We start from the raw sequence: 272729 nt of genomic DNA, 5'->3' as shown, positions 1-272729 counted from the left end.
TCATTCGGACATTATTTACTCACCTTCATACTGTTACAAACCCATATGACTTACTTTCTTCTGTGAAACTCAAACAGAGAGTGAGTAAAAAAGTGTCATTTTGGGGTGAACTATTTTTTTAATCGAATGTGTGATAGTTTTCAGCGTCGGAATGGATGGTCAGCATGAGTTCTTCAGTCTGTCCTCCAGAGTTTAAATAACCTGGCCCTTGAAGACAAAGAAAACATCATCAGAGGGCACCACTTCCGTTCAGTCATCCATATTAAGCAAGGAAATATTTTGAGAACTTGCAGCACCGATAAACATCCTGAAGCAATAAGTACCTGGAGAGTAATGAGGAAATGAAGGTATGAGTGGCTTCCAGCTGAAACTTGTGACTCAGACCCGAGTCTGAAGCCGAGCGTGTGAATGAGAAACACTCTCACCACTTCCTCCGATAGTTAGCCCCTAATTAGTTCCCTAATTACAAATGACTGAGTTACCAATGATTCCTCATATAGTCAAATGAGCTCATTTCCATTGGTCAGGGTTAAACGCAGAGTATAGCTCTGATTGGCTGTCCTTCTGATTGGGAGTGTGTTCAGAATGAAACACTCCCTGGTCACTGCACAGTGTACGTTGTATACGGCATATTAATTCATGCAAAAATAGTATGTGAAACCAAATGCCATATATAGTGCAACACTTGGATTTCATAAGTAAAAATCCCATTAGTTTCTTCACAGGGGAATTGATTTTTACTAGTAACTTATAAACCTTTAAAGACAAAGCTCCTGTGATCTACAGGATTGTTAATCAATAGCATATGCTTTTGTCGAAGCCATTAGCCCACTTTATTTCAGAGGATTTTTTTTTTAATAATTGAGTTTAATAGCAGAATTCCTGGTGAAAAACTACATTACCCATGATTCTGTGATTCAGCAGAGAAATGTCCACAATCATGCCAAAACAACTCTCAGCAACCGCCCACTTCCATGAAGTACTGCGATACTTAATTGAAAAGCTGTTCTTTTCCTCATTGAATATTATGTTCTTTCCCTCATTAAAGATGCAGAGTTCTATACATCTCTGCAGAGATTACTTGTCTTTGCACGTGAGTTCATTAACATGCGGTGACAATGGCGGATACACAAAGTTCAATATTACGCTTTTTCAAGAAATCACGGAAAGCTAAACGAGAAAGGAGAAAAAGAGCCATCTACATCTGAACCTACTTCACTCTTCCTCGAGGAAACAGCGAGTGAAGAGACACCTGAGGCTTCCCGTTTCCAGGACACGCATATTTCATCACTGGACTGGAGTGAGGCTTTCACGACACACATCGACACAATGCCAAATGATTTTGTCTCATTATAACAGCAGAAACTACTTAAAATACGCCGTCATTTATGGTCATACAGAGAAGAGCAAGACATCATTTGAAACTGTAAAGGTTTTTTTTTCAGAGTAAAAACAAAACGTTGCGCTTTTGTAAAATAAAGAAAACTAACAGGATTCCACTTTCCGCCGTCCCGGTTTCCTTTCCGTGAAGATTGTGGAGCGCGTCACAAATATTAACCTAAACTCGGCGTATCGGCTACTAGCAAGCTCATGTGTGACATCTGAACTCTTGCTTTGGGTTGGTGCGTAGATCGTCTCTTCTTCTGCTGCTCTTTTTCGGGTTGTGGCGGTTAGCAAACAGTGTTGCATTACTGTGAGCGCCCCCTTCTGGACTGGAGTGTGGATCGCCTGTGACTGACTGTATTCATCGTCAAACTGTACGCACCGAACCGTAAAGTCCGTACCGTGACGGTTTGGGATGAATAAATGTACCATTACACCCCTATACTATAGTATGCTATTCTGAACACAGCCACATTGTAAAAAAAAAAAAATATATATTTTTTGGTTTTAGTAAACTAAACTTAAATTACTGTATGCATTCAATTTATTTGTCCAATTTGTACATTTCAGTTGACACAATTAAAAAAGTTATTTGCAAACTTTTTTTTTTTGAAGTAAGTAAAACTCAAGAAAGCCCTTGCAAAAAAGAAAACAAAGTCAAAGTTAAGCATTGTGTCCTGATTAGGAAATGGTCTACTACTGGCATTTTTACATATTCTAAAAATACACAAAATAAAAATAATAAATACACGCCAGTACTGAGCTGCAGGACAGCTACTGAAGAGACGGGGTGAACGCTGACACGAAGGGAGGCAGTACTTTAGTCACATGACACATTTCGCCATTGATAAGTGACATCTGTGCTTCCGCACGAAAAGCAGCAGCTGGTCTCAATACATGGAAACCTACAGGATAAAACAGTCCTGTAAGTGTGTATCACAGACTCTCTGGTGCTCGCTGTGACAAAACAGCCCAGAATGCAACAAAAGGTGTGTCTTTATCTAAAATAGGTCACAACGAAAAGCGTTTCCGAGCTTTTCCGTAAAGTCCATGACGTAATGGTGACCTACAAAAAAAAAAAAATACAGACTTGTTTATCTTGGGGTTCTCAATGAGCTACATGTTCCCTTCAGACGCCCACTGCTTGCAAACTCACACTGTCAAAGATTTCTGCTTCTTCTCTCCAGTTTATTTATTTTTGCCAATGATTCCTCATATAGTCAAATGAGCTCATTTCCATTGGTCAGGGTTAAACGCAGAGTATAGCTCTGATTGGCTGTCCTTCTGATTGGGAGTGTGTTCAGAATGAAACACTCCCTGGTCACTGCACAGTGTACGTTGTATACGGCATACTAATTCATGCAAAAATAGCATGTGAAACCAAATGCCATATATAGTGCAACACTTGGATTTCATAAGTAAAAATCCCATTAGTTTCTTCACAGGGGAATTGATTTTTACTAGTAACTTATAAACCTTTAAAGACAAAGCTCCTGTGATCTAAAATTTTAAACTTTAAAATTTTAGATAAACTTTATCTAAAATAGGTCACAACGAAAAGCGTTTCCGAGCTTTTCCGTAAAGTCCATGACGTAATGGTGACCTACAAAAAAAAACTTACAGACTTGTTTAACTTGGGGTTCTCAATGAGCTGCATGTTCCCTTCAGACGCCCACTGCTTGCAAACTCACACTGTCAAAGATTTCTGCTTCTTCTCTCCAGTTTATTTATTTTTGCTCCGTGGCCCTGCCAAAACTGGGTGGGGAAATGGGTTCTCCATATATTCCCAATCTGCAATACAGTTCGATGATGATACAAGAACATGTGACCAATCACAGCCCCTCTTTTCCTTTCTTTATATGAAAATGAGTTAGCTGGACAAAGGTGCGGTTGAAGACACCCTGGCTCAGTGTGAAATTATTCTGGTTATTTGCTGATAGTTGTTTTAGCACTGGAAGGGTCAAAATAATATAATTCAGACCGGTGGAGCCCTTTTAGTCAACTCAAGTCATCTGTATCCATGTTGTTTTGAAGCAGTTTAAAAAAGAAAAAAGTGTCCCAGAAGTCTCCACATCATCATGGTTACCCAAACTCTGCAGCACAATGGAGGGAATTCATGAAAAATGAACTGCCTAGACTGAAATCATTGTTTATTTGGTGAAAATGTGCCAATAAAGTCAATGGTTCGACTGAAATATGAACAACACAGACCAGAGACATGTAAACAAACCAAAAACGGGACATGATGTCACAAGATGCGACCCTAAAAAGGACCGAATGCTCAAGCCAACCTGTTTTTCTCACATAGTCGTGATGTTGCCCATCACAGTTCAGTACAGGATCAGAACCGGGTCTCCTCACTGCAGATCTTCATTTGTGTGACGATTCCTGGCGCTGTTTTGACTCCTAGCTCTTCAAGAGTTCTCAGCTGGTCAAAACACCATCATATGTAGCTACACTCATACAACGAGCGCATTTACCCCAGACCACAGCATTGTTTTGGATGTTCTCTAAGTTCCACTGCGAAATATATGCAATAAAAGCCAACCAAATTGGAGTTTTCCACACAAAACAAATTAGGCAAAGCTAAATGTGAAATTTATTATAATGGGTTTATGTGATGATGGGTTTATTAAAGAGGCCTAATATTGATCATGTTCATGCTTTAATAAATGATTCTCTGAACACAATGTAGCACGATTAAATATTATAAACTATGGCTTTCAAATATAATGCTTAATGGCTAAAAGTTACATTGTAATACATTTTACTGAAATCAGTTTAATAAAGAGGTACTGATATTATTATTATCAATATATCAGGCTTTGGAAATACTAACATGCTATTAAAAAAGTTTTTATTTTTAACTCAAAAAGACAAAAATCATGCTGGCATTTATACTGTAATTTTTTTTTTAAATGAAGTTGTAAATAAAACAAATATCACTAGTATTCACAAGAAAATACGATACGATTTTTTTACTTCAAATTTTCACTTTTAATTCGATGCGTTGTCATTTCTCTGTATTTGGATCGAAAATAAAATGAAAACCATAATATTGTGAAATATTTGTTTTCTGTTGTAACAAATTGTAAAATGTAATTTATTCCTGTCATCAAAGTTGAATTTTCAGCATTATAAATGTCCTTATCACTTGATCTACTCAATATATCCATAAAAGTATACATTTCTTAAAAAATTATTTATTTATTTTTTTTTTTACTCTTGTAACCCCAACATATTGAACGGTACTGTAATTGCTTTAATTTGATTATAGATTTGAGCAGTTTATTTTATTGTATGATTATATTACTTCTTAGGGTCCATTTACACAACACCATTTTCAACTAAAAACAGAAAACTTTTTATTCATTGTACATGTATTCGTTCATTTACGGCCACAACGGTGTTTTGGGAATTTGTGAAAACGGTGAAGTCATGCGCATGTGTATTACGTGTTCAGTCTATAGGCGCTTAGTGTTTCTTCACAAAGTGACATCGCCAACTACTGGCCTGGCATGGATAATACAATGATTTTAGTAGTTTTGGTGGATCCGTGTGAACGGGGATCATTTGACAACGTTTGAATGCGAAAAACGCACAGGAAAAACTTTTCAATTTTTACTTAACCATTGTCGCGTAAACATACCCTGACTGAACACAAATTATTTAGCTAATCAGAAAATGGTGTCCATTACCAAATCCTTTGGTTGAGGATGTTTTCTTTGATGGTCAGTAGTCCTAGTGGAAATAGTTGAACTGGAGCCCAGCTGAGCATCTGCACCAAGAGTCCCTGTCCTCCCCTGAGAGATGGCTGGCCGGCCAGCTTGAGCATCTGCTTGTCTCTCCCATTGTGCCTGTGTGTGTGTGTGTGTGTTTAGTTGAAAGATTACGTTACAGTTGTGCTAGATCTGCCATTCAGCAGAACTGAGTCAGTTGCTTGTCAGAAGTGCCCCAAAAACCAGACCACACAGAGAGAGAGTGAGGCAGCTCGGGTCTCCAATTTTTTGCTCTTTCTTGCTCTTTAGTTTGTGCTTCTTAGCATCTCCTGCCTTGTTAACCATTTTCACTACAAATATAGAGACATTGTTACTGTTATAAAAATGCGTGCATGCCTGTGAAAAACCTTGTTTGAACGGTAACCTTCCTGTATTTTGCCAGACACTGTGATTACCATGGTAAATGTTTATAAGGGATGTAGTCTTGTGCTCTGATGTTGTGTATGAATTGCATTGTTTTTCTTCTATTCCTGACTGTCTGTTCATCTCTGTCCTCTCATTGTTGAACATGCTTGGATGAATTGTCGGAAAGGGAAGCATCTGATTATATACAAACAAAACAAAATGGGTATAAAACGGTTGGTCGTAGGATGCACATCAACCCAGAAAAAGCCCCGGCATTGTTTGCACGCTGCTGCACTATTTTAACCTCTTGGCCACTTGTCCATCAAATTTTGATGGTCCACTTGAGACATTCTTCTAACTATAAGTAACTTTGCAACTTCATGTCAACTAACTGTAATGTTTTAGGGGCTGTTTACACGACAACAGCGTTTTGGCCGTTCATTTACACGACAAAGGCGTTTGGGGTGATTGAAAACGCAAACTTTTTAAAGCGGTCTCTGTGTAAACAATTAACAAAAACGTGAATCTCTGTAGACGATGACGTCATGCCCATGCGTATTACGTGTTCAGTCTATAGTGTTTCATCGCCATCTAATGGCCTGGCAGCAGAATACAGCATTTTTAGTCGTTTTCACAGATCCGTGTGAATGGGAATTGTTTTGACAATGGTGTCGTCTGTCCGTGGAAGACTAAAAGGAAAAACGTCTCAGTTTTAAGCATATCGTTGTTGTGTAACAACGATACTTTGCTTACTTTGTTACTTTGCAGTATACTTTGTTACTGCAAGCAACACAGCAGTAATGACTTTATGAACTTCTTCACTTATAAGATTGATAATATCAGGGACAAAATTATAACTATGTACTCACTACAGTATCGCATCAGGGAGTGCATTTTAGTCTCCCTGAGGAAAGATTTGATTCATTTATTGCTATAGAAGAGGAAGAATTTTGCAAACTCGTTAAATCATCTAAACATGTATGTTAGACCCTATTCCAACTAAGCTACTGAAAGAGATGCTTCCAGAGGTCATAGATCCTCTTCTTACTGTCATTAATTCGTCTTTGTCTCTAGGATACGTACCAAAAACCTTTAAGCTGGCTATGATTAAACCGCTTGTTAAAAAAACGCAACTTGATCCTACAGAATTAGTCAATTACAGGCCGATCTCGAATCTACCTTTTCTGTCAAAAGATATTAGAAAAAACAGTATCCTCACAACTGTGTTCCTTTCTTGAAAGAAATTATATCTGCAAAGATTTTCAGTCAGGATTTAGACCGTACCATAGTACCGAGACTGCTCTCGTTAGAGTCACAAATGATTTGCTCTTATCATCCGATCGTGGTTGTATCTCTCTATTAGTGTTACTCGATCTTAGTGCTGCATTTGACACTATTGACCACAACATTCTTTTAAATAGACTATAAAACTATGTTGGCATTAGTGGAATTGCATTAGCATGGTTTAAATCATACTTATCTGACCGTTATCAGTTTGTAGCAGTAAATGAAGAGATGTCTTATCGATCACAAGTTCAGTATGGTGTACCACAAGGCTCAGTACTAGGACCGTTGCTGTTCACTCTGTACATGCTACCCTTGGGAGATATCATTAGGAAACATGGAATTAGCTTCCACTGTTATGCTGACGATACTCAGCTGTATATTTCTTCAAAACCTAACGAAACTTACCAATTCACAAAATTAACGGAATGCATAGTTGATATAAAAAATTGGATGACTAGTAATTTCCTACTTCTTAATTCTGAAAAAACAGAGATTCTAGTTATTGGACAAAAAACGTCCTCGCGTAATAACCTAGAATACTGTCTAACACTTGATGGCTGCTCTGTCAAGTCTTCGTATATTATAAATATTGCTGATTACTTACAAAGCACTAAATGGTTTAGCTCCCCAGTACTTGAGCGAGCTCTTAACGCATATAGTCCTTCACGTCTATTGCGATCTCAAAATTCCGGCCAGTTGATAATACCTAGAATATCAAAATCGACTGCTGGTGGTAGATCCTTTTCCTATTTAGCACCAAAACTTTGGAACAGTCTTCCTAACATTGTCCGGGAAGCAGACACACTCTGTCAGTTCAAAGCTAGATTAAAGACACATCTCTTTGACCTAGCAGTCACATAATACATTATAGACTTCTATAATTCAATGTTAGGCTGCATAGATTAGATCAGCTGGAACCGGGAACACTTCCCATAAATCCTGATGTACTCATCATAAGAAGAATGGCATCTACGCTAATTTTAGTGTCTTTGTTTATCCCGAGGTTTTCCCGCAGCCTGCCGGATCCAGGCCGTATCCAGATCTGACGAAGGACCTTCGCCTGGACCCGATGACAACGCAGTGCTGAAGTGCCAACTAGTCTCTCCCTATGGAGGATCCCTTTACCACTCCAGATAAAGCGTTGTCGGGAAAATTCGTTTTGCGTACCTACCCCGAAGTTTACAAAATAAAATTAAATTTTGTATCAAAATTTATAAGGAAAGACCAGTACTTTGTTTAGGCTTGGTTTGTAGGGAATTACAAACCTGCACACATATATTCAAACGCACATAACTATAGAACCAATTCTTAATGTGCATGTGAACGCCATCAGTGTTTCTCACAGGTTCACGTTTAAAGTCTGTGTAGAGAGAATGGTGTCATCTTAGCGGCCCCTGATTTAATAACAAATGATCGTTGCAACGGAAGCGAATCAATCAAAACTAACTTTAGCTGGAAAATAACTTTATTAAAGAACCGTTATAAAGCCAAAACAATCTCTGTTACCTTAAATTATACGTTTATCTCTGTAAAGCTGCTTTGAAACAATCTACATTGTTAAAAGCGCTGTATAAATGAAGATGACTTGACTTGTAAACGTACCCTTAGGTTTGTTTTCTCTCTGTTTGCTCTGTTCCCGTTCTCATTAGTTCCCTAGTTAGTCTCCTTGCCTGTTAATTAGTTCTATCACACATGTTCTGTTTCACGCTAATTACTCCCCAGGTATTTAAGCCCTGACTTTTCCTTAGTTCTTTGTTCGTTATCGTATGCTTGATTCGTGTTTATTTTGGATTTATTAAAGACTGCGTTTTGTTCCTACTCCAACTCTCATTAGAGTACTAGTAGACTGTAGTAGAGGTTAGGGTTCGGGTTAGTAGAATAAGTTGACATGTAGTTGCAAAGTTACCTATAGTCAGTAGAATGTCTAAAGTGGACCATCGAAATAAAGTGAAACCAGTTGTTGTTGTTTTTTATTTTTTATTTGAAACATTGGATTTGATCACTGTTATTTGAATTGAGGCCGAGTGGTTAGTACATGAGCTTCAGACACATTGAGCTACTTATGGTGATAATGCAGGAGATTCAGGTTCAGGAAAGTTTTTCCTGCAATGTGTTTTGCTTCAGATCATCAGATGCCTTTAGAGGAAAAATATAATTTAATATGGCATAAAAATGTGTTATGTAAAAGCATTGTAATGAGGAAAGTTAGACTTGTAAAACTGATTTCAGACTGTGATACGGATGTTTTCACTGATCTAACTGCATTACATTGTAATCAAAGCATTGTGTGTATGATATCAGTGAATATCATAACAGCAAGACTCTCTAATACTCTTAGGGGAAGCATCTAAAAAATGTCCCCCTCAAAACGTGTGTGTAAGTATCTGTCTGTCCTCTTTTTGTGGCTTCATGTGAGTGTATGTGTGTATCCTGTCCTCTGGAGGACACTCATCTATTTGTTTAGTCATTTTAATGATAACCACATTCTCTCTGCTTGCCATGCTGTTCATAATGACGCATGTTGTTGTTTTCAATGACCAAAATGAAACTCATATGCTTTCTGACGCCCCCCTTGCATTTATACAATATTTAACAGCTGTGCCTTCAGATAAACCTCTTTTAAAACTCCCCATGGACTCATGTGTATGACATGACTGTTAATCGTGTTATTACAATGTAATAAATGCATTTATAACAACACATGGAACAATTCTGTCTATATAACGTTAAGTATAGAATAACTGCATCAGTGTTACAAGATAAACGTGTCGCAATATATCTAGATTCATGCATGTGTAGCCTATTACAGTAAGACCCCTATTTCATCAAAGTTCACAGTTATATCTGTGACTGTCTATGACTAATGTTTGAGTCAGATGTTGCAAACATTTTTATTAAAAGCAGGAGCATTTGAATGATTAAAAGCTACAGAAATATCTAAATATAAACAAAAATTCTTGGTATTTAATATTTTTTTTCTGCAACCTACTTACAAGTATATTTGAAGCAGAAGTTAGTGGCCGTCTGTTGAAAATCTAGGTTAACTGGGTTAAATAAGTAAAACAAGATTATGGATATATTTCATGTTATAAGCCTAATCACCAAAATGAAACTTAAGGGATCACCTAGCAATCATTAGTAAAAATATGGCAGAACTTTAAAAAAAAACTTCTCCAGATTAACTTTACATTTTAGTATAATACATTTTCCAATCATGTACTTTTCCATCTCTGTGAAAGCATCAGTTGAGTCCCAATGTATTCACACAGAAATTGAATTAAGAGTGGTGAAATCCGTCTCGATGTGTGTGCAATCAGACTGCTTTATAATGCTGTCTTTTGTAGTGTAATGCTCTGACCCAAAGACCTCATTACAGAGAAGTTAGGTTTTATTGTTATTGTGTGTGTACAACACGCACAGATACAAAATGAACAGACAGAGATGCACATTCTTCGTTGGTAAAATATTTGTCGTACTGGAATAGCTCACAGTGAAATAAATCTAACCAACATGAACTGAACAAAATGTGTGCTGTACAAGCATTTTGTTGGACTAAATGGCCATAGTTCATGTAACGGTGAGCGTAAATCCAACAACCCAAAATTATCCCCATTCATACGGATCTGCGAAAACAACTAAAAACGCTGTATTATTCAGGCAAGTAGTTGGCGATGTCACTTTGTAAAGAAACACTGCGTGCCTCTAGACTGAACACGTAATACACGTGCATGACGCCACTGTTTTCACAAATTCATGAGACGATAACGGTATGGTTTTCAAAAACTTTTCGTTTTCCAATGAAATTTGCATTTTAGGCCCACAAAACATTTAAATTTTGTACACTGTTTTTATGTGCCAAAATTCTAAATAGGCAGTTAGTGTAATATTATTAATACTCATATGTAAAGTATAGTTCTAGCTCAAACATTTCATTACATTAAAGTTCCCCTGTAGTCAATAATGGTATCACCAAAATGACATATTTGAGTGTTTTTTCTTTGAAAAAAAAAATATTCATGCCTTATAATAGCTTGAATGTAACTCTACACCCTTGCCTCATTTAGTATACGCGAATCTATGAATATGCAAATGAGCCCCGCCTCCACTCACTCAGCTCAGAGATCCACTCGTTGACATCACACGTTGATCTGATTGGTTACAAGGTACTTTGTGACGTCAGAAACACCAGCAATTTCAAACCGCGTTTTCAAGACTGTCTTTGATTCACTGCAGATTTAAGGAGAAAATCCTCAGCAATGTCGACTTATGAATTTGCACATGGTTTGTCTTAAAGCATATTAAAAACATATAAACTACATTAAAAGCTTGATTTTCACCACAGGGGGATTTTAAGGTAAATTCTGATTGCATCATTACAAAAATGTATTAATAACGTTTCTCTCAATCGACCTTCCTGAGGCTTGACCAAAATTTTGCTAATAAAATTTCATAATGATAATGATGCAAGTTTGGGTCATATGCAGGATTTAGACTTTTTTTGTTGTTGTTCATATTGGACTTTTATCCAATGCACCTATGAATGATTTGTGTGTGAGAGGCACTATATTTTCTAAGTCCTCTGAAGTGAAAGGGTGCTGAAATTTAAGTCATTACTCAGGAAACTTTCCCTTCCACTGCAGCTCTCCAACAAAAACTGTTCGCATCTGTTTACGACACTAGCAAGAGCACATGCAGCTTTGCCATCGAAGTCAAATATGTCACAATTATGAATGAGAAATCAAAGCTTCAGCTGTACATTATATTCTTTGGAAGATTAATTTTTAGGGTTCCGTTTTTATTTTATTTCATTTTATTTTTTGTCCTTTTGGTGGGTTTTAATGTGAAATTTTCCTTTAACACTTAAAGGGGTTTCAATGTCTAAATCTTCCAAAACAAGTGCAAAAACAACATTTGTTCTGTTGTTATTTCATTGCTTATTGTTGTTATTAGTACTTTTGAATAATTGCACTGTTGCTTTTTAGCGTCTGATGTTCATTTTCCTGCTATTGTCTGGCATAGATGGCCCCGGCCTCCTTAGAGTGCGTCCCTCCCACCTCCCCAAACCCCCCAGCCCTCCCTTCAGCACCAAACACACACACACTCTCTCTCTCTTTCCTCTCTCTTTCCTCTCCTTTTCTTCCACCGCTTGCAGCTTCAGACATTTGGGGAATCCTGAAACGAGTTGTTCCCGCAAAGAGGCATTGCCAACTTAGTGTAAATTTAATCTGAATGAACAGAGAAAACAGAAAGAGGCAGTTTCACTGAGAGTGCTGATATTCCTGCCCTCCCGCGCTCGCTCCTTCATGTCTTTTGTTGTGGACACTGGCTGCGCTTGTTGGACACCGTGAGACCCTCTCAGAGGCTTTTTGATTATGGACATAGAGACACTGTAGAGCCCTTCACACTGCATGTACTCTCGACTTGCTGGTAAGTGTCTGTTTTAAGATCTCTCTCTCTCTTGCTCTTTCTCTTCAGCTATCGTTTCATTTGACAGGAAGCCTCATCAAGAGCTCTCCTCAGGTCTCTAGAACTTTTCCCCCAAGTTTCGTCAAGTTTTGTGACATCTCAGTCCCGTGCAAGCCTTTCCTGTCAGGGTTTCTCAGGCGTCTTCTTCCCCCGCTCCCTGGGATCTTTCGGAGTGCCTCGACTCGGATTACTGGCTTCCTCCTGTTGTTTGCGGGTGCAGGTTTTCTCCTCCGAGCTCCGGCTTCGCGCTCCCACGCTCTAGCGCAGAGGGGAAGGAAAGCGCTGATAAGAGTCTCAGGGAAAGTGGCTTTTGTTAGCTGCCTCGATGTGTGTGTGTGCGTGCATCTTATAAGGAGGGGAACTTTTAGCGGTGTGCGAGCCGTTTTCTTCACTTGTTTTGTTATTTTTGGAGGTAACTTCTCGTTTTATGGGTGGAGGGGTGCGAAAATTGGAAACAGACCCACCCAGAGCCGAAGTGAGTCAGACGGCATATGTGCATCTGTGTCAGTCTAGGGCAAATAACAATCCCACGACTTAGAAAAGGGAAAACAAGAGATGTTTCTAAATGTTAGACAAGGCAATACTCTAGAGATTTTAAAGGGCTTGGAATTGATGGCGTGATGGACCACATGGTTTTGCATTCGGGAAGAGGAAAGGGGGGGAAAGTGATGGGAAGGGATGGTGCGTGTGTGTTCTGGGTGGGTGGAATAAGATTAGATGTCTGCTGCCTTGTACACTCTTAAAAATAAACTTTCTTCTTATCAAGGATTATTTCTCAAGGGTCCTTGAGTTGACTGTAAGGGTCATTATAGGTTCTTCAGATGGGTGTATTGGTTTTTGGTTTCTTTAACACCAGTAGAAGTTTTTCTGAAGTCGTAGTAGAACTTTAAAAAAGTAGTCATTGTGATTAGGCTGTTTAACCAGGGTTTACATATCAAAAGGGAACTAAACTGGAATGAGTGATTGAATAGTCAAAATTTGCCATAGTAGTTTTGCCTCGTCACAGACTTGGTTACAAGAAGTTTCTTCTCTGAAACTGAAAGATGGATTAATTGAGAGTCATCTCAAGGATTTGATAGTTTTGTGGACAAGGCAAGGCTAATGTTGGAGACTTGAGAGGAAATGCCCTCTTCTCACATCCATGAGGAAGTGGCCTTGTGGCCAGCCTTGTGATGCATTAATCCCGCAGACTGATGTAGACGTCGGTTTCGCCAGAATCTCATGGCTGCTCGCTTTTGTCTATGTGATATGCCCATTTTAACATCGAAATTGGGAAGTAAACATGTAATATGTTGAAGTCTTTAGTTTTGAACTTTAAAGAGAGAAGCTCTGGTTATTCATGCTGCCGTTTTTTTTTTTTTTTTTTTTTGGCTGAAGTAGTCAATGAATAACATGTCATAAGCCCTGAAGACCAGACGCTTGACTCGATTGTGAGATAGCCAGTAGCTTTTGAACTAATATGAAACTCAAGTCAGATTTTCTCTTTGTCCGGTCTGTTTTTTTTTAGAGCATTCAAGCTTCTCTCGAGAGGCCTGAGATTCCCAGTTTTGATGGGTATTCATTTACACAGGGATTTAAAACCTTCTTCCTCTCATTATCCGCTCTCTGCTGCACCCCTGTCTCTCAGGAGCGCCTGTGCTATTAGTGATAAGACTGTGTAGCGGTAGCTTTTCCTGTCCTGAGCAGGAAGAGTCACTCTCTGTTCAGCCACTGACTTGTCCTGTATCCATCCTCTCATCCACTGGGAATATCACTGTACTCTTGAGGGCTGCCCTCGGATCATCCAGCTGTTGGCAACTGCCAGGCCATCTGGACCTCCACATGCTGCAAACTGATATCGCCCCTGTTATTGACCTATCAAAGATACATTCAGCTTAGATGTTCATGGCGGGTTACTTTTAAAAAAGTGGCTCCAAACTATTTATTTTGTAATACCTTCCATAAAATGTCCCCACTTCCTGACAGATACTTTATGGAATAGGTGTTTTGGGAAATTATTCTGTAAACAGCAAAAAAGAATCTGACATACACAGTAGTCAATCAGAAAGCGCAGAGGCGGATAAGTTTGAGGGTGGGACTACCGGTTTGTGCAAACAATAATAAACAATGATTTTTAAGGTATTCTGGGTGAGTGCTGGTGGGTTGCTAAGTAGTTGCTAGAGTATTCTAAGTGGTTTTCAAGTCGTTGCTAAGGGGTTGCTAGGGTGTTCAGGATGGTCTATAGTGTGTTGCTAAGTGGTTGTCAGGGTGATAAGAGGTTGCTAGGCGTTCTGGGTTGTTGTTCGGTTGTTGCTTAGGGGTTGTCAGGACATTACTAAGTGGTTGTCACGGTGTTAAGAGGTTGCTAGGCTTTCTCGGTTGTTGCTAATCAGGACATCACCAAGTGGTTGTCAGGATGTTAAGATGTTGCTAGGGGTTCTGGGTTGTTAGGAATTGCTAAGTGGTTGTTAGGGCATTTCTGAGTGATGCAAGGGTCTTGATAAATGGCTACTATGCTTTTCTAGATGTTTGCTAGGTGCTCTGTTTGGATACTAAGGTGTTGTTAAATGGTTTCTATGGTTTTCTGGGTGGTTACTTTGTTGTTGCCAAATGGTTGGTAGGGTGTTCAGGGTTGCTAAGGCATTGTTAAGAGTTGCTAGGGTTGATAGAGTGTCAATAAGTTATGTGTGGTTGCTAGGGTGTTGCTAAGAAGTTGGTAACTAGTTGTTTGGCTGTTTTAGACGTTTGCTAAAGTGTTCTTGGTGGTTGCTAGAATGTTCTGGGTGGTTGAACAGTGTTTATGGGTGGTTGTTAAGGCATTGATAACTGGTTGCTATGTAGTTAAAGGGTGGGTGCCATGTTTTCTAGGTGGATGCTAAAGTTTTGTTAAGTGGCTACTAGGGTATTGCTAAGTGGTTGCTAGTGCATTTTTAAGTGGTTGCTAGGGTATTTCTAACTGGCTGCTAGGCAGTTCTAGATGCTTGCTAGGTGTTCTGGGTGTTTTCTATAGTGTTGCTAAGTGGTTGTTAGAATGTTTCTGTGGCTTCGGGGTGTTGCTAAGTGGTTGCTAGGGGGTCTAGGTGGGTATTGCTAAATTGTTTCTAGCGTATTCTTAAGTGGTCACTAGGGTGTTCTAGGTGGTTTCTAGAACGTTGCTAAGTGGTTGTTAGTGTGTTCTTAGTGGTTGCTAGGGGTTTTTACAGATGCTTGCTTTGGCAAGAGCACTAATTAATATGGTCAACCCTGGAAATGTGTGACAGGAAATCTGATCTCCGAGCAGCACTCAGAAACATGCTCTCCCAGAGGCCTGCGGTCAAGAGGGGTGAAGGGGTCGCCTCACTGCACATCCCTTCAGACAAAGATTGATCTTTAAACCTCTCCATTCCCAGACACGCCACATGTCCACACCATCAGAGTTAACAGCCCAGAAGATCCTGCCTGCATGATCCTATAAACAAATATTTGAAGAGTCTTGAAGTGGACTGATACTATTTTCTTGCAATGTCAGATAGGATTTTATTTCATGAAGCCATTTATATGGAATGTAAAGGCATCAGTAGGTGGCACAGAAAAGTGTCTAACTTTTTAGAGCGCTTGGAATTCATCAGCTGTAATCACTTACACAAGCTGCTTGAGACGTGGAAAAATATCCTCCATGCATGGCATGATAGTGCAGCTCCATACTGAGCAGGATATGAGAAAACTATTTTTGTCCTCAACAATTTTGGGATTATCCACATGCGTACTTTGTTTATAGAGTCACAGCGAAGGTTCCTCTCAGATGTGGTCATGTGTTTGATGCCCTCCTCTGGTGACTTCAGTGTATTGAATAAATAGGAAATGTCTATAATAAGTGAATGGAAAAGCCTCTTGCATGCGTTATGCTTTCAAACCACAAAATCAGACACACAGTTTACATGAAATACTTGTCAAATATGTGGTGGTTTGCCTTCGATCAGTTTCCTGTTGAGAATTAGGTATATATTTCCATCTTTATCTGTGACCTGGTAACCTTTTATAGTGTGCACATGGCATACATTGTATATCAATGTATTTGTTATGTTATGTATGTATTTCTCCTCTTCATTTCCCAAGATATCAAAACAAATGTCAATATTAATAATTTCTCATCAGATTCTTCTAACACCAAATAATCGGAGTCAATAAAGCCAAAACAGTTTCAAAACACTGTAGTTGAGTTGTATACTTGATATTTTAAATTGTTCTAAGGAAGCATCTGAAACAATTTATTACCTAGATTTCAGAAGCAATTACATTTCTCATAAGCGCAAATTAACTTGTCCAGTAAACATCTCGGTTGTCAACTTCATCTCGCTCTCTATCTCTTAATTAGAGGAGGTTATTATGTTTTGCGCTTCCTTATCAGTCGCTAAACAAATGTCTATTAAAATAGGGGAAAACCTGCTGATGGCAGTCCAAACATTTCCTGGAAAATCAAACATAGAATGGCCAGTTATTAATATATTATTTCCAGTGAAGTCCTTTCTGTAGCTGATTCATGTTTGCAGCTGAACATGCGGTGAAATCATGCATTTGTTGCACAAACAGTTTTGTAACTTTCAGGCTATAAGCTTGAATCAGTTTTTCATGTGAAAACGCAGGTTTGTTTGGGGTTAATAAAAAATATAAATACTTTTTTATAAATACTAGAACTGTGAGGATTTGTGCATCAAGGTCACTGGCTGGAAAATAAAGGAAGTGAACAAAGTGAATGCTTTAGGTTTGGTATTAAAACTGAAACGGACCTCTATCACCTGCCTCCATTTCTTTTTCTTCTGGTCCGCCGGTAGTATTCATTTCTGACCTGTCCATGTGCTTACCTGTTATTGTTTATCATTGATCTCTGTGTTGGAGGGCTGTATTCATGCGTTCCTGGATGTGACTCAGAGTATGACAGGAACTCTCTTGCGTAACTCATGCACTTCGAGGGTCTTCGTCCCCGCCGCCGCGTTTCATCACTGTCTCGCACAAGAAACTACTGAAAACTGACGTGTAAAGCCATCGAGGTTTCCATTGTGTCACATCTTGACCACTGTTTTCCACGTTGGTCGATCTGCATTTAACTGCACATCTCTATTTCTTCTGCATCCTCATGCGCAAAGACATCATAAGATTATTTTCATGTTGGACAAACATTCAGTAGTATTGGACTGAAAGTCCCCTGACATACTTTTGCAAACTTTTTTTTTTTTTTTTTTTTACGTATGAAAAGCTTTCACATGCCTGGTGGTAAATAATTCACATATCTTCACTGTTGGGCGGGAACCTTCATATTTCGTCTTTTATTGTCATAAATCATTATTGGTAAGGAAAAGTTTTAAAAAGAGCTTGTGACTTATCCTCATAACTCCATTGGCTCCTTAAACTGTCAGTCAGACCTCATGCAGTTTGGACCGTCTCTGCTTGTTTTCAATGCAAGGGTAAATAAAGAACTGGTTATTTACGTACAGCATTTTCTTTACTCAAGAAACACAATATATTTAAAGGCTATGTGATATGTATTTTAAGAGATAAAAAAAAAAAGTGTCAGTGTTGCGCTGCGTTTTACCCAAAGACTATACAATTACACAAGACTCGTCACTCGTACTGTTTTGAATGGGGAAAAGTGCAACGCTCCATATGGCGGAATAAGTCCCGCCTTCTAAATAAGAGCCAATCGCTGATTGGTGAAGTCATCGCATCACTGCAGCCATTAGAAGCTGCGGTTCCCATAGAAACAGTCAGACACACTTCCACTGCACATTAGCTTGATCCAGCCTGAATAATGTCGTTTTCTGTCACGATTCGAGCGTTTAGAAACAAAATGAAAAGTTGTTGTCTGATTTCATTGGTGATATCAAATATGAAATTTAATCGTAAGCTTGGCGAACAGTTTTGGAGAATTGTATGTTTCCCCATTCAAAGAGACAGGAGCTGCACTTGCTGCCCGAGAGGCATTTCAAAGATGGCCGCCGAGTGAAATGACTTGTCTTAAAGGGATTTTGGTTTTACCCAAAGTTGAACATTCTTCAACTTTGGGCAGTTATAGCAATGTCCTGGGTTCAATACAAGTTAAGTGCAAGTATTATTGTGTTTAAAGTCTATTGGTTATAATTTCCAAAGTGAGTGTATTTTAACATGAGTTTTGGTGCATTGATGCAATTCCCTATAGACTTTCATTTGAATTCCATTACTGTGATATATATATATTTTTTTTCAAACTGAGGGACGATTCACCCTGTAAAAAGTTCTCCCAGTTTTGGAGAATTGTATGTTTCCCCATTCAAAGAGACAGGAGCTGCACTTGCTGCCTGAGAGGCGTTTCAAAGATGGCCGCCGAGTGAAATGACTTGTCTTAAAGGGACTTTGGTTCTACCCAAAGTTGAACATTCTCCAACTCTCGGCGACCGGTAAAAACTTAGAGCGCTCAGCGTGAAATAGACGCTCAGGGCCTCGTTGCACTCATGATATTTTACAAACACTGCTCTCCAATTGAAAACAATTTGAAAAATACGCTAGCCATGGGGAAAAACGCTTTGGTGGACACACGGGATAAACTTTAGAACTTGTAAGTTGATGAAAACGTAACTTTACTGCCTCAGATGTGGCCGTTCTGATGACGGACAAAACGCATAGCCTATGTCCGACTCTATGTCCAAAATTCGCTGGTAAAAAACTTTGTAACTTGATTTTCGGGAAAATGTTAATAATATTTTGTCACATGCAAGTGTCAGCCCATATATAATGCCATTATATAAACTTTGACAACGTGTTTAATTATTTAAAAAATACAGTTTTCTTATTCCATTTCCTGAAAAGTAATACGTGCTGCAATTTGCTCTCAGTTCTGTTTCACTCAACGGAAGTAAAATGGCTTCCTTTTAAAATGAAAAATAAAGATTACAGTTAAAACACACAAGGTTTTTACTGTCTGAGGCCGTCGGAGAAAGCTGTTAAGTTCTACAAACAGTTATTCTCTAATTAAAAATCATCTATATCCAGCAACAAATTCTGTTATACATTCATTTATCCAAAGTGACTTACAAATGACTTACGAAAGTTAATTTTATTTAATTTTCAGAGGGGGTAATATCAGTAACTAAAACTAAAACAATAAGAAAATGTGTTCATTACTTAAAATAAACATTAACTAAAATAAAATATAAACAATCTTAGCTAGCTGCTAAGGCAAAATTTTCAGGCCATTTAGTACGAAAATAACCTAAACGGCCTGGTTTCACAAACAGGATTTAAGGGTGACCTTTGACTGATCTTTTATTGTTTGTTGGGCTTGACTAATGAATTCAAGCTCGGTCTCTCAATGCAGCAGCTATAGGTGTTTTCCTGGGTGTGACAGATTTCAGTAGTGAAATACGACAGGGACGACTTAACAGCATAACCACTGAAAGGAACGGGTGAACGTTAGCGAGAGAGGACGAACAAGAGCGAAGACGAGTTGAGACACAGCCCGGGTTTATTTTTAGCACTCCTTTCCACCTCCGCCACCCACCTTTTCAGGATTGTTGTTGTTGAAAAAGGTGGGCCTGCTGTCGCATGATGTCAAATGTTGTCAGTGGCGGTTCATCACGTCCACCTCAAAGCTTGCTGGGAATTACCCAGTGTCGGTTTGAGCTCTTTCGCCGTCCATATCGCTCTGCAAACTGAAATCTCATTACAGTTTCCACTCAGGAAATTCTGTGCCTCATACAACCATATGAATGTGTTTATGGTGGCAATTTTTTTCCATCATACTTGCTTTTATTTGACCAGTTTTATTAGGGCGAAAAGTGAATTATACCTGTGTCGTCTTTCAGTGTGTTTTCATATTCCAATGATTTATGTACTCACTTTGCTGTAAATCCAGTTACCACACTTTATTTAAGAAAATCTCTGTCGTTTCCCTGAATTTGGTCTTTTTGTGGAGTTCCTCATTTTAACGAGGTTCCTATATTTATATCTGTCTCAAAGCTTTCTGTAAATCTGTCTAGAGATGATTTTAAGGAATTAAAGAAGATGCATCTCTCAAAGAAAGACATAATAATTCTTTACTTCCTCAAACCATATCTGGCAGTTATAGAAATGTCCTGGGTTCAATACAAGTTAAGTGCAAGTATTATTGGGTTTAAAGTCTATTGGTTATAATTTCCAAAGTGAGTGTATTTTAACACGAGTAATTCCATTACTGTGATTTTTTTTTTTTTTTTTTTTTTACAAACTGAGGGATTTTACACCGTGTAAAAAGCTGTAACATGCAATCCTTATCTTAAAGAGCTATTTCTACCCGATTTAACCCATAAAAAAGAGAATTGTTGTAAACTAATGCACATACAGGTGGGTTCAGTGATGTTAAATATTTTTATATGATATATAACAATGCATGATATTAAGAATATAATAAATCAAATATAAAAAACATAATATTTCTTATATTAAAACCAGTTAATTTAGATGTTACCATTTTTAGGTTACCATTTTACAGAGCCCATAAAAGGACATGGTGAAAGGAAGAAATTATGAGATTGGAGGACAAATTATGTCAATGCTTTTGCGTCCTCTCACAAATGTTTTACATTCCCTCAAGAAACTTTGTGTTCGCTTGCAAAATTATTGCGTTCCACAAGTTTCTCAGGGGAACGCAAACATTTTGTGAGGGAATGCAAAAGCTTTTTTTCCATTTCCATGTCCATTTAGGGGCTCAGTACATCCCTCAGACTGTAAAAACAAACAAAAATTGAAGAAAAAATTGTTTCCTATTATAAACTTCAACATTAAAGTCAGTAGACAAGACAGGTATTGACACAAATTTCACAATTCGATTCAGTTTCGATTCACAAGCTTGCGATTTGATCCAGATTCAATTCGATTTCGATTCTTTTGTATATATCAGGTAGCCTACAGTACATGGCACATTTTCTCAAGGAAAAATAAATCTCTCAACTAATGCTTATGGTCACTGGATGTGTGTTTTTTTTTTTGTTTTTTTTTGAGGTAAATGTGATGTTACGTGACATTGTTTACCAGCTGTTTTAATGACGTCTTATGCTTTTGAAACACAGATTGAGTGATTACATGAAACACGGATTTCGGTAAGTTGTACTGTGTCTTTTAACATACCTTCAGATGTTCATTCATGATTATTTGTTGCTGTAACTGGTTTTAAAGCGAAGATGATCAGTTCACGCGCTGTCGCTTCTCTTGAACTGAGGCACTACAGCGATCTATCACGCCACATTAAACGGCATTCATTATTTAAATTTCGTAGTTCGTAGACTTTGTTTCATATCATATATTTCAACTTCCACGCACGTCTTTCAAAATAAAAGTCCCGTAACCGTTACAGTAAATAAAACATGTTGTTTCTTTGACTGCACACTCGACCCACCAGCTGGTTGAGAAACACTGATTTAGACAACTTTACTGCTTAAGTGACACATTTTTGTGAAAAGTGTAATATAAGCACTTTACTTTAACAAGTTTTAAGTACGTTTTTAAACCCTCTGTAAGGACTTTCCCCATTGACTTCCATTGTTGTGCATTACTGTGAATAGTAGCTTAACAGCCTTTTGGTTGGACTGTGTGAGTGTATTTTTCTTGAAAGCCCCTCGTCCGTCCCCACTATGTTTTTTCCCGTGCTGTAATTGAGTAAAGACTGATGTATTGATGTGCTGGGGGTCTCTGATGTAGATGTAGATGATCGTCTCATATGAAACGGTTTCCAGCAGCAGTAACTGAACAGCACTGCACCGGTACGCTTTGAGCTGCCCACACTTACCCACATACCCAAAAACACTGGAAAGAGAGCGTGGAAACACTTCATATGTCGCTCTTCTCACCTCATCTTCCTGCTGTTTTTTTATGCATTGTGCATTATTGTTTATTTAAAAAGAGAGCGAGAGAGACTGTTGGCCATAATTTCCACCAGAAACCCAGTGCAGTGACCTGTGAGTCACTGATAAGTGCATGTGTGTGTTTAAGTGTACACTACGTTGTGCAACTGTACTCATTAGCTTCAGTATTTGAGTTAAAGGATTATAATGTGATAACAGCTTGTTTGAGGATCATTAGAAAAAAAAGCAGTCTTAGAGTGACCTCTGACCTTGTTTTAGCACTTTAATAATAATTAACGCTTAACGATTTAATAATAATTAACGATTAACGATTAATAATGATTAACCCAGCAACAGTGTTTGTTCATTTTTGTATTGAAACACTAAAAGAAAATTAACACATCTCACCATTGTGAATTGCATGTACAGTAACATGGATGGATGGATGGATGGATGGATGGATGGATGGATGGATGGACGGACAGATAGATAGACAGACAGACAGACAGATAGATAAAGTAAAAATCAGACATAATACAAAACAGGGTGTGAAAGGGTGTGAAATTAAACCACTCCTGGATATTTAATATTGCTGCCAAGAAGACAGAGCCAAATACATTTATTTTGAAGCTTTTAAAGGGATAGTTCACCAGAAATGTTTCTTTCTTTCTTTCTTTCTTTCTTTCTTACACAAAATGAGATATTTAGAGTAATGTTCATGTTGCTCTTTCACATATATGAATGCAAAAGGTGTTGTCAAGCTCCAGAAAGAACAAAATGCACTAAAAATAGTCACTCAATCGATATGTGTAGAACAGAGTCAGACTGCATTTTATATCGTTGTTCACCGAAAACCTCATTCACAGTTCCACTGTGATCACTATGAAGCTTCATTGTGAGGAAAAGAGCAGCATGAAGATTTTTCTAAACATTTATGTGTACGAACGTAGGAAGTAAATAATACAGATTCGAAATGACATAAGAGTGAGTAAACGATGGCAGAAGTTTCATTTTAGTGTAAACTATCCCTTTAATAACTTTAATAACTGAATCCAAGAGTTTCATTTTGATGCGCTACGAGGTATAATTCTATCTCCAGAACCAGGGAGATTTGCACTTGTTTAAAATGCACACAACAGTGGTAAAACCGCGTCACGTGGCTCCTCATGGTGAGTGGTGTTCATGTGAGTCACCGCTGGAGTCATGAATGAAAAGATTCCCCAACTCAGTGTTTAACCTTTACCACTTCTGCCATGCATGTGTTTTTTTTTTTGTTTTTTTTGCAGGGCTTGCAACAACAAAAAATAACGTCTTCAGGTTTCAATGCAACTGAAGGAAAACCAATAAAGCAGAAATCGTTGAATGTGCCGGAATCATTCCCAAATCCTACAATTCAAAGAGCTTGAAACGCTTCCAAAATTCTTGGAATACTGCACCTCCCACGAGGCTTTTGTACAATTTTTAAACTCCTGACATGGGATTTTTAATTAGCGGCTGGAGGCCAGTCTCAGCCTGAAGCCAAAGTAAACTGTCAGATACAATGTGCTGTAGTTTGTGTTAGCTTTGCCTTGCTTTAGTCATGTATGAGTCACATTATCTGAAGTGTAACGCCACTCCACACCCCACCCTGAAATACTCCTCCCTAATAATCCCCATTCCCATCACACACACTCTCCTTTTCTCTCCACACCCTCTCTTTTCTCTTTTCCTTGCACTATATCTCCTTTCCTTCAGTTCCATCTGTTTTTTCTCTGTGTTTTCAATACCTCTCCCACTTGGAGCTCCCTGGCCCCATTGCCCTCTGTCTCTCAGGACTCTCTCTCCTTATCCAGCATTCCTCAAATTCCGTCAGGGTTCTTAAGGGACAGACCCTTCTGGCAAACCGTAACACCCCACACCTCTCTCTCTCTCTCTCTCTCTCTCTCTCTCTCTCTCTCTCTCTGACCCAATTCAATAAAATTTAGTAGTCCTTATTGGCATAAGGAACATGTAGCACAAGTAGTAAAATAAAATAAATAGTATTTCATATAAAACTAATTAAAATAAATTGATAAATAATAATAATAAAATAATCATTATTTAATTTCTTTTTAAAAGATACTGAAGCCACATTATTTAATAGTATTAAATTTATTTAATTATAAATGTAAGGCCTCTTCTTCCATATAAAAAAAAACATCACAATCTCTAAACTCTTACATCACACACACACCCCAAAAAATGTATTGCCTTTTTTCCCCCATCACATATTTTATTAATCATCATAAATTAGGTATCGAAAGCTTACACCACCAGTCTCTATCCTGTGAAAACTGTTTTGAAATGAGACATTGCATTAACATGTAAACGTTATGTAAACCTTTAAGCTGGCTCCTCCCACCTAGTGGGCGCTGTCATGTTTCTTATTACAAAATTCACTGCACTATTTTAGAATCAAATCTTTTTCAAACCTGAAAAAAACGCACATTGTTGGAAAAGGTCTGAGAGTCGAGGTTCCATATTTGGTGACTGAAGTAATATTGTGAGAGAAATCTATTATTGTGTGACAGGAGAATGCCTTAAAAAAAGAAAAGAAAAGAAAAGAAAAGAAAAGAAAAGAAAAGAAAAGAAAAGAAAAGAAAAGAAAAGAAATGAAATTTGTGTCACCCGGTTTCTATTTTTGGTTTAGTGCCTAAACAAAATCTCATAGGAATCTCAGTTTTTTGTGATATCAACTTCAAATTTGGAACACAACTTGGCTAGACAAATGGTTTTGAGTCCAAAAGATTTAGTAAAATATGTATTTTGTATCAAATAAAAAATGTTTAGTACAGTACATATGCTTTACAGTGCATTGAAACTTAATTTTTTTTACACTTTAATTTTTAGGTGTGTATTCCAAAGCATTCATGAATTGCAGCCATTTAAGGTCCCCCTGTAGTCAATTATTTTAGACCTTAAAACTCATCTTTGATCACCAAAATTAAATTTTTTTTGTCATGCATTAAAATAGCTTGAATGTAACTCTACACCCTTGCCTCACTTAGTATACACGGTTCTATGAATATGCAAATGAGCCCCGCCTCCACTCACTCACACCAGCTCAGAGATCCACTCGTTGACGATCACGTTGATCTGATTGGTTACAAGGTAGTTTGTGACGTCAGAAAGTTTTAAAGTTCACTGCAGTTTTAAAGAGAAAATACTCAGAAATGGTGTTGACTAATGAATTTGCACATGGTTTGTCTTAAAGCATATTAAAAACACCACATATAAACAACTACTCATTTTCTTCTGTGTGGGCCTCTGAGTGTGATGCTGGCCAATAGTGAGTCTACGTTCTGATGTACAACCCAGAAGCGCTGCGCTGTTGTCATGACTTTTCGTTGTCATTACTAACTTTCTGGGCCGTTTTTATTTTTAATAAGTTTTAATTACAGAGAAGCCTATGGAGGAGTGAGACAGCTCTCAGATTTCATCAAAAATATCTTAATTTGTGTTCCTAAGATGAACGAAAGTCTTACGGGGTTGGAACAACATGAGGGTGAGTAATTACTGACAGAATTTTCATTTTTGGGTGAACTAACCCTTTAAGTTTGAATAGTGCATTTTCATGTCTACATGCTCAAAAAGAGAGGTGACCGTTAACGTCTTTTTCTAATCTGTTCGATAGGACATTTAAACACTTGATCAGAAATGAAAACTGAAACCGAAAAGTTCTGCGCTTGTGCAGTGACGTGTGACGCACGGAACGAGCTGCTGTTGTTGAATGAAGTTATTAATGGCTGTTGTGTTATTCTAAAATTGTCCTTCCACTCATCGTCTGTGAAGTGCAGCAGGAGAATGTCGTCCCACCAGTCCTTGCTTCAGACTCCCATCCACAGACGCCTTGTTTTGGGCGTGGGAAGGGGCGGTTTCACTGCTTGATAAATATAAGCATCACGCCACAAAGTTTCATGTGCTCGTCGTCTCCTAATTAGGACCCGAAATTGTCCTAAAAAACTTGTCCTAGAAAAGAAGCAATGATTGGAGGACTCTGTATATTCGTGTGAAGAACTGTGCACGTAAAGAGGCCTCAAGAGGCACACTAGTGACTGACTCTGGCTCGAATACCACTCAGAGCGGTGTGAGTAGTGTCATAATAAGATCAGTAGGCTACAATTTGAAGCTTGTGACATATAAACAGGCACATAATAATAATAATTAGTTACATTTATATAGCGCTTCTGGGTACTCAAAGCACTTTACATATGGAAGGGGTGCGTTTCCCGAAAGCATCGTTAGCCAACTATGGTCGCAAGTTCTGTCGTTATCAGCATAGTTCAACGAGTTTGTGTTTCCCGAAACCATCGTTCCAACAAACATTCGTAAACAGCATCGCAAAGTTGTGTGTTTGGAACGACAGCTCTCGACCTGTGGTTAGAAGCAGAGTTTCTTGTTTGCATGACATGTGGACTCAATGAATCCTTATCTTGAGCCAAAATAAGGAAGCTGACATTCAGAACAACCTGTATCTGTTATTTAGAATACATACAAATGTCATTTACGTCTTTTAGTTTGTAAAGAGATTTAAAGCAACGTTTCTGAAGGGTGTTCAGTACATGTGTGAACGTGCTCTACTACGTATGATTGAATCTGGAAATAAAGCAAAATAACTGAGAAAAATGAGAAAGTGCTCAGATGCCATGTCTGTAAATAGCAAAACATCTAGCGTTAATTCAATCTCAAACAGATTCATTAAAGTAGTTATTACTCCACCACCTGTGTGAGGTCATAAACCAACGTGGTTGAACGACAGTATTTGCGACAGTACGGTTTCGGGAAACAGTCGTGACTAGCTAGTTGATTTCTTCAATGATGCATCGTACTATAGTAGTGACCAGTGAGTTACGTCGTTGTACGGGAAACACACCCCTGGATGATGTGACGGCAACCATATTGCGCCAGAACGTCCACAACACACTTATTGGTGGAGAGGAGACGGAGTGATCAGTATATACAGGGGTGATTACAAGGCCATGATGATGGACAGAGACCAAAGGGAAAATTTGGCTAGGATGCCAGGGTTACACCCCTACTCTTTTTCCGAAGGACATCCTGGGATTTTTTATGACCACAGAGAGTCAGGACTCGGTTTAACGTCTCATCTGAAGGACGGTGCTCTTTGACAGTATAGTGTCCCCGTCACTACACTGGGGCGTTAGGACCCACACAGGCCACAGGGTGAGCGCCCCCTACTGGCCTCACTAACACCTCTTCCAGCAGCAACCTAGCTTTCCCAGGAGTCTCCCGTCCAGGTACTAACAAGGCTCTGTCCTGCTTAGCTTCAGTGGCCAACCAGTCTTGGGCTTTATTTAGCGTTCATGTAAACACTATGTTCGGATTCATCAGTCTTAATGAATTCATTCAGTTTTAAACTAATTGTGTCCATTTAAACGTATAGCTACAGTTGCTACTAATTGCATATTTTCTCAAACAGTAAAGCAATAAAGCAGGGTTCGGGTTTGATTCCCAGGGAATGCAGACCTGACAAAATGTGTACCTTGTATGCATTTAAGTCATTTTGGATAAAAGCGTCTGCCAAATTCATAAATGTAAATATTCATTGGTATCAGCGTATTTGGCTGATGTTATACTGCAGGCATTAAAGGGTAAAGGGAGGTTGAGAGTTGAACAGAGCCATCGTAACTGCTGACATTTCCACACAACAGACTCCGGGCCTGTGCATGACTCTTTTACTGTCTATCCAAATGCCACAGAGAATCCGATTAAAGCTTATCAATGGCTGCTATTATAACGCCACCCATCCCAATCAAACCTGCCACATTAGCAGAGGAACACTGCCATGCTTTCATTGAATGTGTGTGTGTGGTTATTTTAGAAGAAGGTAGAGTAGCTGAAATTGAAAGAGCACATTGAGGCCAGAGATGTAATCAAATCTGGTTGATTCATATGACTAGTTTGCTGGCATTCCCAGCCATCAGTTTCCCAATACTGTGTTGTCTCAGAAATAGAAAGAGAAAGAAGGAGAACGAAAGGAAGAATATGGTTTCTGTATGAAGCAAGGGGAACAAACCTTGTTCTCTTGGATCTCCCAAATTTAATAATTATGACAGTGTGGAGTGGGGTTATACATTTTTTTTACTTTGACCTTTCTGTATGAACTATTTTTAATTTAAGAATTTCTTACTGAGACTTTCTGAGTGTTGCTTGTTCATGTAGCACCATCATGATGCTAGGGTTTTGCTATGCTCTTATTAAGGATTTCTGAATGGTTGTTATGTTGCAGTGCTGTTGCTAGGATATTCTGGGTGGTTTCCAGGGTGTTGCTAAGCAGCCATTAAACTGGTCCAAGTGATTGTTAGCCCGTTGCTATACGGTTGCTAGGGTGTTCTGGGTGGTTGCCAGGACATTGCTATATACAGTCAGATTAGCATTCCAAGTGATTTTTAGGACGTTGTTATATGGTTCCTAGAGTGTTCTGGGTGGTTGCCAGGGTGTTGCTATATAGCAATGCTATATATATATATATAAACTTCCAGGTAAAAACTTCCAGTCTCTAAACTTGAATTGGTCCTCCTTCTGTGTAAGTCTGTGTTTGTTTTTTTTGTCTGTTTTATCACCAGGTAAAAACTGTAAGTTCAATCATACCTGAGCAATAGTGCAAGTGCTTGGCTTAGCAAATACCATGAAAAATAATCACAGTCCAAGAGGGTTGATCATTTCACTGGATGAAAAACATCACTAAGAAGAGTCTAAATGAGTCTGTGTCACTGTGGTTTTCTCGTCTGACGGGACAGCCATGAAAATCAGGGAAACTCAACAGGCAGAGAGGAACTGCTCTAAATCAAATTGCCTCAAACTATCACTTTTTTTTTTTCTTCACTAACATTTTTTTCTCCCAAGATGTAAACCACGAGCACAGCATCCCGTGTGAATTTGGACTGACATATTTATGGTCGGATGTTTTTTTTCCTTCATTATTTCACTGAGGGGACACACCATGTTCATGATTAACGGTGTCGGCCTGTTAGAGAGGATCTCATTAGTGTGAAACACGTTTAAATTTGTGTTTGTCGGCAAGAGGATTGAGAGAAGTGAATAATGGCTAACAGCCACTGTCTTCGAAACACTATTAAGCCGGTCATATGTTTTCACATAATAATCAGAAATGTTTCTTGAGCATGAAATCATAATATTAGATTGATTTATGAAGGATCATGTGACACTGAATCCTGGAGTAATGATGCTAAAAATTCAGATTTGATCACAGGAATAAAGTACATTTTACAATATATTACAATAGAAAACAGTTCTTTTAAATTCTAATAATATTTCTCAATATTACTGTTTTTACTGTATGATAAAATGAATGCAGCCTTGGTGAGAAGAAGAGACAAAAGACAAACAAAACACTCACTGAGCTCAAACTTTTAAATGGTAATGTATATTACACACCTTTACCAGCTTATTAAAGAAACAGTTTTATTTCTGTCATCATTTACTCCCCCTCCAAACATGAGTAAACATAAACATGAGTTCATAGTCAGAACTCAGAACCCACTCATTTTGATTTCTCGTCTTTTCATAAAGAGAGGAGCGCTAGTGTACACCTATGTCTGTTCTGTGGAAGTGTGTGACTGAGGCTGAGCACTTCCTGTTATACCGAACACATTCTCTCTTTATCTTTTGCTAACTGGTATTTAACGAAAGAACCCCTGATGTCTATCACATGTAAAAACAAAAGTGTGTTTAAATCATTTATAGTACATGATGCAAAGATAAATGTTAATCAGACGTTTAAGTTTCTGCATGCAAGAGCTAAGTATAAGACCACCTAAAATGCTTTTTCTATTTTAATACAACAATTATTTACAACAAACACTCTTAAAAATAAAGGTTCCAAAAGGGCTTTTGGTTCCCCTAAAAACCTTTCAGTGAACAATTCATAAAAGAACCATTTTTTTCTTAGTCTTAAAAATGTAAATCCCATTATAAAGAATCGTATTGTAGAATGGAACGTGGATGTTAAAGGTTCTTCATGAAAGCATCAGTGCAAGAACCTTTATTTTTAAGAGTATTTGCCCATTTCTGCTTTCAGATATATGCATTTAACAGAATATGATTGTTAGAGCAGAGTGTTTGTTCCATTGTGTTCGGTTCCTATTTGCCCGTTGTTCCCTTTGCTTGTTTGTTTCCATTGATTCTGATTAGTTAAGCACCTGTTTCTGTTCCAGTTTATTAGCTCACTCTGGCTGAATCCGAAATCGCCCTCTGTACCCTTAAATAGGTCATTATTTAATGGGACAGCCATTTTTAGTTGTGTCTGAAACCATAGTGGGCGTTATCAAGTGCACCCATTCAATCCCACGATGCACCGCAATAAGGAGTGTACAACCGGTGTACACACAACAGCTGTCTGAATTCGCTCACTCGTTTTCATTTACTCCTTCAAGTGAACTGTAATGCAATGGACTAACGTAGGGAATGGTGAATGAGGGTTTGGAGGGCGATTTCAGATTCAGCCTCCCCGTATTCCCTTGGTTCTTTGTTCAGTTTGTTGAAGTGGTTGTGCTATTCTGTTTCCCAAGTGATCCCCTGTGTGTTACATTTTTGGACTTGTTCATTAAAGACTGTTTTTGTTGATATCTCCTTCGTCATCAAGAGCTCTACCACGTTACAATGATACACTCTTTTAAAAGTAAATGTTCCAAAAGTGTTTTTTCTTAGTGTGAAGAACATTTAAAAAAGAACACTTTAAAGAACCTTTTGTGCAATGGAAAGGTTCTATGGATGTTTGTTCTTCATGGAACCATCAATACCAATGAAGAAACTTCATCTTTAAGAGTGTAGATGCTGAAAGACTAATGCCAAAAGTTAAGTGTTTGTGGCAATGGTTTGCTTTGATGTGTGTGTGTGTGTGTGTGTGTGTGTGTGTGTGTGTGTGTGTGTGTGTGTGTGTGTGTGTCGTCTGTTCCCCTACTGAGCTGCTTCACTGTCAGATCGTGGTCTTGTTATTTTCATCTTCTGCCGGATATGATTCAGACTGAAGGACTGTGTAATTATAACACACACACACACACACACACACACACACACAGATGAGGGTTTCTGGTAAGACTGTTGGGATCCCCCGGTTGGAGGAGCATTAGGTGCAGCACAACACTGCTTAGTTTCATTTCATTTTAGCGGTGTGTGTGTGTGTGTGTGTGTGTATATATATATGTACATGGGTGTATATATTTGTTTCCTCTGCCCTAGAAATAATTTTAGTAAGAAGCCTATTTAAATAGCATTGAGGTTATAAGCACCGGAACCCCCTTACATCTAAAACGCATGCATGCAGAAGCCTATTAATAAACCTGCATATTCTGTGTTTGTAGCTTTTTGAACTTACTTAAATATTGAAATATTATTCATTGCTTACAGCATGATCATAATAAAAGCATGCAGTCCCCAAAAAGTTATTTATATAATGACCAAAAATGCAGTCTAGGTACGCAGTTACACGCCGGTGACGAGAAGTGAGCGAGTGAGCCTCAGAGGAAACCAGAAACCCACTGGAGAGAGACCGGCACTGTGTGTCCTGGTTTCTGAGAAACGGGTCAGGTAGTGGTTTCACTGCGCGTGTGCGGCGCGTGAATGCTGACCGGTTCTGTTTTACTGAGGAAGAAAGAAAGAAAGAAAGAAAGAAAGAAAGAAAGAAAGAAAGAAAGAAAGAAATTTAAAACATATGCAGATACTGTACATTTACACGGTTTTGCATCATGCACGGATGTCCTGCCATATATGTATAATGTATGCTATCTTTGGTGTAGATCGCAAAAGGTTTCCTTTTTGGATAAGGGGATTTTAAACATGTATTGACCTGAAGATGAACAGAGATACAATATTAAACTTGAGTTAAAACAATTTTAGTGAACGCGTAAAAATGTAAATATCTGAAGAATGCAATAAATGTATTCACTCATTTATTTACAAGTTGCATGAGTGAATTGTATGGGATATCAACAGATATTTTAGATAAAGAAAGCATTTATTTATTACATTTTAATGCTTTTGAATCAAGTAGCCTATATTTAATGAAAAATATAGTAAAAGCAGTATATATTGTGATATTTTTTTACATTTAATTTATTCCTGTGATCAAAGCTGAATTTTCAGCATCATTACTCCAGTCTTCAGTGTCCTTTAATGCATAAATATGATCAATTATTATTGGCGCTCATTAGCCTTTTTTTTGTGGACCGGTATATTATTATTATTATACATTTAATTGTTTTTTATTTTTATTTGAATCTCTTCTGTTGTTCATTTATATCCACACCAGCACCTGCTGTACTGAAATATGCCGTGGTCTAAACGGTGAGTAGTTCCAGAACTGTGAAGTACTCTAGAGTGCAGTGTGGATGTGGCTACAGCCTCAGCCAATCAAATCACAGAGAAGGAAACAATGCGAGAATGCAGGCGTGAGACGTCACACGCTATTTTTGGAGAGCTCCGCCCACATTTCTATTTTCGTCCGCCTCGGGGGCGGGGCTTAGCGAGAGATACTTGTAATAACTCACTTTCTCCCTCTCGTACCACTGCCGAACATCGCGGCTGCTCTTTTTAATGGATGTCAGATTACTAACTGAGGATTAACACAAGCTTTAACAGGAGAAGCATTTGGACATTAAAACCAGGCGTAAAGACTTCTGCAAAAAAGAAGAAGGAGTTTCAAACAAGGGAATAACGACCTGTTGCATGATTTTATCTTTCACATACGGTACAGGCTGTCTTTCATATTATAAACGCGTCCTGTTTTGCTTTAGTCTTTATAAGGAAGTCAGTTTGCTTGGCATTTCCAGTGTGCCTTATGAAAGCTTTGCATGATTTCACTCGCTTATTGTGATCTGTCAATCTATTTTGCGTTTTTTTGGGGTATTGCAATTAATTATTTTTGTTGTCAAGCATGGCTTTCAAAAAACATAATCATTAGGCCTATATGAATTGTGTGAATGTGTGCATTACGTTGGTGAAATTGATGCATATAAGGAATAAGTTTAGAAACAAAGTGGATATGAAACCCAAACAAGACTAGCAAAGAGACAAATGAAGTCCTCTGTCTGAAATAGCCCGTGAGAAACTTTGTAGTTCTCTACGCTGACTCGAGTCTTGAAATGCATCTTCAACTTAAAAAACGTTCAGTTTGCGTGCAGTTTCTTTCAAAACCAAATGCCTTGCTTAACTAACTGACGCTTTAGTGGTTTAAAGGCGGCGGTGATGGTGAAAACTGTCTAGGTAAGCAGGCACTCAGTGTTTGAGTCACAGCTTTACTCTGTGTGAGCCTTGTTTTTTTAAATTAATTCATTTGTAAGTTCTTTTTTTTTTTTTTTTTTTTTTTTTTTTCAGTGGTTGCTAACTAGTTCACCACAGTTTTGTTGTGTAATACGTTGTTTCTGTATTCTGTTGTATTTAGACTGAAACCATGCTTACCATGGTAAAGGTTTGTATAGGTGTGCAGCAGAAAATGAAAGATCTCACACATCTCTCAACATCTCCACTTCTTCTCATTCCACAGATGGAAGTTGTGCGGCGGGACTGATCGTCGAGTCAGATCAAAGGGACAGTCACTACTGGGGAGTGGCAGGTATGTTGATGTTCCCTTCATTTCAGAGGAGTTTCAACTGTTAGGAACCTTCTCGAGAAGACTGTGACATTCCTGTGTTTGCCTCTACATAAGCGAATAAATAAGCCATACTAACCGAATCTATTTCATTCATGGACATTCCCAGACAGCAACATAGTGTCGGCCCATCCGGCCCACATCTGGTATGCGTGGAATCCACATGTACCAGATGTGGCCCGGATCTGGGCCGACACTATTGCTGTCATAGGTGATGAAGTCTCTCAGTGGACCCCAGAAGTATTAAAATGTTTGCATGTCATTGCATTAAATAACAAAATGGCAAAGTAAGTGGCTCTTAAAAGGAAATGCTGCAGGTTTTCTCAGAAGAAAGTTTGTGTGTGTGTGTAATTCTAACAAACAAGGTGATTTCTGGTGTTTGTATGACGTCAGTTCTTAAGTTCACACAGGTGCGCTAGCCGAGCAACCGCAGGTGGAGAGAATCACACGAACTATCAATATGTTTCACATTTGACATCCATAAAGTGTGCATATTCCTTTTGTCACCATTTTTATCAGTCCTTTACTTTTTGGAGCCACTACACACTACAGTTCAAATGTTTGGGGTTGGTACGATTAAAAAAAACAAAAACAATTATTCAGCGAGGATGCATAAAATCTGATTAAAATTGACTGTAAAAGATTTATATTTCAAACAAATGCTGTTCTTTTGAACTTATCAAAGAATCCTGAAAAGAATTACGGTTTCCACACAAATATGAAATTGAAAATTTAATGTTTTCAAGATTGATAATCTTGTTTCTTTAGCATCAAATCATCATATCAGAATGATTTCTGAAGGATCATGTGACACTGAAGACTGGAGTAATGATGCTGAAAATCCAGCTTTGATCACGGGAATAAATTACATTTGAATAATAGAAAACACTTATTTTAAATCGTAATATTACTTCACAATATTACTGTTTATTCTGTATTTTTGATCAAATAAATGCAGCCTTGGTGAGTATAAGAGACTCCTTTCAAAAACATTAAAAAGACCCCAAACTTTTGAATGGAAGTGTAATCAAATTATAGTCAGATACTAAATGCTTTTCATAATCTTACTAATTTTTTTTTATTCAATATTTTAACTCGTATATCATGTTTATGGGACCCCATCAAGACAGTAAAGCAAATCTCAACAGAACATGAGAATTAATTATTAATTCATGCCAATGACTGAGACATTTAACCCTACACACTGATATCTCCAACTAATAAATTATTAAATAAATTGATCACGTTCACTGAACAGATTTACCATTATGTCATATTGTAATAAGCGACTGGCACGAATGTTACAATCATTATCTTACATCTATAACTAGTTGTGACTCAGCGGATGGTAGTGTAAACAAACAGAAATGCTCTATGCACTTGATATTGCTTGGCATCAGATAGGCCTACTGCTTGAAGCGGTGTCGGCTCGAGTTGCGCGCGCCACAGCGGGCCGAGCGTTTGCGGGGAAAACAACACGATGAGGTCATGGCCGGTGGCGCGAGGATAAAGTTTCAGGGATCCGACACCGCTCCCGCTCTTTTGTTCATCTGTAACCGGGCCCCACGGGCCGCTCGTGAACGCTCTGTTGTAGAAGTGCCGGGCTTTTGTCTTTCCCTCCATTTATGTCGTTCGTGAGTTTATATTACAGATGATTTTGGGGAATGCGACTGAGCTAGTGTGCCTAATCACACTGCGTTCAGTAACTAAACCACAGTTTGTGTAAACTATCTCATGAGTGAATTCCTCTAGAGAGTTTTTTTTGAAGACATCAGTGGTTTTGACATGTACATACAACTTCCCCTAAAGCTTTAGTGCATCTTAATGCCTTAGAAATCCTCTCGCAGTAATGTAATAACCATATAACATAATGCACCTGCATACACTTAAAGCACTAAACCAGTGTGATTCACAGTTTATTGAATTTTAACTGCTGGTTTTCAGGACCCAAAGTTCACTGTAAAAGATTATGGTAACACTTTACTTTAAGGTTCATTAGTTAACATTAGCATTAACTAACAATGAACAAAACATTTGTTACAGTATTTATTAATCTTTGTTAATGTTAGTTAATAAAAATCCAGCTGTTCATTGTTTGTTCATGCTAGTTCACTGTGCATTAACTAATGTTAACAAATACAACCTTTGATTTTAATAATGTATTAGTAGATGTTGAAATTAATATGAACTAAGATTAATAAACTGCTGTAGAAGTATTGTTCATTCTTAGTTCATGTTAGCTAATGTAGTTAACTAATGAACCTTATTGTAAAGTGTTACCACAACTATGATCAATAAGTTATAACAACATATGTTTTACATTGCTTTAACCCATCAAAATAAGTTCAGCAATTTTCAACTTTTCATTTTTTTCAAGTCAGTTTAATGCAATTTAAGTTGAAATGACTTAAACAATCCAAGTTGATTGTACTTAAATTTTTAGTTTTGTTTAATATGACTAAATCAACCTGACTATGTCATACCAGCAAAAATCACTGTCAGGTATAACTATCTCCTTAAGGTAACAACCGCATGTTTTTTTTACAGTGTACCATTGTGATTCCTATCCCCCCCCCCCCAGTTCACTGAAATTGATTTACCTGTGGGGCAACATAAATGTCCAGGGTTATGTGTTAGCTGACAGGAATGATGGGAAGATGTTCATTGTGAGGTAGTTTTTGCATCCCTCCCCCGTGAGGGGCAGAGGGACAGGAGAGTCAAGCTGACAATAGCGAGATTGTTTTTCAGGGAGCTGCAGTAAAGATCACATTTCCTGTTACTGGCTGAAAGCGGGGTCAGCTGACACCAGCCTCCTTCACCGCTGCGGCTGTCATCACCGCTCAGACGAGGGGGAAAAAGACACTAACAGCTTCAAGGCACAAGTTAACTCTTAACATGTACAAATATCACTCGCAGGGTCCAGACAAAAGCTGCGTGATAGTGGCGCTGACATTGACGTGATGGGGTGCACTGATGAGCTAGGATGCGTTTGCTTTCGTACAAGTAAATCTGAGCCCTTTGTGATTCATCCAGGATGTCACAGTGCCGGCTTCTGAAACATCTTTGATTTTGAGTGTGATTTTTCAGTTCTTCTAAGTGAGGTAACCCGTACCGTGGACTATCTACTCGCCAATATCAAAGATTTAAAGGTTTTTGCGTTGTTTCCCAATTGCTGGTGTAGACGGCAACTTAGTGTCGGCCCAGATCCGGGCCACATCTGGTACATGTGGATTCCAGCCGTTCCAGATGTGGGACGGATCTGGGCCGACACTATGTTGCCGTTTGGGTAGTTTCTGCTTAATTCCATTTGTAGATAAGTAGAAATTTTACAAACTAGTAGACTGTTCAGTTACTCAATGCTTTGAGCCTGTGTGGATTAGTCATGGATTGCATGATTGCATTGTGCTTGTTCTATATGACAACCGCTAGAAGTTTCATGTTTTGAGCCAGCGTTGACTGGTTGGGGACCATGTGATGTAACTGTGTTTGCTCTATATTGGGAGGAAAATTGAGTTTCCTGTTTTGTAGGGTTTGCGCTGACTAGTTCTAATCTGATTAATGCTACCACTATTTGATGTTTTAGACCTGTATTGACTAGTCATGCACCACATGATATTTTGAGCCAGTGTTAGCTGTGTAAATCACTTGATTCCTGTTGCATTTGTTCTATATGGCAGCAGCTGGAAGAAATTTCAGTTTTTGATTAGTGAACTGTTGCATTGACTAGTTAAGTAATTGAATAGTAGTTATATCACCATTTGATGCTTTAGACCTGTATTGTCAAGTCACGCACCACATGACTTCTTCCTTAAGCCAGCGTCGACTAGTTGGGGACCATGTGACGTTACTGTGTTTGCTCTATATTGGGAGGAAAATTGAGATTCCTGTTTAGTAGGGTTTGCGCTGACTAGTTCACTATTTGATTAGTTCTACTAACACTATTTGATGTTGTAGACCTAGTCACGCACCACATGACTTATTTTGTCTTTGTTTTATATGGCGATAGAAAATGCATTTTTGTTTGTTTGTAAATTGTTGCACTGACTAATTAACTAATCTATTAGTTCTGCAACTATTAGATGTTATAGGCCTTTTTTTCGACTAGCAGTGGATCGCTTGACTCCTGTTGCATGTGTTCTTGATGACAGCAACTGGAAGAAATTTAAGTTTTTTAGGTTAGCAAATAGTTGCACTGGCTAGTTAATTAATCAGTTAGTTGTACCTGTATTTGAGGTTTGAGCTTGTGTTGACTAGTTGTGCACCATGTGACTTCCATTGCACAGCAGGAGGAAAATAAATACATGTCTTGCTTAGTAAAGGATTGCACCTCCAACTTGTCAATTAGTTGTGCCACTATTGATTGCTATGTGACCAGTTAAAGATAATAAAAGTGAAACTGAGACACAGAATGGGACGTGTTCTCCAGCTGGCCGTCAGACCACTTAAGCTGCACGCCGTGTCATTTACATCAGGTAACTAGTCGATAACTTTTCTGGAGCACTTAGTAAAAATACAAGCCCTATTGGTTATTATCTACATATAAAAACTGTGTTGGCTGAAGCCAGCTTTCTGGAGTCGCTGGGAATGAACTAATCCTGTTTTCCCAGAGCAGCCCACACCGGCCTGCTGTTTTTAGAAGCAAGTTCAACCGAGGTCTGTGAGGATCAGAACGTTGTGTTTGACCCCCTGAATGTTTGGAGACAAGGAAGTGTTCGGACACAAAGGTGCTCATTTGTTAGAGCGCACAGCACAAAAAGAGCTCAGTGAGCCAGTGTGAGTCGGTTTGTGTGTGTGTGTGTATTTGAGGTTACAGGGAATGTTAATGTCCTCCTTCATTGTCGGAGGCTCAGACAGAAGTCCGTGAGGCTGCATATGTATGAGATGTGTTCCTGGCGAATGCTTTCCCAGAATGGTTGTTAAATAAAAAAGAATCCATGGAAAGGGAACGGATAGCTGAGGAAGGGCGAGAGGGAGTGAAGGGCTAAGAGGAAAGAGGGAAATCTGCGTGGAGAGGTGTCATTATGTGCATTTTTGTGTCCACTTGAGAGTTGTTGGAGTTCAAACACTGAATTACACTGTTGAGTGGCGCCATTTTGAGTGTGCAGTAAATTGCGGGTAGACGTAACCTCCTCCGTGCCTGTCTCTCTCAAAAATGATTTGCGCTGTGACCATACCAAGATCAGAAGTACAATCCAATTATGCTGTAATGCACCGAACACACTTGCGTAGGTCAGATTAATATGCAAACGTGAATGATTGGTCAATGTGTCATTGCGGCAGTAACATACCTCCATACTCTAGGGGGCGATACAGCCGCCTTTAACTGTCTGTAACTCAATGGTACGTCCATGTGAGATATCTCCGAGTGAAACGGGAAGACAAATAAGTTGGCATGGTGATGTCAGCTGAAGAAAAAGCCACAATGACGTCACACAGGTGGTGGAGTAATTACTGCTTTAATGAATCTGTTTGAGATCGAATTAACGCTAGATGTTTTGATATAAATTACGGACATGACATCTGAGGACTATTTCTCTTTTTCTCAGTTATTTTGCTCTATTTCCAGATTCAATCATAGGCTCGTTCTTACATACTACAGCACGTTCGCGAAACACAGAGTCGTTGAAATATTCTGATAACGACAGAACTTGCGACCATAGTTGGCTAACGATGCATTTGGGAAACGCACCCTTGGTCAACTATATTAAAGAAATAAATATGATTATTTAACGTTAACGTTAAGCAAGATGTGTCTTTACAGAGCTCCTTGTGGCAACTCTGAGAATGCAATGCGTACTTGTGCTGCGCTATGAATTGTTTTCTTTTCTAGAAATGTGAAATCGAGCTTGAATTGCTATTCAGGGAAGCAGCTGTAAACATTGAGCTTGCGTAGCCAGAAGCGTTTATATTCACACACTTTTTTTTAGGCTTTAGTATTCTCTTCATTAGTGGGACATACCTTTCAAACCATCTCACACACACAGATGTGACCCCACCTCGAGGCAACGCTCCTTTACTCCTGCCCTTTCTCCTCTATCATGCTATCTTTTCAACATCAGACACATTCCTCTCATTGCCCTGGTTAGGCAGTTACTCTTTCTGATAAAATGCAGTAGCTAGCTGTAAAACACACACACACACACACACACACACACACACACTCCTGATGATGTGTAGTCGCATCAGCTGACTAGCATGACTCCACAATCTGCTTATGTCTTTTCGGTCATGTTGTAACACACTTTGGGTTAGAAGCCACATCGAGTAACAAGAAGTCAGCAGTCTTTAGAGAGAACTGAAAAATAATGAAAATGTTGATGATTTTGAATTATCTTCAACTCTGAATAAGAGTTGTGTGACTGCACGTGCTTTAGTGTTATTTTTGTATTATTTATATACTATAATTATATTATAGGGCAACTAATTGAAATAAATAAGTTTAAGTTGAATTACTAAAATTACTGAAACTAATAGAAATATTAAATAGAAATATTTAAATAATCTTAATAAATGGCAAAAGCACAACACAAAACAAAATTAGTAAAACTAAAATTAAGATTAAAACTGAAAATGTAAAAATAAAAGCTAATGCATAATAATGATAAATTATGCATTAGCTTTTTTTTTTTACTTTTTTTTTTTTCATTTTCAGTTTTAATCTTAATTTTAGTAATTTTGTTTGGTGTTGTGCTTTTGCCATTTATTAAGATTATTTAAATATTTCTATTTAGCCTTAATTTATTTTTGTTTCAATTTTAGTTTCAGTAATTTTAGTAATTCAACTTAAACGTATTTATTTCAATTAGTTGCCCATAGCAAGCAACATTTCTTATTTTCATTTAAGTTTTTTTAAATAAAGTTTTTGTCTAATATTTATATTATATTTTATTTCAGCTTTATTTCAATTAACACATTTTTTTTTGAGATTTTTAATAGATGTAGTTTTAATAGATGTAGTTAAAGAATATTATCTGGATGATAACACGAACAGATTTAGAATGGAATAAGATCTAGATCTACTTAATATCTCTGTCGAGATATTTCAGCGACGAGATCAAAAGTCACCTGTTTCCCAGATGTTTCTGAGAACAAAATCTCACACGCATCTCTGTTAGAGTTTCAGAAGAGGACAAATTATCTGATCTAACTAAACCATATACATTTTATAGCTCTGCATGTAAACAATTGTCTCATTTTTGTCTATTTTAGGAATTTCTGAGAAAATCTGAGACAAATTTGATACTTAAAGAAATAACTTTTTTTTTTAAATAATCAATTGTGTGAACCTTAAAATGGTTCCTCCAGCCGAAATCTTCCAACCACATTACCTTACACGTTCACCAGACCAATAACAGACAGCCTTTGATATTACCGTCATACACCGTTTTGTTGTTTCACATTTGTTTTGAGTTGAGCTAATCTGAGTTAAATTACGTGTGGACTGGCCGTCATCCCAGAATAACACACTGGCATTGTTAAAAGTCTGGGATTGAGTGGAAACGTTCTCCGCTACTGAAAGGGAATCACTGAGCTTGAATAATCCATCCACTCTTCCTCCCGTACAAGCCATCATCTTCTTGTTGACAGGAATACACATGCCTTGTGTATCTGCAGATGCTCAAGTATTTGCGACCAGCTATAATGTAAGAATAGCACACACACACACACACACACGACGAGCGTCCCGAGCAGCTGCCGCGGAAGCAACGGGTCTGAATAGCTCAGACAGCTGTGGACTCTGCAGGAACACTCAGGATGAAAACACACGTATGAATCTCTATATTAGTTGATACTTAAACAGAATCCATTACAATCCTATATTCAGCTGACCATTTAATATACATTATTAATAAATAGAGGAAGAGATATTGTTGCTCTGTTCCAAAACGTGAGCTGGTGTCTGTATAAAGGCAGTATTTTAAGACTTCAAAAGTACCTCTGTGAAAAATAAGTCCACTTTAGCATACTTTTAAAAAGAGTACTTATTATGGAAATAATATACTTTAAAATAACTGACTACAGTTTGAACTGAATACAATGTTTTCAGACACTTAATTGCATGATATTTGCAATTAAATGAAAGTGTATGATATATTATTAAAATCCCACTTTAATAGGATCTAAGTGTATATTTATATGCATTTTCATAATTACTTCTATTGTCTTTGATATATGGTTAAAGTTACTGCTGAATGCACTGACAAGAATTTATGGTAAACTACAATATACTTTAATGTCACTTCTATTGAAACTTTTATGTCATTTATTTAAATACATTTGTTATTATACATTTATAATGATGAAGCTGCAATTTTAGTTAATATTATATGTATTTACTTTATATATAATATTGAATAACACCCTACAGTTAAAATTCACATGCGCTTTAGTATTTGTTAGTCAACACATAAATACAAAAGATTAATACTAATAGAACGTAACGATTTAAAATGTACTTTAACATAAAACCTTTAATTTGACATTATTACAAAGTGCACTTTTTAGATGTGTACTTAAATGTTACGAAACGGTCATGAAAGTGTCTCTCTTTAAGTGTACAACTTTAAAAAAAATTTTTTTTTTTTTTAAGATTCGCATCAAACTGCACATTCAATACGATTAAGCACACTTCTTTTTCACAAGGGGTTTTCCACATAATGCTAGAATATTGATAATGAATGCATTTCACTCTAAAAACACTGGGTTGTTTCAACCCATGTTTGGGTCAAATGTGGACAAAACCAACTTTTAGGTTTATCCATATTTGACCCAAACATGGGTTGAAACAACCCAGCATTTTTTAGAGTGTAGACTGTTTTGCCCGATATTTATGTGTGTTTTTTTATTGTTTATTAGAATGTCGAGTTGTTATTTTGGTAACTTGCTAAAGTTAAACTCTATTGCAATCAAGAGTGTTATTTCTGTGGTGCACAGAGTTACAGATTTTAAAAGAGAGCCTATGTGTGTGTGAAAAAAAAAAAAAAAGATATACATACTGTGTGTATATATAGAGAGAGCGAGAATAGACTGTAAAGGTTTGAATCATGTCACATTAGGTTTCTCTGAGCAGGAGGAATGGGAAATATCAGGACATGAGTGATAGATGGCGAGATAAAGAAAGGAAAGCAGATGGTGAGATTAGGAGCGAGCGAAGAACGCAGCGAGAGGGTGTATGTGAATGCGGTCAAATGTTTCTAAAATTGGAGATCCTGTCTTGCACAAGGTCGATTTAGCAACAGTAAAATAGAGAGCGAGAACGTGAGGCCTATTTAAATGTGTCAACGTATCTCACTGCCACTTTGGAAAGTTTATTCACTTTGCCTTCAAATGTAGTGCAAGGAATGAGGAAGATTAGGCTTCTGCAGAATGCTAAACCTGATACGCACGTATACATTATCAATAGTAGATATGGCAAAAGTCCACAATGAAAATGTAGTATTGAACCTCTCATGAAAAATGCACTTTGACGCGTGGTCTCAGACTTTTGGACCCCATGTTATCAGAGGTTTGGGAGCTCGGCAATATGAACGGAAAAACAGACCTTCATGTGTTTCATGCTTAACTAGTTTTTCCATCTCTGCTCCCTGATTAGGGTCTAAACCCTCAGGGCTAATCAGACGCTAGGCTAAGTTAGCCATTACGCGACCGTGAACTCTTCGCACCATGGGGCTTTTGCGACATATCGGAGGCTTTGTTTTTTCTGAATGGCCACATGAGACGGACAGAAATAGCCCTTCCATTTGTCTTGCTTTGCTTTGTTGAAAATAGTCCAGTTACGGTATAAGCTCTGCTTCTTTGCTGGATGTGAAGCACTGAATATTCGGTTATAGCACTATAGCTAGCTTGCTAAAACAGTTTTGTTTTACAATGCTTGCCTATTATCTGAACAAACACTTGGAGGAAATCCAGGAGGTACGTTTGAAATGCGTTTTGTGTGTGTTAGCAACAGAGTAAGCTGTTATTTTGAAGGTATGCTAGCGCGTGGCTATGCTAACATGTAGCTTTGTGAGCATTTCGGCCTTGAAACATGAACTGTTTTCTTCTACCTCAATAGAAACTGGCAGCAACAAAAATAGCCGCACACAAGAAGTCACGAACAGGAAACGAAGAGAGCAAACAGGAAGAGTCTCGCTCACTCTTTTTGTCTCTCCTCTGTTGTACGTTTTGCACTCGTAACCAACACCTCACTCGCTCTCATTGTTGCACTTTTATACGGCTTCCATGTACACAGAAAGGTCTCTATGGTAACTAGCAGCTCTAACTCTCTCTCTCTTTTTTTGTGTGTGTGTGTGTGTGTGTGTGTGTTTATGGGATGGCCCCGAGCACCCTTGGCTTCGAAACCAGCGCAGTGTTAAACGTGTGAGAAGAAAAGAGCCAGAATGAAAGAGCAAGACGCATACAGGGGTAATATGTGAAAGAGGATGTTGTTGCTGACCAAATGCGACCAGTGGGAGCAACAGTACTGACTAATTATAGTTCAGAGAAAGAAAGAGAATGAAAAAAGAGAGAGAAGTGTTGCTTAAGAGTGCAAAAACGGACTTCATCCTCTGGCTATTTATATAAAACTGCAGATTGTTTTTGAGGTAGCCATGGCTGGAGCTGTAATCACCAGTGTTTCCTCAGTCGAACAGGAAACCAAACAATCCAGGCCCTATCGCCAGTGTGCCCAGGGGAGTCAGTGTGTGTGTGTGTGTGTGTGTGGCTAATTAAAATGGCTGAGGTCTCCTCTGTTGTTGATTAAACCTCCCCTTGTTCTGTGTGTTGTTGGCCTCTGGGGCCTCAGACACTTATTTGCAGCACTTGTAGTGTGGGTAGTTATTAGACAAGCAGACAGAAAACTCAAAAAAAGAGAGCGATAGTCACCAGATGAACTACCAGATTCCAGAATGCATTCTTAAAGTCCCCCTGTAGTCAATCATTTTATCCCTTAAAACTCATCTTTGATCATCAAAATGACAAAAAATCAAAAAAAATAAATAAAATTCTTCATGCCTTAAAATAGCTTGAATGTAACTCGACATCCTTGCCTCATTTAGTATACGCGGTTCTATGAATATGCAAATGAGCCCCGCCTCCACTCACTCACAGCAGCTCAGAGATCCACTCGTTGACGATCACACGTTGATCTGATTGGTTACAAGGTAGTTTGTGACGTCAGAAACACCAGCGATTTCAAACCGTGTTTTTGAGACTGTCTTTGGTTCACTGCAGTTTTAAGGAGAAAATACTCAGCAATGGGGTTGACTTATGAATCTGCACATGGTTTGTCTTAAAGCATATTAAAAACACCACATAGACATAAACAACATTAAAAGCTTGATTTTCACCACAGGGGGACTTTCAGAATAAAGGTTCTCTACTAACATCAATGGGACCTTTCTATTCCACAAAAGGTTCTTTATACTGGGAAAAGGTCATTATGGGTGCGTTCACACTTGTAGTTCGGTTCTCTTAATTCTTTTGGTCCGGACCAAAAAAAGAAAATGTTACATTTAGTTCTAGACCCGGTTGTGATCCTGTACTGAACTGTGATGGGCAACATCACGACTATGACGAGGAAAACAGGTATTCTTAAGCATTTTGTCCTTTTTAGGGTTGCATCTTGTGACATCATGTCATGTTTTTGGTTCGTTTACATGTCTTTAGTTCGTGTTGCGTTCATATTTCATTCGAACCGCACCAGAGTTCGTTTGGAAGAACGAGACTCATCTTTTCAGGTCTCGGTCCGCTTGTTCGGATGCACCAGGGTTCAGATGGCAGCGTTCACACTTATTCAAATGAACCGCACTAACAGAGCAATCGCACCAGAGTTCGCTTTAATTTATTCGTTTTAACTCTGATGCGGTTTGACTGAAATATGAACGAACATGTAAACGAACCAAAAACAGGATATAATGTCACAAGATGTGACTTTAAAAAGGACCGAATGCACAAGTATGCTTGTTTTTTCTCGTCATAGTCGTGATGTTGCCCATCACAGTTCAGTACAGGATCAGAACCGCGTCTCCTCACAGCAGATCTGAACCAAACCCGTGAACACACCCCAAAATATTCCTCACGCTGAGAAAAGGACTCTTCACTAAAAGGTTCTGTGGGAAACCAGAATGTTTCTACTATGGCATCGGTGCAAAAAAATAAATAAACCCCTTTGGAGCATTTATTTTTAAGAGTGTAAGAAAAACAAAAGCACCTTTTAAGAATGTGTGTTCTGCATTCCCTGCATGTCTTCTTTACAGTCATGCCCCTTTACTTTGTTTTTTCTTTGTATTTGAATTTTTTTTTTCTTTTTTTTCTTCTTTTTTTCTGGTGCATCTTTTCACAGCTGCCCTGAAGTGCATGCATGAGGCATCTGAAACATCCAGTTAGGACTGTCTGTTCCTCCACTGGATTACCATATTTTTTATTCACTGCATGGTGACCAGACCGTGCAAAGTTTTTGTTAGTGTGTCTTGGACTTATATAAACCCTGTCTGTATTTTTTTTATACTGACTCATGCTATTTGTATTTTTGTTCCTTTTTAACACTGTAACTTGTTGCAAAGCATGAGCTTACAGACTGCTATTTAGTGTGAGAAAAGGCTTTTTCATATTTTGAAAAAGTTATTTCACATTTTCATATACTTGAAATTGCAGGAAAAAAAGCTGCAAAAGACTCCAAAGTCACACTTTTTTGTTTTTTAATTAAGTAGCAGAAACAAGCTTCCATAACAGGCCATATATTTTTGCCCTTATTTGACAGAAAAGTACAATACAGACATGAAGTGAGGAGAGAATGCAGTGTTCAACAAACTAAGATGAAGGTGAAATGTTAATTATAAACATATTTTAAAGACGTTTACCTCAATATTTCATGCAATACTTAGAAATGTCAGCAAAAAATTATACAAATATATTTTTACTAATATGTGTGCTTATTAAAATATCACATTGCTAGCTTAGCAACATGCTAGCGCCAAGTTCTAGTGGAATCCAATGTAAGTTGCATCTCTCAGTGTGAGTATCTCTGTTTTGTGTAGTGCAAACTGTTTCAGATCCGTCGATAAGCAGTAAATGTGCTTCGGTCGATAATGAGTATCGATTAACAATTAGGAATCAGGAAACAGCCACAGAACGTGTTTTCGCGTTTTAAAATGTGAGACGCGAGCAGTGGATTTTTTTTTTTTTTTTCGAAAAGTCTCGAATTGCGTTTTTTAAAAGTTTATAATTTTTTTTATTTGAGCACCATGTTTTAAAAACACCGCGTCATGATCGAGATGCTGCAAAAGACGCGGGACATGAGTGTAATGATCAAAGACAGTTAGGAAAACAATGGAAAATCAGCGCAAGTGTAATGAAAAAAAAAAAAAAAACTTTTGGTGAGTGACGTGACAAAACTAGAACGCTAGAGCTACTGTGTTTGCCTTGATTATAACCTTAGCATTTTAGTTTTTGACACACCTTGTCAGCATAGATGGGATGTAATGTTCTTGTTATGGTATCTAAAGAGCTGTCTGGTAGGACTTCAAGCATGAATGATTCAGTGAATGTGAATGACTCGCATTGGTCAGTTGTTAATTGTTATCGTTCTGGCTGAGCGAAACAGCAGAGAAGCAGATCTTTTGCGCTGAGGTGTTTTGAAGCTCGTGTTGCTGATGAATGTTTAAGCGGGGGTGCTCAGGGGTCATCGGATAGAGAACATGAGCAGTTTTGGAAACTTGGGTCGGGACAGTGTGGGAATATTATACTCAGGATGCATTATACATCAGCTTATGTTCCACACCTGACACACACACACACACACACACACACACACACACACAGAGAGAGAGACTTCAATGCAATGCTTTTCATACTGAGATATTTAGTAAAGCCTACCCATAAATCTAACCTCACACAAACCTGTTGACATTATTAGATTTGAAGCAAAATCCAGTAAAGCATTTCAAATACTGAGGAGGACCAAATGTCCTCACATGTGCAACAAATTCATGCAAATAGTGTGTTTTCACATAGTTATAAAAACAAACTCTGTGCCAACTCTTGCACATTCAGTGTCAACAAACTATATATATATATATATGACACAATTTTGGGTTTATGAACATACCAAAGTATTTGCATAGCCCAGAAAACAGGTTTACGAACATACCAAAGTATTTGCATAGTCCTGAACATGCAGAGTATGTTAAAGCACACACATTCACATTACATATTGTGTGTGTGTACAAACTCTGAGCTGTGTCAGAATCGGGTGTGCCACTATCAGGTTACTTTGAGCGTATCGTCCTGTGTTTCTCTGTAAGTCTTACGTGTTCTGTATTTCCAGTCTATAATTGTATGGTTACACCACCAGCAGTGAATGCATCTTAGGCCTGCAACATGTGCTCAGTGCAAGCACATGAAGGTTTTGCTTTGTAGTGCATGTTCATTCTCAGTCTTGCCACAAGGGGCGCTATATCAGAATATATTTTCTTCTTTTACTCTATTGTTATGGTCAGTTTTCTCTTTCAAGTCAGATGTGGTCATGGCGGAGCAAGGGATTGCAGAGAGTTAGGTTAACTAGCTAACGGTATTAGAGATGCGCGGATGGGCTATTATTTCATCCGCAACCGCATCACAAAACTCATCATCCGTCCGCCATCCATCCGCACCAATGTTTTTGACCAATTTTCAAAACCGCATCCGCCCGCCATCCTCTGAATGTATACATATATTTTTCATTTGATTGGTTCATTTGTTTGGTTCAACTGCCCGCCACCCGTCCGAATTTAATTAAAATATTATTTTTCGTCACGTCATCCGCCCGAGTCCGCGGCTGTAACCGCGCATCTCTAAACGGTATGTTTATTAGGGGTGAGAATCTTTAGGCATGTCACAATCGATCCGATTGTGTTTCTGGGAATCACGATCTGATTCTAAACGGTTCTTGATCTACATGTTTATTACTATTATTATTATTTACAGACTTTTTTGCATTTTTATTAAATTATAAATACTTTAAAAAATATTTTCACATTAATAATAAACAACAATTGTATGTTAAGAATTATTAACTAACTAAATATAGCTTCAAAAACAAGCAGATGTAAAATAGTGAAGGGGGATTAAAGAAGTTTTCAGAAGAATCACAATGCATCGGAGAATACATTTTTATCCCATCCCTAATGTTTACAGCTAGTTCCCTGAATAAAGTCCGGTTCAGTCAGACTACACAATATTTTTGTCTATTATGATATTCACTGTGTCAGACTACATGTTTCTTCCCGACCAATCATCGCTTGCCGTCTTTAACGATGTGCGTGATGTCATCGAGGAGGCGGAACTTCCCGAAACAAGAGCGTAAACAAACAATGTTTGTACTAGCATAATGCTAATTCCAGCACTCACCGGGTTGCTGAAGCGCCTACGCTATCATTCGCCAGCATTTATCTTTTTTCACTCCGTCGTGGTCGTCCCTCAAGAAAACATCAGAAAAGCTGGAGTATTGTTGCCATAACTCCACGAATATTTCCTCCATTGCATAATTCCACCTACAGCGTCAATATACCATTGTCTTGTTTTCATTTAATCATGTTTGAAAGCCGTGTACGGAAGAGCTTCTGTGCTCCTATTGGTCAACGCCACAGATGTGACTGAACATGTTGTGGAGGACTGGAAAAATGAAATATCGTGAGGCGTTGCAGACAAAGCGTTGATTGTCGTTCACTATGACACACTATACAAGATAAAACTATCGGTTCTTGCGTCCTGACGGCCATTGTAGTTTACGAATATCCACGACACCCTACATCAAATGGATTGTGCCAAACCTTGGCTTAAATCATGTAGTCTGAACCCGGCATTGCACATCTATAGCTCCTCAAGCTCAGTATGTTCATTGCATTACGAAATCGGTCAGAATGGAACTCATAATGCAATACAAGCACGCATTACATTCGCCCAAGTGGCGCTATAGTGAACATTAGCTTAAAGTCTTTATGTTTACTGTCAGTTTTCACTTTCAGACTGACTACTGTCAGGACACACCTAAAGTATGGTAAAGTATACAGTAGCAGACGAGGTTTAATGACACAAACTTGATCTTGAATGATAATTTATTGTAAGGTGAGGTCATGCGAGAGTCTGAATTCCCAACACACATTTCCATTGCAGTCCAAACATTGTAAATGCATCTTACTATGTGTTACTATAAACAGACCGGCAATTAAGCAAATCAGTTTCATGGAAAGCGTCCAGTTGCAAAACGTGTGTGTGTGTAAACAAATCTAAAATAGCATCTCAGTTCAGTAACCAGTGGTGCAGTTCAACACAACATAGACCCAACTCTGCCAACTAATAAATGAACTTCATTGCGCATAATCTAACACACACCCTCGTTTGCCCTCTCGGACGGTTCTTGCTCCATTGGCGGCTGACCGGAGGCCTCTTGAGTTACTTTCTCAGGAGTGTCAGGTTTTCAGATCAGCTCCCCACTCCCATACCCCCCAGCTCTCTCTGAACCTCCAAACACACACACACACACACACACACACTGAGAGAGCTTTCATCTCCGGGATCTGAGGAGATATGGATGGCATAACAGAGGTCAGAGCTATGACATGAGAATAGACACTCACAGGCACTTTTCTCAGGCAGTTTATCCAAGAAATATTCTGTGTTAAACACTCAAGTTGTCATCTGTGACCCACAAACTGTTACCTCAGACAATAATGTTGTTGATTATTTTGTAAAAATAAAACACTTACATTATCTAATCATCATTTCTTAACAATAATACATTTGCGTTGTTGTTTCTAATGTTGTAACTTGGTTTTACACTTTTTTGATATTTCATTGATAAACAACTGCCTTGTGATTCATGTGCATGTAACACCAAATTACAATATAATTACACACATTTTCCTATGTGTGTAAAACAAGCCTCATATCCCTGCTGCTAAAAGCCCAGTTGAACACTTTTCCAGACTGAGGAACAGGTCAACATGGTTGTCTGGGGTTATTAAAAAAATTATTGTTAAAAATTCATTTGAAAATAATGATTGTTTTAAACAGGTTTTCAACAGTGTTGTATTTTAATCTAAAACTAAGACTGTAAAAAAAATTGTTTTCATTAATTGAAATGAAATAAAACACTGCATTAAAAAATGTACATGAAAAGTAGTAATAGTAATTTTGCCTACACAACTAACTGAAATAAAATAAGTTAAAGCGCTAGAATTACAAAAAATACAACTGAAATAAACATAAAATAAAGATGAATAGAAATGTTAAAAAATCATTATGAGTTTAGCAAAACAAAATTACTAAAACTTCTTCAAAACTGAAAAAAGAATTAGTATAATAGTATATATAAATAATATCCCCCATTTGACAGACAGTTTAACGCTTGATTTCCTCCTTGAATTACAGTAAATATATTGGTTACACTTTACTTAAGGCCTTTATGTATAATACAAACATTATAATATAAATATATTCATAATGTTCGTTGCAATGCATTATATCTTTTCATAGAAAATTGGAACCAAAGTTAAAATGCTTTATAATATTTGCAGATTCCTCACATCTGAAATTGTTTGTTGAATAATGAACATATAAGTATATTGTAATTGTGGTTACAAATTATATTTTATGACTTTAAAATGCATTATAATGTGCATTACAAGGTATAATCAATGCATTGAAAATACGTTTATATAATGCATTATATATAAGTGATTTAAGTAAAGTGTTACCAATATATTTTTAACGATTGTTGGTTACTGCTCATTTTATAACCAAATGAAAGTCAAGAGTCATTACCACCACACAATTTTACGTACTGGCTGCTGGTTAACCAGCATTTTCTTATAGCTAAATAAGCATTTGAGTAATTTAAGTTGAACTGATCAACTCTTATTAGTCCTTTAAATGAGATTTAAATGCCATGTTGGCTGCAAGTCATCAGTGTGCAGTTTAGTGAAGAAAGGAACACTTAGAGTTTAATCTCCACTGATAATGAACATACAACCTGAAAGCTTTGTAGATATCTCTAGAGGCCCATAACTCAGCTGTGTGTGTGTGTGTGTGTGTGTGTGTGTGGTCACTCAACACACTCCTAAGTCTGATGATAGACTACATAGCAGCCAGAGCTTGTTTTCAGTCTCTTTGAAGTGCACACACTCGCACAATGCTCTGACAGGTCAGGTTTTTCGTAAGGTTTTATACATACACACACACACCACAACCCTTTCACACGCAAAACTGATGCCATGGATGAACTAGCCAACACACACACATCAAACGATGACCACTTTCACTTCTATGAAACCGTGTCAATTACCATATCAAATCAGACTCTTCAAGAATCCAGCGTTCTCCTTGTTTCAAGAGAAAATCCCACTCTTCTTGAACTCTTGCCTGCCCTGAGGAAGTTCGTAGCACATTTCACCCCTCCTCTGCTGTCAGATGAGCAGAACAAACAAAAGTGGGCATTGAAATGATCGGAGCTAAAAAAGAAGCACACCAGAATACATGCCAATTACGCAGCCTAACATCAACATCTCGCGGCGGGGGGGTTTGACCCCGTACAAGCAGATGTCACTCGTTCTGCACTTCCTGTTTTGCTGGCTGGTGTTATTTTCAGATCAGCACACACACTCACAAACACACAAACCGGCTCTTTTTCTAGGCTCCCAGATTTACAGCGACAGCTTGCCTCCTATTGTTCTCCATTTCCCATTCTGCTGTGACTCAGGCGACATCGCTGGCCAACAGCAGTGTGTGTGTGTGTGTGTGTGTGTTGTGTAGCTCACACTCGTCCTGACCGTGCAGCTGGTGTTCTTGGACTGGACTCGTACATGAAGGTCAAGTGGTGTCTCAGCAGCACTGACTGACAAGCCAACATTATCCCACTTTACCAAAATCAGGCTAAAGAGCCGTTCACACCAAAGACGAGGACTATAATAATGACTGTGATGTTTTTGTTATTCTGGTTGAAATTCTCTTAACATCCTGACAGCAATCAATAATAGAAGTGGTCTAAATATTAAAACATGTACATAATCTTCTGTGGAAGTCTTAGGACCACGAAATGTTCGTCCAATCATTACATACGGTCCGAATGCTGTGGTTGATGTCCTTCCTGCCTGTATTTACAGACATCACACGTCATCAGCGCGTTCATGCTATGCAGAGTTAGACGGGCAGGCAGGTATAATATTTATAGTGTTCATTTATAGCAATTTATAGTGTTAATAATATTTCGTAAGTCCCCAAATGGCATGGGTATGCAGAGCATTCGCAGTTTATATGGAAATGCGATTTTTTTAATCTATTTTGAGATTCATTCATTTCTGGTTTGAAATCATTCATTTCTGGGAACCCGTTTCAGTCTGACCGCTCTGATGGGATTTCTTGTGGTTTATGTCACTTTCTCATGCCGTGTAATGCGTAAACGTCAGACGTTGTCATTGTGGTTGTGTTGTTACAAGGTTGTGTTGTTGCAAAGTGTGATATTAGCATAAAATGACGCTATAACGGAGATGTTACGGCTACACATCGCCAAATAATACAACATCTGCACTGCAGACCCCTCCATGTTTTTGGCGCATGCATACCAACACAACGTCATTGCCATAGAAGCCAATGCAGATATTCTGGAAATTAAAGAGCGGCATTGACACACAAATCAGATCTGACCAGTTGTGATACACAGTCAGTAATTGTAGATTGGATTCCAGTGGGATACACAGATAATCATATTTGGACTGACTTTTATCCTTTTATCACATTGCGCCTGGTTATGGCACGGTTCTGTATCTACTTAAAAAAAAACATTATTCATTGGTTTTTTTTATTTCATTGTGCTACCATGTTACAATAATTTTGTTGTATTTTGTTATTTTGGCAGAAACTATGGTTTCCACATTGTAAGGGTTTTCCATATCCCATTGAGGCCAGTCTCATTTTGGTGACTATATACAGACTAAAAGAGAACTTTATTAAATGAAAGGTGAATAAGCAATCCATCTTCATTGCCTATATGAGATCATTCTAAATTTATGCCGTATTAATGAGTCATTTAGTCATGCTTTTTAAATTCAAAGAACAAGTAAAGAGGCAAAGACCGGAATCGAGAGAAGAACAGAAGCCATTGATTGATGTGTGATTACGAGCAAGTAGCAACCTCTATACAGCAAGTCACACTTGATTTCACCTGTAAGCATTATTTATGATCCATAGAGGTTCTGAAGTTAGTCAGTATCTGATTATAACAGCACACACACACACACACACACACACACACACACACACACACACAGTGCGTGTTGAGAGAGAGGCCTTTTAAACTGGTTGTGCTGGTCGAACAGGTTGGGGTGTGAGAGGGCTGGAAGTGGGAGTGTGTTACACACTGGAACTCGTGTTTTTTCTGTCGGAAATAAATGTCTGACAGTCACTGCTGTGACAATACACCATTTATTACTTGTCTTACACCATTTCTTTTGAGGAGAGACTGGTCAAAATCCAGGAGACTTGCATTGAAAAGGAACATGAGCCAGACTGGGTTTGCTCTTTTGACTTGGGCCAGTAAATAACCACCTAGTGATCTCTCATAGCAACTGCCTAGCACAGTTATGCACTTTAAACACCTTAGCAACTGCCTGACAACACCCTGGCATCGTAGTGGCATGTTTTGCACAGGCAAACACCATTTTTCAGTTCAACACAGAACTTTAGGCAAGGACTTTTAAGAGCTAGTTCTTTAGAAAACTTGTTTAATCAACCCAAACAATGCATTGAACTGAAGAACTAATAATGTAACATCTAGAACGTCATTAACTGTCAAACTTCTCTATAATCAATCCAAGAAGCCTGTACAGTAAACAAGCAAAGGGATTATCTGATCTAATGATGCTGAAGAGAACCGCTGTAAAACTATTAAAGAGTGGCAACAACTCCTTCACACTTTATGCTCTGCATACATTGCATGAACTAGTGAGATATTGCACTCAAAAACCTAAAATTATCTCTGATGTGCCAGTGTTTCTTCCTCACTGCATAATGAGTTGGCAACTACAGGAAGTTATCAAGTACAGTCAGATAGTGTGCATCAAGTGTCCTACATCATAGTTTAAATGGTGCCTTGTTCTAAAAATTATTATTTTGGAGTACCACAGTTACTAATAATATCACTATTAGTATTACTATTGTGCATAAGACATGACTTATTCCTTTATAAACTATCAGATTTACAATTTTCACCTGTTAGATAATAAAATCGATAAAAAAATGCCCGTATACAGAGACCAGAATGTCATAGAGACCTGCTTTTATTTCAAGAAATGAAATACTTTTCCAGCTATTACCCTTACACTGCTATGGTCCTTTAATACCATGGTACTTTAATATTCCAAGATGTTTCAGAGAATACTGAATCGCATTACCATGGTACACTGCTGTTCAAAAGTTTGAGATTGGTAAGATTTCTGATGTTTTTGAAAGAAGTCTCTTATGTTCTCCAATGCTGAATGTATTTGATCAAAAATACAAACTAAAAAAACTTTTAATTTTTCTATTTGAACATTTTTTAAAACGTAATGTATTCCTGTGATCAAAGCTGAACTCTTGAGCTGAAGTCTTCAGTGTCACACGATCCTTTAGAAATCAGTCTAATATGATGATTAAATGCTCAAGGAATTCTTTGATGCATAGAAAGTTTAAAAGAACAGCATTTATTTGAAATAGAAATCATTATAAATGTCTTTACTGTCATTTTTGAACAATTTATCATATTGTTGCTGAATAAACATATTCATTTATTAAAAAAAAAAAAAACTCTTTCTGACCCCAAATTAAAATTGACTCATAAACTCAAGTATTTGTTGCAGAGTTAACTTTTTTAAAGTAATGGTTTGACCACCAGTTTCGTTTGCAGTCAGTCTTACGCTTGTGTCAGTCTACGCTTGATGTTCACCAACTCACAGTTTCCTTAGAAGCAGATTCATACTTACACATATTTTCCTGCAGACGCACAGTCTCACAGCTTTCAAGGAAGATGTCCCTCACACACACACACACACACACATTTTTGTGTGCATTCCATTGCACATCTGCTTGTCTGTCACTTCTATTAGTGTATCTGTTGGCCTGTTTCTGTTGAGTTGGCTCAGATACTATTGTTTGGCTTTCTGTGTAGGAGTACCAAAAAATGCTTGCACACAAACACACATACACACACCACTTGCCTCAACACACATACGCACATTTGTTCCTGCATTATTTATGTTACATACATAGTTCAGTCATGAAACCAAACAGCTGATTGGTTCTCTTAAAGCCGGCTGAATTGGCCAATCGGTCAGTGGCGCGTTTCCCAAAAGCATCGTTGGCCAACTATGATCGCAATTTCCATTGAACTCTATAGGTAACGACGGAACTTGCGACCATAGTTGGCTTTGGGAAACACACCCCTGTTTGTTCTATCTACGTAACCTATTTATTTCCATCCTGAACTGGCTCAACTCAATGCAGCGCTGCATGTGATTTATCCCAGCCCTCCACCTTCCCCAGCACCACCTGCCTAGATCTGCACGGGGATTCTCCCTGCTTTCCTTGCAGCAGCTTGTATGCTATTCCCTGTATTTATGTGCATGTTTTGACAGTAGCCTTCACTCATGCCAGCAGCAGCAGCGTAGCAGATCTAGTCCGCCAAGACAACGCCTTTGTACATTCCATTCTTATCAATAATTGCTGTTTAATTCACTTCCGAGAGTTGTCATGATTGAACTGTATATTGTACTATAAATGACCATAACAAGTATTTGGTACTGAATGATTACCATATTCATATAGTGTAGTATTGCTTCATAGAGTACCATGATAGTCGCATAGTACTTTTTTTGTAAGAATATTCATATCCGTAGCACTCTAAAGGTCGGAAAACACCATATTGCTAAATTCTCTCTCATTTCCCTCTGGGAGTTTGAGTTCCTTTCCTGGATCTGTCAGCGTTGGGCCGACAGGTCATTTCTCCAAATGCCATGCAATGCTGAAAGCTGGAATAATCCAGGGTGGAATATAGAAAATGAAATGTTCTGTTATCAGGGAAGGGAATGCTGAGGGGGAAAATAATGTGGGAGTCGTGTTATTTCCTGGAATACAGTAGAGCTCTGCGGATCTTGTACACGTCTGGGTGGGAATATGTTGAGAGCTCAGGGAAGCAAGAACCCAAAACATGTTTGGCATCCAGGGCTGCGGTGCCAAGTTGTTCCTCTTCTCCATTTCAAGATCCTAAAAAGGGGCTGAGGAGATCCTGGACTGTGTCAGAACATGTCAGGACATCCCTGCTCATGTAAACAACTCCAGCGGGTCACTTCTGGCCGTTCTCACGGCACTCCTGTTTTCTCGTCTTAACTAGTAGTAAGCCGATATTGTTTTTTTGTATGGCTAGTGCCCATATCTTAGAGAGCAGGGTGGTCTATGGAACATTATACTGTATGTATATATATAGTGTGTGTATATATATATATAATGTGTGTATATATATATACAAGATGGCAGTGTACCTTCTCTTTATTACCATCACAAAAATACAGCAAGGGTTTTAAACTCTACTTCTAGAAAATTAAGAACTATAAATATTGTGGTATTCCACCACGATTCTCACTGCAACGCCTCAAACGCGTAAACATCAGGGCTTAAATCCAATCCTGAGCTTCCCAGTCGTATTTACAACTTTGTGGTGGCGTTCATGTGCGTTCAACTCTTAAATACGATCTTTTTTTTATATGACTTGAACGCACCAATAGAGCATCAGAGTTCGAAATCAAGGACTACAAACTGTGCTGTCAAAATTAAAGTCCCGCTTCCGTCTCGTCAGCCAAACAGAAAAACTCACATGCGATAATTAAAAAATGCCAAATAACGGCCAAATAACGGCTGATATATCATGTCATCTCTTTTGATCACATTTCTTATTCTGTTTCTCAGATTCCTCCTCTTGCATAACACAGCAGCTCAGAGGTACATATTGTTCCTCACCGGCTGAAGTCATTCGTGAGTCATTTTCCACGCTGCTCATTGGTCTGCTGTAGAAAGCCTTTTTGTTCAGAGATTTGTGTCAGAATAAAGGTGACAAAGCAGTCACAATTCACACATAGGAACACAATAGTAAATGTGCTATGGGGCGGAAAAAGTGCATGAGTCACAATTTCTGAGGCACAAGATCTTGCGGGTGTGGAAATAAGTGGGAAAGAGTTGGGAAATACTGAAAACACTATGGTTGAATTGCTTGTTTAACTCTTCAGATCAGAAACCTGTCGAGCGCATTCATAAACGTGCTCTGGTTTTACTTGGGCAAGATGCCAGAGCTGCATGAGTGACATCAGTGCTGTGGTAGCCCAGATATGCAGCAACCTACATGCACACGGATGGTTTTTGTGAGTGTGTTTGTGATTTTTCCTGTCTGCTCGATGTAAGGGTGAGGCATTGCGTCCCATTGAGTCACTGGTACCATGCAAATATTCTTAAAGCTGCATGCAAAAGTTATGGAAATCAGGCCAACTTTTTATCTCTGTGGAATGAGCCGTAAGGGGAACATGCACTCGCACTAATACACACACATCTCTCTCTCTCTCTCTCTCTCTCTCTCTCTCTCTCTCTCTCTCTCTCTCTCTCTCTCTCTCTCTCTCTCTCTCTCTCTCTCTCTTCTTTTTTTCTGCATTTTCATCTTCTTCCCTTTCCCACCAATGGAAATGTCCTGTCATTGTTTTGATAGAGCATGAATTATTATTATTATTATTAAATCAAAATGATGGAGGGTGATGGGGGCTAGTTATGATGCGATGACCTCAATACAAACTGTATTGATATTTTACATTTTATGAAATCTGTGAAAAACATTTTACAAAAAAGAGGCCTGTTTTAAAAACATGTACATGTTTGCATTGTGTGACATTTATTTTTTTTATGATCATTTAAACAGAACATTAAACCATTGTATTACTGATAAATATATTTGTGTTACTTTATTTTGTATAAAATATTAAAATAATCGAATGAGAATTATAGTGAATTAGAAGACACGCATATTAAAAAAGTATAAAAAACTAAAAGCAAAATAATGGTAATGAGAATTTTGTGTGATGTGCGTAATTGTCATTGAAATATTGTCACAACGCAAATAATAAGCATCCTAAAATATACTTCATCAAGGATGCATTAAACTGACAATAAAGACATTTTATAATGTTTCCAAAAGAGTCTGTTTTATATAAATTCTGTTCTTTTGAACTTTCTATTCACCAAAGTATCTTGAAAAATCATTCAGTTTTCACAAAAATATTAATCAGCACAAATATTTTCAACACTGATAATAACCAGAAATGTTTCTTGATCATCAAATCATCATATTAGAATGATTTCTGAAGGATCATGCGACACTGGAGTAATGATGCTGAAAATTCAGCTTTGATCACAGGAATAAATATAATTTTACAACATACTTATTTTAAATTGTAATAATATGTATCTTACGTTTCTCCTATTCATGGAGGTCTTTCGTCACAATAGTACATTTTTAAAAACATTATAATAATAAATGTGTGTGTGTTTCTGTCCATCCAGAAGAGTCACTGTCTCCTCCCACGGGCCCCGTCCCCATGGACCTGCGTGTAGGCGAGCGTCTGGTGCGTCCAGGTTCGGACACGGCCTTCCTGTCCCCTCTGCACCCCCCTCTGCTGATCGGCCCCTTCAGTGCGCAGCACTGTTCCCAGTACAGCCAGTCGCAGCTGCAGCATATACAGGTACAGTACATGTGGCACAAGATACCTCTGAGACCACTGCCGTACAGTGCCTTCAGTTAAATCCAGTCATACACTGATTTAAATAGCGCCTCCCTTAATGTGATTTAGCCTAATAGCACTCATTCCTGTCACAATCGACATTCTTGTTGGTGCTGGAACATAATTATCATCAACCAGTCATTTCAAGGGCTGGAGGGACTTTGTTACTTTGCAGACCCTTTTCATGGTAAACAGCAACATTACACACTAAAGAAAGTTGAACATGTAAAAGCATAAAAGTTACCCTTTAAAACAGAATATGATGCTTTCTAAAATATTTACTCTTGTACCTTTTTCACAAAACAGAATTAATTTCTGTATAAATAGTACCTGAAACTATTGACAATTCATGTACAAATAGATTAAGTACTCTAATTTGAATAAGAAATGTACTTACTGGGCACTTAATGAACTTGATAAGCTAGTTAGCATTGTTATGTATAATTATGATATTATTCTCTTTTTGTAGCAGTATAATATGGAGCAGCATCTACGAGACCAGGAACAAGCGAAACAACAGCTACAGCAACTCAAACACAAGGACAAGAGTCAACAGAGTGAGTGACACACACTTACTTACTGTGTACTTACTTAGCAACACTGCTTTATAACAATAAGACTACACATATTATGCTAGGCTAGTGTTGGGGCTACGTTGATTAGTATGTTATGAAGTGTTTCTGTTTTTCACTATGAGTTTTTGAAGTTCATGTCATTTCATGAATGAGATGCCTTTAAAATGAAGCACTTAGACTATTGATCACTGGAATGTGACTTATGTGCATCTTTAGCCTCAAGAAAGTGTTTAGTTTGTCACAGTCCTTCAGCTAAGAAGCATTGAAGAGGTACAGTGCACATGTAGCTTGTGTACAGCCACTAATGCCTAGATGTCTGGAGGGATAAGACTATTGAAAAGAGAACCAGTATGATATATTTTGATCAACGTGACATAAGCAATTGGTAATGTGGGAAAAAGCAGACAACTGTACATATCAATCACATGAATGGAATGTACCAAACAATGGTGAATGGCAAGTGACTAGGTGATGTGGAGGTTGAACGAACAGTTTTGAGATATTCAGTTTTGATTTGAGAAATGTATCAAAGTCACTGAGAAATGCTGTATTATGTTACGCCATTGCCCTCTTTAATAATACCTCAACTGAAACAGGGTCACGGCTGCTTCAGGAAATGGCTCTGAGAGTAAAAACAAAACTTTGTGGTTGAAAACACATGGGAGGAGTTTCGTCTCTGTGAACCCTGTTGTTCTATAAAGGTGATTTACTGTCACACTGCTGCTGGTGACCTGCCAGTTACAGCAATTACAGATCGTGCGATACCATCCAGTACCAGACCACACCAGTCCATGCCATCCAGTACTAGATCATACAGTGCCAGACCATGCCGTACAGTACCAGACCATACAGTACCAGAGCAGACCATACAGTACCATGATGCTTTTTGTTAGACGGGTACATTAATAGATGGACGGTAATACTATAACACTTAACTGAATAGTGACCATGTTTACATGTTGCTCCAAGTTATTAAAAGTGTAACTCAACCCCTGGTCAGAGCCTGACTCCACCCACTGGCAATATTTGAATGCTGGAAAAGTGGGCAGAGCCCAGCGGAGACAGAGGAGACGACCTGAGGGCGGGGCTGAGCGGGGCGGGTGTGCACCTGAGACCCGCAGTGACGGATTGATTGACACATAGGGTCACATATGGGTAGCAAGGGGGTAATCCAGCATCCAGAAATTGTACCTTCTATGGGGGCATCCATTGGCTAACAAGCCATCACCTGCTGTTAGCAAACCATTGACTCCCATTCATTTTGGCGTCTATTTCTAAAGAAACACGACAATGTATAAAAGGCTCCATTACCTTGTATCTTACACTATGACCCCGTAGAAGCCGTTTTTGTAAAAATACTCTAACGATTGTGTCATAACCACGCGACTCTCTGTCGCATAGTAGAGAAATTACCGTATAGACAGGAGGAGAAGCTCGCAGGCAATCGGGGGGACGTGGAGGCACAAAGTCCTATAAATTCAAGAATACTTACCAAAAGTTGCTCCTGCTCCTGGACAGCTCCTACTCACGCTCTCCGTCTCTGCGAGATTCGGAAGGGAATGATTCAGATTTCTCTTGGCACAGCTACTAGAAGACAGACGGGTTGCTCAACTTCCAATTGGAAAATTCAACTGCAGTGGCCACCGTTCAACTCAAGATGTTTTTACAGCATATATTGTAGAATTAAAATACTTTATACCCAAATGTCAAAACATTTACTCAAATCAATGACCCGCACTAATAAAGCCCCAATCTTACAGATCATTAACTAAAAAAAGTTGTTTTAGGGTTTAGTGACCCTTTAAATATTACCATGGCAGATGGATGGACTCCTCATGGATGGAGGGATGTATAGACAGACAGGAGGATAGATAGATAGATAGATAGATAGATAGATAGATAGATAGATAGATAGATAGATAGATAGATAGATAGATAATGGATGGATGAATGGATGAATAGACGAATAGACGGATGGATGGATGGATGGATGGATGGATGGATGGACGGATGGATGGATGGACGGATGGATGGATGGACGGATGGATGGATGGATAGACGAATGGATGGATGGATGGATGGATGGATGGACGGATGGATGAATAAACGAATAGACGGATGGATGGATGGATGGATGGATGGATGGATGGATGGATGGATAGACGGATGGATGGATGGATGGATGGATGGATAGACGAATGGATGGATGGATGGATGAATAAACGAATAGACGGATGGATGGATAGACGAATGGATGGATGGATGGATGGATGGATGGATGGATGGATAGACGAATGGATGGATGGATGGATGGATGGATGGATGGATGAATAAACGAATAGACGGATGGATGGATGGATGGACGGATGGATGGATGGATGGATAGACGAATGGATGGATGGATGGATGGATGGATGGATAAACGAATAGACGGATGGATGGATGGATGGATGGATAGACGGATGGATGGATGGATGGATGGATAGACGAATGGATGGATGGATGGATGAATAAACGAATAGACGGATGGATGGATAGACGAATGGATGGATGGATGGATGGATGAATAAATGAATAGACGGACGGATGGATGGATGCATGGATGGATAGACAGATAGATAGTGTTAACATGTTTATCAGGGGTTTTGCACTTTTGCCTTCTGTGTGTCAGTAATATCTGTATGTGTGTGTAGTGTGAGTGTGAGTGTGAGTGAGTTTGTGTATGTGTGTGTGTGTGTGTGTGTGGTAGAATTACTCCATTGTAATCATGACAGTCTCCGGTCTGTGTCATGCTGCAGTGCTTGGTCATGCAGGCAAAACATTAATACCAATTTTATTGTTGTTTATTTTTCATTGAATGAGAGCATTCATTTTCCTTTTGAGTCCCGGTACACTGTTAGAGTTGAACAACATCTGGAGTGTGAAACCGACTAACAGCAGGTATGCTGATAAACTGTGCATTAAGCAGAAAATTATTTGTTGTAACACCCAATACTGTTCTTGTAAAGTCTAATCAAATGTATTATTACGATCAATTACTCTCTCAAAACACGGTCTCAATCAGAGGTCTCAATCAGAGGTGTGCCGGCGTCACACAGGTGTCTCTCGCTCATTATAAATCATTGCAGCTGGAGGCTTTTATCACAGTTGATAAGATTGTTGTGAGAGAAAGTATCTGCAGAGAAGTAAAATTAAATTGAGTTGTGCAAACATTAACCGTGTCAATATTGACCATATTGGTTAGAGCCACTATGACGTGGCCGCCCTGGAAGGACAGGGAGGCACTGAGTCAACACACAGTTTCCTTCCCTCGACCCCAGAGCAACCTCGGACACAGCTTCACAGAACAGCTGAACCACGCTCACAGAAACAGCGCTCGCAGTTTTGTGTGGGAGAAAACATTTTGGCATTTTGACTAGTTTTGACTTATTAATTTTTTTTTAATAATAATAATGGCCTAGTCCAGAGCCAACTAAACTCAATAAACTAAACTAAAATACTGTATATTAAATAAAATATAAAGTAAAATAAAATATAGAATAAAGAAATAAAATTAAATAAAAAATAATAAAACAAGATTAATAAAAATAAAACAATTAATTAATTAATTAATGCAGAGAAAAGCGCTATATAAATGTAATGAATTATTATTATAATTAATTATTACTTTTAAAGTAAAAAGTTAAAATAAAGAGTTAAAATAAAATTAAGCAATACAATCGATTACAGTAGTATTCCTGGGACTCTTTCTCTTTAAAAAAAAAAGAAAAAAAAGAAGTGGTTTGGGATGATTTCATTGGCTTGATTGAGGGCAACATTCTCTAAAAATATTAATTTAAATATTAGTAAAAAATAAATGTCGTTTCTTTAGTTACATAAAATGACCTAGTCCAGGGCAAACTAAACTAAACTAAAATACTAACTAACTAACTAACTAACTAAAGGAATAAAATAAAGACTTGTAAAAAATTAATACAATAAAAATAAAAATGCAATAATAAACAGACTTTAAAAAAAAAAAGAAAAAAAAAGTGGTTTGGCATGATTTCATTGGCTGGTTGTATTGATTGAGGGATAAACTCTCTAAAAGTATTAAACTAAATTATATTTCAATAATAATAATAAATCAAATAAATAAACACCTGACAAATGTCTGACACTCAAAATCTTTTTCTTTTTTTTTTGCAGTGCAGCTTTGTTCAAACCAATTGAGTGAAACATTGTCATTTCATTGGCTGTTTGTATTGATTGACAGGTGCTGTGGCCAGTGCGTTGGTGAAGCAGAAACTGGCGCAAGTGATCCTGAAGAAACAGAAGCAAGCGGTCCTGGAGAGGACGAACTCCAACCCCCTGAGCACCGCATCGGTGGCCTACCGGTTAGAAGCGACTCTCGTTGCCGCCCAAGTGCGCATGTGCACAGATCCATGTGCTTATTTTCATCTTTTGTGTTCTGACAGGGAGTTGGTTCCAGATCCCAGCGCTCCCCTACAGCCGCTCCTGCCCTCCTCCAAACCAACTCTCATAGAAGGATCCGACGAGCCGACGAACCTGAGACGAGCACGTACGTCACCCTCCAACATACACATACACATGAGAGCTCATTCATCAGAGCATGACATCACCATCTACATACAGATCACACACACACACACACACATACACACACCTGAGAGCAGGAGGCAGGGCTGGTCGTTCAGCAGGTGTGTGTGTGTGGAAGCATTCCAGCGCCGCTGCCTTGATCAAACACACTCCCAGCGCCTTGCTCAGCCTCCAGGCAGCACGCTGTTAACAAGGCCTTGCTTAGCCTTCTCATTTACCTCTGAAAGACGAGAACACTCCCGTCAGCCGGTCATTATGTCATAATAACTATGACTGGACGTCCAGTAAAGCCCAAAGTATACTTGTTTTTTACGCATGCTCTAGCCTAGCGTATGCTCCATTCTCCATTTGATAGCGTGTGCGAGCGCATGCTCTCTAGAAAGTTTCATCTTTGACCAGTGTCTTCACTATTTTTCTCCAGAAGTTATGAACAAAATTCTTTGTATTCTTATAAACTAAAGATGCGGCTCTCCCCCTCACACAAGCGCTTGTCAATGTGGACGTCTGTTGCAGTCTCTGGTATTTTGTTGTTGTTGTTGTTCCGTCTGTTTAGTGTCATTTTCTACTGTGAAACAACGGCTCGGGCCAATGTTGCCATCTAGTGGAACAACTGATTACTGAAAAAACAAATTTAATGCACATGTGTGACCAGCGTACGTACAAAGTATGTGCGGTTACAAAAATGGTCAAAATCAGTACTATTCAGGTGATGAAATGTGCATCACGCGTAAGTGGACCCTCGCAGTAGGTTTCTGAAGAGCATTTTTGAAGCTTAAAGTGGGCGGAGCCGGCCGTCGCCATCTTGGCAGCACGTCACTCCCGGATAACCGAAAATAGGCAAAGAGGCGGATTAGCTGAGGTGACGTGACGCTAACAGACAGCAGACAAACGGCTAGTAGTGACATCAGCGGCAATCCACCTGTCAATCAAGTGGCCACGCCCTAAACTATGCAGAATATAATTAATATAATTTAAACGGATGAGTTATAAAAAAACTCACCCCCCTCACAGTACTCATGAAGGACAAAATTAGCTGTATAGACCAAAACCACTTTTTGCACCAGGCTGTAAACATATTTTTTTCTGCTGTAAAGTTGGGCATATTAACATGGGGGGTTTATGTGATTCACTCTCTTTTGGAGCCTGTCTCTAGTGGCCGGTCGATGAATTGCAGTTTAAGACACTTCCGTGTTGCATAAAAGAGAGAGACCGGAAGGTTGCCGCTTGGTAAAAACTGAAGAATACTTTGGGCTTTATAGGCAAAAGTCTTTGTTGTGCAATTTTTTTTTAATTTTTGGTTTAGATTTAGTTTTTTTAGCTTTGTTTATTAGTGCTAAAGCAATTATCACTGTAATAATTGCTCATTCTTAGGTTTAAGGATTTGCTCTAAACCCATAACTGTAAAAGGCTTGTTCACACCAACACAAACTGAGTCTGGTTTTTGTATGTGATTTGTCTGTGCAAATCGATGTGTAATAAAATGGAAGACGGTCTGAAAGAAAATGTAAACTCACTCCCTGACAGTAGGTGGCGCTTATGGAAAAGCAGAAATACCCCAGTTCTGGATTCTTCCTCGCTTAGCAAAATAGTCTGTTAACTTTCACAAACTACGACTAGTTTGTGAAAAATTACTAGTACCAAAAGCTTGAATGGAATATAACATCTTTATAACACCTCTAAAAAAAATATGTTGCATTGACAGCAAAAAAATGTTTGTGTCGGTCTGAACAGATGCATTATTTGCTATTATTAAAATGTTTATCGCACCAAAGTTTTGCACTGAATATTCGTCTTGTTGTGAACAGACATTAGTATTACACTTGAAGAGCACTCAGAACACATTAGTAACCGCATAGTATCACCTGGCAACCAATCACAACAACCTTCCACTGGAAAACACCACTCACATTTTCTTTAGAAAATATAAAAGTTAAATTGTGACTATCATTCAGTTTTCAGTGTAGAACAGAACATTTTGCAGAAGTTTTCAAGTAGTCCTTGAGAGAGTTTCCAAACACTTGACATGTCCACTTCACATCAGTTCGGTCCCGTCTGTCAGGATCACTTTGTGCTCGATAGTCAAACATTTAACATGATAACCACAAGATGCTGCGCAGAACAATGTCATTTACTGGTGAAGTTGAGTAAGTCCAGCTGTGGAGTTACGGTTTTCAACATGTCCTCTGCCAGAACTTAAGGCTGATGGTGTAAATGTGTTTTTAAAATGACTAAAACAATTAGTGGGAAGTAGAGAAGAGATTTCGGAACCTTTGTCTTTTCTGAACCAGCAAACAAAAGCATTGAGCTTTAACTGTTTGATCAAAGGAAGTAGACGCTACATTTGCATGTAAATAGTTATAGGTCAATAGGGATGTGCAAAACTACCTCTAAATCGAAAATCAACCAATTTGTGGGTCATTTGAATGAGTAGTGGACTAGTTAGTCTTAAAGGGATAGTTCACCCAAATAAAGATATTTCTAATGAAATCTGAAAGATTTCTTTTCCTACATTTATGAAGTCTATCTCTCTAAAACTGACTCTTCAAAAAGTCCATAAAGAGATCCCAAGTAATCCATATCAATCAAGCGGTTTAATCCAAGTCTTCTGAAGAGACTCAATCCATTTATATGATGAAAAGATTTAATTTAGGCTTTTGTTCACATATAAACATTCATCAACGCACATACATAGAGCACATCAAATATAGTAAACCAAAGGTTCAAACGTGCTTGCTTGACGCGTCAGTAGAATAAGATTGTTGAATAAGACGCGTCAGTAGATTAAAGTCCTGAGTCGTTTCATGAGATATACAGATGCTAACTGACGCAGCTATAGCATGCTATACTTGCTAGTCGGTGCGCAACTAGTTACCCACCCTGACCCGTGATAAATGTCAAGTTTTTTGCGTCGACTCTCGAACAATCTACTTTAAATCTCAGGAGTTGCCAGGCAGTTTTTATAACCCACAGGTTTTCTGTGAACACATTGCTGGTTGTTTGTCGTAGTTACGCAGCTTTATTTGATGGTGCTGTATATGCTCATGTAGACGCCGGGATGTTATTTGCCGTCATAAATTGCTACTTTTAAACAGCGCAGTGATGACACAACACATTGTCCCTCAAAGTAAAAGAAAAATCATGTTTATTGAACAAACAAACAACAATTGACCCTGCAGAAGTACAGTAGATGAGCTAGTTGACAGACTACTATACGACTCAAAGTTTGTCATCCTTTTTGGTAATGCTATTGTTTTTCTTTTTGTTCTTGTTCGCAGGGTCAGAGCCCAACCTGAAGGTGAAGCATAAGTTAAAGAAGCACCTGAACACCCGGAAGAGTCCGCTGACCCGCAAAGAGAGCGCGCCGCCCACCGTCAAGCACCGCGGCCCTGATGCTCTGGGTAACTAGACCACCCTGTTCTCATGTAGACCTGTAACATCATCGATGCATAGTTATATTCATATTTCTTCACCAGACCAGGACATATTTCTCAACACTTATTCACAACTCTTCACACAGTTCTTACAGCTTGGCACAGCAGTTCATTTCACATTCAAAATGCACTAAAACTACCAAAACACTTCATTCATGTCTCAAATCAACTCATTCTTCCATAAAGGTTTTCACCCAACAAACACAGTTTTGCAGCTGACCTTATTTCATATGCGTTTGTAGGAGTTTCCCTTTCAGATGCAAAATGTGAGTGAAGAGTATTTAAAGTCCCCCTGTGGTGAAAACCAAGCTTTTAATGTTGTTTATATGTGGTGTTTTTAATGTGCTTTAAGACAAACCATATGCAAATTCAAGAGTATTTTCTCCTTAAAACTGCAGTGAACCAAAGACAGTCTCAAAAACACGCTTTGAAATCGCTGGTGTTTCTGACGTCACAAACTACCTTGTAACCAATCAGATCAACGTGAGTGGATCTCTGAGCTGAGTGAGTGAGTGGAGGCGGGGCTCATCTGCATTTCATAGATCCGCGTTTACTAAATGAGGCAAGGGTGTAGAGTTACATTCAAGCTATTTCAAGGCATGAAGAAGGAAAAAAACTTTTAAATATGTCATTTTGGTGATCAAATATGAGTTTTAAAAGATAAAATGGCTGACGACAGGGGGACTTTAAATGAATCAAGTACACAGTAGTGAATTTACTGGTATTTGCGCCAATATTTACTGCCCCAAAAAGCACGTCTTCACCCATTTTGCGCTTGACGTGACATTGGATTTGCGCATTGTCAGTAGATCACGCTTTTATGGGATTGACCTCTAACGCTAATTCTCCCTGTTTAGTAAATCTGGCCCTGAGACTGCTGTTCTGCTCAGTGTGTGAAGAGTTGAAAAAGTGACTGAAGTGAAACTTGTAACGCATGTGTGTGTTCCTCTCAGACTCGTCCCCCAGCAGCAGTAGCACCCCAGTGTCGGGCTGCAGCTCTCCGAACGACAGCCTGCCCAACGAGAACGGAGCGCTGCCCGCAGCCGCCAGCCTGTGCCATGAGGTAACACTCCCCAAATACACTCCTCAGCACAGCTTCTCAGGTGCTTCTCGGCTCCCTTATAACGGGACGTCCTGGTAATGCAATTGCAGATCCAGACAATTATGGAAAATGACTCATTATGTAATAATGCAGTCAGTTTAAGTGAAGTTAGCTTCTCCCTTTTTTCAAAAATACAATCTGTTGCAGAGGACAAACTCCCAGCCGAACACACACACACTCACGCACACACACACACACACACCCACGCACACCGAGGCATGATGGGACAGTTCTTTAATATTGCTCTGGTGGGAGTTGTTTGTGCTCGACAGGGCTTGTTTCAGGAGGTTTGCGCCCCCCTTTTGCATAATGACATGTTTTAAACAAAGACACTGGAGAAGGACAGCTGCAGGCAGCTGGCAGGACACCCAATCTCCCGTTTCCATCCACAGCCTCCTCCTCGCTTTATTACTCCACGCTCCTCCATTTTTGGGCTTGCATAAATGCAGGAGTCTCTGATGGGTTGCACACGGGAACCCCGTCCGCTCGCACGCAAGAGCTGATCACACACACAGACCGGCACGCAGACTTTCTGTTAGCGGACGATATTTGCCCAACGGAAATTTTTTCATCTTAAATTTTTAAGTATCATTAATACTTAATTTGCATTTATTAATTGAAAAACATTCTCAAGTGAAATATCATTTATGGCTGATAATTATAAAACAAATCAACATCAAATATAAAGGTAGCTGTAATTTATATGCACAAATAATGCTTTAAAAATATATCATAAAATAAATATAGAAAATATATATTATAAAACATGCACGAAAAATCCTTTGCTGCAATAAATAAAACAATATATAATAAAATAAATATATAAAAAATTATATTATAGAATGTTATATACACAAATAATGCTTTGAAAAAAAAAAAAAAAAAAAATGATGAAATAAATATGTGGAAATATATATTATAAAACATGATATGCACAAATAATGGTTTGCTACAATAAAAAAAAAAAATATACGATAAAAGAAATGTATAAACATATTATAAAACATGATATGCATGAATAATGCTTTGCTATAACACATGTATATGTATTATGTATTAAATAAATATATAAAAATATATATTATAAACCATTATATGCATGAATAATGCTTCACTACAATAAATTTTAAAATATATAATAAAATAAATATATAATAAATTATATTATAAAACATATGGATGAATAATGCTTTGCTACAATAAATGTAAAAATATATAATAAAATAAAAATATATATTATAAAACATATGCACAAATAATGCTTTCCTAGAATAAATAAAAAATATATATTATAAAACAAATATATAAAAATGTATATTATAAATGTTTAATAATAGTTGAATACAGAAATATGTTAGATTCTTCAAATCTCTACTGTCTACTTCCCTGAGTTTGCATTAAGTGTGTTCAGAGCTGATTTTAGTTTTTTTTTTTTTTTTTTTTTATAATAAAAACCAACATATCAAATACTGATAGCTTTGTGTCCTGAGGCGTGTGACAGGTCACTGTGGTGTCTGTCTATAGAAGTCCATCTAAAAGAGAATTTATCACATGGCAGATAATATGAAATATCAGTTAATTTTGTGTTATTTTCCTCCCTGATAGCGGTTTAATCCCTGTCCTGCGGTGTGTGTGTGTGTGTGTTTCAGGCTCAGAGGCTGCTGTTGCAGGACGGGTCTCTCGCTCACTTCACAGTGCAGAATCCGTCCAGTCTGCCCACCATCACGCTAGGCCTCCCCGCCAACACCAAGGTATCGCAACCGCCATCATTCAACCCTGAAACCGGCATGAAAGTGTGCCTTTCACCTTTCATTTCATTCAGAATATAGATTTGAAGAACACATTCAATACAATCAAGCACACTTTTTTCACAAGAATTTAATACCCAAATTACATGTTTGAAAAACATAACATGCATTACTTTTCTGTTTATAAAACGATTCGAATATGGATAATTTCGGTCTTAGATGGTTTTAAGTCAATATAGCATTCCAGCCTTGTTGAATATGAAACAATATTGGATCGGATTGAAAATTGCAATGCGATGACAAAACTACATTGCTCCCATTATAACCAACTAAGCTGTCAACACTGCAAACTGCACAACATCTGTACAGGGGTGTAGGCTAGCTGTCATGCTAACAGTGCCAGGGAAAACTCACGTCAACATTGAAAACACCACTTTCAATTTTAAAATCGCCCACAAATGAGCGTGAGCCTCGGCCAACTAACATGAGAGCAAGTGAAATAAAAGTAACAAACGTGTTGCTTTCCACATAAAAGTAATGAATTTACGCATTTAGCTTCGACATCAAGTGTTTACACAAAACAGTGCCAAAGTTGTTTATTGAACGAAATTTCATTTTGATGGTTTCATGCTCTTGGCACCCAATAATTCTCCATGTGAAACTCATATTTAATGTATTCTGGTTCATATTTTCATTTAGTTTTTTAGTAAAAAAAGAAAAAAAAAAAGGTACAGACATGAGGCCCGTTCAGAACCACTGTAATGTCGTTAAATATACAGTCAAACCAAAATTTATTCAGACTCCTTCAATATTTCTCACATTATCACAGTTTATTCAGTTTATTTATATAGTTTAGAAAATGGTAATAAAATATGACAATAACTTATCAAATCAGTTGATATTTCACTGGTTTTGTCCATCTTCTGTTAGACTGTCTCACAGATGAGTTATGTTGAATATCTGTCAGCTGTGAAATTGAACTACGCAATTAGATAATATCAATTTAGGTCAACCGATTACCAAGCAATGCTTATTTTTGTTCAGTCTGTGGTGTAAAAAGGTCCCATTAGCAATTAAATAAAAAACACTTCAGCAAAACATGGTCAGGTCAAAGTGTCTGAATCATTTTTGTAAAAATAATGTTACTGGTAGTCACTGTATGAAGAATTTCTGGGTATAATATGTCACAGTTTACTTTATTTTGCAATCCTCACACATAAATGAACTAAAGTGTCCTGCACACACTAGTAAAAAAATATATCTGGTGTCTGAATAATTTTTGGTTTGACTCTGGTTCCTCATCCGCTGTTTTGAGGCTGAACTCAAAGCTAGTATCATGTTGTAAAGCGCTGGCCGTGTGTCTGCAGGCGGAGAGCGAGTTGGGTTCACTGAAGCTGGGTCGTGTGCCGGTGGGACCGGGCGGTTCTCCGCTGCTGGTTCCTCTGGGTGTGGAAGAGCAGACGGGACAGCTCATGCAGCCCGTCCTCATCCTGGAGCCCTCTGGACTCGTGCACGCCCCGATGCTGACCGGTAAGATCTGCAGGATCAGCCTGAGGAAATACCACTCAACAACTATCAGCTTGATGTGTGCGCCATCTAGTGGTCACTCCTTGACATGACAGGGAAGAGCTGTTGGGAATAATATGCCAGTTACAAAATATTTTTAGAATATAAATTTACTAAGATTTTTTTGTTATTTAAAAAAAAATATATATATTTTAGATTTGGATTTATTGCATATTTATAGTTATTATTTATATTGATAGTGAGACTTTTATTTTATTTTATTTTATTTTATTTTATTTTATTTTATTTTGTGCATTAGCAACCAAGCACTGGACATGCATTAATTCAGCAAGAATACATTAAATTGGTCAAATATGACTATAAATACATTTATAATGTTATAAAAGATTTCTATTTCAAATAAATACTGTTCTTTTGATCCATTTATCCAAGAATCCTGAAAAAAGTATCAGGTTTTCCACAAAAATATGAAGCAGCACAACTGCTTTCAGCACTGATAATAATAATAATGAATGTTTCTTGAGCATCAAATCATCATATTAGAATGATTTCTGAGGGATCATGTGACACTGAAGACTGAAGTAATGATGCTGAAAATTTGATACTTTGATGAAAAAAATCTTACAAACCACAAACTTTTGAATGGTAGTGTATATTATAATAATATTTTTCATAGATTATTATATTAATCAGATTTTAATCATCTTAGTTATTTCATATTTTTAAGTAAACATGTATTACAAAAATATAAATATGTATTACAAATCTGTATTTTTTGTGTTTATAATTCAACCGCCGTGTTCATAGAGTTCATGATGATATGCTAAAATTGTTATATTTAAGCCATCGTGGTTCGTTTTATGTGTTTATTTTCTACTTTCGTGTGATCTGTGGCATGATATTTTGACATCTAGCTTGAATATTGTGCTTTCATCTGCTGAAATTGTAAGCAGACTTGCCTGTGATCAGTTCCAGGTCTGGGTCCGGTTCCTCTGCAGTTCAGCGCGTCTGGTCCTCATAAGCCTCTGAGCCGCACGCGCTCGGAGCCGCTGCCCCAGAGTCCCCGGGCCCTTCACCCGCACCTGCTCCAGCACAGCGCTCAGCTCCTCGAGAGACTCAAACAGCAGACGCACCTGGGCAAGGTACTGACCTCACTCAAATCGAGTTATTTTCTGATTTCAATGGTCCACTTTAGACATTCTGCTAACTATAAGTTATTTTGCACCTACATGTCAACTCTCATTAGAGTATTAGTAGACTGTTAGGATTCAAGGTAGTAGAATAAGTACTTAACTAATGTTAAAGACCTTGGGCCCTATCATACACCCAGCGTATTGCGGCGCCAGGCAAGTGTGTTTTACTAGTTTCAGCCCGACGCAGTTATCATTTTCACATCCTGTGCCACATTGTTTAAATAGCAAATGCATTTGCGCCCATATGTGCACCCATGGGCGCCTGGTCTGAAAACGAGGTGTGTTCAGGCGCATTGTTGGACCGTTGCTATTTTGAGGAACTGAAATAGACTTTAAATAACAAAAAAAATACTGACTTTAGACCAGGTTTCAGGTGGTCAATGGTGCAATATTTTTTGTTGTTATTTAAAGAGCACGTTAGCAATATGCGCCTATAGGCCGGTCCACAACACGCGTACACTCTGCTTATTACACACACAGGGACGCGCAGCAGCACACAAACTAGCCAAATATAAAAAATAAAAGGATTATAATGTAAAAGATTATTATTGTGTACATAAAGATATGATGGAATTCGGTTTGTCCCGTAGATGTTTCTGCTTGGGAACTTTAACCTCGTGCACAAGCAGAGACGTTTCCTCTCTGGAGGAAGGGAATGGGAGATGAGACTCTGATTGGTTTATTGCACGTTACGCCCAAAACACACCCATTACTCATTAAGAGAATAGGGACAACCCTTTTAGACCATGCGCCGGGAGCACCGGCCATTTTCCCCGTCGTTAAACTAGCAAAAGTGGATTCAGACACGCACTAACTGCACTTGCGCCGTGCGCTTTAGACCATGCGCTTAGATCGTTAAAATAGGGCCCGTTAACCTTATTGTAAAGTGTTACCAAAAGAAGTATACAGCATTTTAGTACAGTATACTACAGCATACTATAGTAAATGACATCAAAAGGATGTGTGTGTCCTCCAGCTCATGTCGAAGTCCAGCGAGAAGCCTCGTCTGCGGCAGATCCCGTCGGAGGACATGGACTCGGAGGAGGGGGGGCCGTCAGCGGGGGACGCCCATCAGGGCCGGATCAGGGCCGAGTCACAGCGAGAGATGGAGAACCAGGAGGAGCACATCAACCTGCAGCACACACTCATTCTCAACCAGGTCAGAATAAGAGTACGCCACACAAGCGCTGTTGGACAACAAAATGTTATTGCAAAATAATTTGTGTTACAGGTGAGGCGGAAGCCAAAAATTAAAAATGAAGAAAATTGAAGAAATATTCCAATGATTGTTTATGGGTGAATTTCACAAAAACACATCTGAGTAAAAAAGTCTTTGTTTTTTAAATACGCTAATGCTCACCAAGACTTATTTTAACAATATTATGAAATATTATTACAATTTAACATTTTAAAATACTGTTTTCTATGTGAATATATCATAAAATATAGTTTATTCCTGTGATCGAAGATGATTTTTCAGCATCATTACTCCAGTCTTCAGTGTCACATGATCCTTCAGAAATCACTCTAATATGATGATTTGATGCTCAAGAAACATTTTTATTATTATTAATGTTAAAAAAAGTTGTGCTACTTCATATTTTTGTGGAAACCATGATAAAAAAAATCAGGATTCTCTGATGAATAGAAAAAGTTAGAAAATGTTTTAATATTTTGTAATGTTATAATGTCTTCACTTTGCATTTACTGCACCCTTGCTCAATAACAGTATTCATTTCTTAAAAAAAGAAAATCTTGACTGTTGAATGTTAATGTGTCTTTTGTTGTCCTGACTGTTTCATGCTTTCATGTTTTTTTTTAATATAACTTCAAAACCTAAAAAAAGAGATTGTTTTAACACTGACATTATTTTTATGTCAATTAAGCAAATTTTTCCTCCCCATCTCTCCATTACTGTAGTGTTTCAATGTTTTATTTTTGAGTTTGTATGACATTCTCATTATTATCCATAATATAACATCATCATTACTGTGATACAATAAAAAAGCAGTACAACAATTTACCATGAGGTACATTTATTTTAAGTTATAGCTACTTCTTTTTATATTTTTTAAATGTTATTTTTAATTTACACCGTCTATCATGAGGTACAAATACCATTAATGTCATATATCATACTTTTTTCATACTTCCCCAACAGAATATTATATTTTATTACAGACATTTATCTCAGATGCATTTAGAGAAGCACTTCCCAGTAGCTCATGCAAACATGTTTTAATTAAAGCGCTTTCTTTTGCAGTCGCGTCTGTGGGAAACGCAAAAACAACTCCAGCAACTCCGCAGACAGACGGCCCACATGGAGACGCTGACGGTACCCATGATGCTCGGCGGCATGCACCGGCCGCTGTCCCGCACGCAGTCGTCTCCCGCCTCCACCTCGCTGACGATGCCGGACAAAACCTTGCCTCTGACCTCGACCACAGAGCCGTCCCAGAGCCAACCGCGCTTCACCACGGGTACAGCGCCTGCGCCAAACACCCCTCACTCTTCACTCTTCAGTCCTCACTGACTCAAACCTCAATGCCTCCTTCATGTGTGTGTGTAGGTCTGGTGTACGACTCCCAGATGCTGAAGCACCAGTGCACGTGCGGAGACAACAGCAGCCACCCGGAGCATGCTGGGAGAATCCAGAGCATCTGGTCCCGCCTGCAGGAGAGGGGCCTCAGGGGCCAGTGCGAGGTATTCACAGTTCCTCTCCTTTCCTAAAGGGGGCGCTGACTTATCTGTCCTATCATTCTAGCATGATATTTGCTTCAACTCATCCACATTAAAGAGACGGTTCAGCCCAAAATGGACAGTCTCTCATCATTCCTTTATCCTCGTGTGGTTCTTTTCTTCTGGAGGACAATAGAGACACATTTATAGACCTCTTCAATATTCTGTAAAGCTCCAAGAAGCATCATAAAAGCAGCCTTTGTGACGCATCCTAGCCTTCTGGAGCTACATGATTGATTCATGTGAGGAACAGACTGAAGTTTAAGCTGCTATTCGGGAAAAAACAGGTCTGAATGATTCGTTCACGAATCGGATGGATCGAGTGTCATGAGAAATCAAGTCCTCCCTCGAAATCAGCTCCCGAAGCCTAGCGATCCGATTGGCTCAGGGAACTGGTTTCACAGACAGGGTTTAGATTAAGCCAGGATTAGACCTTAGTTAAAGTAGGACATTTAAGTGGCTTTTATTAACATGCCTTAGAAAAAAACATTACCTGTGTGCATCTTGAGACAAAACAATGGCACTGACATATTTTAAGATATGCTTTCAGTTAAAACAACTCAAACATGCATTTTAGTCTGGGACTCGACTTAAGCCTTGTCTGTGAAACTGGGGGAAGTATTTGTATTCGTGAAAAGAATATTCTTAGAAATCATTCTCCGAAAGTTACGACCCCCTCCAACTTAACTTAAATCCCCAAAGCAAAGTTGTTTCAATAGTTTGTTGGGCTGTTTCAAATATTAAGCATTATAACCGAACTCATTTAAATTACACTGTACATTAAAAAAGCGGTGCTATGAAAATACTAAATATGATATTTATTTTGGTAAACTGTAGTGTTTTTTGTGTTTTGATCAGCGAGTCTTTCATACACCTCAGCGAGAACCTCCATACAATCAGATAAAACCAAAACCAAAGTCATTTACTTCTTAAGAAAATAATAAGATGATCTTCAGAAAATATTTGAGAACTCGAATCGCATTCTTACAAACTTCTTAGAATTTATCTTCAGGCATTCTCAAGACATTCTTTCGTGAGTCCGACCCCTGGTCACAACAGCTCAAAATTTTCACTAAATAATGGCTTTTCTTCAGACAGAACTTTTGAATGACTTTTGACCACACTTTCTTGTCCTTTTCGAAGCGTCAGTCCTCATTCACATGCATTATACTGATAAGAGTTTGAAAGAATTGAAAAAAAGGAGGGAAATTTACCAAAACATCCAGAAACCGCCCTGCTTTTAATAACTCCAGTGTCACAACTGCTGACCCCATGTTTGCAGCATGAAAAGTCTCTCATCATCTTTGATGTGTTTGCTTCCTCCTCAGAGTATTCGAGGAAGAAAGGCCACCCTAGAAGAGTTGCAGTCTGTCCACACGGAGCGACACGTCCTGCTGTACGGCACCAATCCACTCAACCGCCTCAAACTGGACAATCGCAAACTGGCCGGTAACACATCATCATCACACACACATACACACACATGATTCAGATCCGATATACATGAGTCAGCTACAGTTTGGCCAGCGCAACACCCCATTTTTCAAAGCAAAGACACACAGGCACGCCAACACACGAATATGAGCGACTTTCAAAATGACTAAAGGGTTGGAAATGTCAAACGTCGACTGCGAGAATGACAGTTAATCTGCTTGACGTCACTGTGTCCAACAGGCATACTGTCACAGCGGATGTTCGTCATGCTGCCCTGTGGGGGAGTCGGGGTAAGTGAAAACACACACACACACACACACTTCAACTTGGTCATAAACCTTCAAGAAACTTGTTTGATCGTAAATTAAGTAGAGATGCGTGATATGATGCTGGCCATTATATTATTTGTTGGTAACTGGGAAAATTCAGTTATTATTATTGAAATGGAAAATGGAATTATGGCAATTTCAGCAGAGAGTATTTGCAACATACAGTAAGACAGTATAAAAGCATGACCCGGAAAAATATGATGTTTTTAGCCAAGTTAGCATGTCATGTTGCTCTTTGAGGGTTATTTAAAGATCCACGTGTCATCTTACGCTGTGTTTGGGCTCGTTTTAATCAGAATCATCTGCTGTAAGTGAACTTGGACACTAACACTTTATTTTGATGGTCCACTTTAGACATTCTACTAACTACAAGTAACTTTGCAACTACATGTCAACTAACAGTCATTAGAGTATTAGTAGACTGTCTGCTTGTAAAATATACAGACAAAAATATACACTTTATTGTGATGCTCCTCCAACAGACAATATACTGACTATAAGTGACTTTGCAACTACGTCAACTTATTCTACTAACCCTTACTCTAAATTATGTTTTTACTAGTTTCTATTACATCATTGTCAACCTTATTATCAACCTTATAATGCAAAAATATTGTTTGTTAGCGGATATCATTATCTGCCCAGAAATTCTATTTCTAGTATGGGGAACACATATTCACTATTAACTACGACTTTTGCCTCAATAAACTCCTGATTTACTGCTTATTAATAGTTAGTAAGGTATTTTTGTAGCGTTTAAGTTTAGGTATTGGGTGGATTAAGGGATGTAGAATATGATCATGCAGAATAAGGCATTAATATGTGCTTTATAAGTACTAATAAACAGATAATATCCTAGTAATATGCTTGCTAATAGGCAAATAGTTAAAAGTGAGAAGTGAACCCTAAAATAAAATGTTACCACTCTATTTCCCTAAAATGAAAGTGTTAGTTCACCCAAAAATAAAAATTCTGTCATCGTTTTCTCACCCTCATGTCAGTTTAAACCAATAATACTTTGTTCTTTTTTGAAACACAAATGAAGATATTTGGTCACACTTTAGTTTAGGGTCCAATTCTCAATATTAACTACGACTTTTGCCTCAATAAACTCCTTATTCCTGTTTATTAATAGTTAGTAAGGTAGTTGTTAAATTTAGGTATTGGGTGATTAAGGGATGTAGAATATGATCATGCAGAATAAGGCATTAATATGTGCTTTATAAGTACTAATAAACAGCCAATATCCTAGTAATATACATGCTAATAAGAGACTAGTTAATAGTGAGAATTGTACCCTAAACTAAAGTGTTACCAGATATTTTAAATATCGTCTTATCATTTTTGTCCATCTATTCAAAGTCCACACAACCAAAACTTTACCGGATCACAAAATACCAAAAGGCATTGCAAACGTAATCCTCAACAGTACTTGCCCAATGCGTGGGTACAAAACTCATTGGTTTTTGCATGTCAAGCAAGCACGTTTTAGCTGCCGTTGTCATGTTGGTCAATTTTTTAAATGTGAATAAAAGCCTAAATTCAATCTGTTCATCATATAAATGGATCGTGTCTCTTGAGAAGGCTTGTATTAAACCACTCAAATCATATGGATTACTTCTACCATCTCTTTATGGACTTTTTGAAGCATCAGTTTTGGTGGAATGGATTTTGTAAATGGAGGGACAGACTTTCATTAAAAATATCTTCGTTTTTGTTTGGAAGATGAACAAGTCTTATGGGTTTGAGGGTGACATGAGGGTGAGTAAATGATGACAGAATTTTCATTTTTTGATGAAGTTAAGTCAGGGGTGTCCACACTCGGTCCTGGTTAGGGTCAGGCCACTGAGTTTAGCTGCAACTTGCCTCAACACACACGCCTGGAAGTTTCCAGTATGCTCAATTAGACCTTGATTAACTGGTTCAGGTGTGTTTAATTGGGGTTGGAGGACAGTGGCCCTCCAGGAGCAGGATTGGACACCCGTGCCATAGAGATATTTGAGATATTAGGTATAAATGCAGTGCTTATGACGAGTGCCACTACGGTCCTTCGATGCAGACTTTTGCCGAGCCCCCAGTGACGCCCGCTCCACAGAAACCACTGGCTGACAGACTATACAGCATGTGTGGACTTTGCATACGAGATCCTGCCAGTCCATTTAACTACAAGTCATAGAGAACTGATCCCAACACTGTCGACACGGGCAGCACCCCTGCTGAAAATTTGGAGAAAATGTTGAAAACTTCACTCCGCCGATCAAGCCCAGAGCAGGTCCATGTGGATTGATTGGAACAATATGTGCCATGAAGGATAAAAGAAATTCCAGCCCTCTCATTGTTCACAGTGCCAAACCACAAGCAATGCAAGTTCTGCAAAAAAAAAAAAAGAAAAAAAAAGAGGATGAGGGAAAATGAAAGAGAAAAGAGAGAAGGAAGATGTGGGGAGCAGGGCAACAAACAAAAGGGAGAGAGGGGAATGTATAACCTCATTCTTTCTTCTCATGGCCACCCCGTACTCTCATGCCCCTTATGAATGTGGTTTTATAGATTCATTTAATGATGGTCTCCTTTCTCTTACTAGTGCCGTTTACTGAAGCAAACATCACTATTACTACCACTCATACTTAGAGTGAGGGGTTTGTTCAAAGCAACGTTTATGCTATGGACATGACCTATACCTTGAATTGATCAGATTTATGATTTTCACTTGGACAATAAAATCCTATAGACTTACATGGAAGGAGGGACCTGATGCAAAATGTCACATGCTGCATTTACTACAAGGCCTAATGCACAGATCCGATGGCTGATTTCCTTTATATTACACAAATTGCACAAATGGCTTCAAGTAAACAGTTTAAATGGCGCCGTCGCATTGGTTTGTGGGGATATCGGTGTGTGAACCTGTGGAGCATGTGGTTTCCCATTTAGATTATAAACAGGCTGTATGAATACGAGGATGGGTTATGATTAGTGGTCGACCGATAATCGGCTTGACCGATATATCATCAGCTGATATTTCCCCAAAAAAATTGTCGATACATTTTGTACGCGGGACTTTTGTCTGTCAGTCGGGACACGAGCGAGCGGCGTTTTAAACCCTTGATTTCGAACTATGCTGCACTCTATCCTGTTGGCCGCTGTGTCATACTCATTTCTTATTCACTGTGTACTGTATGTGAAGTTGGTGCTACATGGTCTTTATCTAAGAAAATATAATTCCCAGTGGACGCAGATTACTGTTGCTTCTGTTTATTTGTGTTCGTCAGCAACTTATTTATTTGTGAAACTTACTATATGGTTACAGAATGAAGAAGTATAACTGTGTTTATAATACAGATTTATTTTTTATTAAGTCAATTGATTGTCTATGGAAGCTTCTTTCCGCCACAGAATAAAAAATAAAAAAGGTGATTGCGACTTTTTATCTCTCAATTCTGACCTTTTTTCTCGGAATTGCGAGTTTACATCTCACAGTTCTGACTTTAGAACATGCAATTGCGAGTTATAAAGTCAGAATTGTGAGATATAAACTTGCAATTCTGTGAAAAAAGGTCAGAATTGAGAGATAAAAAGTCGCAATCACCTTTTTTATTTTTTATTCTGTGGCGGAAAGAAGCTTCCTTTTTCCTTCAGAATTGGACTTTATTACTCGTAATTGCGAGTTTTTATCTCACAATTCTAAATTCTGAGTCAGAATTGTGAGTTATAAAGACAGAAAATTGTGAGATCGTGAAATTGTGAGATAAAAAGTCGAAATTATCTTATAAATTGTTTTATTCCGTGGCAGAAACAAGCTTCCATAGTTGTCAGTTGATTGATTTATCAAATTTATTTCTAATTATTTTAGTAAATATTATGTAAAATAAAACGTGTGTCTGGACGTTTTTTGCACAGACAAGAACTAGCTGAACGACTATGGTTGATCTGGCTCAAAATATCACATTTTAAGCATTTTTCATCCTCCAATATGATAATACGTGTAATCTGCAAGCCGGTGCAGTGATGAGAGACCGTGTTTATGGCAATATGGAGACCACACAAAGAATATTTAAACATACCATTAGTATGACACACAACAGGAAATCTATTTATAGTGTCGGTCATTCTAGCCGCTTTCTTTTAGTGTATTCTTGAAATGTAGTTTACGTTCTGTAATTTGTAACACACACTATGCCTTGTGGATGCTTACAACAAAAATAAGCATCTAAATACTTTTGCGAGCATGAGTGATCTTTATACAAATATAGTTGGGTAAACAAATTTCGTCATAAATCTCCAGCGTTAACATCTGTGTGAAAGCGTACAGCTGGTTATTCGTTCATCTGTTATTTGAATAGGATTACGGTCAGTTTATTGATAGGTTTAAATTGTGAGTTAAGGAGAATTAAAGATGAGATCATTGAAATATGAGTTCAGATTCCACCTCGTCTTGCTGTCTGCAGTTGTTGTTGACGAACACATCTCTGTTTCGTCAGTTTACGATGGGACGCTTTCCGTAACAGCATGTAACGCTGGCATCGTGCATACGTGCCCTTCGCTTGAACCGCTGTTTGCGGCTGTGCAGATTTATGAACGTTGATCACGGCTGTCATAATGATAAATGTGCTATAGTGTACGCCAAGACAATTCAGCTACATCATTTTATTCTGGCAGAATGGGTGACTGACATAGATTATGTGTCATGTGCGCGCCGCTGAGGGATTACGAGAGCCAGGGCTTGGGTGGAACTGTGAAACTGTCTCAAAATCAAGTGTTAACTTCGGGATTACATGCACATAAATCACTGAGCCAAGCAGTTTTGTTTATGAACGGATTGGGTACTCCTGAGTGGAGTAAATAAGTAAATCAACAGGTTTTTAGCCCTCACCAGAGCTCTTTGCTTGTATTTGGACAGGTGGACAACGACACCATCTGGAACGAGATGCACACCTCCACAGCGTCCCGCATGGCGGCCGGGAGCGTGACCGAGCTGGCCTTCAGAGTGGCTAAAGGAGAGCTCAAGGTCTGTTCAAGACAACATACTAAAATTCACACTGTTCGTCTGTTTAGTTTGTCAGCCACATGTATACGTGTCAAGACTTTTTTAAGGTGTGTTCCAACATCTTTACACCACTGGTTAGATGTCCGGCTTAGAAACAGCCAATTCTGATGGTGCTAGTTTTGACAACATTAACACCCGCCAAAAGCGTGTGTATTTCAGCAGTGGTGTAGCCTGGTTAAAACCAGACCATTCTCAGTAGTAACTGAGTTATGGTCTGGCAAACCTTCATTAATGACTCATTTCCAAAGGGGCGTCACCAACGGACGTCGCTCAAATGCCTCTGGGCGCAATTGGATGGACCTAAAACCAATCAGAGCGATCGTCATCGTGTAAAGCCCGCTTCAACGTTTCTGATTGGTGCCGCGATTTCGACGGATTAGAAATGAGCTCTTTGCCAGACTACTTGCAGAGCAAATCTAAATTTGCCGGAAGTTGTCTGGGTTTTCCTAGGCTAGCAGTGGTGTGTAACGCAGTCACTCCTACTTGCCACACTGGCGGCTTGAATTTTATATATAATATATACATTTTTCAATTGTAGTCTTTTAAAAATGCATCTGAAATGATAAACTTGGTGAAATGTAGTGTTTTTCACAGTGATTTTTCAAAATCGATACTGAAATATCTGAAACACGTCCAATAATTTTCCACAAAATAGATACAGGAGACCAGCTGATCTTTCTCGCTCTCTCATCTCTCTGACAGCGAGTGACACACAAACCCGCCTCCACTCACTCACTCGTTTCATTTGATACTGATGAATATTGTTGATGTTACAGGGCTTGAATTTCAGTGTGGGATTGCACATATTGCACATAATTTTACTCATTCCCGCAGATTTTGCTCTCGCACCCAAAGTGTGGCACATAAAGCCGCCACTCAGTCCTAAATTTAGTTATTTTTTGCTGCTAATTTCACTTAAACAGTCAAATACACAAAATAATGTCAAAATGGTCTTGGCCAGTATTCGCGTAAACACAGTCATTTATGTTTTAAGTTATGTTTTTAACGTAAACAGTTGAGAAAGAAAACGCATGTGTATCAGTGTAATGGATCAGTGCGTCAGGTCTTGAAGTGACAGAAGCCTAATAAACCTGCTGACAAATTATGAGATCGTATTAAAAATATCTATATGGCAGTTTTTCCCTCATGGTATCGATGTCAGAATTGTGGCCTTTGGAAAACCAGTAGCCACAGTGGCTGATGAGCAAACACAGTCAAGTCCTGTTGCGCCTGGACCTGAAACAAACCTGGAACTACTATACAAATATGCACATGTTAAAGAAGCTACAAATAATTTAAGTACTTTAACTAGACCTTTATTGAACAAAATCACCAAGTTAATAACTGTTTTTTATGTGAATATATTGTAAAATGTAATTTATTCCCGTGATTGAAGCTGAATTTCCAGCATCATTACTCCAGTCTTCAGTGTCACATGATCCTTCATAAATCAGTCTAATATGAGGATTTGATGCTCAAGAAACATCTGATTATTATCAATGTTGAAAACTGTTTTTTTCAGGATTCTTTGATGAATAGGAAGCATTTATTTGAAATGGAAACCTTTTGAATCATTATAAATGTCTTTATTGTCTCTTTTGATCAATTTAATCCATCCTTGATGAATAAAAGTATCATTTCTTTAAAAAAAACATCTTACTGAGCCAAAACTTTTGAACATTAGTGTATAAAACTAAATTGAAGCTGTTTATCTGCACTGATGTGTAATTATCAGATTATACAAAGTAAAGACATCATCTGGCAGGAAACGTCTGAATGAGAATGAAAGCATTACATTTTACAAGTAAAATGTAAGGGTCAAAAGTGAATCGCTGAATCATGACCGGTGCATCCATGCAAACAAACTGATTCAGTAAAATGATTCAGGCGTACTGTACGAGACAGACGAGTGAGTGTTATTGCCAGCTTGCTCTGCTGTAAAGCTGAATGAGAAATCCAGTGTGATTTAAATACAATGATTAAGCTTTTTTTTTGCTACACTGCAACATGCTAGGAAAAGTAGCTTGTTAATATTTTGATTCACTACTTTGAATAAAACGGATCTACTGTCATGCTAATTATAAAATGTAGTTATTAGCATCTTTAACTGACTGACTGCTTATAAAAATGTCTCGTTGCATCAGGGTTGTCATCTTGTTATTAAGGTACTTCTGAGATTATGCTCTGAGATACTCACTTCCTTAAAGCTCCACAGTGAAATACTCTCACAAAGTATTGAAGAACAAAGAAATCACACCAAGTAACACTGGCTATAATAAACAGAAATATGTGTAAAGTGTAAAAACTTTAACTTTGCTACTGGCATTTTTGTAAACGATTACATGAAATTCATCTCGTGTTCATTTCCGACATGACGTGAATGCATCTTCAGTCAACACTCTTGGATCATGCGTCAACCAATCAGAATCAAGTCCTCGTTTCCTTTCAGAGAAACTTTGCAATTACCGTTGCTTCAAATAAAAAATGAACCAAGTAGCAAACCGAACTGCTTAAGACGTGGAAAACTGTAACCAACATGAGGGAACGGTTCAATCACTCGAGTCCCCGGCTGGTAATTAAACTTAATGAAGGTTATAGGGGATGTTTCAGGGAAATGGCTTTATTGCTTTAACTGAAAGTGGTGGCCCGTTTGTGAAAGCATCGTTTGGTAAATGCACAGTTAATGACATGTTGGTTTCAATGTTTCAGAACGGCTTTGCTGTGGTTAGGCCACCAGGACATCATGCAGACCCGTCAAACCCCATGTAAGTCTGGCTGTTACAGACAGAAACTTCTCTGTGTGCATTGCTTGAGTTTGTTTATTCCCTATTGTGACATAAATGCAAGTGAAAAGGATTCTCCAACAAGAACAAATGTAGGGCGGGGCTTGATTTTGTCCGTGGGGAATTGATTGGATGGTTGTGGTTTGCTATTGGTGGATCTCATGTGAGTGACAGGTTAAAGTCCCGCCCTCATCATCAGAGAAGAGATGTCACTGAGAGAGGGAGGGGAAGTTATTCTGATTAAAGATTACTATTAATATTTAAAAATAATTTGCACAAATTAATTGTCTATAATAGTGCCGGGCAACGATTAATCGTGATTAATCGCATCCAAAATAAAAGTTTGTGTGCACACAATATATGTGTGTGTGTGTACTGTGTATAATTATTTTGTATTTATAAAAACACACACATGCATGTATATATTTAAGAAAAATGTGTTATTTATATTTAAAATATATATAGGATATATATTTATATATATATATATATACAGGCAAATATTTCTTAAATAAATACATGCATATGTGTGTATTTATACATACAAATTAATTATACACAGTACACACACATATATTATGTGCACACAAACTTTTTATTTTATTTTCACGATTAATCGTTGCCCAGCACAAATACTGCTATATCCCATAAAAAAATAAAAATAAGAATGGTCAGTTTTGATTTAATGGTGATTTTAAGACGTGTGTATAGCTTGAAATCTGGCCTGTGTCGTTTTTTTCCTCGTCTGCTTTTCACTGTCTTACTATATAAAGTTCTTCACATGCATAAAATAATAATAATAATAAAAATGTGGGTGCTTGTGCAGTGTGTCGTGCATGTGAGTTTGTGTTTATTTACTGTGGTCATGAGTGAAATGCTTCTTCCTGTACATGTGTGTTGATGGCATGTTTGGAGTGTTGTGTTTGTCTGTCGTGGGCGTTGTGTTCGCACATGTGCACTCTGTCACCTCGCGTTCGGCGTGTGTGTTGCAGCGTCAGCACGCCTGTCTGTGTGTGTGGATATTTACGGCTTGATAATGAAGCTTTGGAGGGAGCGGGAGGAAAGACGCTGATTTATTTCAGCACTTATTGGCCTGCTGAGTTCGCTCTTTCACACATTTCTCAGCGTTTCACCTCGCTCCCTTACTTCCCAGTGCAGATCTAATCATCTGCTTGAAGTTTCCACGTTTATTATTTGTGTATATGTACATATTTAAATGCTTTTAGATTACCTATTATCTTTCAATGGTTTTTCTGTCATGATAAAGCTGAGTTCAGTTGCGTGAGGAAATTTGTTTGCGTATTACTACAGTTTTGTTGTTGCGTTTCCAATAATTGTTGGCATTTAATGTGGGAGACCTCACTTTATCTCTTTCTCTCTCTCTCTCTCTCTCTCTCAGGGGTTTTTGTTTCTTCAACTCTGTGGCGATCGCTGCCAAGCAGCTCCAGCAGAAACTCAGTGCCAGTAAAATCCTCATCGTTGACTGGGTGAGAGCTCATTCTGAATATAATTCTAATCATTATATTCATGTTATGTCAAATAACTGATATGATATTGGAAGTCTATACTAATAAATCTATACTATCCCTATTATACACAATTAAAGCAATAAGAGTTTGTTAGTAAGTTCAGGCATCACAACAGTGTAATGTACAGGATGAAAAATAAAGAACAATTTATTTCAATTAAATAGCCACATTAAATACAGTACACAACATCTGATAAAGAAAAAATAGCTAGTCTTATTACTGATACATCGCCAATATACTGTAAAAAATCACATATGTTTTTACATTGCTTTAACTCATCAAAATAAGTTAAGCCATTTTTATAAGTTATACAAGATTCAACTAATTTTTTACAATCAGTTTCATGTAATTTAAGTTGAAATGACTTAAACATGCAAGTTGATTGTACTTAAATTTAGGGCAGCAAGTTCATTACTGCAAAAATTCTACAATTATTCTGGGATATTTGAATGAATCCTAATTGAAAATATTGTTTTCGAATGGATCATATGAACTGATTTGCACCTGATTCAAACTTTTAAACAGTGTAGTTGAACTGTATCGGTTAACAGATAGAATGAGTTGAGTTTATCAATCTTTCAATTAAATCACTTCCAGATTTTAGTCTTTTTTGGCCAAAACAAAGGCACTGCTAATGTTAACTGAACAGCAACCAAAATACAATACAAATACAAATAATATAAAATGTCAACTTTTTTTACTCGCTGTAGTGTTCCTTTGTGCGCTGAATTTAAACGATTGTTATCCTGATTATTTTTCGTCATCAATCATTCAGGACGTTCACCATGGCAACGGCACCCAGGAAATCTTCTACAATGACCCCAGCGTCCTCTACATCTCCCTCCATCGCTACGACAATGGAAACTTCTTCCCCGGAAGTGGTGGGCCGGCAGAGGTCGGTACCCAAAGATCATTGATTACCATTACAGCAAATACAAATACAACAGCAAATACTCCCTGGTCGATATTCTTATTTATTGCTGTAATTCACTATAGGCTCACAGAACTTTTCATTGACTTTCATTGACCCAAACCAGAAATAGTTGCATCATGGCCTTTAGCACAAAAGGATCACAGTGAATGGAGCGTTTTCAGTGTTTAACAGCAGTGCTGTCTGTGTTTGATTGGTCCCAGGTGGGTTCTGGTGCCGGTGAGGGTTTCAACGTTAATGTGGCGTGGACCGGTGGACTGGATCCTCCCATGGGCGACGCAGAGTACCTGGCTGCCTTCAGGTGATACTTTCACTTCATTATTTGATATTCTCAACTGACTCAGGGGAATACTTCAACAAGGACAGTATTCCCTGGAGATATGTTCATTTAAAGTCCCCCTGTGGTGAAAATCAAGCTTATAATGTAGTTTATATGTCTATGTGGTGTTTTTAATATGATTTAAGACAAACCATGTGCAAATGCACAAGAGTACTTTCTCCTTAAAACTGAACCAAAGACAGTCTCAAAAATGTGGTTTGAAATCGCGTCACAAACTACCTTGTAACCAATCAGATCAACGTGTGATCGTCAACGAGCTGGTTGTGAGTGAATGGAGGCGGGGCTCATTTGCATATTCATAGAACCGCATATTCTAAATGAGGCATGGGTGTAGAGTTACATTCAAGCTATTTTAAGGCATGAAGAATTTTTTTTACATTTAAATATGTTTAAATATGTCATTTTGATGATCAAAGATGAGTTTTAAGGGATGAAATTATTGACTACAGGGGGACTTTAAAACTTAAAAAATGTATGGATCAGTTTTCACATAAATAAATTAATTTGGACATTGGAAGACAGCATGATTATTAGATGTGATATATTTGCTGACTTCAGGGTTAGGGGACGGAGCAGTAGCAACATATAAAATTTGTAAAAAATATTTTATTAAATGGCAAAAAATGAAAAAATGTTTTTGGCCAAAATGTTTAATTATCACATTTTGACCACATCAGCATCTATTTCGTGCACACAATGTGGATACGATACAACAGGTAAACATGTCAGCAGTGTGAACGCACGTCAAATACTTCCCTTGTATATAATATGCGAAAAACAGTATGCGAAAATGACCCGTATCACCTCCTACTTCCGGTGAGATTCTGAAGTGTGCATACGATGGACACTTTACTGTCCCATGAGGCCACGGGAGAGGATTTGTGAATGAAAGTGAAGCGACGTACTGATGCTCTAAGTCACATGACAATGACAACATGGAGAATGTAGTACATCTGGATTACATTCATACTGCACACAGTCATACAATATAGAACATACTTTTCTAATGATCACAAAGTAAGTTCATATTCAAATGTAGTTCCTACTCAGTATGTGATTTGCCAACTGTCTTTGGAGTAAGCGGGTGTTTAGTGTTGTGTGAAGGGTGCAGTGGTGTTGGGGAACCCGGCAACTTTTCTATTCTTGGATCATCCGTGGTCCAGAAGTTTAACCACAGCCTCTCCACCATCCACTTATATGTCTTGTTAAGCTTTTACATGGTCCGTTCATTATCAGGTCAGAGTTCAGGAAGAAGCGTTTGACCTTCCATCATCGGTTTTGCCAAGAACCAGGTGCTCTTCCTATGGGCGTCCTTCATATCACATTGGTTTCTCTTCTTTGTTCATGTGCACTAGTATCTAGATCTTTTCGATTTTATCAAGAATTTGAAGACGGATCATGTTGTGGACACTTTAAACAGGACTTGTCCCCTTCTTTGCAACTGCCAACCTGTATCAGTCAAGGTGTTTATTGTAGTCTGAAACACTTGCAGGCCTTCAAATGATTCCCAGCTTTTTCATTGCTTTGGGATCAAACTCAAGCTTGGCCACTTCCACATGCAACATAATTGCCGCCGGTGGGTGGTTTTATTAAAAGTTTTTAGCATTTTTGAAGGAAGCCTGCTTCAGGTTTTTGGTTTTGGTCCAGGGAGGCATTGCTAACCACACGCTAACCAGGATCCCTGCGTGAAAGTGGGTGGGCGTCTAAAAAGACCTTTAAGATCTTCAGGACTGAATGCCATGCCTCTAACCAGCCCGTCTCTCCTTGACTTCCTGTGTCTTGTACACTCTTTCTCGTCCTTTTATTGGTCTTTAATGAATGCTGCTCTCTCTCTCTCTCTCTCTCTCTCTCTCTCTCTCTCTCTCTCTCTCTCTCTCTCTCTCTCTCCCTCCACCCAAATTGTTCCTCTCCACACAGGGGAGCGTGGGTAGTTTTATTGGTCTAGAGGGGAGGCGGAGTTGGTAACAACGGTGAGGGTAGGCGGAGAGGGGGGGGAGTAGTGGAGGATCCTGGGTAATTAAGGCAAATGGCTCCCAGATGCCGGGCTGTCAGTGACGTGAGGAGAACGACAAGCTTCAAATGGGAACCAGATGCAGCGGCGGTCGCTTTGAACTCGCCGGTGATGCGCTCAAGAGGCGAAATCGCTGGCAGGGCTGGCGTCCTCCGAGCGCAAGAAAGAGGGAGACGAGGAAAACGAGGAAGGAAGAGAGAGCGAGGCGGTTATTAACAAAACCTAATTCAAACACTTTAGTCATTGGGATTGTCACGCTGTGCTTCGGCCAGCTTAATTCTTTTGTAGAATTTGTCAACTATAACAGGAACGCCACTGGAGTTTTTTTCTTCTTTTCAGTCTTTTGGGCAAATAGTTTCTCATGTGAAACATATTTCCGTGAAGGCTTTGATCAAATACACCCAAAATAATACATAAATATGAATAAAAGTAATCTGGAACAATTCTGCTCATTATTAATAATAAATGTTACTATTTATTGAGCGTTCTTGTCTTTTGTAATATTCATATTGCCAGCGTTTCATTAAAAATATAATATTTGTCTTGCCTCAGAAGACCCCTCAAAGGAATACTTCACCCCAAAAAATGAAAATTCTCCCCCGTGACTTTCTTTCGTGGAACGAAAAAGGAGATGTTTTGAAGAATGTAGTTGGTTGCTCCTCCACGTAACTACAATGAATGGCCACTGAAGTTTTCATGCTTCAAATAAGATCCAAACGCGTCATAAAAGTATCATAAAAGCACTACTCACTATATTCCAAGTCTTCTGGAGCCATGAACGGAAATTTAATTTGTTATTCACTGACAATCTTGACATCTGCCCTGACTTTCGTTGCCATGTTCGTGAGACTTCAAGAGTGAAGAACGAACGAATCATTCTTTTGAGTCGGATCTTTAAATGAATCGGTTGATCCAGGTTCACAAAAGCAGTCTGAATGATTTGTTTATGATTCGGTTTCAAGTTTAGGTTAACAGGAGAAGATTATACGTTAATAATACCTTATATTTCACTGAAGACGGATAGTCGTTTGGGTTTGGAGTGACACCAGTTTGAGTGAATGATGAACTAACCATTTAACGGTTTGAAATGGTCCTCGTATAAAGACACTAATGCAGATCACTGATATGATATTAACTGATCAATGTCTGTGTGTTGTTCTGATGTTTAGGACGGTGGTGATGCCCATTGCTCAGGAGTTTTCCCCAGACGTGGTGTTGGTCTCTTCAGGGTTTGATGCCGCAGAAGGACATCCCGCTCCTTTAGGAGGATACAAAGTCACTGCGAAATGTAGGAAATTCCTGTCCTTGATATATTATCCTTATCCCTTTAATGTCCTTGTTTTGGACTGCGACGGTAAAGCTGTTATTGGTCTCTCCGCAGGTTTTGGGATTTTGACTCGGCAGCTGATGACGTTAGCAGGAGGACGCGTGGTTCTAGCATTAGAGGGAGGTCACGACCTCACGGCCATATGCGACGCGTCTGAGGCCTGTGTCAGCGCCCTGCTGGGCCTGGAGGTCAGATTTCATGCATTCTCCGGCCAAATACTTTATAACACATTTATTATTCCTTAATAACCCTGTTATGGCATTGCCGTTAACAAATACTGAGGAATCTTGTTATGTAAGGGTGTTAACATGACTTTTCTGGCAAAGTCTTGTATGACGTGATCTTTGTTTTAAAGGAAAAACAAAAACACAGTTTTTCATCTGGTTTTCTGTTAGGATTCTCTTCCTGAGTCGACTCTACTGCAGACGCCCAATGCCAACGGAGTGCTTTCACTGCAGAGAGTCCTGCAAATACAGAGTGAGTGTCTCTCGTCCCGGTCTGCCTCTAATTATCCTGAAATGCACTGGCTTCCTGGTAGCACACATTTGTTTAATTCTTCGTAATTAATTATAATCATGATCAGCGTTGTTTCACCACATGGTTCCTGCTCTGCCAAAATATTCCAATAAAAACAACGGTATGGGACGCACTACGTGGCGTACACTACCTCTCTCACGCTTTCTACGCGCTATTGCCATTATCTGCCTGCAGTCAACAGTCTGTTGTCATTCACATTTTCAAGACTTTCTTTCTTCAGTTCAACACAATGGAAATCTTTTGCAGAATGTCTGGGCAAGAAAGTGTACTGTGATTCAGACAGTCACGCTCCGATAAGGACAAAGAAACGCACCAACATTATTTTAAATGTAGTATCAGTATTTTTAAAGGAAAGGTAATTCAATTAAAGTAATGGATTCTTCTGTAATTTAATTACAGTTGTAATTAAATTGCATTTGACTATAGAACAATTATATGTAAACAATAGTGGTTTTAGGGCTGTGAAACGATTAATCGCGATTAATCGCATCCAAAATAAAAGTTTGTGTTTACATAATATATATGTGTACTGTGCATAATTATTTTGTATATATAAAAACACACACATGCATGCATATATTTAAGAAAAATGTGTTATTTATATATAAAATATTTCTATTTATATATAATACAAATTTATGTATATATAATATATATATACAGTATATTTAAGCAAATATTTCTTAAATATATACATGCATGTGTGTGTATTTGTATATACTAAATAATTATACACAGTACACACACATATTATGTAAACACAAACTTTTATCGCGATTAATCGTTTCACAGCCCTATTTAAACATCACATGTTAAAATATAGGTTTTTAATGTAACCTTCTCCCTTTGAATACTTTGGTCAATTCAAGAATAATTTATGCAAATGATTTATTTGAAATTATTAAAAGAGTCGTTTCATGTCTATCCTTGTTTTGTTCAACTGGTCGAGATTGATTAGGGATTTGGAAAATAATGCAATACTTTTTAGAGGGAGTTATTAGTACAGTAATCTGCACTGTTGGAGATGTCTATAGGTAGTGTATATTCTGAGGTCATACAATATCTTTGTTTGAGGAACTGACCAAAAAATTGGTCATTATCTTTCCCCCTACTGTAGTTATCTAATGTCACAGAAGCTCAACTGTACTTGCTTGATGCGCAAGATCAAACCTGCAACTCAAGCAAGCAAGTTTGAACTTCTGTTTACTATATTTGATGTGCTTTATGTATGTGTGTTTATCAACGTTTCTATGTGATTAAGAGCCTTAAATTAAATCTGTTCATCAAAGTTTTGGTTGCGCAGCCTTTCAGTGGAGAGACAGAAATCTCTCAGGTTTCATTAAAATATCTTCATCTGTGTTTTGAAGATTAACAAAAAGTCTTATATGTCTGGAACGAAATGAGTGTGAGTAAAGGATGACAGCATTTTAATGTTTGGGTGAACTATCCCTTTAAATTCCAGTCTTTTCTTCACTTAAAGAACACGTTGTGTGTACTATTCTGCAGTTAGTTTTCTTGTACTTTCTGGAGTACTCTCATTTTATGGAAATGAGCAGCTTTGACATTCTGCAAAAGATCTTTTTTATGATTCACCTGGTAAAGAAAGTCATACAGGTTTGGAATGACATGAGGAAGAGTAAATAATGGCCGAAATGATATTTCTGAGTGAACTATTCCTTTAATTGTTTGCTGCCAGTGTGCCTGTAGTCCTGTCTGTTAACAGTGCAGTCTCTTCCTCTGTCTCAGGCCAGTATTGGTCGTCACTCAAGCCGTTGTCGAGCACAGTGGGTATGTCGTTTCTGGGTGCCCAGAGAAAAGACTGTGAGGAAACAGACACCGTCAATGCGATGGCGTCCCTCTCTGTGGGGGTCTTGACCAGCAAAAGGTACGTCATGATGAAGACATTTTGCTAAATGTCATTAATACAATTTGTCATTCCTCTATAGTGCTCAATCCTCTTCTGTATACAATATGTTTGGTAATTTACAGTGTAAACCAGGGTTATTATCATTATCTAAAACTATTTTTTTTTTTAAATGGTTAAATAAAGCTATTGAAATAAAATAGCAATATTTAAATAAAAACATAATAAAATGACAAAAGCAGATAATAAAATTACAAAAATTAAAGTATATATATATATATAAGCTCATTCAAAATATTAACAAAAAGTAAAATAGTATATAAATACTACTAAAATAGCATAGGGATTTACAACACATTCTTCAACTGAGTTTACTCACCAAAATAATTCAGCCAAATTGTCCGACAGGATTTTGTTTTTGCAGAAAGAGGCAAATCTGTAATCCACACTAATTCACGCTAATGTTTTCATTGGTGCCCAATTCCCATCTTGTGGGCTTCACTGCTGTAGGAAATTATGCTTTTGACGCATTCTTAGGCATAACAACCATATGGCAATTGTTTGATGCTAAACATAGACCTAATTTTTTACAGCCTTGCTGATGAACCCATGGAGCACGACGACGACTCCCTTTAAACCAGGTCTTTACTCGTCTGAAAAACTGTCCAGTACCAAATGGCGCTCCACATCACGTGAACGAGCCGTGCCTCAGACCAGCAGTGCCTCAGGGGGCGTGGCTTCCTCATCATGGCCCCTCCCCCAAGACTGACCACCAGCGCAGTGCGGCTAAGCTAACAACGCAGCTACAGTTCGGCTGGGACTCTGGGATCCACTTCATCGTCTCCATTCAAGAACCATGCAAACAATCACACTAGAACGCATGAGGCCTCTTCGTGCGTTAGTGTGTTTTTAACATTCACTAAAAGGACGCGCTCGAGAACTCGCAAATATTCACCTCTGGTGCCTCAAAAGAGACTATTTACTTTAGCTGGAGATGCGAAACCAGATTTGTGGGAACGGTTGAGGATTATTTAACCTTTTTTTTAAAGGCAGCCCACTTCACCACCCCTGACAAGCGAACTATTGAAGTGCTGAGAGAAAATAAGGGGTTTCCTTGCACCTGGCAACCGCAAAGTGGCTCCACTCTATGATGTCATTACTATTAACCAATTTAACCACTAAAGAAGAAGAAGAAGAAATAACGATCTCGACAACTGTGGGTTTTATAAATCTTAATTTTTTTTTTGCACTGTGCATTCCATAATGTGAACCGTGAAATTTTCCAAACCTCTGGGAAAAGAAAGATCTAATTCTGTATCTAGTTTTACGCTTAACATTCTTTTAAAAGTGAAGCAAAAAAACAGTTGCATTCTTGTCAAGTTCAGTTACATTCTACCTGCATTCCCAGCATGAAGGCTGTACACTTGAAAACTTCAAGATACTTCTCTGTACTGATTCTGTGCATCTGATTTAATGTTTTTAAAGGCCAGAGGGACAAACCAGCTATTAGCAAGTGTATTGCACACACACACACCCACCCAAAAAACACACATGTCCATATTTCTGTGCACGCAAGCACACGTCGCATCCATACGACCACTGTACATTTAATATCGTGGACACAGGAAGTGCTTACACTTTCCCTAGACTAACTATAACGCAAAGTAGATCAGTCTCTCTTTAGACCAAACTAATATGAGTATGATTTGTATATGTGTGTGTCCATGTGTATCTATCAGTCATATATTTAGTCTGTTCTGTATTTACAACCAAACCTCAATTGACCACAAGCAAAAAACGCAAAAACGACAATTGAATGGGCTCTCGAAGCCACTTTAACGTTGAATCAATTCTCTGTATTATCTCTGTTGTTTCGGACAAGGGAAATATCCAGCCTTTTAACCTGTGGAGGAGACGTTTCAAAAGTTTCTGTGCATTTAGTGATTTTCCTTCATTGCTGTGCACTTTTTTTTTTTTTTTTTTTTACGAGGGATGCATTGTTTTTGGATGGCGTTGTGTTTTCCACAGCCTGCACATAGATGTATAATTCACACCAGTTGTGTGGATGAACTTTATAGTGATATTAAATATGTCTCTCAGCCGCTGGGATTCACATTTACGCCATCTTCAATGAACCAAAATTAACATCACGCCAACCGTTGACCGAAACGGACAGACTCTTCGAATGCTGTGCCGCTCATCAGCACATTCTGTTTATCACTTATTCAGCCTTTCTAAACAAACGTTTAGCCCAAAATATCGCCGGCTGCGTAATCCTACCGGGTCAAACCCACCGAGAATAATGCGCTGGAAGTTATCATCCACATGCTGTATCAATATCTCACGGTTAAAGTCTGGATGGTCGGCTATCGGGACTGGCAGGACAGTTCATGGTGCTTGTTTGACTTTTGCGTTGTGCTTTTGGGTTGATGAACGCCCCTACGACTTGATTTCAAGTGTCGGATTTGTTCCGGATTTGTTATTCAGCATGACTTGGATGACAATGACCAAATCTTATCTTTTTTTTGAGTCTGCACAACCATTTACCTCTGTATTTACAACCAAAATACAGCGTTAACATGCTTTCTTGCGTTCACTACAAGAAACAATCGTGACCTGACAAATTGCTGTTATTGTGTGATAAAATAGAGGCATTCCTATACAGATTTCCGTAATGCTGCAGCTGCACCTGCCCGACCAATGAGTCTTTTGCCTCGTACCAAACCACTGTGGATAGTTATGCGCTTGTATGATTCCATGTATATAGCACCATCCTCCCATTTATCGATGTTTTGTGTTCATATGGCTGTTTTCATGAAGACCCTGGGTAGCCTTTGCCCATCAGACCCCCATGAAGACTGTTGTAAAATAGAGCGTTCGCCCATTAATGAAGTCATAGCTAATCTCTAAACTAGCGCCAATCTTGCTGCATATTTATAGTACTTCAAACGGTGCACTTGCATTTCACCATCAACAAAACGTACCTGTTCACCTTCAACGTTTGATAAAACCAGAAATCGCCTTGGTTAGCGACTAAATTCGACAGTTTCGCCGGGCCGTTCGGACCGCAAATACAAACAGATCTTGACATTCCCTGGCAGTTCAGACACTGCTATGCGTCTTATATGCAGTTATATTCCAGTGGTGTATTTTTACAATAGCTTTGTGCATTTTTACTGTTTCGATATACCTCTCAAAGCGTTTGTATTCTCTTGTCTCTCCGAACCCTTCATGAAGTAAGATGGAGAGCGTGTGCTGTTGTCTTCACTCCTGTTAAAGCAAACCAGCGCCATCTTAATTCCTCTCTCATTTATTTCCCTTCGCCTCGTTGTAAATGTAAATAGTTACCACCAGAGAGACTTCACCTATGTGCCTTGAAGTACTTCACCTGTCGACCCCACTAACTGGATCTGTTTAACAAAGAATAACAGAAATGATGTTTTCGAATCTTCCTGTGCTTAACGATTCCCTTGTTAATTTCCGACTTCTTTTATTTCTCTGTGTATAGAAAAGAATGTCTATTTTGTACTGTTTCTATCTTCCTAATTAAAATGAAAGCATTTTTTTTTTTTTTTTGCCTGAATTTCGTTCGGCTTTGTCATTTTTATTTGTTCATTCTGGTGCTCTGAACATCAAATACCAGTGAACTGAATGAAATGAATCAAATGTGTCACATGTGGACATCCATCTGTTTTCTATTATTTGTCAAAAATTCACTCAGATCTACAGCTTGATCTTTTTATTATTTGAACGTTGCATTGCCATTACAAAAGTATACTATGGTAACTACAATACCTGCATTCTCCACCAAAATACAAATGTTGTGACTACACTGTAAAAAAAAAAAAAAGATATGATCAATAAGTTATGACTAAATATGTTTTTACATTGCTTTAACTAATCAAAATAAGTTATACAAAATTCAACTAATTTATTTAAGTCAGTTTAAGTTGAAATGACTTAGTTGATTGTACTTAAAATTTTAATTCGGTCATCCAAAAAAAACTTCTTGCAATATATATGAAATGAATCAAATGTGTCACATGTGCACATCCATCTGTTTTCTATTATTTGTCAAAAATTCACTCAGATCTACAGCGTTATCTTTTAGTTATTTCAGCATAGCATTGCTATTACAAAAATATACTATGGTAAATATAATGCCCGCATTCTCCACCAAAATACAGCTGTTGTTACTAATGTAAAACTGGTAATTTGGTAATTCAGTCATCCAAAAAAAAAAAAAAAAAAACGTATACTGAAATCCTCTTGCACTATTTAAAGGAGATGCCATATTATTTGTTTAGTCTTTTAATATTAACTGTTGCGATGATGAATTTTGATTAAAAAATGAACCAGTATTGCACATGCACACAACCAAAGAAATGTGAAATACGGGAAGCCACTGGATCGTCAGCTGTTCATCCGGTCACTGGTTCCCCCTATTGTCACACGTTTCGGCGTCTGCTTTAGTTTGGGCCGCTATGGCAGTGTGTTTTGCAGTGATCTTCAAACATACATCTTGTATTTGCCTTACCTAATTTACACATAGTAAACAGCAGAACATGGCACTTTTGTGGTGAGGCGGTCTGTCTTATTTCTTGCCAACCAGACATATATTCATTGAAGCCTCAAACTAAAAAGGATAATGCCAAGTTTATGTGCAGACCACGTTTAGCCAGCGTTTTATTCTAATTAAGTAATTAGCAGTGTCTGTCTGGCTGGATCCTAAAGAAATCGTACTAGCAGAACATCAACATCTGTCGCTTAAAACTTTCTCAGGGCTTTTTCCTCCCCGGATCACAATTCTTCAAAACAGTTTTTGACAGTTTTTATTGTGCTGAAAGGCAGTTTCATACTTATAAAGTAACTGTCAGATAACTTACTTTTATGCATTTGCCATTCACCAAGTCATCATATTGTAGAATTAATCTTACAGCTTTATTTTTTTTTTAAATGCATAACAACCTTTATACATTTAGACAAATGTGGTATATATACCATGACAAAATTGTTACACTGTCACAAAAGCAATAATGTTGGCTAATATACAGCATAAATGACAAGCGCAACAACTCTGAAATGATGGGATCTGTATATCAGAGAATATAGTGAGTCTACGTAGCATTTATCCATCAGGCTAAGGTTAGCTATACATGTAGAGTCCTTATGATGCGTCCATACATACTGATCTCAGATCAGCACTCTGCCACTGAATCAGAGTTTGATACAGTCTTGGTTTAGATACGCGTTTGGTCACCGGACCACCGCTGGTGTCTGTTCCTCTCGAGGGTCGTTTTCCGCGTTTTGTTGTATAGCTCCATTGGGAGAAGGGAAGGATTGTTGGCTTGATGTTGAAGCATGATGTCCTCTGGGATATTGGGATACTGTTGAGAGACAGAAGAGGAGAAGATGTCCGAAATGTGCTTTATAATCAAAATTACTACATTAATTTGTCACAGAAGACCCTTTGTAAATGGACTATTTGCAAGAATATAGTTATTTGTATGTATGTATGGTGCTATATACTCCATTTAAAATTATTTAACATTTTGCTTATCTTATATTTTGATTATTATTATGAATGCAGCTTTTGTCATCTTAATTCATTTAGAGACTTGCATTGAAAACGAACACAATAGAAAGTCAAACATTTGTGGGATAACACATTTAGGAGTTTTAAAGGAATTTACTGTTTGGATTGGTGCAACTGGATTACTTCATAAACAGCTTTATTTTAAATTGCCCAATCGGTTTGCTGGAATCTGCTCGTCATCACAGCCTGAAGCAAAGGACTCATTCCCATGAGCACCGGCAAACATGTTGACTCATCTCATATAAATGAAGGACATTGCTGAAGTAATACAGCATGTGCTGAATATGACAAGTAAACCACAACCAAAAATAAGGCCTGACAAAGAGTCATAGTTACAATGTTTCCATTAACAACAAAGATATTTTCCCACAAATCGGACAATCAAGATTGGATAACTTAAAAAAACAAAAAAACAAACAATGCAAATTCAATTTTAATACTTGAAGATGCAATTTTAGTGAGTGAGATTATGATCACTGCCTGGCCTGAATCAGAAAACTGGTTCAAAGCTGATTTTCAAGTATCTTTAAAGATATTTTTGTTATTTGTGATTTTGGTTTGTCTATTGTGGCTAAAGCTAATAGAGCATGACCTCATTATTAATCTTAAGATGAACCGTAATGACACACTTTTATCAAAATAATAATAATTCATAAGAAGGGCTCCATGTTTTGATTAATGCACCTTTTATAGTTCCAGGTGGAAGTTTATTTTCAAAGATTTTATTTTTAGAGTATACAATTTTTGGCAATTTAAAAGCAAAATGTAAAAGCTGTAATGTAAGAGCTACTCCACAGAAAAACACACTGTAAAAAAAAATCTTTAAATTAAGTGCAATCAACTTGGATGTTTAAGACATTTCAACTTAAATTACATTAAATTGACTTGCTTGAATTATTTTGATGAGTTAAAGCAATGTAAAAAAACACGTTGTCATAACTCATTGGTCATATAATTTTTTTATAGTGCAGAAAACACTGCAAAATCGTCACCTTTCTGTTGGGGTGAGTTCTATACATCCCTTGCCTGTTCGTTTGTTACGTATTTGAGTTAATTTGATTACAGCTACCAATAACGGTGAGTTGTTTCAGCTCCATTTCACAGATTTCTGCACATCCCCCCACACAAACACACCCCACATCAGTGCAGAAAATGTGATGTGTACAGGTTTAGTCTGGACCTGGGCAGAGCTAACTGTTAGCACATTGCTGCAGGATATCTCTGTTTCGGTTGGGTTTACAGGAGGATTTCACCATCCTAAAATTACACGGCCATGCAAATAAAATATTTCCAAACTCTGTGATCAGTGCCCGAAAATCTATAATATCATGTGGCTCAAATAGGTACAAAGTCACATATGTTCACTAAAATCTTCCTCTTCATATACGTTAACATCAAAACTGATATATATCAACGAACTGAATTAGTGTGTGTTGTATGGGATGTATCTCTCATACACACACACACTGATAGACACACACCTCTGTAACACCCCACAACTGTTTCCAATCATTAGGTTCCTGCATGTCTAGGCCCGGTCGCCTCTGATTGCACGACACTGGATACGAGATCCTATGAAGGGCAGAGGGAGGGCGATTTACACCCGTGGGCTAAAGGAGAGTCCTCTCCACCTTTCCCTGCTTCCTGCTCACTCACTTTTCTTTTCCTTTAATGGCTTTTCTTTATCTTTAACAACAACACATGACCACTGGTTCAGTGGAATGTGCTCAGTGGAAAATAAGCACACATTTATATTAATTACATATTTACTACATTGTTATTACTTATTTACTAACATATAATTAGTTACACATGAATTTAGTTATAAATTAAAAATGATTGACCAGATCAGAATTATGAAGACAATAACTTAATAAAAAAAATATATTGTAAAAAGTATGTATACTTGCAGTATATTTAAATGTACTGGTGGTTAAGACAATGCATACTATGAAAGCACAAAAAGAGGCTACGCTAGTAGGCCTGTGTAAGAGCAGCGAAATATCCGGAGGTCAATGTTGTGTTGAGAAGTTTATACACCTGATCGGGAAGTTTAGAATGAACATGGATCAAATGACAAGAATATAATTGTCTATAAGAATAAGAATAATATCTGTTTTTCTGCCCAGACGTGTTGTGGTGAAACAATATGTTTTAGGATGTTGGAATTAAAGAGGAGTTTCATTTTCATGCTGTATTCTCAAATTGGCTAATATCTCACAGATTCTTGAGACAACATGTTGTTTTGTTTTTTTATGCATTTAATTTTAGATAGCTATTAACCCTCATACCATTAACCTGGGATTTGAATCATTAATTGGTTGTTCGTTCTTTTCATTTAAACAAATCGACAAACGTTCAGTCTTGTAAATGACTACCTATTCGTGCAAATCTGAAATTGTCAATATTTAGCCCATTTTAAATGAGTACAACTTTTAAAACAGATTATTGGTGCAAAGAATTATTATATGGAAGAGAAAAAACATTCATATCCAACATATTGGAAAAATTGTCCTCTAGACGATAATCTTGAGAGTAACCTGACTTGTCTATGTTGTGTGTTTTTTTTCCTGTGGTTATGATTCATAAACCTTTTCCAAGAAAAAAGTAAAAAAAATACATAAAACTCAAATATATTTACAATCAATTTGCTTCAAATGTTCGCAGATCTTTCAGTCTATTATACAGTCAAGATAAAAAAAAACTAGTGCAAATATTATGCAGCATTGAACATACTCTGCATTTATAAATGTGCATTTCCCCCCCTATTGAATTTGCAGTGTACATTTGATTCTGAAACTGGTAAACTGTTCATTAGACCAATAGCATCAGTCCAGCTGGTTAAAGGTCCAGCCACAAAAAAAAAAAAAAAAAGGCTCCGTTCTGTTCAGTGAGCAATGAGGCAGTTACAACAAACCCCTCAAGAAAACCTTTCGCGATAGTGCCCTTAAAATGATAACTTATTAAAAATAATATAATAAAATTAATATCTTAGGAGGTTTGTTGTAACTGGGAACAGAGCTTCCAGATAAGTGCCATTTGAGACACTGTAGTCTTTGAATAATTATTTCAATGGCCACTTCACTGTTTTGGATGCATGTTTGATTCTGCATGATTCCACATAAACCATAAACAAAGGTTAGGTAAATGTAGCCCCTAAATTCGCCAAACACTTGTGATGCATGTAATAAAATAAACCCAACAGGTCCATAATCAATAAGAAAGTCATTTTCTAGTTTGTGAGAAAGCGTTAACTTGTAGATCATCAACTCGGACATAAACCAGAACCATGTGCACATATCAGCTATCATATTTCATTAATAACCCTTAATTTTACAGACTTGAGGTCTGACATACCTGTAGAGGGTCGCTCTGAGGAAAAGTGAAAAGATCTGTGTTGGAAGGTCAGAGGTCAGCTTTAGGCAGGGTCAGGTCATGGCAGCAGGAGTCAAATGGCTGTTGATGGGGAAGTTGAAGCCGTAGCTGGTGGATAGAAAGCAATGTGTTTAATAATCAGAGTCACTCTCTCTCGGGCAGAATGCAGGTTCAGAGTTCAGAGGCTGGTTGGAAGTGGCGTTTCGTAGGGCTGTAGGGTCGGTCGGCAGGATTAGGAACAGATGAACGTCTAGTGAGTGGCGGACATGGACCAAGCACCCTCCATCCTCCAAACGGAGAAGGCGTAGCTCAGCCTCTCGTGGGCCAGGTAGTTACAGCTGGCCAGCTTGGCATCCATCTCATCGCTCTGGAGAACCTGGTAGAGAAAGTCGATGTATCGCGAAGCCAGTTTGAGGATCTGAATCTTGCTCAGTTTGTCCGAAGGCAGCGTGGGGATGATCTTCCGCAGCGAGGCGAAAGCGTCGTTTAGGGACTGCGTGCGCTGTCGTTCCCGGACGTTAGCGATCACTCGTTGTGTGTGGAGGTCCTCGAATGGTTGCCCGGGCACAGGTGACACCGCGCTCACGGTGGGCACTAGGGAGGCTGAAGAGTTTGATGAGGACGAGGGTGAATTCCTCTTGGGCCGCTTGGGGCCAGAGGGAACGAGCGTAGACGGGCCCTCCAGTGGCGTTTTGTCGTCCTGTGCTAGGGGTCCACTAGGCTCTTTCTTGGGACCTGTCAGCCGCTTCCGAGGACCAGCCGGGGGTGCAACGACGACGGGGCACTTGTTGGGGCGACGCTCTTGCTCCTCTTCACTGGGTAGGACCCCACCCTCGGGAAAGTCGCCACAAGTCTGTTCCTCTCGCATGACGGTCCGTCGTCCTTTACTTGTCAATCCCGTGCTTCTGTCCTATTTCGCTTTGCTTGCGGCCCGTTTTTTGGGGTTTTTTGCCTTTGACTGAGAGCAATTTCAAGGGAAAGCAAAACAAATCAAAGCAAAAGGCGTGCTTTTTTCCAACTCAAGAAGGTGCCAGATTATACGGCCATGCATCTGGGCTCGTAAAAATCTCTGTCTCCGCAGTATGTCATGTAGCTGTAGGTCAGTTCTTGAAACCTCAAATCACCATCTGGTTGTCAGGTCTTTTATAAAGGCCAGTGGTAAGTCTTCGAAAAGCCCTACCTACTTTGATCAGCGATTGGTTGAGAGGTGGATTGGTTGAGGGGTGGAGCCGCTCGAAGGAAACAGGAAGGCGACGCGTGCCGTGATTGGAGGACAGAGCCATAAGGAGGGGGGCTCGATCTAAGGTAGTGGCAAAGACTCTGCTGTAGAGTTTTCTTGAAATTGTCTGAAGCATATTGGTTCCAGATTTCCTCCAAAACAAGCCTTTAGTCCAGACACACCCCCTCCACCACTGCAACACTCCACACCTCCTCTTTTTCCCCGGCACAGCCAAACACAGACAATAGGAAGGAGCTGAGAAGCAGGCTTGCTGTTTCGCATGCTGTTTCATGCTGTCTCTCTGTTGACTTTATGGCATGGCGAGGTTTTCAGGGGTAAACTGAACATTATTTTGAACATGCTGAGTGAAAACTGAAGATCAATGAGTGTCTATTTGTCTATGCATATTTGATCTCTATATATTTTTGTTGCATTGCAACATTTTAAAAGGTGGTCAAACCGTGATAAAAAAAATATGGTGAACTTTAAACTGCTAATCTGTGTTTATATATAATGTAGCATCATATCAGCACACTATTAGATATGGTTTTGTTTGAGTCAGGACTGGCCAAGACCACAAAGTGAATTTCGAATTCCTGAATTAAATGATTACATCACAAATTTGCTTTATTTTGACCTTTGTAACTAAAAACAATGTGTCAATTCAAATTAAACCAAACCTGCCTTGATTGTGTCCCATTATTGTGATTGTTAATTTCAAAATCTCATAACAAAGTCCTGCTGAAATTAAAATTGGTTTCAGAACCAAAGAACATGCTGTATGAATGGTATGAAATTCAAAAACACAATGAATTGATTTAAAGGGGCAGCTTTAAAAGTACTCTAATCAACAGTTAAAAGTACAAACAATGGGCCTCATTTTTTAGTCTCTCTTATGTCTTAATGTCTTCTAGCAGATTAAGAAAGCTGACAGTTTTGCAGGGGTGCAGCAATGATTTCAAGAGACAGAGAGGGACAGAATGCAAGACCAAGGCATTTATGAGTGGCCAAGTAATGCAACTGTATCCTATTTGTGTTGTCTTGCTATTTTTATTTTTGTTGCAATGAGAAGCAGAAGAGAAGAAAATCATGCATCATTTTCAGGAGTGATCAGAAGCCAAGCTCTGGCCGAGCTGTGAGTGTGTCAGATCAGTGTTGCTGGACCTTTAGTACTCCAGCTCCCATATCTAATATCACACCTGATTCAACATTATCAGCTCATTAGCAGAGGCCCCATGAACTGAAATGAGTGCCAGAGACGGGGAAAGTACAAAATGTGCCATGTTAGAGGGCTATTCATTCACAGTTATAGGCAGCATACAATATCTTAAAGTCCCCCTGTGGTGAAAATCAAGCTTTTCATGTTGTTTTATGTCTATGTGGTGTTTTTAATGTGCTTTAAGACAAACCATGTACAAATTCATAAGTCAACACCATTGCTGAGTGTTTTCTCCTTAAAACTGCAGTCTCAAAAACACGGTTTGAAATCGCTGGTGTTTCTGACGTCACAAACTACCTCGTAACCAATCAGATCAACGTGTGATCGTCAACGAGTGGATCTCTGAGCTGGTGTGAGTGAGTGGAGGCGGGGCTCATTTGCATATTCATAGAACCGTGTATACTAAATGAGGCAAGGGTGTAGAGTTACATTCAAGCTATTTTAAGGCATGAAGATTTTTTTTTTTTCAAGGAAAAAACATTTAAATATGTAATTTTGGTGATCAGACAATCACCACTATATCAGTTATGAAAGATGCACACATTTAAAGGTGATTATTTAATATCATACAATGTGCATGTACAGTGACCCACTCTGTCACAAAGAGTTGGAGCCACTTTCACTGGCATTTTAGCTTGTTTAGATTCGCACCATGGTGGTCCCAGTCAAAATCAGCCTCCGGAGCGAGGTCCGATCACATGTCCCTCCCACACCGCACCTGCGTCTGATCAAGACATTTATACGCCACAACGTCACTGAAACTCTTTGACAGGAAATAAACAGCTTAGGGGTACCGGAGTTATGGAGAAACTATACGACGGCTGATATAAACAATGGTGCGCCGGAGGAGTTTTGGACAGGAGTGAATTAGACTTGGGTCAGCGATAGTAACACAGGATCCCCTGGTGGAAGTGGTACTGTGGGTCCACAAGCCTCTCGAGTCCACTGAGATCTCTTCACCAGGGCAGACACAGGAGCGTTAGCATGTGCATGTAGAAAAATACTAGCCTTACACACAGACACAAATCATTTCTTCAAAAGGAGTCTGTTTGAAAATGCATGTGACACTCGTTCTTCTTTCGGTTTATCTTTTGTTTAATTCAGAAGTGCATTCAAATTGTATTCACACAATGGCTTGAACACCTCTTCCATGATGCGTATGGTTTAATTCCTGTATTAAGATTAATTTAGATTTATTTTGGAAATGCAGAGAGAAATGTAGAAAGAAAGAAATGCAAAGAAAGAAAAACAGAAAAAAACAGAAAGAAAGAAAGAAGAAATGCAGAAACACGTAAAGAAAGAAACACAAAAATGCAGAAAGAAATACAGAAAGAAATGCAAAAACCCTGGAAGAAAGAAACAAAAAACGCATAAAGAAAGAAATTCAGAAAGAAGAAAAATGCAGAAAGAAAGAAAGAAAGAAATGCAGAAACAGAAATAAATGCAAAAACGCAGAAAGAAAGAAATTTGGAAAGAAAGAAAAATGCAGAAAGAAAAAAAATCAGAAAGAAAGAAATGCAGAAAGAAATGCAGAAAGAAATGCAGAAAGAAAGAAAGAAAAAGAAAAAAAAGAAAAAAAGAAAGAAAGAAAGAAAGAAAGAAAGAAAGAAAGAAAGAAAGAAAGAAAGAAAGGTTTAGATGTGGTGTGACTTCTCCAAAATTAAAGATGTTTATGAATTATTAATTCATGATATTTGAAAACTTTACACATTGGATAATGTATATAAAATAAAAAACTTTTTTGAAAATAATGATTTGTGTAAGGAAAATGTTTGTATATTTTAGTTGATGGTGACACTCAAAGCCATAGAAAGCCCGAGGAACAGGCGGGGAATCTGCCACTGACCCAGAGACACAAACCATGAGCCCTCATGCCTTTCTCTGAGCAGTTCTTCACATGATGCACTGATGCAACTGAACTGATCACACTGCCAGTGTGTGTGTGCTAATACTGAACATGTGATCACGCTGCCAGCAGGACCAGCGCGTAAGAGCGAGACGAGTGTGATCTGCGGCAGGTTTGGTTTCCTCAGACCTCTCACCTTGCGTGCTACCACGTCGTTGCCTCAGTGGAGGAATTTCTGTCGGGAAAAAAAAACAAAAGGCCCGCTCTCAAAAAAAAAAAAAAAAAAGAAGAAGAAAAAACCACTGAGAGAGGCCAAGAGAAGAAGAAAAAAATGCGAAGAGGGAAAAAGCAAAGCACTGGTCAAACAGAACCATATGGGAGAGTGTGGGGCTGGCTTTGATCTTGGCCCGCCGCCTGATTGATGCTGCGCATTTCATTTCCTCGTCAAGGCCGTGACATAATGTTTCACTAACACTCGAGACCCCTCGCCCTCCTCCTCATCTCATCCCCTCATCTCTCGAATCCCCCCTGTTTCCACCTCAAGCCCAGCGCTCCTGCCTCGCTAAACAACACGTCTGTCAACATAGCAAAGCATTCCAGGCTTTAAAACGCTCTCTAACGCGACAGTCCGCGGAAATCTCTGGCCTTAATATCTCCAGCAGGGCTGATACTGATAGAGGAGCGTTAGGAGCGTTAGCATGCGCACACACTGGGACGAGTCTCTCCGTATGGGACGGTGGACATCTGCGGGACTCGCGATGACCTCACTGTTGCTAGCGTGTGGAAAAAGCGGTGTCATAGATGAAAGGCTATCGCAATCTGTGTTTGTGAGTTTGTTGCTACTACTATGACAATGCAGACATAACAAACGCCTTTGTTAACCCTCTGTAAATCACAGCTGGTATTAGAACATAATGGGATCAGATGAAACTTAAAAGATACAACACGATTGTTTTAAAAAACACCTGCCTATTTTTTATTTATTTATTTTTTGGAGCATTGATTTATAAATCAAAACTAGAAATGTTTTTCAAGATATCTAAATATGCCTTTATGCAGTTAAAGGGATAGTTCACCCAAAAATTAAAAATGATCTTATGATTGACTCACCCTCAAGCCTCATCCTAGGCGTATATGACTTTCTTCTTTCAGCCAAACACAATCAGAGTTATATAAAAAAATATCCTGGCTCTTCCAAGCTTTATAATGGGAGTGAATGGTCACTTTAATTAAGTTTAGTAAGTTTTAGAAGTCCAAAAAGTGCATCCTCCATCATAAAAGTAATCCATACGACTCCAGGGGTTAATAAAGGCCTTCTGAATCGATGCAATGTGTTTTTGTAAGAAAACTATCCATATTTATAACTTTATAAACTATAATCACTGGCTTCCGGTAACGGCCGTATGCGAGTCTAGTTCCGGTGGAGGAGTGACCTCTGACCCGACGCATGGCGTAGGATGTAGGAGTAGCGTAAGCTCAGGTGAGAGTCGACGCCTCTCGCGGTTCAGACTAATAGAGCTGGGCAACAAACTCAAGCTCCTCCCACATTTATATTTAAAAATTCTCATTTTAGACTTCTAATTCATGACCAGTGTTTTGTTTTGCTCTATCCTCTGCACTTCCGCATTCATCAGTCGTATTGTTTTGAATGGGGAAAAGTGAAACGATTAATATGGCGGAATAAGTCCCGCCTTCTAAATAAGAGCCAATCAGCGATTGGTAACGTCATCGCATCACTACAGCCTGTTAGAAGCTGCGGTTTCCATAGAAACAGTCAGACGCGCTTCCACTGCGTATTAGCTTGATCCAGCCTGAAAAATTACGTTTTGATTCGAGCGTCTAGAAACAAAATTTACGAGACAGTTGTCAGGTTTCATTGGTGATTTCAAATATGAAATTTAATTGTAAGCTTGGCGAACAGTTTTGGAGACAGGAGCTGCACTTGCTGCCCGAGAGGCGTTTCAAAGATGGCCGCCGAGTGAAATGACTTGTCTTAAAGGGACTTTGCTCGCGTACGGCCGTTACCGGAGGCCAGTAATTATAGTTTATGAAGTTATAAATATGGATATTTTTATAACAAAAACGCATCGCTTTGCTTCAGAATGCCTTCATTGACCCCCTGGAGCCGTATGGATTACTTTTATCATGAATGGATGAACTTTTATGGGCTTCAAAATCTCATCCTCCATTCACTGTCATTATAAAGCTTGGAAGAGCCAGGATATTTTTTAATATAACTCCGATTGTGTTTGGCTGAAAGAAGAAAGTCATATACGCCTTGGATGAGGCTTGAGGGTGAGTAAATTATAGGATAATTTTCATTCTTGGGTGAACTAACCCTTTAATATGCCTTCAGATAGGTTGAGGATAACCAGTGTAAAGCACCATTCATCAGAAACACATTAAAATTCATCTGATTTTAGTTTTTGTAAGCGGCATATGAGCAGATGAACCGGCCCTTTATGTTTTCAATTGAAGTTACAAATGTAAGTTTTTCTTACGCAATCCATTCTCACTTCTGCGATGAAGGAGGACTGTGACACTCTATTGTTCTTCTTCTTGTGACGACCTTCGCTCACCTCTCTCCAGAGCTCTGGGTCACCTCCACACATCTGGGAGCCATTTCCTCCCCAAAGGACTCACTTCCTGTGGGCAGACGCCGAGGAGGAGGGGAGCTTCTGCCTAACATGGAGGTGTTTCTGCAAGAGGTCGTGCTGGGATCAGCGAAAAGGTGAGATCGAGCTAGTTCCAGGTCATGAGAAATCTACGTCTGACCTCTACGGCGTTATTTTTAAAGCAACAGTCCAAAAATGAAAATCCTGTCATTATTTACTCACCTTCATCTTATTCCAGCATGATATAAAATAGCATTGCTGCTATTGTGTTGGTGGAAAGTTTAAAGAATCTTCACTCAAATCTTTTTGTCAAGCTCCAAAAAAATAAATAAAAAAAGTTATGGTATGGCTTCATATGAACATATAAACTGATTTTATTGACAGTTTTTGCAGGTGAACTCTTCCTTTCATAGAGCATCATGTATGAACAATCCTCAGTTTAAAGCCTTTTAATTGTTTTTGCAATTCAAATGCAAGTTGTCATAAGTGTCCACTATCGGACTGCTCTGAACATTCATAGATCCATAAAAAATGCTCTTATAAATAAATACAGACTTTCATGAAATGAAACATCCCTGATTCTGAGCTCATGAAGTATATTTACATTCTAAAAACAGCTTAATTATTAGCGTTCAAAGCATTAAAATGCCAAAGGCATCATAAACTTGATCTTCATTAGCTGACCAAACATCAAACTAAAGCAAAGTCACACGGCACAGACACAGTTTTAAAGATCTAAACAGATCTGTAAATTCTGATGGATATTGGATAAATAGCTTTGGGCTTTTGTTCCGCACAGGCGGAATTTCCTTAAATTCGTTTTGAAGCTGCGTCTCCAAAGGACCTTTTAATGTCTGCATGGGCATCTGGTTTCTGCCCGATTCAAGATGGGTTCTTTTCATTCAAGTCTTATGTAAATGCTTTTGGACAAAAATAACTGCCAGGCCGGAGGATTCTTCCAATAACCCCATCACACCATATGTCCGATGCTCTTTATGCATCACTTCAGTCTTCCAGCAATCTGGATGATGAGCATAACCGTGCTATTAACAGCCCATATCAGCTAGTACAAGGAAAACAGGGATTTATGGTCGATGAACAGAGGATTCATATACACCAACACTATTAAAAAAACAATATGAACTGTTTTTATTTTATTTTAACAAAACTACTGTACTCTTGGACTTATTGCATGATAGTGTATAATTTAAAAACTGCATTTTCCAACTCACATTTGTCTTGACACACACACAGACACACACACATTAAAATTAGCAAAGTTCATCATGCCACCTGCAATGGACAAGACGTCAGTTTTCAAAATTAAAAAGTACATAACTTGATTTTTAATCGCAAAATTGCGAATTCTGTGATCATTTCCTCGCCCATGTTGTTCCAATCATATATGACTTTCTTTCTTCTGCAGAACATAAAGAAGATATTTTGAAATATGTCTGTGTTTTTTGTATATACAATGGAAGTCAATGGTCACCAAAACGGTTTGCTTACCAACATTCTTCAAAAAAATCTTCTTATATGTTCCACAGAAGAAACAAAGTCATTTTGGGTTTGGAACGACATGAGGGCGAATAAACGATGACAGAATATTCATTTTTTGAGTGAACTATCCCTTTAAACACTTCGCAAACCTCTAATGACCAAGTCTGACATATAAGACGCCATCAAAAAGGTTCAGCTACAAAGAATGAACACAGAATTGTTTCCCTGAATGTACTGCAGTCTAGCGCACCTTTGTTTCAGAATTTTTTTATTACAGCCTAATTAAATTTAAGAGGCAGCACTGTGTGGTAGCTTGTGGGGAAAGGCCCTGCTCCGTCGGGCTCATGTTTGTTCCTGTGGGAGGAGGGGAGCCATACGTTGATTTAATAGCGTTTCCACTTCAAAGTGGACGTTATTGCTGGGTTAGGGTCCCCTATTACCTGCAGAGCCCACGGATGCTTTAACAAGCACTGAGGAAAGGAAAGGCCTCTTTGAATACTGAACCCCTGTTTAAACTGGGGCTAAACGAGAATTACAATTCCATCCTTCTTATAACTGTGGTTTATACACACACAACACATGCACATTTGCTTTTTTATATCATAGCATGACTGTTGACTTGAAATTAAGCAAATTACTATAGACTAACCCTAATCCAGTAACTATCCGTAAACATTTGGCAAATGTGAAATTCTCTAGTCTGTGGTTTTCCTCATTACAAATGTAGGTTTTACATTTGTGGGAACATTTGGACACATAAGGAGAAAAAACGTTGAAAAACTAGGATTTTGTTGACTTTAAACTGAAAATAAACCAAACATGAAGAAATATTTGTGAATCTCTTTGTACAGACGAGCAGATGTTCTTGCGTCCACCAAAGCACAGAGATGCTCTTTGGATCGTTATCAAATCAAATCAAATCAAATCAAATCAAAAAGATTTGTACATGTTGGTTTTTCAAATAAACTTTTTACCCATATTGATTTTATTATTAATAAATTAGAAATTATTGCAACATAGAGGCATTTTCACTAGTGATGTCAGACTTTGAAACCCTTCCTTTATGTCATCCTCTAAATCAGTTCTCAATAAAACAGAAATCAACTGATAATTTCATTGTGATGCATCAGATATGTATCAGACCACAAGATGGCAGACATGTATGACAGTGAGAGCGGCGTTCTGCCTTCACTCCCAGCTGCTCCTTAACGCCCAACTCTGTGAAGAAAATGGACCAAGAATATATTTCAGGCTGCTGGTTGCGATGAGGATCTTGTTAAAATGAATGAATAACAAATACACATTCTATCTTCGGCTGAACCTGACAGCCAGTGATCATCATGCATTTTTGTTGATTTGAAAATGCAGATTTTGACTGTATTCCACAAGACAAAAAGTCAGACACGTTTCAATTCAAACTGCTTTTGACTGAACCTGATGCACAGATTTGTATTGTTCTACTGTTATAATCATTCTGCTTTTGTACATATCTCACCATGACTTTGGTTCAAGATTCCCTGCAGCAATTTCACATTCTTTCTGAATCTCACAAGATGACAACAGTGAGAGGATTTTGCTCTTTGATCACAACACCTGGACGTCTCCCACAAATCAAATGACAGCAAGACTTCTGGGGGATTTGAGATATCCTACAGATGGGAGGTTTCTCCTGAGCGAGCTTCAGTTGTCTGACTTATCTTAAAAAAATACTTGAGCACTTATCTGAGTCTTGAGGTTTTCTGTAGACATGTAATGTACTTGCATTTGACGCTTTGCAAACTTTAGTCTTTTAACGTGTTCTGACAGGACCTATTTAAAAAGCCCATGTGTCATGAGCAAACGTATTTATTCATCTTTACAATACAATCTGTGATTAATACAAGAGATGCATTTAAGTGGTGAAAGTGAAGCATTATGTCCTAATCTGTTTCAGCACAATCAAAACCATTTGATTTTGATTTCCTCTCAAAGGGGCCATAGCGTGACTGTCAGTTTCAGACAGTCAGATCCTTTCCTTGACACAAGTACCAAACTTTTCTGGTTTGTGCAACAGGATGAAGCACTCTCAAGGTTTTCAGATGTGGCACAAAAGGAGCCTCACACGGAGGAATTAGTGTTTACCATAAACATCAAGAAGCATGGCACATGTTCTTTGTAAAAACGTTGCTTTCATTTTTATTTTGTTCCTCTGGTTTCCTTGGTTCTAATCAACATGCACGGATACCCACAGCGCTTCATTTATCCATTTTTAATTTTCCAGTAGAGGTTGTTGTTTCATCCATGAACATTGTCAGTTGCTATAACTCGTGTTGCTGGTAGAACCAATTGCATTTCTCGGCAATGGTGTCTGTACCTGGAATGTTGCAGTACAGGCTCAGAACAAGCTATACCAGTAACCGCTCTGATGTGCCTCAGTTCTCATAGTCAACACACAGAAGTGCCTTCGCTAAGAACCTGTAGACATGTCTCTAAGTAAACCTGAGGAGCGTCTTGCTTTGGAGTTGAGCTGTCCGATCTGTTTGCAGCTATACTGTGATCCTGTAACCCTTCCTTGTGGACACAATTACTGTCTGGGTTGTATACAAAATGCTGCCCACGCAGAAGATCCCAAGTCCCCGAAACGTTGTCCGGAGTGCAGGGAAGAGTACGGCAGCCCGGAGACTCTTCCCAAGAACTTCAAGCTCAGCGGTATCGTGGATGGGTTCCTGGCGGCCACTTCGGACGGCGGACTGAGAGGAGGCCAGACGGTGCCATGCGACCATTGCCTGGACAATCCAGTGGCTGCAGTGAAATTCTGCACACGCTGTGAAACATCATTGTGCCCCAGCCACCTCAAGAGACACGAGGAACGACACCGATCGCTACACGTCTTAGTGGGGCTGCCCGCAGAACGGGATGGGAAGAGGTGCCCGGTGCACTTGAAGGTCACGGAGTACCTGTGCACGCAGGAGCGCCTGTTCCTCTGCTCCGAGTGCTTGATGGAGGGCACGCACCAGCACCACGAGGTGCAGACGTTCGAGGTGGCGAAGGGGGAAATGACGAGAATTCTTGAGGAACTGGGGAAGTCTGTGTCTGACAAGCTACAGATGACAGAAGCTCTGGTGAAAAGCGCCAACGAAGGACCTCCGGACAAGGCCGAAGATAAGCTGGTGGCCAGGGCAAACATACTGCTGGAAAACATGACTTCACTTATAACTACATACAAGGTAAGAATGATAAAAAAGCGAGGTAAAATCATGCCACTTTAACTAGTTCAGTTTGATGTGTTTAGGCAAAATGGGCCCTATTTTAATGATCTATGCGCATGATCTAAAGCGCACAGCGCAAGTAACCTTAATGCGTGTCCGAATCCACTTTTGCTAGTTTAACGACGGGAAAAATGGTCGGCGCTCCCGGCGCATGGTCTAAAAGGGTTGTCCCTATTATCTTAATGAGTAATGGGTGTGTTTTGGGCGTAACGTGCAATAAACCAATCAGAGTCTCATCTCCCATTCCCTTTAAAAGCCAGTTGTGCTCGTGCCATGGCGGGATTTGTAAGCGGAAAGACTGAACGTGTCTCCAGAGCGCAAACGGATTTGTTCGTGAGCGAGGTTAAAGTGCGCAAGTAGACCATCTACGGGAAAGCCGGATTCCACCATATTTTTATGTACACAATAATAATCTTTTACATTGTAATCCTTTTACTTTTTATATTTGGCAAGTTTGTGTGCGGCTGTGTGTCCCTGTGTGTGTAATAAGCAGAGTGTGCACGCGTTGTGGACCCGCCTATAGGCGCACATTACTAACACGCTCTGTAAATAACACAAAAAAAATGCTCCATTGACTTTAGACCAGGTTTTTGTTGGTCAATGGCTCAGTCTATTTCAAATGAAAATAGCAACGTGCCAACAGTGCGCCTGAACACACCTCGTTTTCAGACCAGCCGCAATGGACAAACAAATGGGCGCAAATGCATTTGCTATTTAAACAACGTGGCACAGGACATGATAACTGCGTCAGGCTGAAACTAGCAAAAAAACACTTTGCGTCGGGCCTGGCGCCGGGTGTATGATGGGGCCCAATGTGTGTGATGTGTCTCTTTTCATTTTAGTAGTAATGCCAAATAAATGTCACCCTCATTTATGTAGAGAGCAGCAGATCTAGACCAGTGCTGACGACATACAGTCATGTTGAGGTAAAGCACATTAACACTATTTGTATGTGATGTTTTAAGAGTCGTATGACCACCGAGATGGACGACAAGCTTCATACGCGGGACAAAAGCTGGCAGGCCAATCTATGCGATTTGGAGGGTTGTCTGCACCAGCTGCGGGAAGCCCAGCAGTGCACCAGCGATGTTCTCAATCAATCCTCAGAGTTTCTCTTCATCCAGAACTACCTCACCGTTGAAGCGAGGGTCCGCCAGGCTGCTAACGTCACCATTCCTGGTCTACCTTCCCAAGAGTCCTCTGATGCCAAGCAACTGCGCTCTGTGCTACGTACAGATGCCTTCCACGCCGAGATGAGTCTTCTGCTGGAGTGCCTTCACGGCATAATGAACCCTCTAGACCTGACCTTCAACCCAACCACGGCCAATCCCAGCCTTCTGCTGTCTACCGATCTCAAAACAGTCAAGCAGTGTGCAGGAGTTAAGAGCAGTAATGCCGGAGATAACAGTGAGCGCTTCTCCTTAGCCAGTCAGGTCATGTGCTCGCAGGGTTTCTCCACCGGAGTTCACATGTGGGCGGTGGAGGTCGGCCCCGGGTGCGCGTGGTCTGTGGGACTGTGCTATAAAAGCATCCCACGTAAAGGTGACCACAGCAGGCTGGGGCATAACACCAGCTCTTGGAGGCTGCAGTGGAAGAGCAAGAAGCTGACGGCGTGCCATGACTCGGCTAATGTGGCCGTGGGCGACGGGCTGATCATACCGCCAAAGAAGGTCGAAGCGACCCTGGATTACGAAGGAGGAACTATTGCATTCCACAGCTCAGGTCAGGGAGGCCGAAAGCAGCACCTTCATACGTTCAGTGCCATGTTCAAGGACACAGTGTATCCTGCGTTCGGGCTCCACTCTACCTCTGGAGATTCATGGATAACTCTTTTGAGTGGAGTTTAACTGACACGAACATGCTTTCATTATGTAACATTCTTGCTTCATTCTCTTTGTCCCTTTATCATTCCTAATGCATTAGTATGCCTAAACCTGTACCCCTGGAAAGGATAGCCTTGGAACGTCATGCACATTTTATTTATTTACGAAAAAAAACACTTTTTAACAACTTAGTAGTACTTATGCAGTTAGTGTGATGTGTGACATGTTAGTGTGATATTAAAGACTTAATTTACCAATTGAAAATGTACATATGCTAATCAAGCATTCATTTTTGAATACAATCCAGAGGTCTAGTTTCTTTGGCCTGAAGTACTGTATAGGAGTCTTTGAAGAAAAGAGATTGTAAATAAAGTAACACCAGCATAGACAGTGTGTTTTATCCAGAGCTCAACTCTTTCCATGTCTGAGGAAAGAAAGAAAAAATCAAATTCAGATGCTCTTAAAGAAACAGAGCATGGGTATTATATTACCAGTGAGTTTGATAACATCTCTGGGGTATTTTTGCTTGTAGTTTCACTTAGACTAATGTGAATATGTAGTGACAGGAACGGCACCCAGAATGTGAGCTATGCATGTACACAAGGAACATTATGCTACAGAACAGCATTCTCCAGGGCCATATTACACAATTTACAGATTAGACATATATTTACAGATCAGATTAAGTTTTATTAAATATGCCTACAAATTTATTTTATTTATTAAAATTGCCTGTATGGTCTGTATGCTTCCACTTAAAAAGAAATGTACCTCACCTTGTCCTGTAAAACAAGAAATACTTGTTCACACCTTCACCGTCACACTACTGAAAGAGTTTTAACTCATTTCAGTCTGTTAAACAATTTCCCATAAAAATGATCTCTCTGCATTTTTCTCTATATAATGTGACAATAAATCTGAATATATGTAGAGGGTCACATCTAGACATTATGTAAAGCACTGAAGATACTGGATGCAGATGTGTTATGTATGTGCTGATTATACTTAAGACTCTCTATATATATTTATGCACCAATGCTACATTTTTCTATATGTCATAATCATTTGTTAACAAACACATCAATGAGCTCATTGTTTCTGCCTTAAATTATTACATTGTTTAAATTAATATTTTTTTAGCTGTGGTTTGTATATGAACATTCCTGAAATACAGTACATAACTTAGATAGTCACCTCAGATAACAGATCTCTCTAAATTGTAATGACACATTCATTTTCTGTAAAGCTGCTTTGAAACGATGAGTATTGTGAAAAGCGCTATACAAATAAATGTGAACTGAATTGAATTTAGACTCATTTCTGGATGATTGCGCCTTTACTGTTAGACGTTTATGATTATTTCAACTTCCAAGCCAGTTTTTTCTCTCTTTCTTCTTTTCTTTTTTGAGAAACAGTTTCACTGGAACCAATCATTCACATTGTGTTTGGTTTTATGATAGTTTTAGTTGAATACATTTCACATCACTTGAATGGCTCTGACTTATAAATTAGTTTATTCTGTAAGATTTCGTTGTTGTTGTTGTTTATTAAATGATAATACAGTATGGCATTATTTGATCTACAACAGCACCATCTACTGGTTAGAGACACCTTTTCTGTTCTTGATACTCGAAATAAAATTGCAATAAATTCAGTTATCCTCACTTGCGCTGCTTATAGTATACATTTATTGAAGAAAGAATTGGTGTAAAGTGTAAAGGGTTTCTTTAACTTGTCCGTATGGCTAAATGTTCATAAACAGCTATGACAACACAATGTCAATACAACAGATGGTAATAACAGCCTTGTTATCAGGCCTGATGTGCCATAAAGAAAAGAAGTTTTATATAGTTAACCATTAACATCACACAACTTCAACCCTGAAAGACAGCAGAAGAGGACATCATCCCAGCGATACAAAGTTCTCCCACAAACGTAAGTGCATTTACAGTTTCTCATGTGTGTGTGATCAAAATATATGAGTTGTTTTGGATATGTAGTGGTTTCTGTGTCTTGTGATTTGCATTATAAACTAATAAAAGGGAAGTTAGTTCTGGGAAAAGCCTGCGCAGTAGCATTTGTTTGCTGATATCTCTCGACTTGATATTATGTAATGTTAAGCCTTTTTAAAGAGTGCCAGAAGTGTCCACATATTTTCAGGCCACTATATGTCATTGTTTAAATAATGTTTGATAAATATTTCATCTTGTCTTCTTTACAAGTGTGTATTTTGTCATTTCTAAACAGACGACAGACAGTAAAGTGGTGAAAATGAGTGACATAGATGACGATAGTGAAATATTCTTCTCAGTTAAAGTGAGTATCACCTTGTCATAGATTTTAGTCAATAGTTTTGTTGCATTTATGAACTAAATAATATGAAATAATAACAATGTTTTATTGCAACCACTCACGTATGGGGTTTGGGGATTGTGTGTAGTTTTTGGGTCGTGTCCAGGTGGTCCGTCCAGGTGGGATGCAGATTCTGACAGATGCAGTCGAAGCCCTGCAGGTGATAACCATAGATGTCGCTCTACTGTATTATACAACTTGATCCTGTGTCCCTGCGTCCTATTATTATGACTTTCCTTCTCTTTTAGGATCCTAACATAGAGATGGCTGAGAAAATGAAGAAATCTAAAGTACATCTGTTTCTGACCAGAACTGCCATTGACATCCTAGAGCATAAAACCAAGGTGTGACTGAGGACTATGTACTCGAGCTCAGACAGTGATACGCATGTGTACGACACCCTCATTCACTCTCTCTCTCTCTCACACTCCTTTTCTCAGTTCATGCTGTACTCCTGCGCTCTGCCCTCGGTTTCATTCTGTGCAGTTCATCCGTCTCAGCCCAAAGTACTGGGCTTCATAGCCAGACACCCAGCGGCAGACATGCACCACTGCTACATCTTCCAGAGCAAGAAGTTTGTGAGTTCTGGAAACCTTAAATGCATTGACACATTATGCATTTAGCTCAGTATTTACTAGAATAAACCGCAAAATTGGGTTTCACTTTATTTTGATGGTGCCTCTTTAATAGTTTTGATATCAGCCTTATACTGTAGGTATGCTATTTTTTGATTTTATAAACTTCAATACATTTTAATAAGAATTTAGTTTTTAATTTATTATTATTTATACTAATAAATGTAGGATTAAAGTTTTGGAAATCTGTTAAATCTTATTTTAGAGTTGATTTTTAGCTTTTTTTTTCTCTTTCTCAGTCCCATCTTCTGGTGTCCGTCATTGGCGACTCTTTCCGCTCGTATAAGCAGAATGAAGGTCAACAGGGCGATCGAGACCTGGTGGTGGAGGCCCTGAGACACAAGGTACAGTGACCAGTCAGCATATTAATGTATGTAGGCTAATGTAGTAGGCCAGCACTAATGTAAACATGGACATTCAACACGGCACTAAAAACAGCTGTTTCGTTAGAAAAATCACACTTTTTTTTTTGTAAGGTGTGATGCATTTTATGGCATAATATTCTCTTACAGACAGAGAGGTTGTATTTGCCTCTTTTGGTGCTTCTCAACACGAATGCTGCATCCAGGACCTAAAATTAACACTCGCCAAGTGCCAAATGCGAGTAAAAATCAGTGTTGGCGAGTATATGAAACAGTGTCGATCGCCAGTTGGCCGGTTAACATTTTTATGAATTCTAACAATGCAATATTGAGTGAATATAAACATGAACAAATATGAACGATGCACGTGGGACGAGTTCTGCGTCGTCACGAAAGTTTAAGCCTTGCCAATTTAACAGTCAAGCGCAAAAAGACGCGAAAGGGAACTCGATTCGTTACTAAACATCCGAAGCGTGCGTCCGGAAATCTGTGTCTCAGACAGCCCGCGAATACTGACCTGAGCTCTCTTTCACATCTTCTTGCGCTTGAGCAGACATATTCAAACAAAATTGTCAAAATGCCTGTCAAGTTTACTCGTAAACATGTCTTAAGTGAACGTAAACAGCTGAGAAAGTAAACATGTGTATCAGTATCAGTATATTAGATTCGCTCTTAAAGGGACAGCAGTCTAACAGTCCGGCTGCTGTCTGTGTTTTTAGGGGCTGTTTACACGAACGTAAAAACGTAAAACTTTTTATGCGTTTGGCCATTCGTTTACAAGACAACAGCGTTTTGGGTGCCTGAAAACAAAAATCTCTGAAGACGATGATGTCATGCACATGTGTATTACCTGTTCAGTCTATAGTGTTTCATCGCCATCTAATGGCCTAGCAGCAGAATACAGCGCTTTTAGTCGTTTTCCGTGTGAATGTTTTGACAATGGTGTCGTCTGTTCGCAGAAAACTACATCGTTGTCATGTAAACGTACCCTTAATGTTAATCGAACAACAAAAGACAAACTTTTTTCTTTTTTTTTTTACTTTAATAAGGATTAATCTATGTTTCATAACTGGTAAAAAAGTTAGTTATAGGCCCTGGCTGCACCCTAGTGCCACTGCATATCTCTGCTGACATGTCATCAAGCTCCATCAAAGGATGTCTCAGTCTGAAGGATCCTTGGAAAACAGAATAGATAAAAGAATTATGTTTTCTTTTGTTTTGTTGTAAAGTAATTACATAATGCTTAACTGTGATAATGTAAACCACTGGGAGACCACAGATGGTTGTCATTACCTATTCTGCATTAAAAGAAAGGCAGTTAATCTAAAGGTTTTTAATATAAAGTATTTTTCAAATTACATTTTAATATTTAGTACAAGCTTCCAAAGTACTGCACTACGAAGCAGGGACGTCACTAGGTTTGGAGCACAGGGGGGGCTTAGCCCCCAGGGTATTTGTAACTTGCGTTTATAGAAAATCTTACAGTGAATTTGAGTAAAAAAACAACCATGTATATATGTCGCTGTATTTGTCTCTTCAACCCAGTTACCATCTTCAACCCTGTTACCCTAGTCTCAATTTTTATTAATTATTTTTTTTAAGTTTATGAATAAGTAATTTAATGTTTGTTGAACTTAGTCAGAAATGTTCAGAGCAATCATAAGAATACTGATTTTAGTTCAAATTCTGAAGTTAAGCCACATCTTTGATAAAAAATGTTGCTGTCACAAAAAGTGCCCATTTCAGGTTTAAGGTTCAAGTGTAAAATGATATGTTAATGTTATGGTGCATGGTACAATTTCTGGTAAGCTACACTTTTTTATTATTTCAATTAAATTAAATTATTGTGATTTGATTTAATATTGACTCATTTGGATAAATATTAGGTACTCGAGATAGGCGTTAATTTTTCTCAAGAAAAAAACAACTCACCTAATGTTGTAAACATAGACAGCCCTATCAGATGGTAGTATTATTTAAGGTTAAAAATAACTCAAATTAAATATAATGTTTTTTATTATAATAACAACTTTATTTAATGATATAAGTAAAAATATAATAAATAGGCCTATGTAATATAGAACACATATTTAGCAAAATACTTTTTTTCTTGCCAGCTAGGCTACGTGCTATTTCCTATATTATGTTCATTAAATGGCTTTCCTGAGGTAAATGTAACATATTGTTCTCCAGCTTGACCTCTTCACGCTGATAAAAAACACTGATTGATCGATATTATGTAGGCCTATGAGGAATATACATTTCGGTAAGTTGTAGCCTACTACTGTATCTTTCAACAGTGTTCATGTTTTTTTACTATTAGAGATGATCGGTTCACGTGCGCTAGGGATCTGTCATGTAACATTTACAAGCGCCAAAATGGTATTTATTGTTTGAATTTCGTAATAAAATTGACAGAATCTGAGAGTTGAGATTCTTTTATATCATAAAGTAACCTGCTCTGTCTAGTCTGTCGGTCTCCGTGTCCTCTTTGCTTCGCGATTTTTCTGTGCGTGAGAAAATGGATCTGTGGCGTGAGAGTGTGTGAAAAGTGTCAATTGCGTGTGTCTCACGGTGAATGCGTGAGAGTTGACAGGTCCACAACTTCCGACTTTTCGGCTATTTTTTGTTGCTGGATATATATCATTTGTTGCGTCTAAATATGAATAAGGATACGGTTATTGATAAATCGAATTGTTATTGTTGTTCTTATTATCATTTAGGGGGGCTTAGGAACATTTTGGGGTAGCTTCAGCTCCCCTAAAATAGGCCTAACGACGTCCCTGCTACGAAGCACACACCCTCATTAGGATGCAGCCTTCTGCTTGAGAAGCACCCATAATGTCACTGAAAACTTGTCAAGTCCTTTCTTTTACTGTCTATGGTCAAGTCGCGCCTGCTTGCTCAGTGGTTTTGATTGACTAGTATCTGTTTGAATGCTTGAACTGTCTGAGATCTCCCTCTGCTGTTCAGAATAAGGTACTGGAGCGAGAAAATGCTGAGCTGAAGAGGAGACTGCAAGCCAATGGAGAAGTGGGTTATGTGTCAGACTATGAGGCTACAGTTACAAAACACATACACAAGCATGTTTAACCACAAACACAGATGCACACACATGTCTCCTCATAACGGCTGCAAAGCTTAAAGGAATAATAAAAATAAATTACTCACCCTCACAGCTTTCTGTAAGGCACACAGTTAAATATTTAAAAACTTACAGATTTCTATATAGTGACCTTGGGTGTTCAGCTCGACTATTGAACTATTCCTTTAAGAGACTTCTTATCTAGAAAAGAAAATTGTAACGTATACGTTTATGTACACATCAATTTATAATATCCAGCTACAGCATTGTTTTCATCATGGGTAGCACTTACTGTGGCGATCTCTCTGGACACAGATATTTATCTTACAGGACGCTGGTGGAGTCCACAACATTTATGAAAATGAGTCGGATATTGATAAGACTTCATCTCGATCAGGACAGGGTATGTGTTGAGAAGTCACAAACACAACACACACACACACGTAAGCTCTAAACGCATACAAAAGACATACTTATAAAAGTACATATTATGAAAATAATATAATTAAGTGTTTTCGGACACTTGACTGCATGTTATTTACATTTAAATTAAAAGGCCTCATAGTTTACATTTATATTACATGCAATTAGTTGAACTTTAGAGTGTTTTTAATGACTAATGTAGGACTTGCATCTTTATGTAACTTCATAACTACTTCTATTGTGTTTGAAACATGGTTAAAGTTACTGCTGAATGTGCCGACAAGCATGAATGACAAACTAAAATATACTTTTATTTCAAATATATTTGTAGTTACGCATGTGTAATGATGGAGGTGCAATTTACTTTTTATATCTAAAATATATTAACTTGAAATGTAATATTAAAAACACACTATAATTATAATCAAGTACTTTACATGTGCTTTAAAATGTTAGTCAGCATATCAAAATAAGTGCACTTCTTTAAAGCAGGATTAGATATTATTAAAACAATGATATTAAATGTACTTAAAAATAAAACTTTTAATTTGACATTATTACAAAGTGAACTTTTTAAAAAAGTACTCAAGTGTTTTAAGAAACAGTCATGAAAGTGTCTCAATTTAATACACTTAGTGGCCTTTCATTTCATTAATACTGTATTATATTATCTGCATGAGTAGTTTTGTAAATAGATACACATATTTGTATACACACACACACACACACACACACACACACACACACACACACACACACACACACACACACACACACACACAGAGAGATATATGTATGTGTTTGTGTGTGTGTATTTTAATGTAAAAAACCTCTTAATAACATCAGTAGAAGTCTACTTTAAATAATGCTCACCCGCATGTATATATATCCATATACTGTATATTTCCATGTCAAAAAGAGGAAATAAGCTTACACTTTACTAATGTGCCCATCATGTATCCAACTGTAACATTATGATAAACGCTTATGGCTGTTCACAATAGCCATACAAATGTTGCTACATTTAGTATTGGTATTGATATGTATGATGGTATGCAATCTTTTAATTTGTCCAATATTTTTATTTCAGTGAGATTCTTTTCAGAAGATGACAAAGCTCCTTTGGAGAGGAATTTCTGAGTGGAAACAGATAAAGTCAGATAAATGCTCCAGAAATGACTCCTGAACAACACATCCAGCAGATGCTGGAACACTGAGCTCCTGCAAACACTTCAACAAAAAAATATTATTTATAGGAACATCAAGACGAGATCATTAAAAAAATATTGTATTTAAGATTAATCTGTGAGCATAGGTTAACAAATACACATTTATGAATTGTGTTTTGTTGGTATAAGGCAGTTGTTCCCAACTGAAAAAACATTGCATTTTATCATATTAATGTAAACATACTTTGTTATGATACTCTTCCATTGCAAAACTATTAAAATAATCAATACTGATGTATAGGCTGCAGAGTGCTACTTGTAAACGTTTACCTTAAAGGGACTATATATATATTTGTGCTGGGCATCCAAAATAAAAGTTTGTGTGTACATAATATATGTGTGTGTGTACTGTGTATAATTATTTTGTATTTATAAATACACACATATGCATGTATATATTTAAGAAAATGTGTTATTTATATATAATATAAATTATGTATAAATATACAGGCAAATATTTCTTAAATATATACATGCATATGTGTGTATTTATACAGTAAATACAAAATAATTATACACAGTACACACACACATGTATTCATTAACGGCTTCTGTTAATTGGAAACATCCCGAGAGGATATCCAACCCCAGAAAGAGTGTTGATCACCGACACCACATGCTTGCTTTATCAGAAACCCATATCTTCAGTGAATGCTTCGCTTTGTCGGCAAAACTATTGGAAGGTGGTCTTGAGGCATGTCGAAGCTGTTGTCAGGTTTTTATTTTGGCTTCCATTCCAAAGGCATGATGAAAAACTGGGATCAGCACACAACGGGAATTATCTTGGTTTGCTTGAAGTGATTGCCGAGTTTGACAAGAACTTATAAAAAAGAGTTTATCTAATTAATGAGCGAGAAAACTAAGAACATCATTGCAGCAAATCCATCAGGCCAGATATTTCTCTGTGACTGTACATTCAGCAGGGTGAAGTAGTTGAGAGATTATTGGGATTTGAGCCCCTCTATAGCCACACAGGGGCAAGCCTTGCAGAATGTGTACTAAAAATGGTGCAAGTGTAGCCCATCAGATCGTACTCGCCCGGCTCCGAGCGGGACTCGATCCCGCGTCTCCGGGATGGGAGGCGGGCGAGCTAACTAGTGCACCACTTGAGATCAGGGGGGTGAGGTTTACCTGGACAGCTCACACTAGCTGGCCTCCATTACACAAGACATGGGATTGGACTTGTCAAACTGTCGTGGACAAAGCTATGATAATGGAAACAATATGTCAGGTTAATATAGCGGACTTGAAGCATACCTGCAAATGCAAAACCGTTTAATTCACTATATGCCCTGTGCCGGACATTCTTTAAATCTGGTTGGTGTCAACATCATAGATGATTGCTGTGAGGAGGTCACATCCTTTTTTGATCTATTACAATAACTTTATACCTTTTGCAGCACATCAACTCATTCCTGGAATCGGATAGGCCTAATTCATGACAATAGCCCCTTTCACACAGCAATCACAGTATATTACCGTAAAATTGCTAGAATGACTTTACCGGTAAATACACATATATGCTGTTCACACAAGCAACGGCGTCCCGGCTTTTTACGGGTAAGAGACCATTCACACATGTTCAATTTTTAACATCTGAGTGAAAGGCATGTGATCAAACAGAATGTGTTTTTGCTCTTGAAAACACGAGACGCGCATAATAGTATCCAACTGCAGAGCCGCAGCGCTGATGAAAGGAAAAGAAGGCTGGGTCTCGAGCGCGAAACGCTGAAAAAGCTGCGAGACGTGGCCAAACGGTCAAAGATTCCTACCACTGATCTATATAATGACTGGATAGCTCATGACGTTCTTAACTGCCAGCAGGCAGTGAAGCCACCGGAAGTGTTCGAGCGGCCATCTTACGATTCCCTACCAGCAGAGGGCTCCATAATACAGAGATTGTAAAGTGTAAAAGTGTAAAACGACGTTCACAAAAGGATGTAGAAAAACTGCCCACAGGTTGTAAGTCAAGCCCTGTAATTAGTCATTTATGCACAATTGTCGCTATTCCCGTGTTGTTTTCTCCGAGGCAAGAGTAAGTTAATGCTTCTTCTTATTCAAAAAAAAAAAAAAAACCCAATAAAACAGTCAACAGTAGCCTATAAGCCCAAATTGGCCCAAAGTAGACTTCTTGGATATTGTTGTTTATTCTAAGCACATGCTTGTCTGCCGCTTTAAATGCTCGAGCTTGTTACAGCAGGATGACTTAACTCGCATAGCATGAAACGCGCTGATGACGTGTGATGTCTGGTAGGTAGGACCATAGATATCATATATAAAGGCTAGATGTCTCGTGCGCGCTGCTGGCCAATGGAGAACGTCCGCACGTGGCGGCCATCTTGCCACAGTGTGCTCGCTCACTCATTTAATGGTGCATGTACTTTTAAATAACCATAACTTGCTCAATTTTATACCGATTTTCAAACGGTTTGGTTTGTTATAAACGTCAGAGATGTAGTTATGACACTGCATACATACACTGCATACATATGAATAATTATAACATACATGTTTAAGCATTCGGAATTATAGCCACGTTAATAACGTTTGTAAGAAACCAAACCGTTTGTAAATCCGTCAAGATTTCTGCGAGATAAGAGGATTTGTGTGCATGCTGATCACTCACCTTAATTCACAGCTTCACTGTGACAAGATGGCCGAACGGTGATGCCGGAAGTGACTGCGCCATAAGACATCTAGCATTTATTTCTATGGGTAGGACATCCTATTGTTGCATTTGGACCGAATATTACCGAACATTATGGTCCCATGCCTTCCACAGTAAACACTTAGACCACTTAACTTAGTGATTGATATCATGTAAAGAGACACTTTCAACCAGCATAAAAAAAATAAATAAATAAAAAAAATACAAAATTGAAATGGAATAAATCACATACCCTGCCTTTAATTGTGAATACAAATATAATATATATATATATATATAAACAAATAAAAAAATCCTAACAACATGAAGGCCTACTCAAATGTTTCACTCTCTCACACAGCTCTTTCACACAGCAGATTGAACTCAGTTACGCTAATGTAGTTAAATTAATAGCTTTGCTACCTTTAGCGACGCTACTCATCATAGTTTGTTTAAGGCCTGGGCGCTTATTTTGCGAAAATACCGCGCTGAGTAAATGATTTCTTAATTGCAGCAGTTGATCTCCAGATCGACAGATGGCAGGAGAGTCTACAGAGATCTCAGTGACTGCAGAGCAGAGAGTGAGAAACAAACACAAACAGCGGAATCAACCCTACGCAGTAGAGGAGTGAAAACACTGACTGACTTCTGTGCGTCTGTACATTTCAGCGGTAAGATGGGCCTTTTCACTCTCATCACGTTTACCTTGAAATCACACCAAAGTAATCAAAATATAAGTTTCCAAACGTAAACTGATTGCAACTACAGTTTCCTAATACATGCCGGTAGTTTGTTAACGTATACAGTTGAGTTAAGTTGTTACAGTCAGCTGGATATATAATAGACTGGGTTTAAACTGACAAACTGGTATATGTGTATGTGTATGTGTATATGTGTGTGTGTGTGTGTGTGTGTGTGTGTATATATACATATATATATATATATGTATACACACACACACACACATATAGATATATATTTATATATATATATGTATGTGTATGTATTATGTATATGTTTGTGTGTGTGTGTGTGTGTGTACACACAGTTACTGACTGATCATCTGTGTACAGTCCGTTGTATCAGGCTGGAGCTCGTGTGGATTTCTTCTCATGGGTGCATCTGTGTGCCGGTACGGGCGCTCGCTCCTGTCTGTCCCGGGTCACAGCAGGGCCGAGGGCCACATGGGGGATCTGATGGGTGGGGATGACTCTCTGGACGGGCTGGACAGACAGGAGGACATCGCCCAGTTCCCCTATGTGGAGTTCACAGGCCGAGACAGCATCACCTGCCCCACCTGCCAGGGGTCCGGACGCATCCCGTCAGGTATGGACGTGTTATAGGGAGAATCTTGCGAAAACATGTCCGGGTCATATTTCAGCTTGATAACCAGGAGGAATGATCCATATATTAGAGCCACACTGTGACTTTAATTTCAGGACAGTTGAACAATTTGTTCCCAAAAACTGAAAGGATCTGCACATTTAAGTTATTGATTGAGGTCATGAGGTTTTAGAGATGACTGTGTGAACTTTGGTAGGATTCTTCATGTTATCTGACCGTCTGATTGAGTCGAGGCTTTTCTTTCAGGGCAGGTGAATGAGTTAGTTGCCCTGATCCCCTACAGCGATCAAAGGTTAAAGCCACGCTGGACGTAAGTTATCACACACAGCACGTTCTCTATGGAAAATGCCTGGACATTCATATTTGATATTTGCCTGTATGAGCCACAAAGTAATATGTATCTTAATAAAAAGAATGCTTATTTTAAAGTATATGCTCAATTGCTAAAAAGACATGCGCATAATCAGCGACGGAAACACATTTACAGAACAAATCCCTCCATGCGCAACAAAAAAAAACGTACATGACTTTGCCTCAAAAGTGAATGTGATTGGATATCTGGACTAACCTGTGGACCAATCACATCGCACAGCATCTCAAATGTTGGTTTGGTGGTTCTGAAATGCCTGAGCCGAAGTCTGTCATCAGAACACAATAGCTTTGTGTGTGTGGGTTTTCAAGCGTCAAACGAGTGGCACCCATTCATTTGTGTTTATCTGAAGAAGGTCAGTCGTAAATGATTTGTAAACGAATGTTCATTGTTGGGTGAACTCCCTTTAACAGACTGAAACGGACTGATGATTGTGCAATTGTTCTCCTGTCAGGAAGTCGTATGTGGTGCTGTCAGTGATTTTGTGTCTGCTGGTGTCCGTTCTGGTGGCGTTCTTCCTGTTTCCACGTCCTGTGCTGGTCCATGACGATGGCATTCGCTCTGTGACGGTCCAATTTGACCGTAACAACAGCAAAGTGCACATCAACATGATGGTGATTCAATGTCCTTAGATGAGTTTTACAATGGGTTCAATTATATTGAATGTAAAAAAATTTTTTATCAAAGTGTCCCTGTTCAGAAAATAGTATTTATAATCTTTCAGAATAAAGACTCTTGTAATATACTGGATACAATCCGTGTTCACAATGCATCTCCAATGCTTCCAATCAGAAAACTGATTTAAAGAAACTTCAAACTTGTGAAAACTGTCTGTACCGTGTGTGATGTTTCTGTATCTGATTTAAACAGAGCTCCCTGAACTTCACCAACTCTAACTTCTTCACGGTGTGGGTGGACAGTGTGAGCTGTCAGGTGCTCTACATGAAGACAGTCATTGGATCTCAAACGCTGGACAATGTCATCCACATTCAGCCTCTCAGCCAGAGACAGGTATGATGAGCCGGCTTCATTTATAACGGTCACTACCGTTCACAAGTTCGGGGTCGGTACGATTTTTCATGTTTGAAAGTCTCTTATGATAACCAAGGTTGCATTTATTTGGTCCAAGATCCAGTAAAAACAGCAGGGTAAAACGAGGCTAAAGGTGAAGAGGCGCCTTTGGTTTTAGTTTCCTCTAAACCGCTAGATTGCTCAACTTGCCGCAGCACGTTCTAAAACATCTGTTTTTCAAGATGCACGTGGATTTTTGGCTGATCTTTGACGTGATCGCGGACCGCAGCGCAAAGTTGATTCTGTGCTAATTTAATCTAATATTTGATTTTTTAAAATGTAGTAGCAAATGAAGATCGCTAAATTATTGAATATATTTGAGACAAATGTCGTCTTAATGATTTTCAGTTTTGTTCAAGCTAATTAAAGCAATAGTTTTTCAATAACGGAAGATTATGTAAAAGTATGGTGTTTGGGGTTAAAGGAAGGCACAGTAATTAACATGATGATAAATATCTGGCTGACTTTTCCATTTGTTGACATGACATGGTTAGATTCAGATGGTAAATATCATATATCATATACTGGGTGTCCACCTTAGAGGTAATCACCATATTTATAATGAAACCATCATATTTAAAATGTGACTAATCATGTCATATAATAGAATATCAGTCAATGTTACTATTGTAAATCTATTTTAAATTATTATGGGCTATCCTTCAGTGCTTTCAGAATCTTTACTTTTTAAAATAATTTTGTTAATGTACAAACTTTGCTAAAGTGGTTGTTTTGAACTACCGTATTTTCCGCACTATAAGGCGCACTTAAAAGCTGTAGAAGCCTTTCAAAAAACGACAGTGCGCCTTATAATCCGGAGCGCCTTATATATGGATCTGGCGCCTTATATTAAAGTCTGTAAAACAACCGCTGACTTAAACTTTGTTTATACTTTCGCCTGGCACTGGAGCGCGAGCCTCCGCTGACTGCGCGCGCACCTCCCCAAACAGACGAGGCATTTATACTTGACGCAACTGTTTTGTTTTAGACTGAACACCAGACCATACAACTGATTTAGACGCGCAAACTGGGTGCCGGTGTGATGAAATGTACTAATATCCGTCTGCTCGGGCAGATTCGGCTCAAATTCGTGCATCTTCGGATGCGGAGGCGCGCGCGCTGTGACAATGACGTCATTTTTGCCGCGCGCGGGCCTCCGCATCCGAAGATGCACGACTTTGAGCCGAATCTGCCCTTGTTTTTGCCCTTGTTTTACAGCTCAGCCACTTGTTTTTTCATAATTTTTTGCAAGTGGTAGATCTTGGTTTACATTTGGACTTTGGATGTGATCTTAGGCTTGAAAAGGTTGGTGACCACTGCATAATGCAAACCCAGTCAAAAGTTTGACTGCAGTATCTTCTATTCTATGCGCCTTATAATCCGGTGCGCCCTATATATGAAAACAGTTCTAAAATAGGCCATTCATTGAAGGTGCGCCTTATAATCCGGTGCGCCTTATAGTGCGGAAAATACGTATTAACTTAGACATTATTAAAAACACGATTTTAGCTAAAGTATTTGTGTCTATAACGTGTGCTTTTTGCCCAGTGCTGGTTTTGTTTTACCCCGTGTGTCTGTGGGGTAAACATTCATCCACCTCATACATTTATATAATTTTTAAACAAAATTAACAAATTTTATGATTTATTTTCGCACAAAATCTGTTGCTCCATCAATGTTCAATACAAACATATATATTTTACACTATGGGAGAAGTGAAATTTTTCTTAAGGTGTGCCTTTACCCCGTTGTACCCTAATATTGTGAAATATTAAACTGTTTACTATTTGAACATATTGTAAAACGTAATTTATTCCTGTGATCAGCATCATTCCTCCAGTCTACAGTGTCACATGATCCTCCAGAAATCAGTCTAATATGCTGATTTGATGCTCAAGAAACATGATTATGATCAATGTTAAAAGATTGTTGTCCTGCTTAATATTTTTGTGGAAACCGTGATGCGTTTATTTCAGGATACTTTGATGAATAGAAAGTTCAATAGAACAGCATTTATTTGGGATAGAAATCTTTTGTAACGTTATAAAAGTCTTTAACGTCTGGACTTTAGTGTGACAGATTGTTGAGTATTAACTTGTTTTTAAATGCAGGTGAACTTCACTGTCAGTGTGGAGGTTGGAGGAAGCCTCTCTTATGTTTAGTGAGTATCATATCAGTTCTTTTTAAGGCCTGTTCACAACAAGAACAATTGCTATAAAGATACTTATATTAGCATCATAACCAACGCATGATACCGTCCTGTTTATTATAAGCATACGCTGCAGTTTTGTCGTCTGTGGCTTTAAATGCTCAAGCTCTTCAAAGCAGGATGGATTCTGATTGGCTGTCAGTGGTTTTATCGTTCATCAGCTGGATGAAGCTGAGCCTATAGCTGTGGTGTGAGTGAGTGCACTCTGCTATTGTTTTACATATAGAACAATTTTTATATATTTATATAGTTATTGTCCTTGATGTGAATGGGCCTTTAGGATGAACACGTTGACGTCTGTGTGTCTGCTCTTCTGTTTCTGAACTGTTTGTGTCTGTTTTCTCAGTGCCTTTTGCACCATGGCAAGCATCAAGGTCCACAACATTGTGGTGTTCATGCAGTAAGTTTCTCATCACTACATTTTTGCTTCTTTTGCTGTTGTCCTTCATTGAACGTTGGAGGTGCAGTTACATTTTTAATGGGGTTCAATTAAAATTCCAAGAGGTCCGGTCTCTATATTTCCTTCCCAGCGAAGGTCCGGACAGTACTTTTTGGAACAGTTTCCTTCGGCGTAGCCGTAGTACTTTGTGAAAGAAAAAGAAAACCTAAACACTCAAAATGTTTGGGCCCCAAGAGCCAAAACAGGGATTTTTACCAATATTGGAGGCGGAGTTCGAGAAGGAAATCCTGAAAGGAGTGTTCCTTGCTGTTGAAATATGTAAAATATTAAAGTCCACGTTTGATCATATGCGTAAACCTTAAAATAGTGCTCTGTTATCCATTAAAGGGATGATTCGGAGTAAAATCAACCTAGGGTCCTTTGCACCATGACCTCGTGCCAAACACCCCAACCCCCCCCTTTTTCCCCTTGGTCGAACATCATTAAAGTTAGAGCTTAGAGATATCAGCCGGATGGTTTACTGCAGGCGCTAATGGATCCTATGATGTATCTCGTAAATTACCCCACTAATAATGCCCAGAATGGCACCAAACTTCTACAGTAGTGCAAATAGGTTCTGTACTCATAAAACGAGGCATTGGAAAGTTTGTAAGTACATCAGGAGTTTATTAAATAACACTTGCCTGACGGCTAATGCTACCGCTAACCTGGACGTCGAGGTCACTTCAGTGGTTTAGGAAAAGCACGTAAAAGTCCTGGCAGAAAGCGATGCATAAGGATGTAGTGTAACGACGAATTATTATTAGAGTCTTAGTCTTGAGTACATTCTTCATGAAATGTACCTGACGGCTTCTCTTCTACACCCCAGGACCTCTGTGAAGACCTCCTACATGGTGCGGACGACCCAGAACACGCTGGAATCGTACCACTACATCGACTGCGGCGCCAACTCCACCAACCACCAGCCCTCAGGGATGAGGTGGTCCAAACCTCACGTCCCTCAGAACGGGAAAATGCTCAGGTGAAACCACTGGACGGCTGAAGCTCAATGGCAGCACGCCTTCATCCATTCGACTCCAAGTTCTGTGCTTTAATGATACTGAACAGAGCAGCTGTGATGAAAGATATTGCTTGAATTGATTCCTCGGTTTGAAACGTATGCTCTCTGCTCAAGAGCTTCTCACTTGCTGTAGTATAAATCAATGATCTATAAAGGGTGTTATATCATTTTGCAGTGATTGATAAAAAGGGAGATTTAATTATTGCAGGGATTGTCAATGCTGAGGTGCACTTTAAAGTACTTTTTGTTCTGTAAAAATGTTATACTTTGCTTGATTATGCCAAAGATGTCATGTGTTTACTGCTGAAGTCATTTCCCTGATTGATGGTTGTTGAACCGTGTAAATTAACTTGAATCGGTCACAAAGAATCAGAACATATGTCATATATACAGCAAAATAGCATGTGCGCATGTTCTCAAAGGATTTGATATGTACTTCAGAGGTTTCGTTCTGATTGCTGTGATAATGAAGGTGAGGTGACTGTTACAAAACTATTAAGTGTGTCACTTTGCTTCTGTGAAGCCTTGAAAATTGAGATTATACAGGGTTCCCGCGGGGTCTTAAAAAGTCTTAAATTCTGAACTTTAAATTTAAGGCCTTAAAACATCTTAAAAACAGCCAGATTTTCATCCGCGGTCTTACATTTCATTTAGTCAGGTCTTAAAAAATATTTTACCCTCGTTCATTTCCAGAAACGCTGTCCGCATAAAGTTATTACAAAGTAGCAAAAAAGTATCGAAGTCGCTCGCCAAGAGGCCGTTCACATATCTTGTCTTTTTCGCGCTCAAGTTCATTCAAATGTGGGCGCGCGGTAAGCGCACTTATAATTGAAGCGACGACGCGCTCGTTTTTTTTCCAGGCGCAGCAACATGAAAAAAGACATGAAGGATGGGGGTGCACCCAAACACTGCGGGTGTTTTTATCTTCTCCGTAAATAAATCTTGTAGCAGCGCTACAGCAAGCGTTTTTCGGTGGTGGAAATCCATTAGCCACTAAAACTTTTTTGTCATTGTGGAGTTGCACAGCAACGACAGACGCCACGGGAAAATCGGACCGAATTTTACTATTAATAATAAAAGATAAGCTAAAGTGTATTGTAAATGTCACTAAATCATTTTTTATAAAAAGAATGAGTCAAAAAAGATAAATTAAAGTCTGAAATATGTGAGGTTTATCTTTTTATAAAAACCTTTTTTGTCAACTTTATTTGAACTTGTACGTTACATGTTAGTATATAACATGTTGCAAGACACTTTTAAAATCTGGATATCATTTTTAATCGTATTATTTTAATGTTTATGTTAGTGCGTATTGATGCTAATTTTATTTGTTATTGAATTGCTGTTTTTCGACATAAAACTTGGTGAATTGATTTCATTGTGTAGTATTAGTACTTTTTGAACAGGATTCTGTGATAACAGTGATAATTTTTGGCACTATAATAATTAAATGAAATGTTCATGCCATTTCATCTCTAGTTATGATCAACTATGATCAACTAAAATCAACTATGTGTTTTTTACAGTATGCCTATAATATGCAAAGTACAATTTTCTATAAAAAAAATTATATCTGATTCTGTTCTTTTCTCTTACACGCGTTGTTGGGTCTGGAAGGTTACTAATGTGATTGCTTTATCTGTAAATTAAATTAATGCTTTTTCAATTACTGAATTCATTGAAATAAAATGAATTCTTTGATTTGAATATTTTTTGGCAATGTGTCGTGTAGGTCTTAAATTTCAATCTTTATGGTCTTAAAATGTCTTAAAAAGGTCTTAAATTTGACTAACTGAAACCTGCAGGAACCCTGATTATAGAAATTCGATGTTCAGTGATTATAAATCAAAATTATAAAAAAATAAGAAAAAATGGTTTTCTTACTCATGCATTCAAGTTTTTATCTAACGAATTCTGAAAATGTTTACGTTCATGAATCATTGACAATCATAAGAATCAGATTACTGCTTGTTTAGATGTTTTAAGAAGGGTGTTCGTTTCTTACCTGAAGTTGCACATTTGGATTAATTATTTCTATTTTTTTATGTAAAATATACGTTTGACTGTATTTTCCATTGTCTAAAATTAGACAAATAAGCTGATAATAAAAAGTTTGTTTTGAATAGCATTTGGGAAGAAAAATAAAATCTTTTTTTGTCATTGTTTTTTATTATTGTATGAAGCCATTCTTTTTTTCTTTTTTTTCTCAAATTTCCACATGCCAGATTTTGAACATAAACATTCAGTGAAAACTGTCCGGTTTCATTTCAGTTGCACAAATTGCAAACTGTTAACTTTATTTTTTTGTCGACTTTTATATAATTTAGAAGCATTAAAACTGAAGAACCATCCCTGAAATAATGCAGCAACAGAAATGATCATTAAATCCATTTCATGGAACCTTGTGTAGTCAAGACCACCGAAACCGAGACCAAGACAAGTCCAGTTACCATCAAATCACTAACAATAAAATTCATTTAAGTGTTGCAGAGATGGCACAGAAGTTGCATCTGAATTGGTACAATTACACCTGCATAAATAATGCTGAGATTAATGTTTTAAAAATAACATTTTGAATATAGAAATGTGATGGGAAAAATCAAATGCTTACTTTTTAATATGAAACTAAAACTGCCAGTAGGTGGCGACAAAACAATTGAGTGATTCACGAAATCATTATTCAACGATTTGTTCGAGGAAACACAGAAGCGTGTTGCTCGGAAATGCACGACACTTCTGCTATGGATTTGTTTGAAACTATTTTTGTTGAAAAATTTTCAAAAATGTAAGTTGCTTTATTAACTTCATGTGTATTGAACGTTTGTATAAATTAAATATCACATTTGCAATCGTGCCCATATTCGAGAAAAAAGCTCTCTTGCGCTTGTGATATTGCTTAATGAAATGTCATAATATAAACAAGTACTTTTTTGCAATCATATCTTGTATGCAATTGTATGAATTTTGGGAATTTGAATTTTTTTAGACAATCCAGCATTGATTCCGAACCTGGTAACAAAAGAAATCACTTTAGGAATTTATAGAAAATGAATAATTATTGATTGCATTTTAAGCATAAGTTTTACATTAATGATGTTAACAAATAAATCAGACCATGAACCAGCAATTTAGTGATATCCTTGCATTTGTGGTCTTGAGATAAAATCCTGAGTAAGACCAAGTACAAAATGCGGTGGAGACCGAGACAAGACCAAGACTTTCAAACAATGTTTTTAAGAGTATTACACCACTAATGGACCTGCAGCCACGCTGGAAACTATCCAGGAACTCATTGCATGTGGATGGCGTTTAATAATTTATTCAGTACAGGTTATTGCAAATATATTCCATTCACATCTTCATTCTCACACTCAAGTCAGTCACATTGTTGCTCCTATTGCACTTTATACCCTGCATATAGGGAGCACATCTTGTTTTGTTGAAATTTGAAGATATTACAGCCAATCTATTGGTTGAATCTGGCACGTGTTAAGCTCAGATCAGACTGAAGTGTGTAGCTCGTTTTTTTCTCAGGGATAGTAGACTCATATCAGGAGGCAGGGCGACTGGAATCACTGAAGGTAGAGTATGCTTTTTTGCTCCTGAATGCACTACACGTCTTGCTTTAGCATGTTCCTTTGCTAAATCTGCCGTAATATTTGTTCTAGTTTCCTACTACGATTGCATTCCCATTGATCCTGTTTGCAGAATGAGTGAAGCTGTGGTTAGCGGGGTGAGAAGGTTGAGCACCATCTCAGAGACAGATGTGGACCGTGTAGAGGAGCCCGTGTCCATGGTGTCCTCGGGGGACAGCGAGTGGGTCGGATCCAGTGCTTCGCTCTGCTCGCGTGGAAAGCCCAGCGCCGAGAGCAGCACCTTCACCTCCTTTGAGTCCTATCAGCCTGACACTGCAGGTACAACGTCAATGCTTCTCTGTTTACATGTTTATTTGCGTGTCCAGTATGTAGAAGTTGTCCTGGATGCTTTAACTTTTAACTGTACTCTTCCTAATGCTGATGTAGCCCGTGCCTGTGTAAGACAACTGTGCTTTAATTGTGAAAGTGATCTAGCAGGGGTGTAACGGTACATTTATTTGTCCCGAACCGTCACGGTACAGACTTCGCGGTTCGGTGCATACAGTCAGACGATGAATACAGTCAGTCACAGGCGATCCACACTCCAGTCCAGAAGGGGGCGCTCACAGTAATGCAACACTGTTTGCTAACCGCCACAACCCGGAAAAGAGCATCAGAAGAAGAGACGATCTACGCACCAACCCAAAGCAAGAGTTCAGATGTCACGCAGCTTGCTAGTAGCCGATACGCTGAGTTTAGATTAATCTTTGTGACGCTCCACAAACTTCACGGAAAGGAAACCGGGACGGCAGAAAGTGGCAAACTAAAGTTTTCTTTATTTTACAAAAGCACAATGTTCTGTTTTTATTGTGAGTGTACACAAATAAAAATAAGACCCTTTACAGTTTTGAATGTTGTCTTACTATTATCTGTATGACCATAAATGATGGAGTATTTTAAGTAGTTTCCGCTGTTATAATGAGACGAACTCATTTGGCATTGTGGTGATTTGTGTCATGGAAGTTCTCGCTCATCTTGCCGTGATTTCTTGAAAAAGCGTAATATTGAACTTTGTGCATCCGCCATTGTCACCGCATGTTAATGAACTCACGCGTGCAAAGACAATGACAGCTTAGGCTACGCACATCACGATTATCAAACCAATATGTTTGAAAACAGTCGTTGCATTTTTCCACGCAGAATTTGGTCAATCTGTCAATTAGAGTAACAAATCAACAATTTTATTTTATGCAATATCGAACCGTGACCCCGAGACCGAGGTATACACCGAACCGTGACTTCTGTGTACCGCTACACCCCTATGAGCTAGACAGCTTGTGTGCCACTTAATAGTAATTTGAGAAATTCATACTGTAAATCAATGAAAATGAAATGTTTAATTGAACATAAATAGATTGAAAAAAAAAAAAACTTAATCAGGAAAATGTAATAAAATATTGATTTAAACAAATTGATCATATAAAATTGGTCAAAATTAAATGTAATCATTTTAAAGATTTTAATGAATAACAGTTACTTCTATTAAGTTTTACAAATGGCCAATTATAATTTCAGCACATTTATAGAAGGTTTATTATAAATATCAATAAATAAACTACACCGGCCACTTTATTAGGTACACCTGGTTTGACTTCTTTTGCCTTCCAAACTGTATTTTTGTTTGTGCTGGAAACATTGCTCAGAGTTTTTGCTCCACATCATGAAAGCATCACACAGTTGCTGCAGATTTGTCGTCTGCTCATCCATGATGTGAATCTCCCGTTCCTCCACATCCCGAAGCTGTTCGTTTGAGATCTGGTGACTGTGGAGGCCATGTGAGTTTAGTGAACTCACTGTCATGATCAAAACACCAGTTTGAGATGATTTGAGCTTTGTGACACACGTGTTATCCTGCTGGAAGTATCAGAAGATGATACACTGTGGTCATAAAGAGATGGACATGATCAGCAACAATACTCAGGTAGACTGTGGTGTTTAATCGATGCTCAATTAGTACTGAGAGGCTCAAAGTGTGCCAAGATAAAATCCCACACACCATTACTCCACCAGCAGCCTGAACCAATGTAGATCAGCAGTTTCTGAAAGACTCAGACCAGCCCGTCTGGCACCAACAACCAGGCCACGTTCAGAGTCACTTAAATCACCTTTCTTCCTCATTCTGATGCTCAGTTTGAACTTCAGCAGATCGACTTGATCATGTCTACATGCCTAAATGCATTGAGTTGCTGTCATGTGATTGGCTGATTAGATATTTGTGGTAATGAGCAGCTGAACAGGTGTAGCTAGTCAAGTGGCTGAGAGTTAATATTCTTACTGTAATTACTGTTTAAACATTTTGGATTTATTCAACAAAGACTCATGACATTATTACAAGACTATAATAAATAATTATATTAATATAATAATCAGACTGATTTCTGAAGGATCATGTGACACTGAAGACTGGAGTAATGATGCTGAAAAATCTTCAGGAATAAATTAGAGTTTAACATAGGCTATATTAAAATAGAAAACATTTTAAATTATACATAAATAATAATATTTCAGAAAATTACAGTATTTTTAATCGAATTAAAGTTTTTGTAAATTTTAAATGTAAAGTGTTTCTTAAAATAATGGTCCATTGATGTTTTACTGTAAAAAAAAATGGTTTTGCATATTATTAAAAAGCCTGAAACATTGGTCTATTTAGTTTGTTTCAGAAACGACATGGCTATAGTCAGTAAATCCTGTAGTTTCAACACCCGTATAAGCATCACTCAGTCTCAAACACACTTGTAAACATGTTAATTTGATGCGCTTGCAGCTCTCATGCAGAGCGAAGTGCACTTTTATGAGCACTTACACCAACACTCAGATGCTAAAACACTCCCTCAGTGACAGAGCCTTATGCAAGATACATGACCATAAACCTGTACTTTGAGCTATATTAAACAATTATTCCCTCACTATTGTATGTTCATCCCATGTAGTGAAACTCTATTCGGGTCGCTCTGTTTCACCAACTCCCCTGGGGAATGTGTACTCTTACATTAATGTCTGCGGGTGACCACTTATTTCTGCCAGCTGTGCATTATGTGCTCCATTTCTGCTCAAATAGCCCTTAATATAATTACCTGAAGAAAGCTCCTGTCTAAGGTTTTGCATGTGGCATTAGTCTGATTCTGTGCAAAGTGGCTAGCATGGCCATAATCATAATTATTAGGAATAATGTGCTGATGAAAGGCTGAAATGTATGTTTTGGGCTTCTCTCATTTCAGCATCCATCTAACATCCCGAAATGACTGATTTTCGTGCCCATTTCAGTGTTTTTAGAGCATCTTAGTTTTACAGTATATGGCAGCCTGCACTTAACTTGATGTATGGATGTCTAAAAAATAAATAATGCATGCAAGAAGAAGTGTTCAGGTAATGATAACTGTGATGTGCACAAATACCAGCATACTGAAAATGAATATGCTAGAGAATATTTATTAAAGCTAAGTGACATTTAACAAATATTCATGCAACTGTTAATGACGAAACGTACTGTCCCAGACAGCAACATAGTGTCGGCCCAGATCCGGGCCACATCTGTGGATTCCACCCGTACCAGATGTGGGCCGGATCTGGGCCGACACTATGGCCTTGTCCACACTAATACGTTTTCGTGTGAAAACGCATCTTTTTCTCTCCGTTTTGGCCTTCCGTCCACACTGAGACAGCGTTTTTATTAATGAAAACGAAGCATTTTGAAAACGCTCTCCAAAGTGGACAAATTACACAACGCCGTTTTCGCGTTGTAGTGTGGACTGTCAAAACGGTATTTAAAAAGGTATTACGCAAGTTTAATCATGTGACGCATATTGTACCAATAGATGTTCATGTTTATACCGGTATTGTGCCTGTTATGTGCTATTCACTTTCACACAGTTGCTAAAATATGTTACTTTGCACACTCTTCATATCACAGACCTGCAAAGATGACAGAAAATGTACTCTCATTTGCTGTCCCGTGGCAAAACATGAGAGCAGCTGCGACCTGGGGCCGGTTTCACAAAGCTATTTTAGACCGGTCTATAGTGTTAGACAAGTCTAAAATTTGCTCATAGACTAGGCTAATGCAAATTAGACTGTTTCACAAAAATAAAGACTGACTTAATTTAGACCAAAAACATTAGACACCTTACTATACTAGGTCTAAGACTCTGTTACCTTGGCAACCAGCAGTAACAATCAGTTACATTACAAACAGCCAAAAGAAAAGGGAAAATCGCTCATAATTTAAACATTTCTTCTTGTTACTACATTCTCCGCTAAATATCCCAAGTAAAATGTCCTTGTAACTGTTATAGTCCTCCAACAAACACATATTTTCCGCTGGGGTAAACTGCACTTAGCGGTTGAATGCGCTTATTCGATCCGCCATTTTTGTTTTGAAAAGTGTCTTATTTTACCCAGAATGCATTGCAGTGTAGTCCTACTTAAGATAGTCAGAGTCTTAAGTGCTTTGTGCAACGGTCTGATTTAGATGTCTATCTGAAGTCTGACTATCTACTATATCTAAGCCATAGTCAAAGTCTATCTTTGTGAAACCGGCCCCTGGACGCATCAGGGAATGCTGAGATATTTTGCTAAATAAAATTGTCCTGTCAGAAGAATTGTGCGATAACTTCATTATTTATTTTTCCGTCTGTATCATCTCAGTGAGCTTCTCTGTTTACTGTAGACGTAGCCTACAGTAAGTTGCTGTCTGGGGTACTATGATGTCATCATGCATTTTGGACATGTCAAGTGATATTTATTTTTATAGCGCTTTAGAATACAATACAGAGCCAAAGCAGCTTCAGAGAAATAAACTAAATATTTCTAACTATTATTTTGTGTCTGTGGGCCTGGGTTACTTGATTTTCTTCTGTCCAGATGACTGCGCCACCGTCCTGCTGGCTTGCCTCTACTGCCGCTTCTGTGACGTCTTCACCATGATGCCTGATGTGTGTGAGCGGGCGTTTATCCGCTGCTTCCCCTCCTGCAAGTATTTCAGCACCTCCGACGAGCAGTCCAAGGGAAAAGACTGGTGCGGCTGTAACATCGAGTTTGACTGTAATTTCATGAACTCCTGTCAAGAGGCCAGTGAGTTAATCGAGCTGGCGATGGAGATATCTGAGGTGTGCTACCGCTAATAGATTCAGGACAGAGATTCTCCATTATTCTCTGAGTTATTCGTTTTCACAAAGGACGTTTGTGATTCCACTGGTAAACCAGGGTAAAATGAGTCACCCTTTGTTTTAGGCCAGCATTCACAAAATAAAGCATGTTACAGCATTTTCAGGAACAGATCATCATTTCATTCTGACAGAATATGGGGAATATATTTGCGAGTTTTCCCTTGCCAAGTAAATTTCATTTATGACCAAAGTTTTGACTATTTAATAAATTGTGTCACATCCATAAACAAAACAAAAAATATATACTACAAAAAACACACACACACACACACACACACACACACACACATACACACACACATGGATGTTTGACGCATGTGTAAAGCATGAAAAATGGTGGGTGTGGGTACCAACCCAGCCTGGCCAAGCTGGTGTTTAGCTGGTTTTAGCTGGTCAAGATGGTCTCCCAGCCTGGCCAAGCTGGTGTTTAGCTGGTCAAGATGGTCTCCTAGCCTGGCCAAGCTGGTGTTTAGCTGGTTTTAGCTGGTCAAGATGGGCTCCTAGCCTGGCCAAGCTGGTGTTTAGCTGGTTTTAGCTGGTCAAGATGGGCTCCTAGCCTGGCCAAGCTGGTGTTTAGCTGGTCAAGATGGGCTCCTAGCCTGGCCAAGCTGGTGTTTAGCTGGTCAAGATGGTCTCCTAGCCTGGCCAAGCTGGTGTTTAGCTGGTTTTAGCTGGTCAAGATGATCTCCTAGCCTGGCCAAGTTGGTGTTTAGCTGGTTTTAGCTGGTCAAGATGATCTAGCCTAATCAAGTTGGTGTTTAGCTGGTTTTAGCTGGTCAAGATGGGCTCCTAGCCTGGCCAAGCTGGTGTTTAGCTGGTCAAGATGGTCTCCTAGCCTGGCCAAGCTGGTGTTTAGCTGGTTTTAGCTGGTCAAGATGGTCTCCCAGTCTGGCCAAGTTGGTGTTTAGCTGGTTTTAGCTGGTCAAGATGATCTAGCCTAATCAAGTTGGTGTTTAGCTGGTTTTAGCTGGTCAAGATGATCTCCTAGCCTGGCCAAGCTGGTGTTTATCTGGTTTAAACTGGTCGAGATGGTCTCCTAGCCTGGCCAAGCTGGTGTTTAGCTGGTTTTAGCTGGTCAAGATGATCTCCTAGCCTGGCCAAGCTGGTGTTTATCTGGTTTAAACTGGTCAAGATGGTCTCCTAGCCTGGCCAAGCTGGTGTTTAGCTGGTTTTAGCTGGTCAAGATGATCTCCTAGCCTGGCCAAGCTGGTGTTTAGCTGGTTTTAGCTGGTCAAGATGGTCTCCCAGCCTGGCCAAGCTAGTGTTCAGCTGGTTTTATCTGGTCTTCAAGCCTGGCCAGCTGGTATTCATCTGGTTTTAGCTGGTCATTTAAATGGGTCTACAGATGTTGTCAGGAACATTAGGCATCATAAAACAGGTAAACTAATTTTAACACTAATCTATAAAGGTATAAGAGTGGTGTAGTCTGTTTATATCCTAATTTTATCTCTTTACTTCTTTCGGTTGGATTTAGGCTTCACAATTTAAATAATTTTCTGTAGTTCTGAAGATTTTCTTGGACAAAATTGGTAAGAATCATACACTTTTGTCGTCACAGATTTTATTTTCTGCAATAATCTAAAATCCAATGGAAAAATACTAATGTTTTTTCCCCCCCGGGGTAACCAGGGTGATACTAACTTACAGGTCCCTGTAAGGCCCTCAAAATGTGATCCTTGCAGCACTTATGAAAAATGTGAAAAAGTCAACGTTGATGCCCTCTGGAGGGCAGTATGGGTAGCCCTTCATAAACCTCAAATGTTACTGATCCAGCAGTCTCGGCATGTGCAGTCAGTGAACTGGAAACCATTAATGTCTGTCAAATGGAACTAATTATCCTGCATGAATAAAAAACTTTTTTTAATAAAAAACTCTTTGTGGTCTGTAATGTGTGCAATTACATCAGTAATACAGAAAGCGATCTGTTAGCATTCATATTCATAATCAATGGTTGTGGCTCAGCTAGTTAATGAATATATATATATATATGATGGTTTAATTGAACTTGTAGGCTAAAAAAACAAATATCCCCTCCGGACATCACTATTGGCCACTACTCTATGCACTACTTGTTGCAGGTGTGTACTAATACTTTGTACATAATTATTATTCTGTAACAGAATTTTCTGTAAAAATGACAGGATTCTTTCTTTTCTTTTATAGTGTTGAGAACATCTGGTGCTCATCTGGAAGATACAAAACTTCAGCCAGAAAGGGCCTCCTGTCTCAGCCGGGACTCAAACCAGAGACCTTCTTGCTGCGGGGCGACAGTGCTGCCACAAGGTCACCCTCCATACAGATCCTTTAATGTAAATCTATTTATAGTTTGTCTACAGTTCCACCCTCTCCGTCACCTCAGCAGTGGCTTTAGTTACTGTTATACACTTGGCACGAGTCGGCAAGAGGCCAACTTTCACTTTTCACCTTCAATATGTCTTATGCTTCAAAAATCAGTGGCAGTGTCTGTGATGATGTGGCTGAATTCAGATTGGTGCATGTAGACTCTACATGGTGCAGACAGACTGCAGACTGTAAGTGTGTCGAGGGACGGTCGTCAGACGCCAAGATGTGAGTATACCGATGAATTACCACTCTGGTGCTTTGTTACTGTCTCAGCCTGGACTTGCTGCAATATAATCGTCTGACTGAAGCATTTTAATTTTTGCAATACAAATATAGTGAATAAAGTATGAAAGAATAAGAAACATGTTTCATCCCTTATTCCTCAGTGAGGTTTATAATGATGTCTTTAATCAGTTAACGTTAAAGTCTTTAGTGAGTTGTTTACTTCATGTTTGAATGCTTTTCTATTTTAAGAACTAACCTTACAGTTGGAAAGTATGAGGTCAAGTTTACAGTGTGAGTGAGTATGTGTGTGTGTGTGTGTGTGTGTGTGTGTGTGTGTGTGTGTGTGTTACCGTCTGTAACCTTCTGTAGTCTTTTCTCAGCAGTTCTCTAATACAGTGGTTCCCAATTCCAGTCCTCGTGACCCACTGCTCTGCACATTTTGTATGTCTCTCTTATCTGACACACTCAGTTCAGTTCATGGAGTCTCTCCTAATGAGCTGATGATCTGGTTCAGGTGTGTTAAATAAGGGAGACATACAAAATGTGCAGAGCAGTGGGTCACGAGGACTGGAATTGGGAACCACTGCTCTAATACATATTTTGTATCTTACAAAAGTGGTGCTGATACCATGGTGCTTTAATATAGGCCATGATTACCATATTCACATGCCATATTTACATGGTATTGCAAGGTATTCCAAATAATGACATGGCACCACCATGGTCCTATGTCCAAAATCATGGTTTTACCATAGTACATTATGTAAAAAACAAAACCCTTTAAAACAGAGGTATATGTTCAAATAACATGGTATTACCATGTAAATAAACATTTTATCCAAAAACATGGTAAAACAGCAGCACAAGTCCAATGGTACAATTTTACCATAGTACAAAAAGTAGTAAACGATATGAGCAAAAAACACGGTGTTACCATAGTATACAACAATCAGTCCCTTGTGAAAAATAAGTGCACTCAATTTTATTGAATTTGTACTTGTAGTATAGCTACTTCATATCTTAAAAATATATATTTTTAAAAAACTGAACTTGCATGTAATATAATATTAATTAAATAAAAGCCTTCTTAGGTGTACTTAAAGGAGCTGTATGTAAGAAATGTATTTCAATTAATCATAAAATGGCCCTGATATGTCACTAGACATTAAGAAATCATGTTCATTTCAAATACTTATATCACTGACAGCAGTAGTACGGCCAGGATATTGTCATTTAAAAAGTGAAGTTGCAGCCCTCAACTGATGTTGATGTTGTCATCTTGTGTTTTGGCCTGATGCTCCACCCTCCACCTATCTACCAATCACGAAGTCAGTAGTGTTTCGGCATCCGGGTTGCCAGCTCAGCTCTAGTTACCACAGCTGCAGCTACAAACGTTCCTGCTGGATCCTGCAGCCTATCTGGCAACCTCGAGTCAGGGGGGAGGGGGAGGGGATACACCGCTCTACAGTAATTTGAAAGTGATTGCAGTACCAGTTTTGGCCACAATCTTACATACGGCTCCTTTAAAGAGAGCACACTTTCATGATTATGTTTATTTCTAATAATGTCAAATTATAATTTTAAAAGTGCATTTAAAATCACAGTTTTAATATTCTTTTGTCATGCTTTAAAGTTCACTTGTTTTAATATGTTGATTAATATATTAAAGCACATACAGTTTATATTTTGAACTGTACTGTTATTCAATATTATTACAAGTTAATATACGTTGAAATGTATTCATTACAAATGTTTAATTACATATAACCTACACTAAAAACACAAGTTTCAATAGAAATTACAATAAAGTTTATTTTAGTTTACCATAAATGCTTGTCAGTACATTCAGCAGTAACTTGAACCGGTCCTTCAAAAGTCCTACTTAAGTAGGTTAAAAAAGCCCTCTAAAGCTAACAGCATTTAATTGACATGCAATTAAATGTCTGTAAACAGTACATTTCACAAGTATTGTTTTAAGTGTAGGCTATTATTTCCATAACATCCTGAAATGTTCTTTTTCACAAGGCATATGCACTTTTTGTTAGTGATATGCAGCTTATACTGAAATACTGAATAAATGATGGATAACTTGTCCCCACAGTTATGAGTCTTCCACAGAAGATGGAGTCACATGGACAGTGGTCAGTCCTATCGTCTTCACCTATCGAGTCATTCAAAGTGAGAGGCTTCTGGATGCAAGCAATGACACCTTAATGTTCGGCCATATCTCCAACCCTACGGAGATTCAAGCCCTCAAGAACAACAGCAAAGTAATGAAGCGATTCATTGTGATTGACGAGACTGTCAATGATCTTTACGGCTCTCAGGTTGCAGCGTATTTCGAAGCGAGAGGGGTGACGTACAAGATCCTTCACTTACCCACAACTGAGGAGAACAAGTCTATGGCACTCGTGACCAGTATCTTGGAGGAGGTCCATAAATTTGGAATTGACCGCCGTACGGAGCCCATTATCGCTATTGGTGGCGGCGTGTGCCTGGATATCGCGGGTCTCGCCGCATCTCTGTATCGCAGACGCACTCCGTATATCCGTGTCCCTACAACTCTGTTGGCTTACATTGATGCCAGTGTAGGGGCAAAGACGGGGGTCAATTTTGCCAACTGTAAAAATAAGCTAGGGTCCTACATACCCCCCGTGGCAACGTTCCTGGACAGGACTTTCCTGTGCACTCTTCCACGCCGCCATATTTCTAATGGAATGGCTGAGATGTTGAAGGTTCACATTTGTAAATGAATGTATTTATAATGTATTTTAACATTAAAATGAGTCGGTCAAAAACATTTAAAAATCTTATCGACCCAGACTAGAGATGTCAAAAATACAGACTTTGGTATTTTAAAAATGTGATGATACCAGCATTTCACTCTAGCATTTTGAGCGCTGTTAAATGGATTCTTAAACACCTCTGATTGGCCATTGTGTTGACGCGCTCAACATATATGTCTCTGATTGGCCATTGTGTTGACGCGCTTGACATATGTCTGTAATTGGCTACAATGATCAATGCTTCAAAAACATGTCGTCTTTGAAGCTCTTCATCGAGCGCTTACACATACACACGGGAGAATTTGAAAGCGATATTAGGGATCCGCTGATAGACGCCTGCTTTTAAACGTGTGTGTCTATGTAAGCGCTCGGTGAAGAGCGTCAAAGATGTCATTGTTGATCATTGTAGCCAATCACAGACATATATGTTGAGCGTGTCAACACAATAGCCAATCAGAGACATATATGTTGAGCTGATGGCCAACACAGTGGCCAATCAGAGACATATATACTGTGTTGAGTGCATCAACACAATGTTTAAGAATCCGTTCAACAGGGCTCAAAATGCTAGAGGGAAATGCTGGTATTGTCACATTTTTTAAATTTCAGTATAGACTTACAGTACGAAGACAGTACTTTTTGACAATTCTAACCCAGACTTTTGAATGGTAGTTTATTCTGACATTACTGTGCAAGTCTAATTGAGGTCTTGTTTCACCAATACTAGTGATCCTCTACAGATGGCGCTGATGAAACACAAAGGACTCTTTGAACTTTTGCATAAGGAGGGCAGAAGTTTGTTGGACTCAAGGTTCCAACCGAGAATCCATGAAAATGTGCATATGGATGCGGCGAGTGTGTCCACTAGACTGGCCATTGAAACCATGCTGGAGGAACTTGCCCCAAACCTGTGGGAGGACGACCTGGACAGGCTGGTGGACTTTGGCCATATCATCAGTCCAGAGCTTGAAATGGTTCTACATATTAAGACTTGAACTAAAGTTGCACGTTGTGTATCACAGTCTTGAATTAATCTAACTGGAGTTTCTTTGATACAGAAAGTACTTCCTGCACTTTTGCATGGAGAAGCCGTGAACATTGACATGGCCTTCATGGTCTATGTGGCTCATGAAAGGGGCTTTCTGACAGAAGAGGAGAAAAGACGTATCATTATGTGTATGCAGAGTCTAGAGCTTCCAGTGTGGCATTCAGATTGCACTCTGGATCTAGTACAGAAGTCTCTTACTGAGCGACTGAAGCACTCCGGTGGACTTCTGAGAATGCCTCTGCCGACAGCGCTGGGAAGAGCAAGTATGTGTAATATAAATAGAACAGCTACATTTTTTTCCCCTCAAACATTAAAGGTGCATTCAGTAGTTTGGAGCTAATTAAAAAGTTTTACACATTTAAGAAATGCGTTTTGTTTTTGTAAAGAGCCATGGTAAATGGTAAGGAAGCTCGTTTTGAGCGTGTGGTAAAACAGGGACATTTCCGTGAACAGCTTTAGCCAGGACAGGACACAAAAAAACAGGACCGTCTCCAGAAAATGGGGGATGGAAAATGTCTGTTCAACCTGACAAAGACAAAAATACAGCGTAAAAATCAGTACGGTTTCACAAGGTGGAAAGATTAGATGACGGATACAATCCTGAGTAGTGATGCCAAAGATTCTTCTTTTTTGTTGAACAAGATAATTATTGTATAAACCACTCTCTAAAACTCACTACAATCAGTGTAATTTATACATAAAATGATCCTGCAGATCCACATCAATAGATGGCAGTGCAGTGTCTAACACCACTGTGGTCTCGTACACAAAGATCATGCTAACGCTAGCTAAAAAACTTCTGAATACACCTTTAATGTAGACTGAAGAAGATGAAAAGATGTGTGTATTATTGAAAGTCATATGTTCGGCTTAGCTGTTTTATTCTACTCATCCTAGCTACCATGTTGAGATCGCAAGACCAGCTGAATACACTTTACCATCATCAGACACTTTTAGGTGTGGGAGAAAACTAATCATGGTAAAATAGGCCTGTATATGAGAGGTTCTGGGTTTAAATCCCGGATGAGCCCCCACTTGTTACAAATTGTTTTAATCTAAATAAAGAAGAAAAAAAAAGATACCCGTAACAAAAAACAGGGATCTTATCCAAAAAATTCCTGGGCCCATATTCATAAAGATTCTAAGAATCCTCTCAGAAAACTCTTAATTTATCTTAAAAACTTTTACGTAGGAGTCTTAGCTTAAAAGCGATTCGGGACCGATCTGAGAGCAACTCTGAATAAGGAAAAGACAAAAACTTTTATCTTAGTAAGGAGGCGGGGTTGACCCCGTTGCTATGTATGACACAATCTTTTGACGACTGTGATTGGTTGGTTGTCCAAGAAGAAAAAAAAAAAGTGATTTTAAGTATAGGGTCTATTCTAAGCCTTCACTTTGAAATTACATGCGTAATTTTTCCTATTTGACCGTTCTCTCAGAGTCACACACACACACACACACATTATAGGCCTATATGTGTATATAAATCCTTTTTTTATTTACCATGCTGTTAATTTCCTATAAGGTATTTGATTGCTTAGAATGATAAAAATTGTTCCACTCTTTCCAATTAGACTGATTGTTGGCATGTCTATTTAAGTGGTGGTTTGAATGTTGGTTTTAATGTATCAAACATGGAATTTTCCCAGTTGCCAAATATCGTAATGTAGTGATTACTTTCATTTCTGTGCTGTGTTGGAGATGTTAGCGTGTCTCTAATAAGATCAGTCTCAAACATGATCCCTGCACGATTTAATCTATAGCGTCTTATTAACTCACTGTTATTCATTGTCTGCAACACATTTCTTCTCCTTCTTCGTCTTTCTGTCATTTTCTCCTCTGCTAAAGAAACTCTTAAGCCTCTTAAAAGTCCTCATCCGTGCTCCTAACAATTTTAACCTTAAAACCTCTTTTAAGGATTAAGATGCTTCCTGAATTACTTTTTTCTTTACTAGGATTTTTTCTTTAATTTTAAGAGTAAACGCCCACATTTCTAAGAATTTTCTTAGAATTTTGTCACTAGGAGCTACTCTTTGCATTAAGATTCTTTATGAATACGGGCCCTGGAGTCCTCTCACTCCCAACACACCCAAACACTTACATAGTGCAAGAAATACATTTATATATAAAAAAAGATAAAATAAGGAGCAACATAAATTTACGGGCAAGGCCAAAATAAATAACAAAACAGAAACACAGAGTTCAGGTAATAAACAAAATGGCAAAAGCTTCCCTCCTTAACTTTCAAAAACAGGAGAAAAAGGCACCCACCTCCCTACAGAAAACTTTGAATGCGTTTTGGCCATTAATTTACACAACAACCTGAACCACAGAATTCAAAAGGGTGTACTTTCTTTTTCACATGTCTATGTACTTGCATCAAAAAATAAGTACAATATACTTTTTGGGTCCATGTTGTTTTCTCAAACAGCGACCCCTAGAGTTGCTGTGGAGTATTTGTATTTAACGTTACTGTCGTAAATACCACTCGCGCAGAGCCGTTTCTCCACTCTTCCGACCGCACTTTCTTCGTCGACTCTGCCATGATTCACGTCTGAAATGCGTGCTAGTGTCTTCCATAGAGGCTGCTTCATATGTTGTTGATGTATGTGACGTCGTGCCGTAAAGCAAGTCGTGATTCTCGCGTGATTTGGCGGAGCGTCACCTCTCAAACTTGCATTGCTGGTTTTGCCAGCGAGTTCGTTTGCCATCGAAATGCCTTCGAAGCTGTTATATTAAGGTACAAATCTTGCATAGTGTGCCTTTAAGAGCGGGTTAAGTCAAGGGAAGGGTCAACTGCGTTATCATAGCAAAATAAATTACATATGCAGGTATTTTTTAAAACATAAGTACAATTTAAAAACATGTATGTACACAATAAGTGCATTGTATCAAATGATTAAAGACAATTAATATAAAGTTAATATAAAGTTTTTTATACCCTACAGGAATCTTCAATGACATAGAAGACAGCATTGTGTGTCGAGCATTCAAGAGATGGTGCGATGAACACTGTGAAGCTGCCATGAAAACACAATCACACAATGGAAAAGCCTGACTGTATTCTTAAACCAAGAAAACCCATATCATGAATAAAAACTCTGGAAATTGTGAAAACCACTCAGTTTTATTTCAATGTCTGTAACATTTTCTTTCCCAATACACTTGTCAAGCTTGAATTCCAACAATGAAATGGTCACACAAGTGACCAGCTACTTTCCTCATAAAGCTTCCCAGTAGAAGTTTCACGTTTCAAAACAACAGTTTGAGTGAAAGGTGACTTTCCCAACAGGTGGGCCGTCTTCCAGTATTGAATTCATAAGAAATAAATGCTTCAAAAATTCAACCAAAAATCTACATCTCAAGCTATTGTAAGTCCTTTCTTAAATAATGTTTGGTTAAGCTTAAAAAATATCATACAAAAGTATACTAAAACAAAAACCATCTTTAACTATAGCCAAGACACTTTTATAAAAGACAGACCAATCTGTATTTGTTATTAAAAGATGTTTGGTTGAAGTTCAATGGAAGCCTGTTTTAAAGGCACCTTTCATTGACGTCACTGACACGCATGCTTTCATACAGGAGCCTTGTGCTTTACCTGTTACCTGATTGTCTGAATTATTGCTCAGAAAAAAATTGCAACAGCCAGTTTTGCTATAAATCCACAATGAGATACGTAACAGTTTCACTGCATATTTAGACTTCACTTGGAATTTGGCAACGTTTTAGTAGTCAACACTGTGTAACATTACATTCAGAGGAAAACTTTCAGTAGTTTGTCTAGTAGGCAAAGGAGTTTATATTATACACTATTCTTGAAAGTTTTGTAGTGCTTCAAGACACCACAGGTTTAAGCCAGAATACAAAACCGATCAAGTCTCGAGTCGAACCCAAGCTTAAATGAACCCTACTAAGAGACCGCTGGGTTCTACAGTTTAAGACTAAGTCTAAAATCACATAAATAGAAGAGAACATTCATTTAAAGGGATAGTTCACACAAAAATGAAAATTATGAAAAACATTTCCTTACTCTCATGTTGCTCCAAACCACGTGTTCCACACATCTCTAGAAAAGTGAAGCCAAAGCATTTCGATCGCCCCCTGGTGGCTCGCTGCAGTATAGGTCATAAATCCCGCCCTCTCCATGAAATCAAATGGGACATGTGACAATTACACTTAAAAAAATTTTTTCCCAAAGATGGTTTCTGTCATTTAAGGAAGTTTTCATCACGCTGATGTACGCCCAAGTGTTACGAATGGCGTAATCGGCACGTCAACGCCCAGTTCTGGGATATTTTGGCTTCATTTTTCTGCAGCGGGAGGAAGTTGAGACACGTCGTCCATCTTTTTTTACCGTCTGTGCTCAAAAGCCACTTAAATACACATTTAGGTTTAACAGTCCTTTTTGGAAACTAACAATCCCAGTCCCCATTGACTTTCACTGTGTGGAAAAGAGCAGCGTGAACTCTCTGCTAAACATCTCTTTTTGTTTACAGGTCATACAGGTTTGGAATGACATGAGGATGTGTAAATGATGACATATTCATTTTTTTTTGGTGTGAACTATTGCTTTAAGTTGCAGGTTTGTAATATAAGGCACTTTACAGTGATCTGACTATGTTACCTACACTAAACTCTTACAACATCTTTCCATGAAACAGGCTGATTTCTCAACTGAAAGTTATCTTTGCATAGTTCTATGAAACAACACATTATAGTTTCATCTACATGATCATTATAGTGGCACAAATTGGATGCTACTCAAAGGCAAATATCAGTACATCTGAGTTGAGCACTTTTAAACAGTAGAAATATACAGTAACAATACAGCTTATTATTACAAACATAGTCAGCCATTTACACCGTATAAGAATTAAAAAACCCAAACAAGTGTTAGGACAAAATATAAAATGCTTTTTTTTTTTTTCAAGGTTGGATCTTTCTTCCAGTGTTTTTGCCAATACAAAACATAAAAAATCCCAGATCTTTCTCCATAATTGTATGTATTTATGTATATATATATATACATACAACAGAAAACCTGGAGTATTTTAGTTACAATGTATGGCACTATTCAAACAGAATTTAATAATTAAAATGTTAGATAAAAATGAAAAAGTTTTTAAGGGTAATAGAATCTAAAGTTTGAAATATTACTTCCCTTAGGCATCAAATATGTGTTAATAGATTTCTTCACATTCTTATGGATTATTTCATGCGATGCATTGTGTTAAAATGCATCTGGGTATCTTAAGAAATGCATGAGGTGAAAACCGTTTGCATAATTATATAATTATATAGGCACTGCATTTGATGACAAGAACAGTTTTGAAAACTGCTGGGTTAAATCTGAATATTGCTTGGCACATTTCACAGGACATTTGAAAATCAGTTGGAAACGCTGTGTGAAAACTGTCTCTCCACACATTCTCTGAAGAGTTTAGCATGGCAATGGATATGACAATGTTAATGTATTTGGTCTCGGCGGAATAGATCTGCTACACTGCTGCTGCGGCAGAGCAACTGTCAATGCATACACGGACCAAGCAGATCTATACAGGTGGAGCTGGGGAAGGTGGAGGGGTTCAGAGGAACTTTGAAAGCGAGCTGCAAACTGCTACAGCAAATACTGACCAACTATTTAAATGTTGAGCAGCAAGCTCATTGGCTGCAGTTGCGGCATGAACCAACCAGCTTGTGCCGTGTAGTTAACAACGTTATTGTCAGAAGGTTGCCTTAAGGACCCATTTGCCTGCGCCAACTTGGTATTTCTTCAGATAGATTGGTATTATTTAAAGTTTATTCCACAAATCTATGAAAGATTAAATGTAACAAATCTAAGATAAATTCTCAAAAACATGAATAAATTAATACTGAGAGAATATTGATTAATATTTGAGTGAAATAATTTATGGTCAGCTGTTTCGGATCATCCTGATAGCACACGCACTTTGCCTAGACATCTGGAGGTTGAATGCGTTTTCATCTGGAAGATGAGATTTTTAGAGAATTTGCTTAAAATGTTGCTTAAACATTCAGTGATGTTAGAACGACATTCAACAGAATTTTGTGCGACATTTATGAATTAGTTTGTTTTATAATTTTGATTAATTCAGCTACGTTAAAGGAATATTTCACCGAAAAAGGAAAATGTACTCACACTCATGTTGTCAGAAACCAGTTTGCTGTTATTTTTGTGTAACACAAAAGGAACATTTTATAATCAGCTTAAATTTCAATCTGTTTCTCTCACACAGATATCATATCTGTCATATAAAAGTGGCATGGACTAATTTTATGATTTCTTTTTTGGAGCAGAATGGACATGGTAATTATGAATTGTTATATGTAAAAAAACAAAACAAAAACAATAACGATTCTTCAAAACATCTATATTCAACAGAAAACCTACATCATAGTTTAGAACAACATGAGAGTGAGTACTTAACAGAATTATCAATTATTCTTTTGAATCTTTTTAAGTGCATCTCGTGGGGGGTTGTGTTTACTGGGCAGCTGGCCATATTAACTGTTGCCTATTATCTACATATGTTAAAAGGGAAGCATTATGCTTAAATCATTCCTTTAAAAGGATATACATATATATAAAAGAGAAATATGTTTCTAAACTGTGCGCAAACATGCTACTGTACAACCCCCCCACCCCCAAAAAATAATAATAATCACCATTCAAGTGCACTTTTATATAGATTGGTGCAGGTAAGACGTCAGAATCCGGAAAACTAATTTGCCACTGGTTCCCTTGATATTTTCCTATGGGGTTTGTCAATTTATGAGTAAAATAAGGTCTGGGGTAAACATAACTTGACGATACTTGCACATTTTGCTCAAAAACGTACACTGCACACACTCACACCCCAAACTGTCTTATCTTGTTATTTGTCCGAAACGTACGTTTTCAAAAATAAACATAACTGTTTCAAATTTTGCATTTTCGGTATGGGTGTTTGTAATTTACATGTAGAACAAAGTAGTTTCTTAAGTAAAGTATTTTTAAGTAAAGTATCTTCAAGTTATATTTACCTTATTTTACTCATAAACTGAAAAACCCTATTATAAAACCCTATGGGAAAATCTGGAGGGAACCAGTGACAAATTGGTCTTATGGGTTTGACATCATCCCTGCACCACTCTATTATCCCAAAGTTGATTAAATTATATTCTAAATATACTTATGCCAAGTTACAAAAATCAATCATTTTATGATACTGACCTTGATTATTGTGATATTATGCATAATCTGAATTATTATACCACAATGAATTTTGGGTAGACAAAAGTGGGATATGGTTAAAATACAATAAAATAAAGTGTAAACATAAAAAAATAATATTACTTTGCACTTGACAAAACAGGCCGTGCTTCCTCTTTAGCAATCCCAAGCATCAGTTGCGTTATTAGAAAAACGCAACGACCAGCGGCCCTAAAAGAAGGTTTTCGCTGTACTAACAAACATGCTCATTTTCCTCCATGTTCACGCTGTCCTTACGGCTTCTGTCATTCGAGGCTCCGGTCGAGATGGAGGTGAGAAGTGGGTCGCTTGTTGCTACAGACGACAATGTGTCGTCCATCAGGATGTCGTCAAGTTTAGCGGCATTTGCCTTAGAAATGAGACCATAAGCCCCTGCGTCAGCAGAAGCGCTAGAGCCTGTACCATGGGAGTCGTTAAAGGTGATTGTACCGTCGTTAAGGTCTAGGGTGCTGGAGCGGCCCATGCCAGGGCAAGAGGGGTGCGTGTGAGGGTACATGTCCTGGCTGCAGTCCCCCAGGACCGTCTCCTGTTTTATGCCCCGGGCTGCTAGATCTGATGGACAGAGTGTAGACGAGGCGATGGCCAGACCATGAGCACGAGCCTGCATTTCCAACTCCTGGATTAACATTGAGCAATGGACAGACAACAAAACATTAACTGTAACATAAACTGTAATTAACTTTAGTGAAATCTTAACTGTAACATAAACTGTAATTAACTTTAGTGAAATCTTAAAGCCACATTGAAATCAAAATGACTATTCTTATTTTTTTTGGAATATATACGGTGGCCAAGAGAGCTCAACTCGCTGCAGCTTAAGAAAACACATGCAAATAGCTAATACACCAGCAAATTAAGAAAACATCATCAGTTTAACAACACATGTGCAACGCAACCAAATACAGAAATGCACTGCAAAATACTCACAACTCACAATTTTGTTTATTTTAACATCATGATTCCTGATTATATATGCATTGAGTATTTGCAGCGCTTTTCTGTATTTGGTTGCGTTGTGACTATTTGCAGCGTGTTTCTGTATTTGGTTGCATTGTGAGTATTAGCAGCGCATTTCTGTATTTGGTTGCATTGTATTTGCAGCACGTTTCTGTATTTAGTTGCGTTGTGAGTATTTGCAGAGTGTTTCTGTATTTGGTTGCATTGAGAGTATTAGCAGTGCATTTATGTATTTGGTTGCGTTGTGAGTATTTGCAGTGTTTTTGTATTTGGTTGCATTGTGAGTATTAGCAGTGCATTTATGTATTTAGTTGCGTTGTGAGTATTTGCAGCGCGCTTCTGTATTTAGTTGCATTGTGAGTATTAGCAGCACATTTATGTATTTAGTTGCATTGTGAGTATTAGCAGCGCGTTTCTGTATTTGGTTGTGTTGTGAGTATTTGCGGTGTGTTTCTGTATTTGGTTGCATTGTGAGTATTTGCAGTGTTTCTGTATTTGGTTGCATTGTGAGTATTAGCAGTGTTTCTGTATTTGGTTGCATTGTGAGTATTTGCAGTGTTTCTGTATTTGGTTGCATTGTGAGTATTTGCAGTGTTTCTGTATTGGTTGCATTGTGAGTATTTGCAGCGCGCTTCTGTATTTGGTTGCATTGTGAGTATTAGCAGCACATTTATGTATTTAGTTGCATTTTGAGTATTAGCAGCGCGTTTCTGTATTTGGTTGTGTTGTGAGTATTTGCGGTGTGTTTCTGTATTTAGTTGCATTGTGAGTATTAGCAGCGCATTTCTGTATTTGGTTGCATTGTATTTGCAGCACGTTTCTGTATTTGGTTGCATTGTATTTGCAGCACGTTTCTGTATTTAGTTGCGTTGTGAGTATTTGCAGAGTGTTTCTGTATTTGGTTGCATTGAGAGTATTAGCAGTGCATTTATGTATTTGGTTGCGTTGTGAGTATTTGCAGTGTTTTTGTATTTGGTTGCATTGTGAGTATTAGCAGTGCATTTATGTATTTAGTTGCGTTGTGAGTATTTGCAGTGCGCTTCTGTATTTAGTTGCATTGTGAGTATTAGCAGCACATTTATGTATTTAGTTGCATTGTGAGTATTAGCAGTGCATTTATGTATTTGGTTGTGTTGTGAGTAGTGTTGTCACGATACCAAAATTATTGTTTCGATACCGATACCAAGTCAAGTATTGCGATTTCGATACTTTTTCGATACTTTTCCTGAAAAGGGAGAAACACTCTCAAATATCATTGCTGTGCTTTATTTTAAAACCGGGACAACATTCTAATCATATAACACACTAATAAATGAACATATGAACAGCAGATAGGCCTATATTAAACATTTTAACAAAATATGAAATATAAAAATATAAAAAATAAATTAGAGCAATGACATTCAAGGTAAAAAAAAATATAAATTTAGCAGCATTATCTCATTTATCATAAGAAACATAAAAGGCTTTATTTTGATTCTGAACTTTGAATAAAAATATGAACAGCGATTATATTAAACAATGTTTAATATTGGTAACATATGATAAGCTTCATTGGTGATATATTTGACGTGGGGAGAGAGTTGTGGAAGGCCTATACTTCATGTTAAACATAAATATATAGCAGCAAAGACAACGTCGGCAGTGTTGACGGCAAAATAGGCTACAGAATAATTCGTTCTGTATTGAGAAGTGCAATATTTGTATTGTATTTATATTGTATTTATGTCAAAACTTTCAAACATCAAAATGTCATTTATTAATATGTATTCGTGTCAAAATGACATAGAAACATCTTTTCCTATTCTATTTTGCCTGGAAACGCTTCCAACACGCTTGCATGTCGCATGAAAAAATAGGCGTTGGTTCTATTTCTAGCATGCACGCGTTTTCCGCGCGTCTCGAGCTGCGCCCAGACGCGTGTGTCACACAGGCAGTTAACATGGGAGCCGAAATAAAAACGGACACGACACGCAGCCAGTGTGTCGCCGGCCTTACAAATCTGGAACGCGGTCATTCTTAGAAGTATCGATACTAATAAATTAAGGAATCGTGACGTTTTTAATTTCCGATTTACTTTTGAAGTATCGGTGCACCGTGCAACAGAGCAAGGTAGGCAACGTACTTCCATATGTCACTCCTCACGTCATCTTTTTCTACTAGTCGTAGACCACTTGTGCTTGCACATGCAGCCATCTCGCTGTAGTGTTTTGTCACATGACACTGACAGCGGCAGGTTCTTTGCTGCGTGCGTAAGGAAAAAACAGACGTCCATAGGGAGGCGTTTTTTTTTTTTAAGTATCGATACTGATAAATTTAGGTATCGTGACGTTTTTAATTTCCGAGTATCGCGATACTTTTGAAGTATCGGTACACCGTGCAACACTAGTTGTGAGTATTTGCGGTGTGTTTCTGTATTTGGTTGCATTGTGAGTATTTGCAGTGTTTCTGTATTTGGTTGCATTGTGAGTATTAGCAGTGCATTTATGTATTTAGTTTCATTGTGAGTATTAGCAGTGTTTCTGTATTTGGTTGCATTGTGAGTATTTGCAGTGTTTCTGTATTTGGTTGCATTGTGAGTATTTGCAGTGTTTCTGTATTTGGTTGCATTGTGAGTATTTGCAGCGCGCTTCTGTATTTGGTTGCATTGTGAGTATTAGCAGCACATTTATGTATTTAGTTGCATTGTGAGTATTAGCAGCGCGTTTCTGTATTTCGTTGTGTTGTGAGTATTTGCGGTGTGTTTCTGTATTTAGTTGCGTTGTGAGTATTTGCAGTGTTTCTGTATTTGGTTGCATTGTGAGTATAAGCAGCACATTTATGCATTTAGTTGCATTGTGAGTATTAGCAGCGTGTTTCTGTATTTGGTTGTGTTGTGAGTATTTGCGGTGTGTTTCTGTATTTAGTTGCGTTGTGAGTATTTGCAGTGTTTCTGTATTTGGTTGCACTGAGTATTTGCAGCACGTTTCTGTATTACACTGGTTAAAATAGTTGATTTAGTTGAATAGTTGAAATAGTTAAAATAGATTTAAACATTGTTGGAAACATTTGTGAAAATGTAAGTACACACGTCGACAAAATATATATAACATTGTTCTAGTGCTTTTTGGATATTTTAATCCAAAAATCGTACATATTGTGCCTTTAAATCAAAATGTTTTAATAATATTTTTTCATGAGAAGTGCGCTTATTTTGATGTGTTGACTAACATAGTAAAGCACATGTAAAGTACTTGATTATAATTTTAACTGTAGTGTGTTATTCCATATTTAAAGTTAATATATTTTAAATGTACTAAAATGCAACTTCATTCATACAAATGTTTAATTACTAGGGCCGCCAAGCGATTACATTTTTTCATCTAATTAATTACATGATGTGCCGATTAATTAATCTAACTAATCGCAAAAAATAAAGTCATTATTGTGTTAAATGAGAAAAGCATCAAATAGACATTACAAAATGTAGCTTTAGAAAGAAATATTTTATTTGGTTCAACATAGAATTTATTACACACACTTTTAGGCTACAACGGCCATGATTTTTTTTTTTTCAGGAGCTGCATCTGAATTGATATTTAGATATATTTACAGACAAAAACAGTTTTGGTTACCAACATTCTTCATAATATCTTCTATGTTCTGCAAAAGAAAGAAAGTCATACAGGTATAAGACGACACGAGAGTGAGTAAATGTAAATAAACAGAAGTATCATTTTTGGGCAAACTATCCCCAAAATATGAAATAATTTTTTTTATGAAATGATTCTTAAAATAAGAAACTAAAACTGCCAGTAAGTGGCGGTAAATGTCTAAATGAGTAAGTCATTGAATCATTCATTCCTTCGATTTGTTCAAATGGCTGATTCATTCAGGAATTAAGTCATTAGGTGTGTGTCATTAAGAGGACGCTCTATATGCTTTCGAATCGCTCTCTCGCGGTACTTTGATGTCACATACTGTTCGCTCTGCGCAGCACCATTTCAAGTTGAACACACTTAATGGCTCTCTTTATAAATGAGCCATTGAATCATTGGTTCAGGCGACTGATTCGCTCATAACGCAGATTAATTCAGAAACGAAACACCGCTGTGTGTTGCTCTGAGACGCACGACAGTTCAGCTCTGGCTTTATAGGTAATATTTTTGTTGGAAAAAACAGACAGTATTGTGTCTAAAATATAACATAATATTAACATTTTATTTATTGAACTGTTGTATAAAATCAGGGAAGAACGGTGGCTCAGTGTTAGAGCTGTTGCCTCACAACAAGAAGATCCCCGTTTTTTTCTCTGGGTGCTCCGGTTTCCCCCACAGTCCAAGGACATGCTGATTAAAATTGCTTGTGTGTGAGTGCGTGTGTGTGCGTGTGTGATTTCCCTGTAATGGACTGTCCATCTGTCCAGGGTGCTTTCCCCTGCCTCTGGACTAAGAAACTGGGATAGGCTCCAGCCCTATGACCCAAGAAGGTCATATAAGGATGAATGAATGAATGAAATGTATAAAATTTGCATTCGTGCTATTCGGAATAAAAACAGCACTCGTGTGATATTGTGCTCGTTACTCGTGTGATATTGCTTAACTATGTCAGATGATATACAGTAAATATGAGACAAAAACTCAGAAAGTGGAATTTTTGCACTGATATCTTGAATTGTAGAGTTATTCTAACTGAATTCTATAGGCTCCATCACACAGTGAGTTGTTGCCTGAATGAAAGACAGGTGCTCTAAATTATTTGAACGTGTTATTTTTCCGTAACTAATTAAAGGAGAACTCGGTAACTCTAGCGAACTCTAGTCACTTCTTTGCTGATTTTCCCTTTTGTTGTCGCGTGTTTTCCCCACGAGCTCCCCCTACAGCTGTGGTGGGGCGTATATTTCACAACACAGTCGTAAAAAACTCACTTGCGGCGGCCTCCTCCCCTTCTCTACCGCTGCTCATGTGCGTTTGTTTTGATCGGAGCAAGCCAACTGTATCGCGTGGAGCTATGTCTACCGAGGTGGGTAATCTGGTAATACATCATACATGCGTGTGTGTTTATGTCAAATTGCCGTAAAGCAATTTGTGTTTCGCGCTCGTTCTCGTTCTAGTTCTCGCTTCTCACGAGACTTCCAATTTCTATCTTGCCGGGACGGTAGTGAACAAGTTGCAAGGTTGGTTTTCCGCCTGGGAACTCTGGGGGGAGCGGGGAAAGTCACCAATATCACCAGAACAGGTTGTTTAACCATCCAAATGATTTCTAGACAGTTTTATTAAGTTAAAAAAGTTACCAAGTTCTCCTTTAATTAAATGAACGCATTAAATTGGCAGCCCATGTAATTACAAATATACATGATTTTAATACATGTCATACAAGTTTCAATAGAAATTACATTAAAGTATATTTTAGTTTACCATAAATGCTTGTCAGTACATTCAGCAGTATCTTTAACCAAATTTAAAAAAAAAAAATTAATTATGAAATAAAGATGTACTTAATTGTGTTAAAAAAGCTCTCTTAAGTTCAGCTAATTTCATTTAATTTCATTTTAAACTATAATACATTTTCATTTTATTGTAAATAACTTTACACTTAACACTAAACCCTTGTGCGACCTTATGGACATTTTTATCTTTTTCAGATTTTTTATCATTTTGCCTGTGTTAATGCCAACTGCATACATTTTGGCACAGGTGTGTATTTTTATTGGAATTTTACTATTTCACCTCCATTTCTTTTACAAAAATAAAAAAATATTTTGCACTAGGTACACAAAATAGTTCCACTCAGGACCTCAAGGACAAAAATGTCTCCATTGAAACCCATTAAAACTGCATTTTTGTTAATAGGCTTTCATTCTGTTGGCAAGGCTTTCTCAAATTTGGAACACGACTTGTTTAGATTTATGGCTTTGATTTTCTAGCAGTTTTAGAGTTCAACATGTTTTATAAAATAGATATTTTATATAAAATATTGTTCATGAATTATTTTCATAAACTTAAAAATTGGTTTAACTTTTTTATGCTGCCAAGGGTCTTCTTTAAAATTAGACCAAATTAAGTCTGTGCTCCCAAGCTTCAAATTTTCATGATCGTTTTTTGACACGGACATTTTTGTCCTCGATGTGTAACTTTTTGAAATTGAAGCACAAGGGTTAAGTATATTCTTTTAAAGTATATAATAAGTACTCTTTTTAAAAGTATGCAAAATCGTACTTCTTTTCCGCAAGGGTAATTATGGTCACTGTGCTGTTTCTCTAGATTTAGATGCCATTACACGCACTGGCCGAGGTGCTGGCCAGACTGGGGTCTGTCTGAACTGACCTGTATCCTGAGTATCAGGTGACGGTTGGCGTGCTCCAGCTTCTTCTGACGGTTCTCCAGCTCTTTGCTGCGCTGCTGCTCTCTCTGAAGTTTCCTGATGTAATCCACAGAGGCCTTAAGAATAGTGCCCTTGTTCCAACGCATGTCCCTGAGGAACACAAGCACGTCCTCAGCTGACAACAGATAGAACTCTGATATGAACAGCATCAGCATGTGCAGCAATAATAGCATGTATTCATCTGGTTTATGTGTAACTGCGTATCTACTGAACATCGTTGTCCTTACGGGTCATTTGATCTCGGAATCAGAGTCCCCAGTTCTTTGATTCGATCGTTAATGTTGAATCTTCGTCGCCTCTCAACTGAAACAGATGAAACATTCATGTTATACTACACATATCACATTTAAGGCACTCTACTTATAAAGTCTGTGGGACACAGACAAAAACGTTGCAATTTTTTCTTATTTTTACAAACTGAGGGACGAGTAAAAATGACTGTCTTTGGTAATTGGAAGCAGGCTTCTGTCTTGTTTTGAAACTCACTTAAGTTATGGTTGTCCTTTTTTTGCCTTTCCTTTGCGAGAGCGCGAACTTCTGCCCCTAAAAAAGACAAAGGGAGGTGAGAGGAGAAACTGAAAGCAGGACGCTTATTTATTTCACAGATGTCAAATTGGCACCCTTGAAATGTCACTGCAGTCGACTTTTGTAGTTTATTTTCTCCAACCCAAATCTCTTTTCCACAAAATCTAGATCACTTCCTCTACAGAATATGACCAACGATTTTCTTTTTGGCTGCACTTGGAATAAAATACAGTACCATGAATGCTCTGCATACCCAAGCCATTTGTAGACTCTCTAACTAATATTAACATTATAAATTGCTATAAATTCCCTCGTTTGAGGCGTACCATAAAGCTTACATGATAAAAATGTTGGTATTACGTATGCAACTGTCCGTCATTAATTTATTTGACAAATGACAGTAATTTTCTTCAAATCTGCCAGTTACAGAGGGTTTTGGTAAGCGGATCCACAGCCGTTTTGGCGCCTACGCTCTTATGTATAGTCATCATTGTCCTGCGTTCTCAGTGGTTTGCTGGCTTTAAATTGAAACCTGCCATGGTGTTTCTTATTTGACATTGATTTAATAACAGTTCAATAAATAAGAAGTCAATACTGTGATATATTTTACGGCTCGTTTCCACCAAGCGGAACGGTACAGTACAGTGCGGTACGCAATCATTTCCGTTTCGATTGTCAGAAGTTGGGAATGGTCCCAAAATACCGAACCGTACCACTTTTTCGGGACCCTTCCGTTGGGGTGCCTATCACAGTAGTCCAGTACCTAAAGGGTGGAGCTAGACTCACTGCAGATCGTTCATTGGTTGACAGAGAATCGTCACTTGCATGTGTTACAAGGGAATGACAACACAAACAGCCTCATGCCGAGAAGCAAGAACAAGATCTGCGGTTTGTCCTCCATTGTTTACCGTGTCGCATTCTTCTTCGCGCGAGAATGACATCGGTCGCTACTTTCTGGCATACACCATGCCTATCAAGTAATGGTACTGTTGGCGGTGGAAACGCAAGCCGGATCAGGGTTTACCGTCCCGAATCGCACTGTACCGTACCACTCGGTGGAAACGAGCCATAAGTCACAATATTGCCTGTTTTTGTTAAATGTTTCCAACAAAAATACCACCTGTAAAGCCAGAGCTTTATGAATCAATCAGTGTTTTGAGCAAATCAATCGGGTGAACCACTGATTTAATGACCCATTCATAAAGAGAGCCATTTACTTCATTCCTGAATGAATCAGCCGTTTGAACGAATCGAATGAATGATTCAATGACTTGCTCATTTAGACATTTAACGCCACCTACTGGCAGTTTTACTTTCTTAATTCAATGTTAGGCTGCATAGATTAGGTCAGCCGGAACTGGGAACACTTCCCATAAATCCTGATGTACTCGTTACATCATGAGAAGAATGGCATCTACGCTAATTTTAGTGTCTGTGTTTATCCCAAGGTTTTCCCGCAGCCTGCCGGATCCAGGCCGTATCCAGATCTGACGAAGGACCTTCGCCTGGACCCGATGACAACGCAGTGCTGAAGTGCCAACTAGTCTCTCCCTATGGAGGATCCCTTTACCACTCTACAGATAAAGCGTTGTCGGAAAAATTCGTTTCGCGTTCCTACCCCGAAGTGACAAAATAAAATTCTGTATCAAATTTATAAGGAAAGACCAGTACTTTATTTAGGCTTGGTTTGTAGGGAATTACAAACCTGCGCACATATATTCAAACGCACATAACTATAGAACCAATTCTTAATGCGCATGTGAACGCCATCAGCGTTTCTCACAGGTTCGCATTTAAAGTCTGTGTAGAGAGAATGGTGTCGTCTTAGCGGCCCCTAATTTAATAACAAATGATCAATCAAAACTAACTTTAGCTGGAAAATAACTTTATTAAAGAACCGCTATAAAGCCAAAACAATCTCTATTACCTTAAATGATATGCTTATCTCTGTAAAGCTGCTTTGAAACAATCTACATTGTTAAAAGCGCTCTATAAATGAAGATGACTTGACTTGACTTTCTTATTTAGAGTATCACTTCATTTAAAAAAAAGTCATATTTTGGAGATAGTTGAAATGAAAATGGTTTATTTACATTTACTCATCCTCATGTCATTTCAAACCTGTATGACTTTCTTTCTTTTGCGAAACATAGAAGATATTTAGAATGTTGGTAACCAAAACTATTTTGTCTGTAAATATATCTAAATACCAATTCAAAATCATGGCCGTTGTTGCCTAAAAGTTTACGTGTAATAAATTAATTGATGAATCAAATATTTGATGCTTTTATCATTTAAAATAATAATGACTTTAAATTATCTTTTGGGGGTAATTTCTCAGCCAAATTTGATGTGTGATTATTTTTTTATTGGCACATCATGTAATTAATTAGATTAGATCAAGTAATTAAATATATACACACACACACACATTTAATTGTACACATCTTATGTACCTATATGAGCATGTTCATATGTAAATCAAATCCATTAAATTGTTATTAAGTTTCAGAGAGGACACAGTCATGCAGGAAAGGAGAGGAATCTTTGAACGTACCCACAGGAAACCCTTCAGGCCTTTGATAGTTCTCAAAGTTGCTACAGGAGCTGGGCTTGTCCATCATGTGCATCATCGCTGGAGATGGAGTAACTGTGAAGTATACGAGCATAAGTCTTATCATCATTCACATGACATTTCTACTGACTTTAACAGGTGAAACACAATCCAGCACATCCTCAAAATATCGACTCTACAGAATGGCATTAACCGACTCATCCGTTGTTAAATAAACAACACTTACCAGAGAATTCCCTTTTAATGTTGGGCAGGTTAGCAGGGCACGAGTTACTAATAGAGAGTCCTGGAGGTGGCATCCCTGGGTTACTGTACAGGTCCAAGAGGTTCCCCGACACAGGAATCTAGAAACACAAGACCAAATACATATCATAGTCTCATTTTACTGAAGTGTATCATATTGTGAAGTGCGTCTATGGCTTCACAAGACGACTTGTCCTTTTTGAAGCTTGACATTCTCAATCCCCATTAACTGTCATTGCGTGAAAAAAAAACAGCTTGAACTAAAAAAAGTCCTATATTTGGAAGGACATGAGAGTGAGTAAATGATAGAATGTTCATCACTATACTTCACTATTTCATTGATAGACATTAGATCAGGTGATGACAGCTGGATCACACTACTTTCTACAATACCGACACCAACAACAGCTCTGATTGTGTGAGAAGACAGAAAGAGAAAAAGTCTCATGAAATTCACTGCTAATTTGAATACATACTTGAGTCACTTTTGGAGCAAGAGATCAGGGTTTGGCTGGTTAGCATTGTTAGCCCCTACAGGTAGATGCTGTAACTTTTTGTTTTTTGGAGGCAAAATCAAATTAGAAATCAAATTAAAAATATTTCACTATATTAACAAATTTTTGCAAGCAAAATTAAATAAATACATTTGTATTACTATTATATTACTACTATTTTTTTTGGAGGCAAAATAATATACAATGAATAAAAAAAAAAAAAAAAAAAAATATATATATATATATATATTAACAGTTTACTTTTTTTTGCAAGCAAAATAATTAAAAGTAAAACAAAATAAAATAATAAATATTTCATTATATTAACTGTTTCTTTGCAAGCTAAATTTTAAAAATACATAATTATTACTATCATATTACTGCTATTTTTTTAGGCAAAATAAAATAAAAATAATATGAAATTAAATAAATATTTAATAAAAAATAAATTAAAAAAAATAAATAAAAGCATGCATTTCTATTATATTACTACTATTTTAGGCAAATAAATAAATAAATAAATTCAGGTTTCAAATTCACACTTTAGTTTAGGGTCCAATTCTCACTATTAACAAAGCAAAAATAAATAAATACATATTTCATTGTATTATTACTGTTTTTGCAAGTAAAATAAAATTAAATAAATCATTTTATCACTACTGTTTTATAGGGCTCTTAAAAACACAATCCGTGTGTTTGTGCATCAATCCATCAGCACTATTACACAAAATCTTGATGTCCTTCCACGTACTCACATTAGTATTTACAAGAGCTGAAGATGTAAAAACGAATCAGTAAGGTTATAGAAACAAGTCAAATATTTCTCTACCGTGTTCATCTGAAGTCCGGGGTCCAGGGAGAGTCCCATGATATCATCATTGTAACTGGATTCCAGACTTATTATGTCATCAATGACATCATCCATCTGAGAGAAATCAAAGGCAATCAGGTCAACAGCTGTCAGAGGTCATCCGCTGAGGTACAGTGTAACATTGTGAAGTATCTAGTGTGCTGGAAATAACACAACAGTTCAAATCCATCCATTTCCTATGCTGAAAATCACTCGGATGAATCCGATGTACTGAAGCACATCCCAAAGCCACTCAACCTGCCAGTGCCAAGCTCTCTCTAATCTATTAACACATATTTTAGCACTCTCTCTCTCTCGATCACACCGTGCCCAGTGACGCAGTCCACACCAGCTGTTTCAGAGACACTTCACAGAGCTGTTGGCTTTGCTCCTTCACTGAAATCAGTTTTATTGATTAACATCTTCATGATGTCACTGTCTATTTATACATCATTTCCTGATGTTGATGGATTTGTGAGTTTGTCACGTGAACCTGTCAGGATCCTGTCACCTCTGTCTAGGCTTGTTTATAGGTTTTCTGTCTCAGGATCCCGACATCCATGTTTTCGTCTTAAACCCTGACAGAATCTCCGGAAAATACGTCACCACAAATTTAAAAGGAAAAGGAAATGGTAAATGTAAAAGGGGGGGGGGAAGGTTAAGCCTGTTTTGTACCATCATTCAATTATGACTTTATTTTCAAGACTATTCAAGAGTTCCAATCATATATTTATATTTAATCCGATTTGATAGTTAGCCTAAACGTGTGTATGTTAGAGAATTCCAATCATTCGTAAATATGGCGCGCGTGAACGCTCATCCACAATTAGCATAATCCCGCCCATGAGTTACAACTACATAAATTACGTGTCCAGGAACGCTGTGGAATCTTCTGGACTTCCTTCTCAGGTTTGACTCCAGTATATTGCATAAATGCAAAAGAGACCAATAGGCCATATGCCTAATAATAAATATAAATGATCGTGTGTCCACCAAAACATTTTTAGCCAGCTAAAAAAATGCCTCTTCTGAAAATGGCCAGCTATGATAAGGAAGATGCCAGGCAGTAATATGTTAACAGTATATGTTATTAATAATATTACTGAACATAAAAATGCAGTAACCAGCAATATTAACTTCTCCATTGTTGTTCAGTCATTGAACAAGGAGGACGACTGGTCGGTGTGGTATTTGTCCCGCCCTTCCTCCACTGTGATTGGACGGCTGGGTAAAAAGTGACAGTGACGAATGCAGCGTTTTACCAAAAGTTAAACAGTTTTCAACTCTCATCAACAAAATAAAAAAATAAAAAAGACATAATCATGATTAGATGGACATGGTCAGCAACAATACTCAGGTCAGCTGTGGTGTTTAATTGATGCTACTTTAATTGATGCTAATTAAATTAGTACTGAGAAGCTCAAAGTGTGCCAAGATAAAATCCCACACACCAGTACACCACCAGCAGCCTGAACCGCTGATACAAGGCAGGATGGATCCATGCTTTCACATTGTTTACGCCAAATTCTGATCATAATAAAGTTAATATAACATCTCTTACAGTTTATTCATCATTGTTAACGTTAGTTAATAAATGTTAACCTGCCCATCCATTAAATAATATGGTAACACTTTACAATAAGGCTTCATTTGTTAGCATTAATGTATTAACTAGCATGAACTAACCATGAACAATACATTTGTTACAGTATTTATTAACTTTGTTAACGTTATTTAATAAAACTACAGCTGTTCATTGTTTGTTCATGTTAGTTCACAGTGCAAATACAAGTTTTGGTTTTAATAATGTATTAGTAAATGTTGAAATTACTGTTAACTAAAGTGTTACCCATTATGTTCAGAAAGGGTTGAAGTAAAATATTTCAGTATTCTTTATAGTAATTGAAACGGTGTCGTTACCTCTTTCTCGCAGTTGGAGTTGAGTGTCAGTAAGGCCATAGGACTGTTGGGGGCGCTGTTGCCCGGCCCCGGAGGCATTCCCCCGTGATCGCTGGCCTGGCTGGGACACGGCAAACTCAACGCCTGCGACCCGAGCTTTCCTCCCAGTGTGGTGGACAGATACGCCTTCACCTGCTGCCTCTGAGCCTGCTGGATGTGATACTTAGTGGGATTTTCAAGATGCGTTTGAACCTTGAGACACAGAGAGAGAGAGAGAGGTAGAGTTAGAATCACAGTTCGCTGAACGCTAAGTAATGGCACATTATACATGACGTTCTCCAGAAAGAGTGATGTGCTGTGAACGAATCCTTGAGCTTGAACAAACACTGTTTTGACCAACTGAAGCTACTATACTAAATTGACTTGACCGATAATGATTGCAGATGGTTGTGCCTAAAAAGGGGTGAATAACTGATTAGTTTTGCCTGTTGAACAATTAGTGCAAGACACAACAAAACACTACTGACGTTGTGCTGTTTTTTGTCAAAATATGGCTTCTGCTTTTTATGAAGCAACTTTGACGTCAGTGTCAGGTTAAAACAATGGAGTCTTTCTGCAGATCCAGAGCAACAAACGTCTCCCACCTCCATCCTATTTACAGAAGAGAGTCTTTGCCTGTCTAATTCAAGCCAGAGCGGGGTAACTCAGATCTCAGCGCTATAAACGTCAGAAAGGCTGACGAAACACACGTGCAAGCTATCTTTGACAGCTAAACCGTCACATTTCCAGCTGTTCTCTGAGGAATGGTAAAGTATGATAAAGTATGAATGGTAAAAATAGGGTCCAAAAGTTGCGTTGATGTAAGAGTTAGGGTTAAAGGAAATGTCTGTAAACTGAAAGATGTCCAGGCGTGATGAAAATAAATTGTGTGTGGAGGTGTCGGTTCAAGCGCAAGAAAATGTGAAAGACGAACCATTTCAGTATTTGCATGCTTTCTGGGTGCTTCGGATGTGTGCTGGGAGCACAAAACTTCTCAAACCGTGAGTTCTCTTTCACGTCTTCTTGCACTTGAATATTTAAATTGGCGAAGCTTAAAAACACGTGTTAACGATAAACTTTTGTGGCGATGCAGCAATGGCCCGATCGGGTAAGTGACAGATCCCTCTACTGTCCCGAGCGCTGTTCACGCTGACCCCGGGCCATCGGCCAGTCCTTCATTTATTTTACTTATGATTATGAATGTAATTTGATACTTACGACTGATCATGCCCAAACGTGCCGAGTCAGAGACAGTTGCGTTCAGTCGGTGTTCACAGTTGGTGTTTAAAATCTGCTCCAGTCATTGGAAACAGTCTGTTAGTGTGTTCAGTTCATTCTTCGAATGTTTCAGCTTGTCGTTAAGTGTGTCAGTCTTAATTGGGACAGTCAGCGACCACCTAGCAACCACTCAAATCACTAGCAACCACACAGCAATGTGCTTAAATCTACCCAAACCCATTAAAGAACACATAGCAAAACTGCCCAGAAGACCTTGTAATGAAAATCATTCAGAACAACGCAGCATTGTGGTGGTGAGTTTGGAACTGGCAAAATCTAGATGCTAAACTATTTGTTTAACAATAGTCCCTTTCACACATACTGTCTTTACTGGTAAATTACCGGTAAGAGATCATGTGTGAACAAGAACTTTTCAAAAATACTGGGAAGTTTTTTTGTAAGGGAAGTTGTAACATTACCAGTAAATTACCGGTAATGTGTGTTGTGCGCGAGTGAGTAAGTGAGCGAGTGTGTGTGTGTGAGCGTGAGTGAGTGTGTTTGTGCGAGCGAGAGAGAGAGAGAGAGAGAGAGAGTGTGTGTGTGTGTGTGTGTGTGTGTGTGTGAGTGTGTGTGTGTGTGAGAGACGGCACACGATGACTGGTCGGAAAGCGACGTGTAGTCTGACATGTTTCTTGTCCAGACACGACAAGATTTTAGGAGTCAAAATCGCGTAATCTCACACAGTGACTATCGTAACAGACAAAAAAATTGTGTAATCTGAACCAGGTATTAGGCCAATCAAGTTCTTATGATGACGTGTTTGAAGATGACGTGTTTACTCTTTTTAATAGTTTTTTTATGTAAATATGCGTAGGAATCGTTGACCGTTTGGCCACGTCTCGCAGATTTTTCAGCGTTTCGTGCTCGAGACCCAGCCTTCTTTTCCTTTCATCAGCGCTGCGGATCTGCAGTTGGATACTATTATGTGCGTCTAAAGCCCAAAGCATACTTCAGCCGTCCACACAAAGCCACTTGAAGGCAAGCCTGTAACCTTAGCCGGAAAAAGCGTAACCCCTGCTAACACTGTGGTACGCAGGGAAGGAGACAAGAGGCCATTTTTTAATGGATGTCAATGGAGGAGAGGCTTCACTCCACTGAATAAACCGCTTTTGTGAGGAAATAGCTTATCATTTAATGAATCGGCAGCCCATCGGCTAATCTCCAACATGTTTGCCATTAAACGTTTGTTTTGGATTGATCTATCTGTCGCACAACTCTACATGAAATTTAATGACATCAAGGCTGTAATGTGATTGGTTATCGAGGCAAAAGTGATATCCTTCTTCAACGGTTTTGTTTGGGTTCTTGTTCTAAACTTTGCATGCAATGGCAGATCCGCTACTTTTCTTGTTCTATCCTTGCGAGCGAATGTCCTGTAAATGACACGACTCAGCGCTGCCCTCTGGTTTCTGGTAGGGTATAAAAAACTGCACACGTTGAATGCATTCACGTCTGTGCGCCAGATGGAGAGTAGCCTGGTTTATACTCGCTGCATCTGAACGAGCATGAAAAATTACGTCATCACATTGTCTTGTTACCTCACTGACCTATCAGACAATGACTGTGTGGGCAGCGTTTGCGCTCAAAGGTACCTCACGAAAAAGCGTAACATTTTACTGATCTATAGCAAAATAGAGAGAGCTTTGGTGATAACCAAGCAAATATTTAATTACTACAATCCTAATTTCTCACTATATATAACATCAAAAGTGGAAAACGTTGGTCAAATACGTACATTTACAGACAAACTGACCAACAACTTTCAGACGACATCATTATTTTTTAGCTCAACTGTCACAGAATGAAAGCAGAGGATTGTGGGATATTAAAGGCAGTGAAGGATACATCTATGCTGCCTTGTAAAATGTATCAGATGAAGGCATCTCAGGAGACAGGAAGTGAAGCTAACTTTGGATTTGTACGTGCCTTTTTAAGTTTTTATTAAGTTTTAAGGCTTAAGTTACAAGTTTTGAGTACCTGACTTCTTCGTTTCAAAGAATAGTTCAACGGCGAGTATAAGTGCCTCCGTTTATCTGACCGTCCCCAAACATTTAAATCGTAATGTGTGTTGTGGTAGTAGCAGACTTTCCTTTAAATAAGAGGAGACTGTTCTCAGCATGGCCTGAGGGGATAGACTGGAAGTTAAAGAGGTTGTGGATGTCAAAGTTTCAACCATAAAGCTATAAAAATTCTACCCTAAGGCGAGAATGAAGTGGAGCACATTCAAAGGACTATCTATGTATATATGTCTCTATATATCTATCTATTCAAAGGAAATCTATGTGTTATGCTACATATGCATACATTTGAATGGGATCCATAAACAATCATGAGACCTTAAGAATGAAACCACATGAGTCCAAATGACACCATTAACCATGTGGTTTAATGTCTGTAGTGCTAATAAAGCTTAATTACAAACTGACATTGAGAGTTAAAGGTTTTTTTAAGATTACTTAAAGGTTACTGTAAGAACTTGGACTTTAAATGTAAAATCAGTCCTTTAACAAAGGAAAAATCTATTATTATTTACTAAGAATAAGTGTAGCCGACTGCCGATATGACTCGTCTGCACATATCCAAATCTGCAAATACACATTAAGAGGCGTCTCGTCAGGTTTGATGACAACAGCACGCACAATGTTGTCTTATCAATGACATCGAGCCTGGAGAAACACTACTTCACATGCCATATTTTATTGTTAACAAATGAGATATTCTTTTTTTGGTTATTTTTTTGTGCTTGACAGTTTCAATGTATGGAAAAATAGCAGCTCAGATACTCTGCTAAACTTGTGCAAGTCTGGAATCACATAAAGATGAGTAAATTATGCATTTCCTGTTCGAACGTTACTATTTACATTACATAGTAACCACTATTTACACTAATTACATTAAATGAAACAATGGATTATGTGCCCAATAAAGTGGCAGATCTAAAGTTCAATAACAAACCAGTTCCTGCAGCTGAAAGTTTCTCAATCAAATTTAGCAATTGAGAGGGCAAAAGGCAACTAACAAAGATTTGTCTTCATCGTCTCGTCTTTGCTTGACTTGTGTGCCGGTCTTTGCCTCCGGCCAGATACTGCCACAAGAACATCCTTCTCAATGCTGAGACTCCAAGAATGAGACGCATTGTTTTACAATATGACCAAACTCTTGCACTAGTGCAGTGATGAACGATATAAAAATGTTTTTGCTTAACATGGACAAGACTCTCATTGATTGGCTGGTGCTCTAGGGGTTCTTACAAGTGGTCGACGGGTATGTTTTTTGTTTTTTTTCAGTGGGTGATAGCTGATGAAACACAAACACACACATTATATACACATTATATTTAGGGTCCGTATCACCAGGTCCACAAATAAGCTTGAACTTTCTCCATCAGTGGCTGCGGCATCATGACACGCGGTGGCATTTTTGCATGTTTCCAGAATGCCATCTAGCGTTTCTTATCTCTGCCGTTTCTCAGCGCAGATTTCACTCGATATCCGGGGGCGTTTAGAGTCATCGTGGGGAAAAATCGATGTTACGGCATTTGGTTTAAAGCTACACTGTAATTTTTTAAGTTGATTCTTAGCAAAAAACACTTTGTTCTTTCAAAATGATATGTGCTCATTAATGTGTAATTACTTCTACCAACTAATCAAGTATTCTCGTAAGCGTAGAATCTGCCATTCAGAATACATATGAGCGAGTCGCTCGAATGGCGGCAGCCATGTTGCGCCTCCATCTTGAAAATACATGTGCCAAAGAGGGACATACCTGGAAATTCAAGCTTCGCCTTTCGCGTTTTGACACTCAGCGGCACCGTGACGAATGCGAGGGGGAGATTACTCGCGACTGCCGGCAGATTTGAAATAATACGGCCACCGTAGGAGTTAAAACGCCCTCGGAATGGGAGGGGCTAGAAAGTAATATTCAGTTGATAGTCATAAACAATTTCACCGCTAGATGGGAGAAAATCCTACACAGTGTAGCTTTAAGCTTATATACGCTTATATCCATCACCACCTGTAAGCTCTTTCAGTAGTTGTGGTCTACTAAAAGCCTCAAATGCATCAGGGCTAAAGTGGAGGGAACAAAGACACGGGTCTTTAGGAAGTTTTATTCGTCTACAGGCTTCTTCTACGTTTCACGAACCAGTACAAACCATACGTTTAAGAGGACGGTGTCAGGCGATGCCAAAAGTCAAATCCATAAGCTAAACATTTTTCTTGTGTTTTGTTATTCCCCCCCTTTGGAATATTGTGAATAGCCAATGGTGAAATTGATCCCTCGACTATGATCCCACTTTTTCAGCTTATTTTCCCTTTTCCCAATGTTAAATATGCCTTGGAATGAAACAGTCGCTCCTAATTACAGGCATTCTTTGCTGAATTAGCGTTTGGTGTGTGCTAAGACTGTTCTTGCCTTTGTCTCCCTCCTAAACCTGATCCCGTACTTATTTCTGAAAAGATCAAAGGTCACTTGGCTAATTAGGGGCCAATCAGTCTTTAGACAAACTCATCTGAACTTAATGTTTTCACTTTTCAAGTCCAGCGGCTCTGCCTGGTACACCTCTGCGTCGCTTTGGGAAAGGGGCGACTAAGCTAGTCAGAGACGGGCAGACTCAAAGCTTTTGTGCTTTCTTTTTTTCTTCTTTCTTTTGATCGTTTGCTCATTTTTATTCTCATAAAAAAGAAAAGAAAGGAAAAGCTTTCATCCCCTCTTGTATTACTGGAACTTCTAAAATCTGTCATTTATGGGTTTCAGTGGGAAATGATTTAAACAGTTAAAGTCTATCAAAGACACAATCAGAGCTTAGTTTAAAATGGGTTCAACCATTTTATTCACAATCAATTGCATGTTCTTTAATTTTCTAATTCACTGTACTTTTCTAAATACTTTTATTATAGGTCTAAGTTTCGACTCATTCTCATTACTATTTATTTATAACTTTTTGTAATTAAGTATTTAAAGTCCACCTGGTAACACTTTATTTGACAGTGTCCTTGTTATGCCGGGTTCAGACTACATGATATCAGCCGATATTGACCAATAAGAGCACAGAAGCTCTTCTGTAAACATGAAACGAGAGAGAGACGATGGTATTGGTGCTGCTAGGTGGAATTATGCAATGGAGGAAAGGTTCGTGGAGCTCACAATACTTCCTCCTATGTGCAATAATACTTCTACAACAATACTTCTACCTATGTGAAAAAGATAAATGATGGAGAACGATAGTGGAGGCACTTCAGCAACCCGGTGAGTACTGGAATTAGCATTAGGCTAGTACAACCATTGTTTGTTTACGCTCTTGTTTCCAGGAGTTAGTCCTAGTTCCGCCTCCTCGATGACATCATGCATATCGTTAAAGACGGCAAACAATGATTGGTCGGGAAGCAACGTGTAGTCTAACATGTTTCTCGTTCACGACACGACAAGAATATAGGAGTCAAAAAACGCTAATCTGACGCAGATCGTAACTATCGTAATAGACAAAAATATTGTAACAGACAAAAAAATGTGTTGTCTGAATCCATTATTACACGTTACAAGTACTTACTATAGTAATAACAGCATGCAAAAGTACATGCAACTAACCAAGAACCAAATCCTAATCCTAACTTTAACCCTACAGAAAGTTCATGTTGTTAATTACACTGAAAGAAAATTGGTGTAGAAACAATTTTAGTAACACACTGAATTAAACATGTTTAAGCAGAAAGACTGAAACAGTATTTTCTAGTAAAACTTTCTCCACTAACCTTTGTTGTATTTGCCGCTTTGAAAAATTATTTTTACAGTGTAATATTAATCAGTAATTAAATGTATAATTTAAGATAATTAACTAAAATAAAGTGTAACCCCACCTTTTATATTTCTTATTGGATTTCAGTTTCCGCAACTGCCAAGTTAATTCCTTGATAAAGAAATCTTGTATTATATATATAAAAAATGTTAATAAAATGTATCATGGATAAAATATAAACAGTGGATTTCAAGGTTAGGTCCATAAATCTAAACTAAAAACCTAAAAAACTAAACTCCACCCATGTTATTATTACACGTTACAAGTACTTACTATGGTAATAACAGCATGCAAAAGTACATGCAACTAACCATGAACCAAACCCTAATCCAAACTTTAACCCTACAGAAAGTACATGTTGTTAATTACACTGAAAGAAAATTGGTGTAGAAACAATTTTCACTTTAAAATTGTTAGCAAATTATACAAGTAACAGCAAGTAACACTGAATTAAACATCACGTTTAAGCAGAAAGACTGAAATATTATTTTCTTGTAAAACGTTCTCTACTAACCTTTGTTGTATTTGCTGCTTTGAAAAATTATTTTTACAGTGTAATATTAATCAGTAATTAAATATATAATTTAAGATAATTAACTAAAATAAAGTGTAACCCCACCTTTTATATTTCTTACTGGATTTCAGTTTCTGCAACTGCCAAATTAATTCCTTGATAACGAAATCTTACCTGGACTAAACCTATTATGCATAGATTATATATATATATATATATATATATATATATATATATATATATATATATATATTTCTAATGTTAATAAAATGTATCATGGATAAAATATAAACAGTGGATTTCAAGGTTAGGTCCATAAATCTAAACTAAAAAAACTAAAATCCACTCATTTATGAATGAATAGAAATTACATTTTTTTCAAATACTTCTGCTTTTGGCTATAATGTTACAGTCCGTAAGTCGTACTAATGCATTCACATTCTTTTAGAGGTACAATGAAAAACTTCAATGTTCCGGTCTGTATTGTTTATATTGCGGTTACAACCAAAACACTGTGTTTGTGGTCAAATAAAATCTGCGCATGTGTTTGCATGGAAGGCAGTGTGTTTAAATTGTTGACAGCCGTTCAATGGATTGAATGACCAGCACATCATCAGCTTAGCATAAGTAACGACTGACTGAACATAAATACTACGTTAAGGAGTACATGCCATGCCCTTTTCATCCTTTGATATGAGCCACTCTAAATCAGACGCTCAAGAATCAGTCGTTTTCAAACACGACTACGGTGATTCCTCAAGGTGTCAACATTCAACCACATACTTTCTCTCCGTATGCCATATGTTTAAAACAACGCTCATTTTCTTATACATTTATATTCTGTCTTATCGTTCAATTAATGCACGGTGAAATTTAGAAATCAGTATTTACAAAAAAAATGTATGCTTTATCCTAAAATATTCATAAAATATCAAAAGCATCATGCACTTTTCCTTAATTTTAAAAACATTTCATTCGTTATACAGTATTTGGATCAGACTGGCCGTTGCATGCTGGGTGGTCTTGATTTGTGTAATCAGCTTCTGTTGACAGGGGAGCGCCACGCATAAATATAGTACATTTCACACGTCTTTCAAAAACTGCTGTGTGAGAATCAAAATATGGGAGAATTAATTGCTTCATAAATATCCCTAAGGTGTTTCAACAAAGTATGTACAAATAGAAATGTTGCAAAGAACAAGTGACACATGAGTAGAACCTACTCCTAAATTAGTGTTGTTTAATATCATAGAGATGTTATTGTAGTTTTTATTAATATTTGTATTAGATTTAATGCTTATATTTTTCCATTTCAGTTAAAGTTTTAGTAATTTTGTTGTGCGTTTTTGTCATTTTTATAAGTTTTTGCTTTTTTTGTGAAAAATAAAATATAATTTTTATTAATTTTTATTTCAGTTTTAGTACATCAAATTAAACTAAATGAAAACGAGAAAAGTTTTTGCCGACTAGCTGAAATAAAATACGTTTAGGTTTTTATATTGTATTTATTTCAATTAATGTTTATTTTATTATATGTAATGACATTTTTTTTTTTTATTTTTTTTTTTAACCCTGTCCTAAATCTGTCCAATTTTAAACTGGTTTACATCCAACAAGAATATTAGTTAATATTCATACAATATTCATATTAATAAAGTTAATCTAAAATTAGGTTTCATTTATAAAACAGCAATGAAGCAGATACAAATAGTTAATTAAACTGAAAATATTAAAGAAACAGATAAATCATAGAAAAAAATACTAAAGAATAATTGAATGGAACAGTAAGAAAGACTAATATTGTCTTTAAACTTGATATCTGAACTTGAAAATAACCAGAGCACATTAACTAGACCAGACCTCAACATGGGTAGAAACTGAACTAGAAAAATACAAAAAAATATGAATATAGTCATGCAATATCACTATTGCTGATGCACATTTGAACATTCATATACATAGAACTGAATATTCTAGTTATAGAATAAAACAACAATCAACGCACATGACTGTTTCCCATCCCTGTGACCCAATCACAGACAGTTAATAGCGGCGCAATAATTTTTCCCCGAAAAAACTGAGCACAATAGCAAATGTAACATAACGGCTCTTACCGAGTGACATTAGCAGCCCGAGTCCTTTGGGATGCAGCAGATTTTGTTGCATTTATCACAGTCTGTGCACAATAGCACAGAAATCAGTAACAGTCTATAGTTCCGCAGACTAACAAGGAATCAAAGCTATGAAAAGATTTTGAATGTAGCTGAGCAAATAGGATTAAAGATGGCTAATTCCAAGAGGCTGGAGCACAGCATGCATTAAAGAGGAATTCTCTGGGGAAAGATAATCCCCATATGCGTTTTAACACACTTCACTGTCCCCTGCCCACCCCGTTCCCTCCCCTTCCTTACGGACAGTATCATAATCAGACACGCTTGGGCTGATAAAGACTCGAGCTCAAGTTGAACTGAGCAGAAGAACAAATGCATGATATGCTATTTAGCGCAGCCAAACCATGAAAAGTCATGGAGAACGATACCAGCTATGATATGGCCAACTGAGGCTTTACTGTGAAATCCTGTCCAATTATTTGATTTCACATGTTGTTACATTCCAGAGTGTGTCAGAATTCAGTGAGAGTATGTGCTGCATTCTCGGAGTCGCCACAAGGGGCGCTATAGCGAACATTACCCTGAACGATCTTTTGCTATGCTCAGTTTTCTCTTTAAGGTCAACTAGTGTCATCGCGAAACAACGGTTTAAAGACAATCTTGCCAGTGTTGCCAACTTAGTTGCTAGATTAGTGGCGTTTTTTTCAAAAAAGCGACTAGCGACAAATTTATAGCAAGTAGTCAGTCACTATATCATACTCTTTCCGCTGTCTGACTGAAAATATGTAAATTAAAACAGCTTTAATGGACATTCGGCTGTATATTATATTAAAATGCAGTATCTGAGAATGGATTAGGAGAGAAAACAGATGTAAAGTGCCGACAGTTGGCGCATTATGTCATCTAGCGACATCTAGAGACTTTTTGAGTAGGCTTTAGCTACTTTCCACTGAAAATAGTTGGCAGCACTGAATCTGGCAGCACAAGTTAGACATGCCAACCATTCACCCGTTTCAACTGCACATTTGCCAGCATTTCACGCCTTTAGTACAATTTTACAATAGTAGCATTTTTAAACGATTTTTTGTTATCCGATTATTATTTTGTGATGCAGGATGAGATTCATTTTGATCCCAATTTACAAGATATTGATTTTATTCACATATACTTTAATTGGGCATATTTCAGTTATAATGTTGAATAATTTAGCATAAATATATATGAGAAATAATTTTTCTGTGATATAAGGGCAGAGGTGGACAGTAACAAAGTACATTTACTTGAGTACTGTACTTAAGTACACTTTTTGAGTATCTGTACTTTACTTGAGTATTATTTTTTCTGGAAACTTTTTACTTTAACTTCACTACATTTGAAAGACAAATATCGTACTTTTTACTCCACTACAATCCTGCCAAGGTCCTTGAGTAGAAAGTAACATCAGTCAGTGGATGATTTTTATTGTGGGGTTGCATTTTGGTTGGAAATGAAAGTCGGGTTGACGTCAGAACCCGACGTCAGATTGACGTTGGATATTGATTGAAAATAAAAAGTCGGGTTGACGTCAGAACCCGACTGATGTTGGTTTCTGACGTCAACCCGATTTTCATTTTCAACCATAATACAACGTCTGTCCAACATTGGAGATCAACGTCAATCTGACATTGGATTCTGACATAAACCTGATTTTCATTTTCAACGTTGGGTTTGGTCTTCTAAATGTGACTTTTGTCACTTTTTTGGAGCACAGTAGCTTATAGATAACAGTAAGGCTAACATATTCATACTAAAAGCCAAAAAACTTTAAATAGGGCAATATTTGAGGGAACAGCCATTTGGGTGTCCGAAACCATTGTGGACGTTATTGAGTGACTTATTCAATCTCACATTCAATCCCACTACTGGAACTGTGTTCTAGAAATAAATTTGATATTGATATGAGGGCAGGTAGGCATAGATTCAGAGGCATACGGTACTTTAAGTATTACATACAACAATGCAACAATAATAAAACAATGCATTGACATTTACTTTTTACTTTTGATACTTAAGTATTTTTAAAAACGAGTACTTCTGTACTTTTACTTAAGTAAAAATAGGTCTTTACAACTTTTACTTGTAACGGAGTAATATTTGACCAGTAGTATCTGTACTTTTACTCAAGTAAGGAAGTTGTGTACTTCGTCCACCTCTGTATAAGGGCAGTGTTTCGAACTGATTCAAATCTTTTTTACATTTTCATTTAAAAAAAAATGCCTCAGAGAATTCGGAAATTGAGCTACGCTGGTCATGCTGTACATTTTAACTGGCACAAGTGAGTCATTTGTTTCATGAATCTGACTATACCGTTCACGTTTTATGTTTGTTTTTGCGTGCAGCCTGTAAGGATTTTTTATTGCATTGCATTAAATGCAGAGTTTGAATTCACTTCATAATCTCAGTTGCATTTTGAGACATTCTTAGCCGACATGCCAAGAAAGTGAAGCACCGATAATATTAACACAACATGCACTAAATCGTAAAAACACTGCCATTAAATCTTATCCCTAGAAAGCCTACTCTATCATATTTGATACACACATTTCTAAGGCCTCTAAATCATCAACATGCTCAAAACTTAAAAACCTGTCCTACATTCTTCTACATGATTGACAGTTTATGAGTAAAACGACTCTCTTCAGGTTGTAGTTCATGCATCTTTTTGCTGTAAAGCAAAAATGTAAGACTAACTTTTATATTGTTAGTAATATTTCAAGATTAAACTTTTTTCCAATGTTTATTTGTTCATCTCTCAATCATCGTTGTCTTGCATTGCATTATGTTTTAAAACTACTCAGCTAAACGTTTAAATGTCATCTTACTTAATGACATTTTATTGGGAGATATAGAGTGACAACTGATATTTTTATACGAGTAATCTGCTATAAAGTTGTTATAAAGATTTTATTGATTTACATTCCTAATTATCAGAATTTCATCTTCCTTCCTGGCCACAGAAATATCAGCAACTGAAGCAAACTGCATGTTTCTGCTCAGTTTGGGCCTCTGAATTAAATCATAGTTTCTTCCTCCTCGAGTTTGAGCTCCATATTCTCACGATATATCAAGCCTAATGCATCAAATACGACACAAAACATAAAAAAATATTACGACGATTAACCAGCGATTAATCACGATTAATTAACTTGCGTCCAAAATAAAAGTTTGTGTTATATATGTGTGTGTACTGTGTATAATTATTTTGCATATATAAATACACACATATACTGTATATATTTAAGAAAAAATTATTATTTACATATAAAACAAAATATTGTCTACAGTTTCAGTAAACGGTTACATTTGAAACACGTGACTGATGAACGAGTGTGATTGCGGTGGGTACCTTCAGCACCTCCACGGGCACCTGTGTGGCGCTGGGCGGGCCGGGGGGTGCGCTGACGTTGATGGCGGGGCTCTGGGTGACGTACGCTGAGCTCTGCCGCTCTCGCCGCTCTCGCCGCTCCTGCTCTTGGAGCTGCTCGCGCATCAGCTGCTGGCGGAGCAGGATCCGAGAGGTCACGGCCGACGAGCCCAGCGGGGGCTTACAGGAGCCATGCTGATGCTCAGAGGGATTACTGCAGGCAGACAGACACACAGACAGGGAGAGAGTTGAGGAGCGGGGCTCTGTAGAGGGACCGTGTTTGCTACACTAGGTGCTGGATAATTAAATTATTTAGAGATCCTGGTAGTTAATTAGGAAGCATAATTATTTGAACCACAGGGATCGAGTTGGATTGGAAAGCTAAGCTAAGCATCACTACTATACGGTTATGAGTTTGAACAAACCCCTAAGTATTAAACTTGCATAACTTAGACCACAAATGTTCTGCTGACATGATATACAAACGCATGCGGTTTGTTGAGGAGTTTTGGAATTATTATTGGACCTTTTTTTTACCCATAGTGGACAATAAAATCGGTGGAAAAATGCATTTCACTTCCACAAAAAAGAAACCACCTAGCAAACCTCCCACAACACCCTATAGGACACACTAACAATATTACACTTTAAAAGAATACTGTATACTTAAGCGTGAGCCGAGTGTAATGTTTTCAGACACTTAATTGTATATTTACTGCAATGAAATGAAAATGTATTATAGTTTAAATTTATAATAAACACAACTGGCTAATCTTTTGAGTGCTTTTTTGACCCACTTAAGTACGACTTTATGAAAGCTTGTTTCCGCCACTGAATAAAAAAATGAAAAACAGGTAATTGTGACTTTTTATCTCACAAACAAGTCCGAATTTTGAGATAAAAAATCATAATTATTCCATGGCGGAAACAAGCTTCAATACAACTTATGTACATCTTTATATATGCAATTTCATAATTACTTTTATTGTCTTTGAAATATGGTTTGAAAATGTACAGCCTAATGTACTGACAAGAATTTATGATAAACTAAAATATACTTAATTAATTAATTTATTTCAATATATATTACACATTTGTAAATGAAGTTGCAATTTAGTACAATTAACATATATCAACTTAATATAATATCAAATAACAAACTACAGTTAAAACTATAATCAAGTACTTTACATTTGATTCAGTGAGTTAGTCAAGCCATTAAAATAAGTGCACTTTAAAACATGACAAAAGATTAATAAAACATGATTTAAAATGTACTTTAAAACTTTTAATTTGACATTATTACAAACTAAGTTCACATTTAAAAGTGTACTTAAGTGTTAAGGAACACCATGAAAGTGGACTTTATATTATCTGCAAGTAAAATGTACTTTTAAGAGTTGAAGTGCACTACAAATGCACATTCAATACAATTAAGTTCACTTCTTTTAAGCAAGGGTATCACTGACATTTTCTCCACAAAATGAAAACACATTTTCTGGCCCTTTTATTCATAGTAGAAATTACAGAGAAAAGAGGAGGAAATGGAATTGGGAAATGATCCAAGATGGCTTCAAATATGTACCATGTTGGAACAAGCATGCTAACCGCTAGACTAAGGCTCCAAAAAGGTTTACATTTTACGGGCTTTTCGTCTTTAATTGGACACATGACTAAGGAGATTTGGTAACTTGCTATATAAAAACACAAAGCAAAAGATTTAAAAAAAAAATATGGCAGCAGAAAGAGCAGCATGAAACTAGCAAAAGATATCAGACACTGACAATATAACATAGTTGACGGCAGAATAACGAAAGTGACCGATCAGCATCAAATATAATTAGTTATAAACTTGAAGCATTTATAAGGCCTTAACTACCACCTCTAAGTCTAACAGTGTCCTTGTTAATACACGGAGAGTGGTTGATGTTTGTGGCATAATCACAGAACTGGGCCGGACCTTCCGGACGCTGATTCAATGCGACGACTCGCAACAACGACTCAAGCAAATCTCTCTCCCGAGAAAAACTAGATCTGAAGGTGAAAACCCATGTAATGCAACAAAACCAGGCTCTACTTCCTCTACATCAGCTGATGTTTTCAGTTTTGCGGCTGTTTATGTTTTCTTTCTCCCACAGCTTTTCTCCCACTATTTCGCCATCAGTTTCTTCTACAGTGCCCCACAGATCCCAGTCCAGCTGAGGAACTTACACAACGTGTTCCCTCACGCACTTTCAGTTCTCTTCGTGATTCAGTAGAGGAACTGCTGGCTCCAAACGCCGCACGTTTTTCCACCCAGAAACCCAGACGACGCGCTGTCGAGATGAGGCCTTCTCCTCGCCGCTGATCCTTTTGATGCGCCTCTGCCAAGCGGCCAGCCAATCCAGCTGTGCAGTAATCGCTCTAATTAGCTCGTCTGGCCCTGTCAAACGCTAGTCTACAGCACTTGCCTAGCACTGTGGTTTAAACATGTGTAATCTCACTGTCTACAACTTTACATTTCTGTTTCTGACCAGACATATTAAGGGCCGTTGTTCATGAAAGCAATGAAATGAAAATGTATTATAGTTAAAATTTATAATAAACACAACTGGCTAATCTTTTGAGTGCTTTTTTGACCCACTTAAGTACGACTTTATGAAAGCTTGTTTCCGCCACTGAATAAAAAAAAAATGAAAAACTGTGACTTTTTATCTCACAATTCAGAGAAAAAACTCTGAATTTTGAGATAAAAAGTCACAATTATTCCATGGCGGAAACAAGCTTCAATACAACTTATGTACATCTTTATATATGCAATTTCAAAATTACTTTTATTGTCTTTGAAATATGGTTAAAATGTACTGACAAGAATTTATGATAAACTAAAATATACTTTAATGTAATTTTCATTGTCATGTATTTCAATATATATATATTACACATTTGTATTTGATGAAGTTGCAATTTAGTACATTTAAAATATACCAACTTTAAATCTATTATCAAATAACACACTACAGTTAAAACTATAATCAAGTACTTTACATTTGATTCAGTAAGTTAGCACTGCAAGTATCATACATTTTTTTTATTTGAATCAAACTAAAAGCATTTGTTTTGCTTTTTTTTTTTTAAGAAGAAACTTATGAAAAAAAAAAAAATGCGAGGGAACACAAAGTTTGACAGGGGGACGCAAAAGCATTGGCTTATTATTTTCCCTCCCATCTCATATTTTTTCCACCACCACCTTATATCAAGAAAAATATAATAATATTAATCATTTTGATTTACAATTTTTACAACTGTAAAATTACAATACTAATATTGTAATATTACTTTTAAATGGTCTTAATTTTTTCTTTCAAATGTTAAACTACCAAACTTTTATTTGGATGTAAAACTAATGTTTTTGTGTCAGAATAGACGTCTTATGTCACAACTTACGTCTAATTTGACTTTTTCCAGTGCTTTTGGTCAATGGACATTTTCTAAAAAGTCGTATTTTCAATGTTTTGTCGACTGAACGATCAACACCACATTAACAAAAGCTCAACCCATTTACTTCAGTCCCTCACAGCTTCGATTGAATAATCAGTCACCCTGACTAAACTCCAAAACATATTTATACAATCAAACTTATGAAACAGTTACAAAAATTGGGGAAGACACATAAGAAGAAAGGAGAGAAAGAAGAAATGCAGGGACATTGATTCTGGGTCAGGAGTGGCAAACACGCGTGTTTTTGATGCATCATAGTTCCTCAGTTTAAAAACTGATCATGGTTTGTCTGGCACGACTGAATCATGACTACTGAATCAAAGGCGATGGACTTACTCACACATGACTAAACTGTTGTGGATCACTCTTAACACACTTTACTGATGGGACTTTAAAATTCGGTATTCTGTCTGTTTCTCTAATGATCATGCAAGTGCTAATTTGCTTTACTAAAGCCAACTTCATAAAACACATCAACCGATCAATGATCATGTTACTAGAGTTCAAAGTTATGAAACCTAATTATGCAATCTCTTTAACAAATCCTTCACATGATGGTCTTCCTCTTGTAGTAATTGAGACCAATAATGGACATGATTCCCTTTTAGCTTTTAATACATTAATTAGTCAGTGTAACAGGTGCATTGTTAAAAGCATATAAATAATAAACTTATTGAATAATCTTATTTTCGGATTTGAATCCACCAATTTATCTATCAATAAAAAAGAAAATATTAAAATGATGTGAAGTGCCTTTCATTGCAAAGAATTTAAATCCACTGTATTATTATACAATAACAACATTTGCTTGAAAATTTTTAACTCTACACAAAAGTTATGCGATCCACTTCGCATTGGCTTATAAAACTTTTGTATTCCCCTTAGAAACTTTGCTTTTGATCGAAAAACTTTTGTGTTCTTTCACAAATGCTTTGGATTTCCTTGCAAAACTTTATCGTTCCACCTAGAAACTTTGCATTACCGCGCAAAACCCTTTGCACTCTCGCGAATCATTGTTGTAGAATGCTGGTATGCCAGCTTTGCTTGGCATAATTTACACTCAACTTTATCATTGTTAATTTTTTTAACGAGTCCCACACGAAGCTTCTTGGTTGTTGCATGGTTGGTCGCAGAGTTAACGGTCACGAGGTCACGACAATGCTCTTCTTCTGTTGTTTGTTTACACTATGTACACAACAGATCGCGCAGTAGGGGGTCTCATTCATGTTAGCGACACCTTGTGTTCCCGACAGGAAAATACCCTGCTAGTTATGTAGATCACATTGGAATTGCGCGAAAATATAACAATATTCGAAAAAGCTATTTTATGATCGAATTTCGCACACAGTTCGACTATTCGAAGATCGCGACTCATCCCTAGTGAATACATTGGGATACAAAATATATTTTTTGACAGGGTCAGATTTTTACTATGTAATTTGGGGTGATGAAATGCCTATACATTAGGGGCCTAATGTACTTGTAGTAGCAGTTGATCCGTGATCCGTACGGACCAGCTGCCACACAGTTCGGCAAGCATGTGATTCGCAGATTAACTGCTAAATTTAACCATCATATAGTGAAAGTTTATAATTTGGACGTGTTTTGTCCTGCCAATTTACACATTCAAACAATTCAACTCGCGTGTTATCTTCACCCGAAGCGCGCGCAAGCAGAGAGAGAGAGAGAGAGAGAGAGAGAGAAAGAGAGAGAGAGAGAGAGAGAGAGAGAGAGAGTGTGAGAGAGAGAGAGAGAGAAAGAAAGAAAGAGAGAGAGAGAGAGAGAGAGAGAGAGAGAGAGAGAGAGAGAGAGAGAGAGAGAGAGAGAGAGAGAGAGAGAGAGAGAGAGAGAGAGAGAGAGAGGCGCTCAAACACCGAATTGATTCCTCTTTTGCATTTCCTTGCTCTTGAACGCACACATGCGCACAAAACTATATTAAAAAACTTAAATACCCGTCTCGGCAAGTATTCTCTCGGTTATGTCATAAGTGGACAGTTGAGAAAGAAACCATGTTTGTCAATTTTTTCGATATTGAAGAACTTCAAGTGAGCTTTAAGTAATAAGCAAAGTTACATTACAATGTTACATCCCCCCATATGATCATATGATGCTCATAAGTTTCTTCATATTGCGTTAGTAGCTGATAACACCATAAAAATTGCACTACGAGAGATCTCCATGTTTAGCCTGTTTTTGCACTTCCTGCTTTTCCCTGCTTGAGAGTTTCTGTCCAATGACTGGATGACCTTAGCACACGTGTGGTTTTGTTCACAAATTCTGGTTCACTGCAGAAAGGGCAGTGTGAAAGCGAACCACAACAAACAAACAAAAAATAAATCAACATTGTATTTGGCCCGGACCAAAGCAAGTGAACTAGCGGACTTTCCTGCTGTGAATACACCCTTACACTTTAAGCTTACACATACGACCAAAAGCCAGCACCACTTCCACACAACAGTCCTTATCAGTCCTAACGAAATCTCTGCAGCTGAACTGGCCACTCCAAGCACATTTTCTGCTGTCATTATAAAAAGAATGTGTGTGTGTGTCTGTGTGTGTTTGCAATGCTCGGGGTAATTTTCCATTTTGGTGTGTGCGGCATGAGTGGACCATCTCTGCTCCGATGTGTGTATGTGCGTCAGGAAAAACAATGAGTTCACAGTCTTATGTGGCCACACCCCCAGATTGCCCTGGCCAATCAGAGCTCTGCATCAGAAGGAGGCTGACCTCCTCCACTCACCTCAGAGCGCTGCCATGTGCTGTCTAAGTAGTGTATTCTGCTCATTTGAGGCCAGTCATGTCCCATGATACTATATACAAACAACACATGTCAAAAAGGAGATTTATATGATGCAGCAACAGCATTGCTTTCTGGGAAAGTCAAGTAATTATACTCTCAGCTGGCGCATACTCAAATGACAAAAGCAAAACTAATACTGATGACCAGAGATTTATATTAAAACACCATTTTTGTGTACTCTGATGCTCACCGCATGCTTATTCTATCCCGAAGTTACAGGACACACAGCACAGGGATATTTATAGTCACAGATTTATTTATACTACACCCAAACAAACTATCCATCCTATCCACCCCCCAAACACACACACACACACACACACACACACACACACTCCTCCACAGGTACTCACAAGCGGCTGCAATGGAAAACGCAGGGACTTTGCACTTGGACACCCAGAGCCTCCATCTTTATTCCCTGTGCTGAAGGTGCACTGCGCGCCCTTGGACAGCTCTGAGAGTCACGCTGGGCCGGCTGCGCTGGGAGCGTGTCAAAAGGGGAGGCACCAACAGCCAGCACACAGGGGCACACGGGGAGAGACACACACCAGCCCACAGCGCTAAACACACTACACTGCTGCACATGACGGCACAGGGAGTGTGAGGGTGAATCTCATCAAAACACTCAAGACAGAGTCAATGTCCAGACCATTAGGAGTTTTTTTTTTTGCACTGACATTGCATTTTTATATTTTCCCTCCAAATTATCATTAACATCATGCAAAAATATCTATATATATTTTAGATTTCATATAATTAATTAAATTAATATTATTAAAATAAAAAAATATGCATATCATGCTAGCATTTTCTTTTTTTGTACTTTTGTAAAGTCTTTAATTTTAATTTTAATAGTGACGTAACTCATTCCATTATAGTTATTTCTACTGTGATACATTAATATTGCTATAATACCATAATTTAAATGATAAAACATTCATGGTAACAAATCATGGTAGTTTTTGTTTTATTTTAATTTCTTTTTGTATTTTTTTCATTTAATTCCTAGAATTGATATATTATAATAGATATTTTCTACTGTAATAAATCATTTTATCTATATTAATACATTACTGTATTACTATTTACTAGCCATTCAGGTTTTTTTTATTGTAAATGTTTTATTATATAACATGAATGTATAAAATGATTTGATTTGGCATGCGTTACATAATACCCGGATAAACCTTTGTGTTCTTTCGCAAATGCTTTGCATTCACCCGACAAACTTTGGATTTGCTTGTGAAACTTCTGTGTTTTTGTTTTTGATTATATAATACCAGGAGAATAACCTTTGAAAATAATAGGAAATATATTTACAGTTTAAAATACTGAAATGTCAAAGTGTCTCAATACAAAATTACAAATTTTAATGAAGCAGGCCCAAGAAATTGCAAGCCAATTTCACAATTAATTACAAAGAAATAGCAAGTAATACATTTAATTATGAACATTTTTAAGTAGAAAGACTAAAATAGCATATTCTTGTAAAATATGCTTCAATAATCTTTGTTTTAATATCCAACTTTGAAAAAATCATTTTTTTTTTATATATATATTTCTTTTTGGTTTAGAGTAAAATATGGACATGTTTTCATGAGATTCACTACTAAACAACATGACCTGATGATATGTTAAAATCATTATAATGAGTAATAACATTATCATCATCAAAAGGATAACAAAACAATATCTCAGATCCTGGCCGTGTTTATACACCTCTGACAAAGCAGTCTTGTCATGTTTCTGAGGTTTTCTCTCTGAACACACGCATGCCCTGCACACTAGAGGGCGCTTTCTCGGTCACCTTCACAGTCACCTTCCCTGAGAGGCGCAGGTCATTCATTACAGGTGGTGCGGGAGGAGGGGAACAGGTGAAGCTGCCAACTCTCTGCACATTCACACATGCTCTCTCTCTCGCTCCGGGCAAACAGTGTTGTGTTAATTATAACAAAGCATGTTTGATGGCACGCTTTCCTTTCAAAGCTCGACGGGCCTCCACCACACACACACACACACACACACAGCATAAAGACGTGAGCAAGATTTTGGCTTATGTTCAGAATGTAATATTAGCATACTGCCAACTGCATATACTTGTGTATCTCCTCTGAAATGGCTTAAAAGTGTAAGAACCATCATTTGAACAAAGAATTATTGTTGAAAGAAAATTTCTAAATGTCTAATGAAAGAATTCTAAGTAAATGAAGTGAAAGGCATACTTTACTAATTTTCACTTATATATGCAACAACATACATTTTCCTAACTAAAACAAAAACTAAAACTAATAACAAATGTCATGAGGGGAATTTTTTGAGTGATGATCCTAATGACAATGTTGCTTAATTTTACATTAGCAAGAAAAATGAGTAAGAAAGAAATGAATGATTGATTGAAAATGATACCACAAATATGTACGCAAGTTATTTCAAAATGTTGTATGAACATTTAAAACATCCAGTTTTATAAATGTTTTTTCTTGGTTATGCGAACGTCAAGGAAACATTCCATGTTTAATTTTGCAAACATTAACTTTTGAATGTTCTCTGTTTAAAAACATTAAATGAACATCCCACTGAAAAAGTTCCATGAACAATGTATAAAGAATGTCTTTGCACTAACGTTATTAAAGACCATAACTATAAATAAACGTTCTATTAACGTTACCGTGAGAACGTTTGTTTGTAACTTTGAACATTGCCAAAGCATTAGCTAAAGTTCTGAGAACGTTCCCTGTTAGCCGAGTTAGCAGTACAATCAAATAAAGTGCCAAAATGTAGATGTTAAAAACGTGTATGTGTTAAAAGTAGTGTGTGTAGAGGAGCCTACTAGAATGCTATTCCAACATTTCCTTTGTTTCAGTGCTGCAAAAACAAAATGACTAAAAATAAATCTTTCCCACACAAATATAGTTTCTGCGAAAACGTAAAAAAGCCTTTGCTGTGTGTTGACAAGTGAAGCAAACGCTCTTTCCAGTAATGTCCACAGTCTGTTGTTAGCCATCACAGCTGACATATAGTGGGGCTCTTTGTTGTAATATTTACAGGATGGGTGGGGACCACTTCATTCGATTTCAACTCGTTGCCTCCTATTTCCATAATTAAGTTTTATTCATTCTCCTCACTTGTTTGCTGAGCTTGAACTCTCTCTTTTAGCTCAGGCTATAGCGAGGCCTAGACAACACTTGAGCTGAGAAAACACAACTAGTTTTGCTACTGGAAGAGATATTCATCATCCCTTGCATCGGATTGAAGTGTGCTATCCTAAGGTCCTAAGTAGACCTAACTTGAAATTTATTGACAGACACATTTTACATTTTCTACTGGAACTATAGGCCAGTCAATTCAACAAGTACAGGTTAAAGTGTCTGATTTCAATGTCCATTGCAAATATCTAAATTCAGATTGCCAATATAATGCTGATATACTGTACATAATGCAGAATGTGTACAACCCATTTTCGCTAGAACTTGATTTTAACCACAGGGCTTGCTGACCTCAGCCGAATAGCTGTTCAAGGAGTGGAGTTAGTCATCATATTTTGATTAAAGTTTACAATTGCAATTTTTAAAATATAATAATATAACGCGCGCAGATGAACTGTTCATAATAAGACCACAAGCATGTAAGAAAGTAAATTCCCCGTTATTGACAACATCTTCCGTCATTTACGAAACAACGCTTCGCCGGCGTTGATGGAAATTTCCGGTTTTCCGTGTTTTCACTGATTTATGGTAGGGGGCGCTATTATACATCCTCTAAAAGAGTAACTGAATCTCCTGATACAAACACATGTGAAGAAGAAGCCGAAACAAGCGATAGCATATGTGATTATATGCAAATGTATAATAATCATCAACATGTTACTGAATGAAATGTCGACCCAGGACGAGCGGGTGAAGGGTGTTGTTGGACTCGATCTACTCCATCTGTGTTTTGATTAGTGGTTGACCGATATATCGCCAAGGCCGATATATCGGCCGATATTTGCCATTTTTAAAATATCGGCATCGGCCGATAAGTTTTTCTGATTGGCCGATGTGTTGGAAGCGGGACTTTTATTTTGACGGCGCTCCAGACTTTTATTTTGACGGGCGGCGCTGAGAACACCAGCGCCTGAGAAGAGAACAGCAGCGTCTGATCACACAGCGCTCACTCACATTCTCCATCTTCATTAGTTCACGATCTCTGTCAGTCATATCTAGAACTTTGTTAGACAGAACTGGTAAACAAAGAAAGTAAATGGTAAGCGAAAAAGTAAAGTGTTTGCTTCTATATTATTTGTAACAGAAAAGGCAAACAATCAGGCTAAAATACTTTCTCATTTACCGTCAACATTCAGCAAATGCGCATCTACAGTACCAGTCAAAAGTTTGGAAACGTTACTATTTTTAATGTTTTTGAAAGAAGTCTCTTATGCTCATCAAGCCTGCAGTAAAAAAACAAAAAAAAACAGTAATATTATGAAATATTATTACAATTTAAAATAATGGTTCTCTTTTTTAATATACTTTAAAATGTAATTTATTTTTGTGATGCAAAGCTGAATTTTCATCAGCAAGTACTCCAGTCTTTGGTGTCTTATGATCCTTCAGAAATCATTCTAATATGCTGATTTATGATCAGTGTTGGAAACAGTTGTGCTGCTTAATATTTTTTATAACCTGAGATACTTTTTTCAGGATTATTTGATGAATAAAAAGTTAAAAAGAACTGTATTTATTTAGAATAGAAATCTTTTGTAACAATATACACTACCGTTCAAAAGTTTGGGAACAATAACTATTTTTTTTAAAAGAAATTAGTACTTTAATTCAACAAGAATGCGTTAAATTGATAAAAGGTGATGGTAACGATTTATATTGTTAGAAATGTTTTTATTTTGAATAAATGCTGTTTTTATGAATAAATGCTGTTAACGTTTTACTCATCAATGAATCCTGAAAAAAGTATTCCAAAAAAATATATTAAACAGCACAACTGTTTCCATCATTAATAATAACTGAGTATCAAATCATCATATTAGAATGATTTCTGAAGGATCATAAGACACCAAAGACTGGAGTACTTGCTGATGAAAATTCAGCTTTGCATCACAAAAATAAATTACATTTTAAAATATATTAAAAAAGAGAACCATTATTTTAAATTGTAATAATATTTCATAATATTACTGTTTTTTTTTTTTTTTTTTACTGCAGGCTTGATGAGCATAAGAGACTTCTTTCAAAAACATTAAAAATAGTAACGTTTCCAAACTTTTGACTGGTACTGTACATTTAAACAAATATCTGAATATCTAATAAACATTTAATTTTAATAATCATTTAATAATCATTTAATAAATTATTAACATTTAATAATCAATATATCGGCCATCCTGCTCTCTAAGACATCGGCATCGGCCTTCAAAAAAACAATATCGGTCGACCACTAGTTTTGATCATCGTTCTGAATCTGATCCAGACAGTCTTTGACAAAAACATGATTTTCTCATCTTTTTGCTCAAAATTTTACTTCTTTTATGAATCTTACCCACAAAAATAATGCATGAAGCGAGAATAAAACCTTGTTGTTGTTTAAAAATTTAACTTTAAACTTCAGGTAGAAACATTTTAGTTTGTTAATGATAACAACACTGAATCAGATATTGCTGACATCAAACATTACAATATAACTTATCAAAAAAATTAACTAAAATTAACTATTAAAAACGATTTAAGTCGAACCAGAATAACTACTGGATCAATGAAATAATTGTTGGTCTGTCAGTACTGCAAAGCTTCAGGAAATTTCCAAAGGTTCACAAACTAAAAACATGAAATTCAAATGTGCTGCGAGAACAAAGCTGAACCGAAAGGTTTCATCAAGCACGTTAGCATTTAAGATCTCTAATGGGAATGGGCATGATATTTTCTCTGAAGCAAACACAAACATCTCTTTGTTGTGCTAATCATCTCAGATCTCTAACAAAACAGACGTTTATTCAGTATAAAAGAGAGAATTCCTACTGTACCTCCTGGCTTGTGTCATTCACCCGAGGTCTTCTTTACTCCAGTTATGTTCACACTGACACCGTTAACACTGCATTTATGCTTCAAAGCTAATGATAATGACATGACTCAATCTACTCTTCTCTGTATTTATGATCACTCACTCAACTTTTATCAACTCTGCTGGAAACACTGACACACTCACACTTCACAGAATAAGGTGACGACTAGGGAACATTTTGGGTAACGCAAAGATTGTATCTGATTTACAGCATTGCTCTGCATTGATTCATTCATGCGTCATCTATTGTTTCAAGCCTCTGCTACTGAGTGTTTTAAAGCATTATGAAGATAAGTTATTTTTTGGAATAATTTACAATAATTATCACCACAAAATAATTAAAACAAATACATTTATGCAGAAAGATTCTCTCAAAGTTATGAACAAACGTTCTTCCAGTAACGTTAATATAATGTTCGTTCGGAGTGATCTGGTCTTTAATAATGTTCTCAAAACATTAGCACAAAACATTATTTATTAATCGCTCATGGAATTATAATTTTGTTTTTTCTAAAACATTTTATTTGGACGTTTTTCCAACATTTTTTAAATGTTACTACTTGTTACGGAACGTTCAGAGAACATTCAAAAGTAACATTACCATGTTTGCAAAATAACATTTGTTTAACCAAAAAAAAAAAAAAAAAAATTTTTTAAACCTTTAAAATATTTAATGTTTTGAACATTCAGAGAACATCCATGTTTTCATAACTTAATGGGAACGTTAGCAGAATACCTTTTTTATCTGACATAACATATACAAACAACTTGATTGGAAATGTTGTTCTAGGTCACATTTAACAGCTGGACGTGGCCTGAGAAACTCCATACAATACAACATACAACACCAGTTAATTGTCCTATTACACTGCAAAATATACTTTTCTGAAACGATAATTTGTATGTTTTCCAGTCAATAAAGAAAACTAGCATTCAGTCATGTTGTTGTATACTGTATATTAAATGAATTCACAACAGAACATACGAAAAGGCCAGCACAAACAGATATCTATATTATATGACCACAATAAGGCTCAAAGAAGAAATGTGCAATAAGTTGTTTACATCATGCTAAAGGCTCTAGTAAAGGTTTTCAGTCTCCAATGTTCTCCGTGTCCCATAACCCTGATGAAACAACACTGATTTCACAACCGAAGAGCTCGAAGTGCTGCATCTCACACCAAAAAAAAAAAAAACACTGGACAAAGATTGTATCTTGAATGAAGACTATTTTTATGTTTTCTAGTTTTATCTAAACAAGTCTTAATATCTTCTGTAATTTGCTTTGAGTAAATTCATCCTGTTTTAAGAACTTTTACTGGAAAACATGTGCAGCTCACTTACTATATCCAGTTGGTGGTCATGAATACTGTATGCTGTAGACTTGAACTATCTTCTGCTTCCTGTATTTAGTGGAATATGTTACATCTTACACTGACTCAGGAGTCTGCTCAGCCGGTTTCTAGGCATTTATGCTTACTAAGGTTTTAAAGTTACACTACCGTTCAAAAGTTTGTGGTTGGGAAGATTTTCTAATGTTATAAATAAAAAAGCCTCTACATCTAGTATAAATAAAGTCTCTAAAGCTCACAAAGGCTTGCACCAATGAGGTTCATTCTCGTGTTACGCAGCATGTTTGAGCTTCTGCAAGAACCAATGAGGTTCATTCTCGTGTTACGCAACACGTCTGAGCTTCTGCAAGAACCAATGAGGTTCATTCTCGTGTTACGCAACACGTTTGAGCTTCCGCAAGAACCAATGAGGTTCATTCTCGTGTTACGCAACACGTTTGAGCTTCCGCAAGAACCAATGAGGTTCATTCTCGTGTTACGCAACACGTTTGAGCTTCCGCAAGAACCAATGAGGTTCATTCTCGTGTTACGCAACACGTCTGAGCTTCATCAAGAACCAATGAGGTTCATTCTCGTGTTACGCAGCACGTTTGAGCTTCATCAAGAACCAATGAGGTTCATTCTCGTGTTACGCAACACGTTTGAGCTTCCGCAAGAACCAATGAGGTTCATTCTCGTGTTACGCAACACGTTTGAGCTTCCGCAAGAACCAATGAGGTTCATTCTCGTGTTACGCAACACGTTTGAGCTTCCGCAAGAACCAATGAGGTTCATTCTCGTGTTACGCAACACGTCTGAGCTTCATCAAGAACCAATGAGGTTCATTCTCGTGTTACGCAGCACGTTTGAGCTTCATCAAGAACCAATGAGGTTCATTCTCGTGTTACGCAACACGTCTGAGCTTCATCAAGAACCAATGAGGTTCATTCTCGTGTTACGCAACACATTTGAGCTTCCGCAAGAACCAATGAGGTTCATTCTCGTGTTACGCAACACGTTTGAGCTTCCGCAAGAACCAATGAGGTTCATTCTCGTGTTACGCAACACGTTTGAGCTTCCGCAAGAACCAATGAGGTTCATTCTCGTGTTACGCAACACGTTTGAGCTTCCGCAAGAACCAATGAGGTTCATTCTCGTGTTACGCAACACGTTTGAGCTTCCGCAAGAACCAATGAGGTTCATTCTCGTGTTACGCAACACATTTGAGCTTCCGCAAGAACCAATGAGGTTCATTCTCGTGTTACGCAACACATTTGAGCTTCCGCAAGAACCAATGAGGTTCATTCTCGTGTTACGCAACACGTTTGAGCTTCCGCAAGAACCAATGAGGTTCATTCTCGTGTTACGCAACACGTTTGAGCTTCCGCAAGAACCAATGAGGTTCATTCTCGTGTTACGCAACACATTTGAGCTTCCGCAAGAACCAATGAGGTTCATTCTCGTGTTACGCAACACGTTTGAGCTTCCGCAAGAACCAATGAGGTTCATTCTCGTGTTACGCAACACGTCTGAGCTTCATCAAGAACCAATGAGGTTCATTCTCGTGTTACGCAACACGTTTGAGCTTCCGCAAGAACCAATGAGGTTCATTCTCGTGTTACGCAACACGTCTGAGCTTCATCAAGAACCAATGAGGTTCATTCTCGTGTTACGCAACACGTCTGAGCTTCATCAAGAACCAATGAGGTTCATTCTCGTGTTACGCAACACGTCTGAGCTTCATCAAGAACCAATGAGGTTCATTCTCGTGTTACGCATCACGTTTGAGCTTCATCAAGAACCAATGAGGTTCATTCTCGTGTTACGCATCACGTTTGAGCTTCAGCAAGAACCAATGAGGTTCATTCTCGTGTTACGCAGCACGTTTGAGATTCAGCAAGAACCAATGAGGTTCATTAACGTGTTACGCAGCACGTTTGAGCTTCAGCAAGAACCAATGAGGTTCATTCTCGTGTTACGCAGCACGTTTGAGCTTCAGCAAGAACCAATGAGGTTCATTAACGTGTTACGCAGCACGTTTGAGCTTCAGCAAGAACCAATGAGGTTCATTAACGTGTTACGCAGCACGTTTGAGCTTCAGCAAGAACCAATGAGGTTCATTAACGTGTTACGCAGCACGTCTGAGCATCAGCAAGAACCAATGAGGTTCATTAACGTGTTACGCAGCACGTTTGAGCTTCAGCAAGAACCAATGAGGTTCATTAACGTGTTACGCATCACGTTTGAGCTTCAGCAAGAACCAATGAGGTTCATTAACGTGTTACGCATCACGTTTGAGCTTCATCAAGAACCAATGAGGTTCATTCTCGTGTTACGCATCACGTTTGAGCTTCAGCAAGAACCAATGAGGTTCATTCTCGTGTTACGCAGCACGTTTGAGATTCAGCAAGAACCAATGAGGTTCATTAACGTGTTACGCAGCACGTTTGAGCTTCAGCAAGAACCAATGAGGTTCATTAACGTGTTACGCAGCACGTTTGAGCTTCAGCAAGAACCAATGAGGTTCATTCTCGTGTTACGCATCACGTTTGAGCTTCAGCAAGAACCAATGAGGTTAATTCTCTTGTTACGCAGCACGTTTCAGCTTCAGCAAGAACCAATGAGGTTCATTCTCGTGTTACGCAGCACGTTTGAGCTTCAGCAAGAACCAATGAGGTTCATTCTCGTGTTACGCAGCACGTTTGAGCTTCAGCAAGAACCAATGAGGTTCATTAACGTGTTACGCAGCACATTTGAGCTTCAGCAAGAACCAATGAGGTTCATTAACGTGTTACGCAGCACATTTGAGCTTCAGCAAGAACCAATGAGGTTCATTCTCGTGTTACGCAGCACCTTTGAGCTTCAGCAAGAACCAATGAGGTTCATTAACGTGTTACGCAGCACCTTTGAGCTTCAGCAAGAACCAATGAGGTTCATTCTCGTGTTACGCATCACCTTTGAGCTTCAGCAAGAACCAATGAGGTTCATTCTCGTGTTACGCATCACCTTTGAGCTTCAGCAAGAACCAATGAGGTTCATTCTCGTGTTACGCATCACCTTTGAGCTTCAGCAAGAACCAATGAGGTTCGTTCTCGTGTTACGCATCACCTTTGAGCTTCAGCAAGAACCAATGAGGTTCATTCTCGTGTTACGCAGCACCTTTGAGCTTCATCAAGAACCAATGAGGTTCGTTCTCGTGTTACGCATCACCTTTGAGCTTCAGCAAGAACCAATGAGGTTCATTCTCGTGTTACGCATCACCTTTGAGCTTCAGCAAGAACCAATGAGGTTCATTAACGTATTACGCAGCACGTTTGAGCTTCATCAAGAACCAATGAGGTTCGTTCTCGTGTTACGCATCACCTTTGAGCTTCAGCAAGAACCAATGAGGTTCGTTCTCGTGTTACACATCACCTTTGAGCTTCAGCAAGAACCAATGAGGTTCGTTCTCGTGTTACGCAGCACCTTTGAGCTTCAGCAAGAACCAATGAGGTTCATTCTCGTGTTACGCATCACCTTTGAGCTTCAGCAAGAACCAATGAGGTTAATTCTCGTGTTACGCAGCACGTTTGAGCTTCTGCAAGAACCAATGAGGTTCATTCTCGTTTTACGCAACACATTTGAGCTGATTTCCAAAAATCAGGTTTAAAAAACAAACAAACTGCATTTATTTGAAATAAAAGTATTTTATTACATTATAAATGTCTTTGCTGTCACTTTTGATCAATTTAATGCATCCTTGCTGAAAAAAAGTATTTTTTAAAATCTTAATCTTAATCTTTTTTTGGGAGTTTTGGGAGGGTCAAAGAAAAACAAAACAGGAACTTTTGAAATCTGACTAAGGAGTTGTGTTGATGACCACCTAAAAATACACTCCACCGTTCCGGTGTGTTGCGTCAAACTCCCAACCAGAGTGGCCTTGTAATCGACAAAACTATGAAAAAATCTAACCACCCTTGCACGTCCTTATCTGTTATTATGCAATGAATCAACCGCTGAGAACAATCATCTTCCGTCTCTGCCCTTATAAGAGGAGAAGTATCTGTTGAACGCCTCATCATAATAAAAAAAAAATGGTTCATGAATGAAAATAGGAGTTTCAAGGAAAGAGAGGATTGTGAGGAGCGTTGGACTTCATCCAGTGAGCAAGTCAAGGATGTGAGGATGTTCTCAATGACAGTCAGCATGGTACATGCAAACACCTGTTCCTGCCATCAATATTAAGAAAGCAAAACTACACCAGTCAGAAATGCCAATGGCTACAGGAGGCAATTCATGCCAGGGCTTTTAAAGGGTTAGTTCACCCCAAAATTAAAATTCTGTCATTAATTACTCACCCTGATGTCGTCCCAAACCCGTAAGACTTTTGTTCATCTTCGGAACACAAATTAAGATCTTTTTGATGAAATCTGAGAGCTTTCTGACCCATCCAGATAGCTACACAACTACCACTTTCAAGGCCCAGAAAGGTAGTAAAGACATCGTTAAAATAGTCCATGTGACTACAGTGGTTCAACCTTAATGTTATGAAGCGACGAGAATACCTTTTATGCACAAAAAAAAAATATATATTATATATATATATATATATATATATATATATATATATATATATATATATATTATATATATATATAAAATGACTTTATTGAAGAATTTCTTCTCATTCGTGTCAGTATCTCACGCTGTTCACTTACACAGTGCAGTACTTTTTTAAATCAGAACGCCGGCTAAAAACGGCGTCATAAACTTGCCCTAAATTCAACACGGGAGAGATTTTCTTTATGCACATGAGTTGCAATCTGACACGTTTTTCCGCCCTCATCGGCTGTTTTTAAACAATCGGGCGATAGTGAAAATAATGAAAATAATTATTGGCTGATACTTCGGTCTCTAATAATAATAATAACAACAACAATTATTACTATTATTAAATAAAAATAGAAAATAGAAAAATAAAAACGAATTCATAAATATTACAATTGTAATATTTCACTGTAGAAATAAAAAATACTTTAAGTACTCATACTTAAGAAATAAGAACTCATACTTAAGAAAAATTATATAATAATTATTTTATGTTACATTGCAACTGTAAAACATTAGCAGAAACTATGGCTGAATGATTTGGGGAAAAGTCTAATTGTGATTTTTCTGATTAAAAAGAAATTTAAAGTGTGATTTAAAATGCGATTAAAAAAATAATAATTCTGTGCATGTTTTGTAGGCCATTGTAATTATGTATCAATCTGGCTCTAAAACAATAATAACAACAAAAATAAATAAAATATGAATTCTAAATAAGAACAAATATATTTTTTATTACAATTGAAATATTTCATTGTGAAATTAAAAAAATTTAATATTTAAGAAAATAATAGTTATAATAACTTTTATTTTACTTTACAACTGTGAATTTAATTTTCAATTATTTAAATGTAATATAGTTAATGCAACATGTATTCTCGGGCCTCGAGAATCAAAACAAGTTTGCATTTTGGGCCTTTGTAGTAAAAAGTTTGGGACCCTCAGTGGTAGAAAAAGACGCTATAATGCCTGATACAACGGCACTTGCAGCAGTATTAAACATGCATCAAGTATTATGAATTGTGCTAAAACATTTCAAGCACAGTCATTGACACATAAATGCAAGCTTGAATAGCAAGAACAGCTTTTGACGTTTATTTATTCATTTATTTCCACGACTTTTCAGTGGATTTTCAGTGGATCATGATTTCGTATTCACAAAAAGCTATTTCTTGCCTGAAAATCACAAAAATCCCTGATATTGTTTTTTCATGATCATGAGAACCCTATAAAAACACATTTCCAAACAAATGCTAAATAACTGAACTTTAGTGTAAAATTTTGCATATTGTGATCCAACACCAGTTATTACACTCAATACCAAAATAACCCCCAAAATCCATGCGCTGCATCTGAGGTATTAGCCTGCACTTCTAAATTTATGTTGTTAATTTTCACCTCACGGCGGCCCGAGCGTCTGCCTCGTCTAAATTAAGATCTCTCCGTCTGCCAATGAAGCTTCACGGATCTCTGTCACGGTGAAACAGTCTAGTGCTAAAGCTTCAGTGTGTGTCTGCATGTGCACATACTGTATATCAAAATCACATCAGCTAACAGTTCACACACTGAGTTCACTGCAGTCGCACAAGCATGTGTGAACAAGAGCAAAGCATGACATCTAATTCAGTTCAGAATTCATATAGAAGTTGATAGAAAGCAGCTCGGATCTTGTTGCGATCTCTGATCCGTTTAAACGTTTGCCTGAATGTGATCAGCTAAGCAGCATTTAAGTCAATATACAATACTTTGTCTGTTAAACCTCTTACATCCTTGTCTCAGTTCTCACTGTAAATTCATTTCAGTGGCTTTTCTTCACGCTGCAGATTGAAATATAACAAAATAAAAGAAATAAGCATCCGGTACACCTGTCACTTATAACTGCCCATATAATGATAATTTATTATAAACTTTTTATTTTATTTTTAGATTTCATAAATACACAGTCTGCTATGAAAGTGTTCTCATTTCAAGATCTCATACGAAACTCTCTGCTGGGAGCACTTTACACAACAACTTCCATTACGTTATATAATGCAGATCATTACACAATTATTTTAGTTGCAAAGGCTTGAAACTTTGATCCAAATATGTTCATATAGGTGAGACCGGGGCTAGTTGTCACAGGATTTCAGTATTCACTAGTTCAGTAACTAAAAGGTTTTGTGTCAAAAGTATAAATGCACAATTTTTGTTTGTTTTTTGTTTTGTTTTTCTCTCTAAGTTTTATATGTTGGATTCAGACACAGTTCAAAAAAAAATTTTTTTTTTTTTTTTATCCTTCAAACAAAAAAATCCAGTATCATCTTATTTTGCAATAGGTGTTGGTAACAAGTGAAAACACACACACACACACACACACACACACACACACACTTGCTGTCTGGGTATTTGCTGTTTTCACTCATTGTTTTGTGTTTCAAAATTACTATTTCAGTTTTGCTGCAAGGCATACACTGCTATTAACTATTAAATTAACTTCCATAAATAATCCACCCTGAAATATTCCCTGGAATAAAAACTAGCCTCGGGAAGAACTAACGTTAGCCTACTGATCTGCATTGCATAATGGTTTGAAAGTCATTAGAAAGTGTTACCCAAAGTTCATTGCACATATTTAAACAGTTTCACCAGTGATATCTTCATACACAGAGTAAATATTTGATGATGATGCTGTATCCTAAGGCGTTGTCTACTGTAACACACCATATACGCGGCACGAAACGCGACGCGACTACATCGCGGCTGTAAATCCTGTCGCGTCGCGTCGCTTGCAGCGTGGATGGAGTGAGCGCAGCTGATTCTCATTAGAAGGACTAATAGAATAAATAATAAAGCGGTTAAAACAAATAGACAGTCTTCTCTGAGCAAACCAGACTTTGTAAAGCATGCATTAGAGAATCTGCATTATTTCAGAAGCTGTCAAACGCTCCATTCACAGACCTGTTTTTCAGCGGCTGACTCTTCAGCTCGTAATACGTTTTAGGCTCTTCGTGAAATTCATCTTCGACTTCAAAGTCGGCCACGATCCCCGATTCCGACTGCATTTTCAAAGTTGTCAACTTTCGTCCGCTCCCAGGTGGAAAATAATACGTCAGTTCAGAGCCGTGCTTTCAGACGCACGAAGTGCCACTGCCAGCCACCGTGATGTCAAGCTGTCAGTCACTCAGAGTCAGTCCCTCGCGCGCTCCAGTAGTCCGCTAGTCGCGCTCTGTAGTCCGTTAACTGACTCGACTGGTTAACTGCGAATACGGCCAGATTAAGCGTGGAACTACATATCCCAGGAATAAAGAGTCGACGACAGCCTTGTGTCAGCATCTTTTCATTGGCTGGCGCGCGAAAAGGGGGCGTTACCCTTACTGCAACGTAAATATTTTTTTTAATAATTTTTATGAACAGTAACATTTTACTTGCTAAATTATCATTTATATTTCATTAGATTTGTTTTCATTCACCGCAGATAAACTGCATTTTTTCTTTAAATAAATAAATAAACGTAGTTTACTTACAGTACAATCAATGCCCGCACGATGGCAGTATAATCAAATCAATGAAATAACATCGTCACATTTCAACGCAAGTATTTTACTTCATACAGTCTGATAACTGGCACCTGGAACATATTTGGTACGTTTTTGGTCTTAGGCTATATCAGTCTCATTATTCTACCTGAATCAGAGTTTTATTTTACTTTAGCTTTGTGCATCTTAAACATAAACAACATTTGTAACACAATGAAAAGTAAAAGTGTTGTTCTTCAAGTGGAAAAATAGTCATTTCTCAGAAGATTTACAGTAAGGATCTATTGCTGTAGGCTAGTTTCAGTTCAGAATCAGAGTATCAGGGTGGAAATTAAATGACTTGAAATGAGAAACATTAGAGAGAGTAACTTTCACATTCTCCACAAAGGATGACGAGGAGAAATGTGAAAGTTCAAATAGACCTAGTAGTGTTAGTTTAATTCAACAAAACAAAATAAACTTTCAACATATTGTGTACTCAAAGACAAACAACTAGACAATGAGGAACTGAAAAAGAGGACACATACACAAGATAACGAACTCGATATTAAACAGGTGTGAGAACTTAATCAAAAACGATGGTGACAAATGAAGAGCAGGAACAAAGAGAAACAAACTCAGGGTAGGTTTACACGACAACAATGTGTTGACAACTTCGTATTTTTCGCATACACAACGTCAAACTGATCCCCATTCACACGGATCCACGAAAAACAATTAAAATGCTGTATTATTCATGCCAGGCCAGTAGTTGGCGATGTCACTGTTTTCAAATACTTGCACTTTGAAACCCATTTTTAAAAGTTTGCGTTTTCAGGGCCCCAAAATGCAGTTGTCGTGTAAATGAACGGCCAAAGCGCATAAAAACATTCGTTTTTTGTTGAAAACGGTGTTGTGTAAAAAGTCCAATATTAAAACAGCTAAAACCCATATAGGCTACTGCTATAATACACCCATAGTACTCGCAAAATGATAAAATAGGAAAAACATTTCCTTAATGTTTTCTCTAACGTTCACATAACAATGAAAAAAACATTTTAAAAACGGGACATTTGATTGTTTTGAGAACATTAACGTTTTCATAACTTAATGGGAACGATAACAGAACGTGCAACACATTTTTGTTCGCCGGGATTATACAGTGTGGGTATAATTCTTCCGGTTGGAATGAACATGAGCTTCTCCTTCAGTGCAGATGGTGTTTGTGTGTGTTTTGCGTGGAGGGTGAAGGGGGGACCCCATGGGCGTTCACACAGTGGGCACTGAGAAGATGGATGCAAATAAACCAGGCCCTTTGTTCAGATGTTTGGGATATTACTGTCAATCCCCAGAGCCTGAGCCTCTATTCAATCCAGTTTTGCTGTACATGGATGAACCTTTAAAGAACCTTTCAGCAGTTGTGCTGCATAATCTACTGTATACATGAAGAGTAATGACTTTGAATTACAGTCGCTCACAGAAGAGCCGAGACATCACATTTGTAGAGGAGGCGCCTTGACTACAGGTTCAATAATGCTAATGTATCTTCACCTAGTGTATGCCTGGGTTTGATTTAATTAGCATGAAAAAGATTTTCTAATCACGACTTTACTTCAAGTCGATCGAAAAGTGATTTGAAACATTGGATTAGGGCATGTTACACATATCGTGTATAATTACTGCCTAATAATATGTAAATACATCAACAAAATAGGCTAGTTAATATGCTAGTTCAGTAATATTACTCTTACTTATGTAATGTTAACATGTAAAAGTGTTGTTTGAACGATTGTGCTAATTAATCCGCACATATCCGAAGTCATTACCACCTCTTTTCTATTCAAAGAATGATTAATTAAATGATTAATTGAATTTGAGGCACTAGCTAATTGAATTAATTAGCACATACTAAGGCATTCATTCCAGCTAAAATATGTTTTAAGAATGTTTTGAAAAAGTTCCCATTAAATTATGAAGACGTTGTTTCTGAATGTTCTCTGATCGATCAAAACGTCCAGTTTCTTTTAAATGTTTTCATGTAACATTCACAGGAACATTATACTTTTGAATGTTCTCTGCACGTTATGAAATTTAAAAAAAACATTAGACGAATGTCCAACTAAAATGTTTCAGAAAAAGTTCCATGACCAATGTATAAATAATGTTTTTATGGCAACATTTTGAGAACATTATATCAGACCAGATAACTTTCTGTTAGCCTACGGGAAGAGCATTTGGTCAAAACATTGAGAAAAAAGGGTTAGAAAAGGGTCAGAACGTTAGCCAAAGATCTGAGAACATTCCCGGTTCCCTGTTAGCTGGGATTAGCATCTGTTGTCTTTCTGTTTCTTACAGTTCAGTCACATAACATTAGCGATAGCCTATTTCAGCGAATTTTGATACCAAAAAAAGGTCATTGTTCATTGGCAGTGTAGTGATGTATGAAGCACTGCTCAAAACAGAACCACGTGTGACCAACTTGAAAATGAGCTAAATCTGAGTGGGGAACTTGTTCGCCCTTAAGGTTGATTTATACTTCTGCGTCGGACATACGCCGTAGCCTCTACGCATCGGTTTTCATTTATACTTCTGCGTCGTTGTCCGCGCTGAGGTGCAATTACACGTGCAGAGGGAGCATGTGAAACCCGAGGGAGGGGTTCTAGCAGACCAATCACAGCGCTTGCAGTTCGCATAGAATTGTCCACTGGTGATTCTTATCGATGTTGAGCTTTACGCTCGTGTGGTGCATTGTGGGATTGACAGCGGACTAGAGAAAGCGTTGAGAGCGGCAAAAGTTTAGGCAGTTCCCGATTCTAAAATCGGGAGGCTCTTCGTGAAAAATGGAGGTGGGAAGCCAATGGCTGTGAGGCATTTGGAAACAAAGTTTGCCTATTTCCAAATCGTGTGCATCTCTAGCACACGTATATCACGGAGACGTCTATTTGATGTGCGTGTTTACATCTGGAAGACGTATTTTTTAGAGTGTTAGCAACACGTCTATAGGACGTTTCCTGTCAGATGTCAAATAGACGTTTAGAAGATGTCTTTAAGATGTTTATAATTTAGAATGTATGTAAAACTGACATCTTTAAGACATCTATCAGATGTTAGTAAACAGCAGATGCTTTCCAGATGAAGTGATCTTTAACAGACATCTTGCAGACGTACGTGTGCTTTCTGGATCGTGGTTTGAAAAAAAATAAACATAGATTAAACACACTTGCTACAGACACACGGTAGCCTACACCCGAAAGCGGAGTGTAACAGCGGCATTGAGCGGAGTTTTGCCGCTGTAATGGAGACGCACCGTTACACGAAACTCCCAAACACGCGGATTCTGGATTTTACCCGCAAAATTTCGTCAAGCAACCGTCACCTTTAAAGTCGCCATGAACCGGAAGTTACAAACGACTTTTCTCCAGTGTTGTGACGTATTTCCAAGTGAAACGGAATATTGAATAGAGGGCAGGGTTTTACTTTAGCGCTCATCCTCTCCATCTCTCGCTCATAGCAGCCTAACGGTTTGAGGGGAGTTGCCACGCCCTCGCGCCATAGCACATGACAGGAAGAGAAGAGAAGTCATTTCGAGGGGGGAGGGAAGGATAACATATTTGAGTAAAGAATATAAGGGCACATGAATTTTTAAAAATTAATGAAGTGCACAGATAAATAATTTGTAATAAACACTACAATATTACATAAAAATACAAATTGTAAAATTTGATTTCATGGCGACTTTAAAGCACTAATAGCCTAGTACAAATAGTCGAATCGAGTCATTAAATTTAGGCTAAACGTTTTTTGCATTAATTATCAATAGCCTAACTGCTATAACAATATGATTAATGAACATTGAATGTATTCTAATTCCACATATTTCCCTGCAGCATGATATAGCGATAATATGTATTGTCAGTGAGCGGAGGCTGTGTAGTGTGTATGTCTCACACACACACACACACACACACACACTACCGTGGGTATAGTATGAGCGAGCGTGTGCGCGCGCTGGCCCGTGTGCGCGCAGATAACGGCATGGCCCCGGCCCGTGTCTTTGTAGCCGGTGAAGGGAAGGCGTGGTGAGTGTCTGATCACTGAACGAACTGATGAGGGAAAGAAGCAGATGTGCGGCGGTACACCCGACAGCGAGCGTGTGAACTGAACGGAAACGCCCTTATAGACCGAGGTAAGATTTATTCGCTCATGTTTCGCTCAAATGAGTCGCTTTTGTATTATTTGTCGCTTTTTCGTCTGTTACTCGGCTTTGACAACAGGCTGCATCAGAGCACGTGAAACACGATGGATTAACCGGACATTGCTCATTTGATATTTCTAAATTAAGAGGGTTTACGCAGATTTTCGCATTTATTCTGCAAAATGACAATGATTTTGAGCCAGCATATATATGTTTATTTTTTTTATTATTTTAAAGGCAATAGAAAGGTGGGATCTGTAATTGACCATTCATCTCAGCATTGATGAGAGAATAATGAATCTCATATGGCCACTATCCTGTTGAAGCATCTTTGTGAACTGTGAGGTACAATTTCTACATTATTGACAATGTAGGCAGGCAGCCAGGTTTTCACAAGCTCTGGGTCAATGTGTCCAGTTCTTTTCTAGTCATTTCTGAAGATAGACATCACAGACATAGAGGATTGCAAAAATTATATTTCCTCTTTGATGAGGACATAAATGACATGAGATAATGTCATTATATATATATATATATATATATATATATATATTTTTTTTTTTACAAATATCATTAAATAAATATAAATGCACATTTATATGGTTTCTACTTGTGCAATAGGCTAGAGTGTGATTTATATTATATTACACTACAATCAAATCACTTAAACCACAATCAAACTGGGGTTTTCAGATATGTGTGTCTGTTGCTGATATGCTCAAGCTTTGAACTGACTGAAATTGAACTTGTTATTTGCTGATAATCATCTTTAACATGGTGTTTTTAAGTTCGTGACACAATAATGCTTGGTGCAAGTTTAGTAAATTAATTTTTCATTGGAAAGGCATGCCTATGGTGACATTTCTGCCAAATTATATTATTTTCCTACTTGCACGTTTCTCAACACTTTTGAAGTAATATGTCTAATGAGTGACTGGCACTATAAAAGCACGTTCAGTGTTATCTGAAACAGATGAACTTGGCAATGTTTTATTACGCTGCTTGTTGTACATGTCAGGGCAGTTTGGAAATTAAATCTCCAGTGAGTGGCACCAAGAGGTTAATGCTCTATTGCTTTTGAAAATAATGTACCACTTAAACTAAACCCTACACTACACAGTGTTAACAAAAGCAAACGTGAGATAAAAACGCATTTGATGAAAGCCACCATGCCATTTTAGCTTGCTTCTGCAAGCCTTTGAGCTTTTTATCGTGACTCGTGTTTCACTGGATTCGTACCTGTCCACATTGCAAGTGCTACCAGGTGAGCTACCAATCAAGTTTACTAACACTAAAAAGCCCAACATATGGAGCTGGTTATGTGACTCATACATCAAAATGTATTAGTTTATAAATATTGCAAAATGATAACATAGTATTGTGCAATTAACCAATGAAAATAAGAAGAAGATCATAAATCGATAATCTGCCCATGTATTCATAATTTGTGTAGACTGGAATGAAATTTGGCAGTTTTACTGCCACTAGTGTTTATTTCAGCTGGAAACTGCAGTGAATTGAATGTACTGTATTGGTTCGGCATTTTTGGAGTTTTGCAGGTAGAGGCACGTTTCACCAATGAGCCTGTATTGTTTTTTTGTCTGCTTGTTTGTTTATTTATGGAAGATTGTTTCCGCCACTGAATAAAAAGTAAAAAAGGTATTTGTGACTTTTTATCTCACATTTTTGACTTTTTTTCTCTGAATTTACATCTTGCAAAATTGCAAGTTATGAAGTCAGAATTTTTTTACCTCAGAATTGGACTTTATAACTCGCAATAGCAAGTTTATATCTCACAATTCTGAGAAAAAAAGTCAGAATAGCAATTATAAAGTCAGCATTGCAAGATAAAAAGTCACAATTATCTTTTAAATTGTTTAATTCCTTGGCAGAAACAAGCTCCCATACTCTTACTTTTAGAAGCTAATACAATAACCATTGGCGGTCTTGTTATTTCTAAGGTTGCATTTGCAGTGTCCTGTTGCTATGTACAGTCTATACACTTTCTTTACCTTTTACTATTTTACTACCAATTTTTGTTTATTGGCTTCAGGATTTTGAGATATTTTTGGGGGAGCAGACAGGGCACTGATGTTTGCAGGACTCCAGCTCATTCATATTCGAAGTTTTACCTGAAAGTAAAATAAGGTCATGCAGCTGAAGGAATATTTGCATCCCTGTATTTGCATGCCATGCTGTAGGTGCTCCAAAAAGGGTTCATGCTTACTAAAAGCATACATTTGAAATCATGCTGTTAAAATGTGTTTAATTAGAATTTGGCAAATACAACAAACATTGACTGTGAAACTAACAGCTGTACCAATAGCATTGCACAAACCTAATGAGGGTTTTAAGTTTGACCTCATCCCTCGCTTTTTTAAATAGCCAACACACTTTAGTTTAAATCACAGCTATGATCCATGGTTTGCTGTTTGCTGATGCCAGTCAACAACATTGACGTTCTCATTCAAGAAAGTATTTTATTGGACAACAATTTGGACACGCCCGTGAGTGCAACATGATGTCATCAATATTTTATGTCTGTTTTCATGTATTCGGATGACTGTAAATATAAAGCATTTAAAAAAGTTAACTTTTAGGAATTCAATAGCATGTTGACAACCTTGAAACTGAACAGAAACAAAAATTCTCATTCGAATCTCATTCGAGCCCCTTCACATGTTTTTATTGCTTTTTTTGTTTTCCTCTTATCTCTCTCAGGAAAAGACTCTTTGACGTACAGCTAGCCTGTCAGCCTTGTAAACAGGAACTGGTAGTTAAAGGACAGTCTTTGGAGGTGGAAATAAGCTGCCAGCATCTTCCACCGTCTTTTCTGTGAGAAGCAACTGCAACTCATGTTCAGGAAGTCCTGTCACAAACAGACATCAACTAATTTTAAAGTGCCCCTATTACGCTATTTTAAACTTCTACAACATGTTTACATGCATCAAAGGTCAAAAAACTGTTTCATTTTCTCATAATACATTTGCACCTCACCACATTTTTCAATGATTCTCAAACGACTCGATGGATGAATCAGTCTCTTTAAATCCCTCTTTTCCGCAAGCTACTCTGCTCTGATTGGCCAGAAAGCTCAGTGTGTTGTGATTGGTTTACCGCGTACAGCACGCGCGTCGAAAACAAAAACGCCCATTGCCATAACTGAACGTCAGCTCCATCCGAGGCTTCCTACAGCTCAGTGATTGTACACTGTAAACTAAAGACAGTAACAAACAATGACGTTGAATTTACCATATCAATCTGAGAGCGAGTCCGATGATAAAACACTGGAAGAACTAGTTATTCAACCCGAACCTCCATCGCAAGACGACTCGAGCAGGACTCAGTGTTTCTCAGTGATACACTACTCAGTTTGAGGTACATTATGAGATGTTGCAACTGTAATTCCTCACCATCAGCATTAACAAGAGTACAGTATGTCCATCAACAAACCCATGTGTATATTTCTAATTTATTGCGGTGCTCATGCAGGAGCTGTATCATAACGGTGCATACTGTACGTTAGCCGAGCTCTAGTGTGAATGACTGATGTAACAAAAACGTTGGTAAAACAAATCTTGCTCCATCCTTTATCTTTACTCAAAGTAGTGAGAATGACAGACACTCTGCATTAATAGACACAGTTTTAGGTAATAGTGGCCCACAACTGAAGTATTTCAGTAAAACAAATAAAAATGTACACAATATAAAACACAAAACTAAGTATTATGAACACCGGTAGAAAATATATACATCAATAATTAGTCATACTTATAGGTTGTGATTCTGAGGAGCAAATTGGTCCAAATGAACTGGGCACTGACCCATCTTTCTAGAGCAAGTGTTTTGCAAATCCTGCATTGAACTCCGAGATTTGAGAAGCAGTCTTCAGTAAAATGAAGGGAACACAGCAAAAGTTTGGTATTATACTGCTGTGGTTTTGTGGTAAAGATGAATTTTAACCACTGATTCTTCACAGCCTCCAAATAAACCAAATTTACTTTTCCGGCGGAGAGCACAGCGTCTTGACGACATGATATCCACATGAACGAGCTACAGCAAGATGTCCGGTCCACGCGAAATGTAGGCGGGCATTGTGCAGATGTAGATAGTCGAGTCCAAACGACTCATTTGAGCGGTTCAGAGTCGACTCTTTCTTTTGAGATAAACTAACTGATTTATGAAGCACTTTCGGCTTTACAACTTTGCACACTGTTTACATTCACATACAGCTACATTACACACTGCATGAAAGGTAATTTTCAAAAAATCCATAATACGGGCACTTTAAACGCTAATTAAGAAGACATATCGCTCCTTGTTTCTGCATTGGTTCGCCCTCTGATAACAGCAAGTCAGTGGAAGTGACAGTGTTTTTCCATGACAGTACATTATCACATCCTTTTCACTAGTAGCACATTACTTTCTGTAAAACGTTTCGCACAGATTACGTTCAAGGTGCTTTTATGTACAACTTTAGTTAAATTACCTAGTGTCTGAGCTTAGCTATTTTTAGTTCAGTGTCATTTCTCTTTTCCATCTTATGAAAGCTTCTTGAAAGCTCTGCTTCTCTCAACTCTTCTCTTGTTAACTGGCTGTTTGATGCCTCTGAGCTTCATAGCTGACAGGTACAGAATCTCCACTGATAATCCTCAAGAAAGGCAGATTCAACACACAGGGGAGGAAGTATTTTCACCAAACTGCCAAGAAAGAAACAAAATAAAAAAAACTAGTTATATTATACACAAAGAAAACAAAGGACCATGAAAGGAATTGTTGACCTATAAATGAAAAGTCTGGCATTGTTTAGTCTTATAAATATTGTTACCCATATGAATTTGAACATGATTCTCTTTACAATCAGTCTGTTGATCCAGTTCACAAAACTGGTTGAAGTATTTTTAAGTTGATTGATTCAGGTTTGGTATGACATACTCTACTGTTCAAGAGTTTGGGATCGGTACGAATTTTTTTGTTTTTGAAAGAAGTCTCTCTTTTTTTTTTAAATCAGAAATACAGTACAAACAATAATAATGTGAAATATTATTACAAATTTAAAATAACTGTGAATATATTATAAAAAGTAAGTATTCCTGTGATCAAAGCTGAATTTTCAGCATCATTACTCCAGTCTTCAGTGTCACATGATCCTCCAGAAATCATTCTAATATGATGATTTGATGCTCAATAAACATTTCTGATTATTATGAATGTTGAAATTAGTTGTGCTGGTTAATATTTCTATTGATTCTTTGATGAATAGAACAAAGCAGGAGAATAAAAGACATGATTGCATTGTGACACCATAGTTTCTTGACAATTAAGGATATTTTTATGTTGTAATGACAATGAGATTATTTGCATTACAGTATTTACAACTTTGGAGGTAAATGTGAATAATTATAATGAAACTATTGCAAAACAAATTTAATGGCCTTAAAAAAAGGCATCATTTTTTTGTATGGAAAATATAATTTATAACTTTTTTATATATATTTTTTATATTACCTACATGATAATCACCATTTAACAGAGCCTAAATCAATTGAAATCAAAGCATTTTGTTCCCAGTTCTCACAATCGTGGATGACCTCAGAAGAGAAAGGATGGTGTTTTGAAGAAACATCTGGCCATCGGATCTGAGTTTGCTGGTTTTAACTGATTGTAGTAGCACCACTGACCTTCAGAATACAGAATGAACTACATGTCTAGTAGCTTCTGTTTAGACTATGAGCTGCAGGTGGATTTATTGAAGTCCCCGAGGGCTGCAAACATATGTAATCTCTTGCCCAAGCAGCTGGCAGACAGACACACAACTCTAATCACCCATAGGATATGAGCTGCCGGCGGGACAGTGTGTGTGTGTGTGTGTGTGTGTGTGTGAGAGAGGTGTGTGTAATCAGTCTAGAGCTGGATCCTGTGACATGATATCGACCAAAGACAGTGGCCTACCCTCCCATATCTGAATGAGGACCTGTACAGTGGACTTTAACTGTAGTAAAATTAATGCAGAATCTGTTTTCTCGCTTCCTGGCATCCTTCGGCTAGCGTTACAGTATATGATCATGCTATCTGGGTTTGTGAGTGGGTCCGCATTTAGGCCATCCTACGATCAGCCGCGCTCACCTCCACGTGCTCTTTGGGAGGCTGATGGGCGTGACGTGCAAAACACACAGGACCAGCGAAGGCGTGTTTCAGGCTCCAGCTGGCTGCGTGTTTTTGATCCTTTCAGTAACGTTCTTGTCACAATGATTATAGTCTCAGCCTCAGCCTCAGACATCACGCCCACACACTGAACATCTGATGCATGTGGCCCAAAAAACACTTTCGCAAAGACAAACTTCTGAATCTGATTGGCTGACTTTCGTGTGAGATGATCTTTAACAGTCCGCCAGGAAACAAAGCCATGTTTAAAAGTTCTGATACTGAAGCAATAAACGCTTCAGAGGGGCAACTAAATGCTAGATGATAAAAAAGTTTGTGAAGTCCATGGCATAGAAACTTTAAGACATCACGAGTTGAGTTGAGTACTGTCTTGAGTTGAACTTAAACAAATGGCGCTTTTCCACTGCATGGTAGGATTCGGCTGGGCTCGCTTTGGCTTGGTTTGCTTCTCCACTGCAGTTTAGTACCGCTTCAGAGTGGGTGGGATTATAGACTGATCGTTATAGTTGCTGAAAAACTTCTTCATTCCTGGTCGCCCCATCCAGCTCTCACTGGATCCGCTCCTCGGCTACCAACGAGAGGAACTTCTGCACCTCGACGTCTACTGAACACTCACCACGATTCAGTCATTTCAAGTTGTTGTTTTTTTTTCAAGCAAGTCGTTTAAAAAAATTGTGCGAACAAATGATACTGCGGTGGCTGTTTGGTGTCTCGTGTCGCAAATCCAATTATGCTGGTAGTGACGTTTCTCTCTGACCAATCAGTGATTTGCAGTGTTTACACGTCACATTTTAGTATTGGTACGGCACGCTTGGAACCTCAACTGAAGTTGTACTATATAGGCAAGCCATACCATGCAGTGGAAAAGCAGCAAAAATGTTTTTGCATGTGGGATGCAGGAAAAGTATTAATTTCTCATATTAGCCAACAATTTTGGATTCCCTAGTGATCCCATTTTACCTCTCACATCTACAGTGAATATAAACTGAAAACGAAAAATACACATTTCAGAGTGAAAAAAATAAAAAACGTGGAATAACTAACTGCATAAGTGTTCACATTAAAGCATTAGTGATTACATTAAAGCATTAGTTCCCCCTGAACTAATACTTTGTTGAAGCACCCTTTACTGCTTTGATTTTATTCAGCTCGGCACATTTTGATTTGGGAATATTTTCTCACTCTTCTTTGCAAAAACGTTCCAGACCTGTTAAACTGCGAGAGCATCTCCTGGGCCCGGCGCTCTTCAGGTCCCTCACAGATTCAGGCCTGGGCTCTGTTCCAAAACATTCATCCTTCTTTGCTAATGCCATTCTTTTGTGGATTTAGATGCTTGTTTTGGATCATTGTCATGCTGAAAGGTGAAAGTTCTCTTCATTTTCTAGCAGATGCCAGAAGGTTCTGTGCTTGGATGTTTTATTTAGTCAGAAAAGGCTTGAGTCTTGCCACCCTGCCCAATAGCTTAGATAGATGAAGAATATGGGAGAGTTGTCACAATCAGTACTTGCCAGAAAGAGCTGCAACTCTTTTAATGTTGCTGTTGGCCTCTTTGCAGCCTCCCTGACCAGTTTTCACTTTGTATTCTTGTCAATTTTGGAGGGACGCCCTGTTCTTGATAATGACACTGTTGTGCCATACTTTCTCTACTTGTTGATGACTGCCATGTAAGACATGTTCCTGAGTCAACAAATTGTGTTGATCCTGGAACAAGATTCCTGTCTGAAAATTTAGTTTGAACCCTATCCCTACCCCTGTAAGCTAACCCCTACCCATACGTTATCCCTACAACCAGAGGGAAAGGATAGGTGAATAACACTGATGTAGAAGCACTGAACCCTGGTTGTAAGCCAAAACTTGACATAAACTGTAAACTTGTCCCTCAAATCTGTTTGGTTGATTGGAATGTTGTTCCAGGATCAACAAAGATCCAGAAACATGTTGTAATTGGTGTAATCAGGTTCACCCTGAGGTGAGACCCATGGTATTACTAATATCTTGGAAATGTTTTTGTAGCCCTTGCCTGAGCTATACCTTTAAACAACAAGATCCTCTTGATACTTCATAAGCTTTTTGTGGCCCATGGATCTTGTAGTAGCAGCAACCAAGATAAACAGCTGAGATTTATTTGGAGCCAGTCAGAGCCACTTCATCTGAAGACAGGTGTGTACCGTTTCATGAGCTTGATGATTAGTTAACTCTGAACACAGCTGTCACGTTTTGCTGGTCAGTAAACACTATGACGGAGAATTATATATATATATATATATATATATATATATATATTAACTGATTCTCAGGAGAATACAGGAACAGAATAATAAACACTAAACGAACATGCAACATTATCGCAAGACTAAACACTGGAGAGAACTAAGGGCTTAAATGCACAAGAAGAGATAATGAGGTAGCTAAATGAACAACAGGTGATATGTAATCAGTACCTAAGGGAACAAACTGGCACACACTAGGAAACTAGGTCAACTTGCAATGACAGTGAACACAGGGAAACAAGAACAGGGAAAACAGAACCAAAACACAATTAATCTAAACCAAAACAGAGCATACACATTACAATACCCCCTCAGAAATTTCAGAGGGTTTCTGAAAGTGCGCTGCGCTGCTAAGCAAATGCTAACCAAGTATTTGAAGGTTGAGCAGCGATTTCATTGGCTACAGCAGGAACCAAACAGCTGTGCCCTATAGAGAATTATGTGATTATCTAATGCTAATAATGAAATAGGCTATAGGGATCTCCCAGTCACGTGACCCCTAGCCGCGTGTCAGCCATTTTGACGGAATACTTCAGCGCACCTACATACATGAGAATGCGGATTATTACATGTTTTATGCTGCGAATTGATTAAAATAATGAATAATGGTCACTGTATTAATTATCTTGAGCCTGCTGAAATGTTCCTATAAATATATTTTCTTTCCAACTGTGCAATCTGAATAAAAATAGGCTAAATATATTTATCCACTAAGCTGCAGCTCGTCTTCCCATTAACAGTTTTTTTTTTCTCTCTTTCTGACATTTCTTACCTGTTGGGTTTACATTTTTTAATTAAATTGACTATAAAAAAAGATTGCTTGTGTGTGCTGGTGTTTATTCCAGTCTTTTAAAATAGTTGAATGAATGAATGCTCGCGAGGTGCCTGTAACGATGTTAAATAAGCTAGGCTTATAATGTACACAGGGTAGAGGAGAATTACAGTCAACTACTTTGAATAGTATAGCATTTTGGGCTTAAACATGTAAACGGTGAAAAGATTGACATTGAAAAATAATCCAAATAATCCAAATAAATAAATGTTCGTGGTTAGCACTGATGTTATTCATTTGTTCTCACACACTTCAGAGTCGCGGTCACTGGTTTAGACGAACACTGCCACTATCTATTATTAGCGCACCGTCAGCTAACTCTTCACGTCATGTCATCACAAAAAGAAATATACAAGAGGAAGATAAAGGAATTAGGAATCATAGATCCATATGAAGCACCACAAGTTCTTTTTACAGGCATTTAATGTGTAGAAAAACTTCCTGACATTGAGTTCAGTGACATTTACAGCTACCTTATTCACTTCTCATCACGCTACACCGGAGCTTCATTAAAAGCATACAAAAGCTTAGCAGGCTATCGGTATCACAGCATCGCTCGGGCATGATAGAGATGAATATTTCGCGACGAGCTGTATTATCACCAGCGGTTTAGCATTTTCTATTCCGTCAAGATGGCTGCTCCAAATGGCGTGACGTCACGCGGGACGTCCCTATATAATGCTGTAAAATCAGTACTACAAACTTGTACATTCATCCACCAATCACAGGTTTCATAGATGTAGCGGCAGTGCAGTGCTTTTGGCATATTTCCAGGGGTGCTGCTGCCTTTATTCCCGAACAATGGCACGGTGGCCCATTGCAATAATGAAATATTAAACGTGCAAGTTCAAAGAGTCCTGCTGAAAAGTACATCTGTTGCGCCCTGGATTGAGCCACTTAACCCCTACACAGCCTCTCAAGGGATGTTATAACTCAGTGCCTGTAGCCACACCACAACACCAGCAGTGTGCCAGAAAGAAATCCTCTCAAAGCACTGGCTCTGTGTCAATGTATAATGAACTGACTTGACGTCTCCTGCTTGCATGGCCAGCTGTCTACACTGACATTAAATCAAACCACGTAGGTGGGTGATTTGAAAAGTGCAGGATCCATAATTATCTGGATAGGTCTTGATATTTAAGCTTCTTGTCACATATACCTAGATTTTTGTTTGCCTGTACCAAAATCACTGTCACAATGTTGTGGGTGGTTGCCATTGCATTGCTATGTGGTTGCTAGGGTGTTGTGGGCAGTTGCTAGGGTGTTGTTTACTGGCTCTGCCCCAAGTCTCTGTGATATTTTGGTCTGTAGATATGGCTCGGGTTCCTCGCTCAGTCTACGTCTATGGGATTTATTTATTTGCCGTTGAATCATCTGCCAGGTGGAAAAAAAACATGGATTATTGAAGTAGTAGCAGTCTTCTTCAGTAAGCCACACTTTCTGTGGGATCGTTCATGACGGGCTTGAGATGAACGGCAGGCATCATAAGCCGTTTTTAACATCCTTTCCCTTGTAAAAAAAGAAGTTCACTTAATTGTATTGAATGTGAACTTCAAATCCTAAAAGCATACTTGTAAATAACTGCAGTTTATACATTTTTTATGAAATAAAAGGCCACTTACGTGTATTTAAAGAGAGGACCTTTCATGACTATAACACACTTTAGTACACTTTTAAAGGTTAAAGTTTAAAGTTTTACTTTAAAGTACATTTAAAATCATTATGTTTTCATAATCGTTTTTCGTGCTTTAATGAAGTCAACTTATTCAGATGTTTACTAACATACTAAAGCTTAATTACTCAATTAACTATAGTGTGTCATTCAATATTGCATATAAAGTTAATTTAATGTGTAATAATTGCAAATATATTTAAATACATTACATACAAGTTTGAAGAGAAATTACATTAAAGCATATTTTAGTTTACAATAAATGCTTGTCATTTGGCAGTACCCTTTAACCATGTTTCAGAAGAAAACAGAAATAATTATGAAATTACATATAAAGATACACTTAAGTCTTACTTAAGTGGGACACAAACGCTCTTAAGTTCAGCTAATTGCATTTAATATAAATTTAAACTATAGGACTGTATAATCTATTTTCAGTTAATCCAATTAACATGCATTTCATTGTTTAAGAACATTACATTCAGTTCGCACTTAAGTATATTGTTGTAAAGTATATTATTTTTGTAATAAGTGCTCTTTTTATAAGTATGCTAAGTGTTCTTTTCCCACAAGGGTTGCACCTGCAGTCCTACAAATGTTATCTAGGTAGTCACAAGGGCTCACTAGGTTTCGAAGCACATTAACTTTCTAAATGTCAGCCGAAAATATTCAAACCCCTGAAAAGCTTGAGCACTAGGACTGAGCGCAGAGCAGATGAATGTTATTAGATGCATGTTTGTGTAGCAGCTCAGACATGTGTACAGATACAGCTTCTCTTCTCGCCCTCGGCCGGGACAGGGGAGACTGCAGTCCAGCTGCAGAACTAGTGCAGTTTCTCTCTGATGCTGCTGTGGAGCAGTTCTGCTCTGATGCGAAACCAGCTACTGAAACACATCATCAGCACCATCACTAATTTTAGTTTAACCATGCAAGACATTTGAGATGCTAAATTACCGTGGAAATTTCCACTTACTATGGTAAAACAGAGTTAACTTGGTATTCAAAATTGAATAAAAATTCTGAAAGCTTACTTAACTGTTTGAAGATGATATAATGTTATTATGATTTTATAGCAATCCTCAAGAATAACGGATTTGGTATTTTGGTGGAAACTATTAAGGGTTTTTTTCACTTCAACCAGAGTCATTTTTACCCTTGGTGTAGTGGTGACGTGATCTTTGGCTATCTTATTCCACTTTTCGTACTTTACGATTTTTTTTAAATTAAAATTAATCAATTAATTATTTTTTAATATCAGTATTGGTAGATATTGGATGTACCATATGTATTGTTCATTATTAGATATATAATTGTGCATTCTCATTTCAATGCTCATTTGCTCATGTTCATCGTTCCTTTTACATTTATATTGCATGTGCCGTCATCTAATGCTCACTTTAAATTAATCTTTAAAAATACTATTAATTAAACAGTCTGTTGTGATTGGTCTACTCTGCTCTGATTGGTCAGATGGCCCAGTCTGTTGTGATTGGTCGACTCTGCTCTGATTGGTCAGATGGCTTAGTCTGTTGTGATTGGTCTACTCTGCTCTGATTGGAGATGACACAGTCTGTTGTGATTGGTCTACTCTGTTCTGATTGGTCAGATGGCCCAGTCTGTTGTGATTGGGCTACTCTGTTCTCATTGGTCAGATGGCTCAGTCTGTTGTGATAGGTCTACTCTGTTCTGATTGGTCAGATGGCCCAGTCTGTTGTGATTGGTCTACTCTGCTCTGATTGGTCAGATGGCCCAGTCTGTTGTGATTGGTCTACTCTGCTCTGATTGGTCAGATGGCCCAGTCTGTTGTGATTGGTCTACTCTGCTCTGATTGGTCAGATGACTCAGTCTGTTGTGATTGGTCTACTCTGTTCTGATTGGTCATATGGCTCAGTCTGTTGTGATTGGTCTACTCTGCTCTGATTGGTCAGATGGCTCAGTCTGTTGTGATAGGTCTACTCTGTTCTGATTGGTCAGATGGCCCAGTCTGTTGTGATTGGCCTACTCTGTTCTGATTGGTAAGATGGCTCAGTCTGTTGTGATAGGTCTACTCTGCTCTGATTGGAGATGACACAGTCTGTGGTGATTGGTCTACTCTGCTCTGATTGGTCAGATGGCTCAGTCTGTTGTGATAGGTCTACTCTGTTCTGATTGGTCAGATGGCCCAGTCTGTTGTGATTGGTCTACTCTGCTCTGATTGGTCAGATGACTCAGTCTGTTGTGATTGGTCTACTCTGTTCTGATTGGTCATATGGCTCAGTCTGTTGTGATTGGTCTACTCTGCTCTGATTGGTCAGATGGCTCAGTCTGTTGTGATAGGTCTACTCTGTTCTGATTGGTCAGATGGCCCAGTCTGTTGTGATTGGTCTACTCTGTTCTGATTGGTAAGATGGCTCAGTCTGTTGTGATAGGTCTACTCTGCTCTGATTGGAGATGACACAGTCTGTGGTGATTGGTCTACTCTGCTCTGATTGGTCAGATGGCTCAGTCTGTTGTGATAGGTCTACTCTGTTCTGATTGGTCAGATGGCCCAGTCTGTTGTGATTGGTCGACTCTGCTCTGATTGGTCAGATGACTCAGTCTGTTGTGATTGGTCTACTCTGTTCTGATTGGTCATATGGCTCAGTCTGTTGTGATTGGTCTACTCTGCTCTGATTGGTCAGATGGCTCAGTCTGTTGTGATAGGTCTACTCTGTTCTGATTGGTCAGATGGCCCAGTCTGTTGTGATTGGTCGACTCTGCTCTGATTGGTCAGATGACTCAGTCTGTTGTGATTGGTCTACTCTGTTCTGATTGGTCATATGGCTCAGTCTGTTGTGATTGGTCTACTCTGCTCTGATTGGTCAGATGGCTCAGTCTGTTGTGATAGGTCTACTCTGTTCTGATTGGTCAGATGGCCCAGTCTGTTGTGATTGGTCTACTCTGTTCTGATTGGTAAGATGGCTCAGTCTGTTGTGATAGGTCTACTCTGCTCTGATTGGAGATGACACAGTCTGTGGTGATTGGTCTACTCTGCTCTGATTGGTCAGATGGCTCAGTCTGTTGTGATAGGTCTACTCTGTTCTGATTGGTCAGATGGCCCAGTCTGTTGTGATTGGTCGACTCTGCTCTGATTGGTCAGATGGCTTAGTCTGTTGTGATTGGTCTACTCTGCTCTGATTGGAGATGACACAGTCTGTTGTGATTGGTCTACTCTGTTCTGATTGGTCAGATGGCCCAGTCTGTTGTGATTGGGCTACTCTGTTCTGATTGGTCAGATGGCTCAGTCTGTTGTGATAGGTCTACTCTGTTCTGATTGGTCAGATGGCCCAGTCTGTTGTGATTGGTCTACTCTGCTCTGATTGGTCAGATGACTCAAGTCTGTTGTGATTGGTCTACTCTGTTCTAATTGGTCATATGGCTCAGTCTGTTGTGATTGGTCTACTCTGCTCTGATTGGTCAGATGGCTCAGTCTGTTGTGATAGGTCTACTCTGTTCTGATTGGTCAGATGGCCCAGTCTGTTGTGATTGGTCTACTCTGTTCTGATTGGTAAGATGGCTCAGTCTGTTGTGATAGGTCTACTCTGCTCTGATTGGAGATGACACAGTCTGTGGTGATTGGTCTACTCTGCTCTGATTGGTCAGATGGCTCAGTTTGTTGTGATAGGTCTACTGCTTACAGGGCTTGTCGAAAATAAAACGGCCATTGTCTAAATTTCAGCTCTGGATCTTCCTCAGCACTTGATACGCAGTGATACAAGCAGTTAGGATGTAGTCGTTTTCCCCCCGTATCAATTCCAACATCACTTGACAATTGAAACTGAATTAAGATCCAGCGAAAGATCTAGAGTGTTTAGGCTGGTATTACAGGTGTGAAATGTATCCATCACTGAATGGAGGGTCAGGGGTCATGACTGAGCACTTGAGGAAGGCAAAGAGGTGAAATATCAGCTGAGATGAGGAGAGAGAGAGAGAGAGAGAGAGAGAGAGAGAGAGCGAGAGAGAGAGAGAGGCTGAAGAGAAAGGAGTGACACACACACACATGCTAGTTGACTAAGTAATGTCTATCATTAGCCATTGGCTAATAAATTGTTAGATTTCACTCGCCAGTGTTTGAGTTAGAGGCTAAGTAAAGTTAAGATTAGCAGCAAGCACAGATATATTTTACACACTGACTGAGCATTTGAGAGTTTCATACTATTCCAATTCATCTCAATGTGCAGCGTATTTGACGCACCGTTAAACTCTAGTGTGAAGGCGCCCGGCTCGCCGCCGCTTAGCTGAGAGCGCTCAGTGTTTCTCTCACACAGAGAGAGAGAGAGAGAGAGAGAGAGAGAGAGAGAGAGAGAGAGAGAGTGTGTCTAACACACCACATAGTTCAGCCTTTAAAAACAAGCAGAAGCCACTGCCGGTTTCTTATGTAGTGGGTGAAACGTTACTTATAGTCAACAGAACGTGTTAAAGGGACCATCAAAATAAAGTGAAACCGTTATTAGTTAGTAGTAGTATTAATAGAATTAGTAGTAGTATTATTATCAAAGCATTATTACTGTTAGTTTTTTTCTCTCTCTCAGAAACACTGAATGACCAACAATGTCTCAAGCACCACCACCAGTTCTAAGTTCTGTTAAAATGACAAACATACATTTTCATTCATACATCATATTCTGGCAAGTAATTAAAAAAAATTACAAGCCAATGGCGATACTATTGCCAAGGTTTGCGTAGAGTGTTGCACACACACACACACACACACACACACACACACACACACACACACACTTGTTTATGTGGTTTACGGGGACTCTCCATAGCCATAATGATTTTTCAACTGTCCAAACTGTATATTCTCTCCTCTTACTAACTCCTAAACAAGTCTCCTAAACCCATCACACAAAACTATCTGCATTTTTACATTTTTCAAAGTTGTAAGCTGTCATGGGGACCAAAAAATGGATTTCAAATATCGCAAAATATCTTTGTGGAGACACACACACACACATGCACACAGAGAGAGAGGATTTAACACAACTGCAGCTCTGTGAGAGAGATCCTCTTCAGAATTGGTATTGCGGTAAACATGAATTGCAGTAAATGTGTGTGACAAGGACTTGATTGTTTGAGAGAGAGAGAGAGTATCCTGCGTGGATGAGAATGTTTACAGGGATGTAGACTGACAGGAAGACATTATTTTGGCCAGAAGGAAAGTTTTGCTTCGTTTCAAAGCAGGGTCTTGATAACCCTTGAAACGGCCCGTCAGCACGTGCGTCTCTGCTTTGAGTTCATGGCCTGGAAAAACCACCCGTGAAAAGCTGGAATGATCTCTAGGGTCAGGTATATTTTTAAACTGAAGGAAACACATTTTTGTATGATGTTCGCTTCTATTAGTGATTCAATAAGTACCTGTGTTATTGAGATAGTATCATAATTTTATTAATATTTGATTTTTATATTTCCTGTTTTAATTAAAATTTTAGATGAAGTTTAACTACATAAAATAAAAATGTAATAAAAGCCAAATAAATAATTTGAATAAAAATAATAATAATAATAAAATAAAAACGTTAATGTTATATGTAAAAATAGCATAGTTTTTGTTTAGTATTTTAGTTTAGTATATAGTTTCCTCACAAGAACTAAAAGTATAATTAGTGGAATTGTTAATGAGCCACAATCATTAATCGGAATCAGAATCGTGACATTTCTTGCAATTCCCCATCCATATACATAGATATAGTAACTCTTTTGTGTTTAGTACATGACGTAGTAACTTTCTACATAATTTATTGAATCTCGTAATCTTGAATTCTCATGCATGTTGATTAAAGGCCCCAATATACTTGAAGCGAAATCGAAATCGATTTTAAGAGTTCGAAATCTTCTTCAGTTAATTTCCTCATTCAGTCCGTCGAGATCTGGCGTGAAAACATAAACACTGGAGAGATGCTTTATAGCGTAAACTGAAGTGTTATTCTAATTGAAAACAACACTGACACTGTATTTTCATGTTTAATACTGTAAATCTGTTTGGTTTAAAGGACTAAAAGAACTTCACTGTGAGTATATCAGGGCCTTTACTGTCACGTTACAGTTAGATGTTGCAAAAAAAAATATAAAAAAAAATGCATTGTACAGTTTTTGGACAGTGGAATCGACAGTGTCAGATATGCAGTTGCACATTTAGCCTTGATCTTTAGATTGCTTTTGACTAAAGAAGAGTACGTTCAGTCAGTGTGACAGAACGCTCATACCCGGATAGACTGTGAGACGAGTGCTGTTCAATTATTCATCACATGGAGTAAACAGAGATAAGCTGAACACAGACTGGGACGGAGTTTGATAAAGGCTCCCGCTTGGGTTCACTCGCAGACATGATATCCACGGCACATCTGACTCTAGGCCTGGAGAGATGCATCTCTGTCCCGGCAGATTCCTGGAATCGGTCTGAATGAATTACAAACAGCATGCTACAGAATAGAGTCTTGTGGCGAGGTGATGAATTGTCTTGGTTTTTAATCGGTTTTGTCGTGGTAAGGCATATAAGAGCATGATTCAAGCCATTAAGAATGTGGAGACATATTCAGCGTGGCTTCTCATGCAAACATGGGTGTGCCACAGTCATTTCATACTGTTTGCCAAGCGTTCCTCACACGGCCATATAAACAGGCAATATCCTAGATATGTACATTAATGCAGCCAATGGTGACCAAAGTCCTGATTTGCTGAAGCTTTTTGACTGTGAAACTCTGTTTTGCGGAGACATTATAGTGACAAGTTTAGCAGTTTTATTTGCTCTGTTCATAGATTCGAGGGCCATCATCTCTTGTGAAAAACAAGTGCATATAACTGTATTAAATGTGCACTTCTTCTACACTACCTCAGTGTACTTTTTTTTATTTTTTTTAAACTGTACTTGCAGATAATATAATATTAATTAAATAAAGCCCACTTAAATGTATACTCAATGGACAATGTCCGGATGGGATTCAGAACGATGATCAAAACACAGATGGAGTAGATCAAGTCCATCAACACCCCAAAGCTTCACAGTCCTGTAACTCGTCCTGGGTCGACATTTCATTCAGGAACATTAGGCCGTTTTGATTTATATGCTGTTTAATGTTGATTAAATGCGTTTAATCGCGCTATTTTAAATATACATCTGTTTATATATTCTATCGCTTGTTTCTGCTTCTCCTTCACATGTGTTTTGATCAGGAGATTCAGTTCTCTTTCAGAAGATGTGTAATAGCGCCCCCTACCGTATAACAGTGAAAACACGGAAAGCTGGAAATTTCTGTCAATGGCGGGGAAAGAGTAATGTCAAATTCAAAGTTTTATGTTAAAGTACATTTTAAATCATTATACTTTAAAAATCTTTTGTCATTTTTGCTTTAAAGAAGTAAACTTATGTTTACTTACTAAAGATTGTAATGATGAAGTTGCAATTTAATACATAAAAAAAAAAAAAAAAAAATATATATATATATATATATATATATATATATATATATAAAATGCAATATTGAATAACACTACAGGTAAAATTATAATCAAGCGGCAACCTCCCCGTCTCTCTCTTGAAACCAACACGGAAGTGAGTTAAACTGCAATTCGTTGACTGGCCGCTTGAGGCTGTTGTCAGAAGTGAGTCAAATCTGTATCTCCCCCATGTTAAAATGCCAAATTTTACAGCAGAAAAAAACGTGTTTAAAGCCTGGTGTCTGTATGTGGATTTGGTCTATACAGCTAATTTTGCCCTTCATAACAACTGTGAGGGGGGTGAATTATTTTATAACTCGTCCGTTTAGTTGATTAATATTTAAATTTAAGGGTGTGGCCAAGCCACTTGAGTGACAGATGGATTGCCGCTGTCAGTGCTAGCCGTTTGTCTGCTGTTACTAGCCGTCACTTCACCTCAGCAATGTTAGCTGCTGAACTTGCCATCTCTGCAGTGTTTGTGCTTTTTTTCGGGATTATTTCATACAATTTAATACTTGGGTAACGTTACAAAGCCCACGTCTTTGGATTCCGTCGTTGTCGTTCGAGAGAACAACCAGCGCTGTATTTCAGTTGTTTTCCTCTGTGAACATGCACTAATGGATGTCTGACAATTTCGTTGCTTTTTGGGGTTTTCAAATTTAAAACGTCAATAAATGCTCGTTCGTTCTGCTCCCATGGAACAGATGGATTATAATATGCTTATGTAAGTTACCGTCAGATGAAATCATGCAGGCGTCGGCGATTTCTCCGTCCGTGCAATAAATGCACATGAATGAGCGCGGATTTTCTAGCGCATTTATTTGCACTTCAAAGGCAATATATCTATGGTTTAACGGTTAAACCATAACCCATTTGAGAGACGGCCAACATCAGAATTTAAAATGGACCGAATAAGCTCTCTACGAACTTGAGCGATGCCGCGCTGACGGACCACGAAAGAGTGACGGACATGTAGCAGCTATGCACATAAATCACTGTCATACACAAACACTCTCGAAGTAATACACAGTCTCACTTGTAGCCATGTCTTTTAACTATTATAATATTTCGAAGGGGCAAAAAAAGGGACGTTTAATTTGCTTTACATCATCAGCTAACTCGATCACGTCGAGCTAGGTGATTTCAGATAGCCAGGCTCCTCAGCTCCACTCACGCCCCGCCTGTTTGCCTATTTTCTGTTATCCGGGAGTGACGCAAGGCCAAGATGGCGACGGCCGGCTCCGCCCACTTTAGGCTTCAAAAATGCTCTTCAGAAACCTACGGGTGACGTCACGGACACTACGTCCATATTTTTTTACAGTCTATGATTATAATCAAGAACTTTGCATGTGCTTTAAAATGTTAGTCAACTCATCAGTAAGGTGAACTTCTACTAAAACATGATGATTTAATATAAAGTAAAACTAGAAACTAGTAAAATAAATAGTAAAACTTTGTTAACACTTTTTGGATTGTCCTTGTTACACATTACTGTAGTAGTAACTATAAGTTAAGCATAAACCAGACCCTAATCCTAACCCTATAACACAGTTCATTAATATTACTCAGACATAAATTGCAGTGTTGGAGAAGCTCTGAAACTGTAGTCTGACAAGCTGCAAGTTACTCATAAGTTAAAAAAGTACTCATTACTATCAAAAAGTAGCTAGTTACATTCATCTAAACTACTTTGATTTTATTTTTACTTTTTTACAATGACATAGTATATAACAAATAACAGAAAAATTGTTAATGAGAATGTTTTGAGTTTCTTTTCGATTGACAGATGCTTTGCCAAAGCAATGGCTCAAAACACAACACTAGTGATATTTTAGGTTAATTATAAAACGGTGGCGGGAAAGTTAAACTATGACGGGTCATCATAAAATAAGAAGTAGATATTTGATATAGAGCGCAATAAAGCTGGACAATTAATCAATTTAAAATTGCTATTATTCAAGTTTAAAGTCTTTGACAGCGACAACTTGCTATGGGCGGCAGTGGCTCAGTGGTTCATGTAGATTGTCTACAAACCGAAAGGTTGGTGGTTCAATCCCCGGTTCCACCTGACCAAGTGTCGAGGTGTCCATGAGCAAGACACCTAACCCCAGCTGCTCCCGACGAGCTGGATGGCGCCTTGCATGGCTGACACCGCCGTCGGTGTGTGAATGAGTGAGTGAATGGGTGAATGTGAGGCTATATGTACAGCGCTTTGGTGGCCATAGGTCTGTGAAAGCGCTATATAAATGCAGTCCATTTACCATTTTGCATAAATTACATACATAAGTGTAAACTTTACTAGTCGACCCAAATGAAAAATCAGCCTACTTCTGTACGTCCTTTATATAATCATCAGACGATCTCTTCTCAGTGAACTGTGAAGCCGTAAGATGTGTGATGAAACTGTAGATGCTGGAAACGCACGATTTTAGTTTGTAAAAGTGCAAGTACACAACTACAAGTGTAGATTTAGCCCAATTAAGCACACTTCTGTTTCACAAAGGAAATCAAGCATTTTCAGATGAAAGATCCAGTTGCCTTTTTGCTATAGTTTGATTACCACAGAATGTACATGTGCATTAAATGAATCAGCCTGAAATATGCAGTTTTTAAGCGTGATTTCAGCAATATAAAAACATCATGATACAGTTGTTGTCGGATGCTATTGCTGCTGTAACATGTTATCAAAACATAACCTTGACAATACATGTTGGTCTTTCCCCATTCAAGCCGATAGAGCTGCATTAGTTTGCTCATAGGAAACGGCCGCCGGGAGACATTACAAGATGGCCTCCGAGTGAACCGACTCGCCTTAAAGCGACTCAAACGCTCTTACAAACTCATAAGGACTTCAACAAGCACCTAAAGACATCATTACTCTGTTATAGGCCATAGATTTTAGAGGCTGTACTGTTTTATAGTAGTGTGTGTGTTGGATACTGGGGCCTCAGCTGCAGGATGTTTGTTTGCTAACATCAGTGAAGTGGACAGGTGGCTATTAGATGAACAGTACACACACCCTCGAGTCCTTTTCACCCTTCCTCTCATCCAGAGCCTCTAAAAGAGGGGCTTCGATCCCTGACATCGACGTTCTAGTCATTAAACGATGTAATTGTGTCATCTGTTAAGGCAGAGTCTTAACAATTCACTGTTTTTTCTGTAGATTGTGTATTTGACCGAACCCCAAATAATAGATCGAAAGATGTGCTTTTAGGATCTTCGTCCATTAAGGCCGTTTGCCCCGTCCGTGACTCGTTTTCTCAGTCTATAAATGTTCTTAGATGTTTCTCCGCTGGGGAAACTGCACGTTAATTCAACTAAATGAGGTTTCTTTTGTTAATAAGCAGAAGAGCTCTGCTCAGTGTGGCAGATTAAAGGACAAAGGGTTTTTGTTGGAGGCTTTACATGGATTTACTGCAGTCTGGAGGTGGACTGCCTTACTCAGGACAGGCCGTTTAAACCTGGCCTTTAACTTCACTGAGCCCAAGGGTCTTGTCTTGTGTACCCTTCCCCGTGACACTCAACACTCGTGACATCAAATCACACACACACACATGCTGTGTAACAGTGGCATTTCATAGACTGTCCGAGTGAGCAGTTTTCATGTTATGTTTATGCTTTAAAGTAAATGAATAGCCTATACTTTATATAATAGACTATTCTAGAACAAGTCGACATACACAAATACTCAGAATGCATTACTGTATCCTTAATATTATATGCATTATCACATTTTTTTATGTTTTGATTCATATTGGCGCTGGTTAGTTTGGTTAATGGCTTTGTTGAAGAATTCTTATTAAGAAAATGATTGAAATTATTGAATACTTGAAAGCTGCTGATAAAGTGTGGCGTCACTGTTGTGCTCTATTGGGTTAAAGGATAAAAAAATCCATGTTTCATTTTCTAAATTAAATTCACATTTATTGGCATCTCACATTAGTGTGTTACTAATGTGATTGTATCTTGCTTTTAGTCAGTTCTCTCTTCACTGTGGTCTACTGAGGAGAAGACAAAGCTTTTTTTCTATTTATTTACTTTCGTTCTGTGTGATTCATTGAATTCAGTCGTCACAGACGGCAATTATCTTTGATAATCAATGGAAATCACTTGAAGCGTATTTACACTGTCGTTCAAATGTTTGGAATCAGGGCGAAGAAAGAAAGAAACACATTTTAAATTGATCAAAAGTGACAGTAAAGACAGTTTCCACAAAAATATGAAGCAGCACAACTGTTAATAATCAACTGATATAGTCATCTGATAATAATAATGTTTCTTGAGCATCAAATCAGCATATTATAATGATTTCTGAAGGATCGTGTGACACTTTGATCACAGGAATAAAATACGCTTTACTATATATTCACATAGAAAACAATTGTAAGAATATTTCACAAAATTACTGTTTTTACTGTATTTCTGATCAAATAAATTTAGCCTTTATGAGTATAAGAGACTTCCTTCAAAAACATTATAAAAATCTTCCCAACCCCAATTTTTTGAACATTAGTGTATATAAAGTATAACATATTATTGATCTATTTAAAATGATTTATATTCTGTAATTATAAGCAGGAGAGCGGACAGCATTGACGTGTTTTGATGTGGAGTGAACTGAATGTGAAATGCGCTGCCACCATCTGGAAGCTCGTGTAATTACAACATGAAAGAGGCCTGACAGGAGATGAGCTCTGATGGCAGCAGAAGCACTTATAAATAGAAAATTACAAATGTCATTGATAAACATCTAATATCTGCCATGGCAAATATCATCCACGCTTCCAAAATCCTCACAGGTTTATCTTCACAGCCAGCAGGTTTTATTTGAGTGTGCGCAATGCGTTGAGTGCTTTCAAGCTGTCGTATTAAACGCAGCCAGTCATATTTTTATGAAGCTTATGCTACCGAAAACCAATAAAGACGGAATAGCTGAAGTGGAGAGATGTAAGTTATTATACCAAAATAGATTTTCTGCTTGCCCCTCGGTTACTCCAGAGACATTTTCTCTCAAATGAATCCGAACAATGAAATGTATACTTTAGTGTGTAGAGGACAGTCAGTGCAGCGCTTGATGTGTAGATCATGAGGACGCTGAATGGATGTTTATTGGGGTTTTAATTGATGCCGAGGCGTAATGCTGGTCACATGATCTGTGTGGGTGTGTGAGTGTGTGTGTGTGCTCTCTTTTGGGAGGAGATCTATCAGTTGAACCAGGTTTCTCTGATCTGAAACTGCTCTCCTGCTATGTCTGACAAGCAACATCTGTAATCTTCCCAGCTGACAAAAATATGTTCTAGAACATTTTTCTGGCATTCCCACTAAGTTATAAACAACGTTATTTTGAATGTTCCTTGAACTTTTTTTTTTTACTTTTTTTTTCTTGGTTATGCGAACGTTAAAGGCCCCCCTGAAATAAAAGTTTTAGTTTTTTAGCTTTTAGTATGAATTATGCTAGTCTGAAGGTTATAAATAAGCTGGTGTGCTCCAAAACAATGACAAAACTCACATTTAGAAGATATAAGCATTCAAAACTTACAATCTCTCACTTCCACTAAAAATGGATGACAGATTTTTATGGCATCACCGCAGACTTCAGCTTCTGTCCAATCAAACGCTTTCTAGAATCTAAAGCTCCGCCCCCCATGCTATAAATACCACTTGGCCAAAGTGACCGTTGACACGAGGGTTGGAGATGTGTGTTCGGTTGCTGTCAAGTACGACTTGCAGTCTGTGAGGTAAACTAAACGCTATTGGCTATTTGAAAAGGGGGAGGAGCCATTCAATTACGCCAACGCATCATGCAAAGCTGCACGTTTCTAAGGCACTTCAGTGGGGCTTTAAAGGGGTCATATAATGACATTTTTGTACAAGCTAATATGATTCTTTAGGGTCTAAATTAAAAGTTTGTAATATACTTTACTTAAAAATGCTCATTAGTATTGTAAGAAAACACTCATTTTACCTGGTCAAAAACAGATCTGTTTTCAGCACGCCGTTTAAGTGCATGCGTCTTTAAATGATAATGAGCTTTGCTCACCCCGCCCCTCTGTTCTGTGCATACACCGTAACACAATAACACAATGACCATAATGCGTTGTTCATTATAAACGTGGGATTATGAATTATATTGAGAACGTTGTACATAGAAAACATGCCGTAATGTACCCTGAGTGTAAACCATTCATCGTGAAGCGTGCAAGCTATTTGTAAAGATTAATATAAATATTAATATAAAGGTTAATAAAACGTTACACTCACTTGTTCTTCTGGAGGTGCAGCAGGAACACGAATAGTTGGTACTGATCCTTTTTTCAGGAGCAGCTTCTTAGCAAAACCAGCTTTATACTGACCCTCATTTGTAAAGCAGTCTGGTGTGTGAAATGATTCGCTCAAACATGAAAGCATTCACGTTGATCGTGGGGAATATTCCCTTCGAAAACAAACTCAGCCACTGCATCTTCAGCGGTTTGGATTTAGGAACATCAAAATGATGCTGTGTTCGTTATTACACCCAAGAACAGAACACCACAATTAGACGCCATTCTGCTCATAGACAGTGCTCCAGCGTATCAACAATGGCCGCGCAGACTATGATGATTGACAGCTCGCTCACGAGCGAGGGAGGGTTTGTGTTGAAACGCTGCTGTCAATCAACAATCGTGGGAGGGGCGTCCGACCGTGTGACGTCACACGGTCGAACGGCTTGATTTGAGAGATTGGAAAACATATAAGGAGATTTAAAAAAAAAAACACTGGATGGATTTTTATCATTTTATGATGGTTGTGTACAGGCACTGCCAACACACATTTCAGTACAATCAACTTGTAAAAGTGCATGTACCATTATATGACCCCTTTAAGGGAACATTCGATTTTAGCATTATGCAAACATTATGGGACCGTTACTTTTGAATGTTCTTTAACATTTAGCAACATGTTAGACAAACATCCAACTAAACGTTCCATGAACAAAGCATAAATAACGTTTTTGTGCTAATGATTGGGAACATTATTAAAGACCAGCAGATAACTTTGAACAAACGTTCTATTAACGTTACTGGAACAATGTTTGTTCATCACTTTGAGAGAACCTTGCCAGAACGTTCCCTGTTAGCTGGGCTCTCTCACACACACTCAAAACATCTGAATATTTCTGCTATAATTACGACTAAGCTGCTTAAATGATTACTTTTTTGATTAAGAGAAACTGTCTGTGAGTATTGCTATATTAAACCAACTCTCTCTTTACCGTGATCTACTTAGGAGAAAACTGAATGACAAAAAGTTATTTTTTAAATTTCAGTTTTATTTTTTATTTACTGTGTAACACGATTAATTCAGATTTGACAATTAATGAAAAATACATGAATTAAACACATGATTTATTTAATATTTTTTAGTATAAAAAAATATAAGTGTGTGGGTCTTAATGTGTGTGTGTGTGTGTGTGTGTGTGTGTATATAATGAAAATATGTTAAGATAAAATATGTATTTAATATTATACAGACATTTATTTTGTGATTTTTGTCATAAAACAATATCATTAAATATTTATATTATTGAAATAGTTTTATTTTATTATTTATTATTATATTATAGTTTTATTTTGATTTTATGTTTTGAGACATTTCTCAAAATATATTCTTTAATGTTCCACAAATGAGTAAATGATGACACAATTTTCCTTTTGGATGAACTATTCCTTTAACTTAAACAACCACCCAGAACATCCTAGCAACCAACGAGCAAGTGGATTTATTCTCATGAACAATTATGACAATGCACTTTATTATTTTTTCTGTAAAAATAGTTTATAATAATTCTGACGATTATTTTCTGAAATGCCTTCTGAAAAGCCAGTTGTTTTTAAATCAGCATTGTTCACTCTCTATGATATCCCACAATCCTGTGTGTGCGGTTCGGCAGATTTCTTCCTTTTTATCAACTTATGATTTAGTCTATATTGAGAAATAAGCATTGCCGTCATTAACCACTTGTCTAAAAGTTTTCAGATGTGACATTTGGTGCTTCAGAAGTTACAAAAGTCCCAATTATTGAAAGCATATTGCTCACAGATTTCTAACTCCCGCCTTCATTTGTTTTTGAATGGGTATTTTTATGAGAAATCAGCAGTGTCATTATGTTTTAAGACATTAACACAATGTTGTAGTGTTTCCAGATGAAAGTCTGAGACTTTCTGAGACTTGTTTTTCTGGTTTTCCGCTGGTTCCTTCCTAATAACAGCACTGCACTATGGGCCGCTCAGCAGAACAGGCTATAATTTAACATGCTGCACTTTTCCACACACTCCCCTCTGCACGATAAATCCCTCCGTTTAAAAGAATCTGCTAATAAAATGCAATCAAATGGGTGTAGTTGGTCCTTGCATGGCCTGATACTCAGAAATATAGCAGTTGTTCTTTATTTTCCGTGGCCTGATGAAGTAATGGTGAGTCATGAGGCTGGGTTAACCTCTTCTGTACATTTTTCACACAGACATTGTGGCATAACACGTCAAGTCAGTCTAGGAGATGCATTTGCTAAAACAAAGCAGATTGAGCATGTCCTTCTGAACATCAAGTCACAGATGTGTTGCATTACGAATATATTCCTCAAATACATTGAGTGTTAGCTAAGTAGCTAAAGAGATATGAGACTCTTAGTTCTCTGTCTGTCACTCACTTTGACGTAGTGTTGATGTAGTGACATGACATTGATGTTGGGAGCCCCAAACACCTCTGATACTTCAGAAAAAGCCAATGAGAATTTGCACGAGCACAAGCAATAAGCTGCTGGTTGCAGTTCACTTAACAGCCACCGGAGTCGTAGGTGTTTCTGAATTATACATATAGCCCCTTTAATTATTATCTTAAAAATGTAAAGGACATATTTTCTTTTTTTCTTTTTTTTTTGTTGCAAATATCATTAATCGTTCATAAACATCATATATTTTTCATCATATATTTTTTTGTCGCACCACAGTCTGATATGACAATTGACACAGAGGGTCTGCTGGGGTCCTCTCTATGACATTTCCTGCAAGTTTTTGTATGTTAGTTGGATTAAATAACTTTGTTAGTCTCGGCATGGCTTTTGGCAGTCAAACTGTTTAACATTAATAAGCAGTGAAGCAATTTGTTTTTAATTTTTAAATTTTTGGGGGTGTTTGTGGGTTATGTCAGGGAAGTTGTATTGCTGACATTTCATGCAGCTGATACTTGCACCTAAAAATATAAAAATGAATTGTATTTCAGAAATTAAAAACATGAATTTTTTTTTATTGTATTTTTAATAGTGATGCACTGAAATATTTTTTTTGCTGAAACACAAAAAACGAAATTAAAGTTTAGGTAATTAAATTTGGGTAATTGGATAATTAAATAATGGTATAGTGTTAAAGGTGTCATGTTCTCAGGTGATAAAATCTCAGTAAAGTTCTTTGGCAATGAGTCGCCTCACGTTATTTCTGCCAAACTAATTTTACATGTTGCTACTCTAGCATATCCACGTTATGTGCATTAAATAAATGCGGACACAGTAAACATGTCATTGTGAAAGCGCTAATTAAACAAATGTTTCGGTAAATGCTTACAGTATGTCCCTCAATAGCTATTTCAGTCAGTTTTTTTACTCTTCTGAAACTTCTTCTCAGTAGAAAAATGTGTGAAACAGGAGATTTGCTGTTGGAAAAAGTCTCCATTTACTTTGCATTTAATTCTGTTTCTGTTTAGAAGAAAGACATAGAGACGTATCTTTCCTGTGGGCGTTTGAACCCAATAAACATTTGACGTTTGAACCCCACAGATATTTTTTGTGGAGCTATTGGGCCCCATCATACACCCGGTGCAATGCCAGGCCCGACGAAAGTGTTTTTAGCTAGTTTCAGCCCGACGCAGTTATCATTTTCACGTCCTGTGCCACATTGTTTAAATAGCAAATGCATTTGTGCCCATTTGTGCGCCCATGGGCTGCTGGTCTGAAAACGAGGTGTGTTCAAGCGCATTGTTGGACCGTTGCTATTTCGAGGAAACTGAAATAGACTGTGCCATTGAGCAACTGAAAGCTGGTCTAAAGTCAATGGCGCAGTATATTTTTGTTGTTATTTAAAGAGCGCGTTAGCAATATGCGCCTATAGGCCGGTCCACAACACGCGTACACTCTGCTTATTACACACACAGGGACGCGCAGCAGCACACAAACTAGCCAAATATTAAAAGCAAAAGGATTACAATGTAAAAGATTAATATTGTGTACATAAAGATATGGTAGAATCTGGCTTGTCCCGTAGATGTTTCTGCTTGGACTTTAACCTCACGCTCGAGCAGATCCGTTTCCGCTCTGGAGACGCGTTCGGTCTTTCGACTTGCAAATCCCGCCATGTAAATAGCGAATCCGCCATGGCGCGAGCACAACTGGCTTTTAAAGGGAATGGGAGATAAGACTCTGATTGGTTTATTGCACGTTACGCCCAAAACACACCCATTACTCATTAAGAGAATAGAGACAACCCTTTTAGACCATGCGCCGGGAGCGCCGACCATTTTTCCCGTCGTTAAACGAGCAAAAGTGGATTCAGACCGACCTAAGTACACTTGTTCCGTGCGTTTTAGACCATGCGCTTAGATCGTTAAAATAGGGCCCATAGGATTGTTATGTATATTTTAAGCTGTATAGCCGTGTAAATCCTCTCACTTTGTGTCAGGCAGTAAGGTAGGAGGGATGGCAGCAGCTTCTGGGACACGTGGACAGGCCGCAGAAATCGATGTGGCAGAGCCTGGTCTACTTTTGGAAGCAAAATGGCAGGATTGTGTTTTGTGTGTGTGTGTGTGTGCAAACAAATCTGCCCTTTGAGTCTCCATGTGTGCTCGAAAAAGGACCAGTGGAATCGTGAGCTAAAACCGTGGCTGGCAGGGCAGCCCTTATTCCCCACAAACCTCAGCTCTTTCCTCCTCAGCCTGGCCGGCCTCCCAGAGTCTCCGGCTCTAACCTCAGCGCACACACGGAAAAGAGAAATCCCCCTTCCATCCTCTCCAGGGGCGCAGCCGAGTCTCCGCTCATGGGGAATGCAGTCGAAACGCATGTCACCTAGTTGTCGATCTTGCACGAGGGAGCAAAGATTAGGAGGTGGTGAAAGAACGGTCTGTCTCGAGTTTGACCCAGACTAGGTCTGGTTGCGTAAGACGGGGGCGACCCGGGTACCAGCCGGTGGCGGGACAGGCATGGCGTGGGGTTTAGTGTGTGGGGTGGAAGCTCTGCTCAGTCTCTTATGGCAGATCGTCCTGTGGATGATCCAGAGGTGTTTCCTGCAGAGGATGAGGTCATGTCAACAGTGCCTTCAAACCTGCTTCTACCCGGGCCACGTCTACCAGGTACTGGCGCTCTTTCCTAACCACTTGAGGTGGCTTTGGTACTTTTGGGATCATTTCAGTCTGGATTGTGTTTCATTTTTGATGGTCTGTTTTGGATATTTGAATATTTTACAATGGAGAATATTGTTTGGTCTTTCGTTTCTTATTTCTCAGAGTCTGCCATCTGAAGTCAGAGATTTCGGTAACACTTTACTATGAGGTTCATTAGTTAACATTAGTTAACTACCTTAGTTAACATTAGCTAAGAATGGACAATACTACTACAGCGTTAATTAATCTTAGTTAAAATACATTGTTCAAATCTAAGGTTGTATCTGCTAATGCACTGTGAACTAACATGAACAAACAATGAACAGCTGGAGTTTTATTAACTAACATTAACAAATATTCATAAATACTATAACAAATCTATTGCTCATTGTTAGTTCATGTTAGTTAATACATTAAATAATATTAACTAGTGAACCTTATTGTAAAGTGTTACCGAGATTTCAAAATGAAACGCATAATAAACTCGATCTGAAATTTTTTCAAGGCTGAATAATCTGATCTATCCATATTTACAGCTCTACACTCAGACCAAAATGGTCTTGTTTTGTCTATTTTTATTTCTCTTGTTATTTTAGGAGAAACATCTGAGACGATGTTGATACTTTAATACACAACTGTGAACTTCTTTAAGTGAGAGTTACTTTTTATTAAAATACTTCTTTCTCTGGCTGTGATGAATCATATTCAGACTGACAATCTGAGATCAGAAGCTTTTGGATTTAAACTAAGAACAGTTCTGGTGTTACATAAAGAGAAATATGTAAGATTGATATTGTTTCTATTATTACTTGTAGGCCTACTATTTCTAGGTCACTAAGCAAACATCATATACTGATAGTATAATTTGTAATGAAAATGCCAAATAAAAGCTTTTTTTAGTAGGATCTTTGGATACTGTACATTGTTCATTGCAATGTCATTGTAAAAGTGTATTTTCTCCAAAAAACAGCTCATGCAAACACAAATTACAGGCTTGGAGAAGGGCATATGAAACTTTTCCAAAATATCAGTCTCATAATGCCATAACTCTGAGAAATACAGCACGTAGTTTCAGCTCTCCGCAGTGCAAATGCAAGATCTGTGCTATAGTAAGAAAGCTAGTCTACTAATGAAACTTGAAGTATTATTATCCACATTTATCCTGACCAAAGATTAAATCATATTTTGAATCATTTGGAATAGACCTTTACAAGAACACCTCAACAGCTACATGAAATTATACATCAACTCCACCACAGTATATTGTAAACCGACATTTCTGGTATTGGTCGGTTTATAGCACAGTCTTTGTGCTGAGCTGAAAAACAAAGCAATTTTGTGTCGTTTTTGTGGTTATTTAAGATTCTGCTGGTTTGTTAACAGATGTTTTATCTATTTTAAAATGTCCAACATCCTGTTGTTATTTTCAGTGACAGAAAAATAACTAGTTTCTGTTTTGTTCTGCGCACCAAATGTGTGTTTTTCCACAAGAATCTGTGTGTGCATGGCCTCTGCTGGTGCAGAATGCAGGGACATGAGGAATCTCGACAGTCCTGAAAGACTCGCTTCTGCTGATTTAAATGCATCTCATTAAAAACAGATTTAAAGTTTTATTGAATTTGTCACCAAATTGCCCCTGGATTAGCAGCGATAGCAAAAAAACAAAAAACAAAACAATGCATATTACTGACATTATACATAGAGCTGACCTTTGTTGCACTGACCTTCATCCCTGTAATGTTCAGCCCTAAATGTAACAGGTTTCTGAAAGAGAAATGTTATAGGGTATTTGTTTGTTTGTTTATTAATTTTTGTAATTTATTTTTTTCGGGGTTGGTTTATTTTATTTTATTGGTTGGTTGGTTTTCTGGTTGGTTTGTTTGTTTGCTTGCTTGGTTGGTTAATTGGCTGTTAGTTTGTTTTTGGTTGTCTGTCTGGTTGCTTGGTTGTTTGTATAGTAAATTGGTTGGTTAGTTGGTTGGTTGGTTGGTTGGTTATTTATTGTTTTTTTGTGCTGGTTGTTTTTTGGTTGTTTTTGTTTATTTGTTTGCTTATTTGTCTGGTTGTTAGTTTTTGTTGTTGTTGATCGGTTGTTTTTGTTTGTTTGTTTGATTGGTTGGTTTTCTGGTTTGCTTGCTAGGTTGGGTGGCTGGTTGGTGTGTTTGTTTAGTTGTTTATTTATTTATTTGTTTAGTTTTTTGCTGGTTTATTTGTTTGGTTGGTTGATTGGCTGTTTTGTTTGTCTTTGTTTGGTTGGTTGTTTGTTCAGTAGATTTTGGTTGTCTGGTTTGTTTTTTGGTTGTTGTTTTGTTGTTGGTTCTTCTGCTGATTGATTATTTGTTTGGTTGGTTGGTTGATTGGTTTGTTGGTTGGTCGTTTTGTTTGTTTGTTGTTTTGGTTGGTTATTTTTTTGTTTGTTTATTTGTTTGGTAGGTTGGTTGGCTGGCTGGATTCCAAACTTACTAATAATGTAGTTTAATAACTTGAATAAAAAACAACAAAAAAAACAATGTCCAGCACTAATGTTTAAATGAAATTAGTGCTAGTGAAATTTCAGCATCAGGCACTTGAGAATTAACCAGCCATTTGCAGAAATGTCTCATCTCCATCTCAATTTGCTGCCATAACAGATTCTTTCTAAGTTTGTTTTGGCTGTCGCTGTTAAAAGAGATTCCTTGTGATTTATACCTCTGGTTTTGAAGACAGTTATTATGTGAAAATGTATGAAATGTTCAGTGTGTCACTATAGTGAGGAGAGAAGGTGGCAACAGTGCAGTGTGGATCATCTGACGTCATAACTGTGTCCACAGATGACCGAGGGACGCCTCTGCCAGGTGCAGCTCCTGGACGACAGAAAGCTGGAGATGTTGGTTCAGGTATAATGTCTCACAGTTCTGATCCCAGCTCTAGTCTATTACACCTCCCACTCAAGGGTAATGGACCTCAGTAAACCTCCCTGTCTCACATTATATTGATCAATGGATTTTCTCTCGCAGCCGAAGCTGTTGTCTCGTGAACTCTTGGATTTGGTCTCATCGCATTTTAACCTTAAGGAGAAGGAATACTTTGGGTTCACCTATGTGGATGACACGTGAGTGCCTCTTTTTAATGACGTTATCTACAGAGGTGCATTGTTCCCATCGAACATTTGGAAAAATCTAGCTTTTTGAAAACATAAAGGATGAAAGGATATGTCAAATCTGAATTTAAAGGGAAAGATCACCTAAAAATTAAAAATCTTTCATTAATTACTGGCTGCTCGATTTATATGGATTCATTTTACAATGTCTTTGGTGGAATGGACTTTCAATGGGGAGACAGAATTCTTACAGATTTCATTATAAATATCTTAATTTGAGTTTCGAAGATGGACAAAAGCCGTATGGGTTTTGGAACAACATGAGGACAAGTAAATGATGACAATTTTTTTCAATTTTAAGTGAGCTATCCCTTTAAGTTAATAGCATCAGAATGTCTGAGTTGGTTCGGATGGTTTATTTGAATGAACCAGTTCTAAACGTTGATTCACTGATTGCACAACACTTAACCCTGTGGTACTGTTCGCGTGTTGGTCAAATATGACCTTTTTTATTTTTTCAATGAAATGATTGTACTATATTTTAGTTCGATAATATTTTGTATTTAATATTTAGCATTTTTAGGGGATTGTAAATCAATTTAGTCAATTTATGGTTCTAAATTATATTTATGCTATTATCCATTTACTGTATTCACTTTTTGAGCATGGACCTGAAAATTGAATTTCCAATTTAAACGGACATAGATCTTGAATGCTTTGGAGCAAAGACTTAAGCTTGTTCTCTTTTTAAAGACGTCACTTGGCAGAGTATTGCTGAAGTGAAAAAGGTTTTTAAAAATGAACTTGAAAAAAGTTTTGCATTTATTTATACCATTTTAAATTTTTGTGTGAAATCTATATTTTCCAAAACACGTTTTACTCTAAAACTGTGAGAAAATCAAAACCATAAATCTTAACAAGCTGTACTCCAAATTTGAGGTTGACATCTCAAAAAAATAGCTTTCAGTAAGATTTTGTTTGGGCCGCAGTGCCAAAAGTTTCCAATAGATGAAATTTGTCTCCCATTCATTTCCAATGCGGTCATTTTTGACCGTGAACAATACAAGTGTGACTATTTTGTCAGGACCATTTAACCTTTTCAAATCATGTCTATGATTTTTCTTTGTGTTCACACAGCAAGTGCCAAAACTTTTACCAAATTTCGGACTATTCCGATGAAATAAAAAATTCTACAAAAAAACGAAATGTAAAATTTTTCACTCAAAAATGGCCGAACAGCACCAGTGGGATAAAAGTACATTAAAATGGAAATGCTAAAAAACTTTTTTCTTAATACTGCTGTTTTTCACAGATTGCATCAAAGTTTCCTTTACAAAAAATACTGTTGTTAATGTTGTACCATATTGTTTTACATGGTTATCCAATTTTACTTTAATATACCTTGACACTGAATAATCACCATATTCATATACCATGGTATTTACAGTATATGGTACTTCAAAGAATACCACTGTACTGTGATAGTACATATGGGAAGCATAGTACAGTATTATCAAGGTACCATGATCAAAAAACCATTAATACTATGGCACTGTTATGTTACTGTTATTATTCTAAAATGTCATCCACCTCTCTGTTTACTCCCAAACTTACAGTTAAAGGTTGTACAAACTAGTTACAAATGTGTTGGACCAGTTCAAAAAAACTATTTATGCATAGCCTAACAGTGTTTCAGTCATCACTAAAGCGAAATCTCATCTACAGTGTAGTTCTGCTCAGTTGAGTCCTGTTGAAGTCGTTTCTGTGCAGACGATTTTCATATATTAGTGCTAAATTGCAGAGCGTTTACTGGGTTGAATAAGAATGTCTGATCGCACATTTCAGCCAGATTAACTTTCCTCTTCCAGTGGTCAGTGCAAATGGTTGCAGCTGGACCGCAGAGTGCTGGAACACGACTTCTCCAAGAAATCAGGGCCTATTGCTCTTCAGTTCCTGGTGAGGTATGTGATCGCTACCTCATGATGTTTTAAGTCACATGACCACATCGACCACAGAATGCAGCACATTCCTGGACTCAATCACTGTGTTGCCGCTCCAAAGAAGCACCTTGTTTTAGATTTGAAGTGAGGCTTTTGTCTTTTGGCTACGACTCGCCCCGTCCCATTACTACGAAATTGCGATTAACTGACGGGTTTGTCATTTGCAGGTTCTACATCGAGAGCATTTCACTTCTAAAGGAGCACACGACTGTGGAGTTATTCTTTCTGAATGCTAAGTCTGCCATCTATAACGTGAGTACTTTTGTGCCTGTTTACCCGCTGAAGTGATTCACTGTCTCATTTCTCGCCTCCATAAACAATTAAAAAGCCACAGACCTCAGAGCAGTAATAAGTGAGTTATCGCATCCCAAGGCCACAGAAGAAGTATGTGTAACTGACTGGCTTGTGAATCAAGAAAACAGAGCAATTCCTCTTAGATTCTTCACAACCATCATGACCAACATAAGGATTATTTTGTGTCATTGCAGCATGGGCAAAAACATTTTTCCACTCTTCGCCATGGCCTGGTTTTGCATGCGGCAGAATTGTGTCATACAGAGGAAGCATTTCAATTGTATGGAAGCTTTTTTCCGCCACAGAATAAAAAAATAAAAATTGTAATTGTGACTTTTTATCTCACAATTCAGACTTTTTTTTGACATTTTTTTTAGAGATATAAATTAAGAAAAAAAAAGTCCAAATCGTGAGATCTAAACTCACAATTGCTAGGAAAAATTATTTATATTTAAATATATAAACAAATGAAGTCAATTCTGACTTTATTTCTCATAATTTCGAGTTTATAACTTGCGGTTAGGAGAAATAAATTCTGAATTGCGAGATATAAACTCACAATTGCGAGGACAAATCTGAATTGCGTGTTTATATTTTAATATATCTAAATATATTAACATATCTAAATATATAAACAAATAAAGTCAGTTCGAACTTTATTTCTCGCAAAGTTTATAAAGTCAAAATTGTGAGATATAAACTCGCAATTGCGAAGTAAAAAGTCAGAATAGTGAGTTTATATCAGTATATCTCAATATATATAAAAAATAAAGTCAATGCTGACTTAATTTCTTACATTTCTTAGTTTATAACTCGCAATTGCGAGGAAATAAAGTCAGAATTGCGAGATATAAACTTGAAAAGTATAAAATCTTTTAAACTTTTAAAAGATATCAACTAAATTGTCAGAACAAAAGTCAGAATTGCACATTTATATCTAAATATATAAACAAATAAAGTAAATTCTGACTTTATTTCTCGCAATTGCGAGTTTATAACTCATGAGATGTAAACTCGCAATTGTGGGGAAAAAAGTCAGAATATATCTCGCTATATCTCAATACAGTGAGGAAAATAAGTATTTGAACACCCTGCTATTTTGCAAATTCTCCCACTTAGAAATCATGGAGGGGTCTGAAATTGTCATCGTAGGTGCATGTCCACTGTGAGAGACATAATCTAAAAAATAAAATCCAGAAATCACAATGTATGATTTTTTAACTATTTATTTGTATGATACAGCTGCAAATAAGTATTTGAACACCTGAGAAAATCAATGTTAATATTTGGTACAGTAGCCTTTGTTTGCAATTACAGAGGTCAAACGTTTCCTGTAGTTTTTCACCAGGTTTGCACACACTGCAGGAGGGATTTTGGCCCACTCCTCCACACAGATCTTCTCTAGATCAGTCAGGTTTCTGGGCTGTCGCTGAGAAACACGGAGTTTGAGCTCCCTCCAAAGATTCTCTATTGGGTTTAGGTCTGGAGACTGGCTAGGCCACGCCAGAACCTTGATATGCTTCTTACAGAGCCACTCCTTGTTTATCCTGGCTGTGTGCTTCGGGTCATTGTCATGTTGGAAGACCCAGCCTCGACCCATCTTCAATGCTCTAACTGAGGGAAGGAGGTTGTTCCCCAAAATCTCGCAATACATGGCCCTGGTCATCCTCTCCTTAATACAGTGCAGTCGCCCTGTCCCATGTGCAGAAAAACACCCCCAAAGCATGATGCTACCACCCCCATGCTTCACAGTAGGGATGGTGTTCTTGGGATGGTACTCATCATTCTTCTTCCTCCAAACACGTTTAGTGGAATTATGACCAAAAAGTTCTATTTTGGTCTCATCTGACCACATGACTTTCTCCCATGACTCCTCTGGATCATCCAAATGGTCATTGGCAAACTTAAGACGGGCCTTGACATGTGCTGGTTTAAGCAGGGGAACCTTCCGTGCCATGCATGATTTCAAACCATGACGTCTTAGTGTATTACCAACAGTAACCTTGGAAACGGTGGTCCCAGCTCTTTTCAGGTCATTGACCAGCTCCTCCCGTGTAGTTCTGGGCTGATTTCTCACCTTTCTTAGGATCATTGAGACCCCACGAGGTGAGATCTTGCATGGAGCCCCAGTCCGAGGGAGATTGACAGTCATGTTTAGCTTCTTCCATTTTCTAATGATTGCTCCAACAGTGGACCTTGTTTCACCAAGCTGCTTGGCAATTTCCCCGTAGCCCTTTCCAGCCTTGTGGAGGTGTACAATTTTGTCTCTAGTGTCTTTGGACAGCTCTTTGGTCTTGGCCATGTTAGTAGTTGGATTCTTACTGATTGTATGGGGTGGACAGGTGTCTTTATGCAGCTAACGACCTCAAACAGGTGCATCTAATTTAGGATAATAAATGGAGTGGAGGTGGACATTTTAAAGGCAGACTAACAGGTCTTTGAGGGTCAGAATTCTAGCTGATAGACAGGTGTTCAAATACTTATTTGCAGCTGTATCATACAAATAAATAGTTAAAAAGTCATAAATTGTGATTTATGGATTTTTTTTTTTTAGATTATGTCTCTCACAGTGGACATGCACCTACGATGACAATTTCAGACCCCTCCATGATTTCCAAATGGGAGAACTTGCAAAATAGCAGGGTGTTCAAATACTTATTTTCCTCACTGTATATAAAAAATAGAATTTACAAAGTTTATAGCTCATATATCTTAATATATAAACAACGTCAATTCAGATTTTATTTCTCGCAATTCCGATTCTGAGAAATAAAGTCAGAGTTGTGAGATATAATCGCGAGTTTCTTGGTGGAAACAAGCTTCCATAGATTTGTGTTGTATTTGTTGAGTGGTTGTTGTGATTGTTATCAGTGGCAGAAAGCGACAGCAGTTATATGTTCTCTCCCACACACACCTCTCTCAATCTATTTTTCTTTTCCACAGCTCACTATCCGTTCCAGTGAAATCACAATGAGTCTCCACCATACAGCGGCAATTTATTTCTGTTATAATAAACTGTTCTAAGGCAGTGGGTTCAGTGACTATTTCATATACATGACAGACTATTTATTTATGAAAACAGTCAAAATTATTTTCAATTATTTGTGTGTAACCTAATTATTATTCATGAGCTAAGCCATTTCTCCAAAACAAATCGATGCCCATGGCAGGAATATGACATGCATAGTTTCTGCTTCCTCATTACATTAATAAATGGACATGATGAAAATGATTTTGCAGCATTCAGAGCACGTCTTTAAAAGTGATTCAAAATGAATTGTGCTTGTTTGTCCACAGGGTGACATTGAGGTGGAGAGTGAGCTGGTTTTTAAATTAGCTGCTCATGCATTGCAGGTAAAAATATCAGAGCTTTTATATATTATGACATGTTTTTCATTTTTTAGTCAGTGTTATGTATTAAATGCACATGCTTTACATATTTTGTTTTACAGGAATCTAAAGGAGACTATACGAGGTGTGTAGTTCCACCACACTTATTTACCACAAAGTTCACGAACTTTGAAAAATGTCTTTATTTCCAGGCTTTAATATCACTTTTTACTGTCAAGTGTTGAGATAAAACTCAGGGTTTTAACCCAGGACTATACGAAGGCACTGCAGGAGGTCTCTGCACTCATATGTAAAACATATACCTATTTTTATATAAAATATATATTCTTAAGATTAATTGGTTGCTTCTATAGAGAGCAAAGTCACCATTAAACTAAATCTCTCTCTTTCAGAGATACAATGAATCCAAGATATGGCAAAAGACATTAAGGGTTGTTAATTGAGAAACAAGGTCAGCATGAGATTAGAATAATGTAATAATGAAAGTTCCTTGGGTCAGAAAAGTTTAAAAGTTTGACAAGCTCTGCATTAAAGGCATATTCGTTCATCATTTACACAGAATCACGTCTTTCCAAACCAAGTCTTATTAAGTGGGATGTTCAAGCTGCTGTTTTAGAAATAGCTAAAAAGCATGACTTTTAGTCAGTATGAAGGTCTAAAAAGCACCATAAAAGTAGTCCATGCGATTTGTGTGCTTTATTCAAGGCTTCGGAAGTCAAACGGTAGCTTTTAATTTAAGCTGTTATTCTCTTAACTAGAGCAAACTATATACAAATTGGTTTGTTTATGGTCTAATTTCGTTTCATCGCTGTACCCTATTACTTGTCCAATAATGATTCAGTTACATCATGCGATTAACATAATGTGTAACATATAAAACATGTTAAAAGTTTCAGTTATTGAATCTTGTTGCATGTTGAAAGTGTATTTTTGTTGATTTTAGTGATGAAAACACCAGAGCAGAGCTGAAGAAGCTTCCAGCGTTGCCCACTAAAGTACTGAAGGAGCATCCGTCTCTAGCATACTGGTAAAACTTGCTTATATTTTAGGTTTTTTTAAGTGCATTTTTGTCTGATGTTTAATTACTAGCAGTGCTGATGTGTCATTTAAGGTAGCGGCACAGACAGCCATTCACATTCAGAGCAGACGAGTCAGTGATGCTGAAGCTGCATTTATAGCCTTTATGGCTGATGATGCATGCTGTCCTGTCTTTATGCTGAGGTTTGGGGGGGAGGGTTGCCTCATTTCATGGGTGGGGAATATATCCTCCATGGAGCAGATTTCATCATCCTTCTCTTTTGCAGCGAGGAACGTGTGATTGAGCACTACAAGCTGTTGAAAGGGCTCTCCAGAGGGCAGGCCATTGTGCAGTGAGTATCGGAAAAACAATGATTAGCCTCGGGGGGGCGGGTCATCAGAGGCGGCGTGATTTATGATTCGCTGCTTAAATCCTTCACGCCCACACCTCAGGCCTGCTGTGTGCTGATAGATCCTGAAGATGCTGTTAAACATCAGTCTTGACTACATTACCTTTGTTTTAGGTATTTGACCCTGGTGGAGTCGCTGCCCACATATGGAGTGCATTATTATGAAGTGAAGGTAAAAAAATATATGCAAAGCATAAAGATTAGACCAATTGCCATGCTCTTTTATTCATGGGTTATAGTGTCAAAACTGATTAAAAAAAATAGTATTTACAGGTTTATATATATATATAATTATTGATTATCAATAAATTACTTCTGAACATGTCATGGCTGTTATTAAATAAAATAATTTTCAAAATATAAACCTGTAAAAACAAGATATCAGACACAATAAAAACTCAGAATGCATTTAATTGTATATAATTGGATGGTATTCAGCTCTGTACTGCCTACTGTTGATAGACATCAAACAATATTGAATTACGCCCAGGACCAAGTTTATGTAAATGTGTGATAACCTGTAGAGTGGTGCAGGTATGACGTCAGAACCCGGAAGAATAATCGCCGCTGGTTCCTTCGAGATTTTCCTATGGGGTTTTATGATGGTGTCTTTCAAGTTATGTGTAAAATAAAGCCTTTGGTAAACAAACTTGACGATACTTGGTCGTTTTGTTCTACAAAGTAAACTGCACACACCCATACAGAAATAGTGAATTTTGAAGCAGATGAAAACGCATCTTTCTTATAAGTAACTAGATAAGGACGTTTTCCCACTCTGTTTAATATCTTAGGCATTTTTGTTACTTTTGGTCATGGATCATACTTTTTTTTGTGATGTGACTAAATCCATTTAGTGTAAATTTATAAACATTTCAGTATTTAATAATATTAAATAAATATTTATTCATTTAATAAAAGAAGATCTCTGAAAGGCATCAGTCTTGTGTAACTAATAGAAAGTTCTTTCTCGTCTCCTAGGATAAGCAAGGTATGCCCTGGTGGCTGGGCATCAGCTATAAAGGCATTGGACAGTATGACCAACAGGATAAAGTAAAACCCCGAAAGGTACGTTGTGTTTTCCTGCCTCTGGGCATTGGAGAAATATGTGTTATCTAAATATAATCCTGAGTCATTGCACAAACCTCAATATCCTGTCAAATCAGGCTTTGATTTCCCCAGATATGACTCATAGCATGTCGGCACTAGCATTCATATTTTATTTGCACTTGAGACCACTATGATGATATGGAAATGAGGTGTTACATTCAACACATACAGTCTATACAGGACGTCTGCTTGTGTTACGCAACAGAGAAAAGTAGTAAAGCACACTTTGTACCTGCAGGTGTGTGTGTGTGGCTTGATTTAGTTGGGTAATATACAAAATTAGAGAACAACAGGACATTATCAGATAGAGATTATGAGACACTGATAATTGTAATGTCAGATGGTTCAGAAACAATAGAGAGCAGGATTCAAATGCAATTAGATAACATTTATTAACTAAATATATCAAAATCATAATCCATGTAACACACAGAGGAATACAAACTAGTGATGTTCGGTTCTTGAACAATCATTCTTTTGAGCCGGTTCATAGGAAGTAACCGGTTGAGGCGGTTCATTAATCGAACTGAATCGAACTTTAGTTGCGGGTTGATGACGCAAGACACACAAGCCAAAGTAGTGCGTCCGACTCAAAAAGAAACGAATTAGGTTCAACCAACTGTCAAATTTTCAAGAGGATTATTGATTCTGATGAGTGAGTTGGCAAAACTATGCAAGCCTGAGGCACGTACTGGAAATATGCTTATTATTACATTTTATTTAAACCTGCAAAAACCTTTCTGTCGAGAGATGTCAATAATTTGTTCTATAGTTTATTGTGCATTCAGATTATATTTTAAGTTGTTAAGCGAAATCAAGTAGTTTAAAAGACTGGTTTATTCTTTCTAGGCTATACACTGTACTTGAGACATGTAGAACATGTCCACGTTTATGCATGTCTGTAATATGTGCTGTAGGTGGCAAACTTTTAGGAATCTTTTCCAAGATGTAGGCTACTAAATTTTGGTCAGTCGTATCCGACATAAAAGATCCGCAAATTAAACTGTGACCACAAATAGCCAACCATTAACTTAAGTGAATGAAAGGTAACTTACACAGATAACTTTTTATTTGAATGTTTCAATATGCATTGACACAAATGACTTTATTTGAATGTTTCTTTGATAAAACATGGCACTGAGTTGTTAGAAAATAAATGCATAGTTTCATAATTGCTTGATGACGTGAGGAACTGATGAAACGGGTTTTGAACCGGTTCATTGGAACGTACTGTCCGAAAGAACCGGTTCGCAGAAATGCATCGGACTTGACATCACTAATACAAACAATGACAGAGTCCAAGACACAGACAAACAGGGAAACGGGCAGGAGATCAAGACCATAAACCATGATAAGGGAAACGAGAGAGCGCTTAGAAATGCAGTGTGACATATCAAGACTTTTCAAAGAGTGACATAAAACACAGGGCTGATATACACAGACGTTAACAAGCTAATGACACACAGGTGGAAGTAATCACACAATAATGAGTGTGGCAGATGGCGGCTGGCAGGTGTGACAATTAAATACTGAAATATATAACACATTACACACACACATGACATTATGAATTAAACAATTGGTTTAGTAATCTCCAGCGGGGTTAGAACAGGTGGAGCAGTGACCCAGCCTGAGTGAGAGTCCTCCACCCAGAGCTGTAGATCAGTTTCACTCCTGAATCCCAGCAGGGAGGAGAGCCGATCCGAGCTGGAGACGCTTCAGTCCCGTGAGGAGCTGCTCTGGCATCTGAGTGATGTCATGAGCAAGGCTGGGCCGAGACCGCATGCCTGAAGCTTCTGTAGGAAACCTGATGAGACAAGTCAGGCTCGGGGAGTAGAGGCAGCTTCAGCAGAGTAGACGGTAACATAATGAAGAGGCTCAGGATTTGATTAACATCATTTAACCTTCCGAACCACCCGGTAAGAGGCTCTAAAAGCTGGATAATTCAATTTCACATGTGAAGTCTTGAGAGTTAAAACTAGAGAATGTTCTTGTCGGAAACCTGCAGACGCCTTCGCTGAAATGTTGTGATGACGTATAGTATTGAAGGTGAAAGTGTTTATACTGTGTGTTAACTGTATGTTTTTTTTTTCTTCAGCAACCATACACCTACTGCTTTTAATGATAGAATAACCATAAAAAAAATTAGGGTTGCTGTCTGCAGAGTTAATATACACTTAGTGTTCAAAAGTTTGGGGTCAGTACGATTTTTTTTTTAAAGAAATTATTACGTTCAGTCAGCAATGACAAATTTATTTGATCAAACTGTATATAAATACATAACAATGTACTTATTGTATTCATGTTGTATTGTAAAACACATTGCTACTATTGAGGTGTGATACGGGTGAGGTTAGGGACAGGTGTGGTGTATGGGTAGGTTTAAGGCTGGGTTAAGGTGTAAAGGAAGGGTCAACAGTGTAATTACATAAATTAATTACATAAATTAATTACAGTTGTAATTACATGCAGGTATTTTTAAAATATAAGTACACAATAAGTCCATTGTATCAAATGATTAATTTCAATGTTAGTATATAGTAGTTAAAGCCACTTAATATAAATTGGGACCGAAGCAGCTCAGCTGTTTTCAACTGAAGGATCATGTGACACTGACGACTGGAGTAATGATGCTGAAAATTCAGCTTTGATCACAGGAATAAATTACATTTTACTATATATTTACATAGAAAACAGTTATTTTAAATTGCAATAATATTTCACAATATTAACGTTTTTACTGTATTTTTGGTCAAATAAATGCAGCCGTGATGACGAGTGTAAGAGACTTCTTTAAAAAACACTACAAAATATTACCAACCCTAAATATTTAAACGGTAGTGTATTTGTATTTAATATGATGGAATCAACTTGAGTATGAATGTAGTTTTAATAATAGTTTGTAATAATACACCCAAAACTGAAAATTCTGTCATTGTTTACCCACCTTTATCTCATTCCTGTATTTATTCCATGGAAGAAAAAGAAGGGTTTTAAAATAATCTAAATGCAGTTCATAGTGACCATGTCTGTCAAGCTCAAAAAAGGACCCAAATTTTATCAATATTTAACATAAAATCATAACAGAATTATTGTTTGAATCATAACTGAATGGAACCGAATATAAATGGAGGAATGCACTGGTTGAGTTGTGTGTCAGACGTGCTGTGAGTCATTTTCCAGTGAGGTGTATCGATGAGAGAACAGCCTGTCTACTGGAGCCCAGTCAAACTCTCACGTGTTGTTTTCTCCTGCATTAGCTCTTCCAGTGGAAGCAGTTGGAGAACTTGTACTTCAGAGAGAAGAAGTTTGCCGTGGAGGTGAACGACCCTCACAGGTGAGTGTTGGAGACTGATCTTGGATCTGTGCATGAGAATAAGAGAGCTGGTTTCCACCTTATACACACTACTGTTTAAATGTTTGCCAAATGAATAATGCTTCTTAATGTGATCAAGTTGTCATTATTATGAGCTTATAAAAGGTTTGTAACTGTTTATTAAAAATGTGTCTTGGCATGCATTGAGTTAGCAGCTATTTTCTGCAGAGTGTGAGTGTTTTGCAGTTTCATCTGTGAGTCAGTGTATATAGTGATCACTGTGTGTGTGTGTGTGTGTGTGTGTGTGTGTGTGTGTGTGTGTGTGTGTGTGTGTGTGTCTAACTGCTTGTAGGCGAACAGTGACTAAGCGGACTTTTGGCCAGACGGGGCTGGTGATCCACACTTGGTATGCCAGTCACTCTTTGATCAAAACCATCTGGGTCATGGCCATCAGCCAACACCAGTTCTACCTGAACAGAAAACAGAGCAAAGTAAGTCACCATACACACATGACTGTAGATTGCTCATACAAGTACAGTAGATTCATATAGATTGACGAGATTCAACGGACCCATAGTTACAGCAGGTGTTACACCATTCCTGAATAATGAAATTCCTAGTCTTAATAATAGTCACTCTACGCCCACTGTCTTGTTAAATCACAGCAGAGGTGAGTGTGTGTTCGGTGTTTGCGTGAGTGTGTTTATATTATTCTCAAGAGAAGTTAGGTTATCCCTGTATGTGTTTCTGTTGATATGAAAAATCGGGTAGATTTAGCAATATAGCGGGTGTATGATGTATATTACATTGTTGTGATGAACTATATGTGACCCTGGACCACAAAACCAGTCACATGGGTCAATTTTTTGAAACTGAGATTTATACATCACCTGAAAGCTGAATAAAAAAGCTTTCCATCCACTTTGTTAGGATAGGACAATATTTGGCCGAGATACAACTATTTGAAAATCTGGAATCTGATGGTGCAAAAAAATCTAAAGATTGAGAAAATCACCTTTTAAAGTTGTTCATTTATGTTTGCGATTGTGCTGCATTCACTCACAAAAATAAATGTTTTCTATATTTACAGTAGGAAATTTACAACATATCTTCATGTAACATAATCTTTACTTAAGCTGGTGTGAGTGAGTGGAGGCGGGGCTCATTTGCATATTCATTGTCTATATACTTAATGAAGTTACATTCAAGCTATTTTAAGACATGCAAATGTATAAGAAACGTTAAATATGTGATCAAAGATGAGTTTTAAGGGATAAAATTATTGACTACAGGGGGACTTTAACAACCAGCAGAGAACTTTGAACAAACATTCTATTAACGTTACTGGAAGAATGTAAAACTTTGAGAGAACCTTGCCAGAACGTTCCCTGTTAGCTGGGAACCCATAGGAAATAAAGATATTTTTATATATATATATATAGTTCAATATCCTATTTCCTTTATATATTATTTAACAGGCAAAAATCACCACAGCCCGCAGTTTAGGAGACATCGCGACTGACCTGACAGAGAACGGAGCATCAAAGATGAACAAACTGAGCGCAGCGGTGAAAAATCAGCTCATCATGGCCAGCAACGGGAGTCTGGTCTCAACAGGTACATGAGCTCTCGTCTTACCCTCAGGATAGTAGTCGAGTCAGAACTGCTCCTTTAGAAACCTCTGTTTATCCACACGTCAACACACACTGACAGATCTCTGTTCACTTTCTCTGTTAATGAGCTGCTCGCCTCGGATGGCTTCTTTTCCTCGTATTTGTGTTGCTTCTTCTCAAGACTCATTGTGGACTTAGTGAAATGTCATTAAGTTCATGTGCTTTAAACAGTCTGAACGTGATATTTTCTTTTATTACCTGTCATTATGAATGCGTTCATTATTTTATGCATTATTTCACAGGTTCGGCTGACTCAGAAATGAACGACGACCAGAAAAAAGAGAAGCTTGCCGAGTTGAGAAAGAAAGAGAGAGAGATCCAGGATATACTTAGCCAAAAACTGACGGAGCTGAAGGAAATTTGCCTGCGAGAGGCTGTAAGAGCAAACAACAGCGTTTTTTTCCTTTTTGGCTGTTGCAATCACACTGAAAAACATCCAGTCTGATAAATAAATAAATAGTCCATATACTATGTGCTGTTATAGATATATTCCGTGTTGGCGTTACTTGTTTGAAAAAGTAACTCAGGTATTGTAGTAAATTTAAAAGTAATGGGTTACTTTACTAGTTACTTGAAAAAGTAATCTGATTACTTGTGCATTACCCACAACACTGGTTATACTGCATTTGCACAAAAGTTCAATAAACAAGAAGTTAATATTTAGTAGCTTACATTTTAGACTAAATTTTACCAGTTTGTTTGTATATTTTGTTTTTCACCAATGAAACAATGATTCATTTTTACAAATTACAATACTTCATTCTAAATGTTTGTATCATGACCGCCTTTTTTAGTGTGACTGGCTGACTATATTATCCCTAATATATTATTTTAGAGAAAATCATTCATTTTGATGATATTCAGAGTCTGTCAAAAAACATGTTTGGTTAATATTTCACCCCAAAATTATATAAATACCGTTCAAAATTTTAAGCTTAGTAAGATTTTTTTTTTTTGTAAGAAATGTATACTTTTATCCAGCAAGGATACATTAAATTGACAGTATAGAAATATTTCCATTTCAACTTAATGCTGTTATTTTGAACCTTCTATTCATTAAAAAATCCTGAAATATGAATCACAGTTTCCACAAAAATATTAATCAGCACAACTGTTTTCAACATTCATAACAATCATAAATGTTTCATAAGCATCAGATCATCATATTAGAATGATTTCTGAAGGATCATGTGACACTGAAGACTGGAGTAATGATAGGAATAAATTACATTTTACAATATATTACAATAGAAAACATCTATTTTAAATTGTAATAATATTTCACAATATTACTTTTATTTATCTTACCAACCCAAGGTTGATTCAGCCCAACTAGATTCAAAGCACCTGGACACGTTACAGTAATGAGAATGAGATTTTTGGGCATTTTTGGGCAACAAATGTTGGTTCTAAAATTGGTTCCATTGTCTTTAAATAAAATATGATTGTATTATATAAAAATGTTGGGGTGAAAAATGACCCACACATGTTCTTAGTGACTTTTGGCTGTTTACAGTATGTTTGATCTGTTTTTTTTTCAGCAACTCACTGGCAAACTTCCAAAAGAGTATCCCATCATCAAAGGCGAAACCCCTCCTCATGTTCGGAGGAGAGTCGGGACGGCTTTCAAATTGGATGACCTTTTCCCATATAATGAGGTTAGTGTGAAACATTGCCACACAACAATGTTGCCAAGTAGAGGACTGAATAAAATATTAGACACTGGGGGTTTGGCTCTATTGCTCTGAGGCTGTCCTGAGCTGGCCAAATGCCAACATGCCAATTCATCTGAAATGACTGAACTTAAAGCATTTGTCCATTATAACCTGTAAGATTTTAGCTGCCAAATAACTCCAGCATGTGGCCTTGTATTGGAGCTCAATCTTGGAAAACAGACACTTGTTTTGGACAAAGAATTCTGTTTATTGATTGGTGGTTTCAACCACAGGTTCTGATCGGGAACAAACCCAGGATGTGTTTGTTTTAGACTGTGGCCTAAGAGATCATGAAATGTGAAATGTCATGGCTTGTATTAGCATTGAGGCTATCTACATGCTAGTATACTTGTAAAAGTTCTCAAAACAAACATTCATTTGCATTTTGGGAAAACAGACTACAAATATTGATGACTCATCTCACTCGTACTGACAGGCGTATTTACATTTTTGGACATATTTATGAATGCAAATTAAACTACATCTCAGTTTTCTTTTGATTGGCAATCCTTCTACCCAGGATCCATACCTCAGAAATTTGGAGAGCCGCTTTGCCCTGCAGCAGAAAATCGTGGAAGCGGCCAAGAAGCTCGCTGCCGATCCTGACATCTCTAAATTAGTGAGGAAAAAAAGGAGGAGGAACTGTCTGGACGCCATGCAAAAACTGCAGGAGATTGAAGATGAAATGAACCAGTACAGACTGAAGAAAGGACAGAAACCCACACAGAGAGCTTCTATGATCATAGCCGGTATGTAAGACAGATGTCCACTGAAGTGGCTCATCGCTGGGCAAGGACATCCCGCCATGCCTAAAAACAACTAGAATTTTTTTTTTTTTCAATTCTCACATCCCTCAAAAATCTTTAGACCTGATCTTTAGTCATATCATTAATGTCATATATTTATTTAGAGTGCTTTCAACACTTTATCCTTTGCCAAAAAGAAGCGTGCTTAATTTTTTTTAAAATGTGCATTCAAATATTAAAAGTATATTTTTAAGTAACTGTACTTGCAGATAATATTAAAATATAAAAGGCCACTTAAGCATACTTAAAGAGAGCACACTCTCGGGACTTTTTCTTAACCAGTGTTGGGAGTTAAATAATACAAATACAAATACACTTTATGCATTTAATCTCACTTTATTAAACAGTGTATTTGCTGCTGACCTTTGATGATCCAATTCAACCATACTAATAAGCAAAATAATACTTTAGATAAACATGACATTTGTGTTTAGTTTTTGTTTAGTAAGTGTTGTAAGTGTTGAACTTTTTCCTGTGTCCTATTCTTCTGCGATCCAGATTGGCAGCACATCTAAAATGTTTGTTTGAGCTGCTTTAATCTGCATTTCCTTCAGCCTGAGGCTTATTCATCTCCCTTCTGGTGTGAAAGGGCCTTTACATTTGGCAAAAATAGAACTTTTGTTGTTGTTGTTAATAAACAAGCAAGCCCAGCCCAGGTGAGAAAAAGTAACACAAAAGTAATGTAATGCATTACTTTCCATAAATAGCAAGGAAGTAACGTAATTAGTTACTTTTTTGTGGAGTAATTCAATATTGTAACACATTTAAAGTAACTTTTAAAAGTAACTTCCCAACACTGTTCACCCAAAAATGAAAATTAGCCCATGATTTACTCACCCTGAAGCCATCCTAGGTGTATATGACATTCTTCTTTCAGACAAATACAATTGGAGTTATATTAAAAAATGTCCTGGCTCTTCCAAGCTTTACAATGGGAGTGAATGGCTCTTTATGTTTTGAAGTCCATAAAAGTGCATCCATCCATAATAAAAGTGCTCCACGCAGCTCTGGGGGGTTAATAAAGGCCTTCTGAAGCGAAGCGTTTGTGTAAGAAAAATATCCATATTTAAAACTTTATCGACTAAAATAATTAGTTTCCGGTAGATGGCCGCACGCAAGTCGACTTACGCCAAAAGAGTAACACTTGACGATGTATGACGTAGGAGTAGCGTGAGCTTTGACGCCTCTCGCGGTGACACATCTTAAACAAACAGGGCTGGGCAACAATTTAAAGTTCCTCCGACATTTCTCTTTAAAAATTCTCGTTTTAGACTTCTAATTCGTGAGCGGTGTTTTGTTTTGCTCTATCCTCTACGCTTCCGCGTTCGTCAATGCGTTGTGCGTCAAGTTCAAGGGTTACTCTTTCGCCATAAATCAAAGCTTATGGCCGTCTGCCGGAAGCTAGTTATTTTAGTAGATAAAGTTTGAAATATTTGATAATATTTAAATAAATTGAATAATTGATGGACTTCCAAACATAAACAGCCATTCACTGCCATCAAAAAGCTTGGGAAGAGCCAGGACATTTTTTTATATAACTCAGATTGTGTTCGTCTGAAAGAAGAATGTCATATACACTTAGGATGGCTTGAGGGTGAGTAAATCATGGGCTAATTTAAACTTTTACTTACAGTTAAAGTAATAACTATAAATTATACATAATTACATGCAACTAACCCTAAACCAAACCCTAATCCTTACCCTATAGTAAGTACATGTAGTTAATTCATGTAATTACATGTATAATTACACTGTAACAAGGGCACCTTAAAACAGTGGGTTACACTTTATTTTAAGGTGTCTTTTGTTACACTGTAATTATACATTTAAGTACTCATTAATATTAAGAAACTACATGTACTTACTATAAGATTAGGGTTTGGTTTGGTTTAGCTGCATGTAATTATGCACAATTTATAGTAACTCTAGTAACTACATAGTAACGTGTAACAATGACACTGTAAAATAGTGTTACAAATAACATATAACGTGTAACTTACATTTTAAATCAAATTGAAATGAACATGCTATTAAGTGTCCAAAAACATTCAGTTCACACTTTAATTTATTCTTTTAAAATACATTATTTCCGTAATAAGTGCTCTTTTTAAAACTATGCTAAAGTGTACTTCATTCATGGTAAAGATTTGTTGACCTGTCCTGCCGTATAAAACAAGCTGAAGTGGCTTGTGGTCTGACCAAATGCTGAAGGAAGCCATTAAAACAAGAAAGAGAATCCAAAAGATTAAAAAGAGGCAAGAGACCATAAAACAAAGTACCACTGCAATTTTACAGTGGCTACGAATGTAGCTCATGCAATCATATTTAATATATCATATATGTTTATTAGGCTGTGAATTTAACATGTTAATTTAAGGTGATTCATTTTAGGAAATGGGGCTTAATTAACAATTAATCAAATAACAATATATGCAATATAATTGATTAGCCATGTCATGAATTAAATCAGGGTCAACCAAACATTTATTTAAATTAACTGCATGTAGTGTTTCGTTAACATACCATCATTTCTCTTTCTTCCATAGATGAACTGGCTCAGTCTGAGTGCAGCTCCCTGTGTGATAGTCTTCCTCTAGATGACGGTAATGACATCAATTATGAAACCACTATCAGCTCTCTGATTATGTACTGTAATTAAGATACAACTCACTAGCTCACTGCCAGTGGTTCTTCCTCAGCATTGTTCCCTACTGCATACACTGAGTCATGCACATTAACACTCATAATAGATCATTTATCATGCAAAAACCAACAAAGAATTTACATATTTACATATTATTCGAACCAGATGCAACCAAAAGCATAAAAGCACAGCATTCAAAAGCCATGTTTGTGTCTTCAGAAGATGACAGCCAGAGGCCACGATCTCGCTCCGTCCAGTGTTCCCCGTGTCTCAGTCCTCCTCTGTCATCGTCCGGCCTGGAGTACGACCCCGAGAGACGATCCTCAGCCAGCGACACACACCACGACAGACCTCTTAACAGGTGTGAATACTCACTGTACCTAATGATCAACTGGGCTGAAGAAAACCCTCAAGAAACTTATTGCTCCAAAAAAGACATAAAAGCACCATACTTAAGTATTTATAACTCCCATGCTATGTTCCAAGTCTCCTAGCCCATTCAGTAGCTTTGTGTGACATAAATGTCATAAAAATTACATTTCATTGCCCTTATGCAAAAACATTATTTCTTTTGATTTTGGGGTGAAAGATTACCCAGACATGTTCTCTTTCATCAGCTGTATTCCTCTGTCTGTTTGAATTCAGATTGGATCATGAGGTCCAAGGGCCAGGACATTATTACACCCCCCGAGAGGTGTTCTCTGCCCAAAGCAGTCCGTGTAAAACTTTACCCAGAATGCTGAAGAACCCCCGCAGCTTACCGCAAACCCCCGTTATGCCCCGTAACGCCTACAGCAGCAGCCAACTCAGGCAAGTTCACTTGGTTCAGCAGCAACCACTACTTACAATTTCTTTGTAAATTGTAAAAATCTTGTTGGTCTTGTTGTTTTTATGGTTTATCTGCGTCCTGTAGGTCAGAAGCTCATATCCGTGGTTTCCGACACCGCAGCGGTAGTTTGGAGTCTCAGTCACAACTTCTCCACTCTCACTGCGCAAACAAGTCGGTGTTCCCGCTGTCTCCTTCACAGCGAAGCAACAGCACTGAGGTGTTGGATGACTGCTCGTCCTATACCAGCATGTCCAGCATGGACTACTGCCTCCCCTGCTCGGCCACTCCTCCCTACCGCACACTGGACTCACAATCCCACGACTACCGGCTCCACCGCAAAGTGGAGATCTACGGCAATACAGGCAGTATGCCCAACTTGGTCCCTCAGAACTCCAGCTGTTATGGCCACCAGCAGAATCACTACGGACCGACTGCCTACTACGTGACTGGATATCCCGGCTTCGAATATGAGCCTTGTTCTAACGGAGCTTACGTTTACGAGAGCGAACTCGAGGGTCACTATAACATCAACCCCACTTACCCAGCACATGGTTACCAGGGCCGTGGTCGCAACAGGCATTATGGAATAGAGGGATCGGATAATTTGTCACAGAATCCATACGCAACTGTTAGACCCCCTAGAGGAAGGCAGGGACCCTTGAATGAGGTGTTGACAAAGAACATGTACAAGGCTTTGGTGGCAGAGCATTTGAAAGGATGGTACAATCGCAGCGCTGGGCACAAGGACCCAGGTCCCTATCAGCTGGTGTACACCTACAAATATGACCGAGGTTCCCAGCACAGCCTAGGCTACCAGACTCTGCCCGCACCGTTCAGCCACTCCAGCCGAACCAACTCGTTCTCCTCAGGTAAGTACAGTTCCTCAAACAACACAATGTAGACTAGGGGTTCTCAACTCTGCAGGAAAGTGGACCTTGAAGGCCAGAGTTTAGCTCCAACCTTGATCAAACTCACCTGCCTCTAAGGCCCTGGCTGTGTTCGAAATCGCCCCCTATGCCCTCATTCACTTTTCCCTACATTACTCCACTACTTCTGCAATCTCAGCAAAAGTGCGCATCAAGGGCGTATATCAGCGGCAAATGGAGCACTCATGAGTACCCTTCTGAAACCTAAAATGACTTGTGGATTTAACGGACACATGCGCACAGCACCCATTGTAAGACCGCAATTGTATATGAAGTGTGCCATTTAGGACAGGGCCTAACTTTCTAGTAATCTTGTAGACCTTGATTAGCTTGTTCAGGTGAGTTTGATCAAGGTTGAAGCTAAACTATGCAGGAAAGTGGATCTCGGGGGTCAGAGTTTAGCTCCAACCTTGATCAAACTCACCTGCTTCTAACTTTCTAGTTATCTTTAAGACCTTGATTAGCTTGTTCAGGTGTGTTTGATCATGCTTGGAGGAAAAATGCTGCAGGAAAGTGGACCTCAAAGGCCAGTTTAGGAACCCCCGACGTAGACTATGGACAAAATGAATCTTATGGGCAACAAAATGCCTGGTTCTGGCAGTAAGCAATTGTAGGGCCCAGATGGTTCTGGATCCTCTGCCCGCATCTGGGCAAAAAGGCCCGGTTGTCTCCCGTTTTTGGCAGACCTGTTCTGGTTTAAACTGCACAGTAGACATGGACCAACAAGAAATAAGATATAGATTGTTGTTGACTGCCAGAGCGAATCTAATAAACTAATCTAATAAACTTTGGCACTTAACTTGCCCTGCACCAATTCTCTGATGGACATGAATGATACCTCATCATGCAGCTTTTTGAGAAAATATGTGCTAGTAGTTTTATAAATGATTGAACTTACAATGTTCATCAGGTGGGCGATAAAATGAGCAGAAAGTCCTGTAGATTTGTATTGAATGAGGGAATCAAGTCAGGGGCCAGTTGCATAAACTTAGCCACTATATTAAGACTGTCTTAAGAACTAGTTTGACCTACTTGCAGTTAATCCGTCCAACTTTTCCAAATCAAATTAGACTGGTCTAACTTTTTATGTAACTGACTTTAAAAAATTATGACCAGCCTTGAAAAAAAATATAGATGACTAACTTTTAAGACTACTCTAAGCAGTTTATGCAACTGGCCATAGATCTGGAGACCAGAATATTGTAAAGACTTGGTGTAAACTTTGACTTGGGCCAGTAAGCAAACAACTAAAACACCCTAGTAACCACACACTTTGCATTTTTTTTAAATCTTTGCATGGGTTTCTACCCCTTACATTTTCCTCAGATGAAATTTAAGGTTAAGGTTTAACGTTATGTAACATATCACACTTTTCTTCCTCACTAGTGTCATCTACTGCCAGTGGAGGGGGAAACTGGCAGAATCATTTAGCAGTGGGCCTGACTGATGGCGAATTGCCTGATGTTCCCTTGAGCGCTGGGGCTTACAGTCCTTCATACAGTCGCAGCCCAACACACAACAGGTGAGATAGAAAATGAGTTCTTTTAAAGACAAACCTTTGTTCGGCTACTTTAGACAAGCCCCACAAAACAGCTATGTAGTTGTATTTAATAATGGTCATGAAGAAGGCCATTGAGGGTTGATATGCATACATGTTTATGGATGCTGGGATGTATTGTTTAGCTGCCTGGAAGTTTCTAGTAATTCTGGGAACTTGAATAGCTGGGTCAGGTGTGTTTAATTAATGTTGATAAACTGTGCAGGACAGTTGTCCTCCCAGATCAGGATTGGACACCTCTGCCTTACTGTGACTTTTGACTGGTGTTCTGTTGCAGGTGACTACAGGTAATCACAGTGGATGCCAAATTTAATTAGTCAAATTAAAATGAGGATTTGAGACGGTTAATATGTCATAATGTCTTTACGGTCCCAGGTAATGACTAATGTTTACAGTGTGTTGTTTTTTTTTGTCCCCCGGACATTCATGGAAATCAGCATTTTCACTTCGTCCTGTCAAATATGGCTTCTACCTTGACTATGGTCAATATAGTATCAGCGTTACACTGTAAAAAATTAAACCGTGATTTTTACGGTAAAAAAAGGCAGCTGTGGTTGCCAGTACTTTACCGTCAAAAATACGGTGGCAACGTTATTGGTTTTACAGACTTAACTTAAAATTTACAGTAATAAACCGTAATTCATTATCTGATATAATGTGAATTTAACGTCCTATTGAAGTATTAATATCTGTTTTGTACCATTGTAATACACTGATAACCACCAATCACAGCAGTGATGAGAGTCACATGATCAATCAAAGCTCATCACAAGCAACTCTTCCACAAGAAATGTAGTACTAATATAATAGAAGCTGCACAGAGTCATTCACACAAACATTAAACACCATCATGGTAACACACATGAAATTTTAAAAATGCAATAAACATTCATTTAACAACATTAAATGTAACATAAAACCCTAACGTACATAACTGATTAGAACAAATTAAGAAAACTATGAAGAAACATAGTTATTTTAACAAAAATAGATCAAATGTGAAGTGTCACGCAGGGAATTGTTCCCAAATTGTTCCCGAATTGTGGGAATGTCAATTTACGGTTTTTCACTGTAAATTATACAATGAGTTGTTCTTTTTCACTTTCAAAAACTGTAAATTTAATGGTATTTTACAGTAAAATTACATTAAATGTACCATTAGATCTATCACAGTTATTTACCGTATATAGTACGGAAACGTTCTGTTAACAAATTAACAGTTTTTCACTTTTTAGCATTCTTTTACCGTTAAAATCACGATAATGTTTTACAGTGTAGATCATAGTGAAGTCTTTTTTGTGCATTCGGAAAATATCCTAATACAATGATATTCGGTTGCAGTCCCTTTTGGGAAACGTGACCACATTTAGCAACCACCCAACAAGCGCAAAAACATTTTCAAAACACTTGCCAGTGTAGCACCTTGGTTGCAATTAGGATTTGCTGCATTACAATGTTTTATAAACATGCTAGAACCACACCTAAGATAAAAAATAAAAAAAAAATGAAAAGATTTCACAAATAATGCACAAAAAAACACCCCCAAAGAGATCAAAACAAACAGAGATCAAAAGAGGGAGAGATCAAACAATAATAAAAACAGTATGAGATCAAACAAAAAATGCAAACAAAATGTAGAAAAAGATATTAAACAAAGCAAATAATAAAAGCAAAAAGAGATCAAACTAAACATAAAGAGTTTAACATATTAATGACTTAATAAAAAGTGTGCATTGTAAATATATTTGGTTTTGTTATTTTGTTTCTGGGTTTTGTACAAGCAAAATAAAACATTGTAAAAACACCTAGCAGCCTCAAGCATCAGTAGCAGATTTTTAGGATGAAAAGAAAATCAGACCAAACTACAATGCTTGTTTAGGCTTTAAAAAATTCAATATGCCATTTGTGTAAATTGTATCATTTCTGTTTACCACTGTCAGATAGTTCAATCTTTTGTCCACACTTTTACTGGCATATAAATCCCTTTTACAATGGTATTTTTTTTGTGTGTGTGTGTGATTGCATCAGCATCATTTATTTAGTGTGATTGCATCAGTCAAATAAACTATGTCCTCAGGCTTTTTGGTGTCTATACATGGAACTTTTTGATCTAACTGGATTATTATGACAACCTCCACTTCAAGGCATGAACGGTTGACGTTGACGAGTTTTAATGTTTGCTACTTGTGTCTCTTATGGCAGGTTCCCAGCAGAAAGTGCCACCTCTCACACACCAGAGCCGGCAGAAGTGTTCGGTGCCATGGCCAGCTGTTCCGACACAGACCATTAAAGAGCACATGAGGACAGGTCAGACATCAAACTCTCATCTTTCATTCCTGTGATTTTACTTTCTACAATTAGAGACTGACTCTGTTAACCCTTTTACACCGACAACGTTCTGGTGTGTGTTCCCGGCCTGTGTCCGTTCTCAAACCGTTCTGCACATTTCCTGTGCAGAAAAGGGGGTTCAGCACCAAAAAGGCCCTAAAAACTTGATAGGTCTTGAACGGAGCAGGGGGTGGAAAAAATACTGCCGTTGTCTCGTTGAGCGATGTACAGTGAGGAAAATAAGTATTTGAACACCCTGCTATTTTGCAAGTTCTCCCACTTGGAAATCATGAAGGGGTCTGAAATTGTCATCGTAGGTGCATGTCCACTGTGAGAGACATAATCTAAAAAAAAAATATCCAGAAATCACAATATATGATTTTTTAACTATTTATTTGTATGATACAGCTGCAAATAAGTATTTGAACACCTGTCTATCAGCTAGAATTCTGACCCTCAAAGACCTGTTAGTCTGCCTTTAAAATGTCCACCTCCACTCCATTTATTATCCTAAATTAGATGCACCTGTTTGAGGTCGTTAGCTGCATAAAGACACCTGTCCACCCCATACAATCAGTAAGAATCCAACTACTAACATGGCCAAGACCAAAGAGCTGTCCAAAGACACTAGAGACAAAATTGTACACCTCCACAAGGTTGGAAAGGGCTATACGGGGAAATTGCCAAGCAGCTTAGTGAAAAAAGGTCCACTGTTGGAGCAATCGTTAGAAAATGGAAGAAGCTAAACATGACTGTCAATCTCCCTCGGACTGGGGCTCCATGCAAGATCTCACCTCGTGGGGTCTCAATGATCCTAAAAAAGGTGAGAAATCAGCCTAGAACTACACGGGAGGAGCTGGTCAATGACCTGAAAAGAGCTGGGACCACCGTTTCCAAGGTTACTGTTGGTAATACACTAAGACGTCATGGTTTGAAATCATGCATGGCACGGAAGGTTCCCCTGCTTAAACCAGCACATGTCAAGGCCCGTCTTAAGTTTGCCAATGACCATTTGGATGATCCAGAGGAGTCATGGGAGAAAGTCATGTGGTCAGATGAGACCAAAATAGAACTTTTTGGTCATAATTCCACTAAACGTGTTTGGAGGAAGAAGAATGATGAGTACCATCCCAAGAACACCATCCCTACTGTGAAGCATGGGGGTGGTAGCATCATGCTTTGGGGGTGTTTTTCTGCACATGGGACAGGGCGACTGCACTGTATTAAGGAGAGGATGACCGGGGCCATGTATTGCGAGATTTTGGGGAACAACCTCCTTCCCTCAGTTAGAGCATTGAAGATGGGTCGAGGCTGGGTCTTCCAACATGACAATGACCCGAAGCACACAGCCAGGATAACCAAGGAGTGGCTCTGTAAGAAGCATATCAAGGTTCTGGCGTGGCCTAGCCAGTCTCCAGACCTAAACCCAATAGAGAATCTTTGGAGGGAGCTCAAACTCCGTGTTTCTCAGCGACAGCCCAGAAACCTGACTGATCTAGAGAAGATCTGTGTGGAGGAGTGGGCCAAAATCCCTCCTGCAGTGTGTGCAAACCTGGTGAAAAACTACAGGAAACGTTTGACCTCTGTAATTGCAAACAAAGGCTACTGTACCAAATATTAACATTGATTTTCTCAGGTGTTCAAATACTTATTTGCAGCTGTATCATACAAAAAAATAGTTAAAAAATCATACATTGTGATTTCTGGATTTTTTGTCTCTCACAGTGGACATGCACCTACGATGACAATTTCAGACCCCTCCATGATTTCTAAGTGGGAGAACTTGCAAAATAGCAGGGTGTTCAAATACTTATTTTCCTCACTGTAATAACGTTGCACTTAGGGCCTAAAATAAACATCTCGTTAAGCACCAAATGCGAGTTAAAATCTGCATTGGCAAGTATATGAAATGGAATCAATCATCAGTTGGCTGGTGACATATTTATGAATTCTAACAATGCAATGTTGTGTGAACATGAACGTTAATGACGCTCGGGACAGTTGACGGGCCAGTGCTGCATCGTCACGAAAGTTTGAGCCTTGCCAATTTAAATATTCAAGTGCAAGAAGACGCAAAATGGAGCTCAATTCAATTCGTTTTCTTTGCGCAAACATCCGAAGCATGGACCCAGAGAGCCGCGTCTCAGACAGCTCGCAAATACTGAATTGAGCTCTTTTCACGTATTCTAGCGCTTGAATAGACATACTCACAAAAAGTAAAAACTGCCCATCTCAGCAAGAATCCTAGTAAATATAGTCGGTTATGGCTTAAGTGGATGTAAACAGTAGAGAAAGATGTGTACCGGTATCAGTGTATTGGATCCATGCATTCGCTCTTAAAGTGACAGCAGCCTAAAATTTCTGCTGCTGTCTGTGTTTTTAAAGCTACACTGTGTAATTTTTTAAGTTGATTCTTTGCAAAAAACACTTTGTTCTTTCAAAATGATATGTGCTCATTAATGTGTAATTACTTCTACCAACCAATCAAGTATTCTCGTAAGCGTAGAATCTGCCAATTGGAATACATACGAGTGAGTCGCTCGAATGGCGGCAGCCATGTTGCGCCTCCATCTTGAAAATACATTAGCCAAAGAGGGACATACCGGGAAATTCAAGCTTCACCTTTCGCGTTTTGACACTCAGCGGCACCGTGACGAATGCGAGGGGGAGATTACTCGCGACTGCCGGCAGATTTGAAATAATACGGCCACCGTAGGAGTTAAAACGCCCTCGGAATGGGAGGGGCTAGAAAGTAATATTCAGTTGATAGTCATAAACAATTTCACTGCTAGATGGGAGAAAATCCTACACAGTGTAGCTTTAATGTTAATCAAACAATGAAGGACAAAGAAAAAAATCATGCTCTTGACAGATTAATCCTTATTAAACGTACAAAAGTTATTCAATGTTTAATTTGCACAGTGCAGACTATCCAGTGATTACTTTATTCACTGTCTCTACCTGAAAACTACTGTTACTTCTCTTTAATAATGTGTTAAATTTATATTAGGACCAGAACTATCCACTAATGAAATGTGTTTTTGGAATTCACTGATTGGCTATTGGATTAGCTCATTTCACATGTCAATCTCATCACACAGAGCACACGCTGATACCGCAGCATCACGACTGCTGTATTTCCCAACGTCTGGTGGACCAAAAGACATATTGGCACAACAGAAAGTAGAAAGGAAACAGAAGCACCTTACCGACAGATGTGGACAACACGGACCTAATTCTCTCGTGCCTTGGAATGAGATGTCTTTCAGTTCCAGAGTGACAGGAGAAGCGCTGTGGTCATGCTAGTGGACGTCTAGCTGAACTAATGACTCATAAAAAGCCCCAAACTGTCAGAGCATCAGTGTTTATTTGAGTTAGTACTGCGGCGAGCACAGAGAGAATCAAGCCAAGCAAACGAGAAGTGCACACATATAGTGAATGCCATTTCATAGTGGAGGTTCTAAGAAGGTGAAGAAACTAGCCATATCACATGACCTTTTTTTTTTTTTTTACATTGGCATACACAGAACGGTTGATAGATTTGAACTTCAAAACAATGCGACAAAATAATGTAAATATTATTATGAATGAGTGGCTGTTTTTAAATTGCTTTTCATTTTTAATTTATTGAGTTGTCCATGCTTGTAGAAGTGCTTAATATGTGAGACCAGCGAGTTGTTGATACTGTATATATTTTGTCCTGCACAAATTCTGTTAGAACAGCACTTGATTGAAGTGAACTTGGCAAGACTGCCGACACAAGACCCTGGAAAACCTAGACTTTTTCTGCTTTAAGATAAAATAAATAAATGTTTTCTGTTTTTACTACAGAACTCTGTAAGAATGTTGTCAATGCTCTTAAAGGAATGTTCTGGTCTAACACAAGCTCATGTGAAGCATGCTGTCGATTACCACACAGAATCATTCGCTCGTTCCTCAGTACTGTGTGTGAACAAACTTAACTCTTTCCTCGCCAGCGTTTAAGGAAAAAAGAAAAAGTTGCCAGCCACCGTCAGCATTTTTTAAATCATTTTCACAAAAGTTTCATGGCCCCCAGAATATTTTGTTCTATGAATATCTGACCATGCTATATATCAAAAGAAAGAACAGAGCCTCTGCTTTTAAACAACAACAACAACAAAGCCCATTTTATTCTATCTTCTTTTTTTAATCAACATTTGAATGTGGGTAGGTTTCATAAAAAAGGCAAGATTTTGAGCAATAAGCTGAGAAAATCTAGATGGAGGAGATCAAAGCTTCACAGTCCTATAGAAGTCCTTTCATTCAGTAACATTTGGCAGTTTTGATTTATATGCTGTTTAATGTTGATGATCGCGCTATTTTACATATGCATCTGCTTACATTATGCTAACACTTGTTTCTGCTTTTGCGCCTGTTTTTGATCAGGAGATTCAGTATTCTTTCAGAAGATGCATAATAGCGCCCCCTAGCATATAACAGACATGCGTGTCATGTCTGACTGTCTGTCAATAGGAGGAAGCCACACCCCGTTTAGGAGATCTTCGGGCTGCAGTGATACCCTTCTCAAACATTCTGTCAATGGCGGGGAAAGAGTTAAACGTAGTACAATAATGCACTTACAATGGACATTTAGGCAAACATTACAGAGGAAGTGTGAAGCATGTGCTTAAAGCACTTATATTATTTCTTCCTTTCGAAAATGTGTTAAATTAGCTGTAAGGTTGTAATGAAATGAAAAATAAAATCATTTAATTAGATGAAAAACTCAACGAACAGAAAATTTGCAATGTTGCCTAGACAACTAACTAAAATAAGTTTAATTTAGAGCACTAAAATTGGAAATAAATAACTAAAAAGATAATAAAAATAAATTAAACCTATATACTAATACGTAATAATAATAATAATAATAAAAAAATAAAGCACATAACAATATATATATATATATATATATATATATATATATATATATATATATATATATATATACACACACACACAAGCCACTTCAAAACATGAATACAATAGTGTATAAATAATAGTAAAAAAAAAAAAAAAAGTACACTGGTTAGGAGTTGAATATAAATTCCCAGATAAGTGATTTTTTCCCCCACTAGTCTTGTGTATTATTTTTGTACAAGTTTTGTGGCAATACTTTCAAACTTTGAAATACTTTTGTGTATTTTTATTTTCAACCTAGTGCAGTCCTGCATATATACACCAACTGTAAGTGCATTACTGTATTATTTTTATTTATGAATTGTTTTACTGTGGGATGAGACCGTTTTTAGATGTCACAGGTCAAACATATGGAAGCTTGTTTACACCACCGAAAAAAAAAAAAAGAAGATAATTGCAACTTTTTTTCAGAATTGCAGGGTATAAACTCACAATTTTGACTATTTTGAGTTTGTCAAAACTCTAAATTGGAAGCTCACATCACAAAATTCTGAGAATAGTTGTCAGAATTGCGAGAAAAAGAGTAAGAATTGTGAGATAAAAAGCCGCAATTATATTTTTTACTTGTTATTCAGTGGTGGAGACGAGCTTCCTCACAAACTGAACTTGCACTGATCCTGAAACGTTCCTTAAGGAAACGCCCATGTGCCATGCTGGAATACACACACCTCCTGCTTTGAATGTGTCCATCTGATGTACAGATTGTAACTTCCTGTATTGTCTGTATTTGTGGCTTAGAAGCATGTGATGTACAAGCACACGTTTTAGAAAGTTTTTGGTGTTTTTTTTAAAACTCTGTGGTTTGAATGTGATCAATGACCTTTGACCCAGCACACCTTTCATTGGAAACATTATCTATTCATTCCTTGAATTAGTCTGTCATTTTCCAACAGGATGTGAATAAAAAAATAAAAAAATTGAGGTGTGTGATCAATTATGACTTTAGACATTCCGATGTCACGCATGCCGTCCTCAGGCTGTGTCATAACAAAAGAGCTTACAGGAGTGTGTTTTGTGCCGTCGAGGACAGGGAGGAACTGAATGAGCCTGTATTTCCAACCGGCCGTTGCTTCCAAGAATCCTTAAACTGGAATGAAGAAGAAAATGGTCCTTGGATTAAGCGAAAACCAACAAGACTTCACTTGTTAATACCGTATGCTGCCATGCCGACCATATATTTGTATGTAGCAGCGGTTCATATTCTACTCGACTGCTAATGTAATCATCTCAACGGTCTTTTTGGTTCAACAGTCTTGCCCTAACAAGATCTTTCCCATGT

General features: G+C 38.0%; 9 protein-coding genes across 14 annotated transcripts; 7 read left to right on the top strand and 2 right to left on the bottom strand.

The window, feature by feature from the left end:
- The first annotated feature begins 11889 nt into the window (after positions 1-11889).
- Positions 11890-98141, top strand: hdac7a (histone deacetylase 7a). 2 transcript variants are annotated; one of them, XM_084098904.1, is made up of 26 exons: positions 11890-12221; positions 33609-33677; positions 59298-59476; positions 59985-60072; positions 64346-64466; positions 64548-64651; positions 67965-68087; positions 69074-69183; positions 70872-70973; positions 72338-72500; positions 73467-73639; positions 74667-74849; positions 75954-76170; positions 76260-76393; positions 77758-77878; positions 78104-78153; positions 83090-83197; positions 85946-86001; positions 87419-87506; positions 88324-88443; positions 88683-88780; positions 92000-92118; positions 92212-92345; positions 92553-92634; positions 94441-94579; positions 95152-98141. In XM_084098904.1, the coding sequence occupies exons 1-26, from the start codon at positions 12203-12205 to the stop codon at positions 95192-95194; spliced, it is 2943 nt and encodes a 980-aa protein (XP_083955030.1). In that variant the 5' UTR covers positions 11890-12202; the 3' UTR covers positions 95195-98141. The 2 variants fall into 2 exon arrangements, with proteins under 2 accessions (XP_083955030.1, XP_083955029.1); XM_084098903.1 differs by lacking the exon at positions 11890-12221 and adding an exon at positions 32570-32813.
- Positions 98142-98283: 142 nt separating this feature from the next.
- On the bottom strand, positions 98284-104662 carry twist3. Its single transcript, XM_084098905.1, has 2 exons — positions 103512-104662; positions 98284-99945 (listed from the first exon to the last, which is right to left on the bottom strand). Exon 1 carries the CDS (start codon positions 104395-104397, stop codon positions 103780-103782), a length of 618 nt encoding a protein of 205 aa, XP_083955031.1. The 5' UTR covers positions 104398-104662; the 3' UTR covers positions 98284-99945; positions 103512-103779.
- Positions 104663-114341: 9679 nt separating this feature from the next.
- LOC311073777 (tripartite motif-containing protein 72) lies at positions 114342-118309 on the top strand. Its single transcript, XM_084099727.1, has 2 exons — positions 114342-115134; positions 116142-118309. Exons 1-2 carry the CDS (start codon positions 114391-114393, stop codon positions 117021-117023), a joined length of 1626 nt encoding a protein of 541 aa, XP_083955853.1. The 5' UTR covers positions 114342-114390; the 3' UTR covers positions 117024-118309.
- A 961-nt stretch (positions 118310-119270) lies between these two features.
- LOC311073776 (PTB domain-containing engulfment adapter protein 1) lies at positions 119271-125402 on the top strand (the record flags this gene model as incomplete). Its single annotated transcript, XM_084099726.1, has 8 exons — positions 119271-119315; positions 119440-119511; positions 119600-119695; positions 119792-119929; positions 120226-120330; positions 123322-123381; positions 123764-123836; positions 124947-125402. The coding sequence occupies 8 exons, from the start codon at positions 119271-119273 to the stop codon at positions 124994-124996; spliced, it is 639 nt and encodes a 212-aa protein (XP_083955852.1). The 3' UTR covers positions 124997-125402.
- Positions 125403-128295: 2893 nt separating this feature from the next.
- tmem106c (transmembrane protein 106C) lies at positions 128296-136346 on the top strand. Of its 2 annotated transcripts, none has more exons than XM_084099218.1 (8): positions 128296-128403; positions 128806-129058; positions 129323-129386; positions 129901-130060; positions 130317-130457; positions 132629-132678; positions 133073-133126; positions 133995-136346. In XM_084099218.1, exons 2-8 carry the CDS (start codon positions 128845-128847, stop codon positions 134149-134151), a joined length of 840 nt encoding a protein of 279 aa, XP_083955344.1. In that variant the 5' UTR covers positions 128296-128403; positions 128806-128844; the 3' UTR covers positions 134152-136346. The 2 variants fall into 2 exon arrangements, with proteins under 2 accessions (XP_083955344.1, XP_083955345.1); XM_084099219.1 differs by having other exon boundaries at positions 128309-128403; positions 128781-129058.
- A 1319-nt stretch (positions 136347-137665) lies between these two features.
- LOC311073567 (myoD family inhibitor domain-containing protein 2-like) lies at positions 137666-142944 on the top strand (the record flags this gene model as incomplete). The annotated part of the gene is made up of 3 exons (XM_084099426.1): positions 137666-137767; positions 137895-138100; positions 142685-142944. The coding sequence occupies exons 2-3, from the start codon at positions 137896-137898 to the stop codon at positions 142942-142944; spliced, it is 465 nt and encodes a 154-aa protein (XP_083955552.1). The 5' UTR covers positions 137666-137767; position 137895.
- Positions 142945-145361: 2417 nt separating this feature from the next.
- Positions 145362-152532, top strand: LOC311073334 (2-epi-5-epi-valiolone synthase). The gene is made up of 5 exons (XM_084098984.1): positions 145362-145557; positions 147659-148292; positions 149084-149317; positions 149402-149654; positions 152340-152532. Exons 1-5 carry the CDS (start codon positions 145421-145423, stop codon positions 152447-152449), a joined length of 1368 nt encoding a protein of 455 aa, XP_083955110.1. The 5' UTR covers positions 145362-145420; the 3' UTR covers positions 152450-152532.
- Positions 152533-154321: 1789 nt separating this feature from the next.
- On the bottom strand, positions 154322-205125 carry mitfb (melanocyte inducing transcription factor b). Of its 3 annotated transcripts, none has more exons than XM_084098981.1 (10): positions 204905-205125; positions 183695-183926; positions 170595-170825; positions 168654-168749; positions 167314-167431; positions 167070-167162; positions 164474-164530; positions 164215-164290; positions 163930-164077; positions 154322-157283 (listed from the first exon to the last, which is right to left on the bottom strand). In XM_084098981.1, exons 1-10 carry the CDS (start codon positions 205006-205008, stop codon positions 156861-156863), a joined length of 1578 nt encoding a protein of 525 aa, XP_083955107.1. In that variant the 5' UTR covers positions 205009-205125; the 3' UTR covers positions 154322-156860. The 3 variants fall into 3 exon arrangements, with proteins under 3 accessions (XP_083955107.1, XP_083955108.1, XP_083955109.1); XM_084098982.1 differs by lacking the exon at positions 204905-205125 and adding an exon at positions 190346-190512; XM_084098983.1 differs by lacking the exon at positions 164474-164530 and having other exon boundaries at positions 156716-157283; positions 204905-205115.
- Positions 205126-209454: 4329 nt separating this feature from the next.
- Positions 209455-271384, top strand: frmd4bb (FERM domain containing 4Bb). Of its 2 annotated transcripts, none has more exons than XM_084099725.1 (24): positions 209455-209647; positions 242267-242332; positions 242453-242547; positions 244404-244496; positions 244703-244787; positions 248127-248183; positions 248282-248304; positions 249124-249207; positions 249485-249550; positions 249722-249779; positions 250586-250672; positions 253975-254051; positions 254383-254521; positions 255509-255647; positions 255946-256079; positions 257245-257361; positions 257939-258167; positions 260771-260827; positions 261088-261229; positions 261514-261678; positions 261782-262566; positions 264010-264145; positions 266384-266488; positions 269611-271384. In XM_084099725.1, the coding sequence occupies exons 2-23, from the start codon at positions 242267-242269 to the stop codon at positions 266469-266471; spliced, it is 2922 nt and encodes a 973-aa protein (XP_083955851.1). In that variant the 5' UTR covers positions 209455-209647; the 3' UTR covers positions 266472-266488; positions 269611-271384. The 2 variants fall into 2 exon arrangements, with proteins under 2 accessions (XP_083955851.1, XP_083955850.1); XM_084099724.1 differs by lacking the exon at positions 209455-209647 and adding an exon at positions 239096-239426.
- Positions 271385-272729: the final 1345 nt, after the last annotated feature.

This window comes from Abramis brama (genome assembly GCF_963993115.1).
Source record: "Abramis brama genome assembly, chromosome: 22".
Classification (NCBI taxonomy): Eukaryota; Metazoa; Chordata; class Actinopteri; order Cypriniformes; family Leuciscidae; genus Abramis; species Abramis brama.
The sequence above is the reverse complement of the archived record's forward strand: the minus strand, read 5'-3'. Positions and strand labels throughout refer to the sequence as shown.

Coding starts and splice junctions, on each gene's coding strand:
- LOC311073334 (XM_084098984.1), top strand. CDS start 145,421: ATGTCTTATGCTTCAAAAATCAGTGGCAGTGTCTGTGATGATGTGGCT. Junction 148,293..149,083: donor GAATGGCTGAGATGTTGAAG/GTTCACATTTGT, acceptor GATCCTCTACAG/ATGGCGCTGATGAAACACAA. Junction 149,318..149,401: donor TCAGTCCAGAGCTTGAAATG/GTTCTACATATT, acceptor TCTTTGATACAG/AAAGTACTTCCTGCACTTTT.
- hdac7a (XM_084098903.1), top strand. CDS start 32,792: ATGATTTTATCTTTCACATACG. Junction 86,002..87,418: donor GCAGACCCGTCAAACCCCAT/GTAAGTCTGGCT, acceptor TCTCTCTCTCAG/GGGTTTTTGTTTCTTCAACT. Junction 87,507..88,323: donor AAATCCTCATCGTTGACTGG/GTGAGAGCTCAT, acceptor TCAATCATTCAG/GACGTTCACCATGGCAACGG.
- LOC311073777 (XM_084099727.1), top strand. CDS start 114,391: ATGTCTCTAAGTAAACCTGAGGAGCGTCTTGCTTTGGAGTTGAGCTGT. Junction 115,135..116,141: donor CACTTATAACTACATACAAG/GTAAGAATGATA, acceptor TGATGTTTTAAG/AGTCGTATGACCACCGAGAT.
- mitfb (XM_084098981.1), bottom strand. CDS start 205,008: ATGCAGTCGGAATCGGGGATCGTGGCCGACTTTGAAGTCGAAGATGAA. Junction 167,432..168,653: donor CCGGACTTCAGATGAACACG/GTAGAGAAATAT, acceptor TTGTGTTTCTAG/ATTCCTGTGTCGGGGAACCT. Junction 164,531..167,069: donor GCCTGAAGGGTTTCCTGTGG/GTACGTTCAAAG, acceptor TGTCTTTTTTAG/GGGCAGAAGTTCGCGCTCTC.
- frmd4bb (XM_084099724.1), top strand. CDS start 239,277: ATGGCGTGGGGTTTAGTGTGTGGGGTGGAAGCTCTGCTCAGTCTCTTA. Junction 260,828..261,087: donor TAGTCTTCCTCTAGATGACG/GTAATGACATCA, acceptor TTGTGTCTTCAG/AAGATGACAGCCAGAGGCCA. Junction 261,679..261,781: donor TACAGCAGCAGCCAACTCAG/GCAAGTTCACTT, acceptor TGCGTCCTGTAG/GTCAGAAGCTCATATCCGTG.
- tmem106c (XM_084099218.1), top strand. CDS start 128,845: ATGGGTGCATCTGTGTGCCGGTACGGGCGCTCGCTCCTGTCTGTCCCG. Junction 130,458..132,628: donor AGCCTCTCAGCCAGAGACAG/GTATGATGAGCC, acceptor TTTTAAATGCAG/GTGAACTTCACTGTCAGTGT. Junction 133,127..133,994: donor AACATTGTGGTGTTCATGCA/GTAAGTTTCTCA, acceptor TCTACACCCCAG/GACCTCTGTGAAGACCTCCT.
- twist3 (XM_084098905.1), bottom strand. CDS start 104,397: ATGCGAGAGGAACAGACTTGTGGCGACTTTCCCGAGGGTGGGGTCCTA.